This window comes from Urocitellus parryii, chromosome 13, assembly GCF_045843805.1.
Source record: "Urocitellus parryii isolate mUroPar1 chromosome 13, mUroPar1.hap1, whole genome shotgun sequence".
NCBI lineage: Eukaryota > Metazoa > Chordata > Mammalia > Rodentia > Sciuridae > Urocitellus > Urocitellus parryii.
The window spans coordinates 43,466,476-43,754,833 of NC_135543.1; the positions used below are offsets into that span (position 1 = coordinate 43,466,476).

At 38.7% G+C, this 288,358-nt stretch overlaps 1 protein-coding gene across 2 annotated transcripts; it reads left to right on the forward strand.

The window, feature by feature from the left end:
• Nucleotides 1-25,554: 25,554 nt before the first annotated feature.
• Nucleotides 25,555-239,590, forward strand: Chst9 (carbohydrate sulfotransferase 9). Of its 2 annotated transcripts, XM_026388071.2 has the most exons (5): nt 25,555-25,663; nt 110,181-110,219; nt 135,206-135,247; nt 214,791-214,828; nt 238,499-239,590. In XM_026388071.2, the coding sequence occupies exons 1-5, from the start codon at nt 25,564-25,566 to the stop codon at nt 239,588-239,590; spliced, it is 1,311 nt and encodes a 436-aa protein (XP_026243856.1). In that variant the 5' UTR covers nt 25,555-25,563. The 2 variants fall into 2 exon arrangements, with proteins under 2 accessions (XP_026243856.1, XP_026243857.1); XM_026388072.2 differs by lacking the exon at nt 135,206-135,247 and having other exon boundaries at nt 25,564-25,663.
• The last annotated feature ends 48,768 nt before the right edge of the window (nt 239,591-288,358 follow it).

Here is a 288,358-nt window from a genome sequence, read left to right on the forward strand (position 1 = left end):
GGGGAATTTCCATGTTTTACATATTAATGTGTGCTCGATTCAAGGAACTCAACATTTTACCTGCCATATCATAAATAATAAACAAAATATTTCTGAGATAAAAATTATTGACTTGTGCTGATAGTTTCTATTAATATAACAGTCTATCAATTCTTGAGTTAAGAAATGGAATATACAACATGATTCAATTATTCATCAGAGCAACCTTATTATACATGGCTGGACTTTGGGTGGAAGTTCTTACAAAATCTTTAATTATGATTGTGCACCAGATTCTACAGGTTGATACTCCCAACAACTTTAGTTCATTGGGATGTGTGATATTATATGAAATATTTGCAAAGATCCATCATTAAGTGTCCCCCACAAAAAGCCAGAGTTCACCCCACCACCTGCCTCCAGTAATTTTAATAACTCTTGAGTGGATACAACCCTTCCTGAAATATTCCCAAGGGAAGATGCCAGCTCTAATGAGAGCTATCAAGCTAAAAAAAAAACAAGATTTTTATGTAGGTGGAGATTATTTTTCTTGCCACTACTCATCTGTCCACATTTCCTTTAAGTGGGGTCAACCCCTTTGCCCACTGGTCTCCTGCCTCAGTGGAAAACCACAGACTAAAGTCTGCCCTCAAACTCAAGATCATGTTCTGAGCTTTTTTCTGTCATTGTCACCTTTGTAAAAACTCACTTCTTCTTGTCCTTATTTCCCTTAGGAATCTATCTTTTGTGGGTAAATATGAGTGGTGACAAACTAATGTACAAGCAAATTAATATCTCAGTTCTTCCAGGCGTTAATCTTGCTTCAATATGGAGCTCCAGAAATTGAAACTTTTACATATATAAAATAAGCCTTCAGGTGAGGGTAGTACTGAAGTTCTACAGTAAAAGGTGTCTCTATGGCTAGAATGTGCTATACACACACACACACACACACGCGCGTGCGCCATTACATACAAAGTTTATACGTAGAGAGAGAATGCATTCATAATTCACACATATATGCATGTTTATGTATATATGTATGTATTACATATATTCATTTTAGGCACTGAAAAATATAGGAAAGATGTTATTAAAAGTTTGTATTTTTAATGCCCTCAAACATGCTTATGCAAACAAGTTACACATAATATGTCATGCTGTGAAATGTGTTTATAGCAGAGGCTAAAATCTATTACCAACTCAAACTGTTGAATTAGCACTCTATTATATCATTTGAAATAAATGTGCCTGTGCTGGCATATTGGAGTCAGGGGTATAGTGAATTTTCTTGTCTGTCTTAGAGGTATTTAATATGTGTACTGTTTACATGCTAAAGGCATGCCAACACATATTCTTTGCAAAATATATAGTATTTGTAGAGAAATGAATGGGCGTATACATACTTTATATACAAAGATATGAAAAATTGTGCTCTATATGTGTAATAAGAATTGTAATCCATTCCGCTGTTGTGTATTTAAAATAATAAAATCAATAAAAAATTGTAAAAAAATAAAAATAAATAAATAAAAGAGACCAGAATGTGCAGAGAGAGAAAGAGAGAGAAATTAGAGAGCTCAGAAGATAACCTGTATATACCATATAGAGGAGTAAATAGGATCTCAGAAGCACGGAGAAGCCTGAAAGTTAAACCTGAATTTTCTTTCAGGCCATGGTGCAAGACCTGCTCTTGAGAATGAAGAGGTAAAGTGAAACATCATTTTAGTATTTGCTATAGCAAATAACTTGAACTTACCAAACTGTAGAATTTCTTAAAAAAATGAGATTATTTTCCTACTCAGACTCAGTTTTATGTGTCTTTTAGAACATTGTTCATCTTATTCTTTTTAAAGAAGAAGCTTTTTGTTGTTAACCTGAGATTGAAGTCGTAGTATGGCTGCAGTGTGTATGTGAATAAGCAATTGCTTTGACACTGACCCTGGATTCTGGACATAGAAAGGCCACATTTCACCCAAATCAGGAGAAGCAAAGCAGCTTTTCCTGCAAAGGAGATGCAGCAATTGTCTAGAGCACAATTTGCACTATGATTGTTTTGCCATCTGTGGTTCATCCTTCCTAGAAGCTTTTTGGTCAATTGAATGGCCCAACATTCAACCTCAGGCTGACCCCTAACTTTATTCCTTTTACTTTTGTTACAATTTCTAATATGAGTGTAGCTGTAGCGGTGCAAAGGGAATTGAGAGAAGATGAAATTGAGGTTGTTGGATTGTGGAGGTGATAAGGAGAATAAGGAGCTGCTTTCATTTGAGCACCACAGAGATCTATAGAGGCAATGAAATTTTACTAGACTATCTGCTGTTTCTTGTTCTGCTTTTTATTCATGTATGGAATAGAGGCAAAGATTATGAAAGCAAAAGCCCTCCTTCCTCTTTGTACTGTTAACTGTGATACATGAGAAAACCTTGTTTGTCAGAATAAACATGTATGGCACATTCTGGGCACAGAGACTCCCTTTACTGCAGAACTTTGGTACTACATTCACCTGAAATCAAAACTCTAAAGAACCAAGATAACAAAAAGAAAAAATACACCAACCAGTTCAGGTGGCAATAAAAATTTCTGAAGTTTCTATTGGTTCTGTATAAAGATGGGAACAACTCTGTCGATGCAAACAAAGAATATAATATTTTCCCATCAGTTTCAGGGAAAAAAAAGCCCCAAATTCCACTTAGGTGTGTAGTCATTTCTATTGTGCTCTCTCGCATTCTCTCTTTTTTAATCACATAGGGAATTAAAACTGTGACAGCCTACTTTAAGTAAATATTGTCTGTGAGGATTAAGGCAAACACTATGGTATTGATTATGTGCTTAAAAATAAATTTCAAAATTAAAATACAGGCAATATTTGTTAGAAACATCATTAAGTATTTTTTTTCCCACAGAATTCTGTGAACAGGAAGTTAAAAGGAAAATAATTTATTTCTCCTCAAAAAATCAATTTCTCAATTATTAAAAAATGCTTAAGTGCTAGTGACATTTTGGGACTAAAAAACAATATCTACCAATACCTGTTTATCTTCTAACATTGGCACTTTGTTATCAATCAGAACTTTTTTTTTCAGAGAGTAAGTTTCCTTTGCTCTGACAGGGCCAGCATTCAGTTGTATGCACTGCTACTATCTTTCTGCTTATTTGTAGTGGGAGCGTAAATTGTACTAATGGTTAAATAGTTTAAATTCTAATCCTGTACTACTACCACGAACACTTTTGTAACTTGAGCCTATGGATATATACACGCCCTAACAAAGTCTGTCTTTCTTTTTTCCGATTTTACATATCAGGGAATTATAACTGTGTAGAATAGAAATGAATCTGCAAATCAGTCAATTCCCAAGTACCAAGGTTTTCTAACTACACAGACATCAAGTGCTACCTGTTACCAAAAGCTCAGTCCTTTTCCCTGGTGCCAATTCATGCCAATTTAATAACGAGGAAACAGTTTTGAGAAAAAAGGAAACAGTTTTGAGAAAAAGAAAAAAGGAGAAGAACAGGGGACTCCCGTCCCAAAGGCTGTGGTTCTGCCCATAAGGAAGAGAGGTGTTTTAAAGAAGCTCTTCAAAGGCTCCATTTCAGGTGTCCCCTGATGGTGTGTTGAAATACACTTGTTAATTTGGGAGATAGTCACTTCCCAGATCCTCTGGTGACATCTCTTCCTGTGGTAAGTGTTTGTTCAAGGAGAGATAACTTGGCCTCTGATGGGAAAAGGTAGTGTTGTTCCCCACCCCCAGGTTATGGAGGGGGAGAGGGAGAAGAGGAAGGGAAAACAGCAGTCCCCTTTTAAACTAAGCAGCAAGGGCTATCTTCAAAAGGCAGAGTGAACCACTGTTACATACCCAGTAAGAACTGCTTGAAATTTAATGTAGAACATTCCAAAAAATTAATTACAGCTCAGAAAAGCCCTCTAAATTCCCATTTAGGTATTTGCTATCTCTTCTTGTCTGTCTCAATGAAACATCAAGGGAACTGTGTCTGAATCCAACTTGGAACCTCTGCCCTTGGTACTCTAAGCCTCCAGGTTTCCCAGAGCCCAATCTAAGTTTGATTCTTGACAGTCCTTTTCCTTCAACCCCAAAGGTCTTCCACAAGTCCTTCACTTGTGCCTCCAAAGTACAGGACACACATGCTTCTGCCCTTGCCCAAGTCTACACTTTCAGCTTCCTTTGGGTAGGTAACTGCAGGGGATCTTAACTCATTTGGCATTGCTTCCCCTCCACATCCACATCCACCCTCCAGAAGGGTGCCAGAGGAGCCTTGTCACAATGCACATATAATCCTTATGACCCCTCTGGCTGCACACACCACTTGCTCTGTTCAAGACAGTGTCTAAAACTAGGAACCTGGTTCTTGTGCAAAGCCCAGAGAGGTCAGCCTTCCCCAGTCTCATCTCCTTGCTGCTCCTCTTCTCCCTCTGCCTCAGAAGCCTGGCCGACTTCCGTTTGCTCTACCTACCAGGCTCTCTCCCATCCTCACAGTCCCAGACCACCATACCCAGACACTGCCTGATTCATTCTTTGTTAACACTTTAAAAATAACTAAAATGTCAGTTCCCCACATGAGCCATCTCTTCTCTACTAGACTGAATCAAATGTTCTTATAATCTATATACACATACAAATATATTTGCATGCATAAAAGTATGTACGTATTTATGTGTCCATATCCTTGACTACACTTAGAAAAGTTGTAGAATCACATTTATTTGTGTAGTTATTTAATTAACCACTTAGGGACCTGTCTACTTTTGATGGTCCTTGTATTCCCCGCAAATGCCCAAATGCCTGATTCAAGGACAGAGTGAAATAGCTCTTCAATAAATGTTGGATGAACTTGTTTTTCTTTATCTAACTACATGCATACATACATACTGCACAGATTCATATTCCAATGAAAAATAAATAATGAATGCCAGCTGTAAGGCCTCACTTTTTTCTTCGTGACCTCCCCAAATATCATGCCCCTCTTCTCTCTTTCCTCTCCACAGTTCAGAGGTGACTTAAATAATACTACATTTACTTAGAAAATGAGGCTGGTCTGTTTATTACTCTCCTCCAAAACAAATTCCTAGGCATGCATTTTTACTATTTCCTATTGCGCGTGAAATTTTTTATAATTTCAGGAGTTTTTAAAAGGTTTTACTTTGAGGGGGGTTTATGCTGTTCTGTGTGTACACATTTCAGCATGAAGCAGTAGTTTAAGCTGTGCCCATGTCAGAGAAAAGAGAAAAACAAATCCTCTGACTTACTATTCACATGGCTCCCATATGAAGATAAAGGAGATTAAGGAGAACAAAAATTAAAATAAGAATAAATATGTGAAGTTGAAAGAATAATGTAAAAGTATATTATAATTTAAAGGTTCACACGTTTAAGAATTACACAAAGCCTTCACACTAGGACAGAAATTGTTAAGGAAGAGATCTATAGATTGACAGATCCTTCCTATGTTTTATGAGCTATGCTAATATTTGTGGCTGCATTCAAATTGCTGCAATAACATTGAGCTGGGTTGGCTTCCTTCTAATTTAAGACTTTCCTGCTTGAACTATTTTAGGGGACCCTGATAATTCTAGAATATCTGGTGCCAGAAATCAAGGAATTGCTCAACAATGGATGGGGACATATCAGAGGGACATAAGATACAGGTTTAAGGGACTCTTGCTGGCCAAATTTGAGATCTTGTGAACATAAAAAGTAATGACATATGTAACGGATTAGAGCACATTAAATAAGAAAAAAATCCACCTTCCAGTGGTATGTATATGTGCAGATAGAGTAGATAGGAGGATAGCTCTGCTTCACTGAGGCTTACAAGCTGATAAGTGGAAGAAACGATGGAATGGTAACACTACGTTTGCAACCACCAATTGCAAGAAGAATCAAAAGATGTTCCAATATTGGGTGAATGGTTGCTGGGGAAAGGATAGTCACAAAAATCATTTTTATTAATTATAAGGGGGAAAATACCTTTATAAGAAGCCAAGACACCAAATAAACCAAATGATCAGACTTGACATCACAAATCTGAAATCATGTGCTTTTGGTATGGTACATGGAAAAGGATGCACTTGCTTCTTCAATATTCTGTCAAAAAAAGTTTAGAACCAAATTACAAAAAAAATAAATAATCAGACAAATTCAGCTTGGTGAATGTTCATCAGTACAACCAACCAGGACACGTCAGAAATGTTAATGTTATTTTAAAAATAAGAGTCAGGACTAAATTGTGCAGGACTAAAGAAGACTTGGAGACCCGGCAACTAATAGCAACACATTCTTCTTGATTGGATTCTGGATAAGAGGGAGTTATAAAGGATATTAGTAATGGGACAACAGGAGTAATGGTCTATAGAGCAAAGGCGTGATATGAATGTAATATTCATGTTAAATTTCCTTAACGTGTGGTAATCATACTGGAGTTATATAGGAGATTATGTATTTGGGAGAGGGTATACTTAAAAGTATTTAGGGATGAAATTTCATGAGCACTGCAACTTACTTTCCCATGCTTCAGGAAAAATCTTTTTAAAGTGTGAGTGATAAACAGATATGATGAATGTCAACAATTGTTTAATTCAGTTTGTAGACTATTCATTATATTATTGTGGATCTTCTCTGTATGCTAGACAATTTTTTTAAATAAAAAGTTGAAAATATTCTATGATTTTGAGCCAACTGTCCAAATGATGAGATAATTTTTATATATTGAAATGAGCTGGCATGTTCAAAAGGTTTTTTTAGCCAATTAGTATCCCCTAAACTAGCTAAATATCTTTCTTCAGCATGCCATAATAATTCTACAACTTATATTTAGACACTTAAGAAAAAGCTATCTGTAAAAGTATATGTTGCAGGCAATATAGGGGTTAAAGCTTAAGATGATAGTATTAAAATACTATTTTTTCTGTTTCTTATATATATGAAAACTTTTCAACATGGGAAACCTTAAGGGGAAATTAAGCATCTATGGGAATATATCATTTTCTTCTGCCATAATGTTCCTAAACATTGGTGCTTGCCCACAAAAATAAGTCTAAATTTACTGATGACTACTACTAAAATCTGTACAACCTAGCAGAATGCAATGTGCATTGTAGACTAGATCCCAGGAAGATTTAAGATGCAGCAGGATTCTCAACTGCACATTGTCAGGAAGTGCAGCAAGCACTGTGAGTGCTTCTGTATTAGAAAACCATACTTAAGGTCCAACAGCATACATTTACAAATATCAAAAAACAAACTTTCCCTTTAGTTAAAAAAATAGTTATTGAGGATCAGTACTATGTGAGGCACAAAGTAAATGAGGTTGAGTAAAAATTCTTACAAAATTTATAAATAAAAATTTATTTCTTCAGAAAGATTTCAACTTCAAAATATTTATTTAAAATATACCTTCTACTATTAAACATATGATATCACATTCCTACTCAGGTTCCTACAGAAATACTTTGCCTTGTGCTAAGATAATGTTTAGGGCTCTACAGGGTATGTATTTTCATGTAACCACAGGAAGTGGAGAGGTATTTTTTGATATATGATATTAACAAAAGAACCTATATCCAGGTGCAATGGTGCATGCCTGTAATCCCAGTACTTGGAAGGCTGAGACAGGAGGAGGATTGCAAGTTGGAGGCCAGCCTCAGCAACTTTGTGAGGCTCTAAGCAACTTAGCGAGACTCTGTCACAAAATTTTTAAAAATTACACATAATAACAAAAAGGTTTGAATTTCTGAAAAACCTGAAAAAAAATGGTGCCCCTTATTAGAAGGATTGGAATTTTTGAAAAATCTGGAAAAAAATGGTCTCTTGATACTGACAACCTATATTGTCCAAAATTTCATTATAGTAGGTTCTCCTTGAAAAAAAATGCACACACACACACACACACACACACACACACACACACACGTAATTCATTTGCAGCTTGTATTCACACAAATATCAGTAATTTATTTGAACTAGGTATTGTTTTAATAAGGGGAAAATACTAAAAATTGTTATGGGGAAGGAGCTATCTTTAGAAAGTTCTGATTATCTTCAAATAAAGGTAATAATAGCTTTGCTCAGACACCATCACCCTCTGCCATTCCCAGCCTCTCATGTTTGTAATAGTGGTGAAACAAAGGGTACCAGGATACCCACAGTGCTACTGAGAGAGTTTTAAGACCTGAGAGAACTGTATGGAAGTGAATTTAGTGATCTTATTAAACTTTTAATATATTTTTATTTCATATTTTTTCAAAAAGTTCCAACACCCTGAATAACAAGTGAAAAGTTTGAATTTATAGCAATAGGAAAGGCGGACTTCCATACAAAATTTGGCATTAAAATAGAGCAGCTATGCAAACAATTTGTGTAGGTAATTATTGGCTGGAAGCTATTTGTACTCTAAGTTTATTGCATATACACATATGATAATAAGACTTTGCACAAATGGAAACTTTTGATCATAAATCCATGTAAAAGATTGTGCCTTGGGAGTAATTCTGGATGTTATGAGTATATTTGAATTCCCTGCAAACAATGCAGATTTCCAGACCAAGTAAGTACCCATTTTTCACTCATGATATTTAATAGGTCATTGTACCTAAAGTCTTAGAAAGGACAAATGTAGTTGTTCTATCTGTACGTGTATTAAAACCTTGCAACTGCAGAAGAAATTGCAAAGTAGAACTGTGAATCTTGTCACCAGCAGTAACCTAGACTATAGTCAGACTCATAATTATCAGAAATAAATACCTAATCTTTACCTGAGAAGTCCTCTTATCATTACATATTGGAGTCATTGATTAACTGGGGTCTTTGTGGTGTCTACTTAGTCACTTAGAAAAAGCACTAGTAGAATAAAAAGCATTAATAAAATAAAATCTAGCACAGCTGTGTTCTCTGAATGAATCTAATACATTCATAACACTTGGTGGAATTGTACACTTCTCCCACCAAAGCCAGTTTCACTATATGTTAATAAAATCAAATGTAGTATCCTTCCATCCCCCTTTCTTGTTTTAGATTTTGGTTTTTAATTTTTATTATTATGTTGTATTTCATATGTAAATGAAAGCAGTGCTCAAAAATCAGTCTTTTCAGGACCGTTTTTCTTTCTGTGTTATTTTGGTTTATGTTGTAGAGAGCTGATTTCATTAATAAGAAGTTCATCCTAGAAGAACTCATTATGGACTATTCTTCCTGATTTTTTGTGCCTAATCCACATCTCCCCTACCTCCACCCTTTCCCCTTGTCTCTGGTCCATAAACCTTTTTCTGATAGTTTTCCATTCTTGAAGGAGACCAACAAGGTGAAGTGTCAAAAGGTGGTGTACTGGGCTGTCTACAGGTCTGGTATGGGTCTTATCCAGAATATTCTGTCTCACCAAAATCATTTCATTTGCCTTCAAGTTGGAACATTCAGAAGCTTGTAAGTCTGTGTTGTGATTTGGTGGTCACAACTTTCCGTTCTTTTTCTCCCACAGTAGCTTCAGCTTGCAAACCATTCCATAGCTAATAAAAGTGGTAAGTGACTGTGTTATTTTCTTCAGCCCCATGTCCCCAGCCATTCTGAGTTTCAACAGGGAAACATACACTTCCCACATAGCCTATTTATGCCCCAGATCTCACTGTTCCAACCTAAATTTTTCTGGACAGACTTTTGAGACTATATTGTTCTTATGAAAATCTATCCAGCTCCAGGTTTGAGAATGGTTTTATCAATTCTTACCTTTCTCTTGTTTCCCTCCAGATTTTACAGAATTCGGCAGGTATTCTTTGCAGTTATTAATTTTTAATCAAATGAAGTTCTTGGGCTGGGGCTGTAGCTCAGTGGAAGAGCACTTGCCTAGCATGTGTGAGGCACTGGGTTTAATTCTCAGCACCAAATATAAATAAGTAAAATAAAGGTCCATCATCAACTAAAAAAAAATGAAGTTCTTTTCCTATTTTGTATACTTAGTATTTTTTATTACATTATTTCAAAGAAAAAAAAAGTGAAATAAAAAAGGCTTTACTTCACCGTTAGCAGATATTTCAGAGTTCTAGTCACTAATTTATTTGCATTAAATATTGTATAAAATACAGAAATTACATAAATTGATAATTCTAAAAATAATAAAAAATAAACTCTTATGGTGTGCCTGCTCTGAATATAAAGAGAAAGAATGTTTCCCATGTCCTCAAAGTTTCCTGCTTTTGTCAAGAGGGAGTAACCACTGAGATTGACACAGCATCTCAACTGTTTCATACAGTGAAGATTTATTTCCACTCAAGTCACCATCTGATGCCGATCAGTGGAAACATTCTCTTCCAGGAAGATTTCAGGGATCCATGTAACTTTCACTTAACAGTTCTGCAGCCTTTCTGTGCCTTGAAGTCTTCCACTGTTTCCTGTGCAGATAAGAGAATAGAAAGATAATGTGAAGAACTTGTAAGATGTTGGTAGGGACCAAGCCTCACCGTGGTATGTATGACTTTTATTCATGTTTCACCTTATTGCAAAGGGACCAGAAATAGTGGCCTGCATCTCAGTTCAGGAGGACGAGGAAGGGAGGATTCAGGGAACAATATTGTCTGTACTACCCCCTCTGCAGGCTGCTCTCATTCTCACCTGCAAGAAATAGCCAACTTATATTTTATGTTAAGGATTCATTTGTTTTGCATAGGTGCACAAAACTCAAACAAAATCTTGTTTAATTTTTTCTGCCTTTGACATTTAATAAGAATAGACTCCTACTGTTCATATATGTGACTTCTTTTGTTTAGATTTTTATTGTTTGAAAATAACAGATGTTTTCTAGAAATTGGAAATAATATATAGAATGTGTCCATTACATAATATTTTAAAATTTATTTTTCAACTAATTTATTCTTGCTGATTTGGACTGAATGTTCTATCAATTACTGAAGGAGAGAGATTTAAAAATATGCCAACTTAGGAAAAGTATCCATTTAATGATAGATTTATCCATATTCTTTGATTTTTCTGTCATTTTTGCCTTATGTTTTTGAAGACATGCTATTATGTGCATACAAATGTAGGACTGTGATATAGTTCTAGTGAATTTTATATTTTATTGAAGTGTAGTCACTCTATCTGTGTATAGCATTGAATTTTAACTTCTGCTTTGTCTGACTGTGGTATAGCTACCATATTTCAACACATGATTTTTACAGATTTTATGCTAATATTTTTTGTAAGAAAGAGGGGTATGACGATTATATGAAGCTTTTTATAAAAAATGCACTGATATTACTTAAAAATTCATTTGTTACTAAGCTGTCTTCAATGCAAGAATAGGATGCATGGAATACTTGTTAATATATGTTAAAATTGCATAGTCCAAATCAATGCATAAAATTTCTTTGTGAAAGTTTAACAGACATTTTCTGATCTAAAAAGAAAAGTTAACACATTAGTTCTTATTGATTTATGCATAATAGTCAAAATATTACGTTTGAAAAAATTTACTACAGTGTTGGAAAGTATTGACTTATAACATTGAATCTTCTGTGATGGAAGATTCACCACTGCTATTGTTTTATTGTCTGATGCACCATCCCCAGCACCATTCACATAGGATGAGTTTACCCTTAGTACTGCAGCCTCTGGACAGACCTTGCAAGTTGGCTTTTGGAAATACACTGATGGTACATGTGTGCAGAGAATCCTAGGCTCATGGCTCACAGTGTGTTGAGAGGACAAATGAGCATCTAGATGCCACTGTTGAATACGTTGTTGCTCTGTTACTTTTGAAGTGACATGAGGAACCGAATTATACCAAGTGACAATTATTAAGGTTATAAATCGATCTGGAGGCTGAAAAGGGGTGTGATAATTATGCAGTGGCAATGATTATACAGTGAAGTAGGGTACACCAACTTGCCAGTGATTTGTAATTCCTTGGTTAATATTAATACATTCTCTGTTTACTTTGAAATCTGTCTTTGTGGTTTAAGATTATCTCTTATAGATTATATCTGGTTGGATTTATTTATTTATTAGCCAAAGAGTTTTTGCCTTTTCAGTTTTATTGCGATTACAAATCTATTTGAGCTCATTTCTGTTTTCATTTTTTATTTCTACTCTACTTTTCCAATAACTCTTTTTTTTCTTTCTTTCCTTTTACAGAACTTCTCATATGCATTCTTCCCAAATAATAAATACTGGAATGCTCTCATTTTGATCACTCCTATCCTGACTTTTACTATTGCTTTTTTCACATGAATTGGAGTCTATTGTTTTTATAAATAGTAAATATTTTAGATTTCTCTAAGTGCTTACCATTTTCTTTGCTCAGCATCCCTTCAGTCTGTCCTTTTATTCCAATTCTTGAAAGACAGATTTTGCCAGGTCTTGGAATCTGTAGGAATAGTTACTGCATTTTAGCATCTTGCACCTAAGTTCACCTATTTTTTTTTCCTTTCCTACAAAAGTAGAAATACTCTTCCTAAAGCTAGAAGTGTCTTGCTCTTCTGTTTGCTCAAGGTTCTAAGTCCTTATCACAGACTCAAGCAAACTCTTTTTTAAAAAAATTTATATAGAACAGCAGAATGCATTACAATTCTTATTACACATATTGAGCACAATTTTTCATATCCCTGGTTGTATACATGGTATATTCACACCAATTTGTGTCTTCATACCTGTACTTTGGATAATAATGATCATCACATTCCACCGTCGTTAATAACCCCATACTCCCTCCCTTCCCCTCCAACCCCTCTGCCCTATTTAGAGTTTGTCTAATCTTTGCATGCTCTCTCTCCCTATCCCACTATGAATCAGCCACCTTATATCAAAGAAATCATTCGGCATTTGGTTTTTGGGGATTGGCTCACTTCACTTAGCATTATCTTCTTATAATTTCAAATGCCATGATTTTATTCTCTTTCATTGCTGAGTAATATTCCATTGTATATACATGCCCCTCACTCTTCATCATTATCTAACTATGCTATCTAGATGTTCAAACAACACATCTACCAGTTTTACCTTCTAAAAAGTCTCTGCCAATCCTCTGTCCTGCTCCTGCTCCAGTTTGACATATTTGCCGCTCCCACTCCCCACAAGCCTGTTTGCAGTGGCCAGTCATCCTTTCATTACCAACCAAAAAAATATTTCTCTTCTTATTCCTGTTTTGAACCTACTGGTTTTTGGACCCCCATTTCTTCCTCTGGTCTTCCTCCCTTGCTTTATTAGGTCCTCCTATGGATTTAGGGAGGTAAATTTTTTTTCAAGAATTTATCTGAAAATGTTTGTTCTACATAAACCCTTGATTGAGACTTCAGAAGAATTTGGTAGCTAATAATAGAATTTTAAGTGAAAATCATTTTTCTGGAGAATCTTTTTTTTATTAGTTGCTCAAGACAATACAATGATTTTGACATATCATACATTTGATTCAAATAGGGTATGAAGTCTCATTTTTCCACGTGTACAATTTGCAGGATCACATTGGTTATACAGCCATGTGTATACATACAGCAATCATAGTGTCAGTTGTATTCTGCTGCCCTCCCTATCCTCCCTCCCCTCCCCTCCCCTCCCATCATTATTCTCTACCCATTCTACTGTGAATCTTGAAAACATTCTTGCTCCATTGCCTTGTTCTAAATTCCAGTGTTACTATTGACAAGTCTGAACAATTATGGTCCTTGATCCTCTGGATAGAATCTACTTGTTTCTCTCTGACAGAAAACACAATCTTTTCTTTATCCTTAGTGTTCTGAAATGTCAAGATGATGCATGTTTCTTTCTTATCCATTATGTTAAGTCCTTTGGTGATCTCTTTGAGTCTGAAAACTCATGCCCTTCAGTTCCCTCAAGTTTTCTTGACTTATATCACTCACGATCATCCTCATTTTGATTTCTCAGTTCTCACCGTCGAGAGTTCTCATTATTTAGATGCTGACTTTCTTAGATTAGTTTTATTTCCTGGATTTATTTATTTATTTTTCCTGTCCAGTTTTTCAATACTTTGTTCTTTAAGACTGTTTCCTGAAAAATCACTTTAATTTATCTCTTCTAAATATAATGAGTTTTTTCATTTGGTTTCATTTTTCATTTGTGAGAACTTTTATTGCTCTCTGGTTTCTTTCCTTTCTATTAACTATAGGGTCCTGGGGAATGTGTTGCACATTTCCTGGGTTTTATGGCACACAGTTATCTTGCTTCTTGTTATCTATGGAAACACTTTGACTTTAGCTTTTATCATCTTTTAAGTTAGTTATCACTCCTCTGTGTTCCACATTCTAAAACTTTATGATTCTCTCTTTATCTCATAATCATCTTCTCCCTCCTTCTCTACGTCTTTGCCATTATATTTCTCATCTCTTTTAGGGGGACTTGAGCAAAGATCAGTACTGAGTCCAGTCAACCCCCATTTAACTAGAAATCCTCTTCATCAATCAGCTAACAAATGAATTAAAATTGGCCAGTATATTAATAGCTTTAAAACATCAATAGTTACTTATAAATTTTATAGTATCCTTGAGACTTCTGAATACTTTTCTATATGTTTTGTTATATTTCTCACTTTCTGGAATATTAATTTTCAGAGTTATATATAATTCTGTTTTGATTTGTTGGCATGATTCTAGGCTTCTCTCTGTGTGTTTATATTATTTCTATAACTACCTTAGGGAGTTTCTTTGAAATTTTACCTGAGCCCTGTTTTTTGTGATGTATTCTTGGAATATGCCTCAAGAGTTTATTAGATGATTTTTGTCACATGTATTTGCAGCTTTATTTTTCTTCTTAAAATCAAGATTCCTAGATTACTACCTTTACTGCTTGAGTTCATGCTGTTTTGCTATCAAATGGTTGCAGGCTAGCCACATATGGGCTAAAATGTGAAACAAGGAGTATATAGTAAAACTCAATAAATATGCATATGTGATTGCTTGAAGCTAGTGATGATGCTTGGCTCACAAACTTCACTATCTATAAGAAACAAATCATATTCATTTTAGAATATGCATACACCTGTACTGTTTTATAGAGTTTTATGTTAGCCATAGAATTTTACTATTGTGGTGAAAGCTGTATTATTCTTTTTATAAAAGAAATTATACAATAACACATCAGGCATCTAGATAATATATAATGAAGAAAAAAATCAATCTCCCAAATAGGTGTATTGATTTTCTAGCTAATCATTAACAGAAATAACTACCTAACATATCTGGCATTAGGAAGTTGTGTTCTATATAAATACAATACCACTTCAAGGATTTTATTGTTCCTATAATGAGCAGATGGGGGAATTTGATGCTATATATAGGTGATAACATAAAACACATCTCACCTAGATAAATAAGAACAAGTAGCCATAGGAGTTATGTATGTTTTATTGACTCACTATAAAAATATTTATTTGAACATATATGTAGGCAAGTTGTTGACTATGGAGCTGTGCCAAGCTCTTTCCCTAAATTATCTATGTCAGGAATTTGTTGCATAGATGTAGTCTTAGCTATTTGACATTAAGTAAATGCAGAGATGGCTATTTTCACCATAAAAATTGACATTCCAAAGCCAGTTTGACCCACTCTGCTTTATATTGCAGCTAACATTCTAATTTGAATCACTGTTTGTATAAGAAGCAAGTGGGAGAGATCAAAATGACTTTCTGGCATTTCATTGCTAGTAGCACTTAAATGCTGCTGGGTTTTGTTTACTTGTTTTCTCAGATTTTTCAAAAGTTGAAATTGCTGTGAAACTTAAAATCCTGTGTCTGTCTCTCTTTCTGTCCTGTATTATCCTCCTTTTGAAAGAGCATGCTCTTGTCAGTCATAATGCCCCACCAAATTCACTAGATTTTATGAAGTATACTTTCCCCCTGAAAGGCACTTTGTGTAGTCGACATGAAAAATTTATGTCCTGTTTTAATTGAAACAAATATAAAATTTTAAGTTATTATTACATAGTACCCACAGTACCCCATTATTATTTAAAGTTCAGGGAGATACCTATATCTATATCTATATTTATATCTATGTATATGTATATATATATAGTCTTATGTATCTATATATATATAGTCTTAGCTATACACACACATACACACACACACACACACACACACACACACACACTGTCTTTCCTTACTGCACACTACAGTAAACACACACATTCAGACTAATGGTAGTGCTAGAAAATTCTTCATCTTTCAGTTCCATTCTTCCAAATCTCTTTGGTCTTTTAAACTTTTTTTTTCTCAATACATTCTACATTAACCAAGTCATCTTCTCTGATTTTGTATTTTTCTGCTTGTTTTTATTTTTGGCCATATTTTATAGTAAACCCTCATTCCTACTATTCCTTAAATCCATTCCTTTTTCTTGTGTTCATGTATTTTAAGTGTCTGTTCATTTAATGGTCAATGATAATCTTCTGTGTTGGTTTCTTAATCACAGATTCATCATGATCTGCTTCCTATTGCACAGTCCTTTCCTTTTGAATTTCTTTTAGATCCTGATGCTCTCTTACTTGGACTGAAGGAAACCCTGAGGCTGTAACCTGTACCCTGTTTTATGCTCCCATTTTCTCTGTGGATGCGCTCGAGTATAAGCATCATTTTTACGGTGCCAATTCTCATAACACCATTTGTCCATTCAATCATGCCTGGATTATTGTATCTACTTCTGAGCCCTGCATTTAAAGAAAAGCATTAACAAACTCAAATATGTCTGGAGAGGATGATTAAATTGATTGAATGCTTCTAAACCATGTCCCTTGAGGAATGGCTGAAGGAATTGTATATATTTATTGTTTATCCTGAAGTAAAAAAGATTGAGGGTAGACAGAATAATTGTTTTCAATAATTGGAAAGTCTGTCATGTAAAGGAGGGAACAGATTTGTTATGCGTTGTTCTAGAAAGCTCCACTAGAACCAACTTATGCAAATTGTGAAAGGATACATTACAATATTCTCTAATAAAGATCAGGGATTAAAGCCTAGTCCTTGGACTTTTCCTACCGTGACCAGCAAGGGCTTTAGTCATACTGGGGCTTTGTGAATACTGATCGATTGAACTGAGTGGACATGAAAGAATAAACCTCTCTAACAGTAAAAATAGAATGCTTTTGAAGTAAAAATATTCAGTCTTTCAACAAATCTTTATTGATTATCTATAGTACAGCTGTCTCCGTGCCTGGAATCAGAATATTAAAAGATTCATATCTTAATATTGTAGAGCCCTTTTTTGGGTAAGGCATTCTTCTAGATAGTTCCACATGTTATTCCACATCACCCTCACATGATAGGTACTTTAATTTTCCCTAGTTAGATGTAAGAAAGCTGAGGCACATGGAAGTCATATAATGAGCGGTTTCACAAGGCTGAGAAGTGACCAAGCTGTAACCTAAACCTGGACAGGCAGGCTCCAAGATTTGTATCCTTCACCACTGTGATAAACTTCCTCCAGTAAGGAAAGGCAAGAGGATTGGGGAATTGGAACGTGATCCAGTCAGGATTATGCTCTGCAGATTCCTTGCTGAATGGTTATCCTGACTGCCTCTGTGGTCTTCTTACCTGTTAATCCATCTGCACCCTGTGTCCACATGACCTTTCCCAAATGCAAACCTCATCATTCCATTCCTCTCGACCCTTCCATTGGTTTCTCCTGTCCACAGGACAAAGCTAATCTCCCCACCGGTTAGGTCCATCTTCACCTAGACCTCTTTCTTCATCTCTCCCTGAACCCTGAACCAAACCATGCAGTTAAATGAATCTGTTATGCAGATTTCTTATTTGGGGAGAAAACAGGGTAAATGTGAGAATTAATCAATATAAAATATTTAAAACTGCTTTCAATGTAATGACTACTCAAGAAACATTAGCATATGTATTTCCATCTACTTCCGATGATCCTGTAAGAATTGCTGTACACAAAGTACGGTTTATTCCTTAGTTCTCCTGCTATCTGGACAATTGCTTTGTAGTAGGATTGAGAAGTAAAGCACATTTGTTGGGTCACCTAATTAATTCAGAGGCAGAGTGGATGCAGGCACAGTCCAGGCACAGTGTTTCCTCTGCAGACTTCTGTCCTTTGCCTTCCTCTGTGCCGACTTCTCTTTCAGATTGGCTTTCATCAGGGCAACCAAAAGGCGTCCAGCCAGCCACAGCAAGAGCTACATATAGGCTTTCTTGCTCACAGTCACCACAGGAGAAAATATTACTTCCTACATAACCATTCAGTGGAAGCTCTAAGCTTCATTCTGAATAAATGACCTGCCAAACAGTCACTATGACCAGGGAAACCCAGAGTCAGCTGGGTGTATTGGGTTTTGAGTGGTAAACCCTAGGAAAAATGTTCATATCCTTATCCCAGAACCTATGACCTTATTTGGAAAAAGGGGTCTCTGCTATTGAAATTAGGTTAAAGAGCTTGAGATGAGATCACCGTGGATTATCTGGATGGTCAGTTACTCCAATCAATATCTTTGTAAGAGACAAAAGAGGACACACGAAGGAAAAAGTGATGTAATGTCAGAGGCAGAGACTGGATCTAGGCAACCACATGCCTAAAGTCACTAGAAGTCCACAAAGCTAGGAGGGATTCTCGCCTTTCTTTTTCTATTAAGGGGAGCATGACCCTGGGTATACCTTGACTTTAGACTTCTGGCCTCCAGAACTCTGAGAAAATAAATTGCTGTTTTCTTAAGCCACCAAATTTGTGATAATTGGTTATAGCAGGCACAGAAAAGTAATTAAATGGCCATTCCTGGGTCAACTATTTTGATCAAGAGCATAAGATTTGCCATCAGAATTATGCTATTTCAGGCCTATTCATGAGTCCGAAGGTGGGGACAAGCCATTCTAAACTAACTTCCACAGAAGGGCAGAAAGATATTGGAAAGGCAACACAATATTCACTTCAATATCCTCTAATTCCAATTTCTATTTTACCCATTTCTTTTGGGTATACCACAATGGATCCCAACCATGGACTGTAAGCCATAAGCATTTCTTATGTTGCACTATTATTTCCAACAATCATATCATTTAACTTGCTACTCCTTTAGCCAGTCCATAATGCCTCTTGCCTCATCTGTCTTATCCCTTACTGATAACTCCTTCTAGTTATCTTAGATATGACTACCCAAATTGACATGTTCTTGTGTCACCATGGTTAAAGCCTAGGATTTAAAAAAAAATGGCTTAAGGGCTCCCTCTATCTTCATTGATCTCTTTAATAAAATACAATGGATTCTGTTCATACTTTGTGTGTTGCTTAATGTTATTCCAGTGATTCTTAATATGTGTTTGTTAATGGTAGTCCTGATGCTTCTTGACTGGCATAAATGCATGTTAAAAATTCTTACGACTGCATATAAATAAATATAAAATACAGCACTCTTTATGTTTCATCCGTACTAAGCATTTTGAAATATTTCAAACTTTAAAATCTAACTTAGACTGGGGAACAAGTAAAGTCAAAAATGGGATGAACAGTCCATTTAGCAATAATCTCTGCATTTTCCCCCCTCTAGGACAACTATTTGTCACGGTCTTTGGTTTTAATTTTATGTAGTCTTTGAAATAGGCTATTGTTGCTTAAAAGAGAAACTTCTATATTGAATACTAGAATGTAAAATATAAGTTTAAAACTTTTTCTTCTAAAACAAAGAATATGAGGGCAAAGCCTTGTCTTGTTAAAAATTTTAATTATAATTGGATCTTAATTGCAATGACTAAAAGCAGAAGGTACCTGTTAAATAAATTACACAGGGAATCTAAGCAACAAGATATATAAGAAAGCACCTACAAATTAGTGTCTAGTAAAGAAATATATTTCTGCGTCTGTATGACAAAACACATTGAACAGTTAAGCAATTACTGGAGGGTCGACCATTAAACACTAAACCTAAGAAATCATTGGAAAAAAATCATCACTATTCCATCCATTCATAGCAACTTTAACCATCTTCCTTCAAAATGATATTTTGTAATGGTATTGCACTGTGTTAGTTTCTCTCTCTCTCTCTCTCTCTCTCTCTCTCTCTCTCTCTCTCTCTCCTCTCTCTCTTTCCTGCTTTAACAAATAATCACAGATTTGGTGGCTTAAAAACAGCACAGATTTACAGTTAAATAGTTCTGTAGGTCAGAAGTAAGATATGAGTTACAATCAAATTTTAGCAGGGCCAGATTCTTTCCTGAGGCTTTGAGTGGGATCCATTTCCTGTCTTTCCCAACTTCTAGGAACCCCAGTTTTCTTTGACTCAGGGTTTCCTTCTCCCATCTCCCAAACTCACTAAGGTGAACAAGTCCTTTCTGTAGACTCCTCTTCTGTTTCCCTCTTCCAGTCTTTGGGACCCTTGGGCTGAGATGGTGTCCACCAGATAATTCAGAATAATAATTCAATATGTTCAGTTCAGCTGTCTGGCAGCTTCATTCCATCTGCAACCTCAATTCTTCATCACCATGGACAGTGATGTATTTGTAGGCCTCAGTGATTGAAAGGTGGACATTTTGTGGTGGGGGGCATTATTTGGCCTTCCCTAGGTACCACTGTTAAATTCCAGATCTTGATCATTATGGTATGCATATATAACATGCAATCATTGGAGGAAGCTGGATACAGACATTCAGGAGTTTACTATTTTCATGTCTGCGTGAATCTTAAATTATTTCAAAATGAAAGTTTCTTTAAAAAAAAACTTTCTTGTGGGAGGAATGGGGGAAATATATAGACATGCTTGCAGAATTTCAGGAATCGTAGTGATCATGATGTACTGCTAATGGTCACAGTGGTAGAACAAACATTCTTAAAGAAAAAAGTAGAATGAATAAAATAATAGAAGTGAGAGCACAAATCAATAAGCAGAGTACCAAATATAATAGAGAAATTATGATATACTTTTTACATAAAACAGAAAAAGCTCTAGAAAAAGTGAAAAAAAATAAGAGAAAAGGTACAAATATCTACCCTCTTAGGACTATAAAGGGAACTATACCTACAGCTGCAGAAGAGATCTTTAGAATCAGAAGAAAATCCTATGAACAACTTTGTGCCTATAAATTAGACAACTAACGGGAAATGATAATTATTTAGACAAACGTAATTTTCCAAAGGTGATTTTTTAAAGAAAGTAAGATATTGGACCAGCAAAACCAAACAATGTTCAAGTACACACACACACACACACACACACACACACATACACACACAGAGACACACACGCAAAGAATGTAATCTGTAACAAAATCAGCATTGAAAATCAGAAGTAAAATATTAGATTATAAAATAGATTTGAGTGCATGTTATCTCTATCAAATGGATACCTTACAATGTACACAAAAGTAAATTCCAGGTAGATTCAAGTATTTGATATGAAAAGCAGAACTTTCAAACTTTTGAAAGGAAATGTAGAAACATAATTTTATGATTTGAAAACAAGGAAAGTTATCTTAAAAAATCATAAAGGACCCAGATGTAGCTTGATATTTCCCATTTTCTCTTCTGGGAGGGTCTCGGAATGAACTATATTAAAGGGCTCCCCGAACCTCTGGTTTTTACTTGTACTCAACAAATGGGAGTCGCTGACAGGTCTAAGAGGCAGGAGGAATTGGAGGATGGGCTAGTTATCCTTTCACTTGCTCTCTCCAGATTCCAGAAATAGCTTTCTGCTTTTCTTTCTTCCCTTCTAGAAGCAGGTGCTATTAATTGTTTGGGGGTACTTGCCCTATCTCTTGTTGGTCTCTCTAAACCCTGCCCAATCTTTGTAAATGTTCTGTTATTAAACTCTCCAGAGTTTAAAAGTTACTATATCATGTGCTTTCTTTCAATACTCCAGCTGATAAATCATAAAGAATGATAAAACAGATTGAAAACTTTTGCATGATAAAACACCACCAGTGAATGAAGGAAAAAGGGGAAGAGATGGAAGAAAAAGTTACAAAGAGGGAGATCTTTGTCACACCAATAAAGACAGTGAATTCATATCCAAAATACATAAAAACCACGTGTCAATAAGAAAAGTAGGGAATACATACAACAAGGAAATTCATAGAAGTGAAAACCAGAATGGCAAAAGGCAACACAAAATGAACCAACAAAGAGAATTGCTAATTTTCAAGCCATACACAACCTCTGGTCATTGTTACATCTTATTTCTGCCCCTGGGCAGCTGTGGTTCCGAAATGGATGAGAAATGAGGTGCCTGAGGCCATCAGGGTCAATACCTGTCTAGAAGCTTGTCGGGGAATGAGTGCAAGGACTTGTTTGGGGATTTCCAGAGGAAAGAGTCCCTGGGTAAAGACATTAGGGATTAGACCCCAGTGGAGGAGCTGGTGATGGAGCTCCCTTTCACAGAAACCTGGGAAGGATGGAGGGAGGGGAGAAGACTCTTGTTCTGCAAAGCCGTGTGTGGTTGAGGACAGGTAGTAAACTTGTCCAGGGAGGGCATTGCATTGATGGACTTCATCACTGAGAACCTTTATTTGCTTGGAATGGGTAGGAAAGAGATGGAGAATGGTGTAGCTGCTATGGGAGACAGAGAAGGCACGCACTGCAGAGGTGCCCCCAAGGGTGGGGACTGGGAAGAGGGCCACGGAGCTGGAGTTTCTTGTGTGCCTAACTGCCTGCCTCATTTGGTCTCATCCCCAGCCTTCCCTGAAATCCCACCACTCCCTCCCTAAAATCCAAAACTTCTGCCAAACTCAGCAACTTCTAATATCCTTTTCTGTAAATTGCCCCTAGCTAGTAATTTATCTCTATACTGAAGTCCCAAAATACCTCTGTTGATAGCCATGATTATTTAAAAGAATAAATTTTAAAGTGTTGGGAGAAAGATAATGGAGTGAAGCAATTATCTTTATATTTCTTTTCCTAATTGTGAGGGATAAATCAATAGGCTATGCAAATAAAACTAAATATGTATTTTTAACAGAGAACTGTAGATGCTATATTTCAGTATTTTAATAGTCTCTACTCCTCCATTTGGAGTTTAGGACTACAGCTTTACAAAGACAGCTATAACATTCACTCATCAATTACCTGCATTCTGTTATTGGAGCTCAAAATTCAATGCAATGCGTGGTTAAGTACCTCTTAGGTTGTGTCCATGAGTGGGAAGAAGAGGTTGCACAAAATACAGGAAGCCTTTAGCCATAGAAACACTGTAGAATGCTTGGACATAAAACAGCATTATTCCAAGTAATTTCAATCTCCAGTAGTCTGCACTTTTTCTGCAGGCTTGGAGGCAGATGCATGATCTTCAAATAGGTGTGTTTTCCCATCACAACTGACCCTCGGGTTTGCTTAGAGCCATACGGCTGCTTCCTCTGCCTCACCTTTGTTTAATGAGAGCCATTTCTTCACACCAATGTTGGGTTAATGGACTGAAATGGGAGAAAATCAAACGTATCTCTGCGTTTTACACCAGATTGCCTTTCTGCCTTGTGGCTTTAATCATTCAATCCTACTCACATCTGCCATAATCACAGTTATGGCTTTTCCCCTGTCTGTCTTCTCACCCAGGAGGGTATGTCAGGGTATGGCAACATCTCCGGAAGAAAAGCAGGGCAAATCCTTAATCTTTTTCCAGCATCGTAGGTAATAATTTTCCTCTGCAAAGCCCCAAGGAGTCTTTTTTTTTTTTTTGGCTCTTACACCCACCATTCTCATAGGTTTGTGGCTCTGTGCTGATTTATGAGTTTTCTTCTATCCTTTCTCTTCTGAGATAAGTTTTAATTATGTAGACAGATTGTAAAAGTCTCTTTCTTCTTGTAAACAACTATTTCTTTGTTTGTAGTGGATTTTGTCCAAATGGCTTCCTCCTATCTGAATCTTCTTACATACCCAGGAATTATGTCTGTTCATGGTTAAACTGTGGGATAAGGGGAGAGAGAGAACTGGCTTCTTTCCACAGTTTCCCTGGGGATTCAATCTTCAATCCCTAGCACTGCAAATCTCCCTTGGGACCTTTGTTGCATATGTCTTGAAAGACCATCATATTTTATTTTTGATTCAATACAGGAGCAAAGGATCACTTATCAAATAAGCAGTATGGTAATGCTCTCACTTCTCCTACTTATTTAAAAACCTCTTTTCTTACCAAAATCAAAATTCAAAATACTTGAAATCCTTAAAAGTACTAGCGAAGTCCTTAACAGTTACTCCTGCCCCAGGGACTCCAAGTGGATTTGAAAACATGCCTCAGATACGTTGATGACCGTACCTCTTTATTGTGGCCCACATAGTAGTTAAAATATAGAGAAATTATAGGAAAAATATTTTTAAATGAGTATTTGAGATGTGACATTTTTCTTGTTCTGCATAAATACTTTTAAATGTCGGGTGAGTGTTTTTCCTAATCAGATCATTCTAATTACCTGAATTTCAGTGAATGTGCATAAACGTACTGGCATTTTATGTGAGCTCATGTGTGTTCATATTTTTCTAAAGGGAGCTGTTTGAATTTTTTATTAGATCTCAAAAATGGATGTGACTTAAAAATAAATGGTTAAGATTACATTGAATGAAATTGTTCTGAAAGAAAAGCATCTCAGTATTTTTAAAAATCAAGTAAACTTTTATTACTAAGGGAGATTTCTGGATTCTGAGATAGATTTCAGTAATTCTGAGCTATTGTGGGAGGGGTCCTTGACCTCTGACTTTTAAAATTGAACCTTTTATGCCTTTGGTGGTTTTTAAATTCACCATGAAAATTTGAGAAATTATGCTACTTTTATATAAAAAAGGAAATGTTAGATTAAACTCCCCATTTTTGATTTATATGAAGTCAACCCTTCTTATTTGTGAATTACACCAAAGTGGGATGAAAAATATTTGGAAAGAAAAAAACTGTGTAATGAACATGTACAAACTTTTTATTTTCATCATTATTCCCTTAGCAATACAAGTACAACAACTATTCTTATACTATTAACATTGCATTAGGTATAATAAGTAATCCAGAAATGATTTAAAGTATACCAGAGAATGTACTTTAAGTTATTTGCAAATGCTATGCCATCTTCTATAAGGGACTTGTGCATCCTCAGATGTTGGTATCCGCTTGCATCTCAGAAGCAACCACCTTGAACAATTATATTTTGTCTGATAGGAAGTATTTTCCTACATTCCACAAACATGTTTTTCAAGACCAGTCTTCAGCAATCCATTCAATGCTATTCTTCCTGTCTCTTAAAATCATCTTAACATAACCCTAAATGTAATTTTACTTTTACAATACAAAGAGCTTAAGTTTGGCCAAAGTTTGCCTAATTTATGTTAGGATATTACTTATTAACTGTAGGATGATACATTCCTTAGATAAAAGAATGCAGTAGCAAACTGCCCTTCTAGAGAGATCTACTTCATTCTAACCTGTCTTAAGAGCATGACATTGCATATAAGTCTTCAGTGTTATTCATATGCTGCAAATTTCTATCATAGTTGGATATAAATGCCATCAGTCACCTAAAACATGGATTTTGTTTTAAATTCTAGGTTACTTCATGAAATGGGCCTTCAGAGGACCCCAAAAGATTAAAGTTTTATGGAAAAACAAATCATGCGGTCTTCAGATTCAGACATGAGGAGAAAGATAGCCATCTGAAGTGGTCATGAACCCCAAGCAAGTCTTCCTCTCTGTGCTGATATTCGGAGTAGCAGGGCTGCTCCTCTTCATGTATTTGCAAGTCTGGATCGAAGAGCAACATACAGGTAACACGTGAACTCTTTCTTTTTCTACTTTAATCATAATGTAGCAATGACCCTTTTCAATTAAGTAAGCTGTGATGATATAGTAAGTCAATTTTCTCCAACATTATCAACAACAACAAAAAATGACTTACAAAAATGCAATTCTTATCTCCTAAAAGAAAGTAAGATCATACCACTCCACAGGTCATTTGCTTGGAGGTTTAATACTTAGAATATTTGTTATGTCAGTGGGAACAGCTTGGCCCCTTGAACCCAGCATAGATATCTTTTAGAGAATTTACCTGCAAAAATATAGCATTTCTTCTATCTCTGGTCTATCTACCAAACATCAGGCACAAGCCTAAAGGGGGAGCTAATGTACAAAACAAAACAAAACAAAAAAAAACTCTCTCCTAACTTTTTCTTTATTCTTTCAATACTTTGTGTTGATAATTCACATTGGCACAGAAATTATTTAATTCCTATATATAAAGCAGGGGCTAACAAACTTTTCCTGTAAAAGACTATGGGAAATATTTTAGGCTTTGCAAGCCAGATCATTTCTTTCATGTCTACTCAGCTCTGCAAATGTATCACAAAAGCAGCCAGAGTTGATAAGTAAACAAATGGACCAGGCTGTGTTTCAATAATTTTAAAAAAATGATGGTGGACTAGATTTGGCCCACAGGCAATAGCTTACTGAACCCTGCTATGCTCATCTTGTATTTTTTTTCATTCAGTTATTAGCAATTGATGCATATTAGAAGCATTTGATTATATCTATAATAATAGTACTATTAATAAAGGAAATATCCTAGAGCATCACAGAAACATAAATACTCTGCTGTTGTAAAATTTACTTGTTTTCCATTGTTAGAAATAAACTGTGGTTTAATGACTATTAAGGAAAATAAAGTAAAAACAGAATGACTTCTTAATCATCTCTAATTGTGAAAAGAGATTGCTTATAATTATTTTCTAGAGAATCTATAACATTGTCAAAATGCGTTTGTGATTCCCACTGTAATTTATATGAACTATAAGATTGTACTAACTTTTCTATATTACTGAAAATTTGTATCCTAATAACTGATGATACTTAATGAAACCATGTATGATAAAATACATGGGACCAATTCCTCCTGAAAGATAACTCCGGGTAGAGATCCTGTCACACAGTAGCCTCCAGAGGGTGTATGCTGAATGAATGAGTAGATTGAAACTCACCACAGACTTAGGCTGGGATGCAATAAAGGAGAAAGGATCAAAGGTTGCCCTATCAGGAGGATAGCTAACATCACCGTCTCATACAAAGTTTACAAGAGGAGTATCACAAGACTCAAATACACAAAGGAAAATATGTTTACATATGTAGACTAATAGAGGGGAGAAATGTGGTCTATCTGTCAGAAAGAAACTAGATGATACCTGAGGAAACAGTTAAGTCATACAATAATGCCCATAAATAGAATACAGTTTACAAAACATATTCATAGGCATCAATACCTAATATTTATTGAGAGCTTAATACATGTGTTAATGTTGGCATATTTTGGCATATTTTTTTCTCATCTCATGATATTTTGCTAGATAGGTGATATTCTGTTGTACAGCTAAGAAAACTGAGGCCCCGGTGGGGTAAGGAACTGGAGGCCTCATACTGGTAGGCCTTGGTGCAGAGGGAAAGCCCACATTTGAACCTGGGTTGTGCCACTATGAGGTCTTGTTTGTACCCTGTCTCAACCTCTGTGAAGAAAGGGGAAATTTTCTGCCCGTCTATAGTACAGATGAAGCCATGGAGGGATTTAAATGATGTGCATACAAAGCTAAGAGTTTTCAGTATGACCCACACCCAGGTCTTCCTACATGTCATGAATGCTGAGTCTCCTTACTGAAACAGTGGATAAGACAGATGTAGAATAAGTGTAACAGTGTAAGTAGAGGTGTTTCAAAAATCAATGAAATTGGTGAATTAAGCAACATACAATACATAGGTGTGTAACCTCTGCTGCAAGTTGAAATCTTAATTTGAGTTCATTGTCTCTGCAAGCTTTGGAAAATTATTGTCCTTGGCTAAGATTGGCTGATAAAACATTTACCCTTTATCCTCTTAATTTTATTTGTGGTTTTCCAGAAGCACTTTCTTGGATTCTTAATATATTTAAATGGTCTATATATAATGATTCCCAAGCTACTTGTGACAATCAGCATAAACCTTAAACTCATGTTTTTACTGAAGAAAATCTGCATTATTCTTCATGAAGACTTCTGTCTGAGCTCTGCCCACAGAAAGCCAGGGACTTGTGGGTATTATACAGTTTCCTAGATAGAGCGGTAGCTCGATATTTTATATATGTTTTAAATAACACCAGGAGCATCAGGCATTTTTAAAGACAATCTGTTTTTAGACATAAAATATATGAATTTGTGCTTCCATGTTAAATTAAAAATTGAAAAATCTGTCTTTTGGATACTTAAGAACTGTCATGCAAAGAAACTTATCAGATGAGCTGGTTTCAGCTCCTGAAACTTCCTATAAGTAATGAAGGATTTAGGATCGGAATGGTTTTGACTCAATGTACATTTCAGTTACATGTAAGAACTTTTATGTTCTTGTCATATCTTTCATTTAAGGCTTTTAAAATCTAAGATATAGACTATTCTTCTCTAAGCATCCTTGGATTTCCTGAGCTTTTTCTAACAAAATAAAATGTTTTAAAATTCTAAAATAGATCTTTAAAATGATACGCTCTGATATGCAAATAGAGATTATAAAGAGATATTCTTTCAGAGATGAAGGGGAAAATGTATGGCAGAGAAATTAAAATCTTTGCAGTTGTACAACCTAGTTCCATATACTCATTTTTGATAAAAAAAAATTAAATGATCCATTTATTTGTGCTGTGTATCAATGCAAATTTTATTTTTAAAGTTCTTTGTAATATTTAAGAATACAAGTTTTCCATTCAGACAGATATGAAGAGCTCAGATGTCCTACGTGTTAGCCTTGTGACTGAGCAAATATCTTATCCTTTCTAAGCCTCAGTTTCCTCATCTATGTAATGAGGTTAATAATTTCTACATAGGGTTGCACTGAAGATTAAAAGACCAGTGCTTGCAGAGCACTCAGCATGGTGCCTAACAAGCAGTATGTACAATGAATGCAGCTGGTATTATCATCCTAGAAAGATGCAGAGCTTGTTCTGAGTTCTCACATTAAGACTCAGTCATAATTCAAGAATACTAAATTGTGCCCAAGCTTGGGCCTTGACTTATGAAGAAATAAGAAAAAAAGAAAAAGGCTCAGTTCCAACTCAGGTTAAAATGCAATATAACCAGCCCAATGCCAATCTGGTTCCTAGTACAGAAGCCAGAGGGAGAATTGCATGCAGAGAGGGGGGTCATTGTCCAACAGCATCTCATGTCTCTGCATGCTGCCTCCAAAATCAGGTGTCCATGCCCACAACAGTATGTCTTGAAGATTTAGCAATCAGAGATGCCAAACACTGTGGTGAATCTAAGGATATAATGAAGAGACAGGCATGATCCTTTTTCTCAAGGAAACTATAGTCTGGATATTAAAGGAGAAAATGGTCCTGGGTGCTGGCCAGTGTGTTGGTACAAGAGGATTGACTAGAGTGATGGAAAAGAGACAGAACCTTCATTATGGGAAAAATAATGAGTTGGGACAAAATTAAAGACCCCGGTCAGTTGTCAGTGGTAGAATTGCTAATCAGGTAGAAGTGTAGGAAGAACCTGGGTGGGGGTTGGGAGAAGGATGACCACATCAAGAGGACAAATTCAGGATAAATCACAAGTATAGCTCACCTTCCCCCAAGCTACTGTTCAAATTTGCTATTTGGTGTCCTTTCTGTAGGTAGAATCTTGCTGTCAAATACAGTCTTGCTGCCAAAGTGCATGGGGTGTAACTGTTTGATATTTGCAATACAATAGAGCTAAGACCCTCTCATGAGATCTGGAAAAGAATTCAGAGATTCTCTTGAGTACACCTGCTGAAGGTCTCCACCAAGACCCAGGATGAGATATGATCCCCATGTGAGCTATGAAGAGGGTAGAACTGAATCTATGGTATTTGGAGGTAATGTATGGTATTAATTACCTTTGGAAGGAGGCAATTAAGTTAAAAACAAGACCATAAGGATGGGACCCAATTTCAATGGGACAGTGCCTTTATGTGACACTCATGTGATGCCTTGTGCCTCTTGGGACTCCACAGAGAGTTCCTGCCAGCAAGAAGGACCTCAGCACATGCAGTTGCCTGATCTTGAACTTTTCATTTTTCAGAAAAAAATGAGTTGAATAAACCTTTATTCTTTATTAATACTCGCTTTATGACATCAAGTTATAGCAATAGAAAGTGAAATCAGTCATGACTTGTTCTTTTAAAAAGATAAATCCAGTTCCATCGCTCTCCTGTTTAGATTTTTTTTAGTGATACCACTTTATTTTTTAAACAAAAACATCTCCCCACAGGCACAGAGGAGAATGGGCTATTGCTTTATTGCCACATCTCTTCCTCTAGCAAACCAAGTCCTTTACTGACTTTGTGCCCTCAGTGCCAGGCCCGAGATGCTCATCTCCCACCTACCATCTCTCACCTCTTAAGGCTTAGCTCAAATATCATTTTCCTTGTTCACCCTTGTGTATCCGCCCCCCACCCGGCCACTCTCTCAAATTCTTTATTTCCTTTACAGTAAGTATTACAATAGGTACTTGCCCATTCTGTTACTTGTTGTCTCATTTATTGTTTATATCCCTCTCTGTCTTATTAACTCCACGAGGGCAGGGGCCTAATCTGGCTAACTGACCTCAACATCCTCTTTCCGTAACATGAAACCTAATATGTGGTCAATGAATGATGCTTTTGTTGCATGAATGGATAAATAATGTATTGTTAGTTATCCAACATGCCAGTCAAATATTTACATAGACAATTTGAATATTCCCAGGGACAAAGAAGTCAGCACTACCCAAGGCATCCACTGGACTACAGCAACCTCCTTAGAAAGATTCATATATTTATTAATAGAATCTGCATCCTTAATCTCTTCTCATCCACCCACTTGTATTCCTGGCATTCATGAGGCTCACTCTTCCTCTATAACATGGTATCATCATTTTCATGAAGGTTGAAACCTTGGATTTTTTTTTTTAACCATAAAAAAGATAACACAGGCCAATTGAACCATAACATTTACTCTACATTATTTTTACAACATGATGTGTATTATTCTTGTATATAATTTGTGTGGGAAATAAGCATATCTAATAAAATTTACTATCAAGTAATATACACGTTTTTAAAAGTGCAAAACAGTAAAACTTAATACAGAGCTCATCTAATAGTTTATATCCTTCTAAGATTTTCCAGAATTAAGTTTAATCTCAGTTATTTCAAATTAAAATAATTCCCTAGCAGCATTCTGTATTATAATGGTATTAAAAAATCTTTCTGAATAATATCTAAGCATTTTTATTCAGGACCAACATTTTTAGCTATTATTAATGCCATTTTTGGATATATACTTTGAACTCAGAAACTCTTTCCTATCTTTAAGTAGACATCTTTTGTGATTTCTGACAGTTTCTGATTTGTGCCAAATAAATACTAATATCCAAATTCAGTTTATCGTTAAGCATTAATACCTAAGGTCAATGATTTTACTATGAGTTATCATTGATGGTCTATTAAAGAATCATATAGTTATACCTCCACTTTGTTCTGAGTGTGTAGCTCAGTAATGAGCATGTGCTTAGTATGCATGAGACCCTGAGTTCAATCCCCAGCACCAGCAAACAAAACAGAACAAAACGATCTAGGGAATAAATGAAGAAATGATTGAGCCCAAACTATGATCCTATTTTCTTAAAAGTCATGTCATGTTGGGTGTGATGGTGCACACCTGCAATCCCAAGTGTAAACTCAGGAGGCCAAAGCAGGAGGATTGAAAATTCAAGGAAAGCCTCAGCAATTTAGTGAGGCTCTAAGCAACTTAGTGAGATCCTGTCTCAAAATAAAAAATAAAAATATCTGGGGATGTAACTCAGTGATATATCATCTCTCAGTTTAACCCAGTACCAAAAAAAATAATAATAATAAAGAAGAAGAAGGAGAAGGAGGATGAGGAGGAGGATGAGGAGAAGGAGGAGGAGGAGGAAGAGAAGGAGAAAAAGGAGGAAAGGAAGAAGAAGAAGAGGAAAAGGAGGAAGAGGAAGAAGAGGAAGAAGAAAAGTCCTGTCACCAATTCCACAAATCCAGATTCTATGAGACTCTGCTCCTAAAAATTATTTGCCTGAGAAGTAAGGTCAGGGTTGTATCCCATTTGATGGCTACTTTTTTCTTTTTCAAAAGTACACAAACATCAGAGTTTAAGTTGTATTTTAACCCTTTTTTTATTCAACTTTGTGTTGGTGTGACCAAAAAAAAAAAAACCCGACAACAACAATTTTCAGGAGGAAGAATTTATTTTGTCTCAAAATGGCAGAGTTTCAGTTCTTAGTCAGTCAACTCCGTTGCTCAAGGCCCTAGGTGAGACAGAACATCATGGTGGAAGGGTATGGCTGAAGAGTGCTGATCACCTGAGGATCACATACTTTCAGAGTATGCCTCCAGTGACCAACTCCTCCAGCCATCGTTACCCTATGGTGCCTATAGTTACCACCCAGGTAATCCAATGAAGTGGATCCATCCACTTGATTAGGATACAGCTCTCATAATCTAGTCATTTCACCTCCAAACATTTTTTTTTGCATTGTTTCACCCATGAGCTCTTGGGGAACACCACATATCTAAACCATAACAACCCTCCTGTGTTTGTAAATATGAGAGCAAAAATTAGTAGCTGCAAGCTCATGGTTTCAAGCAAAGGAGAGCAGCCTTATTGCTTTCTCTCAGCTAATTGACCAATTTTTCACAAGCAAACTGTCCTCTCTGCTTCTTTCCTAGGGAAATTCTATCTTGCTTTCCTTTTCAAACTAAGTTTGTTCTTTCTCTCTCTACATTGAAGCATATTTTTTGGCATGAAGAGTCGTTTCTGGACTACATGGGTACCTTCTTTGCTCCTGAGCCCCTCTGATGAAAGAATACATTCTTTTTCTCCAAAATTAGCCTGTTCATCCTGATTGTGATGTTGCTGTATTGAAATTATATTTTCTTTCTTTCTTTTTTTTTTATTGTTGGTCGTTCAAAACATTACATAGTTCTTAATACATCATATTTCACAGTTTGATTCAAGTGGGTTATGAACTCCCAATTTTACCCCGTATACAGATTGCTGTATCACATCAGTTACCCTTCCATTGATTGACAAATTGCCTTTCTAGTGTCTGATGCATTCTGCTGTCTGTCCTATTCTCTACTATCCCACCTCCCCTCCCCTCCCCTCCCCTTTTCTCTCTCTACCCCTTCTACTGTAAATCATTTCTTCCATTTGTATTAACTTGTCTTACCCCTCCTTTCCTCTTATATGACATTTTGTATAACCCTGAGGATCGCCTTCCATTTCCATGCGGTTTCCCTTCTCACTCCCTTTCCTTCCCACCTCTCATCCCTGTTTAATGTAAATCTTCTTCTCAAACTTTCGTCCCTACCCTGTCCTTGTTTACTCCCCTTATATCAAAGGGGTCATTTGGTATTTATTTTTTAAAGATTGACTAGCTTCACTTAGCATAATCTGCTCTAATGCCATCCATTTCCCTCCAAATTCTATGATTTTGTCATTTCTTAATGCAGAGTAATACTCCATTGTGTATAAATGCCACATTTTTTTATCCATTCATCTATTGAAGGGCATCTAGGCTGATTCCACAATCTTGCTATCGTGAATTGTGCTGCTATGAACATCGATGTAGCAGTGTCCCTGTAGCATGCTCTTATTAGGTCTTTGGGGAATAGACCGAGAAGGGGAATAGCTGGGTCAAATGGTGGTTCCATTCCCAGCTTTCCAAGAAATCTCCATACTGCTTTCCAAATTGGCTGCACCAATTTGCAGTCCCACCAGCAATGAACAAGAGTGCCCTTTTCCCCGCATCCTCTCCAGCACTTATTGTTGTTTGACTTTCTAATGGCTGCCAGTCTTACTGGAGTGAGATGGTATCTTAGGGTAGTTTTGATTTGCATTTCTCTGACTGCTAGCGATGGTGAGCATTTTTTCATGTACTTGTTGATTGATTGTATGTCCTCCTCTGAGAAGTGTCTGTTCAGGTCCTTGGCCCATTTATTGATTGGGTTATTTGTTATCTTATTGTCTAATTTTTTGAGTTCTTTGTATATTCTGGTTATTAGGGCTCTATCTGAAGTGTGTGGAGTAAAGATTTGTTCCCAGGATGTAGGCTCCCTGTTTATCTCTCTTATTGTTTCTTTTGCTGAGAAAAAACTTTTTAGTTTGAGTAAGTCCCATTTGTTGATTCTAGTTGTTAACTTTTGCGCTATGGGTGTCCTATTGAGGAATTTGGAGCCCGATCCCACAGTATGTAGATCATACCCTACTTTTTCTTCTATCAGATGCCGTGTCTCGGGTTTAATGTCAAGCTCCTTGATCCATTTTGAGTTAACTTTTGTGCATGGCGAGAGATAGGGATTCAGCTTCATTTTGATGCAAATGGATTTCCAGTTTTCCCAGCACCATTTGTTGAAGATGCTATCCTTCCTCCATTGCATGCTTTTAGACCCTTTATCAAATATAAGATAGTTGTAGTTTTGTGGGTTGGTTACTGTGTCCTCTATTCTGTACCATTGGTCCACCCGCCTGTTTTGGTACCAGTACCATGCTGTTTTAGTTACTATTGCTCTGTAGTATAGTTTGAAGTCTGGTATCGCTATACCGCCTGATTCACACTTCCTGCTTAGCATTGTTTTTGCTATTCTGGGTCTTTTATTATTCCATATGAATTTCATGATTCTTTTATCTATTTCTACAAGAAATGCTGCTGGGATTTTGATTGGCATTGCATTAAACTTATAGAGAACTTTTGGTAATATCGCCATCTTGATGATGTTGGTTCTGCCTATCCATGAGCAGGGTATATTTTTCCATCTTCTAAGGTCTTCTTCTATATCTTTCTTTAGGGTTCTGTAATTTTCCTTGTATAAATCTTTCACCTCTTTTGTTAGGTTGATTCCCAAGTATTTTATTTTTTGGGGGGATATTGTGAATGGAGTAGTTGTCCTCATTTCTGTTTCAGAGGATTTGTCGCTGATATACAGGAATGCCTTTGATTTATGCGTGTTGATCTTATATCCTGCCACTTTGCTGAATTCATTTATTAGTTCTAATAGCTTCTTTGTAGACCCTTTTGGGTCTGCTAGGTATAGAATCATATCATCTGCAAATAGTGATAATTTAAGTTCTTCTTTTCCTATTTTTATGCCTTTAATTTCTTTTGTCTGTCTAATTGTTCTGGCCAGTGTTTCGAGGACTATGTTGAACAGAAGTGGTGAGAGAGGACATCCCTGTCTTGTACCAGATCTTAGAGGGAATGCCTTCAATTTTTCTCCATTCAGAATGATGCTGGCCTGTGGCTTATCATAGATTGCTTTTACAATGTTGAGGTATGATCCTGTTATCCCTAATTTTTCTAGCAGTTTGAACATAAAGGGATGCTGTACTTTGTCGAATGCTTTTTCTGCATCTATTGAGATGATCATATGGTTCTTATTTTTAAGTCTATTGATGTGGTGAATAACATTTATTGATTTCTGTATATTAAACCAACCTTGCATCCCAGGGATGAATCCTACTTGATCATGATGTATAATTTTTTTGATATGTATTTGAATCCGATTCGCCAGAATTTTATTGAGGATTTTTGCGTCAAGGTTCATTAGAGATATTGGTCTGTAGTTTTCCTTCTTTGAAGTGTCTTTGTCTGGTTTCGGAATCAGGGTGATGTTGGCCTCGTAGAATGAATTTGGAAGTTCTCCCTCTTTTTCTATTTCCTGAAATAGCTTGAAAAGTATTGGTGTTAGTTCCTCTTTAAAGGTTTTGTAAAACTCTGCTGTATACCCATCCGGTCCTGGGCTTTTCTTAGTTGGTAGTCTTTTGATGGTTTCTTCTATTTCCTCTATTGTTATTGGTCTGTTTAGGTTGTCTATATCCTCCTGGCTCAATCTGGGCAGATCATAGGACTCAAGGAATTTATCTATGCCTTCACTCTCTTCTATTTTATTGGAGTATAAGGATTCAAAGTAATTTCTGATTATCTTCTGTATTTCTGAAGTGTCTGTTGTGATATTGCCTTTTTCATCCCGTATGCTAGTAATTTGGGTTCTCTCTCTTCTTCTCTTCGTTAGCATGGCTAAGGGTCTGTCAATTTTATTTATTTTTTCAAAGAACCAGCTTTTAGTTTTGTCAATTTTTTCAATTGTTCCTTTTGTTTCAATTTCATTAATTTCAGCTCTGATTTTGATTATTTCTTGCCTTCTACTTCTTTTGCTGTTGTTTTGCTCTTCTTTTTCTAGGATTTTGAGATGAAGTATGAGATCATTTATTTGTTGGTTTTTTCTTTTTTTGAGGAATGAACTCCAAGCAATGAATTTTCCTCTTAGAACTGCTTTCAATGTGTCCCATAGATTCCGATATGTTGTGTCTGTGTTTTCATTTAACTCTAGGAATTTTTTAATTTCCTCCTTGATGTCTTCTAAAACCCATTGATCACTCAGCAACCTATTGTTCATTCTCCAGGTGATGCTTGATTTTTCCTTACTTCTTTTATCATTGATTTTCAGTTTCATTCCATTATGATCAGATAAGATGCATGGTATTATCTCTACCCCTTTGTATTGTCTAAGAGTTGCCCTGTGACATAGTATATGGTCTATTTTTGAGAAGGTTCCATGTGCTGCTGAGAAAAAAGTGTAGCTACTTGATGTTGGGTGGTATAGTCTATATATGTCAATTAAGTCTAGGTTGTTAATTGTGTTATTGAGTTCTATAGTTTCCTTATTTAACTTTTGTTTGGAAGATCTGTCCAGTGGTGAGAGAGGTGTGTTGAAGTCTCCCATGATTATTGTATGGTGGTCTATTAGACTCTTGAACTTGAGAAGAGTTTGCTTGATGAACACAGCTGCACCATTATTTGGGGCATATATATTTATGATTGTTATGTCTTGTTGGTGTATGGTTCCCTTGAGCAGTATGAAGTGTCCTTCTATATCCCTTTTGATTAGCTTTGGCTTGAAATCTATTTTATTAGATATGAGTATGGACACTCCTGCTTGTTTCCGTGGTCCATATGAGTGATATGATTTTTCCCAACCTTTCACCTTCAGTCTATGTATATCTTTTCCTATCAAATGCGTCTCCTGTAGACAGCATATTGTTGGGTCTTGTTTTTTGATCCATTCTACTAGCCTGTGTCTCTTAATTGGTGAGTTTAAGCCATTAACATTTAGGGTTATTATTGAGATATGGTTTGTTCTTCTATCCATATTTGTTTATTGATGTTACTAAACCTGATTTGTTATCCTCTTTGACTACTTTCCCCCCTTTACTGTCCTACCTCCCATTGTTGGTTTTCAATGTTATTTTCCATTTCCTCTTCCTGTAATATTTTGCCAAGGATTTTTTGAAGAGATGGTTTTCTAGCTGCGAATTCTTTTAACTTTTGTTTATTGTGGAAGGTTTTAATTTCATCTTCTAACCTGAAGCTTAATTTCGCCGGATACAAGATTCTTGGTTGGAGCTCATTGTCTTTCGGTGTTTGAAATATGTTATTCCAGGATCTTCTAGCTTTCAGAGTCTGTGTTGAGAGATCAGCTGTTATCCTGATTGGTTTACCCCTAAATGTAATCTGCTTTCTTTCTCTTGCAGCTTTTAAAATTCTCTCCTTATTCTGTATGTTGGACATCTTCATTATAATGTGTCTAGGTGTGGATCTCTTATGATTTTGCACATTTGGCGTCCTGTAGGCTTCTAGGATTTGGGATTCTGTCTCATTCTTCAATTCTGGGAAGTTTTCTCGTATTATTTCACTGAATAGACTGTTTATTCCTTTGGAATGGAGCTCTGTGCCTTCCTGTATCCCAATGACTCTTAAATTTGGTCTTTTGATATTGTCCCATAATTCTTGGATGTTCTGCTCATGGTTTCTTAGCAGACTTGCTGAGCTGTCTATGTTCTTTTCCAGTTGAAATACTTTGTCTTCATTGTCTGATGTTCTCTCTTCTAAGTGATCTACTCTGCTGGTAGTATTCTCAATTGAGTTTTTAAGTTGGTTTATTGTTTCCTGCATTTCTAGAATTTCTATTTGTTTGTTTTTTATTACCTCTATCTCCCTGTGAAATTGATCTTTTACTTCCTGGATTTGTTTGTCAATGTGATCTTTCATTGTCTGATTTTGCTGTCTCATGTCTTCCTTGAGACTCCAGATCATCTGAAGCATATATATCCTGAACTCTTTATCTGATATTCCATCTGTTGCAGCTATTACCTCTTCTAAAGTTGAGTTGACCTGCATTGCTTGTGGTCCTTTCTTTCCTTGTCTTTTCATACTGCTCGCATTTCTTTCTGCTTGGTGCAACTGTTGTGTTTTTGAAATTTACCCCCTATTTATTTATGTTGCTCTTGTATAGTTGAAAAGTCTCCCTTGCAGGTGCGGGCGGCGGCTGTGCCCCTACTCCAATTGGGGTGACGTGTCTACCACGCTGGCGTCTCTCTGGGCCTGTTCCGGGAGTGGAAGGCGGCTCTGCTCTGTCCCTATTCCAATTGGGGTGTCGTGACAACCATGCTGGCAGGTCGCTGGGCCTGTTCCGGGCGTGGGCGGTGTGCTTGGCTGGCGGGATTCCACCTAATGGCAGTCCCTAACCTCCCTGCTTGCTAATTAATGGCTTCTCTGAGGCGCCACGCCTTCTGTAGCTGCGGGGCAGGCCGCGCGAATCAGTTGGCCTGGATCTCCGGGGTCCTGCTGCTGGCTGTTTTGATGTTGCAAGCTGTTGGAGAGTGGTGGTGTATCCTTCAGCTTTCCCGGATGGTGGCCGCTGACTGCCTGGATGGAGTGTCCGCTGTGGGGGATGGGATGGGACTGTACCGCTTCCTTCCCCTTCTGAGATCCCGTGCTCGGCCCAAGGGTCCGTGTGGGCTTGGCTGGCGGGATTCCACCTAATGGCAGTCCCTAACCTCCCTGCTTGCTAATTAATGGCTTCACTGAGGCGCCACGCCTTCTGTAGCCGCAGGGCAGGCCGCGCGAATCAGTTGGCCTGGATCTCCCGGGTCCTGCTGCAGTTGGGATCCCTGGCACTCTATCACTTTGATTTTTTCTGCTTGCCCCTCCCCAGCACTGGCTAGCCAGGTTTCCTTTTGGCTGCTACTGGGAGGAGGGGTTGGAGGTCAGGTGTCTCTAGTTTCCCCCTAGTCTTTATGGAGGCTCAGCTTGATACTCCCTCTCCCGGCAAGCCTAGGAGAGATTTTATGCGAATTCCCGCTGTCTGGGGGGTGAGCTGAATGACACCAACCTGTTTTGATGTTGAACTCTGAAGGAGAGAGGCGGTGTATCCTTCAGCTTTACCGGATGGTGGCCGCTGACTGCCTCGGTGGAGTGTCCGCTGTGGGGGATGGGACTGTACTGCTTCCTTCCCCTTCTGAGATCCCAGCTCGGCCCAAGGGTCCGTGTGGGCTTGGCTGGCGGGATTCCACCTAATGGCAGTCCCTAACCTCCCTGCTTGCTAATTAATGGCTTCACTGAGGCGCCACGCCTTCTGTAGCCGCAGGGCAGGCCGCGCGAATCAGTTGGCCTGGATCTCCCTGGTCCTGCTGCAGTTGGGATCCCTGGCACTCTATCACTTTGATTTTTTCTGCTTGCCCCTCCCCCAGCGCTGGCTAGCCAGGTTTCCTTTTGGCTGCTACTGGGAGGAGGGGTTGGAGGTCAGGTGTCTCTAGTTTCCCCCTAGTCTTTATGGAGGCTCAGCTTGATACTCCCTCTCCCGGCAAGCCTAGGAGAGATTTTATGCGAATTCCCGCTGTCTGGGGGGTGAGCTGAATGACACCAACCTGTTTTGATGTTGAACTCTGAAGGAGAGAGGCGGTGTATCCTTCAGCTTTACCGGATGGTGGCCGCTGACTGCCTCGGTGGAGTGTCCGCTGTGGGGGATGGGACTGTACCGCTTCCTTCCCCTTCTGAGATCCCGTGCTCGGCCCTTGAAATCATATTTTCTTTCAGCGTGTCTTTTTATACCCGAATCAGAACAAATCCACTTCTGCCATGGAAAGACATCGTCTCAGAGGAATAAAATGGCGTTTCTTGAAAAAGTCACTCCTTTGAATTACTTTCCCTGGTTTAGCCAAGATGGCAAACATTTTCTAATCAAATGAGCACATGCTTCTGCCTCCATGCTCTAGATGCTGCCATAGCCCATCTTCCTTGGATGCTACTGTCCCTCCCTCAGGCCTTTGCGTTAGTTCTTCTTCCTGGAGCACCTTTCCTGGGCATTTCCACTGCCACCATTTTCTAATCCTGTAGGCTATAGCTTCAATGTCACCATCCTACTAGGATAGATATCTCCTGATCTCTCACGGCACCTGTTTTGTTGTTTTGGTGTTTTTAATTTACTTCATGGTGCTTATTCCAATCACCAATCACGTTTTGTTTGCTTACATATGATCTGTGTCTCCCAGTGACATGGAAGATTCCTGAGGGTGGAGAACTCGTGTCTTGGTCCCCTGGGCTCCTGAAGCTTTTTTCTGCACCCAGGTGCTGATTGCAATCCTTACTTTGCTATGCATCTGACGTCCCCCCGTTTTCACTGTTGAGTCTTATTCACCCAGCTCCCTGTCCCCTGCGGACTCTCTCTTCACTCTCTACCCCAGGTGTCTGAGCGTCTGGCAAGGTCAAGTGCTATCAGCCCCATTTGCCTCATTCCCCAGAAGTGAAGGAGTAAGGGTTTCAAGTTGCTTAAAGTCTCCCGAAATTGAATAATGTTCAGTGGCCAAGCTGTGCAAGAGAGTCGATCCCTTTGTCAAACCACGCAACAGCTGAGGGTGGAGGGGATGGCAGGAGAGAGACTTTCAAATGATTAATTGAGTTTATTCAGGAAGAGCATGGCAGGGGGAATATAGGTGTCATAGCAAACTATGTGCATATTCAAGGAGGTTGAGGCAAAGAGAAGATTTTACTAGCAAAACGAGGAAAATTCACATAAGCTGCTTGGAGACATGGTTTATTGCTCTTCGCGCCTGTGGGTAGAAATTGGCATCAGCTTATTTGTGGGTGTTTGATTGCTGAGACAGTGTTCTGTCTACAGTGTCTTATCTGAGCTGCTGCAGTTAAAGAATGTTAAAGGTAAACTTTGTCACAGAAATATGTGCATTCTCAAGCTCTGCAAAGTTTGGGGTGTGTTGTAGAGCATGAGGGAATTTCTTGTGAGGTTCTACAAAGTCTTTTTGAGGCAGCCATCCTTCTTCATTATTTCCCAACTTTAATTTTGTCTGGGTCTGGCAAGAATGATTTCATCTCGGTATCAGCAACTTTCTTTCAAAACTTTTAGATAGATTTATTTTAGAGATCTATTGATGCATTTGAATTGAATGCATTTGATCTCTACATATGTGTGGAGCACATGTGCAGGGTCATGCTGGTGGTTCAGATCAGCCCTTACTCTTCTCTGGCTGCTCTTGCCATGCCTCCATTTCTTTTGCAGGCTGCTCCTTCTCTCCCACACTAAGTTGTACCCCAAAACTGCCATATTACAAAGTAACCCTTCATTGAGTCTATTGACAGGTGTCTGGCCAACTCTCAACCCATCATTCCCAGTACATTACTATACACCGTTGCGCACAATGATTTAGGAGTCCAGGAATTGTGTGGCTGAGCTAAGCTTGGCTAGTGAATGATTCGCTTTCTTGGGGCTTTGGTTTTTGAGACCTGGAGTATGGACCTGACTGGAATGTATGGTTGTGTAGCTATCATGAAGACTAGAGCAGCTGAAGATGCTAGGCTTGTAGAGAGATAAAAGAAAACCAGAAAGAAAAAGAGGAACAGTTATAGATGAAAGCCAGCAAATATTCAGATTTCTGGAACTACTTCTTCAAAGGTCCTATACAGTTCCTGCTCTTTCTTAATTTTTCCCCATTATCAGTAAGTGATCATCTTTCTCAGAAAGGAGTTATTGAATTTCAGAGGGGCCTCAATATGGAACCCATTAGCTCTACTCAGCCTTTAGGATAGAGACTGAAGAAGCAAATGGCAAAGAAGCATGCACCACTGTTTATATTTTATTTTACACTTCAACCTGTTCTCTACTATGCCCTAGACCTAATGCAGTGCCTGGCACTAGTCGATGCTTAGTAAATCTCAGCCAAATTAATGAACCACACTAAAAGCTAAGCTTAAACTGAGTTAAGACAGTGAAGCTGGTGTTTAACTCTGGATTTTTCAGAAATTAAAGTGCTTGATTTACTAAGGGGTGTAGATTTTCTCCAGGGGTATCCTGAAGTATCTCTCTTGAGATCACAAATGTGTTACCTAAAAGAAAATGTGGTTTACATGCAAAATGGAATGTTACTCAGCCATAAAATGAATGAAATCCTGCCATTTGTGGTAAAGTGGATGGACCTAGAATACATTATGTTAAGTGAAGTAAGCCAGACACGGAAAGACAGTTCCTTATGAACTCTCTCAAGCAGAGGTTAAAAATGTTGCTCTCAGTGTAGAAAAGTGTGACTTAGTGATTACCGAAGGTGGGGAGAGGAAAGAGATGGGTAATAGGTAAAAAAATATAGTTAGCTAGGAAAAATGAGTTCTACTGTTCAACTGCACAGCAGAGTGACTAGAGTTCCAGAAACAGATATATGTTTTATGAAGATCTAGAAGAGAGGCACTCGAAGGACCCAAATATAAAGAAATAAGGAAATGGAGGTGCTAATAACACTGGGTTGATCTGTATACATCACATACATGTATTGAAATATCATACTCTATCCTGTGAGTATGTACAATTATTATATGTTAATTTTAAAAATTACCAAAAGAGAAAAGAATAAAATGATCAAACATTTTGAGAACAATAACAATATAGAAAATATGTTACCCAGAGAGGTTAATTTTTTCCATTTTAATGGCCAGGTTATCAATTAGAAGACATTTTGGAAGGAAAATTCAAAACTTAAATGAGGGCTCACAAATAATAACCTTTTAAAGTCTCTTATCCTGTTATATTTCATGTGGCTAGCATTTTGTATCTAAAGGAGATATTAGTAAACTCTTAGAAGCTCTCCAGTTTGGAGGTAGTATTTTGTAGTGAAAAGTACTGAGCTAAAGCTATTGACTTCTAACCTATTTTGTATCCTTGAACAAGTGGATTAAGCACTCCAGATTCTGGTTTCTTTTCTTCTCCCATTTCCTAACTTTTTTTTTCCTTCCTGAGATAACTACCAAGTCTAAATTTATCATCACAACCCTTTATTTAGCATCACATTCTTGTCCATCTCTCTATATTTTTTTAACACATTCTTGTATTCCTTTTTCATTTCCATAGCCACACACACACACACACACACACACACACACACACACACTTTCTTGCACCTTGCTTTTTCATTCAACAGCAGTTTTTTGAAATTTGTTTATATTAATATAGGTAGGTAGTTCTAATTCATTCACCTAACTGCTAGATAATATTCCATTATGTGAATATGCTATGTTATATGTCCATCTCCAATTGATGCTCACTAAAATTGTTCCTAAGGTTTTGCTCTCACACATAATTCTGATCGAATATCATTCCATATCTTTGTTCACATGTTTGAGAGTTTCTGTGCAGGAAAGAAATTACATATGCAACAAAATTCCCTCATACTCAAAACTCTATATGCCATATATATGCCATACCTTTTTCTCTGCTCAGGTGAATCCAGATTAGGACTTCTGAAAACACCACCTGTGTTCAATGATCATTCAAGGAAAACATAGACAGAAATATATATTTGGGTACACAGATTTCCATGCAGAATTACAGCAGAAAGATATAACTATCAGACACAGAAACTCTTCTCAGTGTTTCTTTATTGGTATGCCAACAGAGTAGTTAACAGTTCATTGAAAATCGATTAAAATAATTACCAGGTCATTAGTGTGGACTTCCAGTATGAGTGTAAAGACCTCACTCACTAAATTATTCAGAGCAGTAGGCAAGTTAAGTCCTGTTAGCAAGTATTGATTCAGTATGTAATACCACCTAGTCCAAACTCTAATTTTCCTAATAAAAATAAACTCTTTTGAATACAAAGCATCAGCTGGCTCCAGCTTCCTCCTTTCCCAGAAAAGCCACTGAAAGACTTGAATTTGCATCGCCAGCCAGTAAGTCACAATACTGGCACTAAAATATGATTCCTTCTTCTCTGGACTTCTTTTCCTCTTCCTTTCTTTCCTCTCCTTGAGATCCAAGAGGACTCAAGACACTTTGAATTATTTGTACATTTCCTGAAATGATCTAAGCATAACTGTCCCAAAGCCTGGGTAAGCCTAGCAACCAGATGCATCAATCACCAGGAGCAAGAATTTGATCTTTCTTCTCCAGCTGAAAAAATGTATGCTCAAATGTGTGCTATGACAAGTGTGGTCAGACCCCAGCTTCAGAAGCAACTTCAGTGTTACCCAACCACTGTCTTTGAGAATAACTCACTCCTCACTCTGTAGCTCTCTTTCCAAGTTAACTTTCAAGAGAAAATCAAACAACTGAAAGTTTTGTTGGCAAGTTGCACAGCATCTAGTTCATCACAAATAAGTAGACATCTGAAAGTGTGAGGCATTTTTAAACAAAAGAACTTCAAGTTTCATTAAATGTTTTTCTGTTATTTTTCCCTAAGTTGCAGAACACTAGAAGTTTTGTTGTGTTTTGTTATGGGGTTGCAAATGTTTGTGTGTGTGTGTGTGTGTGTGTGCTAATCCAACACAGAGAATTAATCACTGGTGTCCTCTTTATATTTCTTAACCTTTTAGGTACATTCCTTGTTGTGAGAGTCTGCCTGGGCTGTGAACATTTGCTGTCAGGGTCAAGATACCAGCACATGGACACAGGGGACCCCAATAAGAGCTCAATGGAAAAAAAAACTGGAAGAGATATTTCAGAAAGTAAGAGTAGCCAGTGCTTTATGCAGATCTCTGGGGTCGTCACTACCTTCTGGCTCTGTTTGTGAGCTTTGCGACTCTAGATATTTCATTTTGCCAGTTCTCATGAGTTAAACTTTTGGGTCACTAATCATACCAGTTACATAGGCTTACTGCTGTATGCAGAAATCATTTAATTAGTGACTATCATGTTAATGGAGAGACATATTTCCAATAGTTAGAATACCTGCATTGCCAGCCAATCTTCCCTACTTTCCTACATTAAAGGTGTTGGGAAACATTTTTTACTTTCCTTGGGGTCACTTGATGAATTAGGAATAGAGTTGTGGCGACGTTTTGCTCCTGGTTATGAAGAAGCCATATAAGCTGTTGGTTATTTTGTTTCACAAAATACTATATTCCACAGTGTCATTCTCCAAGATCCGCTGGGCTGTCTCTTTTTGTATGTGGCAGCTGTAGATAGACCCAGATAAATTAATGGGACCTCATTGTTGCCTGGAAATCCTATATTCCCTCTTGAGCTTTTTCTTTCCTGTTTTATAGAGAAGTAATTTCTGATGTATTTTACTTCCCCCTCAGTGACCTTCTCTCCTCTTTCTCTCATCAAGTACATCTCTTCCTGGTGTCTCTGCCAAGATGGCTTCTCCTCCTCCTCCTCCACAGAAAAGAGATAGAGAGCATCAAAGTTACACCTCCCAGAGCTTCCTGCTACTACAATATAGACTAACCTACTTCTACCTCCATTCCTTCCTCTTCCTCCAGCTACTTCCTCTTTCCTCTAGCTACTTCCTCTTTCCCCAGCTACTTCCTCTTTCCCTCTTTCACTTCCTGCTACTCTTCCTCCTCCCTCCTCCTCCCATCTGGCTTCCAAGGCCTTCTACCCCTTTAGTGTTCCAAGTTATCTTCTGTGTATCCTCCTCTCCTGTATCTTTGTATATCTCTCTGCTTCCTTGTATCTATATTTAAATACAGTTCAGTCTCCCCTGTCTGAAAATAAAGCATAACTCAAATAGCCAGTTCTTTCAACCACTCTTTCCTTATGGCCCCCCATCTATTCTGTTTCTCCTCTTCAACTTCTTCAAAACATTTTTGGGTAATCACGATCTCCACTTTATTACTCTTCACTTTCCCTTACCTTATTCCTACAGTGGGCCCCCATCATCCACTGGTCCTGTTCTTCCCAAGAACCTTCCCACCACTGAATGCTGTGAGTCCTCCCCAGTCCTCATCTTCTGATCTCTGTGCAGCATCAGATACTGGCAACCACACCAATGCCAGCTTCCCCTGCCCTCCATGTGAACAGACTCTCTCAGTTTTCCTGCTCCTCTCTGACTGAACTCTCCCTTTCCTCCTCCAACTTTGCTCCCGTTCCCTATCTGTTTGACATTGTGTCTCCCAGAGTTTGACCCTCAACCTTCTTTGCATCTCACTCAATGTACATCCCCTGCTGGAGCCCATCCTCAGAAACCCAATCCTTCTCCAGTCTCTGTAGCCATCTGCTTCTGGGCATGTGTACTTAAATGCCCCAAAAGCCCCCACTCAGGAAGACCAAAGCTGTCAAACATGGAGGCTTCATTACTTTGCTTGAAGCTCCTTATAGTCCCCTAGTGGTTCTTATGACAAAACTCTTCTCCATAATTTGGCTGTCAAGGTCCTTCACTTTGGCCCTGTACCTCTCTTTTGGTTCATTTCTGGCCACATTGCTGGCTTTGCACTAAGCTCCCAACTGAGCTGAACTCTTGAACTGTCCATTGGATCCCCCAACCCTTTGTTTCTGCAGGCCCCTCTAGAGCATGTCTTGTTCCTTAGCTGTCTAAGTTGCCCCTCTCTTGTGCTGTCTACAGGTCTCTGCTAAACTCTCTTGATGGTATACATAGAGTGTATTATATTGCCCTCAATCAATGGACCATGATCTGTGCAGATAGCACTAAGAGGACATATCATCACATCTCCTGGGCCTGTCTTGTGCTTTCCTTGGCCATAATAGGAAATATTTCAGTAGCCCAATTTGAAAATACTGAATTAGAAATACCAGTATAAAAAAATCACCAGTGTGCCTTCTGTCTTAGATGTCAAACACCCTCTTCAAAGCCATGAAAATGTCTTTTCAGAGTGCTTGTTAAGAATTCACCATCTCATTTCATGGAAAGAAGAGTACTCATGTACAATCATTTGTCCTTGGTCATTGTGACATATTTTTGCAAAACTTCATCATGCAGTATTTTAATGATAATAAAGTTCAATTGTAGTGCAATGTAATATTCTAGCTTTTTTCTAAAGTAAAATAAATTTACTTTTCAGGTTAGTTATTAAACTTCCATTCTGTTGCTGCTCTTATATTGTTAATGTTACCCTTCTAAAATTTATTTGTTTTCCAGAACATTTAAACTCATTTGGTTACCCGTCTAAGTGACCCACAGTGCAAAATTGTTGTCCAAAGTGTTTGTCATTTTTAAAAGCCAGTAAAGAAGGATGGGGGATAGAGTTAACCTCAATGACATGGACAGCTATTTCTCAAGAAGCTTCCATTTGTTTGGCCTCATATCAGGAAAAGAACAAAATGTATCTTGTGCAAATGTCATTTTTTTTTCTATTCAAATGACATTTAATGATTATGTGGGTGGCTGCTGGTTACATATTTAGTAAAGACTCTTGATAGAAAAAAATTAAGAAAGCCAGAAATTGATGTCAAAGTGGTTCAGATTCATTCGAGAAAAGCAATACATTGGGGAGCTACCTACCTTTCCACACTGTGGCTGTGCCTCGAGCCCAGTACTTTGGTGGAAAAAACCAAAACATACTCTTAATAAAAACATCACAATGAAAAATGTAGAATTTTAGAATGCTTATCAAGTGCCCTCTGGGTAGAGTTCCAATTAATAGTTGTTTGCAAGTAAAAAAAAAAAAAATACATGAGGACTTATATATTTTGTGGTCCTATGAACAGTTCTCAAATTACTTTCATAATCAATTTGTTGTGAGTGGTTAATTTGTATGAATTGGGATCACATAAATTTGCACTTCTTGTAATATGAAATATGGTTAAAAACAAATAATTTTTAGTATAAAATATTCTCATTGGTTTCTACATGACCCATCGCATAATAGTTAACTAAGAAAGACATATATAATATCACTAAGAAAAATTGTCAATTTGAAAAAACTCATCAGATGTTTAAAGCCAAAAATATCTAGAAACAGGAGAAAACAAGAGTAGCATCCAGCTTTCATGCACTCAATAAACCAATGTAAGCTTGACTAAGGCTTCTTTTAAGTTTGCTCAGGAGAGAGACAAATCCATAAAACGGTCGGTCTGCTTATTATCACGCTGCCAGAAATATATTGTAAACACTGAAACTGCCTCAGAATTTTGGACTCAGAATTTTATGATTGACCTTTAAGGGTCAGTGCTTGCATTTTAGATCCATCCCTGAAGCAATTCAATAATCAACAGAAATCAGAAGTCCGTTCACTGAACCACTGAAGAAAATTAGGTAGAGATTCCTAGTTTGCTATGAATATAAGATTGTATGTCTGATAACCTTAAAAAAGCTAAGGAAAAAGACATAACTGCAACCCTAAATCTCATCTCCAAAAAGCATGGTGCTACAGTTTTGGAAAAAATTGCTTACAGTTATAAGTAATTCAGAATTGAATTGATGGAGAAATGGTGCTATACTTTAAATGAAATCTAGTCGTAATGGGAAATTTTAATAGATTTTAATTCTGTCCTCTGGAAGTGTTTTACATCCACTAGACTGAGCTTGAAATGGTGGGCATGCATTTGAACAAAAAAATCTGAATGAATTCCAATACCATCATTGAAATTTAAATAGCATAAGTCTTGCTTAGTTTGGAGCAACAGGTAGGCAGATTTGTCCCTCTGTATCTCTTATATTTAAATTTCCTCTTCTCTGTTTACAATTGGCAAGAGTCAGGTTATCCTTGATTTCTGCCAAGATGCCAAGTTCACTTGGCTGATGTTGGATTCCAGAAGGCAAAGAGGCATCTTCCCTGAAGCAATTTCTGATGAAGAAGAAAATGAGATCTCAGGTGTATTTTTAGCATCTGGAATTCTTAAATATTCATTTATTCAGTTTTGACTTTGGGGACCTTTTGCATGGTTACATTTCTTGTATGTGTACAATGAGTAACACTACCGTGTGAATCATTCTATTAACTTCCAACAATCGTGTTGCTTTTCCTGAAGTGAGAGCTCCCTTGTAAGACTCCTATGACTTTATAAGAGCATATATCTGCCCGCATTTGTGTTCTCTGAATATTTATGAGAAGCATTGATGGCCAAGGACTGCAGAGAGGTGCAGGAACTCCCAACAGAGGGGGTTTGTGAAAATGTGACAGGGTAGTATTTCCTCTGCCTGATCAGAAGTGTCAAAGAGCCTAGGTTTTAGGAGAAGGTGGCATTTGAAGAGCAGGCTCATCACTAGACTCTGGCTGTCTCCTCAGATCTTAGCAAACCACATTCTTGATGTCAACATATAAAAATGGTCTCTTCGATGGCTGCAATATTTATGCCTGCTTTGGAGCAAGCGGCTCGGCTCCCCAGCAGCTCTGAGAACTAATAAGGTGTCCTGGGTAAATGAATAAATCTTCCCTTCTTTTTGACATTCCTCCCCATTGCCTAGTAGCTTTCCCTAGACTTCTCCCTTCTTTTTGTTCTGTTCCTGTAGAATTTAACTCAACCCATGGAATGAAATCTATCTTTATGGTCTTAGGAGCTACTTTTTTTTCCCCTACAAATGCAAACTTTTTATTTATTCTTAAAATCTATACAATTCCAATAGCATCACTAGAATACTACTGAATATTTATTATGAGCTTTTGCCAGGGCCATGGATCCCTGGGGAGAAGGAAGTAAGCAGATTTAGAGACATTACTGGGTACTGGCTCTGAATTGACACTCGTTTCGGGAGACTTCATTTCTTCATCACTGACCAAGAAGGGACAAGAGGGTGGAAAAGAGGGTGATGGTTTTCTCACCCATCATAAAGGATCAAGAGCAACCTCCCTAAAATCAAAAAATAGGTTATCAAGAGAAAAACAAGACAGCTTGCATACAACCTACAAAATCAAAGAAGGAGTTGAATGTTTGAAATTTGACTGTCTTTTTCATAGGAGAAAGGGAAGTGGGGAAGGTAGTGACAGTTAGGGAAAGGACACCAATACAACTGTGTTGGTCAACTGCATTGGGAAAAAGGGTATCTTCACACCAAGTCTCCCGGTTGACCTCTCCGAGTCACCCTCCAGAAAACAGCCATTATTTGATGAGATCATCCTAGGGAAGGAGTTTAAGGCAATTTCATCTATTTTGGAAGACATTTTCTTAATCAGACAAGGGAACTTCTAAGGCAGAACCCTTCCTGCCCTTTAGGAAGAAATAAGGGAAGGTTAGCAGGACCTTGATTCTGAGACTCTGTCTTCAGCTCCAGGTGTCAAAGCACCGGCAGGACTTGTGAAGGTCAGTGATCCATGGGTTTCAGCTCAGGCCCAGTGGATCCAGTGTTCTGCAAGGCCATCTGTGGTCATTCCCCAATTACAGAATGCATAATGGGAACAGATACTTAGCCCCCGAAGAATCCTAGTGCTGGGAATTTTTTTTTTATTTTATTTTTAGTACTGGGGATTAACCTCAGGGGCACTTGGGGATGAGCCACATCCCCAGCCCTATTTTGTATTTTATTTAGAGACAGGGTCTCACCGAGTTGCTTAGCACCTCGCTTTTGCTGAGACTGGCTTTGAACTTGGGATCCTCCTGCCTCAGCCTCCTGAGCTGCTGGGATTACAGGCATGCGCCACTGTACCCGGCTGTGGTGTTGAGAATTCTGGGAACATGTCTAATGCAAGAACTCTGCCTGATCTGTATACTAGTCCCGATAGATGTCTATTTAAAAGAAGGAGATAAAGAGTTGATCAGCTCCAAGGGAACTCCCACTTAGTAACTCAGTTGCCTTGACCAAGACCCTTGACCCACTGGATCTGTCTCCTGACCTTTAACATAAGGAAATTATCGCAGGAGTTGTTCATGTTTCCTTCCAGCTCTAACATGCTGATCTTCCGACTCCCAACTCTTCTCTCAGATTTTTTTTTTTTTAATTTCAGGAGTCAAACTGGAGATGTATTGGGTTCATATCTATTTCTTTGTATTATAACAAAATAAAGATAGCCTAGACATGCCTGCACATTTTTAGTGATAGATTGTACAATAAAAGCTGATGTTTTCCCATATTCTTTTGCTTCCCTGTGTATCAAACTTACCTTTATTCCCTTCACTCTCTCTGCCAGTCCCACCTCTCCATTTTGGAGTTCTTACTAGTTTGACATGAAAAATGTGTTAGTAAGTCTAATGGATAATTATATGGGGGAGGGGGAGATCTAAATTTCAAATACAGAATAATTGCCCAAGTCTTAACCAAGGCTAGCATAGCATAATTACTTTATTTTTCCATTCCACAATTTTTTATTGTTGCTTTGCATCTACAAGGCTGATTTTTCATTAATTTTTAATGCTGTTTGTAACCCGATTGCAGTTTGTATTCAGTGTGACTTTGAATAGAGTTCTACTCACAATGGAACACAATATTGTAAAAAGCTTTAATATAAGACAAAAGCTCTTACTGAAGTTGTAGGACCCGCATTTGTATTAAGGTTGTTCATTTAATGGAAGGAACATGCCCACGTGTATCTAGGATCATATCTGAGCACTAGCAACAGTTATGAGCAGATCAAATAGGAAATCATTTTTTAAACCTTTTATGGTAAGTTTCTCTAATTCATTTATTTGAAAGGCATGGATGCATTTGTTCTTTTGTTATTACAATACAGAGGGCTCACACAGGGTCAGTGCTGCCCCCCTCTCTCATCTACACTTCTCTTCTTTTTCCTGGTAATTAGAGGGTGAGAGTCTCAGCTTCTCTCCTGGGGCTTCCAACCCAGCTTTGTGGCACCCTGGAATAAACTATATTGATCATATTCGTGAGAAAGATACCCAAATGTATTTATACACAGCACTGGATTTTAAGAGATAGAAATCTTATTTTCAAGTATGCTAAATCAATAGATAAGTAGATACATGGATGGAAGGAAAGAAGGAAGGTAGGAAGGAGAAAGGTACATTCAATAAGAGAATTTTCAGAATAGCCCCTGGGAAGTCCACAGTGGTTTCAGGAATCACTCAATTTGTTGTTCTAATCATTTTATCATCAGGACTCTCTCCTTTCTGGTTCCTCTTCTTGGCCTGAGTTTTTCTGTTCACTGTAATCCTCAGTAAACTACCATGTTTAACAGAGAAGATACCCATGAGAAATTCCAGGCTTTTTATCATCTTTATTGATAGTAATTGCAAAGAAGAGACCCTTTCTCCCCCAGTGCCCATATCAATCATTGAGAATGGACTCTGAATCATCCTGCTGGGGTCTTCTGTTAAAGCTACATAGGAGTTGCTGGACTCATGGAAATAAATATTTGGATTGGCCACTCTGAGCTACAGACCTTTCCCCATGCCAGGAAATATGGTTTGTGGATAAACAGCTGCATGCCAATCAAGGGGAGAAGATACAGTACTCTAAAATAAGGCATGGAGACAGGGTTTAAATTGATAGCCACAATACCACATTCAACTGTGCAGGGGTGGAGAGCTCACAAAGTGACCTCATAAGTCAGAACCAGAGAAGACTCACTGGAAGCCCTCCTATCCTTGGGACAACCCTGAGTTTCCAAAGTTCCTAGACTTACCATTTCCTTGAAGGGTTGTGTTTCCTGTCCAAATACCTGACAGAAATCAGGATTGTCTACCTCTTTTTATGCTGATTACAACCCCATAAGGTAAATACTAGTAAGATTCCTATTTTACATTTGAGGAAGCGGAGATGCAAGGAGGGTAAGCAACTTGCTGAAGGGCCCACAGTTAATAGTGGAGTAGGACTTCACAGGCTTTTTTTCAGACCATAATGACCTGAGACTTTTTTTTTTAATTTTTGAATGTGGGTCTCACTCTGGAGTATTCCAGTTCAATAATTCTGGAATTAGTATCCTACCGTTTATAAGATGACCAAAGTTATTCTGATGAAGAACTGGCTTCAGATCCACTGATCTCAAGAACAAGAGGAAGGTGGGATAACAGAAAACCAGAGGGTTTCAGTTATGGGATAAGCAATAAGCAATAGTAAAGACAAGAATACTTTTTTTTTTTTTTTGAGGCTAGTATTGCTGTTTTGCCCAGGCTGGGCTCAAACCCTTGGACTCAATCCCAAGTGGCTAGAACTATATAGGCTTATGCCACCATGACCAATAGAAACAACCTATTTGATGTAATTTTGTGGCAACCTGGTCAGGAAATTCTGGTACTGTTTTATCAGAAGGAGAACATTCTGGAAAGAGGTTAAGTGATAGCATATTCTGATGTCTCCTTCAATCACTGCTTTCTTTGCCGCTATCAAAAATTACTCTTAATAATAGGCAACTAAAAGATGTCCAGCTGCTTCCTCTAACAGGACTGGAAAAATATGTTTTATATCTGTTTAAAAATATTTTTACTAGTGTGAAATGTGAAACTTATAACAAAGCCTCTGTGTCATTTTAGGTTCTATTTCTTCTTCTTGCAATTGTTTTTCCCTTTATCTCACCTAACTCCTGCTTACACTTTAGCTCTCAGACTCCCTAACAGCATATCCTTGGAAGGCCCCCTAATCTATCTACCCGTTAGATCCATGGATAGACTCTCTAGGCCTTCTGCCTTTCCTTCATAGCAGTTATCATAATTTGCAATTATTAATTTACTTGTGTGACTAATCATCTAGACCATATTGATCTCCCACATTAAATCAAACAAAACTCGTGACTGTTATGGTTTGGAACTGAAATGTCCCTCAAAGGCCCATGTGTTAAACACTTGGTCACCTGCCCATGGTGCTATTGGGAAGTGAGGAAACCTTTTGGAGGTGGAGCCTAATGGGAGGAAGTTAGGTCATTGCTCATATGCCGTAGAGGGGGATATGGAGACCTGGTCTCTCTCTTTTTTTCTCTCTCTCTCTCTCTCTCTTCCTCTCTCCTTCTGTTCTCAACCAACATGAGATGAGCAGCCTTCTCTGCCACATGCTCCTACCATAATATACTGCCTCACCACAGGCCCAAAGGCAACAGGGCCAAGCAACCATGGACTGAACCCTCTAAAGCTGTGAGCCCAAATAAACTTTTCCTCCTTATAGTAGATTTTCTCAGATATTTTGTTGCAGCAACAGAAAGCTGATTAATGCAGTGACTGTATTTGATTATTCACTGTTATGTTCTTAGCATATTGTGCAGTGCTTGACACATAATGAGAAAGTGAGAAGGTAAATGCCATTGATTTGGTAAGTTAATCATTTAAAAACACTGGTTATCAGGGAACATGACACACACCAGCTATCTGATTCTTCTCTGATGACTGAATGAAAACAGAGTACTTTAAGAAAGCACTGATACCTAAAATAGAATCAGTACTTACGGTGACATCTCCCTAAATGGAATCTAAACCACGTAAAGAGAAAGAAGTGGAAGAAAAACTTGGAAAGGTCTTAAAAAACAAATAGGAAAAAAAAAATTTAAAACCACTGGCAAGAAGGCAATTATCACCTGCGAACATAAACAAACAGAATCTTAAACTGTGAAAATAGCTAGAGACCCCATTGGAAAAGGGCAAGTAATCAGGCCATTAGCCAGAGAAACAAGAGCTAATTACAGTGAAGCAGAAATAGTGTTCTTGGGTGTACTTTTTTTTTTTTTTCACAAAGTGCTACAAGTGAAAAAAGACTTTTACTATCTTCTAACCAGTAGACCTCAAACTCAGGTCTCCATATCCTATATGCTGAGGCATGTAAGCTGTTAAGCTGTGCATGAACTTCCAGAAGTCCAGCAGATCTTGCCCCTCTCTAAGCTGGCGGAATGAATGACTTCGCAGAAAACAGAAGTCCTTGGCATTTCCATCCAGTCACATTAACTCTATGAGGTTATGGATGCACATTACTAACTGAAGTGAAGAGGTGAAAGTAGTTCACTTGGTAAGCTAATCATTTAAAAAACACTGGTTGAAGGGGAGATATAAAAAGGTTGGATGACTTTTTCCAGTCGCAAATGTAGCCCACCCCATGCCCAGAGTGGATGATCTTTTCAAGGATCTGTGAAGATGTGAAAATATTTGAGAACAGACATAGTTTTTGATTCTGCAAAGGAAAAAAAAATAGACTAAATTAAAAGCAATGCCTATCAACTTAAATGCCTAAAATATATCGCTGTGGATGTCACTGACATCACTGTTAAATAGAAATCTTGAACAGTTTCATAACATTTGAAGACTATATATTTTTTTTAGTTCATCCCATTTATTGATTCTTGGTTTTAATTCTTGGGCTATAGGAATCTTATTAAGGAAGTTGGGGCCTAATCCCACATGATGGAGATTAGGGCCTACTTTTTCTTCTATTAGATGGAGAGTCTCTGGTTTAATTCCCAGGTCCTTGATCCACTTTGAGTTGAGTTTAGTACATGGTGAGAGATAGGGGTTCAATTTCATTTTGCTGCATATGGATTTCCAGTTTTCCCAGTACCATTTGTTGAAGAGGCTATCATTTCTCCAATGCACATTTTGGGGGCCTTTGTCTAATATAAAATAATTGTAATTTTGTGGGTTAGTATCTATGTCCTCTATTTTGTACCATTGGTCTGCTCATCTGACTATATTATTTTTTATCCAGGAGATTTTGGTTTGGGTGGAGTGGGTAGGAGAGAGAAGGGAAGGGCAAGTGGGAGGAATAGTGGCCATTCTGACAGGACTGAGGGGGACATGGGGAGAATCAGCCTGTTTAGAGGCTGAGGGAAGCCACCTGGTGTCTGGTGGTAGGGATAATGTTTCACAGAGGCAGTGAGTGACTGGGAACCAGAATATATGGGTGAACATGACCACAGAGGCCTCGAGGTGCTGTGGGATGCATTCTCCAGAGCCAACTGCAGAGGAAATGATCATTGATGTCATTTTCTTTTTATTAAAATCTCTTTTTGAAGTATTTTGTTGAGCTTAAATCTGACACTTTGGTTAAATAGCCTGGTTTCAGAGCCCTACTCAGTCTGTAGATTTCTAATTCCCTGAATTTGAGCTCTCTGAACCTCGGTTCTCTCATCTATAAGATGGATCATTCATACTTTTTTCAAGGCTATTATAAACTTATTAAAGAATGTCTGAAGAAGAAATAATGGATAAGCTAGACTCATTATAATTAAAAACTCCCTGAAAGACAATGTCAAAGAAATGAAAAGACAAGCCAGGAATGGGGAGAAAACATTTGAAAAAGCACATCTCATAAAACATCATTATCCAAAATATGCAAAGAATTCTTAAAAATCAACAATAATACAATGAACAGCCAAATTTTTTTCATCAAAGAAAATATACAATTCATCAAAGAAGATATACAGGTTCAAGTAAGCATATGAAAAGATGCACAACATCATCTGTCATTAAGGAATTATAAATGAAAACAATTGAAATAACAAAATTAAAACAGGCAAGGTAGCTCTACACACCTATTCAAATGGCCAGGGTATATGGGAACTCTCTGAACTTACCGCTCAATTTTGCTGTAAACCAAGAAATGCTCTTAAAAAAAAATGAATTTATTTCAGGGCAGGGTAGCTCAAGCCGGTAATCCCAGCAACTCAGGAGGCTGAGGCAGGAAGATCACAAGTTCAAAGCCAGCCTGTGCAATTTAGCCAGGCCCTAAGCAACTGAGAGAGATCCTGTCTCAAAATTTAAAAAATTTTTAAGAGGGCTGGGGTTGTGGCTCAGTGGTTAAATATCCCTGTGTTCAATCCCTGATGCCAAAAAAATAATAAATATTTATTAAATTTATTTAATAAACTTATTTGTTTATTAATTTTAAAAAATAATATAAGAACCACCTGGTGCAAGACCTGATGATACAGGGCATGTATAAATTTTCCTATTACAATATCTAAGTAATTTAAATACAACAAGGTTTTTTTGCATATTATTTAAGTATTATCCCCATTTTTCATTGTTTTATAGAGTCTTCTTACAGAGAGTAGACACATAGTTATCAGAGACTAGGGAGATGGATCAGGAAAGGGAAGTCATTGATCAAAGAGCACAAAGTTTTGGTGAGACTGGAAGAATAGAATAGAATAAGTTTTGATAATCTGTTGCTCTGAACAGAGGCCACAGTTGATAATAATGTATATTGCAAAATTGCTAAAAGAATAGATTTTTAACATTTTCAGCTCAAAAAAGAATAACAAACTGGTGGGGTCTCATTATGTTAATTAGTGCAATTGAATTTTCTGCAATGTACACATAGACCAAAACATCACATTGTGATCTATAAATGTATAAAACTATTATGTATCAATCAAAAATAAAGGAATAAATAAAAACAGTCTTCAAAACTATAGTATGAAATATGAATACTAAAGTAGAGAAAATCATCTCTATTTGCAGGCCATGTAGTCCTGTATATAGAAAATCTTAAAATAATTCACCAAAACAAATTAGAATTAATAAGTAACTTTGGAAAGGTGGTAGGATATAATCATTACAAAATATTTCTGTTTTCATACACTACTCATGAACACTATGAAGCAGAAAGTAATCTCATTTACAGTAGCATTAAAAAGAATAAAATAATAATTCAAAATATACTTATTGAAAAGAAGTACTAAACTTATTTTGAAACTCTAAAGCATTAAAGAAAACCTAAATAAATGCAGAGATAGCCAGGATCAAGGATTAGAATAGTTAATGTTAAATTGGCAATAACACTCCATCTAAAAAGCAAATTCAACACAACTCCCATTATTAAATAGGAACTACCTGTTTAAAAAACAAAAAAGTTTCCTTTTATTGGGTGCAAGTGACACATGCCTGTAATCCCAGTGACACTGAAGCATGTAAATTTCAAGTTTGAGGCCAGTACCAGCAACTTAGCAAGGCCCTGTTTCAAAATAAAAAATAAGGACTTGGGTAATAGCTCAGTGGTAAAGCACTCCTGGGTTCTATACCCAGTACCCCCCCACACACACACACACATATATATATATATATATATATATATATATATATATATATATATTTAATTTAAAAGCTTACCCTTTTTAGCCAATATTGACAAACCAAATTTAAAAATGTATATGAAAATACCAGGAGGGAATCAAAATAACTAAAATAGCATTGAGAAAGATGATCAATCTTGAAGGAATCACACTTACAATTTCAAAGCTTATTTTAAAACCACGGTAATCAAGATAGTGTGATGATATTCTTGAAGAGATAGATAAATCCACAGATTAAAATCAAGTGCCCCCAAAATAAATCCTCATGTTTATGGTCAATTGATTTTTAACAAGATTGTTGTGAGAATTCAATGGGTAAAGAATGATATTTTCAACAAATGATATGGAAACAAACAGATAAACCACATGCAAAAGAATGAATTTGGGGGCTGGGGCTGGGGGCTCAGTGGTGGAGTGCTTGCTTAGCATGTGTGAGGCTCTGGGTTCCATCCTCAGCACCACATAAAATAAATAAATAAATGAATGAAATAAAGGTATTATGTTCATCTACAATTAAAAAATATTTTTTAAAAAGAATGAATTTGGGCCCTTACCTCATGGCATAAGTAAGAACCTGGAAATGGATCAAAGACCTAAATGTAAAAACTACAACTATAAAACCCTTGAAAACATATATCTTTGTGACTCAAAGTAGGTAATTGTTCCATAACTCTGACACCAAAAAACACAAACAATAAAAGAAAAATTAGATAAAACAGACTTCATCAGATTTCACTTTTTGGTTCATAGGACTGTCTGAACAAAAGAAAAAGATAACTCAAAGTATGAGGAAAACTGTTTACAAATGATATACTCTATTACAGACTTGTATCCAGAATATATAAAGAACACTTGCAAGTCAATAATGGAAAATCCAAGCAACCCAGTTAAAAAACAAGCAAAGAATCTGAATAGACATTCCCCCAAAAAGCAACACAAATGATCAATAAGCACACAAAAAGACTAAAACTGCTCGTCGTCAGGAAAATGCCAATCAAATAGCAGTAAGTTATCACTTCATACCCATAATGACAACTAAACAAGAAAACAGACAAGTACTGGCAAAAATGTGGAGAAATTGGAACTCTGGTATAATAGTGATAGAATTGGAAAATAACTAAAGCCACTTTGTAAAACAGTCTGATGGTTTTTCAAAAGCTTAATAGATGAGTTGCATGGTATGTGAATTATATCTCGAGACAGCTGTTATATTTTTAAAAGTAAGGTCTGAAAGAACTTGATTAGATATAAGGAAAAATCTCTTAGCTGAATGTAATTAAACAGTGAAGTATTGAAATGTGTTGAGGAAGGCTGTTGAATTCTCAGACGCATTTAAAAATAGGACAGACCATCTCTTCAGGATAAAGAATAATCCTGTTTGGGGATAGAAGGCAAACACTTAGATGTGACTTGAAGTCTCTTTCACTTACAGGATTCAATCATGATAATTGGGTGATAATGCTCAAAACACAAAAGATCATCTAGTGCATTACATAGGCTATTATAACACAGAATTTCACTTATTTCAAACTTTAGTTCACAAAGTGAGCTTGCAAGATGTTGGTTTATATTTTACATGCTCTGCAGTATTTATATAAACCATATCTAGGGCAGAGAGCAGAAGTACCATTTAGGTTAACATGTCCATATTTTGTTCACCCCTACCATTTATTCATTTGTTTGCCTATTTCGTTACTGAGAATTGAACCCAGGGGTGCTTTACCACTGAACTTTATCCTCAGTCCTTTGTTTTCTTATTTTTAAATTTGAGACAGGGTCTTATTGAGTTTCCTAGGCTGGCCTCAAATTTGCAATCTTCCTACCTCATCATCCAGAGTTGCTGAGATTACAGGTGGGTACCATGGCACCCAGCTAAATTTAAGTACCTTAGATTGATTTATGAAACCATCAAGGATTATGTCTTAGTCTGTTTGGGCTGCTGTAACAAAAATGCCATAAGCTAGTTGGTTTAGAAACATTAGAAATTTATTTCTCATGGTTCTGGAGGCTGAGGAGTCCAAGATCAGCAGATTCTGTGTCTGGTAAGAACCTGCTTGCTGGTTCACAGATGTAGTCTTCCTGCTGTGTTTCCACATGATGGGAGGAACAGGGGAGATCTCTGGGACCTCTTATATTAAGGCACTAATTCATTCATGAGGGCCCATCCTGATGACCAAATTTCTTTCCAAAGATGTGTCCTCCTAATTTCATCACCATATGGGTTAGGATTTCAACAGATGACTTTGGGGGGGCATAAAAACATTCACACCATAACAATGTGCGATCATTTGGAAAATTAATCATAAGGTGTTTTTTAACTTCTTGACTGGATGACTGACAAATATGGGTAGTCTTGTTTCAAGACTCTGTGGGGGTTTTGTGCCAAAGAGCATATTATTAAGATACCCCAGCTAAACAGAACCAGTAGGAGATGCCGGTTTAAATTTGTGTGTGTGTACACACATACATGTCTACAGGATGCAATTATGGAGGCTGAGGGGTCTCCTGATTTGCCATCTGAAAGTTGGAGACCCGGGAAGCTGGTCATGAAATTTACAGATCTGAAAGCCAGAGAGCTGATGATGTAGATTCCAGTCTGAGTCCAAAGACCTGGGAACCAAGAGTCAAGGGCAGGAGAAGGTCAGTGCCTGAATGCAGACCTGTCCTCAGTTCAGACCCTCAGGGGATTGGATGGTGTACAGCCACCTTGGAGAAGGCCACCTGTCCTGCAATTCAAATACTAATCTCTTCCAGAATCACTCTCACAGACACACCCAGAAATAATATTTAACCAACTGTATGAACTCCCAAGGCCGCGTCACAGTTAGTTATGTAGTTTACTTAGGCAGTTGATCCTGAATTGTTTGACAACTGTGTCTAATTCATGAGCTATTTTAAATGTCAAGTGTCCTTGAGTCTCTCCTTCCTACACAAAAGACCTTCCTGGAAGGAAAGAAGTGCTTCTCCAGATCTGCCCCTGTCTAGCCATGTAGATCTGTCCTTCTGACTGCCCTGGGCTCCAGTTCTTCAAGATCCAACTCTCATGTATACTACAGAAGAATAAAATATCATCATTTTGTTTTCTTTTAATTTCCAAATATTTCAGGTTAATTTTCTGGAATTTTTTTTTTTTTTTTTTTTTTTTTTGGTACCAGAGATTGAACTCAGGGGTACTTGGCCATTGAACCATTGGATTTTGTATTTTATCTAGCAACAAGGTCTCACTGAGTTGCTTAGTGCCTCGCTTTTGCTGAGGCTGGCTTTGAACTTGGGATCCTTCCTGCCTCAGCCTCCACAGCCACTGGGATTATAGGCATGCACCACCGCACCTGGAACTCTGCAAACTCTTAGGTAGTCAGCAGGTACCCTCATCATCTGTAAGTCGGTTATTGATAATGGTTCTTATAATTCACAGTGATTTAGAAAGCAGGGTATAGTTGGTGTCTGGTGATGCTGTAGGATCCAACAGACAATGTGCTACTTCTCCTGGGCCCATTTGCACCTTAAAAGAAGACACTTACAAACAAGGCTTGCTCTCTTGTCCTCAGCCCCGTTGCATTAGAGGACTATGTTTTGGGGTTTTTTTATAGACCTCTCTACTTTATGACTTAAGCAATTCCTGCTTCTCCTGTGAGAGATTTTAGAGAAGTCATATTAGTAGATTCCCTAAATCCATCCTACTTAAGATGATTAGTGGAAATCAAGCTTGAATTTGAGTCAAAAATCACTGGAGGGTTTGTTAAAGCCCATATTGCTGGGGCCCCCATTCTTTCTGAACCTGTGGCCTTTTGTGAAAAAGCCTGAGATTTGCATTTATAACTAGTTCTCAGTGCTTCTGACCTTGCTAGCCCTTGACCACACTTTGAGGGTCACTGGTCTACAAGTAACCATTTCACTAGCTGTTTGTGGGTGAAAGATGGGGCATATGATCTAAATTTAGGCCCTCAAATATTGAAGAAATGTCTGCCGAGAGACATGCCCTGCCATATTTCCAAATAAACTTACTTCCTTTTCTTTTACCTTTGGACAGTCTGTTTCTCAATGTTTAGATTAGAAATACCTTGAGACTGTCCTGTGACCACAAGGAAACCAAGCTGATCATGACTCTGAGGCTGAGGTAGCCAGAAAAGCAAGAAATTTGAGTCCATGATGAAAAGTGACCCAGATAGTAACTTGCCTAAGGCCTGAACTTCCGGTGATATGAGAAAATAGATATCTTTTTAAAAAAATTTATTGGTGCTTTTTAGTTATATACAATAGTGGGATTCGTTGCGACATATTCATACACGCACATAATGTATCTTTGTTGTTTTAACCAATTTGAGTTGCAGGTTTCTGTTTTTTTTAGTCAGAGGTATCCTCATTAATATGTCAGAGACGTCAGGGAACCTGAAAATGATAAAGGCATCAGAAAACTTCAAGTAGGAAAAGGAATCTTTCCATGTAATCAAGAGGAAATATGAGACACACAGTGTCAAGCAAGAAGAAACAGAGAGACACCGTGTGTAAGTGATGAGAAAGCAGCTAGGCCAAGGCTAGTTGCAAATTAGCAAAACAGAACTTTCTTCAAGTGGGAGAAGCAATTCAAACAAAAGACTAGGCTAAATAAAAACTCTGTTGAGGAAATCTACATTGAACACGTCCACTTTTACAGTAGGATTTATTTTAATGTGTTTCAACCCTGAGGCAAAAGCTCTGTCTTTCTCCATCTGCCTTTCCAGACCACCCTGGTAATAAATGACTCAAGTCTGCTTATACCTAAAGAAAGGAAATTGGACTTTCCCCTTCCTCTGCTCAGCCAGGAGCTGCCCCTCCTGCTAATGGATGACACAGCGCCCTGACTTCTCTCCAAGGGGCCCACGGCTCAGAGGCCAGCTGCCCTGAACCATCTCTGATTACGGAGAGAAACATCAAATTGTCAAACTCACCTAGGTAACTGGGATGTAGCCTTGAGGTTAAAAAACAAATTGTCAGAATCAATTTTTAAATTCACTAGGAGCCACTGTCAGACAAATGAAGTGGCCGTGATGAGCTGACTCCCATAGAGTGTGATGGGAATCAAGCTACCCGTGTCAGCTCCAATTAGATCTGGCACCAGAGGAGCCCGAGCACACAGCCACGTGCCACCTCCTAGTAAACAAGCTGTCATGGCGACATGGGGACTGGACAATTACATACAACACAGATCTCCGTTGGATTATGGCAAGGCATTGTGTGGTTTTCAGCTGTGGCCACATGCCCATGTCTATCCAGGTTCAAGATGGCAGATGTATCACTCAGTATTTTGCAGTCTAAAGGCAGAGTACAATGAGCAACAGTAACACAAGATCCTTTAAATAATGGGAAAATCCCACTTCCCAGAGTGAACCAAGATTTTGTAGAAAAAAAGAAAAAAAAATAGTAGGGCCTTGGTTAAAGATGGACTTAATGCAATCTACTCCCAAGTGACTGGAGGCCATCCCCGGTGTGTGCATGAATCCTTAATATTACAATCTTATCTGCTTTCATGGGCCTTGGTTTATTTGTTTGTTGGTTTTTTTATGTAAGCCTTGTTATTTACTGAGATGCACTAGATACACTACTTGTGTCTGATTTTGGATGTAACCAAAAACCTCTGATCTCTGCAGAATACCTTTACTGCCTTGAGAATTGTCATCTGATGTTTTGACGAATCTGTCAACACAAGACAGTGCAGACCTATAGAGTAAGGAATAGAGAGAAGTGGGATAATCCATCATAACACCAAACTCAATCATAAGATACTTTAGTTCTGTCCATCCTTCCATCTCCCAAGATAAAGACCAAAATTTAAACAAAAAATGAGTTATATATCTCAATATGAAAGACGTTAATAATTATATCTTTAGAAATGAAATCAGTATGTCCAGTATGTCCCATGTTCATTGTAGCATTATTCATAATATACAAAAATGTAAATAACCCATGGGTGCATCAACAGATGAGTGAATAAAGAAAAGGTGGTATATATACACAATGGAATACTATTCGGCTATTAAAAAGAATGAATTCCTCTCCTTTGTAATGACATGGATGGAACTTGAGATCATTATATCAAGTGAAATAATCCAAACACAGAAAGACAAGAAGCTCATGATCTCACTCATAGGTAGAATATAAAAAAAAAAAAAAGTTGATCTTGTAGAAGTTGAGAGTAGACTGGTGGTTTCCAAAGGCTGGGTGAGTTGTAGAGAGGGAGGGTTGAGGTTGGGGAAAAGATGATCGGTGGGTACTAAGTTATAGTTGGATAGGGAAAAAATATTCTGTTGTGCTATTAGTGAGTAGAGTCACCACAGATGACAATAATGGGCTGTACATTTCAAAAAGAAATGACTATGAAAATATTTACCATAAAGAAATAATGTTTGAGGAAATAGTAATAATTGGACATAATGTTTTCTCCAGCGCCCATGACTACTTTCTTTCATTGCAATTGTTTCCTAAATATTCATTTTTGTTTTTGGTAAAAAGTGAAACAGTGTTATCTTGAAAAAGAAAAGTATTCTTCCACACAAAAAGATAAATATTTTCCTTTAGATGCATTCATTTCTTTTCATTATTCCTTCCTAATTTATGGAATCTCCTTTGCCCCTACTCTTCTCATTCTTTAGTCTCTTAAAAAGATCGTATTTATTTTATAAAATTCTGTCAGAATTTGTCCTATAAAGCTCTGTCAACGCAAAGCATTATGTAATATGTCTTCCCGTAAAATTTAAATACTTATCACATGATAAAAAAATTTCCTTATTTTATAAAATAATGTGCCTGTTGACATTGTTTTATATTCAAAAGTCCTAAGGAATTTTGACTGGACTAATCAGGAAAAAAAAATGTCAAACTAAGTTATTCTGAGACTGACCCAATGCAACACCCAAGCAGAGAGTTGTGGTTACAAGAATCTTCAGCCATAGCTATGAGACAAGATCTGAACAGGAATGTGTAGCATGATTATAAGAGTCCTGTAGGTCTAGTAAGGAAAAATTTGTGAGTTTCCCTGAAACACATGGGATAAGTCAACAAGGGACTTGGAGAACAGGCACTAGGAAGGTGTTTTAATGGACTGATGGATTTGATGGCCAGATGGATGCACTAGAAGTTTCAGAGACAACTGCTAAACGTAATGGTAGACTTCAGGTTCTGAGAAGCTGGAGAAATGGGCAAGAGAGCAACATAGAAACAAGCCCTGTGTTATAGAGTTGAGATTTGAGTGTAACCTAAGCAGAAATTTCAGTGGTGGGGAATCTGCAAGGTCCGCCTTGTACAACTTGCCCATGATTGCCTTCCACCCAGTCTCTGTTCCCCCAAACACAGTGCATTTGGAGGGAAAACCTGCCATTAAAACAGAGCTCTGGAGATATTTATAAAATTCGGTTCCTTAGTACTGAAATGACAGCAGAAAACCAGCTGTCTCTGGAATGTCCTCTATGGTGCCACCTTTCCTATCACCAATACTATGAGAAGTGTGATCAGGACCTTGTACACGCCAGAGCTGTCCTAGAATCTTGGTTGGGAACCACTATGCGTATGAAATGGCTCAGACTTTTCATCCTGACTTCAGTGTACTACAGAAGCCCCCATGCCAGCCATACTCTTCTGGCATCTGTGTAGTTCCAGAGAGCATTTAACTGACAGAATGGGATCATCAACAATGAAACCTTAGAAAATTCCCAATAGGAGCCTTCCCTGCTGTTTATATCTAAAAACTAGACAAGATGGTACCCAAGCAGCTCTCCAATATGATGAATGGAAAATGGGCAGCTAAAGCCAGGGAAACTCAGCATGTCCACTTTTGATACTGCTGAGAAAGAATAAGATCCCATCATATCACTGGCTAAAACTCCAGCACTCCATGGCCTATAGAATAGAATTTGAATTTCATAAGCAAGTATTTATGGAATTTGAAGTAACCTCCAGTTCTTCAGCATTGTCTCCAAATATACCAATGTGCACACATAACTACTAAAATATTTAAGTATGACCAAAGTTCTTGGATGATTTATTTCTTTTGAATTAGGAAGAAGATCTATTTAGATTTTAAAAAAGGTTGTTTCATGGAAATAAGATAGTAAATAGGCAGAATAACTTGTCAACTAATAATTATGGGTGATGGAATATGTCAAAATTTTAAAAATGAAATATTCATATAGTGTCTGGATTTTGACATCGACTTTGCACAGTAAAAGGATATGTTTTGTTGCATAAATAAGCGATGTTTTAATTAAACTTTACTCCTACATTTATTACTATTAGCCAGAAACCAAACTATAAATATTGAATAAAATCCCATTTTAGCATAGTTGAGAATAAATTATCATGAAAAATTCAGAAAGGGAAAAGATTTAGTATACAGGTTATAAACGTGTCTTCCTTCGGTCACACACTAAGTCTCAAGGAATAGGAAACTGTTGCTAAGACAACAATTACCACAAAATGGGAACAAATAGACTGGTCTAGCAGGTGAATTTATTCAACCCCAGTAGTAGTACTGTGAACAAAATTAGAGCCCTAGTTTTCAAATGAAGCTAATTATTAAGATGAAAAACTAAGAAAAATGATCCTTAGTTAAGAACTTTATTTAAAGTTCAGGCTCAGCTAATTCTACACATTGTGTGGTACCGTCTCCATTTCCTCAGAGGCAAAAAGAAAAAAATAAAAGCTGAAAAAAAAAAAACCACACAATTGGACAATCAATACTTGCCAACCAATTACTAATAACAATGTCTGACTGAGTTTCCTGACTGTTGATGTATTGATGAATTTTTCAGAAATGTACTTGGGTTTGCAGCTATAGAAGGTGAATTTCCCTCTAAGCATTAAAATGCTTTTGCTTGTTTCATAATTAAAATAACCTGCTTCTCTGAAATGAAAGCAGAAAGGGAGTCAGAATGCGAAAAATTAGAGGGATAGCTTTGAGAGCTTGTATCCATTAATGTTTTTCAAACTTCCTAGATTTCAAAAATATTTCATCCTTGTATCTTAAAATCCTATACTAATTTTAAGTTGTCCACTTTGATGGATGATCCCTAACTTGGAAAAGCAGATTATTTTACATGTTGGGGGTTGAGACCTAAAGCACATTTCTGGTCCAACAAATCAGACATTAAAGTTTTTATGACATTATGTGTCATTGCCCTTGCACCTGGTTTTGCATAACATACTATTCAGAGTAGCCAAAGAACTTAAAAACCAATTCAATATTGAACTGTATTTCCTAAAGAATGAGAAAGAGGTGTATGTAATTCATTATACATCATAACACTTCTCAAAACTGTCTTTACTTTCCATCCCTTCTCTTCTCTTCTACCTTGTGGCTGCTACAGATTTCCTCTTTCACAAACCTTCCAAAACGTTCTCCCAGTAAACAATGGGCTAAACTTTTCTGCCAGTCCCCCCATTCCTTCCTTTAGTACTTTACTATTAGGGCTACCACCTGTTCTACAGATGCTAAATCACAGACTCCTCAAATTGGTGTGCAGAAACAGAATTCTTAAGGAGAAATCAAGAGGAAGCAACTGGTTTCAAATAAAAAAGCATTTTGTGCTAGCTTTTCATCACTGTGACCAAAATATGAGACGGGGACAGCTTAGAGAAATAAAATCTTATTTGGGTTTATGGTCCATGGTTGGCTGACTCCACTTCTCTGGGCCTAAAGTGATTCTGAACATCATGGTGGACGGGTATGTGGAGGAAAAGCTGCTCAGTTCATGGCCACTGGGAAACAGAGAGAGAAAGAAGAGAGAACCAGGCACAATCTGTACTCCAAAGACATGCCTGTAGTGACCCATTTCCTCCAACTAGGCTCCACCTGCCTATAGTTAACACCCAGTAGTCCATTCAAATTATTAATCTATCAAATGGTTTAATCCACTGACGAGGTTACAGCTCTCAAAATCTTATCATTTCACTTCTGAACAGTCCTGTATGAATACATGAGCTTTTCAGGGGATACCTCATATCCAAACTATAGTAGCAAATTTATTCAAAGCTTATCATCAAATGCCGATTGGATAGTAAGATTGCCCAAACAAGATTCTATATTTCACCAACAAAAAATGCAACATATCTTATTAGAAAATAGCAAATATACTCTTATTCCATTTTTATAATTGAAGATAGTTCATTTCCAGCAATTTATGGCACTGGGCCAAATTAAACTGAATCTTGAAATGCAGAAAATCATAGCCATTTTTCTCAGTTTTAATCATCATAGCACCTTCATAAATTTTCCTATAGCTTGCATGATCTATTAAGTTACTAATACTTTTTCTTAAATTAATTTAAAGGCTGCTTGCTTAGATTCACCCTAAACAAAGATATCCATGAATTAGTGTAAGCTTTAACATGATAATAACATTGTTGATTAATTTTTAAAATTAATGCATATATCCAAAGTAAGAATTGGTCATCTTTAATATTTAACATCATCTTGGAAAACAGACTTCAGGAATCACTGACCCCTGTCTCTTGGCCCCACATAAGTACACAGACACAAACTGAAGCAATGCAAATGTTCTATTAATGAGGATGGTGTGTAAGCCCAGGTACAATTCACTATCTCTGCCTTTGAGCAATGTCTTATTTCCCTCATAAAATCACCTGTGATTTACCATTTACTTATTTATCAATCAATAATTATGAAGGACCAGCAGTACATTTTGATTTCCAAATACAATGACATCTAATCACTAAGAATTTGGGAATTTGGAACTATTTTGATTTGACATGAAGACTAAGATCATTTTGTACCTTCAGTCTAAGAATATCTACACCCACTGTAATTTTGCAATAACACTTAGAAGACATACTTTCTCAGAAAGGTAAAGTATTTGTAGCAGAGAACTCTCAGTGACTCTGACAGCAGAAATGTCATTTACGATAGTCATCATTCAGGTGATAGAAGCACAGATATTTAAGAAAAGGGTATTTAAGCCAGAAAAAAATATTTTATATTTTGCCTCTGTACAAATATTAGGTTCACTCTATGATATTCAAAACTAAGTATGCATATTAAATAAAATAATTTCTTGAATTTTCAATACAGGTTCCTCTTTTTTCTTAATAGCTTAATCATGTGTTAGCACTTTTTCCCAAATACTATGTTTGAAAAAAAAAATTTCTTTTTTTTTTTTTTTTAGTCCAAGTTTTGTAGGATAGGTTAATGGGTTACACCTAACATTGTGGTGTAACTTTGGATTTAGCAATAATTTGGAGATTACTGTTTTCTAATTACTTGAAAGCAAAGAAAATCAATTATATTTTGGCTTTTCAGGGCCTTACTGCATTAATAAATCATGAGAGACTAGAGCATGTAGATCAAGAGTTTATCTGCAGCTGGGGACCCAAGTTTTCCTATAGTTCTCCTGACAAGTCGACAAACTATTTAAAAGGGGAGAATTAAACAAAGCAGTGTGCTTCATAGATAGGAAACCACAATGAACTTGGCTGATAAAGGTTGGCTGTGATGATCTCTGTACCAAGTGGGAAATGCTAAAATCAATTAAGATGAATTCTGTGCCATATCAAAGGATTGTGCGTATTGGTTGCTGCAAAAGCCACCTGACTTAGGTCTGAATTTTATGCCACAGTGTGTCTTCCTGTTCATTTTACCTGGAGTTTATTTAAAATATAAATTATGGCTAAGATATTTGGGGCCACTATATTGATTTCCTTATCAGGTTATGATTTCACATCTTTCACCCATAGAATATGAAGACTGGAATTTCCCCTCAAGATGAATTCTGTTTAACTTAAGTCTTGGAGGATACTATTCTATCAATCTTTATCCTAGATTTGAGAATGATGATGAAATTTATGACATACATTGCTTTTCTTTCAGTGTTGCTCTTATTTTCTAACTGTAAATATATGATACACGGGTCACCAACCTCTTGTTTTGCTTAATATCCAGTGTTGATTCAACACTGAAACCAAGATTTGCACATTTAATTTATCTCTCAAAGTTGTGAGTCAATACACTTTTTGTGTTATGTAACTCACTTTAAAAACAATGTTTCCAAAAATTCACATTTTGCAATGTGAATTAGGCCCTATTGAGATAGTGGGTAGATTGCAGATTCTGGAAAAGGAAAATCTAAGTTTTAGTTGTGCTGTAAAATGTTTACAAATCACCTAACCTTATATGAGTGAAATATCTCATCTGTGAAAATAGGTCAGCATTGTGAATGAACACAGTCAGGTCCTAAAATCAGGAATTCAGTAGTGTGAATCCTGTCTTGGATACTTGCTAGCTGTATGGCCTTGGATTAATCACCTAACCCTCTGAATCTCATAATACTCATCCTTACATTTCTGGTTGTAGCTGGAGCCACATCAGATTTCCATGAAGATTAAATGAAAAAAACAAAAAGAACGTTCCAAGTATTATATCCAGGCCCAAAGTTTAATTTTAGAGCTGAAAAAAAAATCCCTTCTGCAAATACCTTTATCTCTAAGTTCCTGAAATTCATATCTGACATACTTAAAATGAAACATTTTCTGTAATTTTCCATGCTAACATTCTGTGTAAATACATATCAATAGCAACATAAAAATAGCTATACTTAAGAGGAGATTGGCAAGCCTATTTAACAGTTTCGTAACTAAAACTGAAATTTCAGTCATAAATATTTTCACTTTAATATTATCATAGAAGATAAGCCATCTAAGTTTTCTAATGTTAATTTTTATTTTGAATCTTGAACTAAATGAAGGATGTGTGTGTGTGTGTGTGTGTGTGTGTGTTATCTCCAACAAAGAACAAATGAGAGTAAAGATTTTCTTTGAATAAGATTTTTTCTTTCCTTTATTAAGGATTCAATAATTTTGTCCCCTGTTCCAGATCTTACAGGGAATATACATGTGTTCCAGATCTGTCAGAGGGTCTCAGTTTTTGATGATTATGAACCCCCTAATTCACTCTATCTTCTTTAGCAAATAAGAATTCCCACTGTATGTGTAGAGTTCTCTTGTAAAACACACAAGGGAAAGTCCTGGGGACTGAATTAGAACAAACTATATTCCATGCTTTTATAATTATGTCAAAATAAATCCTGATCTTATGTATAACTAATAAGAGTCAATAAAAAGTGTAAAAAAAAAGAAAATGGAGAAAATTAGTTTCCATAGCATATTAATTCCCCTAATGTGAAAATAACTGCTTTTCATATTTTTAACCTGAAATCTACACTCTCCTATATAAGCTTCTGTATTTTTGATTCTGATTTAGCATAAAGATATAAAGAAGGACATTAGTCTTTTTTAGGTTTGAAGAGCATCATTCAATCATCTCTCAACCTCTTTAGTCAAAAAGCCAAGAGAAAGAAAACTATAATTACATGGAATATTAATGTAAGTGTTGCAAATGCTGTGATATTGGAAATTATGGGATATTAATCAGCCTGATACTTTATAGTTTTAACATCAAATAATATAGTGACACTTTATTCCAAACTGTGACCAAGAGTAACTCTCTTCTAACAATGAGAAGAGATTTTCAAGGGCAGCCTGACACAGAAGCCACCATCTCATTGTCCTGGGCATTGTTCAGGAAGATTCTAAATCAGTGCCAGTCTGTGAGCCCCTGCCTGGCACCTCTCTGTAGAGTGTTCCTAAACCCGTGTGCCTCAGTAACGACATAAAATTTATGAGCAGCTCCCTTAGATAGCCCCTGACTATCCCAGCATCCAGGCACTTTTTAAAGTGATAATAGCTGCAAATGCAGTGCAGATGTTTGTAACTCAGTACATTTGCAACACAGGAAATGGAATGGTGAGAGGAAAAGGTGTAAATGTGGGGAAATGTACCTGGAATGTAAAGATGACTTTCCTGTATGACTTTGTCCTGTATCTTTGCCAAGCAGGACCGCATTTCCAATTCCCAATGGTTGGTATGTTTCTTCTCTGCCCATATGTAAACTCCTTCCTTTTTTTTTTTTTTTTACCTACAGTGGAGTCCCAAACTGTACACATCACATTCTTCAAGACCCTGGGTATCACTTATACCGAGATGATGGGAGAATTCTCCCTCTTGTAAAGTGGCAACCTGTCATGACATTATACTTAAAGGACATAAATAAGTTTCCATGACCTTCTCAAGTCTTTGAAAATGAGCTTTTATCCTTTTGAAGCATCACCAAGTGGCAGGAATTGGAAAGATGAAGAATCACTAACATGATTGTTCTGAATACCTGAAATTCTCAGAAGGTTGCTCATTAACATGTAGATCACTTTGGACTGTTTTGAGGTCCATGGGGATCCAGATAAATTGTCATTTGCCCTGCACACAACCCTTTCACAAATGTCATCTCCCGGGGGAATTTGTGAGCTTTAGCTTCCTCAGGAAACTAGACTGATAATAAGGTTATCTGGTTATCTAGTAAGACTTCAGGCTGGTAGGGTTATCTATTGTTAGTGGGTTTAATCCCAAAAGTCATTGTAAAGTTGAGATAATGTCCTTAGTAATTTGGTGAGGCCTCAGGGACAGGTACACACGAAGATACAATCACCATGAGTTATGGTTCGGCACATTTCAAATTATTATAAATTTACAAAGCAGAATCTGCTAAGAATAATGAAGTGGAATATACTTGGTACACTTTGCTTATGAACAGGAGGCACTTGGTAAATGTTAGAAGGACTTGCTTCAGCCAGCTGTTGGTAACCACAGACTCTCAGGGCAGATTCTCAGCAAAGGGCCAAGAAACTCAATTAAAAAGGTGATTTTGCTAGTGTTTCTGCTAATGTTGTGCCCAGATGAGCACTGAAAGTGACCTATACTATCAATGGGGATGTCAAGACAGAAACAAGCTTCTGCACACCTTTTCAAGTACTCCCCCCAGCCCCAAGCTGCCATTTCTGATGTCAACAAATATAAATTTTTAGAACAAGCTCGGGAGAACAGGATGGAGACTAATCCAAGGAAAACTAACTTTCAGGTACTCCAGTAGCTGTTTCCCAGTTCCACCGTTGTGTGCAGAGAGCAGAAGAAGCCCCCTTCCTCTTTCCAGATTGGCACTCAAGATGGTGTAGCACACGCTTGGATTCCTGCTTCCTGTCTCCATGCATAAAAGCCATTACCCTCTCTGAGTCAGGCTTGATGGGAATGTTTTCTGCTCCATTTAAACTTGTTTAGAAAGTTTAAGAAACCAGCTAATTTTAAGAGAATATCCACAAGAATATCACACCTCATATTTTGACACCTTCCCTTACTTCATGGAAAACATGGAAATTAGAATCTTATATGTTATTCATTTGAGTATCCATTAAGGCTTTTGGGCTCTCAAGTTGTAAAAAAAAAACATGTGCACTTTATCCCACTTGAGGCTTTTTTTAGAACTTACTATCAGGAAATAGGTTGGAAATATGTGTGTCTGTGTGTGTATGTGTGTGCGTGTGTGTTTAAGTAACTATCATCTTAACTTCAATCACCGTTGCAGGTTGTGGTTTAGTTTAGTATTAAACACACCAACATTAGAGTCCATTAGACTGTATTCGAATCATTGTTCTATTACTTAATAACCCAGTGACCTTGTACAGATTATTCATTTTAACTCTCAGTTTCCAGTTACTGTTAGAATCCAATGAGATACTTATAAGTGCCAAACATAAAAGAAGCACTCAGTAAAAAAATAAAAAAATAGCTATTGTTAGATTTTTCTGGGATAGTTTTAGGGAATGCCCAATCAATTTCCTGAAAATCAGTTTTCCCAAGTTAATTGGCCTGTTCATCCAATTTTCAGTCCCCAGAAATGGCAGTTCATCAATAGAAAAATTCACTTCTTGGTGTAATATAAATATTTCAAACCAGGTACAGGACAAGTTGCTGGAGCCAGAGTTAGAGACGATGGCAGGGGAGGTGTAGGAGCATGTGGCGGGGAGACAGGACACACAAGACCTGAATGAGTTGTCAGGATAGAAATGGTGAAACACGCCAGATGAATATTTACTCAAACCTAAATGCTGAGTCAGTGAGAAAAGAAACCTGAAAACCTGATGAAATGAACACCAGGAAAAATTTTACATAAAGTGGCAAATTAGTCATTAATAACTAATGACAAACGGAGTTTGGGTGAATTGGCTTAATGTATATTAGCTATTGACAAATTGGCCCTGTTCTCTATGAGGTCCATTTTTATAACAAGTAGGAAGAATGATCACATTTAATTTATCTTGTAAAAATACATGTTCAGAGGCAATCAGATCTTATGTTAGTGCGTATCAACCTGGTAATACAAAGGAAAAATGTGCACCTCAACTAACATCTTCAAGGGCTTAGATCTCCCTCAGGAAAAAAAAAAATGTGCTTTGAAAAATTCATCCCCAAATAAATTATAACGTATTAAATTTAAAAAAAAATGCATAACAAGTTCTTCACGATTTGAGGTATACGTGGTAAATAAAAAATAAAACAGCATCACCTCTTTTCCAATCCCTATTTAAGCAAGCTTGTGACTGAACCAAATGGGACCACAGGAGTCTATATAACTGTCATTCTTCAGATTAAATTACTACCTTTCCTTGTAGCTATCGCTTCATACTGGTTCTGTATTTCTTTGTGAATCCTTCATCATTTGGGTTGGGATGAGCAATACCATATGATTTCATCATCTTTCTAACATAAGATCCAACACACCTACTGAAGAAGCATGATGTTCTCTCACCCTGAAAAAAAAAAAAAAAACCCAGTCTCTGAAAGATATGTGAAATTTCCCGGTTCCTAAGGGGATTTAAACCTAACCAATTGCACACCGCACACAAAATAAGCATTTAGATGAAGTTTCCTAGCACTAAGCATGCCCTTTCAACCGGACATATCAAAGTCTAAGTATGTTCCTCTTATACTGTCATCTCGATCCCTCAGGCAGAAAGATGCCCGAGGTTGTCTTTGCTCTGAGTATTGATAAAACTTCAAGCAAATGACAGTGGGAACCAGCTGTGAAAAGCTTTTGAATTTTTTGCCCAGAAGTTTTACTTAGAAATTGACTTGCTTTGAAAAATTAATTCCAGTTCCCAAGTAGTGTAATTTAGCCCTTAATTATATATATATATATATATATATATATATATATATATATATATATATATATATATTTTTTGCAGTTTTATTGTTATTCCCAGTATTGAGGCAAAGTAAGTGCCATATTGAGGATGGAACAATCAGCTACAAAGATTAATGCCACCATTGAATGATCACTACCACCGAACCTGGGAAGAGGGACTTGCAGCTACAAAGCAGTATGTCCTCACCAGAGTGTGGCAGGAACAATGTGGACCTTGCATGTTTCTCTGCACAATATTGTTATGCAAATCAATGAGAATTACTGGAATGTAGGAAAATTCATTGAAGTTAAGATATAACCTTTTTTCTAGGCTTAAATATAAAATACGGACATTTCCATCAATTTCTCAAAAATCTGTTATTTGGAGTAAGCTAAAAAGCAAATTTCCATTATCCAATGAACTTTGTATGCGAGACTATCCTTTGTCCTTCATTTTTTTTTTTCAAATCCTGTTTTGTGAGATGCACCTGTTATATTTTTGGAAACAGATTTTTATGGTAACTTGGTAGATCTTTTGTTAGCATCACATTTCTAGCAACTTTAATACCAATTAATACTGGTGGGAACCTTTGGCCAGACTGACTGATAAACATGAGTGGGTGATTTTAGGATTGAGTCTCAGAGACAGAAAGCTCCCATTTATGTTTTTAATTAAGTGCAGGCTTCTGTCCTTTGCTTGAACCGGAGGAGTATCATGTAGCAGGATTTCGGTGGGGCGGCATTCCGGCCATTTCATGGAGCTCTCTTTTGCAAACAACACTGAGAGTTAGTACAGGCTGTGCTTGTGGGCTCTGACCTGTGCATGGTATTTTTAATCTCCTTTGTAACGTGGCTTTCATTCCAAGATCTTAGACAAAGTTTAGGAGAAACTGGATATACCATCATGTGGAGAGAAGAAACAACTCAGCATCTGAATCTCATTCATTTGTTACTCTATTGACTGATGTCCTTAGTGTACGGTGGTAAATTCAATATCCAGGAGACCTTAAAGATGAAAAGAGGAGGTCTCTGTCCTCATGAAGTACCTCACCTGGGGGCAGGAGGGAGACCAATAACCATGCTCAGATAACAGAAGGCTAAGTGGATACTGTGCATTGTGCCGTCCAGCGGCCCAGAGACGGAGCCCCTGCTTGCTTTTCTGTGATCTAAGAAACAGTCATCTGAGAAAAATTGCTTCACCCTTCATCTGATGTTGATTTGATTTTTTAAAAAAGTGCCTTTGCAGCCTGCTGCAGTGGCACACACCTGTAATTCCAGTAGCTTGGGAGGCTGAGACGGGAGGATCAGAGGATCCCAAGTTCAAAGCCAGCCTCAGCAATGGTGAGGTGCTAAGCAATTCATTGAGACCCTGTCACTAATGAAATACAAAATAGGGCTGGGAATGTGGCTCAGTGGTGGAGTGCCCCTCAGTTCAATCCCAGGTACAAGTGCCCCTTCAACTGAATCCCTTTCAAAATATGTACCCATGTTCTATCCCTGTCTTTCTTTTTTTTTTTTTCTTGACAAATTTCTCCCTTGAAGCCACCCATATGGCCTATACTATCTCTCCTAAGGAAACTTATATCAAATGCTACCCTGATTTTTCTCCGTGATTCCATCTCTTCATTTCCTGGTCTTTTCAGTCAGCTGTTGCTTTAAATTCTTTAGATTCATGAAGCTTAAAGAGCAGTCATGACTCCCCCTGCACCAAACCCACCCACCTCCTGCACCAAACCTACCACCCTGCTTGAATATTTATGTGTCATTCACGTTTGCTGCCATGACTGTTAGCCGGCCATCCAGGCTTGATAATTGGGTTTCATCCTGATGTAGTCTTTGGAACTTTTTTCAACTTCTCCCTAACTGTCCCCAACATCCAAGTGAGTTAAAAGTCCCCCTTGGCCCCTATTTCACAATATGGTTTACCTTCCCACACAATATCCTCCCTGCACAGAATTATGTAGTTGGGCTTTTATGCCCTCTCAGGGAATACCCTCCTCAGTTCATTGTTCAAACACTGAGGGCTTATCTGTTGTATGCAAATCACCTTGAGGTATCAAGGATACAAAAAAAAAAATGGAAACAAAATACTGAAATCGTTTCTTAGAGGACCGGAATTCATTCTAATGAAAGATGCAGATAAATAATTTGTGAAAAAAAATGTGACATAAATTTGAACATAAAAAATACTATAAACCTAATGGACTTTCCAGACATCTATAGAATATTTCATCCAACAACAGATGAATACACTTTCTTCTTAGCAGCTCATGGAACTTTCTCCAAAATAGACCATAATTTAAGGTCACAAAGCAACTCTTCACAGATTTAAAAAAATGGTATGATTTCTTGCATCTTATCAGATCATAATGGAATAAAATTAGAAATCAACATGGAAAACCCCTACAAAAGCATGTAAACACAGGTGATTGAACAATATTCTTTTGAATGATGAATGGATGATAGGAGAAATCAAGGGGAAAAATTTTTAAGTTCTTAGAATAGTGATACAAAACAGCAGAACCTCTGGGGCACTGTGAAGGAAGTTCTAAGAGGAAAATTTATAGCTATGAGAGCCTACATAAGAAAATCAGAAAGATTTCAAATAAACAACCTAATATTGCATCCCAGGGCTCTCAAAAAAGAACAGACCAATGTCAAAACCATTAGAAATAATTGATATCAGAGCCAAAGTTGATGAACTTGAGAGGAAAAAAGTATCATGAAACAAAGAGTTGCATCCTTGAAAAGACAAACAAGATTGATAAGCCCTTAGTGAAATTAATCAAAAGAAAAAGAGAGAAATTCCAAATTAATACAATTAGAGATATAAAGAAGAAATCACCACAAACACTTCAAAAATCTAGGGGCAGTTTTGAAAACTTATACTCCAATAAATTGGAAAACCTTGAACAAATGGATACATTTCTAGACAAATACAATCTGCCAAAACTGAATCAAGAGGACATAGAAAACCTAAACAGAGCAATAACTTTTAATGAGATACAAGCAGTAATAAAAAGCCTTCCAACAAAGAGAAGCCCAGGACCAGATGGATTCTCAGCTGAATTCTACAGACCTCTGAAAAAGAACTAATGCCAGTACTCCTCAAATTATTCCATGAAACAGAAAGAAATGGAACACTTCCAAATTCTGAAGTTAGTCTCACACACATACCAAAACCAGATAAGGACACATCAAGGAAAGAAAAATACAGATCATATATCCCTGGTTAACTTAGATGCAAAAGTACTTAATACAAAATTAGCAAATCATATTCAGTAATACATTAAGAAGATTGTACACCACAACAAAGTTGGTTTTATTCCAGAAAAGCAAGGTTGGTTTAACATATGAAAATCAATAAATGTAAATCATCGCATAAATAGAATTAAGGACAAAAAATACTTAGTCATCTCAATAGATGCAAAGAAGGTCTTCAACAAAATTTAGCAACCATTCATGATAAAAATACAGAAGAAACTAAGGAGAAAAGAATCTTACCTCAGCATCATAAAGGCTATATACAAACAACTCAAACCAACCTCATAGTAAATGGGAAAAAACAGAAAGCATTTCCTTTAAAATCTGGAATAAAATAAGGCTCTTTAATATAGTGCTAGAAATTCTAGCCAGAGCAATTAGGAAAGAAAGCAAATAAAAGTGATAAAAATATGAAAGGGAAAAAGTCAAATTATCATCACTGTTTGCAGATGATATGATCCTATATCTATAATAACCAAAACACTCCACTAAAAGTGCTAGAACTAATAAGCAGCTTTTGCAAAGTAGCAGGTTATAAATCAACATAGAAAAATGATTCAATTTCCTACATACCAAAAATGAATCTGCTGAGAAAGAAGTGAGGAAACGATTCCATTCACAATAGCCTAAATAGTAATACCTAGGACTAAATCTAATCAAGGAGGTGAAAGACCTCTACAATGAAAAGTATAGAACACTGAAGAAAGAAATTGTATATACAGATTTAATGCAATCCCTAATCAAAATACCAATGACATCATTCCCAGAACTAGGGAAAAAAAAGTCCTAAAGTTCATTTAGAAGAATAAAAGACCCAGAATAGCCAAAGCAATTCCAAGAAAAAAAGCTATGGCATCACAATAACTGACTTCAAATTATACTACAGAGCTATAGTAACAAAACCTGCATGGTACTGGCATAAAAACAGATACATAGAGCAATGGTATAGGTGACACAGAGACAAACTCACACATCTACAGTCACCTGATCCTTGACAAAGTTACCAAAAACATACACTAGAGAAAAGTCAGCCTTTTTAACAAATGGTACTGGGCAAACAAGAAGAATTAAGAAGAAGAAGAATGAAACTAGAGACTTACCTCTTACCCTACACAAAACTCAACTCAAAATGGACCTAAGATCTAGAAATTAGACCCAAAACTATGCAACTCCTAGAAGAAAACATAGGGTCAACACCCCAGCATCTAGGCACAGGCAATGACTTTCTCAGTAAGACCCCTAAAGCTCAGGAAATAATGCCAAGAGTTAATAAATGGAATGCCATCAGATTAAAAAGCTTCTGCACAACAAAGGAAACAATTAGAAATGTGAAGAGAGAACATACAGAATGGGAGAGAATCTTTGCTAGCTTCTCTTCTGACAAGATGATTAATATCTAGATTATGGACAACTCAAAAAAACTAAATAACCCTCTTAATAAGTGGGCAGATTAATTAAGCAGACACTCCTCAAAAAAGAAGTAAAACTGGCCAACAAATACATGAAAAAATGTTTAATATCATTAGCATTTTGGGAAATGCAAATCAAAACTATCCTGAGATTTCATCTTACACCAGTCAGAATGGCAGTCATCAAGAATACAAATAATAATAAATGCTGGAGAGAATGTGGAGAAACACGTACAGTTTTACACTGTTGGTGGGATTGTACATAAGTACAACCATTACAGAAATCAATATGGAGTTTCCTCAAAAGACTAGGCATGGAACCATCATATGAACAGCTATACCGCTCCTTGGTATTGATCCTGAAGAATTAAAGTCATCTTACTACAGTGACATATCCATACCCATGTTTGCAGAAGCACAATTAACAACAGCCAAATTATGAAACCAGCTTAGGTGTCCATCAATGGATGAATAAATAAAGAAAACATAACTATATATACACAATGACGTTTTCTTCAGCCATAAAGAAAAATGAAATTATGTTATTTACAGGAAAACGTATGGAACTAGAGACCATCATGTTAAGCTAAATGAGCCAAACTCAGAAGGTCAGGGGTCATATATTTTCTCTCAAATGAGGAAGCTACAGAGGAAAAAGGAAGAAAAAAGTTGTGGGTGGATCTTATGAAAATTAAGAGGAGATCACTAGAGGAAAAGGACCAAGGGCTGGCAGGTATGGAGGTAGTGGGGAAATGGTAGGAAGTGACATTTACCTAATCATATTGTTCTACCATGTGTATATAGACTGTGTAACAACAAATCCAATCATTGTGTCCTCCTATGATGTACCAGTGAAAAAACGTGGGGAAAAAAAATGTGACGAGAGTACCATCTCTACTTGGCCATCAGGGAACAAGTCTCTAAAGAAGTGACTCTTAAATTTTGAAGCATGAACAGGAATCAACCAAGCAGAAGGGGAGGAAATGACATTTCCAAGTGAGTGACAAGTAGGGATAAAGGCATATCTGACCTTGAGTAGACAGGCAGACCTTTTTTTTTATTCATTTAGTGACTCAGTCTTCCTTTTCTTAATTCCCATGAGATTTTTGTGGTTATTGTAGTATTTGCCAGGTCCTGCCAGGGTTACAGGTTTTAAGGGCATGGACCATGCATTAGTTGTCTTTAAATTCACTACAGAACTTGTAACCGGCTGAAAAATAGCTCAGAAAGATTTCCACACCCTAAACCTCGGAACATGTGACTGTGTTATCTTACATGGCAAAAGAGAGCATGCAGGTGGGATTCAGTTAAAGACCTAAGATGACAAGATCATTCTGAATCTTTCAGGTGGCCTTATCACAAGGGGGAAAGAAGAAGGGCCACATAGTAGAGGTAAGGACAGAAACTGAAGTCAGAGCAATGTGACAGCCAACTCTGAAGGTGGGAGAGGGTCGTGAGTCAAGGAATGCAGGGAGCCTCCGGAAGCTGAGAAAGGCCTGGGGTGGATGGATTCTCCCTGAGAACCTCCACAGGCAATGCAACCCTGCTACACATTTTAGATTTCTGACCTCAAAACTGCAAGATAATAAATTTGTGCTTATTACTAAGCTTGTAATGGTTTGTTACAGGTACATAGAAAACTAATATAGTATTTAATATTCATAAGTGTTGGGTAGATTCATGACATGGTTTTCAATATGTTCCTTCCCATATTACCATGGCAGGTATAGAATCGGTTTTTATTTTTGCATAGGGAATCCTAAATGTAACAATCACTAGATTGTGCTCATTTGGTAAAATAAAGCAAATGGAAAAATGTTCATAATAAAAGTTTTAGTTTTCAAAAGGGATTTACATAGATGGCTAATGAGAAATTCCAGATTTTGTGGTATAGCCACTTTCTTCCACTAATGATATCCTTTAGCTTGGAATGCAATTCCAAGAAAATCTCTTGGGGGGCAATTATTAGAATCTATGAATTTTCACTAATGTTCCCACAAAATACCATCTTACATTTGTCTTTTGCTCTATAATTTACAACACAAAGACATTATTTTGTATGCATTGCATGCTTCTTGGTGTTTTCAAAGAAAATCCATAACTCCTTTTAATAGATGTTGCGGACAATGAGAATGAAACTTGGAGTAGAATTTGAACATTCCAGGAGGACCTTAGAACACACCCAGTCACCACCAGCAGCAAGTGGTAGAAATAAACACCTGTGTGTCCTCAAACCTGTGCAGGACTTTGGTCTAACAACTGAACCATCCAGAATTCAGTCCTAATTTTAATTGGCCTTTGCTAATGCAGAATTTACAAATACAGTCAGTCTTCATTCATTAATTCTGTATTTGCAAATTCAATTATTTATTAAACTTTTCTTATAACCTCAAAATTAATACTCATGGCACTTTGACTATCATACACAGATTTGCACAGAGCAGCCAAAAATGTGTGTTGCTCAATGCTGAGCTGGACATGACCCTGCTCTGTCTTCTTGTTTCAGCTCTTGCACCAAAATGGACATGACCATGCTCTGTCTTCTTGTTTCAGCTCTTGCACCAAAATGAGCATCAGACAGAGATGGTCCAATCTGGTGCACAAAGCTCAGCTCTGGAGCTAGCTTGATGGAGTTTGAGTGCTATTTCTATTACCTGATAGAGCGACAAATCACTTAACACTGTTGAACCTTGTTTTAGTTTTTCATTGCTGTGACCTCAATACCTAACAAGAATAATTTAGAGGAGGAGAAGTGTTTGGACTCATGGCTTCAGAGGTTCAGTCCATGGTCAGATGACCCCATACCTCTGGGCCCAAGGTGAAGCAGAATGTCATGGTGAAGGGTATGGTGGAGGGAAGCAGCTCAGGTCATGGCAACAAAGAAGCAGAGACAGCTCCACCCACCAGGGACAAAATATAAATCCCAAAGTCACACTCCCAGAAGTTTCTTCCTCCAGTTACACCCTACTGCCTAAATTACCACTCAGTTGATCTCATCCACTGATGAGGTTACAACTCCAAGAATCTTTATTTTATCTTTGAACATTACTGCAGTCTCTCACACCAGAACTTTTTGGTGATACCTCATAATCCAGACTTTACTTAACAATCTCTTGTTGTTTTTTTTATATAAAATAAAGAAACTAGAATCATCAGGACAAGTTGGTTTTAGGATTAAAGATTACAATTTATGTGAAATGATGTGTATATATGTATCCACATAAATATATATATTTCTCCTAGGAACAATGTTTCAGGGTTCATTAATTCAGTGTTTACAGAGTCTTTATAGGACAAAAATAGCTTGAGAAACATGAGTGAGCTGTACATTTCGATGTGAGATATTTTACAGAGCAACTAGTCCTGGCCATGGTGATACTTAGAAAATGCTCATAATGAACCTCCACTGGCAATAAATGAACTCAACTCCTGTGTTAGTGATAGCTCAGGCTGGGCATCACACTCTGCTACTCTCTTGTAGAAACAAGAATGGATGAAATAATTTTATATATATGGAATAATGAAATATATATACACATATATATGGCATATTTTATATTTTTCTCTTTTTATATAAGCCATATACATTACTTATATGCTTATTTTTAGCAAGTTACAAATTTTCCCCACTGTATTACATTTCATAGATGTAGATTAAAAACCATACAGAATTCATAGAAATGTGATCATTTTATCACTTCCCTACTTATCCCAAAGGAGTTTACTTCTTAGTGGGGAAAAAAAAATTCCATGCCAAACCTCCCAAACTGCACACACATTTATTTATTATGAAGTAGGATTTTTGTCAAAATGTTTTCATTTAATAAGGTTTTATTAAGTACTATAGTAAGCATGGTGGAAGATTTATATATATATTTCATTATTCCTTCTCACAATGCACTTATACCATTTTTGGAAACTAAGTGAATATGTGGAAAAGGAAGAGAAAACTGTATCATCAAATACATACAAGTATATTGGAAACTATCCATTCAATCACTCACTTAAAGTATTCCAAGAGAATATGAGAAGTCTTCCAATCATAATTATAACTCTTTGGAACTTTTCATGATTTCTATTCATGACCTAATTAAAAACAATTCCTTCACTCTCTTCTACCAATGGATTGATCCTAAACATTGGTAAAAAAAAAAAAAAAGCAGAAAAAAAATTACTGGTGCCACCCATGACTATCACAAAAATTGTTCCAGTGTTTCCATACAGAGTCCATAAACTCTAGCGTGGTGGGTGCAACGAACCATATGAAGCTATAAATTCTGAATTTTATGCACCTTATAAGAACATGGTATAAAACATAGATGGACTGCCTTTTCTGGTAGAGTGAGAATTCCCTGGTCAATTTTTGCAGTTATGTTGTGTATCATAGCCATTCAAGTCCATCTGACAGATCACCTCTCTAAAGAGCGAAACCTGTGGTTAAATGATTTTTTATCATCCCATTCAACCTTTTTCCCTTCATTGAGCATGTAGCATTTGACTCCTTTTTCCATCATACAGAGAAAATGCAGAACAACCAACCCCTGCACAATTTTCTTGGCCTTAATGTAGGTGAAAGAGAGATGCATAAGATTCAAAACTTTCAGAGAGAATTCATAACCCGGGTAGAACCATGCAGAAGAATACAAGGAGTTCCTTGTGTTAACAGCAGGCAGGATGTCAGTTCTTGGCTTGTTCTGGCAAACAAAACCTAACTGGCTTTAAATAAGAAACTGCTAAAGGACTGAGAGCTTGCAGACTGTGTACGGCCATGCTGACCTCTGTTTTGGGCTTTTAATGGCCACATAGGCCCACACCTGTTCCAGGGTTCGCTTTTGACTCAGATACCAAGTGTTCCAGCATCCTAGAGAGTTCCCCTTCTGAAAATAATTTCAGATGGACATTTCAAGGCCGGAACAAAGCTGCACCTACTAATATCACACATACACAGCTGCACACATATTCATTAATAACAACTCAGTCCTTTAAATTAAATTAAACAGGATAGAGTTACTGCTACTGCTTCTGAAATTGCCCCATATCAGAAAGACCTTAAAATTTCTAATTATGTCTCATTTAACTAAACTCTTAGGAATTTAATCCTCTTCAAATAGCGTCTATTGTCCTAAAATTGCACATTTAGATAAGGAACCGAGTTCTTTTACCAAAGTACTTCCTGAACGTTGCGAAATGTCAGATTCAATAATTTATCACCTGGATACAGCATGCTTTGAAGTTGAGGACATGCTAACAATGGTAATGACACAGTAAATTATGTTACCATGGCACGATCACCTCCCATGTCTTCTTGGATTTCAGCTCCTTGAACTTCACATCTTTATCAAGGCCTGGGTCAAAGAGGCATGGCAATCACACATGCATTAAAATTGTTTGATCTTCTAGAATTTAAAAATTTGCTCCTTGGATCCTAGCATCCATGACACTTCTAGGTACAATTAAAAAAATCCTAAATCTGGCAGACATATTAATGTTGAGGTGTTTTGTAATCCACCGCCATTCTTCTCACATCTTCTTAAAGATACAGGAGGCTAAGAAATTTTGCACTTGGCAGGTGAAGGTGTGTGGAAGAGATACGTCCTTGCAGATAACTGATGCTGGGCAAATGAGATTTTCATGCTTTGTTATAAATTTTTAAAAAGCAGTTCTAGTATAGTCTAATTTTACAGGTTAACATGATCCAGGAACCTGTGCTGAATTTTACCTACAAATGGATACAAGAAGTAAATTTGGAAGGTGTGTCAGCCTCTTTGGAATTGGAATGTACTTTCTCAACATTGGGCCTAGAGGAGAGTGAATGATACTCTTAGATAAGGCCAGTTGGCAGCCAGAGATTGTTTTATCCTTCCTTCCTTGATAGCTTTCTGAAATAAGGCTTTCTTTTTTGCCTGTGTGGTGTATAGCAGTGGGTACTTTCCTTTTGTATCCAGTGGAAATTTAGTACATTTGCTATGTGGTTGGACAAGTTTATAAAGAAAGTGTAACCAACATCAATCCAACAGTGGAGCTCTTTGCAACTAATGAAATATATCAGCAGAAAACCCTCAAAATCCTCACATAAGAGCTGCAATATGTGCTTTTCAAAGGGTCTATGGCCACACGAATTTGGGGGCATTTTAGTTTTCTTTTATCTGTGATCTAGACTGTACTTCCTAGCTTTTAGAAATTATAAATTAAAAATAAATAGAAATACATGGTGGGGAACAATTTCTCCAAATCATTATTATTTTTTTTAAATTTTTTTAGTTACTTTATTTCATTTATTTACTTATATGGGGTGCTGAGAATCGAACCCAGTTCTTCACACATGCAAGGCAAGTGCTCTACCACTTAGCCACAACCCCAGCCCAAACCATTATTAGTTTTGCTCCTACTCATTGACTGTGTTAAAGATATTTAGTCTTCTAGATTGCTATTCTTAAAATATATATGTAATTTATGTATTATACATAATACATAATATGCATTCTACATAATCACATATAAATTATGGATTATATATTTATTTACATATGATATATTTATCTATTATACATCAATTATACACTTATCAATTAATATCATTTATCTTTTATTAATTTCTAACATAAAATCTGACATACTCATGTATTCTTCTCTAACCTGAGCAATGTGTAAAAATAAATAAATAAATAAAGTATAATCACTATAACAAAGTTAGAAACAGAAAATGTCACCTGCGCTTTGTACAGGTCCAGTGCCAAGCCAACATGAGGTCAGGAGCACTCCATCCCATTTCTCCAGGCAGGCTGACAGCACCTTGTCAATGTCAAGACTGGGGCAAAAAGGGTGGGGTAGCTCAGAAGGGTGGGAATGTTTTGTCATCATTATCTCCCAGTCACAATTTAGCAGATGGAGAAATGGTGGCAGTAAGTAGATTTCATTTTATGGCCACTCTACAAAGAACACAAAAGCATGTGAAGCCCCAGGCTAGTTTTTAAATGCCAGTTGTGTTGTAAGTTGTTCTCATTAACTTGAAAACATTTTTTAAGTTTTATTTTTGTTGAAAAGCTCATGCTGGGGCTGTAGCTCAGTGGTAGAGCGCCCACCTCGCATGTGTGAGGCCCTGGGTTTGATCCTCAGCACCACATAAAAATAAATAAAGACATTGTGTCCAACTACAACTTTAAACATATTAAAACAATCTCACACTGGTCACTTAAAACTCCACCTCTTACTAAATAGTAAGGACCTAAATAAGAAGATTATTTCCTGGAGGCAGGGAGCCACCACAGGACCCCGTGGGATAGTGGGGGTGACAGACAGTCTTGCTACTTTCCCCCTTTTTTTCCTCCAAATTTTCATTAATACTTGTAATTGGCCAAACCTGCCAAAGAATATAAGAAAACCTGGGAAATTTGGTTACTGGTGACACAGAACAAGGCAGGAAAAAGGTGTCCATAAATCTGAGAACAAGTAGATCCTATACCACCATGATTGGTAAGAGCAGGGGTGACAGAAAAGCAAGTTTGGGAAATGGTGAGGACCTCAGTTTGCCTCTAACACAGGGTTGGCTAAAACAAGTTCAGACCTCTTTTCTTCATAGTTTTAGGGAATCTCATAGAGTACCTTGCCCATAGTGAGTGCCAATAAAAATCTTCATTAAATAAATGCATGAATGTAAGCATGAATGCTGATGTAAGCTAAATATAGAATTGTGTAATGGAAATCTGGAAGGTCATGGAAGGTCTTGAATGCAGAATTCAGGGTTTGACATTTAAGTGGTAGGCAGTGAGCCATTAACTGCTGTTTTAGAGTTTATGCCTGAAACATGACCAAAATGATCCTTTCTTTTGGATAGACATGATGATAAGACTTTAGCTCAGTCAGTCCATTATATCGTGTATAATTTGTCAGGCTCAGTGCAAAGGTTGGGCCTCTAGTTCAACTACTAAAAATTTCAAGATAGCAACAGCAGTGTAAGTGCTGAGCCCTTGATGCTAACCTGAACTCACCACATTACATACGATGCTTCATAGAAATAAATTTACTAAAATCAAAATCAATTGTCAAACAGAGTAGGGTAGCTACAAGAGAGTTTTAAACATAATTTATGACAACTATCATTTTTGACTTATTCTTGAATGGACATTATCTTGACCTTTTCTGAAATTAACTCTCTATAGGCAGACAGGATGCTTAGATAAAAATAACTTCCTATTAAATACTTATTCAGGAATAATATAGCATGATAAAGGCAATATTACTTAAGTATTAATCTGTGTTCTCATTCCATTATTTAATTCATTTTCTTAAAATAATTTATTTTGGATATCTTTCTGGGCTTCAATGGGAACTAATATACAACTGTTTGGTTTACCAATATTCAAGTCAGAACAGTGTTTGTTTTGTTTCAATTTGTGTCTGGTGGTGCTCCCTTCAATTAAACTAGTACCCTAAATTGATTTTCATGGATCTATTTAATCTTCATTGTGTAGCAATGTAAGACAGATCTATTCCAAAAAATCACAATGAATTAATATGGCAGGAGTTCAGAAACTGGAGTCATGCTATGTATTATACCCTCTGATTTCTACAGATGTTCCAATGTGTGTTCAGTAGCTTACTGCAGATTTATTGCACTGTCTATATAATGGTTGGCATCTACAGTCTATTAAGACGTTATGCTTGTGAAAGAGTGTTGATTTATATTTAATATGAGTGTAGAAAGAATATTGGATTTTCGGAATAATTTTCTACCATTGTGATTGTTTAAAGTCATATTTTTTTTTCCTTTTTGCCAGATTTTGGCAAAAAAAAAAACACACAGAATGAAGTAGAAAGAAACTGGGAGGTTTTGAAAAGTCAGTTGAAAGAGAGAGACAAGGAACTCCAACTTCTGTAGGGTATATGTTAGCAAAAGAAAAACGATGTAAATATTGAAAACAATAATTACTATAAATTTTCCAGAATTGACTGTTCTGATTATATAAATAAGTCAAATCCTAAATATTAGATTTAATCTTTCACCTAAAAATAACAGAACTCTGTATAATGCCAACAACGAAGATTTAAACAAAGACAAATAAACTGGACAGTATTCATCTTCAACTGCAATAGATGTTAGAAGACAATGAATTAATACCTTTAAAGTACCATGAAAAAAATAACTGTTAATCTAGAATTCTATGTCTAGCTAAAATATCATTTTAAAATTAAAAAATACACATTTTCAAATATAAAAGAATACCTTAATATTCTTTGTCTTACAAGAGTAACCCCCACCTTTCTGGCTTAGGTAGCTGGGTAGACACTATGGTTTACTGAGATAGAGGACAAAATCAGAGTATGTTGAATTTTATATATTTTAGAACATATAAATAGAGATAATTAGTACTTAATTGGATCTTACTATTTTGATGGAGATGAAGAGTTGAGAGTCATCGACATTTAAAAGACTTTTAAAGATATGGGAGCAGATGTTGTTGTATAGAGAGAGAATTTAAAATAAAAATGTAAGGGGTCGTAGGTAAAGGCCCTAAAGAACCCAACGTTTAAGGAATGAACAAAAGAAGAAAATGAGGAAAGATTAAGAAGAATTTAAGAGGTAAAAGGGAAAAACAAAATGTGGTGTCATATGAACCAAGGAAATAGTGTGGAATCAGTGATGATTGTTAAAGAAGTCAGATATGTTATCAATGTCATACATAAAATTATATAAAGATTGAAAATCATTCTATTATATTTGCCCACAAGAAATTCATTGATGATCTAGTCGAGGAGAGAATTATTGCTGAAGTGGGACAGGAAGAGAGAGTGAGTTCAGAATTGAATGGAAAATAAACAGCAAGAGACACTCAATGTGGGCACCTTTCACAAATCCTGGCTGTAAATGAGATGGAGGAGGAAGAACAGCAGCTGGCAAGTACATTGGAGTGGAGGGAGGGCTTGTTTTGTTTTCTTATTATAAAGCAGAGATTTGGTTCTTTTCAAAGACCGATGGAAAGAATTAAATAGAGAATGGATGAAGAGAAAAGGAAAATAATTTGAAGAGCCTACAATATTTGGGATCCAGAACAGCCCTGGAAGAGGGAAAGGACATCTCCTCCACTGTCACAGAATGAAGGAAGAATTGTGTGGCTGCAGATATGTCCAGAGAACCTTGAAGGGGAAGGTCATTTTAATGGTATCTATTTTCATCTGTAAAGTCAAAGATAGGGTGATGTCCTGAGCAGGGAGGTGGTGGAACAAGAAGTCTGTGGAGAAAGGAGAAGCTATAGAAAGCCTGTAATGGTGGGTTGAGAGAGAGAGAGAGAGAGAGAGAGAGAACTAACAAAAGAACAGAAGAATTGCATTTCAAATACCTCAAAAGTCAATTTAGGGTTGGAAGCCATGACTTTTTGGTGAAAATATGTATCTTATTTGTAAAAGTGTGCAACTGAGTATTTTATTACATCTTCACTCATCAATTTCAAATGAAAAGGTAGATAGTTGGATTGATCCCATAATGTTACTTTATCAGAAAGTTGAATTTAAAGGTTAGGGAACAAGGATTTTTCAAGCTATGAGAGTAAAGTAATGAAGCATTGAAGAAATAGCACTGATTTATGCATATACTATTTATAAATCTAAAAGGAGTAGACTATCAGTACAAGTTTTAAACATTTTTCTCTTTTTTTGTTGGAGCGTTATGGTTATACATAGTAATTGGGTTCATCCCAACAAACTCATACATGCATAGAAATCAATTTCAGTTCATGATCCTCCTCTCCCCCTTTCCCCTCCATTCCTCCACCCTCCATTCCTGCTCCTTCCTCTAGTCTACTAGACTTTCTTTCACTTGTCTATTAATTTGTATTTGATTGTTCCTTATGTAATCTTATCCTTTAATTTTTTTCACTTTAAATAAAAGAAAATAATGTTTTATGTGGTGTCACTGGCAATGGTCCAAAGAATGTTTTAGAAGTAAATGATTTAGAAATTAATTTCATCAAAAAATCTCTTCTTTATTCCCCTTATTTTCTCCAGATTAATGTCTACTTGAATATTTATATTTTATATAAGGTCTTATCAATATTAGAAATGATGAGCTGGCAACAGGTAGCACATGCCTGTAATCCCAGCATCTTGGTAGCCTGAGGCAGGAGGATTGCAAGTTTAAAGCCAGCCTCAGCAATTTAGCAAGTCCTAAGCAATTTAACAAGACCCTCAGCAACTTAGTGAGACTATGTCTCAAAAATAAAAAATAAAAAGGGCTGGGGAAGTGGCTCAGTAATTAAGCACCCCTAGATCCAATCGTTGATACAAAAAGAAAAATAAGAAAGAAAGAAATGAGGAAAATAAAGCACATTATTTTCCCTTAGAGGAGCATGACTAGGATTGGGAGAGGGAGGAGCAGGTGGCAAAAGTTAGGAAAGAGAAGGAACATTTAGGTGTCTTCTGTACAAGGCAAGGGGAAAATGGATCATTCCAAAAGTGTCCTTGAAGGAATATAGCATACTATAACTGTAACTTCTTTCTTTCTTCATAGATTATTTTTAATGTGCTTTGAGTTTCAGTACCTTTCCCCAGACCATGTCACAATGTTGTTACAATAAAATGATTGATGGGGACAGGGACTTATTCAACTGAACTGGATTGATACTCCCAGCACCATCAGCAGCAGCCTGTCAATCTGAATACATTAGGTTTAACATCCTCAAACTCACAATAACTACTCCTTTCTAGGTCCTTCTTTACAAAAGTATGCACAGGACCTACAAGAAAATGAACAGAAGAGATGAATTATAAACGCTACTTCTTCCACTTCATTGTAAAAATAAATGAAAAGAAAATACCTGTGTGCTACCCTACCTATGAAAATTGACCAAATTTTGTCAGTGGATCTTTTGACCCTGCTAGAGGGGAGACTTTTCTTTTCCTTTACTTTTCTTTCTCTTTCTTTCTCTTCATTTTTTCCAAAGAGAAGGAAAGTGTCAGACAGCAGTGTGTTGTCACTGCCAGAAAATATTATCAAAGCATAACTACCACACCAGAAAGTATTGCCCCATAAGTGTAATGCAATGTCAGGTTTGATCTAGGTGTTTCCCTCTCTCTCCAGAGAGACGTTTAATCTTTTAAACAAAATTGAACTGAATGGATTAAAAAAAGAAAAAGGGCCTGTGGTAGTAAAGTGTCAGTCCTGTTTACCAGCCAAATAACCAATTAGAGACATCCCCATAGGTGAGTGTACAAATCTGAAACTTTGGTTTGACTATGAAAATATTGATTGTGGAGGTGCAAGGACAAATGGTACCATTTACTTGAGAGAAAACTATTCGAAAATTGGGTCATACTCCTGGAATTTAATGTTTTCAACATAGATAGCTCTCTTTATAAAAAAAAAAAAGTTCAGAGGGTTCAAAACCAGATGAGATCAAAACATGGTATAGAAACCACTACAGAAATGTAAGGGTTTATTAAAATCATCATTAGCAAAACTCAAAGATATTTACTGAACACAGCGAGTTCCTTAAAGTCATGATATTTACAAAAGTTTAATGAGACCTATTTACTTGGTCTTTTTGGAAATGACTTGAATGGTCTTTTTAATAACCAAATGAAAACATAAAAAGGAATTAAAATAATTTGGAATATCATAAAATATAGCTGATGAAAAAAGACAAACAGGTATACATAAAATTGTGGCTAAAATATCACCAGCTAGTTAAGGCACTTTGTTAAAGGACGAATGTAGGAGCCAAGTGAATGGTTGAAGCATTTGGGGGTTAGTATCATCCTGGTAGTTCAAAGAATCATATTATGTTTTATTTTACTGGTGCTTAAAAGTTGTAAAATTAGAGTCACCATCTGCTAAAAATGTAATAGCATTTCTTGTAATGTTGATAATAAGCCTAATAGTTCAAAATTGCCGCTTCTGTCTTGAACATTCAGAGACAGAAGTTCAGAGAGGAACTGGCCAGTCACATAACTGTTAAGCAGGAGGTGTGGATCTAAGGGCAGACCTTCTGCGACTTTCCTTTGTTAATTCTTAGCAATTAATACTCCATACGTCCACCTGAGCAATAGCTATGTGATAGCATGCTCTCTTCCTTTTGATTTTGTTGCCTAGATCTAAAAAGTCTTCTACTTTTTTCTGGTTCATCCATTATTTTTTAAATTTTTTATTTGTTCTTTATTAGTTATACATGATAGTACAATCTATTTTGATATATTTATACAAGCAGAACACTCCCCCACTTATATTGAGTCCCATATGGCTTATAACTTTTGGCCACCCTAACCTAACACTGTCATTTCCTAATTGATTCTTGTTGACTTTGAGGGTTAATCCATGAGGGTTCACCCTAACACAGATTTGGAAACAACTTCCTAAGGCAAGTAGCTCGTTTGGTTCCAAATATTTGTTGTCTGTTTCTTGAGAAGGAAATTTCTTATTTGTATGCCCTTCCTCAGGTTCCTTCCATTTCTATATATTCCCTGGGCTGTAAACCATTTTCGGAGTCACTAAACTTTCTCTTTCAAAACAAACAAACAAAAAATTGGACAACTCTAAAATAGCATTTCATGTTACAGAAAAATCCATCTTTCCCTTTTTCCCCCTCCCTCTCCTGACTGGATTACCCCAGGAGTCTCAGGTTCATAACCAAAATGGATTTCTACGACATCAGGGAATTTTCTCAAAGAACCATGTTCTGTGAGGTGGCATTCTGCTCCTTCCCTAGGGGACAACAAGTGGCTGTGGCTGGTTCTGTTTTGACAGCAAACTTACTTTCTTGTTATATTTGTGTTTTTAACACATATCTATTGAGTGATTATGGAAGATGCCAGAATGACAAAAATAAGGTGGAAAATTCCTAGTTTTTCAGTCCTGGGAGGGGAAAATTCTCTAAAGACCCTTATCATTCCTTTAAAAGCAGATTGAAAATAGGTAGCTGGCTGTGAGCCGTTCTTTCCCCAGCAAACTTCCTTATACCCAGCAAACTTCTTAACTACGTATGTATTTTAATTCCATTACGTGACATTATCCAGTCTTGAAGATGAAATATTAAGATGTTTATGGAAGAGTTTTCTGCCATTTAAACACAGGAAGGAAAGCTCCAGGCAGTAACTGTTCTTTCTGTCCCCTCCATTTACACATTAGAGCCCTTATTTGTATGCACCAAAACTAAACATCTTGCCAGGGGATACCTATCCCTTTGTGCCCTGCTAAAGAGGTGGCATATGAAGCTTGAAATTCTTAAGATGACAAATAGCCCTGCAGGTTTGGCCTCTTCCCCTGCTGCCCTGAGCTGCTGGCAATCTATTTCAAATTGTGTGTGCATTGTAGGGTGAAGTGTGTATCCAGGAGTGCCAGCCTCTCCCCGAGCAATGTCCTATTGAATATGGGATTAGGTGCAAGTCTCCAGGGACAAACCAGAGAAGGAAAGTTTATACAGTCACCTGCGGCACAGGCAGATGAACGGAAGCAACCTCTACATTCCACACGTCTTTCCAATATTTGTGATGTCGTGGGGAATTTTGTCATATACTTTTAAAAGGACCAAAAAAAAAAAAAAAAAAAAGCACCCTTCACATTTCACATTTCTTTGGATGAATAGTTCACCCATCCATGCAGGCCTAGAACAACAAAAAAAAATAGATCTGAATTTTAAACAATCTTGAGTTGAAGCTAGACTTGCTGTTTTCGTTTAAAGCCCAAATGGTACTTTTCAGTACAAAAAAAAATGTCATCCTTCTGAATCACAGGAGGGATTCGTGATGGTGGCGTTTGCATGGGTGGATATTTTTGGAAGCCAGACATCGCAACCTAAGCCCCATCGTGCTGGCTTCATGAAAACGTTGGCAGAGCTCATACCTGCCTGATTATTTTTTCCCTGTAAGGCTTAGGTATTTGTAAATGTGTGATCTGAATTTTGTTACATTTTTTTTCTTCACCTTTTGAAATTACTCTTTTCTCTATCTATTATCATGTCCCCAGGTTTCCGCCTACTTGGTTTGAGAACTGAGCTCAGTCTGCCTATGAACGTTCAGATCTAACTTCTTTCCCTAAAATATTTAGCAATGTCACAACAGAGTTCAAAATAACTGGTCAGAGTAGATCCAGAGATATTTCAAGTTCTGGGAAAAGTCTCTTATATATCCACTGGAATATAATTGGATGATGCATATTTGAGATTGGTTTCTCCACCCTCCATAATCACCCAGGTGGAGACCAAAACCTGCAGTATCAATGTCCATGGTCTTGCACCCTCACCCAGATTTAAATATAATTGATTCAACTGGATGATAAAACCTCAGTTAAAAAAACAAATAAACATAATATGTAAATAACTTTATAACTTTTTTAAAAATTTGTAAAAAATAGTGAACTGGGGAGTTTTAAAATCAAACTGACAGATTGGGGCTATGTAAACAGCCAATTCAAATAATTCCATGAAAAAAAAACTTTACATATTTTGCACAACAAAGGAAGAATAAAATTGACCCATTTCCACAAGACTTCAGAGAAGATTTTATACAAAAGACAGTGGATTGTCTACATCCTATAATATCATGCAAGAAAGAAGGGCTAACCCTGTCCTACTTTATATCAATATAAGATATTTAAGAAGGGTTTTTTTTCAATTTTTTAAAGATGTAGCAAATTCAACAATTATTTATTCATCAATTGGACTACATTTAATTTATTTGTATTTTATCTTCTTGGGGAAGCATTGCTAAATGTTTTTGAGATAGGAAACTATAGATCACAAATCAAAGGATAATTTAAATCAATCTGTGTCTTTCAGTTTTGCACAGAAATTAGGACAATTTCATAGAAATCTGAGGAAGTATATGTAGCAAAGAGTGATCTTTGAAAGTCCTGGACTCAAGTCCAGGATCTAACACTTACTTGGTAATCTTGGGCAAGTTTATATCTGATTTTCTGTTTCCTCATTTATAAACTATGGAAAAAAATGCTTTCTCCCTTTTACCCTGTAACAGATGCAAGAACTCAGTGTGTCAGTGTGTGTGTGTGTGTGTGTGTGTGTGTGTGTGTGTGTGCTAGTAATTTCTGTGCAGGAACTTACCCTTGGTGTGTGGGTCATGGCGCATCTGCTTCTACAATACCTGAATCTGAGGCAAGAACACCAGAGTAGATGCCCCTTTCTTTCATTGTAATCCTCCCAGCCTTGTGAAGGGCTGCATGCACATGAATTAAGACTCATCTACACACACATCGCAGCCCCTGGGGCCTGGTATCCTTTGGATACCCCCTTATCCCTGGGGCCCACACTCCAATGATACAGTCTGATCCTCTCCTCTGGAGTTCTGATCTGGACAGAATTTGGCATTCTCTGTGCATAATCTTGGTAAGGTATGGACTCCCAAGGTAAGCACCTTAACCTTCCTCACCCTCTGTGAAGATAACATGTCTGTAAGCGGGCAAGAAGGACCCTCTAAAGTACTGCTTCTGGCTGGGGAATCATCTCACCCCACAATTCCTGGGACTTTCTTAAAGACAATGTTGTTTCCTTTTAGTGGTACCCCTAGGTTATGTAGTAGAGAATAATATCATTTTGACCTGTGTAGAACATAGGATGCTTTTAGTTTAAAGGAACTAAAAATATTAAAAAGATTTAAAACCTCATAACAAGAAATTCTGAGGTATAGCTTCCCTTGGTTCAATAATTCAGGGGCTCAGTGACAGGAATCCATAGAATGAGTTGTTTTTGTCTTCATGTCCCAAGCATTATATTCAGATGTGACAACATCCACCAAGAAAAAAAGAAGATGGCTTCTGCCATGTCTCTTTATTAACAAGGAAATCCTCTTAATGAAGCAACTCGTTCAAATTCATCTCTCATGTCATTGGCCAACAAAAAAGAAAAAAAGAAAAAATCTCAAAATCAAGGGAATGGGCCCCCTATAATGATTAGTTTAAAAGTGTCATGCATATTTCGTGAGAAGAAAGGTAGGAGAAATGATCAGGGCAGTCACCAATATATCTGTCAGAGCAGATAAAGCTAGAAGGTTACTATCCACCCCGAGAATGCCAGATTTGTGCAACCCAGTTCCCAGTGGCTGACTATGGTGGAGACACTCTTTGTTAATGTTCCCACTCCAGTTTTTGGTGCTCACTTATACCCACCCTCTTGGACTGTGCTATCTCTGCCTTTCTGGCAGGCTGTGTCACTTGCTTGTCCTGAAATCAGTGCCTCATACTGGACATTGATAAAAGATCTTGCCAGAAAATAAAGCACATTGTCTTAGGCATTTGGGTGCTGTGTATTTCTCTTCCCTCCAGGAGTGTCTCACTCTGTGTAGAAAGGCCCACTCCCAGCCCCTGCTGGAGGTCACATGGGTTTAACAAGTATACAGACTTTTTTGCGGACCTTCCCTGCGCGCGCTCTCTCTCTCTCTCTCTCTCTCTCTCTCTCTCTCTCTCTCTCTCTCTCATAATAAGCACTGGATGGTGTTTGCTTTTTGCTTTCACCTAAATTCCAACTGTTGGCCAGCCTCTTATGCACCAAAAAAAAAAAAAATACACTAGGCAATTAATTTTTCTAGAAAACACAAGTCGTCCACTAAGTTTGCACAGGATAGTTTCATAAAATTACTCCTGAAAGCAATAAAGCAATAGCCACTGATCTAAGCCCCTTTCCTTATTTTCTTCCTTGGGTCTATGAAATATGAGCTTCCCTAACTGTCTAAAGCCTAAACCTTTGATGTGGGTCAATGTGAGAGAAAAGATGAGTGTGATAAAGATTTTTTTTTAAAGATAAATGAGGGAAAACTCCAGGCTAGTGAGAATAAAACTGTGCTGACATCTCAAAGAATAAAATGAAGCTCACCTCTGGCCTCCACCAGCTTCCTTCCAGGCTAATGAGGCAATGATTAAGAGAATAGGGGAAAGAGCAATGAAATGTCCTTGTTTCTTCCAGATGAAAAGCTGAGCAGGAGTGTGTGTCCATTAGCCAAGTAAATTGCTATTTAAAGTGAACAAACGCAGACTTCACAAGCAGAGATTCTGACTGGACTCATATCTTTACCTTTCCAAATGAAATGTTCCCCCTTTGCTGCCTTCATGCAGAAAATGAACCCCAAATCATATTAAAACTCCTAATTCAATATAGAGTCGATTAATTTAATCTTTAAAAGTAAATCTACCCAGGAAAAATAAGATGGTTTGGAATTAGTTAGCAAAAGTTACTATTGAATCTTTTGAGGGTTTCCTCGCAGAAGGTATCTATATAATATTAACAATAAATGGTAAAGTTTTTGAAGCCTAGATGGATAATCAAATGTTGTCGACTCCAAGAGAGACCTCAGTTGATGATTCACTAGTTTTAAAAGGCTAGATCATTGGCAAGTGTCCACTCTACTTTTGATGGCTAACCTAAGCATAGGGTAACATTTTAATACTCTGATTAAACCAAAAAATGCATTCATCTGCAGAGCTGGTGCTTTAACTGCACCCCAAATGATAATATTTTTTTTATTCTTTAAAATGAAAAAGAGTAAGCTTAGATGCCAAAGTGCTGGATAATAGAATCTATTTACAGATGTAGTTGAGAAAAGCACCTTAAGGAAGAAGGAATGCAGGTAAGCCCTTGTTTAATATGTATATCAATAAATATTATCCTTGTGAAAATAGAAAAGAAGTTGTTTTGACTATCTATTGATGCATAAAAAATGTCCCAGAATATAGTGGCATTAAAAAAAAACCACTTATTTTGCTTGAAGTTTTGTGGATTAAGAATTTGGAAGGAGTTCCACTGGGCAGTTTATCTGCTCTCCACGTGACGCCCCTGGAGATGGGTGGAACTGAAGAATAATTCCCAGTGTGGTGTGTTCATCAGCTTCCCATTATTGTTAACAAAATAACTGAGATAACCAGCTACCAAAGGACAAAGATTTATTTTGGCTGATGGTTTAGTATTTTCCATCCACAGTCATTTGGCCCATTGCATTTGGGCCTGCCATGGCAGGGAGGGCAAGGTGGAACAAATCACTCACCTCGTTGGCAGGGAGTGAAAGAGACAAAGAGACCAAAATCCCCCAACTCCCTTCAAGGATGTACCCCCCAGTTACCTACAACCTCCCACTTGACCCTACCTTTTAATGGTTTCCAGCACCTTCCACTAGCACTGAGCTGAGAGCCAGGTCTTTAACAGATGGTCTTTGGGGAAAATTCAAGATACAAACTACAGAATCAGGATAGTTTCTTGATTGACACATCTGGTTTCTAGGATGGGCTGGATAGGAAAAACAAGAGTCACTTATGTAATATTTAGGCAGCTCTCTTTCTCTGGGGCCACCACGTGTAGTTACCTTGAACTTCCTCAATGATGCATAGCAATCGCCAGGTGATCCAATTTCTCATGCTGCATCTGGCTTCTCCCAGAGCATGTTTTCAAAGACTCAGGAAGTAGAAACTACCTGATTCTCCAGGTCCAAGCTTAGAAATTTAAAAGCATTATTTCTGCCTAATTTTACTGATTAATCAGATTACTAGGTCTGGATGGCTTCAAGGGAATTAGATTCCTACTCCTGGGGCCTGGCCTGGGCATGGCAGGCACCTGGCTGGCTCTGGCAGATCCAGGGAGGCTCTGCTATGCACTCACCTGAGATGTGAGGTTTCCTGAGAAGCCAGCGAAGACTACCACATGGGTTTGTTAGGAATGCTGTGCAAGGGGTGGGGCAGGTGGCAAGGCTGGGGGCCACCAGAAGATACCTGGAGAGGAAGAGAGCAACCTGGGAAGAAGGCCACTGGGCTTAGGGCAGCAGAATGAATCCACTCAGAATAGGAGACTGAAAGAAAGCTGTCTGGGCACATGGTCGGAGCTCCTACACACACACATCTGTACCTGCAGTGGAAGTTTCATGAACCAACAGTCATTCCTCACTGTGTAAAGTGCACTGAGAGCTTCTGTTCCATTCTGTTCTTGAGGTGCTTTGTTTTATTTGCTTTTGCTTTGCTTTGCTTTGCTTTGCTTTGCTTTGCAGAGCTGGCTGTTGACCAGTGAAGTACAGCAAGTCTATAATGCTGGTGGCTCTGGAGGTTGAGGCAAGAGATTCAGAAGTCCCAGGCCAACCTGGGCAACTTGGTGAGACCTTGTGTCAAAATAAAAAGTTTTTAAAGGGCTTGGGATGCAGCTCAGAGATAAAGTGCTTGCCTAGCATGTGCCTGCCACAGTCTGGCTGCAGCAAAATAACCCGGGGGGTGACGAGCAACTTGTATAGATTGATACAGCAGGAGTGGGAGCCGTTTATTGTAGGACAGGAGGGGTATATATACATCCACACAGCTTATCTAATTAACATAAACTCGATACAGCAGTCAACCAATCAGGAATCTCCACACTTAATGGCTCGCTGGCATTACTTCACAAACCACTCCCTCTGGCAAAATGTCAGGCGCCATCCTGACTTGTTTACAGACTCTAACATTTGCCAGGTCCTGGTTTCAATCTCCAGTACAGGAAAAATAAAGAAGTTTTAGTTTTCTAGTGCTGATGACCCTCTGAGAACATGCCTTTCAAAAAAGCCCTCTTCCATCTCTCTCCAAAAGAGCAGGAAACAAAGTGCCTAATACAGAGCCTCTTCTCCTACCTCATGAAGGCAAAATGTTCAGGATGCTACAAAATCGCATTTTCATTCTAAAAGGAATGAATAAATAGATTACAACAACATTCTCTACAAAATAATTCATTCTGTTTTTTATTTTACATAATGAACACTTGGAGGACATTTAGAATATTATTTTCTTTCAAAATGATTATTCACTCTTAACTTGGTAGAAATGTGTATTACACAAAGGAAAGTACATTTCTGCTTTAGTCCGTAGCTGGAGCTAATGTTATTAAAACTAGCGTTCCCCTTTTGCTGAGCTATTTAAGACCTGGCAATAATGGGTATTTGCTTTTGCCAATCTGACTTCAACATCTAAAGGTCTTCCAAAAATCTTCTCTGCCAAGAAATGACTGCCTCCAAAATGAGATCCTGAATATCAAAAGGTTTAGTCTAAGATTTAAACCTCCCAGCCCAGTGTTGGGAATGTGAAAGGGACTATTGCTTGTCGCATTAATTATGTGCATGTCAGATGGATCGAAGTGGGAAGAAATTCTGTACTTGAGAATTTCCAAGACAACCTAAAACGATTGTTCTTCATACTGATTTTGCTTCTTCTTTGCAGAAGGGTCAGACCCGGGGGGGGTGGGGGGACCTTTGAGCATTCGCTTTTTTCTCCACACTATGACGGATGGCAGACCCTAGGGCTGGGGAGTGCAGATGGAGAGTCAGCTCTGCCAAGGCAGATGGTCAACCTCAGAGGCCCAGATTTATCTGTATCGATATGTTTCTGAAGGGCCAGTTTTTATATCTCAGTACACACTGTCTGAAGCCCCCAGTTCTCAGTGTGCTTACAATGGCTCATTTTGCCCAAGCATCCTAGCAACAGATCAACTAACAAAATAGAAACAGACACAGGAGCAAGTGGAATTTATCTAAACCTGCAAAAGGGCAGGGAGGATTCCCCCACCATCCAGAGGCTCATCACTAATGTCAGCTGAGGCCACTGACATTTCAATATGAGCATAAATCCAACCACAAATGATAGAATAAACCTGTTGGCCTGTTCCTAGTGTTTACCAAACAAAAACTATGCAAGTTGTAGTCCTATTCAGACCATTTTAGACCAACTAATCTTTAAACTGGCCCAGTTAAACTTCTCTATTCCTGACCTTACAATAAATCAAGTTCAATGTTAAAGGTCCCGCCATTTATTGGAAGGAATGGAGGAATGGGGGAAGGGTTCTTCTGATTTTTCTAAAGCAATGCTCCCTCTGTATTTAGACCACATAGGACTATTGACAGATCCATAGTTGCTGCTCATTCCAAAAGTGGATAGGATTGGAGCCATAAACCCATGTGGCCTTGGCTCATAATTGGGAATTTTGATGTATCAATTTGGGTTTCACTAGCCCAACTTGTATTTGGAAAAAAAAAAAAACACCAAGAAGAAAGGAAAGGAATTCAGTAAAATGAAAAGCCACTTCTCCCTTAGAAACCAAGGGAAGGCAAGTGAGAGAAATGTAATTAAGATGTCAAGAAACTCACAAAGACTGGGAGCAGTGGCACATTGCTGTAATCCCAACAACTCAGGAGGTTGAGGCAGGAGGATCACAAGATTGAGGCCAGCCTTAGCAATTTATTGAGACCTTAAGCAACTTCATGAGATCCTGCCTCAAAATACAAAGGGCTGTGAATGTAGCTCAATGGTAAAGCTCCCTGGGTTCAAATCTCAGTAGGAAAGAAACGAAATTCTCAAAGACTGAGACTACAATAAATGAAGTAATTGACTCTGAAGATAGTGAGAATTGTCATGCAATTCTATGTACCACCTGATACAGAGCATCCCTAAAGACAAATCCTAAGAATACACTATTTTCTCTGCCCCATGCACTGAGGCAAGAGCTTTATAAACATGAGCATATCATGCACTCAGAACAAGTAGGAATTAAGTATTCAACCTTCACAGTGACCCTGCAAAGTAGGTACTCATATTACCCCTGTTTCAGGATGAACACATTTCAACTTGGAGAGGTTAAGCGATGTGCCCAAAATCCATTGATATTTAACTGGCAGAGTGACAAACCCAGGCTCTTCAGCACTCTATGGAATGGCCCTTCATCATGATGGCCAATAACCTCAGACAGGATGAAAATCTCTGGGCTCATGTTTCAAGTCTGCCATTCCCTAACTCAAATCTTGTGCATATTACAGAAAGATTCTGAGCCTGCTTTCACTCCTGGGGGAAAAAAGGAAGTAATTATCATCAACCTCTGTGATCTTTAGGGAAGAGTGAATTAACTAATATTTAAGTGGCAACACAATGCCCATCTTATAGTAGGTACTAAATAACTACTAAATCACTTTTTAAGAAACTCATTCTGAAGATCTTCTGTGGCATTCTATTTCTGAACTACAATGATTAGATATTCACCAATTAAAATAAGTAGTTGATTTATTCAAATAATTCAATAAGCAATAAATGGCTAGTAAAAAACAGTCATCTCCAGAAATATTTTTTACAACATAATTTATTGAGACGCTCTCGATACCTAGGGACTCGTTATAGATGTCTTATAAAATATCCCATTGTTTACTTCTCCCTGCTCTCTCACCTCAACTATTTGGTTTTTTGGCTCCTCATTATTTATTTGCCATAAAGTATCATAATGCTGTGCAGATAAAATGAATTATTCCATATAATATGCTAAAAACAATGATAGGTATATTGTTTTAGAAACATTAGCTACTATTATTAGTGTGATTATAAAACACCCTACTAATATCACTTAGAAACAGGAATGAAGTAAAACAATTTGGTTCTAATTCATTTTCAGTTGAAATATCAGAGAGAAGATAATAGATGATAATTATATGGACGGTAGATATTGAATGTGTGTGTGTGTGTTTTTGTGTAAATACACACAAACACAAGCAAGAGAAGAGGAGAGAACAAGAAGTAATATGGAAGGTGAAGTCCCTCTCTGCTTTCTTCCAGGGTTACATAGCCCACAGGGACCCATGATTAAGATAAGTCAGTCTAACTCCAAAGTCCATGTTCCTTCTGCTAAATCATGCTGTTTCCTGTGGGAAGAGAAAAATATTGCATTTAAGAAGATTTTATGTATTCATTTTCCTCTCTCCTTACAGACAAAAGCAAGAATAGTTGGTGTATCTACATTCAATACAGGAATAATTTTGAAATTATTTTAAAATGCCAACAAAGGCATTTTTAACTCTGATCGCCCAAATATACATTCTGAAGACTGCTTTTCTCATGAATGTTGCATTATACTAGATAAACATAGCAACAGTGGAGAACAGAGCTTTAGGTCTGACTCTAGAAATCCACCTAGCTCTATAACCTAGTTGCCCTGTCTACGAGTTGAGGCATTTGAAGCAAGTAAGCCTTCAAGCCCCTTTCTCTCTAAATCCCTATAAAATAACCAGAATTAAAACCCTAACTCCTTCCACTCTCCTAATTAAACCAGAAGTGTAGAAGTACTACAGTTTCTAGAAATATATTGACAGTGTTTTTCCATTATAGTCTAGATGAAACAAAAACAGCATTAAAAAATACAAGGGAGTTAGCATTGTGTTATCTGGGGATTGTCATGCCCTTCCCCCATTTTTTTAAAATAAGGAACATGTGCACTGTAATTTTCTTTGTCATGATTCTATGCCTTCTTCATAGTGCATTTTGCCAAAGAAACATCGGACATAAATGAACATTCTCAGGTATCCTAGCAACAGGATGTGATTAATAATACCTCTCAGAGCAGGGCAGATAAAATGCCTGAGAGTGAACACAAACTCAGAATTGGCTACTGAAAAATTGGTAGTGCAGTAAGGTATGCTTGATAAGATTCCACGACAGACTTTATTATACAAAGATGGAAGCAGGAAAAAGTGAGAATATATTTTAGAAGGGAAACTGTATCTGAGCATGAAAATATAGTGTTTTGTGTGCACTGTATAATACATATGTACACAATGCATGTGTGTACTAAAAAGCACATACACGCAACACACACACATACAAGACACTGAGTTGTAATGCAAATGCCCCTTCTCAATACTGACAAGTCATCATTGAATTGCTGTTTATATGCCTGGGGTTTTAAAAGATCAGAAACAATCACTATGATTAAGAGACTGCTTCTCTTCTCAAATACTGAAATGTACTATAAATTGATAGCTATTTAATGTTTCTCCATGGAACCATATCAACACCTCAAGTCTAAATAGCTTTTAAAAATATCAAGACTCAGTTTATATAAATAGTCTTGGTACTTGGTATTTTAGCGTTCAATTAAACACATTTTCTCGTATAAGAAAAAAGTTTTACCTTGCAAATTCAATTTTTATGAGATTATGTTCCATTTTCATTTCTCACAGGTGGAGTGCTGCATTTAGGTTTAAATAGAAATACGATGTAAACCATACTTAATGTTTTGCTTTTAAACTAGAATCTGTGATAAGATAAAGCATAACTAAAGCAGAATCCATGTTCATTATTCCAAAAGCCTCTCTGTTATTTTATCACCCACTTTTCTAATGTAATAGTTTTCTAAGTTGTCAGTTGTAATATAAATATCTGCTAAAAGCTCTATTCAGGTTGTACTTCCACTAAATTTTAGCAGTACTAAAATTTGCTTCATGCTCTTTCACATTTCAGGGTGGGTTGGAGAGAGACACAGCTCTCCATATGCCAGGTTGATCTAAAGCATTTAGGTTCAGGGCTTGGTGCTGGACACAGGCAGTCAGAAAGACAAAGGACTCAATGCAGACTAATCATGAGCCAAGCACTGGAGGGAGTGCTATGATACCAGTACTATGACAATGGTATCAAGAACTAAAGACACTTGGGTATTTTTCCTAAAAAATTAAAATCATCAAACTATAGCAATTTATGCTCATAACAATGCAAAATAGCCAGACTATGGGAACCAGCCTTGGTGTTCATCAGTGGATGTGTGGATGAAAAAAAAAAACATATCTATACACGATGAAATTTTATTCAGCCATAAAGAAGAAGCAAATGATGTCATTTGCAGGAACATGAATGGAAATTGAGAGCATTATCTTAAGTGAAATAGCCAAATTCACCAAGTCAGGCAATGTATGTTTTCTCTCATATGTGAAAGGCAGAGAAAAATAAACAGAAAATCAAAGAGAATCCAGTAGAATGGAGGGAAAAGGACTGGAGAAGGGAGGAGGGAAGGAAAAGGGGAAATACCAAGGAATAATTTTGACCAAATTATATTATTACATCATGTGCATGTACCAATATGGAACAATAAATAACACCATTATATACAATTACAGTGCACCAATAAAAATATGGGGGAAAAATGGCTAAAGGGCCACAAAGAAGGGTTCTCAATTTGGCAGGCACAGAGGGCTGAGGGAAGTGGCCCAGAGGAGGAGTCTTCACTGAAGGTCTGTCAAGCTCCAAAGGATGGTTAGGGTTTGGGTAAGCGGGAATAGCATGGTGGGAGGTATAAGTGGGGAGCTGGTGGGTATGTCATTCCTGGAATAATAGGTGAGTGTTCTGCTGAGGATAGCAGCAAAAGGTAGGTTATGGCCAAATCATTCAGTCATAAATTTCATATTAAAGAACATGGATTTTAATCTTCAGCAGATTGGACAACAAAGGTGGAAAAACCAATGAAATCCAGTAGGAGCCTTTAGAATATATATCACCCCAGAACAAGATATCAAGTTCATGAACCAGGGGGATGGAGTAAGAAAGGAGAAGACAGAGATGAAAGGCCTTATTGAGTGAGAATGTAAGAGACTGAGGGAGAAAAGAGAAGCTGAGCAAAAGGGAGCAGGATATGGTTCTTTTTTTAAAAATAATTAGAACTTTATAGTTATACATAGTAGTTGGATTTACCCCAACAAACTCCTAGGTAGCTGGAATTCTATTTCAGTTCATGATCTTCCCATTTTCCCTCCCCTCCCCCACTCTCCTTCCTGTACTCTACTAGAAGTCCTTTCAATCATCTACTTGTTTATATTTGATTGATTCTTTTTTCTTATACACAAAGGTGAAAATCCTTATGGTATATTTAATATGCACATAACATAATTTTTTTAAAGAATTCATTATGCATTGCGGAGGTAATTGTTCTTTGGTTTCATGTTGGGATGCTTTTCATTAGAGTCACTATAATACCTGACAAGAACAAATTAGAAGAGGAACAGCTTATTTTGGGCTCCTGATTTCAGAGGTTCACCCATGGTAGGCTGACCCCTTGATCTGGGTCTGAGGTGGTGGCAGAACATCACAGCAGAAGGGCATAGTGGAGGAAAGCTGCTAGTTCATGGCAGCCAGGAAGCAAAGCAAGAGAGGGCCATGAGCCAGGGACAAAATATAGTCCCCAGGAGCACACTCCCAGTGACCTACTTCCTCCATTCATGCCTCACCTGCCTACAGTTATCATTCAGTCATCCATTCAAATTATTCTCCCCTAAAATGGATCAATCCACAGATTAGGTTATAGCTCTCATAACGTTATCATCTCACCTCCAAATATTCCTGAACTAACAAATACATGAGCTTTTCAGGGCAAAACCTCATCTCCAAACCCAAGGGATGCCTAAGCAGACACCACCAAGAATGAGCAGTTTTGTAGGGGAATGTAATGATCTAAGGAAATGTGTTGAAGTACAATCGAAGATGCATAAGTTTCCACTACACTTAAAACCGACATAGATTTTGGAGTTAGAGATGAGGATCTCAACTAATTTCTTACTATGAAATTAAATATGGAGAGAACGAATAATAATCCATACAAGAAAGATAAACTGGAAAAGAAACATAGCAAGTCATTTCCATTTAAGCACTACAATCTGTGTCATTTGATGATTATAACATTGTCTTAAGTACGTTTTTATTTTTCTAATTTGAAGTTTAATGTATATATAGTGAAGAATTGAAATCTAATTAGGTTCCTTTTAGAGCTAATCACTTTATAAATCTATTATTATAACATTTATATAGCACTCTTCAATTTACAAAGCCCTTTCCTCTAACACAGGAGCCAGGAATTGTTTGAGATTTCAGTAAAAAAGAAAAATGCTTTAGCCCTGTCTTGCCTCCCTTCTGAATCATTGGACCCCAATATTTTATATGAATTTCATCCATTTTTTGCTGACTTACTCTATGGATTTCATCCATGCAGCAGGTTCGATCCCCACTTTACACATGAAAAAGTCAGAATGACTGATTTGCTTGTAGTCAGCATCATTATAGGTAAGGTTATATTGAATAAGTGATACAGTCTTTCATATATATGCAGAACAATTCCTCCAGAATTAACAGTTTAAAACTATAATAAGTTTGTATTATCACAATTTCTGGGGAAGGATTTTGTAGTAACTGAATGGATGGTTCTGGGCCCAGGTCTTCCATGAAGTTGCAGCCAAGATGGCAGCTGGAGCCTGAATGGGACATTCACATGCCTGGCAGGTTGATGCTGGCTGCTAGCAGGAGGTCTGTGTTTCTTTTTGGCTATTAATAGGAGGTTTTAAGATACAGGGACCTTTCCATAGGGCTGACTTGTATGTCCTCAAAATATTGTCAGGCTTTCCCCAGAAGGAGGGATCCAAGAGAAAGCTACAATTTTTTAGGGCCTGAACTGCAGGTCACATGCTATTATTTCTGCAAAATCCTATCAGTTATACAAATTATCTAATTTAATGTGGAAAGGGACTCTACAGGGACATGAGTATCTGGTGAAGAGAAGATGGAGATCACTGGGAACACTGACTACCATTCTATCTTTATGTATCTCAAATACTTTCACTTTCAACTTTTTACAAAGCACATCTTATTTCATTCTGATGCAAATTATAGACTCTCAAAGAGACATTTTTCTGTAAACATAAGTCAAGTTTTGCATGCATTTTTTTTCATAATTTTTATTGGTGCATGATAGTTGTAAATAATAGTGGGATTTGTTGTTACGTATTTGTACATGCACACAACATAAAAATGTAATTCAGGTAATATCATTCCATGCATTTTTTAGAGTTTTCAAAAATGTTTGAGGCTTTTAGTCATCATAAGTGTACAATCAAATAGTCATCCGTGGTCTATCCAATAGTAAAATTAAATGAGGAGGTACATCACACTTGATAATAAATGAGAGGTTTAAGTGAACTAATCATACCATTTATCTGTTTGAGTCATTAAAATAAATTACAACAAAGAAGGCCTCTGGAAACCACCCAAATGAATAGAATGTGCCATCAATCAAGGTGCCAGTTAGCTGAATTCTACACTTTCAGTTGTACATTTTCTTTTCTTTTTTTTTTTTTCATTTTATTTATACATGATAGTAGAGTCTATTTTGACATATATGTGGAGTATAACTTCCCATTTTGGTGGTTGTGGGTTATACATTTTCTATCATGTATTTTAGAACTTTTTAAAGACATGAAGGCCTTGTAGAAAAACTTGAGTAAAGTTCACACGTAGTTTTTATGTGTTACATAATGTCTTAGAATCCAGCTTCAACAGTGAAGTATTGATAGACTAAAAGAAAGTGACTCTGGGAAGGTGACCCTTGCTTACCCATGAAAACTGAGTCTCTCATCTCCACAGTGGTGTCCACACACCCATCACCATGGTGTAGAGCTCCTTCTCTAAGCTCTTAAGCATGCATAAGCATCTCATGAATTGGCAGAAATCTTAGTTGGTTTCAGCTTAACCTATTGCCCCAGCTGGATGTTGCTAAATTCCTTGAATGAGAAGCCATATCCTCAGCTTCACCTTCCTCATCACCCACTTACCCTCAAGCCTTCACAGTCTTTCTTGTGTTCCTTGCCCCCTGTCTGTTAGAATCACTGCCTCACAATCTGTCAACCACTGTGCACTCAACAGTGTTGGATGCTGTAAGAGCTCTCACCCTAGACTTCCTGAAAACTCTTCTGTGCTGTGTGACACTTCTCTCTGTTGATCCCCCTTGATCTCTGGTGCTTCTGTCATCTCACAGTCTGACATCAACAAAACAAAAGTAGCATTTTTGTTTCTTGGTTATTGACCTCAGTCCACTCCTCTGTGCCATCTGCTTTTATGCCTCATCCAACCACTCTGTTCAACCAATAATGGGTATTCCCTCATCTCTGATAGCTCCCAGGCTCCAAGTCCCTATAACACTTCAAACTCAATAGGTCTAAACAGAATTCCTCATGCTGCACCCCACCACATCTTGTCATTTCCCCAAAATACATCACTGTGCCCAGAGTTATCTAGTCACCTGGGCTTTTCCTTCTCCTTTGCAACTCACATTTTGTAAATCGCTGAGCCCAATTACATCTGCCTCCCCATTGTCTTCTGCATTCCCCATTTATCTCCTCTCCACTCCCTGTATCATGGCCCAGTTCACCCTTTCATCACCTATTGCCTAAAGTCTAGGACAGTCCTCTTCCTTAGGCACTGGTATTAGTGTTCAAATCCTTAGAGCAAGCCCCACAGTATGTCCTCTTGATTAATTTTCCTTGTCCACCTTGCCCATACTATTTATTTCCTTTGCCAAGAACCACTCTTTTGCCTATTTCAGATTCCCTGAATCTTATGCATACCCCAAGATCCACATCCAATACTCCTTTCTCCATAACTTCACAGGCACTTCCTTCTTTCTTAAAAGAATTGCTTCATCCTCTTGTATCTTTAAACATTCTGCATCTTTTGGTGCACTTCTCATTTCATGTTAGATTGTCCTTTCTATCCTTCAAGGTTATAAGAAATCACAGCCTTATTTTATTTAGCTGTTGTCCTCACAGTGCTTTCCATGTGGATTTTCACTTCGTGGTTTATTGTTTAGTGAATGACTCTTGTTAATAAGCTTTTTAAAACCAAACAGCATAATTAGTACATATTTACCCAGTTTTTTTAAATTAATTTGAAGGCATTCTTTCATCCTTGGGAACTGTGCATGACCACCTCTGGAAGCATTCTGGACGTGGGCTGAAATAGTGGTTGTGTTTGGAAATTGCCAAACACACATCTTTCATCTGAGTTACATCATGCTGTCTTGACCCCACACTGCAACTTATCTGCCACTTCTCATTTCAGGAAGAGTGGAGAAGAAAAGAGAACAAAAAGCAACTTCAGGTAAGATTTTGTTTTAATTGGCTCCGGCTTTATTTCCTGTTTATTTCCATCCTTAAAAATCTCTAGCTGTAATTTAGTGTTCAAAAATTCACATACAGAGAGCAATGGCTTATCATCCTTGAATTGAACGATATTAAGTAATTTAATATAAATTAATACACTTAGCCCTTTTACCTTGACATTCATCAGTTATGTCCTTTTCATTCTATCTATTCAAAAGAAAACGAGATGGAATGTATAATTTTTTCATGATGATCTATCTAAAGGTAAGTCTTGCAACCAGAAATTTTAAAATATAGACATTGCAATAGTTGACAACTAGTTTCTTTCCCCCAGATGTCTACGAATCTCAATTGTTTCCAAAACCATTTGTGTAACTGATATATTTCAGAACAGTGTTAACTACCTGAGAAGAATCTTTACATTTGGGAGAAATTTTTTAAATGTTTCCACATCTAAATTCCGTAGCCACTCAGAGGTGAATGATGCTTTGGCAAAATGTCAGTGAACATAATAGGGGTTGATATTTACTAGCTAATGAAAAAAAAATACTTCCATGTGTTCATTACTTTGTTGTGAGGTAAAACAAATTTTCACTTAAGAAATAAGTCTTTATAATAGGGACTGTCTTTCAGCTCACCATGCCCAGATATTGCCAATAATCGTAGAGAATTCTCATTTGGCATATGTAACTATTCCCATCTCCCTTCCTAAGTCCCCATTAGCCCACTATTCCTATAAGAATTGGAAGGTGATAATGTAAAGAAACATCCCTCTCAACACTACCATCTTTCAACTTCCTTTTTGTGTGTGTGCTGGAGGGGTTGGGGGGAATCTGTTAACAAGGTTTTATTTATGTTTCCAAACAGCCAGTATATTTTACTGTAGGAAACAGTCTACTTTAATTTAAAAGTGTGTAAATAGCATAAGTCCCTACCTCTTTTCTCCTCCTTAACTTTAGCATTCATCTCAAGCAAGCGGACAATTATTCTCTGTCCAACTTCCCTGTTAAATCTTGTTGTTTCCATTCTCTCTGATGATCTTTTAAAACCCAATCCTGAATACAAAAAGAAAGAAAGAAAGAAATGTGAAGGCAAGAAAGTGTCTGGCCTCCTCACAACTGTGATTACTTCCATTATTGCTCCTTGAGGGGAAATTATTTGTGCTGTTTCTAAAATGCTATTGCTGTGAGGCTGTAGGTACTGGCTTCTTAATTAAGGAAAGCTTTCAGTTTGGAAGAAAGCTAAATTGACCAGAGTTTTCAACCAAATGCCTCTTTAAGTTCCTTCCATAGGGATCTTAAAGTTCTGTGTGATCAATGTGACAAAAACCGTTAGAGACAGAGGCAGGGAACAATAGTCTACAGGGTTTTGAGGAATCTCCCTTTACTAACGGAGCTAATTTGCTCCATGTGATTCAACTTGTCTGATTTCTATGAGAAAAGAAAGTCAAGGATAACTAATGGATAAAGCCCAACTTACTGGGGAAGTTTGGGGAACTCCTTATTAGTTCAAACAACACAGATCATACCCTCAAAAAAATCTGTATGTGGAAAGATAGTCAGGGTTTTCAAGATCCAGACACAAATTTTGCCAAAATAGTCGTAAATACCCACAATCAATCATTTTGTCACCCTGGCCCACATATGCCATCTTCAGACAAAGAATGTGCTTAAGAGGCCAAGAAGAAAATCATGGGCATCTCTATTTCTGCCTTCCTGCCTGCACTTTGTTGCATGTTCTCTTTAAATTCTATATTCTGCTCGCTGGGTTAGACACCTCTGTTGTTTACAGCTGGGTCCCGTCTCTCACCTGAGGAAAATCAATGGTAGGTCCTGGGCCCTTTCAATTTATCCCTATCCAATTGCACTAATCATGATGGAAACCAAAGGGTTCAGAAAAATATATTGTAGACAAATATATTTCCCACTCAACAGGAACCCACCAAGATCCTCATAGTTTTAATTGGTTAATTCTTTGCTTAAAGAATCATGCATTTAGATGAAAGTTACCCTGAGGTAAGTTTTTGCTTAGGATAAACAATAACTTCCTAAAAAGGCTGGAAAGAATAAAATTACGTTAGTAAAGATGTACAGAGTCTGGGCATCTGTTACTCAGCTTTTCAGCACTATGACCAAAATACCTGACAAGATTGACTTAGAGAAGAAAGGATTTATTACAGCTCTTAGTTTCAGAGGTTTCAGTCCCTGGTCGGCTGGCCAGATTGCTTTGGGTCTGAGTGAGACACAACATCATGGTATGTTGAATTATTTTTCCAAAATGGCAATGAATGTTGCCAGGTTATACATATTCTCTTGTGAGTTCTTTATGGCTTGTGTAAAATAGCATCATATTGGAAACCATAACTATGGCAGAGGAAAGCCGCTCAGCTCAGGCAACCAGGAAGTGGGGTAGGGCAGAGGAAGGGAAAGGGACATGGCACACCCATAGTGACCTACTTCCTTCAACCTTGACTCACCTGCCTACAGTTTCAACCACCTCCCAGGAGTCCACTCAGCTATCAATGGATTGGTCCATCGATAAGGTCAAAGCCCTCATGGTCCTCCCAAAAGTCCCACCTCTGAACACTGCTATATTGGGGACCAAGCCATCAACACATGAGCAAGTCCTTGGGGCACATTCCATATCCAAATCACAACAGCACCCCTGTAAGGAATGTTGGCAGGAGGGGTCTGGTTAGATTATTCCTAAGGTTCTTTCGAATTTTATGTCTATGGTTCTACTTACTGTTATTACTTAATTTAAGTGAGTCTTTTATGTGTTAAAAATCAACACACAAAAACCTTAAATGGCTCACATTTTACTATTTTAACTAAGTGAATCATGTTCGAAAACTCAGGCTAATTTAGTTTGGACTGAGTTTCTCATACAGAATATATCTCAGGGGGCTAAGACTGTGAAATAAAAATGTCCTATAGTCTAGCAACTTGCATTTGGAATCAATCTGCATTCTGATTATAATCCTGGTTACAGTTTCATATATAATGCTGTTTTCCATCATCCAAGAATAACTCATAAGAGAATATGTATAATGTGGCATGATACATTGTCATTTTTGAAAAATAATTCAAAGCATATTCCCATTGACTCAAAGTTTGGATACCCATACTCTGTTCATACAACATGGTCAGAAAAATCAAAGCCAAATTTGACTACTTGGCATGGTGAACAATTATACCACATACTTTAAAATATGGTGGTATAATGGCAACTGGACAAAATATGAAGAGTCAGGTTCTTGTTATCATCCATTTCCCTTGAACCAAGGGGCACTCAACCACTGAGCCACATCCCAGGCCTTTTTTATATTTTATTTAAGAGACAGGGTCTCTGAGTTACTCAGACCCTTGTTAAGTTGATGAGGATGACTTTGAACTCATGGTCCTCCTGCCTCAGCCTCTCAAGCTGCTGGGATTACAGGTGTGTGCTACCATGCCCAGCCCTTGATTATTTTAATGACCCAATTTCTTCACCAGAAACATAGAAAAAGCTGGGTGCAGTGGCACACACTTGTAACCCCAGTGATTCAATAGGTTGAGGCAGGAGGATAACAAGTTCAAGGCCAGCCTCAGCAACTTAGCAAGACCTTATCTTAAATTAAAAAACTAAATAATTCAGGGATAGAAAGTCTTGGCTTTGATAGCCAGTACTAAAAAAAAAATAGGAACAATGGTCATTTTATATTAAAATGCTACTAAGTTTGAAGTACCTGAATTAGAAGAAATACCTGCGTTGAATCCATAGAATTTTTTTTGAGGGGGGCAGGGGATGGCAGGATGTAGCCGGTATTGAACCCAGGGACAGGAGACTGCTGAGCCACATCCCTACCCCTATTTTGTATTTTCTGTAGAGACAGGGTCTTACTGAGTTCCTTAGTGCCCCCCATTTTGCTGAGGCTTGGTTTGAACTCTCAATCCTCCTGCCTCAGCCTCCCAAGCTGTTGGGAAGTCCATAGAATTCTTGATATTAAAAAGCAACTTAGTATAAAATGCAGTGAAAAATTCTTATAAAGAGGAGTGCTTCATAAGTTATTGTTTAGAAAATCTGTTAGAAGGCTTACTAAGGTAAGTAAGAGACACCATCTGTTAAGTATATATTGTTCCCAACTTTTCCAACAAGAATTCTTTCAACTTCAGTTAAATATGAAGTAAAGAGCAGTCTTAGTGGAACAGAGAATGGAGTGATCAGTAGAGATGATAATACATATTGTAAAATGAAGCTGTATACTTTCTATTTATGGCATTAGAGCATCCATAAAGTTAGCAATGGTGTGTTCATTTGCATAATCTACAGTTACCAATAGTGAAGAACAGTGCTATTGTTTTTCTCAACTCAAAAGGTGAAATTTATTACTGGAAATTTAGCACACGGTAGAACACCTGCTTTACAAACTCAGTCCTTTGGTATCTACTTTTAGACTGGGCTTTTTTGTTTCTTGGAAATGTTTTGAACAGCAATAACACCCCCAGTTTAAAACATTTTCACACACTTTCCATATGTAGCCCTTCAGAATAAAATACTGAAGAAAATATTCCACCTGTGAGTGAATAAAATGTTTACTTTCTTATATATTACTTATTTATTGGATGTAAATTTTCAAGTAGATACACACTTAGCATGGATTTCTTCTGTCATTACCATTTTTTTTGTATATTTTTGTCATAGTTCCCATATACTATCAAAAATACCCTCAAAATTAAGTCTGAGGAAGATCTAATTTGTCTTAGTTTTAATTATCAGTGACCAACGTCAAACTTATGAAGTCAGCAGTACAGATAACATTTGAGAACCATCGTTTTTGAAAAGTCCAATTTTTGCACACCAATATTTTGTCATATTTCTCTGTACTTTACTCTCCTTTGAGGATGATTATTCCAGATAGAACCAAATTATTTGAAAATGCTTACCATTCCAACATGTTTATGTCCTACAAAAGCTTCTTTTTTTTTTTTTTTATTCTTGAAGCCATGTCATTTGGCAGCACAAAAAGTGCAGGAAAAGTATCTGAGGCATTTGTAAGTTGATAACATTCAATTTTCTAAACATCTTCTTGATCCACATCTTCAGAGTTCCTGGTGAGGATGCAAAAGTGAGTTCAGTATAGGATAAATGTCCTCAGTTCAGTGACTCTCTGCTCAGGGAGAAAGGCAAGTACTGAGGATTACAGCACAGTATGAAGAGTGCCTTTTAGAAAATTATGTACAGTGTTTCATGAGGCATTCAAAGAAGGCTTCCCGAAAGAGGAGAAATTGGCATCAATCCTTGACAAAAGAATGGGAGTAGTTTACCAGGTACAAGACGGGAAAGGGCTGGCTGTCCAGAGAGACAGAGACAAGCAAAAGCGTGGCCTATGGAGGGACAGGTCAGTGGTGTAGTAAGTGGACAGGTCAGTGGTTTAGGGCACAGTCATAGACCAGAGGCAGAAGGTGTGACCAGAAAAGTAGGTGTGAGCCATAATCCACAGGGACATCTGTGCCATTCCATAAAATTTGCTCTTTATGCAGTAGATGCTAAAAACTCACCAAGTCCAAGCGATTACAGGATCCATTTTCCTTTTCCAAGGATCCATTCACTAGAAGTATGGAAAGGGAGAGGAACTGCCTGGGGATGGGGAAATCAAGTGGCTTCTCATTTTAATACCTAAGAATGAAAGAATGAAGGTCCCCGGTGTCTTTACCAGGACAAGGACATTAGAGAGGAAGCCAGAGAAATGGAATACAGATGCAGATGGAATTGACTGGACTGACTGGATATGGGAAGCATGGGAGGATGACTCGCAGTTTTCCAGCCTGAGATGAGGTGAAGGGCCACCTGTTATAGAAAGCACAGAAGGAGGGAGAAGTTTGGCAGGGTGGAGAAGCAATGCCGCCGTGTCTTTGTTGATGATACTTGGCATATGAGATACAAAGGCAAAACTGTTAAGAATGTTGAACAACTAATAGGCAATACAGCTGATACATCCTGGAGCTCCAGAGAGATGTCTGGGACACAGCTTCACCTTTTAAGTCAGTCATTGGTACCCAGATAAGAGGTGAAGTCCTGGTTAGGAGTGAGCTTACCTAAAGGGAGTTGGGGGTGTGAGAAGAGAAGAGGCAGGATGCATCGCTGGAGAATTCCAAACATTAATGAAGAACACATTAAGAGAAGTGGGATCCTAAGAAAGACCAAGGATGTCCTCTGAAAATGGGTAGCAGTCTCTGTCTCTGAATCCCAGGGAGGAAGAGAATGAGAAGAAGGAAGAAATGTTCAAGGCATGCCACAATGAGCAGTAGAGTAAGCACTGGAAAATGTCTTTTGGAGTTAGAAAAGGGGCTCAGATCCCACAGAGAAATTATTTTTTAAGGGGGGTCTATAAATGCAAATCAGATGATAGTGGTTTAATAAGGGAGTGTAGAACAAATGCAGACTTTTCAAAGAGTTTTTGAAGGGAAAGGAGAGAGGAAGAAGAGACAGACAGAAACTCAATCATGAGGTCAGAGAAGGGATGTGTATTGAAGGTCTGTCATTTCAGTTTCTGTGCTTAGTGCCTTCCATTTACCCCTAAAATGAACTCATGAGTATTCTTTAGGGAAGAGTTAATTGCTGAAGGTTGTATATACTTACAGAAATGCAGTCTATGCAGGGACTTGCTGGAATCAACTTGTAACATCTGGAAAGATACCTGTGAGAACTGACTGTCGCCATGTCTTCCCAACTCTGCATTTGAGCCATGAAGATACCTTCAAATTGGCCATGGTGGGAGTCTTCACACCATAGAAATTGGCAAACACTACAAACCAGAGTTGGTCCGGCTTTAAATGTTGACCAGTGCACTGTTGAATCTATCTCTGTGGAATAGCAAAGCCTGGGAATTTCCCACAGCTTTGCAAATGGGACTTGGTCAAAGTCACTTCTTCAGCTAACTCTGAGACCTCCATCCAGACCTGTGATTGGCAACCAGCCTAACATGGACCCAGACCTCTGATGAAAAAAAAAAAAAAAAAAGAAGAAGTAAATTATTCTTTCTTCATATCCTGTGCTCAAGTGGTCCAGGTTGGAAACTCTTCTATTTATCCATTCTCTAGGACTAAGCTACCAATTTTCTTCTTTGGCCTCCTGGGCAATCCATCCCCAGAGTGTTTGCTTTTTAAGGAAGCTCTCCTGAAGAACTGGTTCTCTGAACTGTTTTAATGAACTCTATTTTTAAAATAGCCAATTTTCTCTGGGTTTCTGATTTCAGAATAATATTTATTATTGACTGAAATAAAGCCTCTTAGATGCACTTTTCCATCCACAAAATAAAAGACTTGCATGGGGGTTGTTCATTAAAAGAAGTCTCGAAGAGTTTATTTTTAAACAAACTTCATTTTCCAGACAGTAGAATTTATGATAGAGAATAAATAACAACACAGCTGTGCCACATTATTTTGCAAATACCTTAAACTTCATTGTGTAATACTGCATTTAAAGAGTGTTTTTATGCAAACTAAACAAATCTGAAATGATAAGTAGCTAGTGTAGGAGAAACTGCTGTGTCACACCAAGTAGTCAGAGTAGAAATATAAAAACACCTCCCTGAAATTCCTTCCACATGTTTGATGTTTAACTTGGATTGCTATTATAGTGAGCATAACAGGACTGATTTGCATTCCATTGAGACTTGAAACTTGAATTCTTTAGATGTGGGGGAAATGGTATCTTCAGTCACTCACAATAGATTTCATGTTAAAACAACATGCCCCACTGTATAAATGAGAGAAACTTACCTCTGTGGCCATTCTTTAAATATGTATGTGGTCCTTGCACCTGAAAAAAAGAAATGAGGAAAAGTTTATCATTTGTGTTTCAGGTTTCCATCTTAAATTAAATATTCTGTTTTTAAAAGAAGTCACGAGGAATTCCCAATTAAAATGGAAATTAACTCTAATAAAAATGGACTTTCATGAGCTGAATGATCTTATTAAGCCAGCACAGAACCAAGCAGTTTGCAAAAAAAAAAATTAAGCTCATGCTAATTTGAATTTATTATGAAAGTGTACCTTATGTGTGTATGTTGTGTTATCAGTCAATATAATAGTGTATATAAAATAATGTAGAAATGTACGTAAAAGTGTGTATAGTAGACTTTTTTCTGACATGATTTGGGCATGGAACATTTCAGGAGAATGCAGATTTTGATAAGTTAAAAGTGCCACTTACACAAAGCAGGAAAAATACACACAGAAATAAAATACCAGTGATCCACATGCTTACTTACAAAAGGAGTCTTAAGTCACACCTGATTTTCCCATGGGGAAGAGACATGAGGTTGTATTTCTAACCAAAGAATGGATGCCCAACTTTTATTTTTTGAATAGACATGACCACAAACATTTTAATCAACAGTAAATGATATACTTGTATACTGTGTAACTTAAAGCCCTCTAAAGTAAATGCATGTCATTTGAGCTGAGCAATGCAGAAATCGATCCTATAGATTGTCTTATTCTTTCACTGAAAATCCCCAGAGGCTTTGCAGGACAGCAGAGCCACCAGAGGAACTAAGAAGCCAAGAAACACCTGAAGCCTGCTCCTGCCGCAAGTGGGAATCTAACGCCAAGCCTTAGTGGGAGAATTAGAGAGTCCAAGGGAAGTCACGTTGTAGGGAACATCAGAACCAGGGTCCTCTTTCAGAAGTGGTTGAGTGATCTATTGACTCATTCACACTGAGACTAATGAATGGCCATGGATTACCATGTTATTGATTATAGATGGCAAATTGGAGTTCTCATAGGGACACTCATCAGTGTCTGATAGGAGCACTTACAGGAGGGCATGACTCTGAGCATGGCCCATACCTCCAGATGAACATCACTCTTGTTCAGTCTTCACAGAAGGTCTCTTGAACCCTCTCTTGCCTACATCTGTTTGTTTATATGTCGCTTCTATGTCCTGGCTATCAGTAAGACTGTGCATCTCTGTGCAACACATTTCTGACTGTACAGAAACAACCTACATTTTTCACTCCAGTCTGCTCTTTTTGTCTTCATAAATGTCCCTGAGATGCATTCTTACTACATGTTCTCTAAAAGCACAGCTTTCGGTCCCACTGGCATACAAAGAGACAAACAACATACTATATTCAAAACCTGACTTTATTTAATGCCATTTTTCTTGTTTCCTTTAGACATTTCTTTCTAATATTTTCTAACTACCTAAACTTGCAAACTTCCTTGCCATTTTAAAAGTTTCATCCAGGATGAAAGCAAATGTGAACTACATTAAATATGAGTTTTTTCATTGACCTTCATGGTACCTAGAAATGCATGAAATCTTACTAGAACATATAGTTATTTTCTCTATATTTTTTTAATTTTTAAATTTATTTTTTAAAATTTATGATAAAGTGAACATAACAAAATCTACTGCAATGACCATTTTAAAGTGTTAAAATGATTTTAGTGACATTATACATTGTTGTGCTACCACTACCACCATCCAATCACTTAACTCTTTTCATCTATAAAACTGAAATTCTGATCCCATTGAACCCAATACTCCATTTCCCCCTCCCCAGCCCCTGACAGCCAGCATTGTCTTTTCTGTCCCTATCAATTTGACTACTCTGGATACTTCAATAAGTGGAACCATACAATATTTGTGTATTTGTGGCTAGCTTATTTCATAATGTCCTCCAGTTTAATTCCTGTTGGAGTATGTGTTAGAATTTTCTTCCTTTCTGCAGACTGGGTGATATCCAGTTGTTTCTTCACACCACATTTTATTTATCCATTCATCTCTTAATAAACACTTGGATAACATCCAGATTTTTACCATGGTGAATGAATAATCCTGCTACAATCATGGATGCACAAATGTCTCTTTTAAATATATATATATTCCCAGAGGTAGAATTGTTAAGTTATATGGTAATCTACAAGGTTTTAATTTAGCAATAATTACTAAATTTGTAAGACTCCCAATTTCATCGTTTATGTATTGGCTTATTTGTAGCTATTGTTGGTGGTGATTTTTACTCCCTTGTGCTTTCTCCTAGATTAGCAATATCCAACTAAAAAAAAAAAAATACTACAAGCCATATATATGTCAATCTGATTGACTGACTAGATGCATTTTTAAAGTAAAAAAAAGTGAAATTAGTAACATTATTTAAACTACTATGCTAAAAGTATTATCATTGTAGCAGGTAATCAATATAAGATGCTAAAAATGATGCATATTCTGAACATGTGTATTACAGTAAAAAAAATCAGTAGTTTATATGATATAGCAGTTACAGATAAGTGTAGTCTACCTAGACAATAAAGGTATATTTTATGGAAAACTATTTTTTACTGCTTCAGTGTTTTAATTAAAATTTAAATTAATTAGAATTGTGCTAGTCACATGTCAAGTGCCCAGTAGCCACCTGTGGCTTGGGGTTACCATGGAACTACCCAGAGCTGAACACCATTGCTGGCACTTCTATGGGACAGTGCTGCTGTAGGTTATGATCTTTCTGAGGGCAGGGAATTGGATCTTGGTCACTGTCACAGCCTCATCACCTGGTTCATAATAAGTGTTCAAAATGTACTAGCTGGATGATAAGCTAAATTTACTCACCAAACATTTAACTGGAGGCTCACCATTTGCCAGGTATTGTCATGACCCTGGCACTGTGTGGAGTGAGCTTATATAAGCAACATTCCTGTCCAGAATGTCTTTGCAAAGACTGAGGTTCTTGCAAGTTTTATTTGCTTGATTTATGAACTAGATTTTGAATGAAATGGGAAAATATACTGAAAACAAAGAAGTTGCTTGTACAGGTCTTTGTTTAATCTCAGTGAATACTGATTTTAAAAAATGAAGGAAAAAGTGGCTTTGTCAAACCAATAGACTGGAAAATGGCCCTGTGAGTTTCCTAAGGAAAGGAGTCCCTAAGAATGGTGGACATGGATTACAAAGATTGGACTAGAGAAAAGCAGAGACATAGGAACATTCGCAAGGAGGGTCTAAATACTTGAGACAGTGCAATGCATTTGAAGAAGTACAAAGGATTATCTTTAACCCAACCCCAGGGCCATAAATCTATAAATTAAAATGCAAACTTTATTCAGCATCCTAATTCATTTTGGAAAAGAAGTTATTCATTCATTCATTTATTGATTAATTATTAGTAGAATGCTTATTATTTACTACTACAAGTCAAGGGGAAAACACCAAAGTTATTTATGAAGTAAAGACACACACACACACACACACACACACACACACGCTTCTTTTGATTTGATGGTTTGGAGGAAATGAAGAGTAGAATAGTATTTTCTGAATTTTGCCTTCGGATTCATGATTGATCAATTTTGTTTGTCCTTGAATGGGTATTTGCCTAAAGAAATGATGAATATTACTTTCTCAGCATATTGTAACATGAAAAAGAGAATAAAAATCACTGCTTTTCATCACTCATTGTCTTTATTTCATTTGTTGGTTTGCAGTATTCTGCTACTACTAAAAAATGTACATAAATACAAGGAAAAAATATTACTTGCATGCAGAATTCCTCTCCTACCTACATGCTATTGAAAACAGGAGTCTAGGTCCAAAAGTCATTTGGGGTTGCACTGAAGAGAGATTGCAGGATGTCACTAGCATCTGCCTTTTTCACCTTACTTTGTTGCATTGCTTTAAATTGCAATCAAACACATTTATCAGTGACTGATTGGAAACTAATATAGAGGCCTCTAAATTAAAAAAAATAGGATATCTTTGTTAAGGAACTTTTTATTCTTATTTTTATTGCAAAATGAGCCTAGTCAGTGTTTGTATGCCTGCCCAGTGATTGCTGTCTGTGGCACATCCTCCACAAAAGAGAACAGTACTAGTCACTGTGTGCTAGAGGGACAGCTGTGCACAGACTTCCTGGGAACGATAAGGGCATTTGTTAATATCAAGTGATAGTATCCTTCAACGTGTTTGCAGAATCACTGCTATGAAGTTTTTAAAATTGTCCTCATATTCAAAACTAAATTTAATTCATATGTAACTATTGTGGTTGCATAAAATATTAAATTGCAACATTAAATGATTTAGCTACCATAATTGTTGATCTAAAATAATCCAACCCATAAAATGTCATGCTATATTATCTGTAATGATGTTTGGGGCTGTTGAGTATATTAGAAAGTTGCTATCTTCTTTATTTGACCCAATGTGAATACAGAGAATATTTTTAAATGTCAATTATAAATTCATTGTGAAAATTTATTGTCCTTGTTTTGAACTAGAATACCATAAAAATACATATTCTTTTTCATGAGGAAGAGAATGACAAAAGAAATTATCAATTTTTTTAAATTTGACCCATTACAGAAGTCTTTCAATTACAGCTTCCCTGCACACCTGGCTAAGATCTTGGTTTGACACTTAAGGACCAGTAATGTCCAGTTCTTGGTGTTCTATTCTAGTTGCAATGTTTGAATTCCACTGAACTGCTCAGGAAGCATTTAATATTTCTGTTTCGCAGTGACGTTTAATTATCTGAATGGTTTGAAAGTTGGCGGTAGTCAAAGTCTTTGAGAGAGCACAAAAATTAAACAAACAAAAACTAAATGGCCTGAAAGATGGATCTCATTATCTTCTGTTTTTAAATAATGTATAGTGATTGGTGGCAGAAATAGATACAGCGAGCAGATGCCTCAAATCAACTTGAATTTTTTTTTAATCTTTGAAGACACTGCCTGTGGATAGTATAAACACCAGAGGATCTACTGCAGTACAAGCTAGTCATCAAACTCTTTCTACTAGGGGATGGTCAACTTTAACGTTGTCACTCATGAGAAAAATGTCAAAGGAGTATCTCTGTACTGAGTGAAAAGTAAACTATTTGCATATAAGATGATACCTATGTGAGGACATTCAGTTCATGTTTGATGGTAGAAATGCAAACACCAAGGCAAAGATGTGACTGATTAAGTTTTTAACCATTTGATTTCATAATTTATATAAATAAAATAATACAGTATAGTTTACTATTCTGATGGAGATCTAGGTAAAAAAAAAAATAGACCACCAATGTGACCCTACAGCACATAAGTGCTCTGCAGGGCAGAGGAGTAGGGAAGATTAACAAAACTCAGTTCTAAGCATTTGAAATCAGAAAAAAAAATCACAATTTTTAGCAACTCCACATTTCTCCTACCCACCCACCCCTGCCTCCACCAGCTCCTGGTGTGTTTTAGAGATCTGCTGTACATCATACCTATAGCTAACTATTTTGGATTGTACACTTAAAAGTCCACTAAAAGGGTAGATTACATGTTCAGTGTTCTTGCCGTGATAAAATATATTTTAAATATGATAATATTAAATAGTCAAGTTCTATCTAGCAAAAGAGATTGACTGGTTGCAGTTATAAATATATTTAAGAAGTGAGTGAAGTATCAAAATTAGTCATGCAGTAGTCCAGTCCTCTGTCTCAGGTAATGAGAGATTTGAAACACACTGATCCAATCCGGTAGGTGAGCAGTTTTGACACCACTTACCTCCATCTGAAGTGGGGAGAAGTGTGATCTTCAGAAAGAAACTTTTCAATGTTTCTCTTTCTATATATTTGAAAATGTTCATAATAAAATATTGGAAAACTAAAAAGAAAAGAAAAAAAAAAGAACCTAGTGCCTTTGCTTTCTCCTTCCATACAAACTCTATATTTCAACTGTAGGTCACATCATTTAACTCTAAGTTACATTACATTTCCAGAAATGCTTGTTGGAGTGGGCAATCACACTGTGTCTTCCAGACAGCTCAGGTGAGCAAAGAGGCAAAAGGGATTTTCTTTTAACATCCATCTTTCTTTCTGCCCTAAAACTAAAGAAAAGGGAAAGATGAAAGCCTGATCATCCTTAGTTTGGGGACATATCTACAAGACAGGTCCCCTCCTCCTATGTGCCAGCAGACTAGCTCATGCAGCTTGTTCCCCTCTTCTCACCAATTTGGATCATCCAGTGTCTGTATTCATCTATATGCAAAATATCACATACACTATTAGACTGCCAAGAGGTGTATGCACTTTTGAATTCTATGAATGAATATAAAGATATAATATGTAGCACTTGTATTTTCTACTTTTTAAACAGCATTATATATTTAAGTTGTACAACTTGGTGTATATATATATATATATATATATATGTATATATGTACACATGTACACACATATATATACAAGCATAAATACAAACACTGTGTACCACTAACCACATTAAGCTAATGAATACATCTGTGAACTCATATAGGTACTCTGTGTGTGTGAGTGTGTGTGTGTGTGTGGGGGGGGGGGGGGTGTGGGTGGGTGGTGTAGAATACTTGAGATCTGTTTTCTTAGCAAATTTCCAGTATACTAAATAGTATTGTTGACTACTGTCACCATGCTGTACAGGGGAGCACCAGAGCCCCAGAATGTATCCATTTGCATAACTGAAACTTGGTAGATTCTGACTAATATCTCCCAATTCCTTCATTCCCCCAACCTCTGGCAACCGCCACTCTATTTTCTGCTTCTATAAGATCTAATTTTTTAGATTTCACATATAAGTAACGTTATGTGTTATTTATCTATAACTTATTTTATTTGGTATAATATTCTGCATTTTGTATTCATGCTCTCTTAAAGGGCAGGATTTTCTTTTTCTTAATACTGAATAATATTCCTCTCTCTCTCTCTCTCTCTCTCTCTCTCTCTCTCTCTCTGTGTGTGTGTGTGTGTGTGTGTGTTACAGCTTCATAGTCCATCCATTGTCAACAGACATATAGGTCATTCCCAAGCCTTAGCTATTGTGAATAATGCTGTCATTACCTTAGGATACCATGCAACTCAATAGCAAAAAAAAAAAAAAAAAAAGTAATCCAATTTTAAAATGGGCAAAAAGTATGAATAAGACATTTTTCGAAAGGATGTATACAAATGGCCAACAGGCATTGGAAAAATTGCTCAGTATCACTAATAATCAGAGAAATTCAAATCAAAACTACATTGAGATATCATCTCATAACTGCTTGAAAGGCTGTTATCAAAAAGACAAAAGATAACAAGTATGAGAGAGAGGATGTCGTTGGAAGGGAACCCTGGTCCACTATTGGTGGGAATGTGAATTGGTACAGCTGTAATAGAAGACACTATGGAGACTCCTCAAAAAATTAATAATAGAGCTACCTTATGGTCCAGCAATCCCACTACTGGATATGTATCCAGAAGAATTGAAATAGGTATCTCGAAGAAATATTTTCAACTTTTTAGCTGTTTTTTTTCTCATTTTTAATAACTTGCTTAGGTGAGCTCATATTTTTCTATTTTCAGTTGGTCAATATCTATTAGAAGAGAACTGCGTTTTGAGTGGTCACACTTGAGTTACTACGTTAGCTAGAGTAGTAGATGAAGACACCTCTGAACAGGTGGCATTTGAACTGCATCCTGATCAGTGTGAAAGAACCAGTCATGAGCAGAGTTCAAAGAAGAAGGAATGGCAAATTTAAAGGCCCTGAGGCAGGACAGGCTTTGTGGGTTGGGGGGACAAAGAATGAAGTCCATGTGGTAGAGAATGGTGAACAAGGATGAGTATATGTAGGCAGCATATCACTCATATGGGGCCTTCTAGATTACTGTACGGAGTTTGGATTTTATGATATTTCAATGGAAAAATCCCTAGAGAACTTTAAACAAGGATATGAGATGAATTGTTTTTCCTTTAAATACTCGGACTTGGAAGAGATTCTAGAAAAGAAGCAGAGATTATAAGACTATTTAGAAAGCCATTTAAGTTTACCAAAAGAAAAACAGAGAGGCCTGGTCCAGGGTGATTTCAGTAGATATAATGAGATACTAACACATTTAGAATGTATTTTTGAAGTAGGACATTCTGATGGAAGGATTGGATATAGGAAAAATAAGAATAGAATGATAAAGAATGACTCTTAAGTTTGGGGCTTGATCAAGTTGGTGAATAATACCATTAGCTGAGATGTAGCAGAACATGATAGGAACAGAGTGGGAGCTGAGGCTAAAAGGTGAATTCAATAAATGTTTCTTGAAAGAAAAAAACAAAGGTGAGTTCAATATAGTATATCTTAAATTTGAAATGACTAATACCTATCCAAATAAATATGCTTCCTGGATGTCAACTGTGATTATCTGGTGAGAGATAATAGGGGAGTTAACCAAGGAAGTATCAGTGCGAAGGGAGAAGGGGGCAGATTTGAAAAATATTTGAAAAGCCAAAACCAAACAGGATGTGGCTATTGATGGCAGGTGAGGGAATTTCCTCCTTGCAGTCTGGCTAAGAGGAGCTTACCTGATGAAATTACACACTTGAATTGGAAGCATGTTTACATTATTCCCTCCTTCCTCTGCATTTTTTGAAATGGCTTTGTGAAGGTACCTTGTCCTTCCAACTCTAAGGTCAAGGACTACTCACCCACACACAGCAGCCTCCAGAATAATGCAAGATCTGTGTCTGGGAAGAATATTCTGGAGACTATTTGGTGCTAATTTTTCATTTTATAAATGAAATGAATACAGTCCTGAGAGGTTCACTTGTTAAAGGCCACACACCGGCTTTCAGGAAAAGTCTGCAATGTTATTGGAAGCCTTCCCCTTTTGCCCCAATTCTACTTGTGGGGCAACCTTCAAAGGATGAAGCTTCATCCCTGGTATGTCAGAAAATTGGGTCTGTCCTGGAAGGAGTCAGTGTAAAGGTTACCAGGACAGGCTCCAGTATCCAACTGCCAGCACCAGAATCCTCACGGGGCCCCTCTAGATCATACGACCTGACTTGCTCACCTCATATGTGAAATGGAGACGGTAATACTTTAATTTTATGGAGTTCTTACAAGGACTAAGTGAATAAAATGCCTGCCAAGCCCTTGGCCTAAGTCTAGCTCATGGAAGGCTCACAATAAATTTTAGCCATCTTTTTTAATTGCTTTGGGTGATTACTTGATATCACTTGCCTCTGTCTTATAGCATGTAGGACGCCAACATTAACAACAAACACAGCAGTTGATTGCTCTGGTATGAAGGGTGCATGAAATATTTGTAGGTGAGTACTGAAGGGAGAAAAGAAGGAAGAGAAGGAAGAAAGGAGGAAGGGAAAGAAGAAGGGAGGCTCCAATATGGAAGGATCTTTCTTATAATCTGGCCCACATACTGAAATGTGAAAATGTAGCAGGTATTTCCTTTTAGTTTTTTTTTAATATCTAATTAGTTTTATATGACAGTAGAATGCACTTTGACACATCACACATAAAAGGAGTATAATTTCTCATTCTTCTGGTTGTACATTATGTAGAATCACACTGGTCATGTAGTCATGTATGTACATAGTGTCCGATTCATTCTACTATCCTTCCTATCCCCATCCATACCCCTCCCATCCCTTCACTCCCTCTGCCTAATCCAAAATATCTCTACTCTTCCCCACCCACCCCCATTGTGAATTAGCATCTGCATATCAGAGAAACTATTTGGCCTTTGGTTTGGGGGGATTAGCTTATTTTACTTAGCATGATATTCTCCAGCTCCATTCATTTACCGGCAAATATCTTAATTTCATTTTTCTTTAAGGCTGAATAATATTCTATCACATATATATATGTATATATAAACATATATATATATACATATATATATATATATTTGTATATATATATCACATTTTTTTATCCATTCATCTGTTGAAGAACACCTTGGTTGGTTCCATAGTTTAGCTCTTGTGAGTTGAGCTGCTATAAACATTGATGTAGCTGCTGCATCACTGTATTGTGGCAGGTATTTTTATTGTGAATGTTACCCCTTTTCTAACCTGCAAAATATTCAGCCTGTTACCGGAAAATGGGAGAGGTAGAGAAAGATGGTGTGTTTCTGCAGGGTAGTTACTGTCAGAGGTTTGCTGTTGTTTCTAATGCTAAACTCAGTTCCTGAACTTCTCAGGTTGTACCTTCCAGATGTTTCTGTGTGCCAGTTATAGGCTACAGAAAGAACAGAGACAAAGTGCTCTCCTTCCATGAGCTTGCCTGAGATAGAGACAATTGACAAAAGGATTTACTGAAGCACAGAAGCTTCAGTAGGCTGGGTGCTGTGAGGATTGGCAGCATGGACTCATGGTCAGAGCACCAGAGTTTGGATCCAGCACTGGGAAACTTTGTTACCTTGTCAAATTAGCAAGCTCTCTGAGCCATAGACTTTACCTATAAAGTAGGGACAGTGATGATACTGAAAAAAGAAATAAGGTTAAAGAACAAATAAGTTGATTCATGTAAGGGACTTGGCCTGGCATGCAGTCCACTCCTGCATCATTGCCTGACTCCCAGCAAGAAACAATGGTGGCTCAGAGGATGGCCACTCTGAACACTGAGATGTGAAATCCTCCAGTTTAGATCTTGAAGAAGGAATGGAACATTCTCAAATAGAAGGAAAAGAGAGAGTTAGTCCAGTCTTGTAAATATAAATGGATGTGGCCTACCCAAGGGATTTCCAGATCTGGTATAAGAGTATTGAGTTAAGCAGGTAAGTAAGGATCCTATTTTAGTGAGCACTGGATGCTGAGTTAGACTGGCTCCTGTCATAGTGAGAAGTAAATAGAGTTTTTTGAAGAGGATATTAGCATGGGCAAAGCAATTTTTAAACAATTGATTTGGTAAATCAAAATGAGGATGGAGACTGAAATCAGGAGTACCAAGTTGGGGACAGTTGCAAAAAAGTCTGGGCTTTGTTGTACTAAGAACCTTAGTTGGAATATTGTCAACATAGAAAAAAGAATGAGCATAAGATATTAAAAAAAAATCAAAAGGTGACCGTATGGAAGCAAGTATGAGGAAGAGATGCCTGGGAGATGTCAAAGTCACATGTCTGGATGGAAGGAAGGACTGTCTTTATAACAGATAGTAAGTTCGGATGGATGGATGGTTTGGGGAAAAGCATTATGTGTTTCATTCAAGTATCTCTGCCTTTGATCCAACAATAGACCCACGTGGGAGCTAGAATTTGTAGAAGCAAAATTCAAGTTCAAGAGAGGCCAAAGCTAAAGCTAAGGAGATAAGCCTAAGCTAAGGAGATATAAATCTATATATCCAGGAAAGCACTATGTGGGGTTGCGGGGGGATGAATACAACATAAAAAGGAAAAACATGGTAACGGCTTGGCCAGGAAGAACTTCTTTATTTATTGTCCTATTTCACAGAATTTCAAAGCCGCACTGGATATTAAGACATTTTGTAGAATAGGGAATGAAGGCTCAGAGAAGCTAAGTGAATAGGTTTTCTACCAGGTAGCAGAGAATCAGGCTTGGGTCTCAGGCCTCCTGGGTCTTTTCAGTATTATTCTCATTTTAGCAGCTGCCTCTTGGGCTGGTCCCACTCTTAGACACTCCTGCTTTGCACTCTATGTTGTGCAGAGCATGCTAGACAATGCTGCTTCCTCTGCAAAGAGAGCCTGGCAGGAGCACCAATGCACCCTGCTGCTGGGCAGAGCACAGGTATTCCTCCTTATAACACAGAGTGGCTTTATTCAGGATGCCCTGTAAAGGAGCACTTGTCACAAACACTGATACTGGATCTTCCCCTACTTGTCTCTAATTTGTCTTTTCTTTCAGTTGGTTAACTAATTTTGCAACCTTCATAAAACATAAACCATCTATCACATCCTCTTTGCTTTTTTCACTCATGTGAGTTCATTGATCCATTGTTTATAATCTCCTTCCAAAAAATACTCAGGCAGGATACAGTTTTAGATGAGGGATTCTTTAAATCTCAACCACATGTACTGCCATATGATGGCAATAATAACTAAATCAGTGAAAAATAAACAGCTATCTCTGGAAGTGCACAAAACTGATGCTCCAGGTACAAACATTTTGAACAATTGAACGTAATGTGATTGAAGGGATAGTCATTTGAGATCTTAACCTTTTTATGAATTCCTTATGAAGCCATAGAAATTTCGATACCTTTCCAATTTTCTTCTCGAAGGAAATAACTTGGAAAATGCCAAGAAAAGAAACAGAAAGCATTTAACATAAGCTGAGATCATTAATACTTAATGGGAAAACATAAAAATCTACTGTGAGGCATTTTAAAACAGCTACTATAAAACCATCCCTTCCAGGAGACTAGGAAGTTCTTCAAACCTGGGGCTTAAATAGTCTTACCCACAGAAGGACTTGACAGAAATAGAACAAGTAAAACCCAGGGATTAGGAGGAAGTGGATGGAGAGCAATTCAGATTACTTCATTTAATTGCTATTTGTCATCACAGGTTTCCTGAAGCTTGGTAGCCCCATGGGACCACTGAGTCATAGGCTCTTCTGTTATATATATTGTCTGCTGATGAGGCGAGATGACCTTTCAGGAGTTCTTCAATTTCAAAACTATAAAAAAAAAAAACAGTTCTGTTGGCAATATCCGTAGACAAAATTTGTTTTCTGAAACCCCTTTTGTTTTGAACCAGTGAGGTATGAAGTCAAGAAATACTTGGGTTAACTCAAGGAAAACACGATTACAGGGCTTCCCTCTTGCAGATTTCTATAACAATCTCATCTCTTTCTGGGTTCCTCTGGTTTTGGTCCTCTCTGTTCTCTTGCTGATTGATCTTCAGCTGTCCCAAGTCCCCTTTCTGGGCTCCAATATCACATATAACCCACTGCAGTCACCTCTATTCTGAGGCATAATGGAATGGAGAAAAAGAATACTCAACTGGAGTCAAATTCTAATTTCACCTCTAGTTTTGTAGCCTTGGGCAAAATACCTAAACTAATTCTCTTCTTCCTCTCTTCCACCTTAATTTTTTTTCATATTTTAATGTTACCTAAATAAGTATCCACAAAATAACAAATACAATAGAAGTTCTTTTGCTGGTCTTAAGTTATTTGCCTGATAAAGCCCTCCTCTCCTTTCTCCCAATGTAACCCATTGACTGAGACTTACATCTAGCTCAACATGGGGTGCCCCTGAGCCCACTGTGAGCTGGCCCCACCTGTGGAGAGATGTATGTGGACCAAGAACCCATTGCGTTTGTTCCCAGATCTGCTGTGCCAATTGTACTTGTTCATTTAGAAATTTAACCCAATTATAAATTATGTAAGCCAATGACATATGAGTATATAAAAGGGAATTTCTGTTTCTCTGAATTGGTTTTGAAAATTCTCTATAGAGTTGATTAGTAAAACCTATAGAATTAGATTGAGTAAAATATTGGGGGGGGGAACCCTTTAATCTAATGGAATTCTGCTTTGTGCCTTCAAGTTGTCAATCCACTTTAATGTTAATGAAATTGGGAAATACAGGATGACGATTGTGAGTTTGGTTTATGTAAGGAAATGCAGACTGGAAACATGTAGCTTTATTACATGCACAGAAATCCCGGTAGTATTCCTATGGGATTCTTACAATATTAGATTAGATAAGGGTCACATAAAGCACTCAGTAGCATGTCTGGTATTTCATAAGCATTCAGAACCTGTTAGCTGTTATTGTGGCTATTATTGATTTAATAATTGTGCATCCAGGCAATTTTAAAAGATGAGGGGGGAAAGTAAGGTTAGATCAAATCAATATTTCAAAAGAAAATATTGGGATGAACTTTTAAATTCAGCCACTAAATATTGGACAGCGAGAGGACTAGACTTCACAGTGATATTTTTGTTTTCTTTATTTTTACATCTAAATATCTGTGTGTAAAATCTAGAAGCTATTGATAATCAGATTGCTGCAAGATTTAGCTGGGAAAAAAAGTGATTCATTATTGAGGAACAGGCTTTGGCAATCCAAGTGTAATCCTGTTTCAATTTTAACAAATTGCAACATGGCCTTAGGAAGCTGTCTAACCTTTTCCTATTCTTTTTATTCTTTATTAGGGAAGGAGGATGATAAACCAGTTTTTTTTTTCCAGTGCTGGAGATCAAATCCAGAGCCTTATGCATGCTAGGCAAATATTCCTCTGAGCTACACTCCCAGCCCTGATAAACAACTTTATTAATTTATCATGTGGCCAGAAGAATTACTTCAATTTCTCCTAAGAAAAGTACATATGGTCCTATTTGTGTTCTCTTACTAGAGAGTGAGCTCTACCTGGCTTAGTGTACTATTCCAGATGCATGAAACTCTCCGACCCTCAGGATAAGGATCAGTGAAATGCTATTTTTTTAAAAATTGATTTTCCATCAAAGCTCTAGACTTATTCACTTATTAGATTGTTTACGCCAAATTTCAACATGTGAAATGTGCTTCACCACAGAAAATGAAAATGACTCAGATTAAAGGGATAGAATGAAGGGAAAAGATCCTGTTTCAATGGATTGTGTGTGCCCCTAAATAAGTAGTAATTCCATATTGAAACTTGTAAACACAATGTAAGAACGTGTGTACGAGATGCAATGTTTAAGCTCTTATTAATTTTAGCAGCTCTGGTCGAACCCAATTAATTTCTATTATGTAAAGCAAAGCCCCAATTCTGACACTGAAAGTCAGGTTCCCAGGTGTTCAGAGATGAACTTTCACAGGTATTTAATTTATGATCACGTACCTAGTAAGTCAGTCCATACAACCATCCTATAGGTAGTTATTACCTTAAAATATAAATAGGAATAACAATGACTCAGAAGATACAGTATGGACAAAGCCTTTGAAGGCTGTACACTCTATTAATATTTGGGGGAGTTGGGAGAGAATACCTCTCCTTAAAAGACAATTCATGAAAGCTCTCCTTCCCCTTTATCAGATCTTTAAAGTATTAGCTCTCTCAAATGTAATTTAATTCAACCCATATTTATGCATGACACTCACCTAGGTTTGGGAAAGTTATAAAGAGGAATAAAACTGGGTCATCCCTGTGTTCAATAAGTTTGCTATATAAAGTGGGAGACAGGCCTTTGACTAATGTACTTCAGTCTGTTATGTGTGGAGAGCCAAACTAGACCAGGAAAGAGTATCCAATACCTGTACATACTGTCATTATGATGTCCCCATGTCAGGTTTTCAGACACACTTAAGCAACTGGCAGTTGCATAGCCTTTATCTTTGAGATATAACCCAGAGGAAGAAAGCACCTGCCATGTCCACATTTTTAAGGAAATGATTTGATCATTATAAGCCAGTACCTTAAAAGGGATACCTGATGAGAACAATCCATCATACAATCAATAAGCAACTTACCAAATATCATTAGAGATAAAGAAGCAAATGCATTTGACTTTATGAGTAGCTGTTTTTTCAGCACCAATTTAATTTTCTTCCATGATTAAGTGATAGACCATATAAATAACAGATATAATCAGTTTCATGTGGAAGAAGATTTGAGGTTCTAGCCTAAACAATAGTCTTATCGCTAAGCCAGGAAAGTGTGACCTTAATCATGCTGCTGTTACATGGGTGAACAGGTAAATAGAAAGTTGCAATTACATTAGAGTGGGTTGGAGCAGCGGATTACATATCAAGTTCCAGCCCTGGGGATCAGTTGTACTGAAAGACCTATCATTTATTGATGAGCTATATAAATGACTTATAAATACCTTCATCTGAAATGCAGAAATTACTAAATCAAGTAGAACTGCTGAGACCTTATACGAGGCAATTCAGAAAATACAATTCAAAATGCACTTGGATGTATTTTCTTTTAATCATTCTAATAACAAAAAAAAGCATTTCATTGATACAAGTATAACCTGATATATTTTTGCACAAATGAAATTTGGTAAAAACTGATTAAAAAGACAAGAGCCAAGAAAACTTTGCTCTCCGTTAGGGTTAGAAAAGCAATGCCATAAATGAATTGCACTGACAGTAGGTTATTTAAATGGAACAGGAAGGAAGTACAGAAAATTAATATTCCTACCATTGCTTAGGTCACACTACTCTTGAGTGCTTATTCAAGTATTAACATATTTCAAAAAACGTTTTTAAAAAGCATGCAAAGAACAAAACATAATACATATGTATTAAAGATGTTATATTTATATTTACATAGTATAGAATATGATATATGTTATGATTAAATATGTAAAATAGAATGTGGTATATAATATCATAGATATTATCATAGATTATGAATTCTATATTTATAATGTTATCTAAGGAAGAATTGGAATTGTGTACCTGAAAATTGGAAGAATTGGAATTGTGTACCTGAAAAAGCCAAAAACACTGCTTGTGTAATTACCTGCTTTCAGTTCCTTAGAATTGTTCTCAGTATAAGCAGAGGCCCTCCTCTCCCCATAGATGACTGACCAAAGAGAAATATAGTATGTTCTTTGGGCCATTTCATCTGGCAGAAGATGGTCCTCCTTAGGACCATCATTAAATGAACAAAACTCTTGCACAGCTCTTAGTACAGAAGGAACTACCATTACTTCTGGACAATGTAATTATCCTTGGATTGCTTTCCCCAGAGCCCTGTTTTCTCCACCTGGATATTCTCTACTGTTTCAAGTCTTCCAAACTAAGGTATCCAGGATGGGCCACTGACACTCCCCCCCCCCCAGGGCTAGGAGAACATGGTATATCTACCCCAAGTATCAATGTTACCCAAAGACATGTATCCAAAGTATACAATTTCACACAAAGACTTCAAGTGGAAAATATAATTTGTATATTAACATACTAATACATTAATTGAGAAGAATGCTAAGAATAGAGGGAAATCATCTTCTGTGGGATGGCTATTTTCCAACTGCACCCATCCCAACTTCCCAAACTTTCCCAGGCGGAGAGCTCAGCCACAAAACTGTCATTTGCATGACAAAGTTTAAAGGTAGTGTCAGGTTTGCTAATAAGTGACTCCAAGACTGTCATTTCTTCCTTAGCCCAGAAACACAGAAAATGACATATTTAATTTCATGACCCTCTTCTTGCCCATGACTGTCCTTGTTACAATAAAATATTAGAGGTTTTTAGTCTTATTTGTTAGAAAGATTTGTAAATGTCTGGATGTGATGGTAACATATGAATTTTCTTTCTCTTCTTTTCCAGGATGGGACCCAATAAATTATTTGCAGCCTGCACCCAGAATCAGTGAGTAACCTCCTCATACTGTTTGAGAATTGGCTACTAACAGATTAGCAGAGCAGCAACTAGACTATCTTAAAACCTCAGCATTATGTCTAAGTGCCTGTTCTGGTGTTGATTACCATCACCAGAAGGCACAACCCAGGTGGCTCTGTTGAAGTGTATAAAGTGTCAGAGAATGGGAAGAGAAGCAAGCAGACTATGACCCATGCCCTCAAGGAATTTATAAAGGAAACCAAAGCCTTCAAAGATAGATTTCTCTGATATCTAGCTTGGTGAAGAAGTAATATTTATCTTATTTGGAAAAGTTTACATTTTTATTTTGAAAGCATTTACCACTTCTGCCTGGAACACTGGACTATATTCTTTAGTTTCCAAGGTCCCTTCCTTTATAAATATAGAAAGACCTTCTTAACTCAGATGTTGTTAATAAACAATTTTTGAATCATTATTCTAGACTAAGCGGAAATATATTGTTGAATGGTCTGCAAAGAATGGTTATGCTGAGCACAATAGAGTGAACTCTTGATAAACCATGCAAAAAGACTGCATTATTTTCATGGGTCTTCATATAGCGGTCTTTAGGCAAACACATTCAGCTATAAAATAAGGATCCATGTCATTAAGTAGATGTCACCTTAGATGGACTTTATTGGCAGATCATAGTATTGAAGGTAATAAAACTACATTGCTTTCAATAAATTCCAACTTCCTTAATTCAGTCTAGCTTTTCCTCCTTACCTTGCCAAACTCATTATTTCAATCAGATAAAGTTTACTATTGTGCAATTTGTGAATATACATATTTACCAATAGAAAATGATCAGTTCCTATTATTTCATTTGAAAATTAATAAATAGAAATTTTAGGTTTTAGGATGCCTTTCTGTAACATGAGTCACAGGATGATAGTAGTATATTTACTTTCTTTCACATGAAAAATGTTATACCATTCCATTTCCTTTTTTAGTTTCATACAGTAAGTTTTTTAGTTTTGGTTTTGTTGTTGTTGTTGTTTTCACTTAAAACTCAATATTTGCACAAAGCAAGCAAGACCACTTTCCAGTACCACAGCAGATTTGAAGTGAGGAAAAAAATCAGACTATGTCCTCCTTAGAGCATGTTGAAAAACTGGAATGGTAACTGAGTCACCTTTCATTTCTTTATTCCTTTATTCATTCAACAAACACTAAGCCATGGGCCATGCTTATTGCAGTCTAGGGAAGTAATGATAAATAAAATCCTTTTCTTTGTATTCACCATGTTGGCAGCTTTTAAACTAAGAAAGAGATGGAGACAAATAATTTTCCCATATGATAAGTGACATGTTATCCCAATAAGCAAAGTACTTTGGGAACACAGAAACCACATCACTAAATCTGACTAGAAAAACTGGAGAAATATTCATAGTAGGTATAACACTTAGCTGAATGAATAGAATTCCTACAAGTAGAGAAAGGAAGGAAAGCTTTGCAAGCAAAATAAGAGAGATGTAGAGGAGCATAGAAAGCTCTAGAAAAATAGAGCACAGTGGGAATTAGTAGTGCAGAGCTACAGGGTGGGAGTGGGGTATGGTATGTGAAAAGCATATGATCAGGAAAAGATGCTTTTGAAGAGTTTCAAAATGACCCCTGGAGTTCAGAGAGAAAGACTGGAGAGTCATCTGCACAGAGTTGAAATGTAAAGACATGGGAATAAATGAGACCACTCGAGAGAACTTTCAAACATGGTATAAAACAAGTTTCTTTCTGAGACAGAAGGAAAAGGGGGATTTTAAAAAAAAATAGATAAACTTGAAGTTGAATGCAAAGAAAACTCAGGAAGTTTATGTCTGAGAGCTTTTCTTTCCCACTGTCTGGTTAGAAAAGTGTGGGATATGGAACTGGAGGACACTAGTTTGAAAACTAATTTAGCCACCCACGATCCATGGGACGTGGGCAGGTCATACAATCTGTCCAGATGTCAATGTCACCATGCATAAAATGGATGCAATGATAACAACGAATTAATGAGTTGGAGAACTTTATAATCATGTGAAGGTACGTCATAAACTATAAAACACTATGCTGAGAGGCAGCCGGAGTGGCCAGAACACTGCTGGGTTACCTGGCTGAACTCTTGTGTATGTAACAGGGATAACAGTGCATAGATTACAGAGGTGGCTGAGAGCAGGAAAGAGGTATGTGTGTCCTGGGTGTGCACATAGGGGCTGCAGGACTGTTATCCTCTGTGAGTTATCTCCTGTGACTGTTATCTATGCTCCTCCACATCTCTCTGCTTTTGCTTGCGCTGCTGGAAAAGCTTTCCTTCCTTTCTCTACTTGTGGGAATTCTAATCATTCAGCTCAGCTTGCCCCAGGATACCTCCACATCCATCCCCACTGTTTCTGGAGAAAGAGGGGGAAAAAATCACAATGAGAAATGAAAAGAAGAAGGGGATATGTATAAATGTTTTTAAAGCAGAATGAAGATCCCATTTTTAAAACATGACTTTGCATATAGGGCCATACCTATATGCAGCCACATGGATAATTGTTTAATCTGGGATTGGAGGAAATCAAACAGGTACCCTAGTGGCTAAGGGATAGTGCTTTTGAAAGGGAAATTGGAAATGTTGGTCAATGCAGATCTCAGAAATTTAGAGGCCTTATACTCAAGGGTTGGTGACCTGTCCTCAACTCTGTTTTGGCTGAATGATGCCTTTTCTGTTCAACATCAGTAGCCTGTGATCCTAAGATTCTTGTCATTGTCCAAAAAAGTGAGTGGCTTGCTCTAAAGGTAGAGTTTCCAAATGTCCCCATGTTCACATGTTCTCAACTATCAGCTGAACTCCAGCCACAGGCCTACTTCTCAGAGTAGGTCAGTGGTTGGTAAGACCCCTGACTGGCCTTCCTCTCTTCCCACAGCCCACCCTTGTCTCACAGTCCTGATCTCAACCTCCCCTTGCACTTGAACTTGAGTTCTCTAGCACGATGGTTTTCCCATCTTCTCTGGAATAGAAAAGCACCATTTGAGACAAGTTCACCTGCCACCTGCTCCTCAGGCCTTCACACCAATTCTAAACCTCAGCATAGGATTTGCAGGTTGCAATATGCAGAACTACACAGCCTCCCACTCTTGGACAAGGGTTATCTCACCAGCCACTAGGAAAATGTCCTGTGTCCTCTTAAAATGCTTAGTGAGCCTTGGGGATCCCAAGCAAGAGCTGCCAAGATCTGTCTTGATAGTTACTAAACTTTCCTCAGAGGGAGATTTGAATTGCTAGGGCTCTCATCCTTAATTTGCCAAATGGCAGTAATAAAGAAAATATAGGCTAAATCTTGCACGTTATTGACTGCTATTTTAATTAATGTAAAACATATTCCTCATTGGGGAACATGGTTGACTCATTCCGTCAGTGATTATTCATGAAAGATGAATGCAAGGTGCTAGCAACCATTCAAGATCGTTGAAGAAAATGAATACGAGCATCTTCTATGAGTAATATTTGCAACATTAGGAATAACCTGTCAAATCCAGACGAAATGCTAGGTTTCTGTGAAACCATGACTCCAGAGATTAATTAGAGGTTGGGAGAGCCCAGAGCTTTGTCTTCTGTCTCCTTCTTCTTCCAATCAACTCTTCTCTTTTGTCTCAACCTGAGTCACATGAAATTCACCTCCAGGCTCCCTGTTTCCTGTACATTCCTTCAGTTGACTGGAGTGACCTGTTCATGCGTAGCTTGCCCCAAGACACCTCAACATCCACTCCCCACATGTGGGACTTCTCTACATGGCCTGAGCCACACACAGTGCAGATACATCTCTGCCTTCCCCAAGGAAGGACCCATTGATGCATTGCCTCCTGTGGTGCAGACAGGGTGTTTTCCCTCCATCCCATAAATGCCTATCAGTCTTCTTTTGAATGTGCTTTTGAATCACCCATCTCTTGCCAGCCAGACCCCAGTGGCCCCTGAGATTACCATCTCACCCCTGCCTGCTTTCTACTGAAGAAGCAGCTCATCTCCTCCTGAAAGCCCACACAGAGGTGGCCATCTCTTCGTTTTCTTTCTTTGTTCAACCACACTCTACTTCTCTTTCTGCTTTAATCAGCATGCCTTCCATTTCTGGGTTCTTCCTATATTTTCTTCTTTACTCACACCTTCTTTCTACCCTTCATTTATCTCACAGGTCTTACTGACCCTTGGGATTGTCTTCTGTCACTTTTCCATGTAGTTGGAAGAAATAAGACGTGTCCATTCAGTGGCAAACTGAAAATGAGGACTACCGTGGCATTTCTGTTACACTTTTCTCATTGTTCTTTAAAAAATCCTCTGCTAGGTAGGGAAACGGCTTTATTTGGCTTTATTGGGCAATCCCATGAGTCTCTGACAGCAAGAAAACAGCCCAGACTATAACATTTCAGATTTGAGGAATCTTGAGAAAATGTTGTAGGCAGAATCTAAAACTTGAATTTTCTACTCTAGGTTCTATGCTTCCCTAGGATAAAGAGTAGGAGGTGGGCGGGGGGAAATGGCTTCTATTTAATGAACAGAGAGTAATTCAGAATCATTTCTTAGGGCTAATGAACTTAGAAATGTTATTTAAGTTTTCAGGAAGAAAATCTTCTAGCAAGGTTTATGTACCAGCCAAAGGATACACATATTCAAATTCAAGGGGAATACCATTTTACATCTTGATAGCAGACTGTACTCTGCCAAAGGAGAAGCCTACTTTGTGCACAAGGGGTGGGAGACTTTAAGGAAAGACACACCCCTCTGGAGCTATTACAGATGCTCTCATTCAGAGTGAGTTGCGCTTGTGCCTTAGATAAGCTTAGCATTAACTAGGAGACTCCTCCTGGGCCCAGTTCCTGGAAGGGACAGTATCTACTGGTACTCAGTGTTCTTGGTGCTGATTAAACTCAAACAGAAGGAAGGAAGCTCAGCTGGCAGTGATGAGTGCCACAGGTTGTAGAGGTGCATGGCCTAGACCTGAGTCCATATTCCATCTCGCAAAAAGAAGCTGAGGTGCTAGAATCTGGGTTGGGTTGTTTTAAAGCTCGCAGGTAAAGAGGGCAGTTACCCATCCTGTTGTATTGATCGCTGGTCCCCGGGCAGCCCCACTGTTCCATCCACACACGCCATAGGGCATGCTTCCCATTGTCAGCCCGAACATCCTTCTCTGTAAATCCAGGATTATCAAAACTGGTAGGAAGGGATAGTTAGACTTTTCTACAGCCTTCCTGAGCTTATGTGAGAATTAAGCCTTACAAATCTTGTAAGATTGGATGAACATGATATTTTTTTAAATGAAGCCTCCACCTTAAGATTCGTGGCCTAAAGATTTCAGCTGACAAGTCCCAGAGCTGCAGAGGAACAGGAGTCCGTCCTCCTTGATGGCCTCCGCCCCACCCCCAGGACCACTGCAGCTCTTCACACAGCTGTAAATTCTGCACAAATGGATGCTGTCATTCGCCTATCCAGAACAATAAACCACGGAGTTGTTCGGGTCTTTCTTCTTTTGTAGGGGAAGGGGTTGTACATTTTTATTCTTGTATGGAAATAATTAACAAAGAAAATGTGGCACCCCACAGTTAATTTGGCTGTTCTTTTAAATGTTTTTCCTGGTACCTGAATTATACAGACATATTATTTTAATAAGCTGATCTGCAAGTGTTTTTCCCCCTTCTCATTGAGGTTCGAAGTAATCTAGAGGGTCAAGGTTTCCAATCTTTTTCTCTTTCATTAAAATGATCTGTCATTTCCATTGTGGCTACACCCAAAAGTCAATTTTTTTTTTTGTCCGTTTTGTTAAAGTGCCTTATAGAGTAATTCAGTGGTGATAAAGATGGAATTCTTCTCAAAGTGTAACTACTCCCCTTGCTGGAATGAAGTGGCAATGACATTCATCTTTGGAAATTGAATCTTATGCAGGGCAATGCTTTTTTTTTACTTTTTGGTTTTTTGTTTTGTTTTGGTTTGGTTTGGTTTGGTTTTTTTCTTTTTTTTTTTTTTGTAACTCTTTGTTCTTGAACATAACACTAAATTGAGACAGTTTAATGAGACTGGATACATTCATCTTATCATCATTGTACTTTGTATATCAGGTAGACTAAATTTATGGTACTGCATGAGATATTTTTTAAGGTTTCTCATGCCTAGAAAGTAAGAAAATATGGTCTGGGGCTGTAGCTCAGTGGCAGAGTGCTTGTCTAGCATGCGTGAGGCACTGGGTTTGATCCTCAGTACCACATAAAAATAAACAAATAAATAAAGGCATGTTGTCCATCTACAACTACAAAAAAAGATTTATAAGAAAATATTACCAATGGTGTTCAATGATGAAATTCTTTTATAAATAATAGAATTTCTTAATTTGTTAATTGAGGTACAATTTATACACAATAAAATGCACAAATCTTCATTCAGTGTTCAATCCAATGAGTTTTGATAATTGTATGTATCTATATAATAGCCATCCAAACTAAGGAGTTCACTCTTACACACTAAATAGTTCTCTTATCTCCCTTTCCAGTCAATTCCAATCCCAGACCCACTACCTTTCTTCCTCTATATCCCTCATCTTCTCACTGGTTAGACAAACACTTTCTTATTTCTGTCCCTGTAGTTTATTTTGGCTTATTCTGATTCTAGAACATCATATCAATGAAGCCAGATAGCACATGCTTTATAAGGGCTTCTTTCACACGTTATAATATTTTTAAAATTACTGCACATATCTTTAGTTCATTCCTTTTTATTGCAGCATAATATTCCATTGCATGGCTATGTTATTGCATTGTCTATAGTTATTTACTGATTATTTTTGTCTTTGGCATTTGAGTTATTCCTAGTGCAGGGCTATTATGAATAAGACCATATCCACATTTTTGTACACTTTTGTTTATAAATATGATTTCATTTCTGTTGGATAAATGCCAAGAACTGAAATTGCTAGATGAAGGTTAATGTTTAACTATGTAAGAAACTGCCCAACCACTCACCAGCAGCACTGAAAGTTCCATAAGTGCTTCATCCACACTGACAATGGATATAAAATCGTACCTTTATGATTTCAATTTGCATATCTCCAAGGCTGTTGGTTCACCTTTTTGTGTGCTTATTGCCCATTTGTATACCTTCCTCAGGGCAAAGTCTATTCAAGTTTCCTCTCATTTTTGTTGAAAACAAAACAAAAAAAAATAGATCAATTGTCTAGTGTTGATGTTAAGAGTTCTTACATTCTGGATATAAGCATTTTGTCAGATACATTCATTGTAAATATTTCAGTTTGTGGTTTGACTAGTCACTTTATCAAAGTCCCTCTCCATAAGCAGAAAGTTTAATTTGGATAGAAAACAATGAATTTTTTCTCTCTTTGGTGGTTCATGCCTTTTAGTGTCCAAAGAAATCTTTGTCTATCCCTGGGTTGTGAAGATATTCTGCTACTGAAAACGTGGTGATAGGAACTTTTTAAAATTGGCAATAAAAATGAGGACAGTTCGCAGTCAAAGAGGCATGTTTATAATAGCTAAAGCACAAGACTGCTTCTATTCTTTTCTAAATTTGTGATTACTTCTTAATTTACGGATGTCTTTTTAACTCATCCCCCTTTCATCAAAGAAATAGAAGGTAGTGATAGAAACTTACATATTTGGGGAACTGTCATGCTTAAAGCACTTGGGAAGCTCAGCGTGAGGTTTGAATGCCCTATGTATGATAATGACTTTAGATAATGATCTTTATGTCACAAGTGATTTTACAGCACTATTCATTGTCCTTCAGCAATGACCTCAATTCCAGGGAGACAGAGCAGGCTATTTGTATCCTTTATCCTCACCTTTGCAGCAAGAGAATGATAGCAAATTATCAAATAGCTTAATAATATCTCTTATTGCATAAATATGTGAAATCATTAATACCTTAAAATATAAACTCTCAAATGCATTTATATATATGCACACACACACATCTCCGTATCTATATAGATATAGATATAGACATAGATATATATATATATATATATATATATATATATATATATATAAAGAGAGAGAGAGAGAGAGAGAGGAAGAGATAAAAAGAGATGCAAACGTATATAAAAGACCCTCATCAGCTTCATTAAATTGATGCTCTAACATCACCAGAGCTTAGAAAAGCTCTAACAAGCCAGGCACAATGGCACATGCCAGTAGTACCAGAGGCTCAGGAGGCTGAGGCAGGAGGATAGTGAGTTCAAAGTCAACCTCAGCAAAAGTGAGGTGCTAAGCAACTCAGTGAGACCCTGTCTCTAAATAAAATACAAAATAGGGCTAGGGATGTGGCTCAGTGGTCAAGTGCCCCTGAGTCCAATCTGTAGTTACCCCACCCCAAAAAAAAGCTCTAACAGAATTTATCCTTTTACCTATTGTTTATTGACCCATACTGTGTGCTAGATACTGGATATAGGGTTGCAAACAAACGACCAGGTGCAGGTGCGTGACCTCTGGGGGCTTAATGGGGAGAGAGTTCGTCAAATAACAAAGGAAATGTTATAGATTCCATTAGATGCTCTGCAGGAATATTGCAGAGTGCTGAAAAGACAGTACAGGGAAGACCTGTTTCAGGGAGGTCTGCCTGAGCCGGTGGCAGAATCAGAGACTTGGACTGAGGGGCACCCAGCCAGGCAACAGGTGGAGAAGCACACTCAGTGCAGGAAGAGCAGCTGTGATGAGATCCTTAGATAGGCAAGAGTCAGCGTGTTCCAGGGCAAGATGACAGGGTGCGGTGAGTGGGTGAAAAAGACAGGTCAAGCAAGACAGGAGGAGGCAACATCAAGATCACCGTAGGCCCTGGTCAGCCACGCCCAGGAGTGATGTTGGCAAAGACCATCCTGCATTGGGGAGTTCATAAGAAAAGCCCACGTTCTTTACAAAGGAAGTATGAAGTGTTCATACAGCTAGAAGGGGTATTTTATACTCATTCAGAGGCCCCAAAAAACAGCTTGCAAGTATGAGTGGTGAGGGATAGCACTTCACCTAGACCGTCAGGGTCACTTGCTGGTGTTCGTTGAATAGACAAAAGGTCCACAGAAGTGTGAGGCAGAGAGAGGGATGCTGATCCCATTAGGGACATGAGGTGGATGTTGAAGAAGGCTGTAGAAGGCCAGCGACCAGACAATTAGGAAGACGCAGAGTCTTAAAATCATGTCCAGGACTTAGAATGAGACCATGGGAGGGATACCAAATCTCACAAACCTAGCCTTCTAAGGCAGGTAATGTGGACTGGAGAGAATCAGGGAACTGCACCAAATAATGGCTTTAAAAGGACTCCATAGGAATTGTGCAGTTAGAAAAGAAAGGAAGGCAAGAAAGCAATAATATTTGAGTGGCATCCTCTACCCCGTTAGTCAGGTCTAATAAACATTTGAGGCTTTCCTAGTCTATTGGAGTACAGGAGCCCCTACAAGACCCTCTCTGCAATTTGAATTTTTCCAGTCATTATAATCTGGCTATATGGAAGGGTAGACAGGATACATTAGCCAGTATCCCTTCCTTGGGTCTTCAAGAGAGACAGACACGTGACTGGGAGCTATACCAACAAGGCTGTGGTCAGACTATTGAATGCACCAGGGCCAATGTCCCCTCTTTGATCCAATACCTTACTGTGGCCATGTAGCAAGTGCTTGTCTTCCTCCTCTCTAGTCAGCATCTACTACCAAGAGCACATGGCACAACCCTCTCTAGTGATCAGCCGAACCTGGGAAAAGAAAAGGTATGGGCCCTTGACCCTGGAGAGGCGGAGCCTTTAGAGAACACTGCATCAGGGTAACAGAACATGGGCATGCAGTTCCAGGATGGTGAGCCAGCAGCAGGGCTGGCATGCACTGGCTACAACATGCCCTAGCGAGGACATCAAAAAAGACTTTTTGACATTTTTTAGCTCTTCTATTCAGTCAGATATCTGAAAATGCCAAAAACAACAACAGGAGGAAGAGGATCAGAAATGAATACTTAAGATTATTAATTTCATAAGTGGGAGTCAAAAAACTCAATGTAGAGATGGACAAGTAAGAGATGGACAGAGTCTCAGTGACACTATGGGCGTTGATGAAAAAAAAAAGAAAAATGAAAAGTAGACATGCACTAAAAGAATGGCAAACACTAGCTGGGCACAGTGGTGCATGCCTGTTAATACCAGCAGCTCCGGAGGCTGAGGCAGGAGGATCAGGAATTCAAAGCCAGTCTCAGCAATGGCAAGGTGCTAAGCAACTCAGTGAGACCCTGTCTCTAAATAAAATACAAAATAGGGCTGGGGATGTGGCTCAGTGGTTGAATGCCCCTGAGTTCAATCCCTGGTACACCCCCCTCCAAAAAAAATGCAAGGTGCTGGGGATGTGGCTCAAGCGGTAGTGCGCTCGCCTGGCATGCGTGCGGCCCAGGTTCGATCCTCAGCACCACATACAAACAAAGATGTTGTGTTTGCTGAAAACTAAAAAATAAATTTTAATTCTCTCTCTCTCTCTCTCTCTCTCTCTCTCTCTCTCTCTTTAAAAAAAAGGCATAGTCTTCTGCAACTCTTTAAAAAAAATGCAAGCACTAGAAAAGCAAATAATAAGAAAAATATAAATGTTAAGACAAATCTAGTAAAATATATTGTTAACAATGTTGATTACAAGAAATCTAATAGATATAAACCAGAAAAAGTTTTCCCTACTAGTCTTTATAATGTGTATGCAAAAAAAAAATTTAAATCAACCATTATTTGTTTAAAACTTTTGTTTTAAAAAAAATGGACTCTATTTCTCCCAAAAATCATCTAGCTCTTGATTTACTGCTTTTGAAATCCAGAGGTAACTCTAGAGATAAACTCAGACATTTGGTAACAGGGAAGACTGGGAGTCTGTTTTACAATGCTATATATATTTTTGTTGAGTTGGTTGCAAAAACATTAGTTTTAACAGATCTGTAATTCTTTAAAAAGGTTTTCCATTCATTGTATTAGATATTTTTTCCATACCTCCTGAGGCTAAATTTTGCTAGTTGATATCACCATGGAATTGGAACATAAGAGCATAGAACTAATTTCCTCATTTGACTTTTAAATTAGTTTGTGTGTGTGTGTGTGTGTGAACTAAAATTGAAATGTTTCGATTATGAATAATGCCAAGATGAACTGGTACACTCCATTGACTTTAATGAAGTGCACATGTTCTTGCAGGCTTATGAATGACAGCCTGGTTGCAGAGTTCTTGAATCTTAATATTTAATATTTGCTGTATGCACATATTTTATTTATGATAATACCATAATTATAGCTCTTTAATTTTATGAACACAATTGAACTTATAATTTTTTTCATCAATTTTTCTAAGGGATTGACATTACTAAGGGTGTGCCCAATCTATTTTTACATAAAAAAGTTGACAACCAATTTAATATATTCAAATTAGCTAAGATATTCTACATGACTTATTTGAAAGGCACAATGCCAAGAAATTAATTTTCAAGGAATAAACAGATCATCATTTAAAGTCATCTAGATTTTTAAAGTTTCAATTCTTGGTAACCATAATTTTAAGATGAAATTTGGGTCTTTGATGATCATAGTAAAAAGTATAGAATAAGTCAAATATTAAACAATAACTACTGTTGATATATGTGAAAAAAGAGAAGCAATTGGGAAAGTTTTAATAATGATATTAATTGCACAGTTCTTTGAGGAAGGATTCTTGCTAATTTTTATAACCAAGGAGTCAAACCACCCTTAATAGTTTTTAGAAGAGTAAAACGTGCTCAGATACTTTTAAGTATATTTAAACTTCATGTCATATATCAAGGTCTCAGGCTCAAGCTATGTTTTTCCTTGTTTGATTACTTTTTGTTAATTTTTTCATGCCAAACTACTAATCAAAGTATGAGAATATTTAAATTAACAACTCTTCACTCAGTATAAAGAGGGTAAATTACTTGATTCATGAATGTAGCAATGTTGTATGTTAAAGAGATTTGAAATGAACAATGTATTCAGTCCATGTAACATACTCTGAAAATTAGCTATTAAGGTTACATGCACACACTCAGCAAACGTTATGCGCTGCATAAATTCAGGGAATGAGAAATTAGGAACACCACCTTACTTGCTACTATTGGTCCACTGCGTGTGTCAAGAAAGATCTTACTAGTTGAATCGTACAATCCTTTATTTCATAAATGATGGAGTTTAGGTGGCCCTACCCAAGCTCATATCTACTTGAAAGAATTAGGTCTAGAAGCCAACACTCCAGTACCGTGGCTTGACCTGTATGTGACACAGGTAACATTCATATTCCAGGTGTGTCTCATGGGCACGTGACCTAATTTAATGTCCAGGTTCATAGTCAGCAATGCTTTGACATAGACCAGTATCTAGTGGAAGGGCTTGCTTAGGCTGAGGTACAACCAGATACATGTGGGCCTGGACACCAAGACAGGGGGAACTTGCCCCTCTTTATACTGTTGCCCTTATGGAGGACAAAGGCAAGGGCAGCCTTGTCAGTAGAAGGAAATCCACTCTAAAGATCAGAAGTACAGGAGGCTTTGGGAAAATACCAGCTGCTAGCGCTTGGTGGCCTTGTGGGAATTTGGATCCTTGAAATGCTGACGCTCCTGAAGAGAAACCATGAGTCTATCTCCCCACCCACCTGTCACCCCACAGGGACCCCAGTGAGTACATTCACTCTCGCCTTCCAGTCTGCTCATGGCTAAGTTTGGAAACTTTTAAATAAGAGAAATAAACACAATAGGCGTCCCAGGTTTACTTCTAGACTCTTCTCTTGAAGGATCTCCCGTTTTCCATTTCTACGCTCTCTCCTGGACCCGCTGTTTATTTCTTCTGGTGTGATTTCCTAATTGTAGCCACTACTAATCGGCTAATTACTCTGCTGATTCTTCTCCAGCCCTCCCACACAAATGATCCCCAGTTTTGTTCCTGTCCTGTTCTTTCCTAGGCTGAGAAAGGCCCTCAAAGCTTTCATCATGGGGACCCGGCTTTCCAGTTCTGGCTGGGCTCCATCCCCTCCCACCCACACCAGGTTTCTCTGGGCCCCGGTGCTCAGGCCATGGCCTGCCTGACTCAGCATTTTTGGAAACATGTCTGGGCTACCCCCAAAGAGCACCCTCGGCTCTGCTGAAACAATTCTGCATTCTCCAAGATAAAGTGAAGTCCCACCTGTTCGGTGGCAGGTTTCCCTGAAGCTGTTCTGGTTGATGCGGTCGAAGCTGGACTTGCATTTGTCTGTATTCTTACTACATTAGTTGTTAAGCGCTGAGTCACCTGGAATTTAATTGCCCTCTGATTGTTCAACTTCCCAGGTGAGACAAAGAACTGTACTGTGACTCTGTCGTAATGTTCCCTGCCCTTCCCACAGCCCAGGCTTAAGGACCACCTACTTCTGGATTAACTGCTCAATCCATATGCACATGCAGGTGAAAGATAGACTAATTCCTTCGCTGTCCCAGCAACCTTCCTTTTGTGAACTGGTGTGTCATCCTGACTCCCTTTCCCTCCCTTGAGCATTTTTAGCTCTGAATTCTGGAATCAGATAGAACTGGATTGAAGCTCTGGTTTATTGTATGACCTTGGGCAAGTTGTTCAGCCTCTCTAAAGTCCCTCTGCAAAATGCTGATGTATTAAGAGTTGTTTTACTGGAAGGATATAGGTACGTTAATGCAAGTAATTATGTCCTTCAGCCCAGACCTGCATGTCACTAACTACCCACAAAGGCCTAAAGACGAAGCTGCCTGTGGCAACAAGTCCCTCTGGTTGTCTACCTTACACCTCTCTTTCCTTGCCCCATCTGCATGCCCTTTCAACAGCTCACCACCACATGAGCAAGTGACCACAGCTTCTACAGCTGTCATCCTGAGATCCTTTGGGATAATCAGGAAATACCCAAATATTGAGATGAGTGTTCTCCACACTCATTGAGAAAGTTCTACCAAAACCAAAAAGCTAGAAGATAGATACATTATGAGTGTCTAATACTGGTGAGCACCTACCAGAGTCAGGAGCTCTATCTCCTGCAATCCTTCAGTCTGCCTTTATAACAGGTCTAATTATCTTGATGTTCTGAACAAGAAACCTGAGGTTCAGAGCAAGTATGTTTCTTGTCCACAGTCCCAAAGGGACTAGGCATGGAGTGTGGGTACAGCCTGAGGCTGTAGGACCTCAAACCTTACCCTCTTTCTATTCCACATACCCTGTCTCTGTCTTGATGGAACATCAGATCATTCCGAGTGACCCTAGGTGATGTCCATCTTGATTACACCAGTAAACTTCTAGTCATGTAGTACAAAAACAGAGAGAGATGGACATGCTTCTCCGAAGGTCATGAAAATTGTAATATATGAAAGCAGTCAGTTGACAGAAGAAAAGATGAGAAAGTATGAAAGGCATCTTCACTTAAATCGTTGGGGCTACAAGCCAAAGGCTTTGGCTTTCAGCTTTTGGATATTGAGTAACATTTTGTGATCTTAGGTAAATTGACTGCATATAAAAAGAAAATCCTAATATATCTACAGACATGTTATAAATGAAAATGATTACTTACTATGATAGAATTATATTTAATAAAGACCCTATTAGTCTTGGGACTATTTACAAGGCCTAAGGCACATAAATCTTTACAGAAAATAAGGTTCAAGGGCAAAACAAGTAAAAATGAGGATAGAAATATTACCTTGATCCTTGTTCTGAGTTAATTTAGAAACTATTCTTTCAAGTTGCATCTCCGCAGCAGCTTATGGTAGTGAGTATTTCTGATGCAAAATCGGTTACCATGGATTTGATTCTGCCAAAGGCAAAAGGAAAACATAAAGTGGAGGAGAAGAGGACTTTTTCACAGTTCAAGAGTGTTAAAAAAAACTTCCAGAGGTTTTGTTTCAGAAAATATGCTTTTAAACGTATTTGATGGTACCTTTATCAACAGAGCCACAGAATAACAAAAGCTTATTTAACTTGTCTTTCCTCTCCATTACTCCCCAAAGTCCAAGACCAAATGAAGGAATGCTCTCACCAACTGCATCCCACACATCAGAAATTTATTACCACACTCCCTGGCACTATTTCACCCATCTTTCTAGAATATTTTAATTCTAAACAGAAGGTAGGGAGATTATACTGGGATCTAGACTTTAGTCTGATGATAACCTGGCACTTTTCATTAATCCAAAGATCTCATTCATTTTTTTTTAATTAAGGATTTTTAGAATTTGTTCTTTTTAGATATACATGCCAGTAGAGTATGTTTTTACATATTATACCTACATGGAGTATAACTTGTTCTAAATTAGGATCCCATTCTTGTTTCTGTACATGATGTGGGGTTTCCTTGGTCATGTATTCACATACCAACATAGAAAAGTTCTGTCCAGTTCATTTGATTCTGAACAAAAACTTCATAAGCCATAACACATACAGGACACCCTGCCAACAGGACAGGCATGCAAACTCCTCACCTCCTCCTATATGTCCCTGGTGTGCCATGATCACACAACTCTCTAAGGTCTCCAATTCATGGAATGAGCTCTCCGGCCATGAGCTGAACCCCTGTAAGTTTTCTTGTCCATACAACAGAGTGTGGTCCAGGCTGACAGGGAGATGAAATGATCTCGAAGATCCTTTTCAACATGAAAGTCTTGAGATTCCATGACTGAATCCGAGTTACATGTACACAGAGGATGCAACAGAACATTCCGGCAAATCCAACAGGGGCTCCTTTCTTCCTTGAGTCCTTGATGTACAGGGCGAAATCCTACCTGAAATACAGAGGTATGTTTCTGTGTGTGGTTGCAGGAAGGAACACAGTAAGCAGGCGAGAGCACTTTGTCAGAGATTCCTTTGGTCTCCAATTTGGAGTTTCAGTGATTTTGACAAAGGAAAGGAACAAACAAAAAAACAAGAACCTGCTGCAAACCTCAAGAAGGAAGGGCCATCAAAGACTGCATTTTCTATACGGCGGCAGCAGAGACGCAGTTAGAAATGCCAATCTTAAGGAATACCTCCTGAGAGCCCTATATTGTGCCGGGTGCTAAAGGAACAAGAAAGCAACAGGGAAAGGTAGAAACAAGAAACAGACACAGGAGAGCAGGCTGGGAGCAGCTGGATAAAAGTTGGTCTCTTGGCCTAACAGGGAATTCATTTAATAAGGATTCTTTGCAATTAATTTCACCTTTTTCAATGCATTATTTTCTATTTAAAGAAATGTGTGTTCAAAATGCACTATTTCAAAACCAAAAGATGTAAGTTGCGGGGGATTATAAATTAGGCCAGGAACTCCACTTATATTGATTTGGTTAGTGTAGCATGTTTAAGAGCGACCCAGTGTAAGGAAGGGGATCAGACCTTTAGGATTTATATCTGATATACTATAATTCCTAACTAATTGATTGTGGTTGCAAATTCTTAAAAGAACCACTTAAGCATTATTTCTCCACCTAGGTCAATGGTCTGAAATACCTATTTCGTAAATCCTCCAGTTTGAAATTTAACCAAATTCTCTTCCTGTGCTCTGGGTACCATCTCTCCCTGTGCTCCACTTTACCTCCCTGGATGGGTCATGCACATTTCCTTCTTGATCTAGAACCTCTTCTCGACTTTTTTCTTCAGTCAGTATTTACAATATTACAGTTTTCTTCTTGAGGGAGAGAGAGAGAACAAGCCACCTGAATCCTGTGTCTCCTCCAGGTACAGCTCTTTCCCTTATTTGCTCATCCTGAAAGACTTTTCCCTACATCCTTTTCTCTCCCCACCACAAATCTATTCCTGTCCACTCTATTCTGACTTCTGTCTCAACAGCGCCACTGGCTCACATTGGCTAATGATCTCCATGTTGTTACATTCAAAAGACATTTCGCGGTCTATGTGATGTGACTTGTCTTCATCTGATTACCCTCTCTTTCTTGAAAAAGAAAGTTTGCTTCTCCCACTCTGTTCCTTCTCCATGCTTTGAGAAGCTGTCTTCTTCTAGGAGACTCTTCTTGGCTGGTCCTTAGTCCCCTGAGCTTTCGAATCTATTCTCTTTCCCTGCAGATTTCAGCCATTCCCACAGGCATGGCCATCTTCAGAACGACAGAGCCATGTCATCAACTGCCTAGTGAGGTGCCATTACTGCCACTCCCCTCAAACCTGTTCCTCTTCCAACATCTCTCAACCCACCTAGTTACTTCTGCTGGAAACATAGAACTTGACACTTTCCCTCTCCTTTAGCTCACACATTCAATTGTAAGTCCTATCCATTTTACCTCTGAAATGTGCATCCTGCTCTCTTTTTCTGTCCTTCTCTGCCCATGGCCACCTCTCCCTGGCTCTCTCTGTGCCACTGGTCAGATTGCAAAATGCATTTTGCCATATGCAGATCTGAGGGCCCCACTCCACAGCTTGAAACATGTCAGATTTCCCATCATCCTCAGAAGGAGATGCAAATTCCTTTACATGATCAGATAAATCAGCCCTTTTCCTACCAACCTTTCTCTCTCTACTTCCTATGACTCTCTAGAGATCTGCTCACCTTTGCACTCAGCTTGTCTCACCTGTTCTATCAAGAATGGTCCTTCCAAATACCAACACTGCAATAATTCCTTCTCCATCCTCCCTGACTCCCCTTCATTCCACCAATCACTCCCACCTCTGGGATTGGCCTTAGGGTTCAGATTAAAGATCACTTCCCCCAGGACAGTCTCACCTCCACTTAATTAGAAAAGATGTCCAGCTCTGGGGCTGTAGCTCAGTGACAGAGAGCTTGCCTAGCACATAGGAGGTACTGGGTTCAATCCTCAGTACCGTGTAAGAATAAACAAATAAAACAAAGGCATTATGTCCAACTACAACTAAAAAAATTTTAAAGAAAGAAAATATATCTCCCCACTCTTGGCTATCTTAATAATCCATTGACTCCATTCTTCTTTTTAATTTTTTATTTGTTTTAGTTAGTTATACATGACAGTAGAATACACTTATATACTTTGATATATCATGCATAGGTGGGATATATTTTCTCATTTTTCTGAGTATACATATAATGCAAAAAAAAAGAACACTATTGACTCCATTCTATCCACACTATATTAGCACATTGAAATTATATAATGATTGGGGCAATTTTTTTGGACAGATCTTCCTACATTATGTTCATCCCTGACTCTCCATCAACTTGCACATTTCCTGATATTTGGTCAATCTCAAAAACTTTTGCCAAAGAAATGAATGATGAAGTTTTTCTTTTTTCTTTCTCTCTTCTAAAATCTTTCCAGACACTCAAATTTACCTTCCATAAGTTTCCCATCTTATAAGGAAAAATCCGCTTAAAAGGTAAAAACAGTTTGGGTTCTGTTTTCTAAATTACAAAAAGGGACTAAGAGAATAATAAAAGGAGAAGTGAAACCCTTGATACATTGTATCATTCCCTCAGAGAAAGGGAAGGGCTTTGCTTCCCTCTGTTTAGATATGCCAGGACTCACATGACTCACCACCCACATTTCTTCAGGCCGCCTCTCTGTCATGGGTCACTTTCCTGAGCTTTGTTGGTCCATATTTTCCTTTTGACAGATATGGTGAAGATCAACAAGTGAAAGTTCGATTTTTATCAATGTGAACTTTGACCTCGCTCATCTTTTAATTTTTTTTCAGTTCTATTTTAAACATGTTTTATTCTAATATTAAAGTCAATTAAAAATACAGTAAGGATGCTCCAAATATAAAAAGTCTTATTGGGGAAATGGGAACAATAGGATTGCAACCCAGAATACATGCAGAAACCAAAATGGCCTCTAGGAAGTCCAAAGAACAAAAGAAAGCCAGAAGTTTTATCAAAAAAGAGAAAAATATATATGTAAGTTGTATTCAAAAGAAGCTTATTGACATTTACACCCTTTGCAGAAGTTGGCTGGCTCCAACTGGGGAGGAGCAGCAGCTGCTGTTACGTAAAGCTAGTCTCAAAATCACAGCAGGCAGTTTCATCGTCAGGTAGAGGAAAAGCTAGACTTATCAAGTCATTTCTTTGCATTTGACTAGCTGGTATTTGTGTTCTGAACATTTCCCCTGGGCTCTCTTGTCTCTATTTTAGTTGGTTATGACAAGAATGATTTCTTTGTATAATCAGTTTTTCTACCAGGCAGCTAAATGTACATCTCAACAACCTAGAAGCCTCTACCCACTGTTGAATGTTTATATATCTGCTTACAATTCTCCTGACTTTACGGGATTAGTAACTCCAAATATAAACAGAAGAGGTTTATCTTGACTTAGATTTTGCAATCATACTAATGGATTTTCTCCTATGTCCACACCCTTCTCTAGCCTCCTCCTGCAGCTAACAAACAGGATATCCATGCAGGGCGGCAGGTTACAAGAACAGCCAGTCAGAGAACAAAGCCAAGCAAAAGGGCTTATGTTAAAATACAACCTGAACTGTGGCCCCTCAATACTGTGCTGTGATCAGATGGGCTGAACACATATATAGAGGCAATTGGTAGGATGTAGGCAAAGAATCATTCATTCATTTGTTCATCCAGCCATAATTTATGGAATGCCAACTATATGGCAAGCACTATGTATTTAATTAATTGGAACTGTATGTAAATCTTTTTAATTAGCACTATTCTTTGGGTGGATCAAGCACAGTATCATCGGAACACACGTAGGTGCCGGCACACAGTGGGGACTGGAATATTAAAGCACACTGTGCCCTCTTTCTTCCTCCCAGGCTATTTTATATTGTCACAACAAGATCACCATCTCGGCCCATTCACCAGTGCCCTGTTCACCAGCACCCAAGCTGCTGAAACGACTCGGTTTTGCTGGCTCCAATTTGATTCAAATCAGTGAGATTGGACTATTCTACGCAATTTTTACATGACAGATTGAACAGAAATAACTTCTAAAAATTGCAACAATCCCAGGAAAGACTGAGAAGCAATCACATAAATCATTTGAACGTGCAATGGGAGAGGCAGATAGCAAATATGCAGGAAAAAAAGAACAATGCTGTAACTGGAGATGGAAAGTGGGTTTTAGGAACAATTTTTACAGTGATAAATGGTGACATACTAGGACACTGTAAGGATAAAGTACTAGAGATGTCTGGCTGTTTCAACCATACTTGAAATCTAGTGAATGAAAATTAAATGACTAAACGACATTACAATAAAATTTTATATGGCAGGGAAACCCACTTTAAATCCAGTTCATACCCCCCACACACACACACACACACATTGGTAGAAGTTTCCAGAACAATGAAGGTACATACTTGCCTCAAGTTTATTGAAATTAGTAGACCTCTATGAATATAATATATCGTCCCTGTGCCTAGAGCTTACCTAAATTTTAAAGATCTCTCAAAATAGATTCATCAGTCAGCATATGATCCTGGCCAAAAATATAAATAAGAAAAATTAATAAAGCCTAGTAGTGCAGCTAACCTCTTTCTCTTCAGGATGCTGGTTAAGATCTTTCTGTTATTCTGACTACATCATAGAGAAAATTCCAATTACATAATGACTCTTTTAACTTCATGCTAATCAGTTTCCCTTTCAACTAGGTCTGAAAATAGGTGTTGGAAATAGGATTAGGGTGGTATGGGGAGTGAAAGAAGGAAAATAAGAAATATTTGAAGCTAAAAATTCTAAGTGAAGAATTAGAAGCAGTGCCTCCTCTGCCCCATTGACCTGGGTTCTACTCAAGATCAGTAACTAGCCTAATGGTCCTTAACTGCATCTGCATTTCAGAAGTAGCTAAAGGATTCAATGGGCTTCCATTAATGATAATGGGGAAATAGTGGCTGGAGAGCAGCCAGGGCAGAATGGTTCCATTTGTGAGGATCTCATGCCCCTGGTAAAAGGAAAGGTGGCCCCTCTGAAAGATTTCACAAACTGTTGGAGGGCGGCTCTCCCCCCACTGGAGACCCATTGATGAAACCCCATGCCTTCGCTTCCTCATTCAGAAAATCAGTATCTGTTCAAAAATCTGTAGAAAGCTACACAAAGACAATTTATAATGCCTCTTATTTGGCCTCTTTATTCATAGACAGTTTGCCAACTAGGCTAGATCAGATCTGGTTGTGTTGAATGTGCTAGTTAAGCTCTTGAGCTCTTAGGTTCTAAAGAGAGTTTAAAAATAACATTGACTAGAAGTAAACATGGTCCACAGTCAGTTGAAAGGTCATTGTGATTCTGCTTCAAAGAATTAAAAGGATTTCTACCAAATAATTTTGAAGAAAAAAAAAAGAAAAGACAATAGAGTTAGCCTACATCAATTATTGGAGTATGCATCTTAGAAACTGCCATTTATTAAGCCTTTACGTACATGTTGACAAGCTGGTAAGAACTTTACATGTAGCATCTCATTTAATTCTCACAAAAATCTTCTGCTACAATTATTATTCCCATTTTACAGATAGAAAATTGAGGTTCAAAGGGCTTACATAGCATGGCCCATGTCATATGAAGTTACTAGGTCAGTTTTGAAACCTACATATTTCTCATTGCAATGTTTTTCCTCTTAGATACTATGCTAAATTTATAGGAGTCCTAGAAATAATCAGGAGAAATCATAACTGAATAAGAACTATAGAATGAAATGCTATTCTTCTTATCTATCCTGCTATTTTATTGTTTTACAAGATGAATAAAAAAAAACTATGTCAGGAATTGGAGTCATGATATCACTTAACAGAGGAGGAGGACATGACAACCACATTTCCAGAGAGTCTGCTGAGTAATACTGTAACTGGGGAAAACCTGTTCCTATAATAGAGGACTATAGATTTTTGCAATAAAATCTATAGTCCTTAATTTCTTCATAATTTAATTTATGAAGAAACAGTAATTCGTTGCTATGATGTCCTAGACCTACTCAAAAAAAAAAAAAAAAAACTTTCTTCTCTAATTAAATTAAATTGATTATAAATTGGATTCTTCATCTCGGAGATAGCCACATTTGGACTGGAAAAGGAAACAGCTAGAACAATATTACTGTGTAAGAGATTTTGAAATTGGACCTTGTCACTAGGAGGCACTTAGGGATATAAAATCAGCATTGCCAAAAAGTACTTTCTGGAATAAAACAATTAGCGGCCATATGTCTTTTCAAGGAAGGAAAAGAAAAAAAACACCTGTTTATAGACATCGTCATTCAGTGTGTCCCCTGATGGACTATTTTTAGGTATCAAATTGGTTGGAGGAAGAGCATTTAGAGTAGGCACAGTTTTGAAGTCGGAAGCCCCGTCTTCTCTCTCTCCCGGTGGCTTCTACCACTGGAAGCAACACATGAATGTGTTAAGGAGGGAAATAAAAGAAAGAAAAAGGAAGTACAAACATCTTTGCCTTGCTTGGTCCCTTTCATTGCCTCTTTCTCTCTGCCCTGGGCTACTTTACTCTTCCCCCAGGACATTTGTCCGCCCCTCTCCTGCTCAGTTATTGGGTCTTGGTTTTATAAGCCTATCTTTCATTTTGTTTTTTGGGTTTTTTTCCCCATAATGCCTAGTTTTGTTCTCCTGCTTTATTGTTCTCCTTTGCTTTCACTGATGTGAGACTGAATTGTGGTTTGGGTTTTTAGGCCTGTTTTGTGTGTTTGTTTGTTTGTTTTGTTTGTTTTTCTTTTTTGGACATTCAAACTCTTATTAAAGCATGCTTCTAGAGTCCATTTTAACTAATCATTATGGTAATGGACAGTGTGTTGACTGAGACCAGAGGAGAATAGTTTCTCACTCTGATCAAGTAAAATGGGAAGAAAAAAAAGGAGCAAATAACACATCCTCATAGAATAATCTCTTGAAGGAAACAGACAAGCAGAAAAAAACACATTTCATGGTGTAGATACAAGACTAAAACCACAGATTAAAAGGGAAAGGTGTAGCCGAAAAAGCTTGTTTTTGTCCTTGTGATATACCCCAGTAACCACTTTCATTGATTTTCTGTTCCGAATCCACCATTTCTTTAGGTTGTAGTGTGAAGAAGTGTTAAACTACATAAAACCATCAAGGGCTATCTTTACAGGATGTCGGATCTTTCAGCAACACCTTATAGTGAAGATAAGGGACCTTCAAATGCCCTATCCCTTTATTGGTGGTGGTGGTGGTGGTTGGTGGGGGGGGTCTTGCTATATTTTGTACCCTATCTACGAAATTACCCTGCAGTTATAATTAAGAAAATAATTGCAAATACAATTTACCAGGTCCAGGCCCATCATTTCACCCTGTAAATTGAAACAAAGAAAACTTCTCTGCACTTCACCCAATGACCTAGTTTGTGAGCTTTGGGCTAACCTCCCAGGAGGGGTAGAACTGGGTCTTCCAGAGTAATGAAATGATGGTGTGGGACTGGGAATCATGGATTTGATTTCTCTTTCCCCTGACTCTCCATGTGGTCATGGGAAAGACTATACATCATCAGGGTCTTTTAGGTAGGAAAATGATTAGGATAATTATTATGCAGATTACTCTAGGGCTTTGATTTCAATAAGCCACTCAGCACCCCATTCTGCCCTCAATCTTTAAATAAACTTATTATTCACACAAACAACAAGTGATATTTTGGATGCTAAGTTTCCACAAAGTTATTTCAAAAATATTTTTAGAATACTGTTAATTTTATATTACTTATTTACAGCTAAGTCAAATTATAAGATGTCAGGGCTGGGGATATAGCTCAGTAGGTAGAGTGGTAGAGTGCTTGCCTCACATGCACAAGGCTTTGGGTTCAACCCCCAGCTCCATTTAAAAAAAAAAAAAAAGATAAGCGGTCCATTCAGTTAGTCAATCCATATGTCTGAGTTATAATGAATAAGCAAGTTAATTTTAATTTCTTTTTGTGACTTACTGAAAGGCATTCTTCTTTCCACAGTTTGCCATTAACTTTTCCCACTTGGAACTACTCCACTGACCTAACACCACAATTCATATGTGCATTTACGTAGTCATTACTTTAATATTGTGTAATTACTTAATACTTCCAGAAAGATAGAATATTGTCACTTGTCTTATAAACTGTTGCATGTAGACAGTCTCTGACTTAAGATGATATGGAAATGATATGCATTCTGTAGAAATCATACTTCAAATTTTGACCTATCCTGGAGCCTGTGATGTGCCACATGATCCTCTCTCATGACATTGGCTGGGAGTAGCAAGCTCCCAGTCAACCACAAGATCACAAGGATGAACACCTGATAGTCTATAGTGTATGGGTGTCTCTAAGCCAGGATGTTCAGTAGGTTAGGTGGATTGAGTGTATTTTCAGCTTATAGTATTTTTGCTTTATGAGGGGTTTATTTGAATATAACCTCATAATATGTTGCATTCACTTCCTGATTTTGAGAAATACCAAAATGGTCCGTGATTGCAAATACCTTAGTTTTTGTTGCAAGAGCCTACAAACAGACCAAGCTAGAGCAGAGCACTAGAACTTGCTGCAAAATGTGCAAAGACAGCAGGAACCAAGGCTCCTCCACAGTGGTGCCACCAGGACTGGGTGCTGAGCTTTATTGGAAGTTTGTAAGAGAGTTTTTGTTGCCCCAGAAATAGGAGCCAACAAAGCCAGACACCCTTCAATACAAGGTCAGTTCTGTCCAAAAAAACAAATCCCAGTTGCATATGGCTTTCTAAAATCCTAGTATAGACATTCTTAGAGTTTAAACATGTGTGTGAGTATGTGTGTGTGTATGTGTGTATATATGTATGAATGTGTGTGTGTGTGTGTGTGTGTGTATATATATATATTTCTTTTTTTACTTTTTTGTTTTAATTAGTTATACATGACAGTAGAATGCATTTATGCACTTTGATATATCATACATAGATGGGATATAATTTCTCATTTTTCTGAGTGTACATGTTGTAGAACTGTGTTGGTCATGCAGTCGCATATATCCATAAAGCAATAATGTCTGTTTCGTTCTACTGTCCTTATCCCCGCATCCTCTCCCATCCCCTCCCCTCCCTTCACTTTCCTCTACCTAATCTAAGGTAACTCTATTCTTCTCTAGTGCCCTCCCCTTATTGTGAGTTAGCATCCACATATTAGAGAAAACATTCTGCCTTTGTTTTTTTGGAATTGGCTTTTTTCCCTTAGCATGATGGCCTCCAGCTCCATTCATACTGGTGAATGCCATAATTTCATTCTCCTTTAAAGCTGGGTAATATTCCATTGACAATATATACCACATTTTCTTTATTCATTTATTTATTGAAGGACACCTAAGTTGGTTCCTTAGTTTAACTATTTGTAAATTGAGCTGCTATAACATTGGCATGGCTGCAACACTGTAGTATGCTATTTTTAAGTCTTTGGGGTATACACCAAGGAGTGGGATAGCTGGGTCAAATGGTGGTTTCATTCCAAATTTTCTAAGGAATCTCCATACTGTTTTCCAGATTGGTTGCACCAATTTGCAGTCCCACCAGCAATGTATGAGTGTGCCTTTTTCCCCTACATCCTCTAATTAGATCATCCTAGACCCCGAGGACACTATTACTTGTTTGGGTGTATCCATCTGGAATTGCTGCTGAGACATTCGTAGCATTCTAGATGTAGTTCTGATCCTCTTACCACTACATGATGCTTTTTAGGTACCTGAGAACTTACATATTAAGGTTCATATTATTTTATTGTAAATTATTGTCCTTTTTCTCCTTGAATATAAACAGGATACTTTACTGACCTTTTTTAATGTATGTAAGTTTTTTATGCTTGTAAGTTTTATGCTTTTTAGTTTAAGACAGCTATATCTCTTAGCCATTGCTGCAAAAGAAACAACCACACAACTTTGTAGTTTAATACAACCACAATTTATGTAGCACACAATTCTGTGGATTGGTGATTTAAGCTTGGGCCTCCTCTTTTTTGGGGGGATGGGGTGGTAGCAGGGATTGAACTCAGGGGCCCTTGACCTCTGAGCCATCTCTCTAGCCTTATTTTATATTTTTTTAGAGACAAGGTCTCACTGAGTTGCTCAGCACCTTGCTTTGGCTGAGACTGGCTTTGAACTCATAATCTCCTGTCTCAGCCTCCCAAGCTGCTAGGATTATAGGCATGTGCCAACATGCCTGGCTTGGGCCTCTTCTTATTCCCATAAATAGCTGCAGAAGTCCAACCTGGTAGTGGATACATCTTACATCCTTAGGGCCTCAGGACAAGCAAGCTGATTCAACCCTGTCCGTGTTTCTCTCATCCTCAGCAGGCTTCCCGAGACTTGTTCACCTGGCTGAAGTACAGGGCTTCATCATGCAAGCCTAGACTCAGAAGGGTCCCACACCACTTCTATATTCTGTTAACCAAGACAAATAACTGAATCCCTCCAATTCAAAGGAGAGAAAAATAAACCCCATAAGCAAAGTCCCTTTATAGCGGCATGTGGGTACACAAGGAAAACAGTTGCTACTCTGTTTACAGGCAAATGATCATAAATATTTGCTGTAAAAGGAGAATTGGGTCTATCTCCTTGATAGGTTTAAGGACCATTGCTATATCCAAATAAGAAACAGAAAAACAAAAATATGATCTTAGATCATTCAGTAGGCATATAGAAGGTGGAAATAGCAATCAATATTCTATAGTAATAAATAAAAAGTGGAATAGCAAGAATAGAAGAAATAGAAGATGGAAATATGCAGAAATAGCAAGACTATTGCAATCTTCCAAATGGGGGATGGGTCCAAAAACATTAAGGATGTCCCAGACCTCTAGGCAGGATTCTGCAATTCATGCACTACAGGGTGAAGGAAGTTGAAACTTCACTTGTTTCCCAAACTCTGGGCTCTGGCCCAGGACTGAATTAGCCTAAAGGAAGAAGCACTTTTTTCTAATTCTTCCACCCAAAGTGCATGCCTTTTCTTTACTTTGTCAATCTTGAGGGGATACTTACCCAAAAATATGCCTTTTCATATGAATGGGATTTATTTTTTGAATTGCAAAGGTAATCTGAACATTCTTGGCCCTGAGTCAGGAGGCTGGGTTTTTGTCTCATGATTCTACACATTTGCTCAATGTTCCCTCTACCTCGAATGAGCATCTCCCTCATCTTCCTGGCAAATGTCTTCTTGCTTTTCAAGAATAACCCTAAGATTACCTGTGTCCACACAAGATTACACAAGTGTTTCTGATTCTGTGCCATTTCTCACCTTGATGGATGAGAATGCCAGCCCAGTCCTCCTCGTGTTGGTGCTTTGTGGGTGTTACTGGGTAACATCCCTCCATCATCAGACCTTGTCTGAAATGGGATCCAGAATAATCTCAGTTCTGTTCTATCAGAGCTGCTCTCAGCCTTCTGCCCTCCAGTCATGCACTTTAAGGTCTCCAAGGAAGAAAGTGCCCAGCAAAAAGACTCCAGCAAAGGAACACTCTCCAGTTTTGTAATGCTTTTATGCCAAGCACCATGAAGTCTCTCTGAGCCAAAGTCAAAGGCAGATCATTGGTCCCCAACCCATTTAGGCCATAGAACCTTCTTTCCCTTCCCAACTATTCTGCATCCAAATATCAGCTTGTCTTAATAGTTTGAAAAGGGAAAAAAAACTCTCAGGAAAGCAGAAAATATTGTGCACAAAACAAACATCTTTACACCCTTCCTGCTAATGATTTATCCATAACATTGTTGAAAATGGTGCGGTATCTCAGCTCTCCTCTGTAGTTGTAAATCAGAATCTAGAGCTGTTATTTATTAATTAATATGAATTAATATTATCATGTTATAATAATGTAATTATATTAATATTTATAATTTTTATATTATATATTATATTTAAGTTTTTATAAGTGTTCCAAACCTGGGACAACAGGACAAATTGGATTAAAGAACCAATTTATAGATCCACTTCCCCCAGTAAAGTCTTACTGGTTCCCCCAGTGAGTTGACTATTTCTCTGTTTTCTTTTGTTACCTGCTCAAATGCCATTGTATCCTTTTGGTGCAATTATATCCAGGTGGATTTCTTGTATCCCAAGGGATATGCAAGATCATCCATTAAGGAAGAATTATTCAAATTTATTCTTGTGTGTGTTTTTTATCTTTCTTTATCTTTCTAAATCTGTACTTTGAGATTAATGTAAATTTACACCTTGGTATAGGATAAAGGATATATTGCTAAATAGATAACAAATAACGATAGACAGAACTGAGTGTTGCATAATGAAAAGAAAGATATTAAGCCTGTTTGTGCAGGCTGTGAACTTCCTAAGCTGGGTTTTTTCCATTGCCATGTCACCAGGTCAAATTTCATTTGCCCAATAAATTCATTTTGACACTAAATTCTTTTAGATTCTCTGCATCTGAGTTCTCTTACTGCAAAAGATTACCTGAAAAGTACCTTTCTGGGTGAACATCTCTGCTACCCAAACAAATCCACAATTCTACATGTATAAACTAGGAGCAAAGCAGATGCAATCGGACCATTTAGAGGTCAAGAGTGACTCTAGAGGGCGACATCCACAGCTTTGGAAATGGAGCAGGATACCTGCAGGGATGGGGTAGGAGGAAGGTAGAAGGCATCATTCTGAACCTGCCCCCCAAAATGAACTCCAGCTGTCACTGGGTTAAATGAGTACACCATCAGTCGTGTTTTCTCTTTCATTTAATTATGCAGTCCTCTTGTACCTAAGGTTCTTTTTTTCCCTATTTTCACTGATATGTTTATAACTAGCCACTAAATAATTAGCTTTGTGTCATTACACACTGTCCTCAATCAATGTCCAAGTATCTAATTAAACTGATTTTACATGTACAGTTATGCCTGGCGACATACTAGTCAGCTACAGACCACATACACAATGGTGGTGTCACAAGACTATATCACCTGGTGACACTGTACCTGTCTTAGTTTGTGTAAGTAACTTCTGTGTTCACACGAGGTTCAAATCAACAAAGAAGGCATTTCCCAAACCTATCCCCAGCGTTGAGAGATGCCTGACTATAGTTTGCATTTCTATTTTAATTATATAAGTAGACTTCCCTGAATAGTTTGGCAACAATAGCTTTACTACTAACTCTAATGTTTTAGAAATTACGATACTTATAATGAAATCCCTGTAAGGTTGGTCATTTTTACCTCACTGGTTACAATCTCAGAAGTTAAAGAGAAAAAGGTAGCTTTCTAATGGTGCAATATAATGAAATGCTGTTCCTTTCTCCAACTTTGAACATTTTCTTTGTATCAACTTTGATTTTTTTGTTTATTCTATTTAAATTTAAAATTAAATATCGAGTTTGATCTTATGAAACATCTAATTACTTTTGGAAATGCATTTTATGAGACCCAGCGAGTATCAGTTTCAATGATACGGACTAAAAAATCTAATATCATGCTTGGAACACAAGTTTTCAGAACACACTGCATCGGTGGTGATATTTACTTTGGAAAATGAATTATTGTGTTATGGGCTAAATCCTGCCAGAATTGATTTTGAAAATCCAAGGTTGAATATTTTTGGATACAGTAGTTTAATATGAATTGAAAAGGCAAATAGTATTATATTAAAGTAAAATAAAAGTAATAAAAATGATTTCAATAAATTGTTATACTTGTATTTATTACCTACTCCATGGCTCTAAACCATAAATGGGTGGGTATATCTGAAGTGTAAGCAAATACTGCTCTGGATAAATGTGGTATAAGCACTTTCAAAGCTTGTTGCACAATCTCATTATCATGATCAGTTATTGCTTTTCCTTCCCAAGAGAAAAGTTGTCCATCCTAATTTAGTATTGAAAAACTGATTTTTATTCTATTCTCCCAAGTGAAAAGTACCTCCAATTCTTTCAAGTGGAAAGATAAGCAGAGTGGCTTATGGGGGAGTGGGAACCAAGGAATGACCAGAATCTCCAGATACCCAGAGAAAAATCCATCCAAGTCATGGACAGTGAGTGCACCTCATGGTCCCCTTACAGAAAAAGCCTGGCCTCAAAGTTCTGTCCCATCTGCTCCCATGTGACAATCACTTATTGCCAGCATTTATGGGAAATTGTTTCCCATTTGGTATGAATGAAGAAGATGATTAAGACACCATAGTCAGAATTTCTTTAAATTTTTATTTCTGTATTTTCATCTTTTATTTTCTTTATTCTCCTTGTCCATTCATAAGTTATCAATTTTTTAAAAAAAAGTGTACTGTGTGTCTAAGCCATCATAAGATTGCAGAGATCAAGTATTTGTTCTCTCCGAAGGGGGTACAGGTAGGTAAATCAGCGAGACCCACTGGTACAGGTGCCACAATCAAATATGGTCTGGGTGCCATGATGGCAAGTGGAAGTGGAGGAGAGCCTGGCTTTGCAGAGGGTAAAAAGGCTTCCTAAACATCAGCCCTATGCCACTCTCTGATATGTGAGGGGCTGGCTTCAGCTCTCAAACGTGCGGTGCACTTCAGAAGAATGGGCTATGACTGTCACTGCTCCTGGTAACTCAGTGGTTCCCAATGATGACAGAAGACAGTGACATTTTCAAAAATGCATTGGTAGGTAACATAGTACTAAGTGTTAATAGGTTAAGATAAAAAGAAAGTAATTAGCAGTTGGAGATTAGCTTTGAGTGTATTGAGTGGCTGGAAGGCCACAAAACCACAGACAACTCACCCATCTCCTCATCAAAAGTTTCCAACTCTGTTTTCAAGGACTCAGACCCGGGAGTCAGCTGTATGGATCAAGCAAGGCCATGAGAGGATCCCTTTGAAGCAGCTTAGCTCACTACTTCTCACTTCTGAGTAGTGAGATCACCCCCTTGTAGTGATTCCTCCTCCACTTCCATGCCATTGGAACCCTTATAATGAGATTATGTGATAATACATAATGTTCACAGATCGTTTAGAAAATATATACATTAGAGTTGTTGTGGCTTGTAGTCAATCATATAGATAATATTGGAACATTTTGGCTTTATAACCAAAGACTACACTACTAATAATAATGCTTTCTTACTTGGGAGTTTGCTGGTAATTATACACTGGAAAATTACTTACTTAAAGGAAATTTCTCCCACCTTCCGCATAATCACTAACTTCTGACTGAGCAATAGCATCCAAAGCACTGTACAACCCTAACAGTCAGATTTGCTGCTCTTCCCTTTTAGAGGGGAAAATGTGAAACAGAATTAAACATCTTACCCATTTAGCTAGCAAGAGGTAGAGCAAAACTGGGATTGGGGCATACAGAACCAAGGTCCCAGGCTATCATTATGCTGAGGTGCTTAAACTAAAGAAAATACTGTATATTTTTCTAAGATGAATATTATTTGCTAGAAAGGTGAAAATTTGTTGAAAGATACAAAATAGGACTCTTGTTGACAATAGAAAAATATGGTCCAAATCAAGTGATTTTCTATTATCATTTTTCTCTGATAAACAACAGAGAATCAATTTAAGGGATTAGGTACCTACATGTACCCATGGCTATAATATCCAATCTTAGGTTATGCAGACCTGTGCATGCAGGCACTGGTCACACACCACACACCCTTGCACACTGTGAAAGGACAAGAGACAACTAGCAAAGCCCAAAGCAGCACTTTAACTTGGGTTCACATTCTCCAGCCTGTCTTGGAAATTACTGCCCAGTCTCTGACATCCTTTGGCCACCAATTCTCCCTCCTACCTTTTAGCCTCTCTTGCCCACGGAATTTGGTTTTGCCCACATAGAATAATTGCTGCCAAATTGTTAACTAGTGAACGTGAAAACACTGACAAAGAACTGACCTTTCCAATCCTTTGCTTCCTGTGTCCAGAGACCTCCAATAAAAAGATGTATGGCTTAGAGTCATATTTACAGAGAATAAGTTATAACAGCATAAGCACAGGGTATGGGCATGTAATAACTGTGCAGAATGAACTACTTCTTGGAGTTATAAGCCAGTCTCTACAATCTTAAAAGGACCAAGCAGGTCCCTAAAGATACACTGTTGAGCAAATCATCATGGGAGTCACAGATTGGTTCAGACCTGGTCCTCCTCTATGAGATACACAAGCAATGAATAATCCAGCTCTGTCCCCAAATGGGCATTTCATAGTAACTATATAATTTCTTATTGTTAACACTATTGAAAACAAGATCTTTGATAATTCTGAGATTTTCACATCTCTCTTGAAAGGGAAACTGAAATTTGAACTGAAAAAAAAATTTTTTTTGAGAAGCACAACCTAAACTAGATAATTATAAAATGTAGAGCAATTACATTAAAATACATGACAAATCTGTTTCATTTAATGATAGCAAAGCAGCCTTTCTCTCAGGTTCCTTGTGTTAAACACTGTTGTGTGGATTCATTCTAGATTTTTAATCTCAATTTAAAACTGTTCATAGAAATTTTCTAAAACTCACTTTTAAATCACTTGCTTATTTCTCATGTATCCATGAGCTACAACAAAAAAGGGAATGTGAGTCTGACATTTGTGGGTGATGCTTGAATTAGCTACTTATTGCTGTGTGAACACTATCCCAAAACTCAGCAGCTGGGTAACAACAGACTTACCATTTCACAATTCTGGAATCCAGGGAATGGATTCACAGGAATCCAGGCACAGCTTAGGTAGGGAGTTTTACCTTGGGGATTTCCACCACCTGCCATCATCTTAAGGCTTGTTTCTTCCAAGTTCACTCATGTGCCTGTTGCCAGGTCTCACAAGATCTGCTTCCAGATTCAATCATATGAACAATTACACAGGATTGTCTCGTGGCCTGACAATGGCTTGCCCCAGAAGTGAGCACCAAGACAGAGCACCCCAGATGGAAGCCACAGACTTTCTACAACTTAAAATTAGAAGTGATGAATATTATTTGCTAGAAGGGAATCAGTAAAGCTACTCAAGTGGAGGGGATTATACAAGGACTTGAAGACCAGAAGGTAAAGACTGCTGGGAGCCATGACAGGGCACCTTACAGAAGAGTTATCAGAAACCCAAATATAAATTCAGGACTTCATGTAGAACAAAGTCAATGTTCTGTTTTGCTTTGCTCTAGTTTCCTCCAGATCTAGTTGCAACCCTTAGATTTTTAGTATTGTAAATCATTTTCTAAAGAGTTATGTTCAATTTAATCTTTATATTTTTTCTGTTTCTCTTGCTTTAGTTTTTTTCTTTTACTCATTTATAATTTCGTCATTTGTCTCTTCCCCTTCTTTTAATTTTTTTTAATATTTTTAGTTGTCAATGGACCTTTATTTTACTTATTTATATGCAGTGCTGAGAATCAAACACTGTGCTTCACACATGCCAGGCAAGTGCTCTACCACTGAGCCACAACCCCAGCCCCTGTCTCTTCCCCTTCTTTACTGAGAGCACTAAATAGGCTTTATACTGGCTTAATAGAAATATACAGGGCCTGGTAGGAATCTTGCCCTTATGATAGTAACATGAAAATTCATAGATAAAGAACATTTCTGCTTTGTTTGGGGTTTTGGTTATTCTCTTAGGAACAATTTTGGCACACGTTAACACCATTCTGTATCCACTTGCATTTCTGGGTCTAAAAGTTCTGATTCTTCGCAAGAAATGAAACTTAAAGTTTAAGTTCTTGTTATTTTTCCCTGATTTTACCATTTTTGAGAAAAAGCTTATGATATCTAAGTAATTTCTTATTCCAGAGTGGTAAGATTCTGGATTGAAAGTATCACCTGCAGGGCTGACCAAGACCAACCATGGAGAGTTGTGTGTAGACGGTCTGAGACGAAAATTCTCTAGGTTTATGTGAGACGGTTTGTCCCATAAAGTGACTCTCCCACTCCTTCTTGGCTGCCACTAACAGCCACATAAGGATGGTGGTTATTGTGCCTAATGGAAAATGTCCCTAATGAGTAGTCTGGAGTTTTGACATGTATTTGTTTGAGCCATATTTAGCATGTCTGCCTACAGATTACAAGAAAATCAAAACTTCATCTAAATTAAAGACCCTGCAAATGAATGCTTACAGAAACTTGGCTCACAGCGAATGTACAAGGCAAATAAGTAAAAATGCCCTCTTTAAATTCAACCATGATTACTTAAAACTATTTTGTAGTGGCTTAATGCCATTGTATTATTTGAGAAGAAATGTTTGGTTTTTTTTTTTTTTTTTTTTTTTTTTTTTCCTAGTCCTGTAGTTAGTTTCCTTTTCAAGCCATTTGTTAGTAAGGGTAGTGACATCAGGCGTGAAAATTCACCTTTCTTTCCTTTTTTTTTTTTTTTTTTTGACAAGGCTTTAAAAGTAATCTTACCTTTGATTCTGTCCCCTTATGGCTGATTAAGGACCACTAAACAAGTGACAGTGACTGAAGTAAATGTTTGAAGTGGATTTATTCACATTCTAATCTGTCAATTAACCAAATTATTTTGGATCTTGAATGTCCCCCAAAGTCTCATGTGTTGAAGACTTGGTGGCAGCCTGTGGCACTATTGAGAGGTGGTGGGATTTTAGGTAGGTGGAGCCTAATGAGAGGAAGTTAGATCATTAGAGGCTGTCCTTGAAGGGTATATTAGAACTATAGTCCCTCTTCCTCTCTCTCTCTCTCTCTCTCTCTCTCTCTCTCTCTCTCTCTCTCTCTCTCTCCCCCATCTATCTCTCTATCTCTATCTCTATCTCTATCTCTCTCTATCTCTATCTTAATCTATCTCTCACTATCTCTCTCCCTATCTATCTCTCTATCTCTATCTCTATCTCTATCTCTATCTCTGTCTATCTCTGTCTATCTTAATATCTCTCTCTCCCCCCCCCACTTTCCAGCTGCCAGAAGTTGAGTGGCTTCTCCTCCATGTGCTCCTACCATGATCAACTGTGCCACCATGGGCCCAGAACAACATTGCCAATAATATTTTTCTCCTTTTAAGTTATTTATCTTAGATATTTGCACAGAATGAAAAGCTGACTGACACACTCATCTATGTTCATTTATTTAATGAGCTTTTACTTTCTGTTAGCAATTGTGCAAGGCCTAGGAGTTTGAGTGGTGAGTAAGAGACAATGAGTCCTTACCTTCAATGATTATAAAATCCTTTAAAGAAAAAAAAATAATAACACTTTTCTCTTTCTCAAACCCTCTGTGTCTAGGCTCTTGTTACCATCCATTCCCAGAATAGACCACATGTGGCCTTCTCCACATCACTGGTTTCTTGTTCAGAGTTTAGGGCCAAGACATCTGATGGCAAAGCTCCATGTTTCTGAGTCCTATCTTCAGGGTCTGGGAAAGTGATGATCTGTGGTGTGGGCTCTGCCCCACAGTGGAGCCATCTCCAAACTGAAGAATGAGGTGTATCATGAACAGGAAAATACGTGACAAAGAGCCACATCCACCTTTCCCCTCTTACTGGATTGTTCCACCAGCATACAACCATGCTGTTCTTCCTCCTATCCTCAAGGTTCTCTCCTAGACCCCCTTTCCCTCACAACTACACAACTATTGTCCACTGCTTTTTGCAGCAAGAGCAACGTACCCTTCATAACAGGTCTATTTGTCCATGTTTTTCTGAAAACCTTTCTGCATTAGTCAGGGTTCTCCAGATAGATTGTATACAACACACACACACACACACACACAAATACTACACACACACACACACACACACACCAATGCATGTGCATTTAGATATAAACATATGAGGGGTTATTCTGTGAATTGGCTCACACAACCAGAGGCCACCTGCAAGCTGGAGAACGAGACAAGTCAGTGGCCTGGCTCAGTCCAAGAAGCTGGAAGCCTCAGACGCAGGAGGGCTGAGAGTGCAGCCCCCATTCTGAACCCAAAGGCCCAAAAGTCCCAGAAAACTGTTTCAAATGGCACAGGTCAAAGGCCAAAGAACCTGGCATCTGACACTCAAAGGCAGCAGGAGACTGTGCCCCATCATAAAAGGAAGAGCTAGAGAGTAACTTCCCCTTCCTCCATCCAATTGCCGGGCACCCACACTGAGGTCAGACCTTCCCCCTCAGGTCATTGATCTGCCTGCCAGTCCTCTCTGGCAGCACCCTCACAGACACTCCCAGAAACAACACTTCTCCAGCCATCTAGGTGTCCCTCGAGCCACTCTAGTTGACACCCCAAATTAACCATCACACTGTCCAAAGGGACTTTTATGTCCATCACTTCACAGGACTGCTCCAGGTTACCAATGCCCACCTCACTACCAGATCCATTAGCTGAGTCTCTGTCCTCATATTCAACAGCTCTATCAGAAACATTTGACCAGTTCCCTCCCTTGTCCTCAGAAGAGGCTCTGCATCGACATCCATGACATACCATCTCCTGTTCTCACTGGCAGGTGCTATTTGGTGTCCTTGCTTCCTGTTTCCTGTCTCTAGTTTTCTAGGCACAGAAATTCCTTATCTTTCCTTATCTTATGCCATGGTAACTTCATCTAGTCTCATGTTACTCACCTCCAGGTTATACCTATCTCTCTCTCTCTCTCTCTCTTTGGAGCCCAGATTTACAGATCCAGCTGCTTCTTTGATGTTTGATATTCAAAGATTAAGAAACATAATAAGCCCAAATAAGTTTCTCTAGAAACTACAATTCTAGATCATCCAGTTGGCGGAGAAAGGATACATATTCTTAGAGAAGCTGAAGAGAAGAAAGAAAGAAAGAAGGAAGGAAGGAAGGAGGGAGGCAAGGAAGGAAGGAGAAAAGGAAAAAAGTAAAAGAAGATTTCCAGTTTCGTCACCTGAAGTGTTACACACAGTGCTTTAGTTAATATGTGCATGCGTCCCCTGTAACTGTGTAACTGGAAGTGGAATTTCTAGATTGTGAAGCAGACACATACTGAGCTTTGGTGAATTCTCATTGCTAAAGAGTTTCCCCAAGTGGTTATACAAAAAAAGAATCCACCCTTAGAATAGGAGAGCTCCTCTCTTTCACAACCTCACCAACAGTTGACATTTTTGGCTTTGTAACTGTCTCTCTGTATCTACCACCATCTATCAGGGGCTTAAGACTAAGGACTTTGAATTCCTAGGGTGTGGCATATAGTAGGTGTTTGATGAGATTTTTGAATAAATTAATTTTATTTCATTCTCTTGAAATACTGTCACCTAAAGAAGAAAGTAGTTCCATGATTTTTGAGTAAATGAATAAATACTTGAAGACTCTCCTGTGGAAAAGGAATCACAGAACAAGGTATAACAAATAGGGACTTCTAGGAGTCAGGGATCACTGACATACATGTCAGAGAAGTGTTTGGAGAATATTCAAAGGCTCCCTAACTCCTTGGCTACTGCTCCTTCTAAACTATGAGCTCAGTGAGGCCAGTGACAGGATTCCATTCACTGTGTGTCCCCAGTCTCCAAGAGGGACTAGTGCAGTGCCTGGTACACAGTGAATTACTATAAGAGGAAGGAAAGCCGGGAGGGAGGGAGGGAGGAAGGGAGGGAGGAAAAGAGGGAGTTACATAATGGCATGCGTGGAGTTGTGTTGTTGCTACTGTTTTGGTGCTTGGTGGCTTCTGCTGGCGAAACTACAGTTCTAGATCATCCAGTTGGCAGAGAAAGGATACATATTCTTAGAGAAACTGAAAAGAAGAAAGAAGGAAGGAAGGATGAAAGGAAGGAAAGAGAAAAGGAAAAAAAGTAAGAAAAGATTAATTTAATAAATTCATCCATAATTTTGTGATCAGAAATGTTTCAAGAAACTATAAAATAAACTGCAGCACACATGTACATTCTATGTTTTAGGGCCTCTCTCTCTCTCTCTCTCTCTCTCTCTCTCTCTCTCTGCCTTTTTTATTTTCTTTTAATTACCTATGGGTGAAGGGACTGGGAAGTGGGTCACCATAAGCCTTTCAATGTTCAGAAACGGAATCTTGCCCCTGGGCAGAGACCAGGTTGTGAAGAGCCTGGTGGGTCTTGTTTACTCTGTGCAGGAGTTTGTGCTTGATCTTGCAGGCAGCTGTAAACCCGTGAATGATGTTAAGGAGGGAAAAACAGCATAATAGATTTGCTTTTCTAAAGGTCATTCTGACGGCGGTGGGGAGGATTGATTGGGAAATGGGAAGGGGAGGATGGGAGACTAATGTACAGAAGACCAGTTAAATGTTGAAACTGATCAAGAGAGGGTTGATGAGAACTCACTCGAATGAGGGCTGTGATACGATGGAGGAGAACAGAATTGGATTCAACCGCTTTTTAGTAAGTTGACTCAAGCCACTGAATTTGCAAAGGTAGTAGGGTTTGTCAGAAAGAATTAGAGTCCGCTTTAAATTTGATAGTAATAATTAAATTGTCAGGCCGCCACTTGCACTGGATGTTCGAGGTTATGCCAGGGAAGGACTTTGTTAACTAGAAAGCACTGCACACGTGCAAAGTGGGATAATTGGAAGTCCTATCTCCAAAGTCCCCGCGTCAGGGCAAGTATCAAGAGTTTGAAAATGAGTTCATGTTTATGGGTGACCAACAGCAGGATAGCACATCTATTCGCAGACGGAGCTTCCTGTTTGTTCTCAAGCACACGTTACAATGGAAATTAGTAGCACTCAAATGATTGATGGTGCTCTCTTCTAAACATGCCACTTAGCAAATACTGGCTGCAGCTAAGTAAGTCAGGAATTCACACACTGATGGATGCCAGACACGAAGGCTATTTTTTTGTGAATGGACTGAAGATACCTCACCGTGCAGAGAAAGCATCCTGACTACATGGGTCGTGAGCAAGACATTTTTTTTTTATAACTTGGTATTTAGGTGTGATGAATGTTGCTTGATTGTGCATATTTATGTTTGTGGCCCGGTCGAAAGAAGCATTTGGCTGCTTCTTATTGATATTTTATGAATTTTTTTATGCAAAAGCCTTTATTTAATGCCTACAACTCAATCTGTAAGCAATCCTAATTTCCCAGTCCACTTCTTAATTTGGAAAAAAAAATACAATATTCCAACCTTGTTAGTGGAGTATGTGTAAAAATAAGGGAGAAAAAGTGGGGAACCTTCTGTGACTTGAATCCATTTCATTATCACAGAATTCTCCTTATATATCTAAGCATCAGTTCTATATAGACAACTATTGATCAACATTTTGAAGAAAGGCTGCACATATGTTCTTTGAGATCACTTAATTTTTACCTATCCTGCCTGCAGTGCGATTTAAAATATTCAGGCTTCTGTTTTGGCCAGTGGGTTGCTGTGAAATAATCCCATAACCTCTCTCATACCACTTTGCTCATTTTCTGCCCTTGGTGAAATATTCATTATTAACTATTATAAATTATAAAGTCTTTTTTCCCAAGAAAAGTGTGGACTTTCTTTTTTAACAGATTTAGCCCTGATAGGACAGCTTGCCTTAGGCAGCACCACGAGTAATTGAATGTGCATGCTCAAGTGTAAACCATAGGAATTTTTAGAGAAAAGAAAATCTGACAGATAAAATGGAGCTAAGGCAGAAGGGGAAGAGAAGGGGAAATTCAGTGTTCTGGAACTTCTTGATTCCCATGTGTGAATCCCTGAATAATTGAACACTATAGCATATATAAGACATTAATTTTCTCTCTTTCTGTCCTCCAGTTTATGCTTGACACATAATAATCATTATCATCACTATCCTTATGTATAGGTCAATTTGGGGGAGGGGGAATTACTTTTTTATTTGTTCTAATTAGTTATACAGGACACTAGAATGCATTTTGATATGTTATATATAAATGGAGTATAATTTCTCATTCTTCTGGTTGTGCATGATGTAGGATCACACCCGTCATGTAGTCATATATGCACATAGGGTAATAATGTCCACTTCATTCTACTATCCTTCCTACCCTCACCCCCTCCCCTCCCTTCACTCCCCTCTGTCTAATCCAAAATACCTCTATTCTTCCCTAGCCACCACCCTTACTATGAATTAGCATCTGCATATCAGAAAAAGCATTCAGCTTTTGATTCTTTGGGATTGCCTTATTTCTCTTAGCATGATATTCTCTAGTTCCATCCATTTACTGGTAAATGCCATAATTTCATTCTTTCTTAAGGCTGAGTAACATTCCATTGTGTATATATACCACAGTTTCTTTATCCACTCATTTGTTGAAGGACATTTAGCTTGGCTCCACAGTTTAGCTATTTGTGAATTGAGCTGCTGTAAGCATTGATGTGGCTGTGTCACTGCAGTATAGACAGGTCCATTGTATTATGGACTTAAGCATTAGGTCTCCACAGTCAACAAGAATGTATTGAGAATCTATTCTACTTTTAGGAACTGTAAATAAATAACACATGCCTCTTGCTTTAGCTCTTCGTCTTCTCTGGAATAAAGACAATACATAACTTTGAAAGAGTATAATGAAACTATGTTGGAGAGTTTTACAGAAGTACAGAGGATGCTCACCTAAGCTTAACAGGTAGAGAAGGAAATGATACTGAAGACTCCCAGAGGAAGAAATATCTCTGGTATCAAGGGACCTTTATTTTATTTATTTATATGTGATGCTGAGAATCGAGCCCAGTGCCTCACACATGCTAGGCAAGCATTCTATCACTGAGCCACAATCCCAGCCCTTGTTTTGTTTTTTGGTTGTTATTTTGTTTTGTTTTGTTTTTTGGTACCAGGGGTAGAACCCAAGGGCTCTTAACCACTGAGCTACATCCCCAGCCCTTTTTACATTTCATTTTGAGACAGGGTCTTACTATGTTGCTTAGGACCCTGTTAAATTGCTGAGGCTGACTAAGAACTAGAGATCCTCCTGCTTCAGTTTCCCAAGTGGATGGGATTCCAGACATGCACCACCACCCCCAGCTCTTAATGGTGTCTTGATGAATTCTTGGATACAGTCTAGAAGTGGGGAAGATTAATATAACTTCTTTAAAAACAGTTGGGTAACATATTTCAAAAGTCATAAAAAGTATTAACACTTAGAATTTCTCTTCTTTGAATTTTTAGCTTAAAAAATAAAAGCACAAGAGCCAGGGTTGTAGCTCAATGGTAGAATGCTTGCCTAGCATGTTTAAGGCACTGGGTTTGATCCTCAGCACTACATGAAAATAAATAAATAAATAAATAAGTGTATTATATCCATCTATAACTAAAATTCTTTTAAATAAATAATAAAAATGCTTAATTATATTTAAGAATATGAATTGAATAGTTGTTTGTAGTAACAATGTAGAAACCACTAATAGAGAGATATTTAAGGAAATTATATTTCATCAATTCAATGGAGTATCGGACAGACAGACATCATTTTTGCTAAGAATATTTACTAAGCAATCTGTGCCAGGCAAAGATCTAGACTCTGTGTACACAGAGTCAAATAGACCTGGATTCTACTTGAAGGAATCATGAGCTCCTTCAAGTAGGAACCAATAGTAAAATGGGAAATATAGAGGATCAATGAACTCTTACAGAATGAGGAGAGACTCAGTTCAGTGGTGGCAGAAAGGAGTCAGAGTGCACATGAGGCCCTGATAAAGCAAATTAGTAAGACAAGTGGAGCCACCAGGAGGATGGGGTACAGGACTTGAGTTTTGAATGATTGAATGATAAGTGGGGAGAAAGCATGGAACTAAAAAGATGTTCTAAAACTTTATAAAGTTCCATTGGAAATAAAGGCAGCCTGTACCATTGGATATACAGTTTTATCCAGACTATGAAAAAACACAAACTGTAAAAATGATTGATAATCAATCAATCAATCAATCAATAAAAAGAAAGAGACCCAAACTATAGTGATAATGTTTGTCTCAGCAGTGACACTTTTCTCATTCCTCCTATTTGGCTTTTCCCAAATATTCTTTTAAGGGTTCTCAGCAGGAGGATAAGAGCATGAAGTGTTCCTATGTTAAAGGGAAACTATTCACAACCCCATCTCATAACATAATGGGCACATTTCCAAGAGGCAATAGCACAGGATAACATTTCCCAGGACGTTCCCCCAACACACCAGCTCAATCCTGAAATGACAACAACAAGCAAAACCCAGATTCAGGCCACATTCCATAAGCCATCTAGAAAAATTCTTATTGACTAAGTTCATGACCCTTAAATTCATCCCTCTGTAGAAGACCCACTCTGCTCATCCCTGAGCCAGGCCCTGAATCTCCCATTCACGGTTGCTTTAGTGTCTTAATTTGTCTAATAGTTTGAAATTTACGAGACACTTTCATAATGTTCTTCCTTTTATTTTCCCCACAACCCTGTGTAATAGAAAGGAACGTTATTTTTCTCATTTTACAGTCAAAGTATCTAAGACTTTAGATAACGTTTCTTGCCTGCGGATATAAAGCTGGTGAGTGTTAGAAGCAACACTGGAACCCAGATTTCTTTCTGAACATAGTGTTTGTTCCTCTGCATCACGGATACCAAATGGTAGGCCACTGTCTTCAGCTAGCAAAGGCAGGCCAACATCTATGAGAGACACTAGCTGGCTATTTTTCATCTCTGTAGGCTCCAGTGCCAGGAGAGTTCTAGCATATGATAGATGGCCTGTCTATTTTTGTTGGAGCAATGAACAAAAGGATTATTCACACTCCAGATTAACACTTAACAAACACACAGGTCCTAAATAAGTCATCTAAATAAATATTATCATTGTCCTTGAGGAACCTACTCAGGAGAGAAAAAGAATCACGTTCACACAAAGGTCAGGAATGGGAAAAGAAAGATGGGTTACTTAGAATGAAAAGAAAATCTTTGAGACAAAGTTTCCTAATTAAATAAAATAGAATGATTTATCATTAAATATCTCTTTTATTCCAAAGAATCAATTTTCCACATTAAATGTCATTTTACATTGGGGGAAAAAGAAAAAGCACAGAAGAGAGAAAGTCTTTGAGAATCATCAAAGCATGTCTTATTTCTTACGCAGGCACATACCTGCTCTCCTGCCTGCATCTAAAAAGGGGATTCATTTAGCATTCACTGATGAGCATAAGAGTATTTCTGTTCTCCTGCTGAGACCGTGAAGCTTTGGATTTTTTTTTTTTAACTTATTAAGGTGGTGCACACAACCATGCCCTCGTGGCTTCAGCTATATATGCCCTTTGAAAAATCTCTAATGACATGTTGGACACCCTGCATATAAATGTCACTACTTGGAATGAGAGTCAGACTCTTGCTCATAGGAAGATTCTCTGCTTGGCTTCAGTGCAGTATTAGCCCAGATCTAATGAAAGAAAACTCCCTCTGAAGCGTGATATCGAATATTCTTTCTCTGCCATTCATATGGTGTTGGTAAACAGTTTAGCAATACACACAGGAACAATTGTACTAGTGGGTAAGGAAAGAAATTGATATCTGTGGGTCCTAGATCTTTTAGATTGTTTTCAAAACTCAGCAATGCCACAGTCATTTTCCCCTCTGACTTTTTAACCAACATTGCAGATTTGGCTTTGGATTTCCACATGTGTGGAAGGTATCTTTAAATCCCTATTCCGTTGTTGTTGTTTTTTTAACATGTGACCTTTGGAAATGATTTCCAATAACTGTAGCCGACTTTAGGCTCAAGGCTCACTAGTGAAAGGTCACCCTACATTTAGACTAAATGTGGATGGATCTGTACTCCCTGCAGCAGCGGATTGCTTCAGGGCTCACGGTTGTATTTGACCTGATGTTCTTTTCAACCCAAGCATTTAGACAGCTTCCATCTGAGTTTTTGTTTTAACTTCTTTTTTTTTTTCACTTCAGTGAAAATTCAATGGGTTTATATGTTAGCAAGTAACTATTTTTCTTTAGAGATGCATATTTTTCTTAGAAATTTAAAATAGTAGAATAGGGGATGCTTTTTGAAGTTCTCATATGATGATTCTTTTACATTGAAGATGCTCCTAGTTCCTAAAAGGGTCCTCTCATCCTTCTCTCCAGATTCCTCATATAAAGGCAACAACATAAAATTAAATGAAAATAAAATAAAATAAACCTCTAGCTCCAGTTGCTATGTATAAATACTTGATATGGGGGTGAATTTTTCCTCTTATAAACTCTGAGGACCATGAGGTCACAGTTGCTACTATGAAAACCACCTTGGAAGCAATACACTCTCCTGCCCCCAGCTTCCTGCCCTCAGGCACCCTTGTGGCTTCCAATGTTCATGTGACTTTGACACACCATGCAAATGAGTCACAAGGTTGTTTTTCTTTCTGTCTGGTGAGATCCTGTCCACCACAAAGAACGACTTCAAAGTATTTGTGATAGTATACAGGAGTGGGCTTTAGGAATGCTGATTATCAGGGTCAGAGATACCTGTCTTCTTCTGGCCTCCTTCTTGCCCAGGTGAGAAGCAGAATTGCTTTCTGAAGCTCCGCACATGGAGCCTTGGAAAGACTCTGCACTGGCCATCTGGGGACCTGAGTTCACATTCGGGTTCTGCCTTTTACCGGTCATGGGGCTTGAAGCTAAAGCGCTCGTTCTCCAGGCTTCATCTTTTGTCCGAAAAGAAGGAGTTCATAGAATTAATTTCTGTAAATCCAATGAAACAGTGTCTAGTCTTGACCACAAGTCTCTTTTCTAAGTGAGCATCTTCCGATCAGATTCCCCAAGGAGAGAGTCGGATTACCGCAACTCTCTCTGATTTCAAAGAAGATGCCCCGGTGATTCCGCCTGCCCTAAGAATGCACCAGAGAATGAAATAATTTCTTATATTCATGTAACAGTTAAAAAGATGTTTTCACTTATTCCAATTATAGTAGTTTATTTAGTCCTCCTGATGAGCATAGGTTTGGGGTACCCTATTGGAATCCCTCTGTTTGCACTACCACCATCCAGAGGAATTCTGTGGGGGTCTTGGTCCTTCCTGCTAGTCCAAGGTGGTGGAGGCCACCTCCAATGACTGGACAATGTTGGAAGCCTACGGGATACACAAGGCCAGGGCCTCCAGCTGGACCATTCTGGGATGTGACTGGTGCTCTGCAGGGGTCCTCCCTCAGGAATCGGGTTATATCTGGGCTCTTTCCCCTCCTCTATTCTGCTGTACCTGCCCCTACTGACTTGTCCTAAAAGCACTCCTTACATCACTTGCACCTGAAATCTTGCCCAGGGGAAACCTCATCTAATAAAATAGTAGATTTAAACAACAAAGAAAAATTGACTGGACAAAGAGGTGTCCTGTCAAAAGACCCATGTCTGAAGCTCTGCTACTTAGCGCTTGGCAAAGGGCCCAGAGATCAGAACCTCTCTCTCCTCATTGATCAGATACAAATGATAAAGCCAATTCTGCCTACTGTATAGTTGTTGGAAGGATCCGATGAGATCATGGATTCTGCAAGCGTTTTGAAAGTTGCCAAGCATCATGCAAATAGACAGAAACTAGTTGTCAACCTAAAACAAAAATTTTGAGCTGGAACTAAAATCACTCATAGGTTTTCAGAAGAACCAACTTAACAGCAATTTTCAGATTCAGAAAACATACTTTACATCTTGGTTTCCTCCTACCACTGGCTTCCCCACATTCTACAAATCTCTCTCCCCTGAATGTTTGCTATTCTTTTAAGCAGTGCATCTGGGTTCCAGATACTGACTGGAGAAAGTGCCTCATTTGCCCCTTCATCTCTGATACTGAAGGTCTCCCACCCTCTGCCTGCCACCACCCGCCAGTGTCCGCCACCCTCTCCTAAATGCTGCTTTTAACTTTATTAGTCCCTTTTTGCTTTCATGTCAAACATATTGGGTCTTAAAACTTCAGAAAGGAAACAGACACCACCTTGAGTTGGCAATAGATCATAGTTTCAGTCCTGTACTTCGGATTTGGAAATGTTGTCGTGAATTGATGGAACACAATAAAACAGAGTTAATAGAATCTATGGCCCAGATGGTGGCTTGATTAGAAACATCACAATGTGTCCAAAAGAACATGGCATGCCAGCAAAGTTTTTTCCCAGGAAGGCTCCGCAAGATTCATGATAACATTTTACATTTAATAAGGATCTAATTAGAGGGCTCAGCATGAGAGTTTGAAGACATGAAGTCAAAACAGTTTGGTACAATAAGTATTTTGTCAAGTACTTGGGTGCCAGGATGAAAGGGAGATGGCACATAGTCCCTGGTGGAGGAAACAGATAACAAAAACAGATCCTTGCACTAGAGTATGGTAAGAGCCCAGAATGCTCCAAGCAACCACGTCCAGCCTCCATTCAAAAGATATATTCCCATCTAAAGCATCACCCTCTAGCTTTTATAAGATACTTAAAAATTTATATATATATTAGGGTACCAGGGATTGAACTCAGAGACACTTGACCACTGAGCCACATCCCCAGCCCTATTTTGTATTTTATTTAGAGACAGGATCTCACTGAGTTGCTTAGTGCCTCACTTTTGCTGCAGCTGGCTTTGAACTCATGATCCTCCTGCCTCAGCCTCCTAAGCCTCTGGGATAACAGGCATACACCATGGCACACTGCAAGATACTTGAAAATCTTAACCTCCTTTAGGGGCTTCTGTTCACTGTCCTGCCATCATTGTCTCAGTGATGCTTACTTATCCTTTGGGTCATCTGATTCATCATGAGAGTCCCCCTTATCTGTGGAAAAGACATTCCAAGTCCCCCATGGGGTGCTTGAGATCAAGGGTAATACGGAACCCCATGCATGCTAATGGGTAGGTGGCATACACAGAGTGGATACACTAGCAAAGGGATGAGTCACTTCCCGGGCAGATGGAGCACTACTCAGAATGGCATGCCATTTAATTTACTTCCACAATTTTCCACTTAATATTTTTATATTGGAAGGGGAAACCACAGATATGGGGAGAACAATGCAGTCCATTTGTGCACATGTTGCCATGTCCCTGATTCTTCTAGACCTTATTCTAGATTCCACATAGAACAAGACAGACCGGATCCCAGCTGTCTGGTTGTGGAGCTTACACTAAATGGTCAGATACAGACCACTGACAGTAGGATTGCAGACTGCAATAATGACCATGGAGGAAATACACAGAATAATGGAACCAAGAATAAGCAGGAGAGGCCTCCTTGATGTAACAGGTCAGGGAAGGCCTCTCGAAAACAAGGCATTTGAGCTGAGACCTGAAAAAAGGATTAAGGGTACTCTGGGTAAAGGGAATGTCCATGCAACTGGGAAGAATTTCATGTCATCAAGTGACCAAAGGGAGTCCAGTGTAGCCAGAGGGAGTGAACAAGGAGCGGAGTGTCACAGAGTGACGCTGGAGGAAGGCAGAGGCCATCGTGGGGGTCATGGGAAGAAACATGATTTCAATCTCAGGGCCATGCAGCGTTTGAAACTAAAACCACGTTGTAAACCACACACACTTGAAAGGAAACCTGAAATCAGAGTCCACAGCGAGGAAATGTGCCATCACCTTGTGTGAGCTGCCACCAGCTCTTGCCTGGATACTGAGGTCCCTTGTCAGCAGCTCCCTGCCTTCATCTGCACCCTATCAAAGTCCAATCTCAATGCAGATCCTTTAAAAGTTCAGAGAAATCATGCTACTTTTCTGCTTCAAACCCTGCTATGGCTCCCCATGTCATTAAGAGTGAAAGTCAGAATCTTGGCAAGGTCTAGCCTCTGTCAGCAACTCAGCCTCTGCCCATCCCTGTGACCACAGCACCCTCCAACTTCCTTGATGCTCCTCAAACACATGAAGGTGTTCCTGCTTGAACACTTTTCACCGCTGCAGCCTCTGCCTAGAACTCTCTTTCCCAGGACAGCCTCATGACCAATCCATTTGCACTCCTCAAGACCTCGTTCGGGGTCTCCGGCTTCACAAACACCCCATTTCTTCTGCTCTCTTGTTTCCGTCTCTACCTGATGCTCCCAACTCCCTTACTCTATTTTTTTTTTCCTTTTCAGTAACACATATCCTCTTGGAGCACATTCCATCATTTCCTTACCTGTCATATCTATTACTTATTGTGGGTGTCCCCTCTAGAGTCTAGAATAAGCTCTGGAAGGCAGACATCTTTGACCGTGGGGACTGTGGTAACGAGTCAGCTGTTCAGTTTCCTCTCCTTCTGGATCTAGGGGAGGAGTATGTTCCCCTGACTAGAATTTGGATAAGGCCATGTCCTTTTATTTGGCCAATAGCCAGTAAGCAGAAGGGACAGGTTCCACCACGGGCAGAGCCTTTCACAGCCAGCACCCACCCTGTCATGTCCCCTCCTCCCTCTAATACAGCATCCTTTCATTTTCTAGGTGGGGGCTGCTCCACTTGGCTCACTCCCTGGGTGATTAATTTGAACATAATCCCCCTGGCAGCCATCAAAGGATATCTGGCGTGATCAAGAAAGAAACCTTTCATTTTGAGCCATGGGGGCTTGGTGATTGTTGGTTATCACTACCTAACCTGGCCCACTTTGACTAAGTCTCACTTGTGCAATAATACCTCGTGGGTACTTACCACGGTGCCAGGTGCGAAGCACACGCACAATGAGTGGTTGTTCAGTGAATTTGCGCCTTTGTTTTTAAAGTTTCATATGACGCGTTTTAAATTTAAATATAGTCAGTTTACCACCCATATCTGGATACAGGCTTTATTTCATTAAGTGTCCTATGATGACACTGGTCAACTAGCAATATTAACGACCTACTATGTGAGTTAAGTACCAGAGGAATAAGCCACTTCCTTAAAGCAGTTTTTAATCTAGTTGCAGAAACAGAACACATATACAAAATCCTAAGCACCACTCTGTGTGTGGGTGACACATCCTGAAACGCTGCTGAGAGTTCAGAGATGAAGAAACTGCTCAGGGCAAGGATGGTTAGAGAAGGGGACAGGAAGCCACGTTGGTTCTCAATGACTTGGACCAGCAGAAATAGAAATCATGAGAGAGGGCTCCTGCCAGGAGGGGCAGCCATCACTCCCACACAAGCAGGAATGGACTTTGAAATAGGAGAAGGTCAGACTGTAGAACTTCCTGGGTTGAAATGCTGGATGTCCACATGCTGGCTCCACTCCACGACTTTGGACAATCCCCAGTCTCTGTGGCCCCATTTTCTCATCTGTAAAATGGAGATCTTCCTCCGAGGGCTGTCGTGAGGATTCAACGAATCAACACCTAGAGTGTCCAGAGCAGAACCTGATGGGAAGTAAGTGTTCTTTGGACAGAGGTGTGGAGGACAGGGCCACCGAGCTCAGAGTCTGCATGATCTTGAAGCCGAGATGAAACAGTCTGCGGGTTCACTCGATAGACAAAAAGCATTTTTCCACGAGCAACTCAAAGGTTGTGATCAGGAAGCTCTGTTGGAGGAGGTTGGTGAGGAGTAAAGGTCAAAGGGAGGACACGCTGGAGGCAGACTTGATCCTCGCTGTGAGCAGTTGTAAGCACACACCACCACAAAGACCGAGGAAAAGACAAAATGGAGATGTCATGGAGGAGATGCTCCAGACCTACCTACTGGCCAGGTGGGAAAGAAACAAAGTGACCAGAAAGTTCCAGGGTCTTGGCCACTCAGCAACATCATGGGAATAACCCACCAAAATGGCAAAGATCAGAGGGCCACGGATTTTAAGGGAAAGATGACAAATTCTATTTGAGACACTGAAGTATCAAGGTCAAGTTATTTAGAAGGAAACTAGATATGATAAACTGAAGCCTAACTAACTCAAGGCTACGCCCAAAGGTCACTCAGAAAACCTTCCCCAAATAGCTTATCTAAGAGACCTCCCTCCCCCTCTCTCTAGATCATCACCATAATTTATCTTTTTTCATTCCATTTCATGACACAACACCACATTATTTATTTGTTAATTCGCTGTCCACTCAGGGACCTGATCTTTCTTACTCCTTGCTGAAACCTCAGAGGGCAAGACAGCGCTGGCCCCATAGGGTTTCAGGAGTTATTTGGTGGGATAAACACTTTGTATTTTAACCTGGGAACACAGCTGCTAAATGTATATAAGCAACCAAAGGTCACTTTCAGCCTCGTTAGTAAGGAATTACAAGAAAAATGAGGATCAAAGCAGGAGGGCTAGATGGTAAAACATGTTCAAATAGAAAATTGTATAAGTTGATGTAAAGCTAGAGCAGTGAATGGAGCAGAGTTGAGACTAGACTTGACCTTGTGGAGATTGTGTGCAAGTCAAGGATGCAAGCTGTGGGGGGGAGCCGTGTTCTCCAGTCAGTACTTGGTGCAGAACAGACTAGCCACCTGGACGAAAAACAGATCAGGGTCCTTTCTTCAAGAACTGCACCAGAATAAGTGTCAAGTGTATCAAATATTTAAACATAAGATATCACCAAAAAAAATTATAAAAGTACTGGAAGAAAATTGCCTATTTTTTTGAAACAGCCATAAATGGGTAAACATCTTTCTAAGAATAGCATGAAAAGGAGACATCATCATAGAGCATTTGATAATTTAAAAAAAAAAATTTTAGTTGTAGATAGACACACAATATCTTTATTTATTTGTATGTGGTGCTGAGGATCAAACCCAGTGCCTTACACATGTGAGGCAAGCGCTTTTACCACTGAGCTACAGCCCCAGCCCCGTATTTGATAAATCTACCTCACAAATATTAAAGAATCCACAAAAAAAAAAGCCTTCCAGAATCCTACTCAAAAGACAGTGGAATTAAAGCATACTTAGAATTGCACACAAATATCTGACTTCTCTACTGTGCAACAAAACCATTAGACATAAAATATAGATGCATGGAAAATGGTAAATTCACATAAAGGAAATGAAAAGATTAGTAAACATAAAAGAATATTCCTCACCTACAATTTGTCAAATGCCAATTAAAACTATAACAATGCAACAGTTTCAAAGCTTGGTAATGCTAAAGGCTAGACAATATGAATAAAACAACAAACGCTTATGTATTGTGGGTGGAGTTGAAATTGGTATAGCCCTTTTTGTGGTCATTTGGCAATAATAAGTAAAATTTTTAAATATGTGTACCATGTTAGCTAAGTAATTCCAATTCTAGGAATGGAGCTTCCAGAGTATGCTTATGTGAGTCAAAAAGATACAAGAAGAACCATTGGCCATCTGTAATAAGAAATTTCTAAACACATGCAATTGTTACCCACCTAAAATGTTATGCATTTTCTATTCAGTAGAATATAATGCAATAATTGAAAACCGTGAGGTCAACCTATATGATTGAGAAATGCTTATGATATACTGCTAAATGAAAGAAAAAAAAACAGAAGTAGCTGAGCGTCCTATACAGAGTGGTCCTGTGTGTATAAAATGTACAAAGACAAATGTAAAAATCCTTCAATGTGCCACAGAGACTTTCAGAATGTTCTACTGTGTTAACTGCTATTAATTGTAGTTACCCATGGGGAACTAGACTGATAGCAAAGAAATCTTTTTTCATTTTCACTTTATACATTCTCAATACTGGAATTTTTTTTTCAATGAATATAATTACTTTTAGAATTCCTTAAAGGAAGAATAAAGTCCTCCATATTTCAGTCACACTCTCCTTTTGACCCACCCCCCCAAAAATAGTTTATCTGCATTATTGACTTGATTATTCATGAGACTAAAATGTCAAGTACGCAGGCTCACCCAAGTCATCTGCCACCTAGAACATAAGAAAATTGTGTCCGTTTTGAGAATTTGGGGGCCTCTCTACGAGAACCTCTGTGAAGTTGTATTAGAGAAGAATAATTAAAATCTTATTTTCATATCACCCATAATCATAAAGGATATTCTGAAATGCTGAAATAATTCATGTACCTCGAAATAGTCAACTTTTCTTCACTTGGTGAAGCAATTCAGCGTCCTTTGCCAAAGGAACTAGGAAGCAGACAGGACAAGAGAGAAGACATGTCTGGACAGAAGGTTAATTCATTGGAAGACCAAATGATTATGAACAGCTGCATCACTAGTACTCATACCTGTGGGCGTGCTGAGGGAGGGGACTCCTGAACCAGTGTCAGCATGTCATCGAGGACTTTGTTTTAATTTTAATCAAGAATCCTTATATGCATGATTTATATTTTTGCCTTGTTTCAAAAGCATTTAAGGAAGGGAGATGAAATTTTCAAAAACCCCCAAGAACTAGGTTGCTAATCTTGCAACTTAAAATGAATGTACATTGCTGATTTCAAGTCTAAGACAATAACACACATTTTTAAGGCTTTAACGTGCTTTTACTGTGCCTGATCTTGTCAAAAGGATTTATAATTCTTTAGAAAAATAAAAGTATCCTGTCAATTAGTTTTTCCTTGTTTTTTTTAATTCAATAGCCATTGTCTAAGTCATAGTTCTCCTAAAGTAACCCACCTTCTAAAACTTACCAGAAAAAAAAAATGATTATTAAAACTTAACAACATCAATTTTTTCTAACTAGCCCTTCCCACCCTAAATCATCAATTGGGTCTGTCAGTTGAAAAATGCTTGAGACTTCAGAAAGAAACAAAAACTATTAGCCCTGAGAAAACAGCATTATGAATAAACTACATATTTTTTTCACTAAACCACACAATTTTAAGCACAGGAACTGAGATGGATCATGTTCATATCTGTTCTATTTTAGTTGCAAATCTTACTTCACTGGGTGGTGGTTGTTGCTTATTTTCCTCAACATCCACTTCAACATCATTTCTTGTCCTATTATGGTGCATTGTCTTTCAGGGTCCCTTATTAGGCCTATTGACTGCAAGACTCTCTAAAATATATATATATATATATATATATATATATATATATATATATCCATATATATATGGATATATTAATATATAACATATGTAGCTATATAAATATGTGTGCACATATATCCATATATGCACATATGCATATGCATATACATATACATATATACATATATGCATACACACACATAATCATATATATGATCTTGTTAGCATTAGCTGTACAGGTGCTTTTTATTGTTGTTTCAGGAGTAAAAAGGAGAGTGAGCATGCATTAATTTCTCTCCTTGGCACACACTGTTCATTTAGTCGTCAAGCAATACCATGAAATAAGCTGTATGATCATCCACCTATCTCTGATTTGCATCTGTGGCTTAAGGTTGTTAAATAACTCACCCAAGACTGCACAGCTAATGAGCAGCAGACACAGACCTTGAACTTAGGTCTATGATGCCAAAGCCCATGCTTTACCACAGCCAGGGTCAAGCTCAGGGGCGGGCCAGATGGCCTGCTGCCTGGGATGCCAGTCTATAAAAAGCCCAGGACATTGCTAGAGTAAACCAAGAGTGTGTTGTTAGGTCACTCAGGTTTCCACACACAAATTCTCACATAGTTATAAAATGACTGTGCTGCTACCCAACCAGGCTCCTCCTGCAAGTGAGAAGTTTCCAGAAAGGCACTGTAAGTTGTCCATTGCAGCGTCAGGTCATGGTCCCCAATAAAGTGACACTCACTTGAGGTTCACAGTTCAGTCACAGTCAGCTAAAATTCTAAACCCAAATAATGCCTGGCCCAGTGCTGGTCACTGGGAGAAAATGATGTCTCGTATTAGATTGCAAGTTGTTTTAATAGCTTCCCGAGAAGTCGTTTGCTTTGGATAACCGAAAATAATGAGCGCGAGTATGAGATCACTGTTTTGAATGTTAGAAAAGATGGGAGCCTTTTATTTTGTCGTCTGAGGTTCCAGCCAGCTCGGCCTTGCCTTACTTCTCATCATGAGGCAAAGAGATGTCCCAGCTGCCCTCCTGATTTCCCCATCTTGATTGCTTCCTGCTGCCCTCTTACACTCCTCTGTGAAATACAAAATGGGCAGTGCCCATTTCCTTTAGCTTTGTTCTGAAAAGAGCAGCTCAAAGCTTCTGCTTCCCCAAGACAGTGTTTTCCATCTTTATCCACAACATAGCACATATAAAATGGGGTGGTGTTTGTGTGGCCTACACAGTTAATGGATGAGGCTGTAAGAGTAGGAGGATGCTCAGCTTGGGAACATGAGCAGGCCCAGGTGCTGGGAGTCAAGATCTTGGTGTACCTGCCTGCTGCCCGAGAAGCTTTGCTGTGAAGAACACTAGAGTTTCCATTATTATAATCTGGGCCCAGCTTCAGTTTTCTCTAGTACAAATAAATGGAGAAAAATAAAACAACCCATTATAAGTATTGCACACTAAGCAGGAAAAAGAAATTTGAAGTCCAAAATGATCATATGTGCTCCTGGATGGGGAAAATAAAAGTCCATCCAACGCCCCTCTCCCTGCCTATACTTGCATAAGTCCAGCCATCCAATGCCCCTCTCCCTGCCTATACTTGCATAAGTCCATAATTGTCCTTTGCTGAGGGGCCAATCACACAACGCTGTCAGCCCATTGTCTGGAACAGGTGCAACAGAGCAAAGCAGAGGCAACTTGTCCTTATCTGGGCGCCAGTCCAGCCACCAGATGGGTGGTGGAGAAAGAATGTACATTTTATGTAACCAATACCTTGTTAAGGTTGTTAACTGAATCTTACAAGAAAAGAGGAGCCTCTGAATACATCCATAAATTACTGCATCAATTTCTCAGTGGCAAAGTTAAATTTGAGCAACAGAATCAAGTAAATGGCATGAATTTAGATGAAGTCTCTGATTTTGATAGAGCTTTATAACTTTAGTAAATGTCTAAACTATGTTAACTGCATCAGGGTCTCAGTTCTGCTTCTATTTCTTCGGTTCAATGAAGTTTATGGTTTCTCTCTAAATTTATATAAAACATTCTTTTATTAAAAAATCTTAGAGTCTTTTGCTCTGACTACAAAGATTTAGATTGCACAATTGTTTTCTCTTCTTGAGAGGGGTGTGGTAAGTAGAAGAGAGAATGCTTATAATGAGAGTATCTTGTTTTATTGAGCACTTACTACTTGCCAGGCATTGTTAAATATGATACATACATATCTCAATGTGTCCTCATGAAAACCTCAGGAATTCTGATCATCAGTATTTTGGAGGAAGAAATCAAGGTTTAGAGATGCTACAAAATTACCTGAAGTCAAATAACTAGCAAAGAGAATTAGTCCTGGAACTCAAGTGTGTGTTCTTAATTATGCTGTTACAGGGTATCGTTTAATTTGAAATAGATGTTTGCATTTGGAAAAATCACATAAAGAGTTTGTTTCTCTTTTTTTAATGCTTTTTAAAAATATAACTTTGAATTTATGCTGCCCAGCACCTAAGAGTTTGTGAAGTTTTTCCGTTTGAACAGATGGGGGAGCTTGTAGGCAGCTAATCTTTTCATTCTCTATATTCTTAAAAAAAAAGACCCAAAGGCTCAGTAATAACCGTAATGTTAGCTTTTTGTGTCCAGGTGATGACTTACCATGACAGAGTTCTAGATGCTTGGAGATGTTGGGGTTTAGCTGCAAGTGTGCATCTGGAAGAGAAGATATGGAGAGATGGAGGTAACCTGGATCTGTAGTGTCCAAGGAATTGGCAGAAGAGTGGGGCCTTCTAGCAATGTTTTGGCCAAATAAAATTTTATCCAATACTTAAAGGGAACCAGGTGCAGTGGCACACACCTGTAATCCCAGTGACTTGAGAGGCTGAGACAGGAGGATCTCAATCAAGTTCAAGGCTAGCCTCAGCAACCTAGCAAGACCCTGTCTCCAAATTTTAAAAGGGGGCCAGGATGTATCTCAGTGGTAGAGTGCCCCTGGGTTTAATCACCAGTGCCAAAAAAGAAAAAAAAAAAGAAAGAAATTGATAAAGGCAGCTTTCGACTGTGTCAAGAGTATGTTTAGAGGCAGAGTACCTTGGTTTGAATCTGACCCTAAAAGTAAGAGGGTTTTGTTTGTTTCATTCACTCTTTGTCCCCAGGACAGTGTCTGTTACATAACAACGTCCTCAGTATTGGCTGAATGAATGAATGGACAAATTAATAACTTTAATAACCTCAATTTTCTCAAAAACATCAGTTTTTGAGAACAAAAACAAATAGTCTTATAACTATAGACCAAACTGTTTTCCTCTGGCTCCATCCCATCTCACAAATGGTTTACGAAAGTCCTCAGAGTTTCTGCTACCTGACTCATGAACCTGATGTACCACCTCCTAGTCTTCTCCACTTTAACTCTGGTACCTGTGGAGATATGTCCTGCAGTGGCCTTGAACCTCAACACCCAGGTTCAGTGCCAGCCATCCAACGACATCTTGCTTCCCTGAGCTGCAGCTGCCGCAGGTCAAAGCCATTATCTATCAGTCAAAGACCCAGAGGAAATAGAGACCACACTCAGGGGGAGGTAAATGAAGAGGGATTATTTACTAAGGGATTATTTCTAAAATGTGGGGTAGGAGTGGAAGAAGCCAACCACAGGGGTAACCTCAGATTAGTAACAGGACACTTGTCCTGGCCCCAGGCTGGAGGAGCAGAGGAGTTAGGTCCACAGCTGGAGGTGGGCATTCTGTAGGCGTGTGAAGTTTCTCCTGACACCTGCAGGCCAACCCTGCTCTGCCCCCTAGCCACATTCTTCCTGTTCTCTGCCTCATTCCTTTGGCAATGATCACCCTGGAGTTGTCCATTTGTCTCTCTGCTGGCCTGTGGGGGGGGGGGGGGGGGTGCGGGGACAGATTCAGTCCTTGAATCTCTGCATTCTGGGCATCCAACACAAAACCAGCCCAAAGTACACTCCCAAACAACGTATCTTGAGTGGTTGAACAATTGGAGAAGTGCATGCATGCCTGTCCAAATGTGCAGAGAAGAAGAGTTGTATTCAAGGCCTCAGCCACGCCTTCTTAACCAGCCAGAAAGTGTGTTCTCTTTAAATAGATGCAATACATTTTCCTAATAAAAAGTTTAGGTTAAAAAAAAAAAAACTAGATGTGTTAAAAAAAATTAAAAGTGAACATCGCTCCTTTCCTCTCAGAGCCTACATGGAGCAAACTGTTAAAGTGTATCTCCTCTGACTTTTTATGGATATTTAATCATATGTACTTTTTTGAATGTAAGAGTTATATACACTGTTCTGAAAATGCAACGTAATTATTGTTCTATAGCATTACATGGAGATTCAACTTAGTGTTTTGTTTTGTAGCATCAGGGATTGGCACAAAGGGCACTTACCACTGAGCCACATCCCCAACACCATTATATATATAATTTATATTTATATTATATTATTATTTACATATATTGATTTTGAGACAGGGCCTTGCTAATTTGCTGAGGCTGGCTTCTGAATTTGTAATCCTCCTGCCTCAGCCTCCTGAGCTGCTGGGACTACAGGCATGTGCCACCACACCTGGCCTCAACTTAGTTATTTTAAAAAACTTGCTGGGATTATGCCTTACTGAGCATGACATGCAAGGCTGAAACCAGAACAGATACGATAGAGACTCAGAAGTAAACAGCTGTGTGGTCTTGGGCATGTGAACTGCTGTAACCCTTGGTCCTCATCCTTCTCTCCCAAGAATGTTGGAGGACTAAGTGAGAGACCCATTTCATGTGCCTGACACAGGACTGATATACTTACTGTAAGTGCTCACTAAGTGCTAGCCACTGCTACCATTCTCCTTTAATTATGTGGCCATGACAAATAAGTAAAGGTGAATGAGAAATGAGGAAAAATCGTCATAAAATATATAATAGGCAAAAATTAATATGACTAAGAGAAAGACAAACATGCCAAAAGACAGCCGAGAAAATTACTAGAAGAAGAAATACCAAAGCCCTGTAAGAATGTAATATTGTTCAACCTGTATAATAAAAAATTTTAAAAAGTCAAAGTAATAGGATTGCATAAATGGCATGTTTCCTTTTAAAATGGCACTTTTTAAAATTTCAGGCTTGAAAGAAATGTTGGGAAATAGGTGTTTAGTAATACCTCTATATTAGTCTTAGGCATTTTATACAACTCTTGAATTCATCAATTCTACTTCTAGAAATTTGTGCTAAGGGAGGGTCATGGAGATGGAGACGGTAGCATTCACCTGTAATCCCAGTGGCTCCAGGCAGGAGGATCACGAGTTCGAAGCCAGCCTCAGCAAAAGTGAGACGATAAACAACTCAGTGAGACCCTTTCTCTAAAAAAATACAAAATAGAGTTGGGGATGTGGCTCAGTGGTCAAGTGCCCCTGAGTTCAGTTCCAGGTATCCCAAAAGAAAAGAAAAAAAAAAGGATATTCATATGAACAGTCTGTACAGTGTTCTGTATGATAGGGTCCCCTCCCCTCCAAAATAAACTAAATAACTTAAGTGTCTGTAGAAGGAGAATAAAGAAGCTCTAGTATATTTTTAAACCACCAAATAGCCATTCAAAATAACATAGAGTGAGAATAGTTAATGCAAGGATTATTTAAGTGAGCAAAAATATTTTAACTGTGTGATAGATGATACCACTTTTTAAATTTTTTTATTTATATGTGACAGTGGGATGCATTACAATTCTTATTACACATATAGAGCACAATTTTTCATATCTCTGGTTGTATACAAAGTATATTCACACCAACTCATGTCTTCATACATGTACTTTGGATAGTAATGTCCACAACATTCCACTATCATTTCTAACTCCATGTCCCCTCCCTCCCCCTCCCACCCCTCTGCCCTATCTAGAGTTCATCTATTCCTCCCATGTTCCCCCTCCCTACCCCACTATGAATCAGCCTCCTTAGATCCCAGAAAACATTCAGCATTTGTTTTTTAGGGATTGGCTAACTTCACTTAGCATTATCTTCTCTAATTCCATCCATTTACCTGCAAATGCCATGATTTTATTCTCTTTTATTGCTGAGTAATATTCCATTGTGTATATATGCCACGGGGTTTTTTACCCATTTCTCTACTGAAGAGCATCTAGGTTGGTTCCACAGTTTAGCTATTGTGAATTGTGCTGCTATAAACATCGATGTGGCTGTGTCCCTGTAGTATGTTGTTTTTAAGTTTCTTCTCAGCAAAAGAAACAATCTGTGAAGTGAACACAGAGCCTACTTTTGGGGAGCAAATCTTTACCCCTCACACATCAAAGACAGCACTAATCTCTAGGGTGTATAAAGAGCTCATAAAGCTAAACACCAAAAAAACAAATAATTCAATCAATAAATAGGCCAAGGACCTCTTCGTAGAAGAGGATATTCAATCAATCAACATATATATGTAAAAATGTTCATCATGGCTACAATTAGAGAAATGCAAATCAAAACTACTCTAAGATATCATCTCACTCCAGTCAGAATGGCAGCTATTATGAAGACAAACAACAATAAGTGTTGGTGAGGATGTGGAGAAAAAGGTATACTCATACACTGCTGTTGGGACTACAAATTCGTGCAGTCAATATGGAAAGCAGTATGGAGGTTTCTTGGAAAATTGGGAACGGAACCACCATTTGACCCAGCTGTCCCTCTGCTCGGTCTGTACCCGAAAGACTTAAAACAAGCATGATACCACTTTTGAAAAGTAAAAACAAAATATCTCAAAGGATGTGTCAAATGTTAACAGGCTGTCTTAGTCCATTTTGCATTGCTATAGCAAAATGCATGAGTCCAAATACTTTTTAAAGATGTTTCTTTGGTTTACAATCTGATGGCTGGAGGTTCCAAAGAGCATAGCACCCGCATCCAGGGACTATGGCAGACCAACAAAAAGGGAATCGATCGTATGAAGAAGGAATCAAGCACATGCAGCAGCCTCCATTATTACAACCTGCTGTCACCAGAAGGGACTCAGTCCATGAGACAAGCATTAATTTCCTCCAGGGATGGCACCCTCTGACCTATATACCATCCTTTAGGCCCACCTTTTGAAGGTCCCACCACAACCTCATCCTGCCACCCCATGGACTACACTTCTGGCACAAAACACTTTGTGGGGGACACACACCATATCCAAACCATAGCTCAGGCCTTGCATATTAATGTTAGGATCCCAACTAGTTATTGACTTCTTTCATCTGTATTTTCTAAATTCTTTACAACAAACAAACACTGATTTAGTAATAACAACTAAGACAATAAAGGATTTGTTTGTTGAAAGTCTTGCTAAGGGTATATTTATGTGGTAATTTCCATTTATTTGAAATTCAATCTTCTTCATTACATGTGTAACACAACTCATTATAGAAAATTAGAATGTGCAGAGAAACCAAAAGAAAAAAAATCACCCATAAATCCACCCCTCAGATATTCACAATGTTGTCCATGAGAGAGATGCTTTTCAATAAAAAACAGGCTCATGGCAAACATACTGTTTTGTCCCTTATTTTTTTGCATTGAATGTATCCATCCTGACATTTTTTTCCACTGGCTAAAGGAGAATCTCCCTGGATGATTCTGACTTCAATAGCCAGTCCTCTACTGGGGACCTCTCAGGTTTGCTCTCAGCCAGCCTGGAGCCCATGTGCAGAGTCCCGAGACTTCCTTAAAATAAATTCTGGAAGGGGGATTCTTGCTTTACTTTTGACTCTTTCCAAGACCTCTAAGTAGGGAAAGGGAAAAAAAGAAAGAAAGAAAATGAGTAGGGCAATTAAAATTTGAGTAGGCAATTAGAAACAAATGGCGGTAAACCCAAACTGGACCCCTCACTGACAGAATGCCTTCAGACTCCTCCTGATGAAAACTGGAGTCAAGCCATGCTCCTGTAACCGTGTCGGGTCTGGAGACACGTCGGTTAGAGCATAAGCTCTCTGCCCCACTTAGGCCACCAGCTCCATGGCACAACTTGGTCCTCACCTGGAACTGCTCCATTTCAAACATCTGAGATGCCAGTGGCTGGCTGTCTCTTGCTGTTCTCTGGACACTTCTCACCCACCCAACTGATCTTTGACCTCTTAGGCATCCCCCTCATTCCTGCATTTTCTCCATCTTCGGCCACCTTCCTTCTCACTCTGGCCTAGGCCTTGACCAACCACCATCAGATTCCCCTTTGGGACCACCAAGCCCCTTGCATTCTGCCTTTTCCACCTGCCAGAAAAATGGAGAAATCACATGCTGATGGGCGTCACTCCACCCAGTATCCAAGCAGTCCTATGCCCATAAAGGATGGCTCCGCCCTTCGCTGCCCTCTGGAAAGCCCCAGTCTTTTCCTTTTCAGTCCCGCCTTGCTCTGCATTTTTGGTGGGAATTCCAGCCTGAGGCATGCCCTCTCTCAGCTCACTCTCAGTGCACACCCTCTACCCCCTTGACCTCAGGCATCAAAGGAGATGTTTCTCTTATTTTCACTCAGAGCCAAACTAAGCCTTGGATAGATTGACCACCTATCCCCCAGGACCTGTTTCTGGAAGTGTCCAAAACTGCCTTTCCAGTATGTTCTCACTGGTCTTTTCGGCAGATTCTTTGCCTTCAGCTCAGAACTATTTCTAAGTTCTCTTGTTCCATCAGCATTTCTGCATTAACACAATCTCTTGTGTCCTTATCTTTCAGATCTCTCATACTCAAGACCTCCCTTACCCATCTCCATTTGTCTTACCTCCAACATCCCCCATACTTGGCTTCAGATCCTACTATTGTTCTAAAACTTGTAACTAAACTCCTCACTAATCAAATAAAAGGACTCCCCCCCCAAAAAAAAAAAATCTTACCTCTCCCACCCTTTGCACTTTGATTGCTCCCCGCCCCCGCAACTGTGTGTTGTGAAAATTTTCAAGCCTACAGAAAAACTAAAAGAATAGCACAATGAGCACCTACAGGACCATCCCCAGGACTCACAAGTTGTTAACCTGTTGCCTCCTGTATTGCCTGACACCACCTAGTACACGTTCATGGGCACATTTTAAATTAAGTTATAGACACGCTAACACCTCACTTCACAGTATGTCTATGCTGACACATATCTCTGGAGAATGGGGGTATTCTCCTAAGTAGCAAAATTCCATCTTCGCATCTAAGAAGGTGCCATGATTCTGCAATGACCTCTGATATCAAGTTCATATTCAAATGTCTCCAGTCATCCAAGAATGTCTTTCACAACTGTCTCTTCCCTGAAGCAGAAACTCACCAGTGTTTAAAGATTGAGTTTGGAGTAGGTTCTTAATTTTCTTGTAAGAATAATCTCTGGGTTTCCTTTGCCCTTCCCCATGACATTGACTTGTCTAGGGGTCCAGGTCAGTTGTCTTTGAGGAAGTCCTGCACTCCTCCTTATCACGTAGCTTCAATGAACTGACATCCAGATCTGGAAATTAGGTTGAGCTGATGAGTGTCACTCTACCTTGGGCACTGAAATCTCCCAGGTAGGATTCTACTTCTTAGTGTGTGTTGTCACTTGTTTGGTGCTAATGATGCCAAGTTTGATCTATTTGTTGAGTGTGTTCACAACAGACCTCTGTAATTTTAAAAAATGTACTTTCCTTTGCAAAGATGAAGAAATTTGTGAAGTAATACTTTGCACGTTGGTAATATCCTACTTTAGAATCCACTGATGGTCTCTACCTGAAACATGTTATGACATGGGGGATTTTAAAAATTTTTATTTCTGTCATTTTTTCTACATTTCTTACCTAACATTCCCTAGTGAGAACTTGACCTTTTCCCCCTTTCTCATCATTTGTTGGGGCATGGGAGACCCCTATAAACTCATTCATTTTTAATTACACAATGTTTTAGAACCATCAGTCGTAATCATTTTTTTCAGCTTGCCCATTTTCCCAGTGAAGAACCTTTAAAGTCAGTGCCTGCATCATTTTTGCCAGGACCTTTTTATTTTTGAATTGGTAGCAGAAAGAGATATCCTTTCAGACCCTGGCCCAGGAATAGGTTTCTGTAAGGAACCTTGGTTTCTCCTTCCATAATAGCATGCAGCTACCAAGACCAGGGTGTGCTCATGGATGCTAGGGTGTTTTTCTAAATGATGTATTTCTATTTCTATTTAATTGAAATTTAGAACTCCTCTGTTTTGTCACAATTCTTTTACACTAAAATTTTCAGCTCCTAAAAATATTAATATTATTTACTTTATTAAACTTATTTCCTTTGGGGGCGTTGAATTCACTGTGGTATATTTATACATGTTCAAAGCATAATTTTGTCGAATACATTTCCCATACCCCATTTTTCCTGTTCCTCCTCCCTCCCTCTCAATCTCCTTTCTATACTTCACTGATCTTTCTGCTATTTTCATGTGATCCAGTCCTCCTTTCTCCCCCTCACTTTCTCTAGCTTTTGCATATGAGAGAAAATATTCAACCTTTTTATTTTATTTTTTTTTTTTTGAGTCTGGCCTATTTCACTTAGCATGATATTCTCCAGTTCCATCCATTTCCTGGCAAGTGACATAATTTCATTCTTCCTTATGGCTGAGTAAAACTCCTTGTGTATATAAACCACATTTTCTTAATCCATTCATCTATTGACTGGCACCTGGGTTAGTTCTTATAGCTATTGTGAATTGTGCTGCTATAAACATTGATGTGCAGGTATCATTATAGTAGGCAGATTTTAGATCTTTTGGATAAATACCAAGGAGTGGACAGCTGGGTCACATAGGTTCCGTTCCTAGTTTTTTAAGGGATCTCCAATCTTTCCAAAGTGGTTGTACTAATTTGCAGTGTCAACAACAACTTATGAATGTATCTTCCCCCCACATCCTTGCAAGCATTTACAATTATTTGAATTCTTGATGACTGCCATTCCAACTGGAATAAGATGAAATTTCAATGTAGTTTTGATTTCCATTTTTATGACTGCCAGGAATGTTGAACAACTTTTTTCGGCCATTTAAACATATTTTCTTTACCCTAATTGTACTTAAAATTGTTTTAAAATGTTAGTGCCAATATTACTACCAACAATAAATTTACTGAGTGATACTTCCAACTCTTTTCAATACATTTTCCTCTTAGAACAGAAACTTTGAAGATGAAGTATTGTATTCACAGTGACTTGAATTTTTTCTCACTTTTTTATTATTTTGATAAAGAGGTTTATTTATTTCAATTCACATTCAGTTTTAGGATTTACCCTTTTATCTTTTTACTTTGCATACCTAAAGTATTTGCACATTTCAAAACCCACAACTGTATAAAAAGGTATCTTCGGAGAAGCCTCACTCCCAAACACATCCTGCTCATCTGCCCACACATGCCCATTTTTACCAGTCTCTGGTTTATTTTCAGTGGGCTTCTTTCTGCTAATATGACCATATAGATATATACACAGTGTTATCTCAAAGAGATTTATTTTACTCTTTCTATTTTAATAAATAAGTTATCCTCCACAGCGTGGATATATGTGGGTTGTTCTTCGTCTAAGTATATAAGTATATATATATTAAAGTATATATACTTAAAATGCTATATTGGGTAATGTGCATTTGAATATTGTAGTGATGTATCTTCAGGACGAACTAGGAATCAAAGGGCAAATCTAAAGGTGATTTTACTAGATATTGATAAATCCTTCTCCTAAGAGGTTGCGCTTCCACTACCACCATTGTCAAAGTGGCTACTTCTTGATTTCCTTGATAATAGTGCACCACGTCCTTCTTGAATTTCTTATACTTTCTGGCTGATCTTTCTCCTTATCTTTCTGAGCTCCTTTTCCTCTGCTTACACCCGAGTTTTATTTCTTCTCACTTTATTCTCCTTGAGTAATATCACTCATGGTCCATATCAATTAACCCCAGAACTGTGATAACTGCTACACCTACACATGAAGCCCAGACAACCCCCTGGAGCTTCAGAATCATGTACCCATCTGCCTGCCCAATATTCCCATTCTTAAATGTCCTGTATACTTAAGCTATGCAAAAAATAGAACTCATTATCCTACCCTCCAAAACTTCTCCTTGAGTGACACCACCATCCTAGCAGACATCAAACGTCCAGCCTGCTCGTTGCCATCATTTCTTCCTTTCACTTACCTACCAACGGACCAGTTTTACCTGTTGTGCTTTCCTGGAATGGGTACCCCCATTCTAATCCTAATGCCACTTATCCTGTCTCAGAATCTCCTCACCTCTCCTGAAGAGCTCTTTAGTACTGGGCATGGTGGTGCACACCTATAATCCCAGCAGCTCAGGAGGCTGAGGCAGGAGGATCACAAGTTTAAAGCCAGCCTCAGCAACTTAGTGAGACCTTGTCCCAAAATTTAAAAAAATAGAAAGCACTGGGGATGTGGCTCAGGGGTTAAGCACCCCTAAGTTTGATTCCTGGTATGGGGGGTGGGGGAGAGCAGTGGTCTTCTAGTTATTCTCTGCCTCCACCTTAGTCCTGCAAATCATCTCCACACAACGACTACAATGAGATTTTTATTGATTTCTAAGTTCCACCTTGCTTAGAGTGAAGAATGTTGAATTTGCTTTTTATAATCACTTCTGAATATCTAATCAATAAAACTGATCTAGAGTTTAAACAGGCTCTGATGTGTGTGAAAGAAACCTTAGATAGCAATTTAAAATAAAAAGTAATATTGACACACTGCTTTCTCAAGCAGACCCTGTCTAGGTCTGTGCTATTACAGAGGAAGCATAATGTATTTTGTTATTTGAACCAAAAACCAGCATCGTGCTATCGTGACTAGCATTTTTTTTCTTTTTTCTTTTTTTTTTGTATAGCAAATATCTTTTAACTAGAAAAAAAGAAAACTCTCTATAAGTAGTGAATTTAATCAAAGCCAAGGAGAAAGGACTTTCCAGTTGGAGAAGATTGTGATTGGTGGTGCAAACTACCAAAACATTATTGACCCTAACTTGGTTAAGAGAGAAAGATGGATAGAGCAAGGCAGTGAGAGAAAATAAGTTGCCATCTTAAATTCTTATTTATACCAATTGGGTGTGTTTAAATGTAAGAATTACAGTGAGATAAACACTCACTGTAGCACTCTTGCAGAATTAGTGCTGTTGGCTTGAACTATAAAACACTAAGGGTTTATGTTCTCTGTTCTTTTGAGGGAAAAATAGAAGAATAGGAGATTTTTAAGATGATAAATCATGTAGCAATTCATGCATAAAATGGTTTAGGGCTTCATAAGTTTAAGTTACTTGTTCAAGTTATACCTTCATAGAAATAACCAAATATGACCAGAGGTACACATTTTCCAAATAGAAGTAAAGAAAAGGAAAGGAAGAAAAATTATTCTATCATTATTGTGAAAAGAAATCCACTCATATACTGCTAAGAAAAAAAGTGAACTTCAAGAAATAAAAACTGTGCTTTACAAAAAGCTAATGATAATCAGTTTTTAATCCATTATTTCCCCTTTAATTTTAATGATGCAAATGAATAAAAATCTTATTAAAGAATTTTCTATGATCCATTCATTGACTGCAGTCATAGATCACTTTATCATTTCTGCCTTTGGGCACTTAAAAAATAGGTAAAAAGTTCATAGATCGCCACTAAATAATTGGTTTTATGGCAACCGCTCACCCCTCAAAAGCCTTCTGCTCTCACCCTCAAAGGGAATTAGAATTAGAAGGATACTTAAGACTTTTGAAACATAGAAGAAGGAAACAAATGGAAAAATCCCCAAAGGCCAAAAAATTATGAAATCGACAAAATCTTGGAACCATCCTCTGCTGTTAGAATTACATAGGACAATATCCAATCGGTTAATACTAAAAATATGGTGCCACATTGGGGCCATCTAAGAGCTACCATTTACGTTTGGTCTCTGTCACTTGAACCATTACTTGAACCACAGGCTCATGATGTGCTGCAGGTTTACCCACTGCTCAACAGAGCGACCCCTGACAGAGGTACAGTCTCGATTTTTCTTTCTTTGGAATCTTGGTCTACACTATCCAACAACCTTTCTGGAGGTACATTTAAGCCATGTCTTTCGGGTGGGAAAAGCTGAGAGACCAATCAACAATCTCAGCATGAACAATCCTTCTAGCAAGTTCTACCCTTAAGCACTGATTGTTGATGTATGGACAGACAAGAGATAATTTTAAAATAGCCATATTTATTGTCTGCCGTCCCTAGTACTCTGAAGCTCACTTAAGAGACAAACCAGCTTTCTTTATCTGGGTGTGTTTTGTCTTAATATTTTTTTCTGGGGGAAAAATTGTGATTTGAATTTACAGAGAAAAAAAATGGGGCATCTCATTTCAAAATTCAGTTCAAGTTTTTTAAAAAGCTAGAATTTCTCACCAGTTCTAAAGCTAAAGAGGAATAAAAAAATTTACTTTTACTAAGAATGTGGATCCTGCTATAAGAGATCATGAGAGTCTTCCAGTGTCTTCCATTGATTGGTTGTGTGATGTACAGTTTCTCTGACTATACTAAGACTTTGAGTGCTCACTGGAGATAATTAGAAGCCAAGAACACCTGGGATGGGAAAACTTGAGGAATTAATAAAGCTCAGTCTCTATTAAGAGTTTCATGAATATAAAGGAAAGAAAATGGATTTAACCCTCCAGTGGTAGGTGCCGTATCATCATTTACCCTAAGAAGCATATAAAGTGAAACGGAGATAGACACCTGTACCCACCTTTCTTCTCAAGGCATGTTTTGCCTGAGAATCAGAGTTGGTTCCCCAGAGAACCGTTACAGGCCTGGGTGTGGCATGAAGACCCAGCTGTCCTTCTCTCAGCTGGTTTCCCCCACAGGAGTGAGAGCAGCAGCCTTCTTTCGCCCAAGCCATTTGGCAAACTGGGGAATGGAGACCAGGGACCAAATTTGAATTAATGTCTGTGCATATATACATTAAGGTAAAAGCAGGATTCTGTGCACTTTGTTTTTATTTGGTGATGCTAAAATTCTTGACTATTTGTTAGTCATTTAAATCTCACTCTTTTTTCATTTTTAATTTTTTTTTTACTTTTTTTTACTTTTTGCATTAAAATTCATATTCTATTTAGTTCTTTTCCATACTCCTTGGTCATATAAGAATACCTTTTTTGCAATCTTGAAATTTGTGCTCATTCTTCTTCTTTTTTTTTTTTTTTTAGAACCAGGGGTGCTTAACTACTGAGCCACATCCCCAACCCTTTTTATATTTTATTTGAGTCAAGGTTTCACTAAGTTGCCTAGGGCCACACTAAATTGTTGAGGCTGGCTTTGAACCAAATTGTTAAGGCTGGTCCTCCTGCCTCAGCCTCCCAAGCCGCAGGGATTACATACATTCTTCTTAACCACATTAGAAAATAGCTTCCATCTGGCTTCTAGATAATCTGGTTTTATTAGCCTGAGCTTGGGTAGCCTGTGATATGAGGGAGAGTATTAGACTGGCTCATTATTGATGCCAGGTGCTATGCTAAGTCCTTTACATATGTGAATTTTTTTAATCATCAAAAACAATTCTGTGCCAGATGCTGTGGCACACAAGCCTGTAATCCCAGCAGTTTGGGAGGCTGAGGCAGGAGGGTCTCCAGTTTAAAGCCAGCCTCAGCAAAAGTGAGGTACTAAGTAACTCATTAAGACCCTGTCTCTAAATAAAATATAAAATAGGGCTGAGGATGTAGCTCAGTGGTCAGGTGCCCCTGAATTCAATCTCTAGTACTCACACCCCCTCCAAAAATAATTCTGTAAGTATATTTATGAACCTTATTTTACAAATGAGGAAGTTCAGAGAAGTTACTTGCCCAGGACCACTTATACATGGGGTAGGAAAACCAGGATTCTTTTTTTTTTTTTTAATGTTTTGATTCCTCCCCCACCTTTCTTTGGTTTTTTTTTTTCTTTTTTTTTTATTGGTTGTTCAAAACATTACAAAGATTGCAGAATCAAACATTCTGATTGCTTGGCCCCCACTCTTGGTCATTAATGAAATCTTTTGTTCTACTCTCAGCACTGACTTGGTTAACGTCTTTAGATTAAACTCCATCTACTTCAGTTTATAAATAAGGAAATTTGCCTAATTTTCTTCTGCCAAAACTGGCAGTTAGTTGCCTTATAACTCCACAACTGGTGAGAACTTAGACTCTCAAATTAAACTTCAAATATGCTAATTCCTGGTGGTAAATCCTTAGAGTACCTCAAGAAGGATTCTCTTCCCATTCACTGTGGAGAATGTAAAATTTGCAATCCATTATCTAAATAGTGATCAAATGATTCAAATATCAATAAAATGCAGCTGTTTTCCAATTTTCTGTTTGGTTAGGTTTTTTTTTTTTTTTTTGTCTCTGTGACAAAATGAAAAAAAAAAAAAAAAACATTTAAGGGAGGAAAGATTTATTTTCTGTCCCAGGTCCTAAGGCTTCAGTCCATTGTCCGCTGACTCCATTATTTCTGGGCCCGTGGTGAGACAGTACTTCATAGTGGAAGGGTTTGGTGAAGCCAAGCTGCACCCGTCATGTGACTGGAAAGCAGAGAGACAGACAGAGGACAGGTCCAGGGACAGGATATAGTCTCTAAAGGCAACCCTAAAGACTCACTCTCTTCAACTCACTCTCTCCTACAGTTTCCATCCCCCCCAATAATCCATTCAGCTATGAATCCATCAATGGATTAACCCACTGATGACAGCAGAGTCCCATGATCAAATCCCTTACCAGAAGGCCCATATCTGGACATTGCTGCATTGGAGACCAGGCCCTCAACATGAGTCTCAGGAGGACATTCAGATCCAAACCATAAGAATATTTATTCCTTTCTTTATATTCAACTAGAGAGCCTTCCTTAGTCTCCACCATCTCTCTGCCGAAAATTACGGGATATTTATGTTCTCCTTCTGCCTAGTCTGTTCTTCTCACACTGTATCTCACATTCATCTACGCTCCTGTATCTTGTCCACATAATCCTCGTCCTCAAACCATGGATTAATCTTGGATTAATCTTTGTAAGACATCATTTGGATCATCCCCTGGCTCAAAAGTCTTCGAGAACCCCCTCACCAGATAGATCTAAAATCATTCCCTGAGTAGAAAGATCCTCCATGACGATGGTCCCTCTGACACTTTACAGTGTCATTTATTATTCTCTACCCAGAACTCTTCACCTTCCTTACACAGGCATTTGCAGGCTTTGTGCCTTTGCTCGTGCTTATCCTGAGGAATGAAATGCTGTTCCCCTCATCAAACTGCTATTGATCCCTGCCCAGATCAAATGCTGTCTCCTCCAAGAAGCCCCTCGAGGTCATTCCCCTAAACATGGCCTTTGCTTCTTTTATGTTGTTGTTATTTGCCAAGTCTTTGGAAATCATCAGTCCTTCTCATCCTTTTTAGAGTCAAAGACTTTAAGCAGTTATGAGCAGTATTTATTATTTATAACCCCATCATTGTGCACTAAAACAGAAATGTGAAGAAATCTGCCAAATAACATATATGGAGTGATCGTGGCCAAGTCAAGACGAGGAAAGTCTGAAAGTCTGACCCCATCACTAATGCTACTGTATCAGGATTCAAATACCTTGTATCCCTGATTAAATGTGCAATTTACTGTAAATATCTGACAGCCCCATGATTTGATGTCATCTGTGCGAAAGAGCTCATTTGTTTTCTCTACTTTATTTCTGTACCTCAGAGCACCTAGAATATTACCTTGTCCAGAAGAGATGCTCACTAAAATATCATTGTAGGACCTCATGGATGAGTCTCGCTGGAGATAAAGCATCTCCAGTTTTGAGAGGCAATCTAGAAAGTCTTTGGCTTGAAGACTAAGACAGGCGAGAGTTTATACCTTTCTTTATTTAATCAATATTTTTAAATTGGTTCAAGTAACATATTTAACATCACGAAAGTTTGAAAATTGAACTGAATGCCCCAAATATGTTGACAGACAAAAAGAACGTTAGCCAGCTCATGCACCTGTTTCCTGGCCTGAGTTATTCCAGTGACTCTAGATTTTAAACTCAGACTCTATTTTTAACTGTTATTGAACCATTACTGTAGCCACCTTACACGCAGCAGAGTAGGAAATAAATAATTAGCAACTTAATTTTCCAGCTTATAACTACAAATCATACCCGCTGCCTGTCTTTCATACAGGTGTGTATATCTACCCTCATACATGCATGCATGCACGACACAACACACACACACACACACACACACACACACACGCCATCCAATCACACAACTATGTTGGAAAAACAGCAAGAGGGAATTCTCTGCCCATGATGAGCCTTGCATCATTCATTACCATAACAATGATAATTGGTTTTCCTTTTATCATTATTATGGAAAGTCCAGATTCACTGTAAACAGCAAATACAGATTTAAAAGTACTAGAGAGCCAGGTAGCAGCATGATGTGACACCTAAGAATCTCTAAGGATCTACATAGCCTCAATAGGAGATAAAAAGCAATTGATGGCTCTCTCTGGGACAAAAGTGGCAAGATGACATGTCTACACTATATCTATTAGTTTGCGGTCTTCTTCCCCATCCGTCAGGGGAACAGACTGACTTCAACCAACAGTTTACATCAAACTCATTTTCTAGACAAAGAAACTGAGGCTTGACAGAGAATGAAGTATCAGCTGAGCCAGGCAACATCCTGAGCGCCCGTAATTCACTTCGCCCCTGGGTTCCTGCACCCCTCATCCTTTTTCTTCTCAGCGTTTCAGGGCATTGTTCCTTGGGTTTGCACGGAGTTGGTTGGAGGTAGGCACCATAGGTTTGATTGATACAGCAATTTGCATCTCAAGGCATCGCTCGATAAATACAGTGCATTGAAAGGCTACTCTCTCACAAGCCAATTTCCCCCTCTGGGCTGACTTTAGAAGCTCATTGATGTCACTTCCTTCCTCAGTCAGCAAGTGAATTTTCTTTAATTCTCAAGACCAGCTGTCCATGCTGTCAACAGAAAGTTATTAAAATTCCTTTAAAGTGAATAAAAATAGCCTAAAAACAAATGTACTTGGAAACAGGAAAGAATCAGTATGCAAAGTCCACAAACCTCTGAGCAAAATAATGTTGATCCAACCAGAGATTTCAAACACTGTATATTCAAGATGCAAAAAAGAAAAAAAAATAATTAAAAGATGCTAAGCCACATACCCCTTAATCTTTTACTAGCAGAGGCTTTGCACTGTTAAAATTTATCCCCTTTAATTCCATTTCTCTTTTTCAAATATGATTTGAATAAATTGGGGGATGAGTTAGGTTTTACTGAAGTCAGAATTCCCTTCTTTTTCCTTGCATGGACCAAAGAACATTTACATCTCCACCAGATGTAAAAGAGATGATCCATAAGCAAGAAAAATACATGATCGTTAGCGCCATTCAAAAACCACTAGGGCTACAAAATAATATGATATATTTTAATTTACTATAACTTTAATAGCTCAAAGAAAAAAGATCATTTTCTCTTATTCAGGGAAATGAACTGTCTGGCTCCCAAGTCCCTCAGATTCTCAACCAATTGCGTGACCACAGTCACTAAAAGACTGCCCTATCAACTTCTTTATTTTTTTAACTTGTTTTTTTTTTCTTTTTTTTTCTTTTTAATCAGTAGAATGTATTTTGACATATCATACCTACATGGAGTATAACTCCCCATTCTTGTGGCTGTACATGATATGGAGCTACACTGGTCATGTATTCATATATGATCATAGGAAAGTTATGTCCGATTCATTCTCCTGTCTTTCCTATTTGCATCCCCACTCCCTTCCCTTCATTCCCAACTTCTGAATCAACTCAGGGCTCGTCCCTCCGTCTCCCAGCAACAGTTCTCCCACTTTGTTGCCTGAATTATACACAATCTGATAACCAAGTCCCTCCAAAGCATGGACATGTTCCCTGCCACACATATCACCTGCAGTCACCCACCACCTCCTCATAGAAGCAGACATCTACCCTGAATGCTGGACTCCCTCTGGCCTTTTGCCAAGTAAACTTGGACCCAGAGTGTCCCCAGATAGGCCAGGTTTGTATTTCGGGTTACCTACCCATTGCTTGAGCTATCAAGTTCAGCTTGCCACCACCCAGGGCTTTCTACTTATAGGTAGTACACAGTGCAATTCAAAAGAAACTTCTATATCCGCTGTAGCTGTGCCAGAAAACTTTATTTGAGTAAACTGCAGATTAGTAAAAGAAAAAAAAGTGGAAGCTTGCCTAAATTAAGCTAAAAAGACAATTTATAACATTGTCGATCCTCAATAAAAGTAAAAATCATAATCTTCTAAGTTATCTAGACTTAACTCTCAATTTTTAACTTCCTTTGCCAGGATTTGGAATGTTTATTGTGTTCTTAATAGAGAATTAATAATACTAAAGATGTTTATAAAATAGGGGAACTTTTAGATCCCCATTGCTAGGACACGTAAAAATTCTTGGAAAGTAAATTAGGAACTAATTCAAAAGAGTGCTGCCATCACAAAACAAAGTATTCAGTATGGTCCAAGATTCAACAGAGGTCAACTTGGGGCCCCATCATGGGCCCCCTAATATTTTTTAACCCATGAACCTTTCCTTTTATGAGGAAGTAGAAGTCAAGAGTAGCTGCCTTCGACATGTTGGAGGCTTGTACAAGCTGCACCCACTGAACATGCCGCCGATTATTCTGCAAATATGCACTGACTACCTGAGAGAAGCTAGCACTGGGCTGAATCCTGGAGACACACAATAAATAAAATGAACACAGACCCTGACATTACAGGAGGCAAGCAAAAAAGCAAACAAACATACAAATAAAATAATGGCAAATTATGGTAAGTGGTATGGGAGAAGCAATGGGCTGAGAACAAGAATCACAAGAGATGGTGTGACAGGGAAGAACCCTCAGCTCTGAATATTAAACGGAGACCAAAAAAATACAAAGAGCCAGCCCTGTCGGTTGGAGAGAAAACACTTTGTGCAAAGGACCAGAGGCCTTAGAGGACTAGAAACAGACATAAAACCAAAGTGACTGGAGGCCAGCAGAGGAAAAGGAACAGCCTGCAGGGTGAGATGGGAGAGGTAGGCAAGGAGCAGAGGTTGAGATGTAGGAAGGGGTTTGAAGAAAGCCAGAGTGCAAGCCGGGAGAGCCCAGCAGGCGAAAGTCGAAGTTCAGGGAGAGACATTGATGGGCTCAATAAGGTAGCAGCTGAGGACAGAGTGGCCTGAATTGTAGATACAGGTGGACCGTTCCTATCTGGTCCCTGTGCCTTTCTATAAGTGATGGCTGCAGCTCTGTGCCCCTTTGCAATGTAAAGACAAAGTTCTACTTCCCTGAGTTATTAAATCTGCCCTGTTTCAGATTGCCATATCTGTCCTCTACCCCCAAAGGCTCAGATTCATTTTTAAAATATTCTTTGATGGGCGGGGGGGGGGGGTGTGAGACGCCAGCATTCCACAGATATAGAATATCAAATTCCTCTACATACATAAATAATAGGTTTATTTGCTTCCCAGGGGGAAAAAGGGGGGAGCAGATTCATGATCTCAACTCCTTTTCCTTCCGCTATTTCAACACTTGATATGTAGCATTTTCAAAATGGTTTAAGCATCCCTACAGAAAGGGTCATGCTAACTGTGGGTCACAGTACAGAAGTAGACAATGTCCCAGAAGAGGAGGAAATAGCTCTTTGGGAGTAGGAGCAAGCCACTTGGCAGCAACTGTCTTGTTCACAGTTGAGTCCCCAGAGTTTAGTATCCACATAAGACACATAGTAACTGCTTGTGTTGGTCAGCTTTTTTTCATCACTATGACCAAAATACCCGACATGAGCAACTTGGAGAAGGTAAGATTTATTTTAGCTCATGGTTTCAAGATTCGGTCTGTGGTAGGCTGCCTCCAAGGCAGAAACATCATGGTGGAAGGGCATAGCAAGAGAAAAGTTGCTCACTTCATGGCAGGCAGACAGCAGAGAGAAAGATGAGAGAGAGTCTGGGAAAAATAGAGTCCTCAAAGCCACAACCCCAGTGGGCTACTTCCTCCAGTCATGCCCCAGTGCCCTAGAGTTCTCAACATCTCTCAGTAATCCATTCAAAGTATTAATCCATCAAATGGATTAATCCAGTGATGATGTCAGAGCCCTCATGATCTGGTCTTTTCACCTGTGAACATTCCTACCTAGCCTAGCACATGAGCCTAGTTCAGATCTAAGCCATAACACTACTCAAATGATATCTGTTCCTAAATGAATATAATAACACATGATATCACTCTTTCTGATCCTTATTTCCTATATCCACATTTTATCAACTACTTTCAAACTTTGCTTCAAAAAATCAAACTTTCGATTTTTCCCTTGATCTTTCTTCCTATTTCTAACTCCCTGCTCTAAGCCCCAAGCCACCATCTAGTTTATCCATCCCACCAAGGCCTCCTACTTATTCTGTCATTTCTCTCCCTACCTTGTTCCATCTATCCACCACCAATTGACTCTTCCTTCATGTCCCACCTCTGCTGAGGAGCCGTGCTCCTGCCCAGTTGTCTGTTGCTTCAAACATAAAGAAACTGGCTGGTTCTCAGGTCAGCCACACTGTTTCCCTCTGACCCTCCCAGTTAGTCCCACCAGTCGTTTTCATGGATCTCTCCAACTCTATCCATTTTCTGAAGGTCTCATTATTTTGATTCCTTTACCTACATGGCAAGTTTTATCTCTGAACTTACATTTGATTTCTTGTCTTCACCATATTTTAAGCATTTGCTCAAACATACCTATCCAAAAAGATGCAGATATAAAAGCTATTCTAAACTCTGTTAAGAAAACGGCTAGCCACAAATCAATTGAAATTGTGGTCCTGCGTTGGCAATGACATATTTCTCCATAAGTTGAAAGGGAATATAACGATGGTTAATGGCAGCATATTGCTAGAAATCTGTGTCCCCAAGACCAATCACATTGGTTGGGCCAAGTGCAGAGCAGTTACTCAGTACCCCTGAAGAAATGGTCAACACAGAGCATGAGATCCTGTTTGAATTAGTTTTTATGCTATAAGAAATTATAGTCATACATCGGTATCCACTGGAATTGTCCCAGAAACCCCCTCGGATATCCAAATCTAAAGATGCTGAAGTCCCTGGTGTAAAATGGTGTAGTATTTGTATATAACCTATAAACATCCTCCTGTAGACTTCAAATCATTTCTTGGATATCTATACTACTTAATACAATGAAGCTATGTAAATAGTTGCTATATTTGGGGCATAATGACAAGGAAAAAATAAGTCACTACATGTTCAGGACAGATGCAATTTTTTTCAAAAAAAAAATTTTTAACAATGATTAGCTTAATCTATGAATTTGGAACTCAGACACAGAGATCCAATTGCACCACCAACCTGATTCTCTTAAAACAACACAAATCTGTTAATCTTCCAGTCTGGAGGTCAGAAGTTCAGATGGGTCTCACTAGGCGAAGGTGTTGGCCCGGCTGCCTTCCCTCTGGAGGCTCTGGGGGAGACTCACCTTCCTCCCCTTTTTCAGGTTCCAGAGGCTGCCCACAGTCCTGGGCTCATGGTACACTTCCAGCACTAAGCCACTCCAACCCCTGCTAACATCACCATCACCATCTCATGGTCTTCCCTTAGCCTTTGACCTCCTTCCCCTCTGTGATAGAGAAGGACCCTTGTGTCTACATTGTACACGCCTGGATCATCCAAGATCATCTCCCCATCTCCAGATCCTTAATCATATCTACAAAGTCCCTGTGCCATGTAAGGTACCCTACTCACAGGTTCCAATGGTTAGGATGGGGACATTTGGAGGGGTCCATTATTGAGCCTACCATCATTGTCCCATCAGCTTCCATAACCTACAGGTATCTTCATTTTAATTTAGGGCACTAATCTCAATAATTTCTCCTTAAATTCTGTTCCTTCTCATATTGTATCTCAAGTCACATCCTTAAACTAAAAGAACCTCTAGCTAAAAACTTGAGTGTTGTCCCTGCTCCCTATTGCTGTACTTCTCACCTTCAATCATCTCCAGAACCTCCCTCAGGAACACCACCTGCTCCCGGATCCGTCTTCCTCTCTCCCACTGCCTGGGCCCAAGCCCTCATCTCTCCTGCCTGGACAGTGGACATGCCCATTGTTCTCCTCTGCCCCCACTCCTCCACCCATCTTCTGCACTACTGCCCAGTCCGACTTTTTCCACGACAGCTTTGGTCACCCCATCCCCTTCTGAAAGATCTTTGCTGACTCTCTGCCTACAAGGTCCCCAATTTCACTTCACGTTACACCACGTTCCAGGGTTGGCTCTTTCCCCTCTTCCCACACCCCGTATGTCCCACCTGCTACAGCATATGCTTATGCGATCGTCACCCCCTTATTCACCATGCCTGTGTTCCAAGATGTTCTGCCAGGACTTAAAACTGTAGATAGTACCAAACACTATATAGAGAGTATGTCGTTTCCTATATTGGCGGACCTTTGATAACGTTCAATTTATAAATTAGGCACAGTAAGAGATTAATAGCAACTAGTAATGAAATAGAACAATCGTAACAACATACTGTAATAAAAGTTAACGTTTATGAATTATTTATTCCTGAAATTTTCTATTTAATATAGACCCCGGTTGACCATGAATAATTGAAGCTGTGAAGAGCGACTAGGCAGACGAGGGGGGGAACGACTGTATACCCAGCTCAGAACGCCCCACAATTCACCAGACACACCCTACTCTTGCCTTCCTCTGAGCTGTTACTCATTCTGACCCCTGCCATCTGGAATGCCCCACTCCCATCTTTTACTTTCAAAACTCATACAGGTTTTATTTTAATCCTCTCAAATCTGGGAGGGTGTGGTATATGGGAGCTCTGGTTCTAGATGGGCAAATAAGCCAGAGCATGATGTAATCAAACACTTAGTAATTGGTACAGCTGTTCTTACATGCCAGGCTCCAACTCCTTTTCGAGTGGGCAGTGGGCAGCTCCATCTCTCAGGTCTGATTATTTCATTGTTTGGGCTCTCCTTCTTCTCCAGAATTCCTCCAGATTTCCCTCCATCCCTGTGAAATAAAACTAAGACTTTGTAATGGTGCTCTCGCCCCCAGCACCCAGTCCAGTTTCTTCTCCACTTGGCAACGAGAGCTGAGTGGTAATTTTAAAACCACAAGTCATGACGTCCCTACTTATATTCTGGCTTTAAATCCCCTTAATGGCTGATTTTCTACTTCTCTTGGGATGATCATGAATCTCCCAAAAAATGTTCTCCCTGGACTTCCCTGCAGCCTGGGTCCCGCCTGCCTGTCCAGCCTCCCCTCACATACCACCCTTCCTTCTCCCCTCTGGGGCCATCTTGCCTTCCTTCCCATTTCTTGGACTCACCCACTTCCTCCTGCCACGTGGTCTTTGCTCATGGTCTTCCTTCTGCTGGAATGTTCTTCCCCCTTTTCTCAGGGAAGTTAAATGTCTTATCATCTTTCTAATTTCATTTCAAATGTCACTTCTTTAAAATTGCTGATCTGCCTAATTCAGAAGATTTTTCTCTCAAACTACTTTGCCTCTTCTTTAAACACTCTGCCTATAATCTAACCCAAACCAGTCCCAAATATTAAAACATATCAAGAGTATTTTATTGAACAGTGCCCTTTAAAATGAAGAAAATTGCTGTTTGTTTTTTCTAGAAACTCGGAGTTTGGCCCCTGGCATTTCCCAATAATGATCCCTTGGCGCACTCTTAATACCGTCATTCCATTTCCTGCCCTCCTCATGCTTCTTCTCTTTCCCATGTGATTCCTCACCTCATTCTGAATACTTGGAAAATTTTAGCATATGCTTATTATTGGTTGTTTAATTGAATGGTAGATTTCATTTATTTTTTTCATCTTTTTAAAAAAAAATAGTTTGTCAGTTTCTTAAACAACTAAATATGCAACTACCATACAACCCAGCAACTATACTTCTGGGCATTTACTATAGAGACATGAAGACTTATGTTCACACCAAAACCTATATACATGTTTAAAGCAGATTTACTCATAATAATCAAAACTACCCAGATGTCCTTGAACAGGTGAATGGCTAAACAAAGGTGATGCACCCCTACTACGGAATAGTACTCAGCAAGGAAAAGACACCAACTACTGACACAGGTGGCCACCTAAATGAATACCCAGAGAACGACACCAAGTGACAAAACACCAGTTCCCAAATGTGGTATAGTCTATATTACCCCATGTATACTCCATTTCTATAACAGTCTTGGTTTTCAAGATGTTACCAAGGGGGGAAACTGGGTAAAGGATATGAGGACTCTGTCTGAATTATTTCATACAACTGCATGCGATTGAAGTCAATTATTAAAGTTTATTTTTTTAAAAAAGGACTTGTTTACTAAAGTAGACGGAACACACTGAGTTGGTCACCGACACAAGATCACTGTGGAGCCACCAGATTTAGATTTGTTCTTGCTTTTCTTTTCTGGTGATTCATTGGTTATTTACTGTTCCTAAGGATTTCACTTCCTTCTCCTTAAGATGTACATGACCTTAAATCCCTCGGAGGTTATTTTTACAATTATTGAGGTTGGTGGTTTTAGAGTACTTGTTCTTTATGTCCCTTTGTGCCTTTCATCCACCACTCTGAATTTTGTCCTTTCTGACCAAGAGACCATTGACAGGTTTTTCCTGTCCCCAGAAGAAAATCACAAAGGATGATCATGTCTCCCTCACTGCACATGTAGAAGAGGCGTGTTGAAAGGTCGCACTTCTGCCACCTGCCACCTCAAGTCTCCTGGTCTATTCCCAGGGTACCCTGCGCTCAGTGTCGGCATTATACTTCAACAGGTTGTCCTTGTTTGGAAACCTTGGACTGGCTGTTGTTTAAATTTGTCTTCGGTCCTTTTCATCTCTTCATTTCTTTTCCAACATTTAATACATTCTGCTGATGATCACCCTTATTGGATTTCATTTTCTGTTATCTTTGCCTAACATGCTTTATTTTGGTTTTCACTGTCTCCCCACACACACAAGCCAATAACTGAGTGACTTGAAGGGTCCAGATGGTGATGCAAACCCTTGGTCAGACAGCCAGTGAGTGCTAAGGCAGTTTTGACTGACAGCAGAGAAGAATCAGCATTGCATTTTTTTTTAAATTGATTTTCATGCTAAAAAAAAATTCTTTTTGCTTTCTTTTTCAGTGATTACAGAAAAAAACCAGGAACATAGTACCAACCAGGTATTTCCACACTTCTCATAAACTGTAAGATAGAATTTTGTTTTAAATGTTGATGATCAAGCATGTGTAAATGTTGAAAGTGTTATGCTGGTGGTTAGATATGAGCAATGCATGTTATTGATTTTGAGAACAAATAAACTCGTCCACTGTGGATGATCCTGCAACTTTCTTTGTCTGTCCCCAACCCTATTCCTTCTCTCTACCTCTTCCTACCCCAAAATGGGAAAGAGTAGACAAATAGACTCTGCCAGGTAGCATATAAGTGTCCCTCTGACCATACTGTGACCTCCGCATACCATGATGGCAGTAAATAAATATCTTTACCTACTTTTACCTAAACAAAAGTGATTCTCCTTTGGGATTTTTCTCAAGTGCTAATTCACCCAGCTAAAAGTCATTCCCTCCCCAGCAGCTAAGGACTGAGCCCCTGGCAGTGGAAACCCAACCCCAGGTGCCCTCCCTCTCTGATCTTTAATGTTCGCTCACTGTCCTCCGGTATCTTCCTGTCTGCTTCTCTTTTCTTACCCAATCTTCTTACTAATCTATTCTTTCTATTTTCGAATGTATGGAACCTTTCTATATAACCCTTAAAGGGGCTTGAGATCTTCAACCACACAAACCAAAAGAGGTCTGCACCGAAACCCCCTAGTGACCCACTCTGCCTTGTCCCTCTGTGAGCCAGTTTAGCTGCAGTGTCTCCACAGGCCTGTGAACTAGACTCAGAGCTTGCAGACATTGGCCTGTAGCAAAATGTGCTCAGATTTCACTCACAGATACAAATCTCCTTGTCTTATTTATTTTTCCTTCTCTGGCATGAATTACAACTCACCCTTGCCAAGGAGAAAAGTGGTCAATCTACATTGATGCCAGTCAAGGGTGCACTTTTCAAAGTCACCTAATGTACTGCAAAGTAAGCTCCAATTCTAGTTCCCATTGTCAATCTACCCAGAGTTCTAGCTTTAACCTAATCTCATCCAACTTTGAACATAGAGACCTCATTTCACCAATATACTGTTACTGCAGATTCAGTAGGCAAAATTGAACACATTAGATTTTTTTTTTTTTTTTTTGCTTTTGAACAGAAGTATCAACGTTGCTGGGAGCCATAGCATAGCACATGCCTCTAATCCCAGGGGCTCTGGAGGCTGAGGCAAGAGGATCCCAAGTTCAAAGCCAACCTCAGCAACCTAGCCAGGCCCTAAGCAACTTAGAGATACTCTTTCTCTAATTAAAATATTAACAAGGGCTGGGGATGTGGCTCAGGGGTTAAGCACCCCTGAGTTCAATCCCTGGTACAAAAAAAAAAGAAAAAAGCATAAATGTTGGTTTTGCAGCCAACTTAATACCTGAGAACGTTGTCATTGTATAATAAAGTTGGTTGGCCTTTTCAAATCGTTTATTTGCCTTTGAACTTAATCTCTTTATCATTGTATTTGCAGTTATTTGTATGTACCCAAACGGTTTCATAAGCCTGAGCAACAATTAACCTGTAAAATTTATAGCCGCCCTTTTCATTTAAGTCACATAGAGAATAATTTTCTTATAAAGAGATGTTTTCTCATTAATTTATTAAGTTAAAAGCAGTTGGTCAAAACATATATTAAATTCACTTCTTACAGGCAAATTGTCATTTCCTACATTTTCCTACTTTGTCCATTTGGCTAAACTGATAGAATATGCAGACACCAAAACAGAGTATTTGGTCATATAATCTTAAACATGGATTTGATGCCAGATACAATCAAGATGGCTGCTAAAGAGACTGACATTCTTTGAACTGTAACTAAGAGAAGGCAATCTTACTATTTTTTACAGTCATTCTCAGAACAGATAGTAGTATCGTGCCTTCATTGTCTACCAGCTTATATTTCTAATCCTACCATGGAATTTCTATTCATTTTTCTTCCAATTAGGGATGTGTTCTCCACTCTCAAGAACACACTGGCAGTACAATTCAAAGCCCGACTTACACCTCTAATTGATCTCAATCCTGGCAAAGAGTCAAAAACCAGTGTCACCCCCTTTTTCAAACCACTCTGCCACCAAAGGAATTTGGCTCTTGGAAAACATTTTGAAAACTCACTTTGGATAATCAATACAGTATTCTTTATCAGACAAATGCAAAACGGAGTACTGTTGAGCATTAATCTTGCCCCTAAATCCTTCCCACTAGGCACTATAGATTGAGTAATTAAATTGAAATTGAAAATCGAGTCTTTTTTTTTTTTTTCTTCTTTTTTCTTTGTTTCCACCAGGCAGGCTATGAGTTGTGTACCAATGTGAGAAATCAGGGCTGGGGAGGAGGGAAGCTCCAGCCTGCTGGCCAATAGCCAATGTGCATTTTTAGCTCCCAGCTTATTTGCCACACCTGAACTCAGAGAACAAACAACCATTTGAGTCCTCTGGAGGGAGCCTTGGATTCTTTTCTGTGTAATTCACTGGGGAAATTAGTATGCATTTTTAAAGTAACTTGTTAATGTAGCTTGTTTACGAGAAGAGGACAAAAATGAGCAGGGAACTGCTTGGCAGCTTAGGTCCCAGAAAGGGATGAATGCATGACCCATTTTTTTTTTTTAAGCTGTCTCTTTGGCAATTCAACGCTGCAATCATTTCCTGTCTGGAAAATGTTACTCGTGGAGATGAAAATCTCCTATAGGTTTTTGCTGCATAATTTTCACCACGGTAGATTAAAGAGAATACCTTAAAAATGCTACCCCCAAATAATTTCAAAAACCAAATTAAAATATGGTCATCGTCATGAGAATAGGAAAACTAAAATGTAAAAACCTTTCATTTAACTTTTGGAAAAAAAAAATGCCTTACTCTATGGTAGACAATGGAAATGTCTAGTAAATGAATACCTTCTGTTTATGTTTCTTTATATAGTAGATAATGGAGCCCATACTGCATTAATACCTCGTGTTTGTGAAGCCAGGTGACGGAGAGGGACACTGGATAGGGATAGGAGGCTCCTTTTCCTGTGGGGAGATGTGCAGGATGTGGAGAATATTCCAAGTTGAAGATAGCTGGCTCTAATCACCCCGTTCAGAGAGGCCAGATGGTCAGTGTGTCTTGAAATCTACCTTTGAGTTTCCTAGCATCACCATGGCACAGGACCACAAGCTGAGTGGTCCAAAACACAGATATGTGTGGCCTTAATAGTTCTCAACGCTGCAAGCCTGAAATCAAGGTGCAAGCAGGGGCCTTCTCCCTCTGAAAGGAACTGTTCCTTCCCTCCCACTTCCTAGATCCTCAGGATTGCCAGCAATCCTTGGAGCTCCTCTGCCTGTGGCTGCAGTGCGCCAGTCTCTACCTCTGTCCTCCCTGTGTGACTCCCCTTTTATAAGGATGCAGCCAGAACGAACTCATCAGAACTTGATGATGACCGTAGAGATACCACTTCCAAATATGACCAATCTCCCAGGAACGAAGTGTCAGGGCTGCAACATATCTTTTTGGGGGAGAAACAGTTGAACCCATAATGAGCTGGAAATCTTAGTCACCTCAATTCCACCTCCCCCTCAGACTGTTGAGCACAGAAAATCCTCCCCTATTGTTAGCACGGATTATTCACCCTGGCTGTGCATCATAATCACAGTGTAAGCTTGTTAGCACTGATCCAGAACCAAAGTCCCCAAGAAATTTTGAGAAGTTGGATCTAGAGTTAAGTTCAAATGTAGCACAACGATAGTAGAGCAGACCAGCGTGCGGGTCCTATATGCTTTACAAAGCCCCAAGCATCACAAACACAGAAAAAGCTAAAGTAAGTTCTATTTCTTTCTCAGCCTCATGTTTTAAGTTTGAAAACCTGTGGAGCACACATGGAATAAGAAAGAAGAGCATTGAAACTGAGTTGGGCTCTCTGGTCAAGTGGGCTGTGGTCAGTCTGGGGAATAGAAATCACAGCCTGCCTTGGGAAAACCAAGAGAGAGGCTGCTTTAGTTTTTCAGTATCTGCCCCACATCCCCCGAGGCTGGAGGACAAGAGGCACACTATGCTCCCCCATACTCTCCTCTGCATTTAGGGTGTGAGAATAGTTTGGCATGGTGCTTGGAACCTCCTGGTGCTCTGGAGTCCAGTAAGGCCTGGTGACCTATGACCTTGACGGAGATAATATTCCCTATCCTTAATGGAGTGTGGGCGATCATGGCACAGATGTCTCCAACCTGAGCCAAGCTTCCACCCTACCCTCTGCCCAAGTTCCATGGGCCCACTCAGGCCTCCAGTAGCAGAGTAAACTTCAGGGAGATTGGGGCTCCTTGAGTCTCCCCAGTCCCAGACTAGGTCTTGGTGGAGTTTCCTTTAAAACTGAAATATTTAGACATACAGAATATAGGCCTCAATTTCCTCTTTTGCTCTAGATCTCACAAATGTTGGGGACAATCCTACTCAGATATCTGCAATTTCAAAAATTCATTATGTGATTCTAATGAAAAGCCAATCCTGAAGAACTTCTCACCTGTTGACTATAGGATAGATTGCTAACCTTTGAGAAGTCCAAGGTCATTGGATCTTGCACTCCTTTAGAACAGCACTAACCCCCCCCCCAACTTCCTAGAATATTTCCCATCCTATTCTTTCAGGAAAACTATTGTGCCATTGATTAAGTCATCCCACCAACACACCAGACCCCTTTTCTGCATGCACAAAATTTGTTCATAAGAGATCTCATTCGAGTATCACCTCTTTCATGGAATATTCCCTCCTCACATAGCTAAGAATAATCTCTCCATCTCCTGAGGTGCCTTTTTATTTTGACTCCCCTTTGCTGTAGACTTTTTTATTTTCTACTCTGTGTTCCAATTATTTATACCCCAATCGGGTTTTGGTAATTAGAGAGTTATCACTCTAACAGGAGGAAATCTCATTTGGTTCATCTCCGTATCCACTGCTAGGCCTGGCATGTCATAGGGGCCCAACCAATTGCTGATCAAATGTAAAATCTTCTGCTTACCAAATTAATACCCTAGTAACCAGAGGGACCACTAAATTTGGGCAGTCTGCTCCCTGTACATTGCCGTGTTTAAACCTGCTGTGTTCTTAAAGGCAGGAACCAGGTATTGTTCTTTTCATTTCCCAAGTGAGTAATCTAAGCCAAAAACAAGAATCGAAGGCTTGGGAGACCCACATCTTCATTTGGCTTTTCTGTCTACAATCCATATTGCCTGCAGGATGTTAAGTAGTTTGCTTAGACTTGGGTACCCGATTTCCTTCTTGAATGTGAGCATGCCAGGGGCATTCACTGCTGCCTTTTCAGTGTAGCATGAACTTTAGAACTTCTAAATTTAAAGCAGGATTGCATTACCCTGCACTATTCTTACCAAAATGGCCATGCACTCTAGGAGAGGATTTCTACTTAAAAGATAGTTTCTCTTTGCAAATTCAGCACGAATGGAACAAGTGAAGATCCCATTCCCCTGATTTCCTGTTCAGATTACCATCTAGAATTAGAAGCTGTGCTTTTTAAAATCTATCCAATTTGTGAGCCTTTAAAAATAAAGTGTTTGAAAGTGAAATTGAATGGATCAAAATGTAGTGGCATGAATGGTGGTTAGCAAAGAAGAATTTATAAAAACTGGTCTTTATTAAATGTTGGATGGCTCCAAACATAGAAAATGCATAGGTGTAAATGCCAAAGACTTCCCCCTTTAATCGGAAGCCAAGAAAATTAACATATCGTCTAAGGGCATCTGTGCAATGGTATATAGATTGACAAGACAAAGGGAAGGTGAGTAGCTGCCCCTCAGGTGTTTTAAAGCATGAACAACAAGTAGGAAAGAATGGTTGGAATGAACACTGCAAGAACTATTGGCAATCAAATATGCCAATGTTTTTCATTCAAGGGCTCAGAATGAATTTGAATAATTGCAACCAATGGTTGTGCTGGTCATTCAATTATCTATATCCCATTTAGTTGTCACAACAACCCTATGAGGATTAGTAGTTTAATTTCCATTTCCTACAAATAGAAACTCAGGCTTGAAGTCAGGTTTAGTAATTCTCCAGGTCCTACCATGCTTAGCACTAAATTAATAGTAATAGAGAGCATTGTTATTAAATTTTTTATGAACTTTCTGTGCGTAGACACTAAATTTTATGCTAAATTTTACATAAAATTCTCTCATTTAAAGCTCAGAGCAGTAGTCCTGTGAGGCAGGTACCAATCAAGGGATTTGAGATTAGTGAGATTTCACAGACTACCCAAGATCATGCACATGGTAAATGGTGACACCAAAGTAGAATTGGGCAACTCAGCCACAAGCCATGCTGCTTTACATACCTTTACTTATGGGTGCATAGATGGTGAGTGCAGAGCTCAAATATGTACCCAGATGTATCTCATTCTGAAACCCTTTCTCTTCACCATTCTGCTATACAAATACTTTCTCTACAAATTGTTCTATTAACTAAACCAGCCCACTTACACCACCCTCATCAGCACCCCAATTTTGACACCCGTACTGAAGGGGTTGGTTATGACTCCTTGGAATATAGAAACTTAAGCTGTAGTATGTCTTTTTTTCAAAGTGGATTTTTTTTTTTTTTTTTTTTTAGCAATCAAGATGAGTATACTCCCTCCGGGGTCCCTGTTGAGCATTAAATTACTTTTTAATTAAATAAGTAAAAAAAAAAATCAAGTGAATCTGGTCTAAGAGAAAACTATTTGTCACCTGAAAAGAGATTAAAAACTAGGGGGAAAATACACATTGGGATAATCTGTTGCCCACTGGCAATTTTTCTCAGTGAAGCCCAAACAAAATATCATGGATGTAAAGTAAGAATTGAAGCAGAAACCTTTATCCTCATCTACGATAAAAGATTCTCTTTTATATATATATATATATATATATATATATATATATTCCAGAAAAAATGGTTAATTTTCCATCTAATAAAAATGACTCACAACACTTACGACACTATTATACAGAAGACCAGAGGAATCTAGCCCATGAACAATTTTCTGGTCAATGGTTCTTTTCTTTTTCCTCCTGTTGTTTGCATTATTCTAATCCTTGTTAACTTGCTAGTATCAGTCCCTGAAGATAAGCTGGGTAGCAAAAATTTTTGCACTTAGTAAATTTATTAGCAAAATAATCAGTGCCATCATTAGGGATTATTCTATTAATACACAGCAACAAACCTCAGTGGCTGAGTCTTCCTGCCAGGAACACCATGAACAGAGAGCTCCTTCAGCATTTCCTAACTCAACCACCATCTCCACGTCAAAGCCACTCACTTCTTGAGTCAGAGCTATGTTCGAATGAGCCACAGAGCCAGTGTGTTTTCATGTTTGGGTTTATATTCTAAAACATTGTATTGTTTCTTCCTTTGAACTATTTTAGCCATGTTTTTCTTTCTTCTTGTGATAAGGAACTGAATGAGGGCCTTCTCACTTCCATCAAGTGAAAACCTGATCTCTTTTGGAATTGTGTGGAAGAGATACTTGAGTTGTCATGATTTTGGAAAAAAGTTGCTTGCTTTTCTTTCATTCTTCCTTTCTTTCTTTCTCCCTTTCTTTCTTTCTTTCTTTCTTTCTTATTTTTAATTTGTTCTAATCAGTTAGACACAACAGCAGAATGTTCTTCGATTCATTGTACACAAATAGAGCACAATTTTTCACTTCTCTGGTTGTACAAGAAGGAGGGTCACACCATTCGTGTAATCATACATGGACCTAGGGTAATGATGTCCGTCTCATTCTACCATCTTTCCTACGTAAGGTTGTTTGTTGATATAAAAAAAAAAAGTTGTTTTAAGAAGTAGTGATCATTAATACCAGTCCAGTTCTGGAAATTTTCCATTATTCATGTGGTCTGGAGCCCTCGGGGCGATCCCTTCCACAAACTGCCCTGATGTTTGTAGGTATTGTCTCTGTATTTTACTGAGGAAATGTTCCTTGGCACGCATGAGAATGTCAAGAGTAAAAAGAAATGCCCAAGAGTTCTCTACCTCTAGCCAGGAAGAGAAAGTGACCACAATTGTCCCTTTTATTATGTGTAAAGTGAGACCAATTCTATTTGACCTTTATTTTGCAAAGTAGTACTTATCAGAAAGCAGATTTCTGGGAAGGACAAGAAACACAGACAAAAAGTGAAAATTCAGAGTATCAGGAATTACCCAATGAAAGCTACCATGTCTTAATGTGGAAAAAGTCATTATCCACAGAAGTGCTCTGTTACATTCTGTGGTCAATCATCAAACAAAGATGCAATAAACAAGATTCTTCGCTGTTTCGTCACTATTATGTCTTGCTCAAAATGTATGAAAAGGGAATATTCTCATCAGATGATTACTGAATAATTCAATTAGGACCATGTTCTGTGGATGTGAAATAATGTAATTTACTATGTTGAATGATTGGCCAATCAGATTTCTCCCATTTTCTAAGGCAATGGATTAACTAAAATGTGACCATAAACAAAACAGTTTTTATTAGGCATAATCTACTTTGTAAACAAATGAAATTAATTATTTGCCTGACCTAAAGCTTTGAAAATGAAAGAACCAAACTGAACACATGCTTCCAATTTCGATCCTGTTACTTAGATGACACTTAATATAAAAGTTACAATTTAACTTCCCCTCAAGTATTCCATACTTGAGTCTAAATGACTCTTAGAAATATGTTCATCAACAGATGGGAGCCACTTATGGCCTCATAAACTCCAAAGCAAGTGAAATTACCCCAGCAAAATAGAAAGAGATGACAGTAAAGGCTCATCTGCTTATCTCAGTCATGATTAATACATTGCATATTGGTTCAATGATACAATGAATATTGACAGATAATAACCCTTCTTCATAGAAGAGAAATACCAAAGAGACAAATGCTAGTGATGTATGCTGTCCATCAATCAATAACTAATTTCAGCACAAGCCCTGTGTATCGAGTCATGGATGTGCTACGGAAGGCATGGGAGAAAGTACCAGCATAGCTCTAAAGGAGCTTTCTGTCTTGACAGACAAGTCCAACACACCACCTGACACACTGCACAGAAGAGCAGAGAGTGTTATTACCTGCTAGCTTAGTGATTATGCCACAGAGATAATGAGAGATTTTGGAGGAATCAATGAAGAGTACAGTGGTCAGGGAAGAGTCACGAGGGCTTTGAAAATCACATCTTCAGAGTCAGAAAGAAATATAACATGGTAGCCTGGAAAAAGATCTCAGGTAAATGAGTGTGGAGTTTTTCTCAGCACAATAGCCTGTATTTTCCCTTTCTCTCCATCCCCGTTGGTACCCATCACCAATCCCTCTTCCAGCAACTCTGACTTCCTCCTTCTTCCACTCTTTCCATTGCAAGTCCATTTTCCACTTGACCAGCCAAGTGAGCTTCATAAAATGTAAATTGAATCACGTGATCCCCATGGAAAACGTCCATCGGCTTATATCATACCTCGGGGAAAATCCAAAGTCCTTACCATGATCTGCTACATTGGTCCTGCCCTCCTCTTTGATTCCGTCTCATCTCACTGGGTGGATCTCACTTGTGTGACGACCACACTGAGCTGCCCTCTGCCCTTCCACCTAGCCAGGCCCATTCCCATGCGAGAGCCCACAGGCATGCACTGCCCATGCCTGACATACTTCATTCATTCGTTCTTGTCATCCATCTCTCAGCTCCCGTGGCTCCTCCACAGACATCTTCCCTGGACATCTATTAAGGGCGGCTTTCCCCACTCTCCCCCTGACACACTCGATCATCACTCTGCTTTACTACTTCATACCATCTACCTTTTCCTTGTTCACTCATTTACCTCTTTATGATCCATCTTCACCCACATAAACATCAGCACAGCAAGAACAGGATCCATGTCAACGTCCTTCACCCTCCAGCCTCGACACCAGAAAAACAGTGCCCATGCTAGGTGCTCAATAAAAACTCCTTCAATGACTATGTTGCTTCATTAATTCTTCCAGCTGCAGCAATAGTCTGGGCATGGGAAAGAAATATGTCTAAGTAAAATATCCATAGTGGTAACGAACATTCGAGGTGGAAGGAATAGAGTTTGGTGTCTGAATAGAGAACAGGACTGAGTAGGCTCAGCCAAGGATCAGCTCAAGGCCCCCAGGGTTACTGTAGAAAGGGGATACACTTTCAAGGAATAAATAATTTGTGGTGAAAAGCTGTGTTTAATGAGTAGACACTATATATCAAGCATTAGATGTGTATTTCTTTTTTTTTTTCCTACAACCTTACTAGGTAGGTATCACTATCTCTATCTTTAAATGAAAGGTTGGTTCAACAACTCCAAGTTATTCAACCAGGTATCTGAGCCCAGTTGAGATTGATTTGAGAGAAAAAGTCCTGACTCAGAATCAATGGATGGCTGCAAGTAAAAATCAACTGAGTCTGATCTTCAGAGCTCTCTCTGTCCCATTTCACAAGCTGTTGGGTTCATAGGGGGTGAATGCATGTCTCACTGTTGTTATGGGGGTGAATGCATGTCTCACCGCCAGCCTTGGCTTGCAGGGCTTCTTTTACAAATTGGTCTGTGCACCTGGGGATTCCAAAAGTTGTCCTCCTCATTTTGGAATAATGCAGGGTAGGAGCTGAAAATACCTTGAAGAAGATACTAAAGAGATAAGTCCCCCGCTGAAGGTAGGAGGACTTGATTAGTGGAGGAGAATGAAACCAGGGTCCTTGGCAACAACCACCCAAAGAGTAATAAAGCCCCAGAGAAACTAACCAAAGTGCAGTGTATGGAGATATTTTGCTTCCATCTATCCGGACATCCACCTAAGTTACTGCCTAGAATATAGAACCTAGAGTTTGTTAGCTATGAGTTTGTTAACTATGAGTTTGTTAACTAGGTTTCCAAAGAAGACAGGCCTGCTGATATGAACGGGGAATGAGAAGATGCTGCCACTGAGTACTCCAGTGTCTTCTTCCTTGTGGTGGGAAATAGATGTTTTTCCTCAATGTATAAATTGCCATGGAGATGGCATCGTCGTGTTAGTGTCTTGGAGATAAAAAGGTCCTCTGGTCCCCAGAAGTTTACTGGGGGTTGAAAGGTGCCATCAACTATTCTCTGTTCATCTCCAAGTCCAAGCATACAGCTTTCAAGTGCCCACATATATGTTCTCCCAGATTAGCAGCCACTGAAATGTCCAGATGCAGAGTGAATTTTCTTGAAAAGGCCAACATGAATGGAGTGAAGACACCTCACTCCGTAACCACCGTATCTGGGTATGCATGTTTCTAGAGCTAATTTGGAGGCAGAAAAGGAGATAAAGATGCCATGAAGATAAGAAGCTTTGTTCCAAGGCTGGCACCTCCATGTGGTTTATGCTATACAAGGACAGACCCTACAAATAGGCAGAGCTAGCTGACACCAGAGTTTTCAGGAGCAAGAACCCAGCAGAGCACAGGAGAGCTTCCATTCTTGGTACCCAAAATCATATAATTCAACTTGGAGAAGAGAAGCAACTAAAAGTTGGGCAATAGCTACTCTTCACACTAACTAGACTTGACTCTGGCACAGTTGGCCATCTCAGAGTAGCTCAGTGTGAAGGATGGCATGCACCTGGATCTAACAGCAAGGAAAGACTCATACACTTATAGATGGGGTGATGCTGAGAGGCCAGTGTGTGTCATATAGTGAGAAACTGATGGTCTTAGAGCCAGACAAGCCTGGATTTTAATCTCAGCTGTAGCTGTTTCCAGTGAGCAAGTTGTGACTCTAACCACTGGTGGAGCTGGAGTGAGGACTCCAATCACTTATGTTAGTGCAGCGTCTGGCACACTTGAAACACACATGGATCATCGGCCAGAGCTCACTGTCGCCACACAACCCCTCCCTATAGCATTGGCTTAGGAGTCCTGGCAGGGTTGGAGACTGACACAAGGACCTTCCCTGCCAATTGGTCTAGATTCCTCCCTCTCACACAGGAAGGTGCATGCTCCAGACCTGGGCATCTCAATGTAGGGGTTATGATACAGGTAAGGCCAAAGGGTCTTCCCACCCGCTTGGCCAACTGATCCCAGTGTGCAAGTCTTTTCTTTGGCTTTTACAGATGATATTCAAAATCATATATTTTCATCTTATTACAGTACTGACTATAGGCCAGTTACAGAGGCCTACAGTTATTGGAGGCCTAAGCCTAAGAAAAATTCCTATATGGAGCCTGAGAATCCTTTCCCCCTGCTATGGATGATCCACTTTCCTTGCATGGGAAGTAGATGAAGTTGATAAGTTGCAATGGTCTTTTCTAAGCAGTTAATGTCAAAATGTGTTTGCTCCTTCCAAGGAGCAGATTACAGAATCGAAGAAAGAGGATGATCATACAGTGCCTGCAAACCTTTGGAAATTTTTTGCTTGTTTTATGATACATGATTCTCTAGAAATAAATCAGGCACACTCCTTAGCTATCAGTATCTCAGTATAAAAGAGAATAGTAATTGGAATTCAGCAGCATCCCCTGCCAGGATGCTGCTGCTCCGAGAGTTGGCAAAGCCGTTGGCATTGCTCAAGTAGCTTTGGACTAGTGGGCAGTGGGTGGGGGAAGAAGCCATCCCCCAGGTGTCTGCTGCCTTCTGGGACTGGACTCTGTCTAAAGGAAGTAGTGGAAAAGGGTAGAGTGCCTCCAGCTCCCTCCCCTCTGCTAGCTGCAGGGCTGCACTTACTCAGGCTGAGCTGCAGGTGGCAGACACTTCCCTGGGATCCCCCAGGTCCCCAAGGAGCTCATTCTGGATCAGCCCTAGGAAGTGAAATTGTGTGCTCTCTGAAGGCTCCCCGCTCTAGGCCAAGAGATCAGGATCAGTGCCACTCATACCCACTTCTGCAAAGAAAGAAGAAGAGACCATGATCAATGAAGTGGCTGTTTCTGGTGGCCATTTCATTGATACCTTGAATCAAGTACTATTATCTCCACGAGAGAGAATCAATTTGGGAAAATGCTCAAAAGCATCAAAACTTTAGAATTAATGAAATAATTGTCTTAAAATAAAACTGACAAGTTTTATTCAAATGCATACACAGAGAAGCCCTTCCAAACATCCCTTCGGTGAATTAGATAAAACTGTTCAAACAGAGCTCTAGTCATCAGCAGGACAAACTGTTCCCCTCCTCTCTGCCTGTTTTGCAGTTTGTTTACGTCTTCGATTCCTCCCTTGAATTCTTCCTGAGACTGAAATCCTGAAAAGAAACTTCACATGACCTTCGGGTCCCCATGTCAGGATCCGCTGTCACAAGCAACCTCTCCTCCTGGCTCAGGACCCAGGGGACCAATGATGACACCAAAGTGTGAGCCTCCTGCTCTCTCCTGAAGGTTGGAGAGGCTGATATGAGTAAAGCTGAGTTGTCAGATATGCAAGTGACATAAGCCAGAGGGGCGTGTGTCACTCAAAGGTGCTGACACAAGAGAATCTGATCTGAGGCTAGGAGAGGCTTAACCCAAATAAGACCAATGGAATGTATTCCTGCAATGTCCTGCCACTCTCACACTTGGCATTGCTGCCCCCAAGGCTCAAGTAGCTTTAGACTGGAAGGCAATGTGTGGGGACCCTGGATATGTGCTGCTTCCTAGGATTGCTTTCTCGCTTATGCTAACACCCAGCTCCTCCAATATCTTCAGCATCTTAACTAGAATACTCTCTTGGACCTCTCCCATTTTAATTCTCTGATGGCTCCTAGAAATAAATCAGGCCTCTCTGTCTCTCTGTCTCCCAATAAAGCTTCTCCATATTTTCTAGATGAGATCCCAAAGGGGGTCTAATATGCTAATTCATTTGGCCAGTTACTCTCCACCCACCCAGTCACTGTCCTGCTGCAGATTTCCCCCTTGGCTGCCAACTGGCCTATGGATAAGCCACCCGTAGGTCCAGTACCCACCCCAACCCTGCTCACATGCACAGAGTCTGTTGCCACGGACATTTCAATCTGAAGTTGAAAAGCAGCATGCTGGATGGTAAACCCAGTGCTGAGGGGAAATTGGAGAAGAAAGTCACAGAGAGAGACTGCATTGACAATGGGAGAAACCCATTGTAGTCAGACATAATATGTCAGTCACTGTACTATGGATTTTATAACTGCATATAGCTAATTAACTCCCAGAAAGATAACGTCTTATCTTTTCTCGCCACCAGAGCATCAGAAAGGTGAGATTTTCAGCATCACCCTTGGTAAATGACGTCCAGAGAGGCCTCCTGTCCAAAGTCGGTGGTCCTTCTTAGGACTGCCTTCTGTCAGCAAGGGATTCTTACAAATCTCTGTAGTCTAGGTCAGCTCAGTAGGACTAGGGTTCCTCCTAGTTGTAAGGTGTTCGTTCTCTCAGCCTTATTTTGTGTCTATAGATTCAAGTGCACACCAAAAATTGCAATGAAGTTCATGCTAACACCCATAGCTCCACCAATATCTTCCAAGGGAGAGCCAGTATGGGAGGACAGAATCGAGGTCTCTTACTATAGTGAGAGTGTTTGGGATCCTGGACCCCAGCCCATGCCATCACTTCCATGACAGTGTATTAGAATTCCCCCTTTAAAAATTAGAAGGCAGAGAATGATGGATATTAATTGGCTCTCTGTAACCTCACTGGCTCTGCCTACCCAGACTCCTTCATCTCTTAATGTTTCCTTGTGTCTGGCCAGATGTCCAGCTGACTACCCACTCCTACAGCCCTGCCTGAGTGACTGCCCTCTGTCTTCCCGTGGAGGAGCAGGCTGGAGCTGCCAACCTCTCCTCCCAGAAATCTGTGAAGAAGGCTAGTGGGATTCGGTGGAGCAACTCCTGAGCAAGTGTTCTATGTTGGTTCTGAGAGTTCCCCTGTAGAACTGAGGTCCCAATCCCACTGGGCTTCCTTGCTGGACAATTCACCCTGTATCTTCTGCCTTTCCTTCCCTACCTCACCCTACATTCTCACCAATGTTTTCTAGAATCAACTCCAAGTTAACCGCTTGCACTCAGCTCCTAAAGCTCAGCTTCTAAGGAAACGCAAAGGCTCTGTCCTAAAATCCCCCAACTAGTGGGTGGCGGACCTGGTTGATCCAACCCAAAGTCTCTGTTCTTTGTCCTTTGCTGATCACCCTGCCTGTGCCCCAGACCTCACAACAGCTTCCTTCTCTCTTGCATTTTTCAATCCCAACTCCCTCCACAGCCGACTCTATCTCTGAAGTTCCCCGGGCCTGGTGTACCCAAGGTAACCCTCGATTCCAGGGTCACCTCATGGACTCATCTCTGTGGCTTGTGGAAATCTTTGGATTCCTAATCTGTGCCCATAACACCCCTTTCACCAAAAAAAAAGAGAACTTCACACTCAGGCATTTTGCAACTCAGAGCAACTGGTTCCTTCCTCCTCATCATGCCCCTCAAAACAAGAACAAGAATCTCACCTGGCAACTGCACTCTCCAGAGCAGGGTGTTGGAACCAGGGTGCCCTCTTTGCAATTCCCCTGAAGAATCCTGCAAGATACACATGCTGTGGTCAGCTTTCATCTTAAATGCAAAGGAAGGAGAGGTTGACTGACCACTGCCGATTTTAGAAAACTAAACACCTAGAGATATTAAAGAGCCATATCCCAAATCTGTTAGATATCTACAATTGTCAGTGAAATATTAAAATCTTCACAGTCAAATATCTACTTATTCTCTTATCATGCCTAGTATCATTGACTAGATTTGGCTATTCCCATCCACATTTGACATGTACAGACAAAAATGAGGTGCTAAATAGTGAGGACCAAAATTTTTGAGTATTTTTCATGTTTCTTAGCTTCGACCTTGTGTTCTACTAAATAAAGTTTACTGGGTAGGAACTAAAGAGTTCAATTATATTCTACCCTTCTTTGTTGGCTGTGCAGAGTAAACCTGACAAGTTATACAAGCCTAACTTCACTTATCTGTAAATTTAAAAACAAAAGAAGAGCCTCATTTTTTCCCACAAAACTTGGAAGATAGAATGATAAATCTATAAGAGCACATTGAACCCCATGGAAAGAAGCCTTATGTGCTTGCAGACACTAAGATGATGTCTTATTTCACTTTGTATAGTCTTGCCAAGCCAAAGAGCAGCACTATCCTCAATGGACACTCCCCCTTGCTGATCCCATCGGGCTGCATCCCCTGTGCACACATTTTAAACTCCTTTGGCTTCATGGGGCAGGGGGCGGAGATAGGGAGGATTTAAATCCAAAATTAACAGAACTGGCAACTAAAATCATAATTCCAGTCCTTGCATCCAAGGGGAGTTGAAGGACCTCACCAGAGAAACAATTGTAGCATGCTTAAGTAGTTTCAAGGTTTTGAAGATTGTAGCTTGGAGAGGATTAAGATTCACCAGAGTCTCCCTTGACCGTTGAGCTCCAAGTGTTTATTATACCCGTTCTCTCCCTCTTTTCTTTTCTTCTCTTTTCTTTCTTTGCCTTTGTCTTCATTTCAATCTTTTTTTGTTCCCCAGGTTCTCTGTTGTCTTCATTCTTCTCTCCTGCCTCTCCACATTGTCACTGAACATTTATCCTATAGTCTTAACTTTGCTAAATGTTGCAAGCGAGAGAGAAGGAAGAGGAAGGAGAGATGGGGAAAAAAAACAGAGAGGGAAAAACTAATATTTACCTTGAAAATGCTTGTCACATAGAAGTGGCTCAATAAGTAAATATTCATTGACTGAACCGATAAAAAAAAAAAACTAGCATTTATAAAGAACATGTTTTGTGTTAAGCAATCTCTGCATGCATTTCCTGTAATCCAACTACTGGATTACAGTTGTTTATTATCTCCGTTGTATGGACAAGGAAATTGCAGTTTCAGAAAAACAAAATAGGTGAAGCAAGTTTACCCAGATGGAAAATGACAGAACAGGTGCACAAACCAGTTCCTCCCCGACTCGAAAATCTAGAATAGCCATATGTCTGATGTTTTCCTTACGTCGGTTCATTTAATGGACATTAAACAAGGCATACACTGTTTGACATTTGATGAGTTGAACACAAGCCAGACATGACTATGGCAGAGGTTTGAGGTTCTGCTCCAGCAATAGCTGTGTTATCTTGAGCAGGTGGCTTAAACTCTCTGAACTCCAGGTCCCTCATCTGTAAAATCTGAATCTCATCTTTGGGTGGATGTAGTCATTAACTCAGCTCGTGACATGACCCACAATTTTAACTGGGCAAATAAAGTGAAGGACATTCTAGAGGGGGTGGAAATAAAAGGAGGAAATGATAATGATTTTGTATGGTGCTTTCTCCCAGAAATCCTCCCTCACCTCTGAGCACCTTTTTTTAAGGCTCTCCTGGTATCACGTTCTGCCTTGGTCATATCCCCTGCCATGAGTATGGTAATCTGGGGTCTTCTTATCTGTATCTCCTTCCCCTCCTGACCATGAGGTCACCCAGTGAAATCAGGCACCTAGTATTTCTGGCTAGTTAGATCTCCCACCCACAGCCCAGGGCCTGGCACACCTTTAGGTTCAGGAAACATTTTCTTAATAAATAACTGAAGGTAGGAGTGGGTTGGGTGAGGATGCACAGCAAGGTGCGTCAGAGGGCCCTGGCTATGGGGACGCCATACTCACCCCAATGTCTGTTGGAAATGAGGCCGCAGACTTCCCCCTCTTTCAGTTATACAATCAACTTCTGGAAGCCTCAGAATCAAGATGTGACAGGAGTAGCTGTGCCCAGCGGGACCAAGCATGCCTTGTATCCGCAGAAAGGACTGACTTTCCCGCATCCCACCCATGGCTGTCATTCATTAACAGCTAGAGACCATGATGGCTCGGAGAAATGTAACCACACTCATATCTAAATTCAAGAAGAATCACGGAAGATAACATTTTTAAAAGCAATATAATAAAATTAAAGAAGCTAAATGTTAAATGATATGAAAGGGGACATCACCCTCGAATCACTGATATTATCATCATCAAATTTGTTCCTTGTTCGTCAAGATCCCCTCCATCCCCAAAGACATTTTGTACAATGTCTAGGACACTCTCAGAAATGGCATCAGCGGCACAAATGTCTAGTCAGCATGAAAGGCATGTTGGTGACAACATCTATATTTACCACAAGTGCCATGCTTCCATCTATAAAAGCAAGCATCGGAAAGCAGATTTAATCATTTCTGAAAGATGGCTGTAATGCCATCACTTATGTGCCAAACATTTTTATAAGGCTTTTGTTTCTATTAATGCAAGTCATCCTCACCACCTGCGATGTAGTTACTACATTTAGCCTCACTTTTCAGATAAAGTAACTGAGTCCCAGGAAGCCCAAGAGTTCTGCCTGCAACCATGTGCCAGGTGCCATGGCCTTCCGTTCATAGACAGAGGACCTTCTCGTGGTAACTAGAAATCCAAATGTGTTCCTGCAACTCAGGGTTGGGTCTAGACCAAGTCATGTGCTTCCAATCTTACAAAAGGACATCTAAGGTCTCAGTATGACCCATGCTTCCTCCTACCCCATGTTCCATAGAGCAGGAGTCATGGAGATGCCTGACTTTCTTGTACAGGGAAAAATAAAGACCTGGCTCCCTTAAAGAACTCAACTTCCTTAAAGAAGGAACACATTTATTTATAGAGCAATAGCTCTTATAGTCCCATTCCCTTTCTCCTACACCCTTCTCCTGGTAGAGGGGCCCTCCATGTCCTGCCCTAAGTCTCTGCATGGTAAAATAAGAACAGGAAAAGTCTTTCAGCCAAGAAAAAATTGGGCTCGTGAATTGTCACATTTTCTTTAGATGAATGCCTTAAACAAATTATGTAGTGTTTTTTGAGACTCCATTTATCATCTGTAAAACAGGAGTGAAGGATGATCATGGCAGTACACGCAGTGTGTGGTTGTGGGTCAGGCACATAGCGGGCACTCAGTAAATGGCCGATAGTGTAATTACTACAGTACTCCCTAGGCAGTGCCTTCAAAGCCCACAAATTCAGTTAGCACTCCCACCAGCCATTTCTGCTGTTCTGGCTCCTGATAGCAGAGTGCTAGAACCTATGGTCACATATTAATTAAGTAACTATTTGCTGAGTATACATTTCCCTGTGAGAACATTAGCTCCATGTGGACAAGAACCACACGAGTCTTGCCCACCAAGCAAGCCCTGACATCCAGCAGAAACTTGACATTTACCAGGCTCCCAAAGTTTGGCAGGAGAAAATGTGAACCATTCATTTCAATGTTGTAGATCAGAGAAGAATTCACAGAGGAGATAGACTTGATGCAGAGACCTTGAAAAAAAAAAAAATAACATGAATGAAGTTTTCAAATACATTCCAGAGTTAATGACGATTCCACAAGTTTTTACCCTTTGACATATGTGAATGTTTTCTGAGGTTATATATCTTGCCACTAACTTTGCAACATCCACTCTTTTAGAAGTATTTTTGGAAAACTAAAGCCATAGCTTACAAGTAAAGAAATCAAAAAGCAACTGTCAGCTGGAATGAAATTAATTTTTTGCATACATGGTACAGACTAATTGCAAAAGTCTTTTAGAAGAGAGTAGAGTCCCTCAGTGGAGGTCTGGGTGGTTTCATGAAGAAGGTGGGATGGACCTAGAAGATTTTGAAAATCCCAAGAAAGAAGTAGGTGATGGATGAGGGGAGGCCAAGGTTGGAATGAAGTGGGGCCCAGAGTCTGTGTCGAAAGACATGCAAGAACACAAAGAAAGGGGCCCAGTAGCACCAGGCTGAAAATGTCAGCTAAGCAATCAGGACTTCCGTTTATATCTAGTGGATCCAGTCCAAAATGTTAAAGGATGAAAAACGAAGTGTTTGGGGAAGACTGATTTCATGATAATTTGCAGGAAGACTAATTAGAGCTAAAGAATATCCAATTAAGAGGTGATGAATTTTAAAAGATAGAGGCATTCTGAAATATAGACTAGCCAATTTACTTTCTGATTGTGAAAGCAGCTCTCAGGATTTTGTGAGTGGGTGTCCAGAAAGTGATGGGACCATTTCAGAAATAGAAAAGGGCTCAGGAAGAGCCTCTGGTAGCTAGATGCATGTTTTCTTCAGGGGTAGTAATCAGAATGAAGTACCCTCAGGAAAATGGAGGTGTCAGATTTTACTCTTTTTCTTACTGTTGTTATTCTCATTAGGGTTGTGATATAAGCCTCAAGGCTAACATGCCGTTAGTTTTGATCTTAGTGATCCTCATCCCTTACTGGGATTGGAAGGAAATGGAAGGGGTGATAAGGGGAGGGACCAACAGATCCTGGTAATAGGTTTTATCAGCTGAGTGATGGTAAGATGAGGGATTCTGCAAGAAGGTCTGGTGGTCACCTGTGAGGGTTTGTTGGGTGCTGGAGCTACCACTTTAGACAATTAACTCTTTTCCTATATCTCAATACAGTCAGAGTAGAGAAAATTGAACAAAGCTGAATAAACTAAAATGAGAATAAAGTCTGACTTGCAATGAGTGATGGACTCATCTCTCAGATGAGCTCCCTGGTTCAACTAGTCCTGAGAAAGCTTCCTGATGAGCATGGAATTCTAGCAAAGGGAAGGGGATAAGCAGAGAAGGTGTTTCATCTGGTCTAGGTGAGAGTGGATATGAAATTTCTACCTTATATTCAATTTCTCTCTCTTCTTACTAGTATATTCAAGTCTACCATTTTGTTTTTCTCCCCTGGATAGGAGAGGAACTCTCCAGATCATATCTTTTATTTTTTTTTAATTCCCTTTGTTATTTTCTAATTGTGTGTTCCCCAGAAGCCTATGGAACACCTGGATAGCTTTTTAAAATTAAATCCAGGAGCCTCACCCTTAGAGATTCTGATTTAGTGTGACCCCAGTAAGGCCTGGGAATCCAGAACACTATCAAACCCTCCAGAGACTCCAAGGCAGCATTGAGTGACTTTGAACCAATCTGATTTGGCAGGCAGGTAAGGCTACATGCCTCCACACCTACTTTAACACAGGCAGCTACGCCTGTGTGTGTTTTATTTGTTTTCTTTTCTGCCAAAGATTGTTTGAACACAGATTTTTCAGTTCCTTAACAAGAAGTGGTCAACTATTTATCTAAGTTAACCTTGACTTTTGATAAATGCTGTGTTTTTTTTCCAACAAGGTCATAAAACAATCATTTGGAATCCCACCATTAAATAATAACCACATTTGTACTTTCCACAATTATTTATTGATCATCTTCTACGCGCCAAGCACTGTGTGTGCTAAGCACCCTGAGAATGAGAAAGATACGATCTCTGAAGTTATGTTCTAGTGTGATGGAGGTGGAGTGGGGTGAACAGAGACACCATATAAGTACCAAAAGTGAAGTCATTTCTCATTGCAATTAGAGCTATAAGGAAAATCAGCAGGGTGCTGCAGGAAAGAATGTTGGGGAACATATTTAGCCAGGATGGGTAGAGACAGCTTCTCCATGGAGGTGACTTTCTAACTAGCCAAAGAAAGAAGAACCAGCTGTGCTGGCTGCTAAGAGCTCAGGTAACAGTTGAAGGGGTCAAAGAACCGAAGAACGGGAAATAACAGTGAGCTGATGTTGATGGCGGACTGGGAGATGGTGAGGGTGAGACAGGCCCAGTTGATGGCCATAGTTATGTGAAGTGAGAACTCTTCTGTTAAAGGCAAGATGGTCAAGGAACTAAGTTTACTGGCCTGAGAGAGAAGTGGTTTCAGGAAATGAAGTTTCATCCACCTGAGAAAGTGTATGGGAAGCAGAGTGGGAGGGTGGGGGGCGCGGAGGGGAGGGCAGTTTTCATTTAAAGAAAGTTATGGAAAGCCAACATTCCAAAATCCTCTGGAGATCAAAGGGGAGCTTGGTGACCATAGAGCATAAGGTCACCCCGTGGAGGACTGATTTTGTTTTTGTTTTTGTTTGTGAAGCAGAAGAGCGAATTGATGAGTGCGTATGTAATGACGTACAAATTGCAGTGTGGATCATAATGGAAAACTAAGCAACCTTGAAATTCATTATGTCACTGGGATAAAGTGGTATTACTACTACAACTACTACAACAACAACAATAATTAGTATTGTTTATGGGTTTAATAGAAGTAGTAATAGAAATATTCATGGCAATTTTATTTTGGCGCTAAATACTACGCTAAGAATTCCCATGAATGTTCCAGTAACCCTGTGATCTTTCAAATGTACAGTCAAGTTGTATAGTATTGGTGACAACTTTATGGACTACAAAGCATTGATCAGAACAAAGAAAGATGTAGGGCTTGGAAGGCATCCTGGTAGTCTTTGGAGAAGACAGCAGACAAAAAATTTCAGAGTTGAGAACCCAAATAGATGAGTCAACAGTATGCAAATATAGAAGATTTGGGGCAGCTCCTTCATGGTACTATACAAGTAGGTTAATAGTGATCAGGAAATATTCTCAATCCTCTTGCACTAGAAAAGCAGCAACCCCCTTAAAGCTTGGTGGGTAGAAGGATCAAGAGGCCTGATTCCATCCAGTGCTTCTTTCCTCTGGTCTTTCACTTATTCGCTAAAAAATCCTTGGTCATCCTTGAAGACCTAATTCCATTCATTCATTCCTTCAACAAAAATTGAGAGCAACTACAATCAGCTAGAAACCATACTAGATACTAGGGAACAAATGGTAAAAGAAACTCTCCCCACCACTTCCTCTACCTCTAGGCTGGTGGCACATGCTTTAGCCTAACTGTGTGTCATTTGTTTGTGAAAGTTCCAATACCATGCCAAGGACCCTGCACATTTATCTCTAGGATGGCCTTTTCCATAATCCTTTCCAACTCTAAGAGAGGTCAGGCTATTTCTGTGCTTAGAGCCTTCCAAAGGCTCCTTAGTTTACCCAGAGTAAAAGAAAAAGGCCTTACAATTTTTGTCTCTATCAGAGATGAGGATCTACCATGATGCCATGCAGGTCTTCCTTTACTCAGTTAATGCAAGAGTTATAGGAAGCATATAGTCAGATGAAGAGCACATGGTAAACGGGCAGACTCATCCTTCAGGCAAGAGAACTAATATCTCATTCTACTTTTTCTACTGTTTTACATAGCAGAATGTCAACTAGACTTTTCTGGATTCCTTCATTATTCTTCACTTTGGAAAGAGGGAAGTTCTCATACATGAATGAAATTGTATGATCTTATAACTCTAGGTCCCAAATTATTGTGATGAATAATTTCATAAAAATAAAACATTTTCCAAGAGAAAGAAATACAACATTTTCAAGTGCTTAGAAAACTGAAATGATCATCAAGATTTGATAAGTCGCCTGTTATAATTTTTAAGTTGTAACATATGACTTTGAACTATATTGGGCATTAGAGTCTCCAAAAACCAAACCAAAAAAAATCAATCAAATGTAACTATGTTTTATACCCACATTCTGATGCACTAAGTTAGTACTTGAAGATAATATGCACACTAAAATCTCAAGAATCACTGATGTACAGAAACATTAAGCTACATTTGATTGCACCATAGGCAAAATCAGGATTAAAATCCAGGGCCCCCTTCTCTCCATCCTGTAGATACTATTTTTCATTTCATTCTGTTAATCCTGTCTGTGTCCACTCCGGGTGCCATTTTTCATTTCTCATTGTTGTGTTTCAGTGAAGAAGCTTCCAACAAGATATATGTTTAGCATGCCTTGCTAAATTGTTTCTGGCAGCTTACATGAAGTTATGTGCTCTACTCAGTCATATTTTAAAACAAACGTGATGTTTCTTATCTAGTATGCCCACACTTGTGAATGTGCTTCCAACATTTCTCCTTTCTATTTTAGCAGAACCCCAAATTTCACATGCCTGAGGATCTGAAGGAAAAAAAGGAAAATCTACTCAAGTCCCAGATACCCACTGCGATATTAACCAAGACCAGCCACACACAAGGAGAGGATCAAGCCCTGGGTAAGATTTCAAGGTCATCATCAACCAATAAGCTGATTGAAAAACATCAAGGAACTAGGACTATTTTCAAGAAGTTCAACGAGATGAACTGGCCTTTGGACATTCGGCCTTTAAACAAAAGTTTAGTTAAAGACAACAAATGGAAGAAAACTGAGGTGACCCAAGAGAAACGCAGGTCTTTCCTTGGGGAGTTTTGCAAGAAATATGGCGGAGTGGGTCATCCCCAATCCCATCTCTTCCATATGGTATCCAGGATCTATGTAGAAGATAAACACAAGATCTTATATTGTGAAGTGCCAAAGGCTGGATGTTCCAATTGGAAAAGAATTCTGATGGTACTGAATGGATTGGCTTCCTCTGCATACAACATCTCCCATGATGCTGTTCACTATGGGAAGCATTTGAAAACGCTAGATAGCTTCGACTTAAAAGGGATATATACTCGTTTAAATACTTACACCAAAGCTATATTTGTTCGTGATCCCATGGAGAGATTAGTGTCAGCATTTAGGGACAAATTCGAACATCCCAATAGTTACTATCATCCAGTATTCGGAAAGGCAATTATAAAGAAATATCGACCAAATGCCTGTGAGGAAGCATTAAATAACGGGTCTGGAGTCAAATTCAAAGAATTCGTCCACTATTTGCTGGATTCTCACCGTCCAGTAGGGATGGATATTCACTGGGAAAAGGTCAGCAAACTCTGCTACCCGTGTTTGATCAACTATGATTTTGTAGGGAAGTTTGAAACTTTGGAAGAAGATGCCAATTACTTTTTACAGCTGATTGGTGCTCCAAAAGAGCTGAAATTCCCAAACTTCAAGGATAGGCACTCTTCGGATGAAAGAACCAATACTCAGGTGGTGAGACAGTATTTAAAGGATCTGAGTAGAACTGAGAGACACTTAATCTATGACTTTTATTACTTGGATTATTTGATGTTTAATTACACAACTCCAGTTTTGTAGTTTGCATTTATTTTCTAAAGCTCTGTATTTACTTAATGACACCCTCAGATCAGCTACTGTAATTTTTCTATGATTCTCTGTGTGAGGGAAATTTAACTGGGTGCAGTTGTCTTGATTTAATGATGATTTTTACCAAATGGCATGATAGCAATTGGCACAAAGGTATAAGAAAATCACCTACCGAAGATATGTAAGCAACTTGCTTTAACATTTTTGGAAAATAGCTGCTTTAGCATTATGGATCACATTGTTGAAGCAATAATCTAGCCAGCTGCTACATTAACTGAAAAACAGCCTCTTGAGATGGTAAAATAAGGATTCTAAAATAGCATGGATGTGTATCTATATTGTGGAATTCACTGTCTGAAGTGCATGAATCTATTTTTAACAATCTGTGGCATAATCAAACCATTGGAGAGTTTTCTTACACCCTGGAAATCTTTCTATCAACTGTAATGATAAATCCATTTTGAAATGATATTTTGGGCTTGGGCATTTTCCTTTAGATATTATGTATTTATAGTATGAGAATATAGCAGAAAAACCAGATGAAACTATGGCTTTTTTATATTTAGCAGCCAATAAAAAATGCGAGACATGCTAAGATCAAAGAAATGAAAACAACCTTTCTCTTCCAGAAAAACTTAAGAGGATTGATTCTGTTTCCTTTTGAGCCCTCCTTGAAGAGACAAAACGAACACAACTGCTAAAAATCTTCATTTCTGAAGCAGACGGCTGAGAGGTTTAAGCCTCATCAGATCTAAATGTGCTCCTAATTTCAGTTTAATTGGGCAGAGGGGAAATCGTTTCAGGATGGAATAATCATCAAAAACAAAAGTTGCCCTTCTGAATATAGACCTCTAACAATAACAAAGTTTTATAAGAATATTATTTGAATCAAAGCATCATGTGCATAACTTTATATGTGGAATACACTCTAAGAATAGCTTTTGTTTGCAGTCTAATTATTCAGCTTGGGAATGACTTTTTAAAAACTAATATACCACTTCAAAGATAGGTTATGTTCTAGAGAATAAACATAACAAGAGCCCCTAGAAATGTTTTTTAATAGGCTTATGCATAAGCAAATTAAGGTATTTTCTTTTTAAGTTTAAATATTCTATACTAACAAAGTAAAATACCATTGCATTCAAATGTTAAATCAAAGTCTTTGGAAAATAGGACCATGTGTCAATGTATTTTGGAAATTTTTTCCAAGGGATCCCAAATTAAAAGACACATTTAGATGATGGGAAATGTATTTTAATTGGTCAACTATTACCCTGAATTAAGCCAAGCACATGTCAGCCAAACCTCGTTTAAATGCCTTTCTGGAACATTTTCTTCTCCCTAAGCTATGACTGATTATCAGTAAATATTAAGTAGTGTCTCTCAAGGAAAAATAGCATTAGGGATTAAATATTGATAGACCAAGACTGTTACCGTCGTACTTATTTCATTTTCCCCTTCCGTTTCATGGCTGTCTATTTGTCAGTGGCTCCACTCTTTACATACACCTGCCTGGGCCCAACTGTGCCTCTTAAGCAGTGAGTAAACTATAACAGGCTGAGTCATCAGAAGGATTAAACCTTCTCAACTGATGTTTTACTACTTTTCCATCCCATGCCCTTTTGCCTCTAGACCATACATGAGCTGTGTTTTACTCTAAGGTAATCTAAATTATATAAATGAAAATTTTGCTATGCTCTAGAGAATGGAGTCTTAGTATCTTAGAGACAGTGTAATTATCATTTTATAGAGAAAGAGAATATAAAATATCCTAAGAAATCTGAAATTTTATCCTAAACTACACAAAGATAGTTTTAGATGGAATCTGTAATAAAGGCAATTTTCTCAAAGATATTCCTAAAACCACATAGCAAAAAAAAAAAAAATCTTTTCATAGCTTTGGAAAGAAAAAAAGATAGGAGCAAGGGTCCTGTCCTTTTATTGGCATTTCTAATGGATTGAGGAGGGTGGGACACACACACACACACACACACACACACACACACACATGATTATTCAGCTTTGATGATACAGAAGGTGTGTGTCAGGGAAAAAATGATGTACAATGCTCTCTATCAATAGCTATTCTGTACCTTTTGCTGTATAGGCTCCTCCCCTATCTGTGGTTTCACTCTCCACAGCTTCCGTTACCTGTGACCAACCATGGTCTGAAAATATTAAATGGGAAATTCCAGAAATAAGTCATTCATAAGTTTTAAAGTATGCACCACCCTTTGTAACATGATGCAACCTCTCGCCCTCCCATTCTATCTCACCTGAAACAGGACTCACCCCTTTGTTCAGCGTGTCCATGCTGTATAAGCTACCTGTTCGTTGGTTACTTAGTAGTCATCTATTAGCAGATTGACTATCACGGTATTGCCTTGCTTGTGTTTAAATAACCTTTATGTAGTAGCCTAGTACTACATCACCATGTCTGTATCATTCACCTCACTTCATTTCATCACACAGACATTGTATGGTCACACATCACCACAAGAAGGGTAGTATATTGCAGTGAGATATCTTGAAAGAGAGAGAGAGAGAGAGAGAGAGAGAGAGAGAGAGAGAGAGAGAGACCATATTTATGCAAATTTTATTGCAATATATTGTAATAATTGCCAATTTCCTATTAGTTATTATTATTACTCTCTTACTGTGCGTAATTTATGAATTAAACTTTACCACAAGTATATGTATAGGAAAAATATATAGCCTATATAGAATTTGGTACTACTGCCCATGGTTTAAAGTATCCACTGGGGGACTTGGAACACACTTCCCATAATGAAAGGGAAGAACTCTATCCCTTTTCTGACCCTTCACTGAGGCTCAATGGAGTCTATATAACTACAGATGGTCCTTTGTTCGCTCATTCCTTAAATAAACTCTCTGAAGCTGTATGTTCATACGGTTGTGCCTCCCAAAGACCAGGTGTGTTTTTGCCCCAGAAGTACAATCTGTTCAGGCACCTACTACTCTTCATTTTAGATGCTTTCTTTTCATGTTAGAACCAGAGACACCAGTCATTCTCCTGGAGTCCTTATGATTTTAAATACCTACGTCATTTATGACCCCTGCACTCTTCTGCTTTGCAAGCCAGGTCACGTCCACCCTCATCATGTCTGCCTGTGTATAAATTCAGGTGGGGACATCGCCATTCCTTTGGACAGTTACAGTTTCGTGAATTTAGCTTCTAAAGGCAATGACCACATCCAGACTCATCTTCCAGATGTCCAATGTTCCCATTTTAACACTAACATCCTTTAAGTGTAATTATGTGTCCTCTAATTAAACCCTAAGGATCCTATTTGTTTTTATAGGCAGCAGTAACACGATGGGCAGGTCCTTCACTCTGTTTTCCCCTGTCTGGAATTGCTATTAAAGGTAACAAGTTGGCAATTAAATGCAAAGCCACAGTTATTTGACCTGGGAAGCTACCTATGGATATGCATTATGGATGTGATCGCATCCAGAAACCACCACAAACTTCAAAGGATGTGTGGTGAAGAACACCCAATTTTGTATTTCCTCATATGTGTTTGGAAATATCCACTAAGCCAATGGAAACATGAGACCGTGTGCTATATTCTCTAATTTTACAGTCTATAAAACATTCTCTAGCCATTCAAGAGCTACCTGACTAAATTTTATAATTAGAAGGGAGAAATATACTTTAACATTTTATTCAGGAATAATTGCTGTTCAAAAAGGTGTTATCCCCTAAAACACATAGTGATTGCAGAGGGGAATATATGAGCAGATACAGAAGATTTTATTAGCGTTCCCTTTGAGATCTCCTGCTGAGTTGGTAGAATTTGGGAATAGCAGACAGCCAACACAGTAAACATCTTCATGATGTGAGATCTTACTTGGCCTCTTGGGGCATTTTCAGCCTCTAGGTCTTTTTGGTACATGGAGAAGCAGAAGTTTTTTTGCCCAGAATTAACATCCCAAGGTGTTCCGATATTTGAAGAAAGTTTGACCAAAGTCGTTCAATACTAGCTCACTCACCCAAAACCTTTGGAACAAAGCTAACTTCATTTAATCCTCCCAGGATCCTACCTTCTCAGTCTCAATCATAATCATGATAATAATATTCATGATCACAGCTAACATGTATTCCATATTTCTGTGCATTGGGCACTGCTTAAGTATTTTCCATACATTAATCTACCTATTCTCCATATAAGTAAGAACTTAGATGCTATTATAAGCAGCCCCCTCCCTTCACACATATAAAAAATGTACTAAAAATGTTGTTAAGTAACTAACCAAAAGAGACAGTTAGGAAGGAGGTAGGGAGCCAGGATAAGTGCAAGCAGCAAATATCACTGCCAAACTCTTTTCTTAAAATATTATAAACTTAAGTATTTACTTTTGCTTTCTCTTATCTAAATTGAAAACAGCTAAAGGTAAATATATATATATATATATATATATATATATATGTATGTATGTATTGCAATCTTGAATTTTTTTAATACAAATATAAATATGTGTGCATTTAGTTAGTACATTTCAAACCAGTTTATCCCTTTATTCCTGCTGACTCAAAGATTTTTGAAGAAATTAGTCTTCCCCTTGTTCTACATTTTTTTAAACCACCATTGATCACGAGATGCTGTATTTTTTAAAAATGAACAAAAAGACCCTGAAAAAAATTTAGTCTAATAAAAAGAAAATATCATTTTCACAAGAATTTCCAGATGGGAGCAGTCAAGGTCAAGAGAATACAGTTAAGAGGGAGAAAGGCCAGCCACTTTCTTCACATAAGCACTTACCTACTTCAGTAGCTACTCAAGATGGTCGAGGCTCAGCAGATGAGTCACGGTGACACCTCCACAGATCCTGTGAGAAACTAAGCAATTGTCCATTTGCCTGAGTTCTCATCCCCCAGAACCAGTTATAGTCGTCAGACAACTGAACTGACTTAGGAAGATTGTAGAAAAGAACAGAGGAACACGTTGACTTAAACCAAATGAAAGCACCTTGAGAAAAGGTCAAGAGGGATAAGGGCTGAGCTAGAAAGCGAGGGGCTTCTCCTAAGCCAGCCGGACACACTGCCTGAAGAAGGCCAAGTCTGAGGAGTCGGGAGTCCTGCAGAACATCCCTCACACCATTCACTTCTCAAAGGGCCTCGTCACTGGCATCTCAGTTCTTCCCAAGATCACAGCCTTCCATGCAAATCTGTTCAAATCCATTGAAGCCCTCATCTTTCTCCACCTCTGAGGCTCTGCTCAGCTCTCACCCGTATTTGGAATGTTGTCTTGTCTATCTACTTGGACATTTGTCTCCTGTTAACTCACCAAAGAATCTCAGATTATTCAATTTTGACATCTCATCTCTTCATGAGCCATCTGATTGATCCGTGGGAAAAGTCAAAATTATTTTCTCATGTGACACACATCAGACACTTATGAAGAAGTGGAGACATTGCTTCCATGAGTGTTTTTCTTTTTCTTTTTTGCTTCATTCATTTGTTTGTTCATTTGCGATCTGTCCCTTCTTCTGTGAACATAAAATCTCTGTTGTCTCTGGAACATGTCTTAGGTCTTCCAAGAGGAAAGGAACTGATTCCATCTGATTGACCTTGAATTCTGTCCAACAGAGGGAGACACAGAAAGTTATTGTAGCAAATATTTTTGTTGCTGACGGTTAAAGATCCTATTCCTTGTTTGTATTTCTGCATTATAACTTTCAGACATCCACAGGACCAGAGAATTTAGAGAGAAGACACCAAGCCGGGGTAACCAAAGGGGATCTTTGCCACCTACCTTTGCTATACTGACAGACACACATAGCCTAAAGGGTTGTAGACAAAGCAATATTTTATATTTCTAAATGTATGTACTGTTTGATTATTTTTGCAAAGAATCATGAAAAATCTCATGATTCCTGTCCATAGAAGAGCCATTTATTATCATGACTAAGGTAGCAGACACCAGAAAAAAATACTTTACACTAATTCGATGACATGAAGAATAGTCCTAAACCTTGTCCACAAAATCTAAAAATAAAGTATTATCCCACCCACCATTTTATGAATGAAAAACCTGAATATCAGAGAGGTTTAATAACTAGTCCCAGAGCCAGAATCAAGCCAAAGTCGTTCTGACTCCAAAATAGAGACCACACACTAGCATCACCTGGGGCCAGATCCAGACATGGATGTACTTGCTTTGGCCTACAGTGCATTTTATTTAATATTTGTTAGCTGCCAACATTTTAAAACTGGAACTTTTTCCTTAACAAGATGGGATTTGTTACCCCATATCCTACATTCCCACTGGAAAACAGTTGGGCCCAGGTGAGGGGGGCTGGAGACCCCTCCATGTTCTCACTCCACCCTGCCACCTCCCCTGCCTGGCCCCAGGCCCCTGGCTTTCCACCCCTGCTCTGAAGTGCGTGTTCTTTCACCCACCAAGCTCACAAGGGAAAAGCAGGTGCCCAACATTTCCTTGACCATGTCTGCATTGTGCCAGCAGTGATGTTATCATCTTCTGTGTGTCCTTATCCTTGCTCAGGGTGCACTTGTCCTTGGGTGCTGTATCTAGTGTATCTCCAGGCAACAGTTCATTGTTTGAAGAAGTCTCTTTGGACCAAATACAAAGATGTTGGGAGGAATCCAGTACCTTTCTTTGGCATCTTTCTGTCTTAGCCACTGGGTCCCCTTGGCAACCACATTCCTTCCCACTTCTTAGCAAAGATGAGACATTCTCCCAAGCCCTGGGAACCTCAGGATCTAGGGACAGATACTGGCTCCGATTACTGCATCCAGGTTGTTATTTTATTGTCTTCCTTCAAAACTCTCCCCGATTCAGAGGGTGTACCCACCCTTGCTTTATTCTGAAAATGACTTGCTTTCCTGCTTTCTCATGCGCACCTTCCATCTGAATTTCTGCTATTGCTGGGTGGCATCAGCATCCCTAGGGACATTCCACTGTCTTTGCTCTTCCTCCTCCCACTTCAACACTTAACCGGAGAAAACAGAAACAGCCCATGTGAAGGGATAACCATGACTCTTGTGCCCCAGTAGCAGAAAACCTATGGCAAATAACATAGTACCTCATTTCATCCATTCTCTATTCCAGGTCAAAATATTGCCGAATCTTAGAAAATGGTTTTATGGAGATATTATGAATGGAATTGTATTCAAAATGCTAGAGTGTCTTTCAACATAAACTGACAATATTATTGACTGTAATTATCCCTGGGGAAGGAATCGGATTTAATTTATTAATGCTTCAAAAATAGTGCATGGACCACCTGTATTACAGTTAGTCTAATTTTTGTTTAAAATAGAGTCTTAGATTCCACCCAAGATATGCTAAATCAGGACAACAGTGAAACCCACTTGGAAATTTCCTCCTAAACCCCTTCCTGGAATGATTCTTCTAGACAGCAAAATTTGAACATCACTTATGTGCATGTTTTCTGTTTGTTTTTCTTTTAAATCCTGGTCAATTATAGGTGATAAAGTCAACTCTTTAAATCTTGTGACTTTGTTGAAAAATCAAAGACTCTTGGCTCAGAGGCAGGTTCACAAGTCTTGGTACCAAAGTCTTCTGTGGGATTTTGACCAGAACTGAAGCAGAAAGTTGGCGTCTGACGTCTGCCAACTGCAAGAACTAGAGCTGAAATGATGAAGTGAGTTATGGGGACAGCGCTGGGCACTGCCCAAACTTTCTGAAAGCTTTCAGACCGAAACAGGGAAATGGAAACTTTCCCCTGTTTAAACACAAAAGACAAATGGGTACTGAAGGCAATTCTGGCAATTCGACTTCACACTGAACAAAGTGAAGACAATATGAGTTTCTCCAATAAAAAGAAAAAAACAAAAGCAGTTTTCAAATTGACCTAAGATGAATGAAAATGGAAAATATTTGCTATTTGGTTATTAGTTTGAGAGCAAGTGCCCCAGGAAATATTTTGCAATTTAACTTAAATGGTAATGTAACTTAAATTGTACATTTTCTTGGACTTCATTAAGGAATTTGTCTCCCCTTGCCTTTCTATTAGGTTGAACCATATGACCATCAACATTTGACCAGCTTTGATGTACAAACAACAGTCCTTCCATATGGTTCCACTAACAGTTTCAATGCTGCTCACCCAATTCCAGACACATTAGATCTTACCTGGACTGGTGAAAATAAGTTCTAGATGTTTTTTAACTTTCAAAAAGTAATTCTTTTTTTCCCCCTTTTTGCTTTCTTCTTTTTTTTTTTATTTTTAACTATAATAAAATTTACGAGTTCACTGTTGGGTAATTACCACGTCTGTGTTAGTCAGTGTTTCATTCCTATAATAAATACCTGAGATGATGATAGGCCTACAGAGTAAAAAAGGTTTATTTGGGCTCACAGTTTTGGAGGTTTCTATCCATGATTGGTTGGCTCCATTGCTTTGGGGCCTGTGGCAAGGCCTCCCATAGTGGCTGCAGTACATGGAACAATTGTTCATCTCATGTCTAGAATTCAAAAGAGGGAGGAGGAAAAGGGGTTCAGTGTCCCCTTCCAGGGCATGCCCCCAATGAGCAGAAGACCTCATACCAGGTTCCACCTCACAGTTCCCACCACCTCCCCAAAAGCATCAAGCTGGGAACTAACTCTTTTAAATACATGAGCCTTTGGGAGACATTTAAGATCCAAACTATAACAACATCCACAGAGAGTTTTCATCTTGAAAAACTGACATTACCCATTAAACCACAACTCCACTTTTTCTCCCTCCCCCAACTCCCAGACACCACTATTCTGCTCCCTTTCTCTATGAATTGGACTACTTGAAGTACAACAAATAAGTGGAACCCTACAGCATCTGTCCTTCTGTCTAACTTATTCCACTCAGCATGATGTTCTCAAGGTTCACTCATGTTGTGGCATGTGTCAGAATGTGTCAGAAGGTCCTTCCTTTCCAAGGCTGGTTAATATTTCACCATATACAAAATCCCCCCCCTTTAATCCACACGACATCCTTTGAAAAATAAGTATTTTTCAGCATCATTCAGCTCCCCCACACACACAGCCCCTTCACAAAACTTCTTATTGCTTGTCCTCACGGCTCCCAAAGCCATAACCCTTTCCCAGCTTAATCTTCTAGGACCTGCATCAAATCCATGGCTCTCCAGCTCAATTGAACTAGTGGATTCTCTGAACATACCTCTTGCTTTTTCCTCTATTTTCTTCATGCTCTTTGCACGGCCTGAAGTATCTATTTCTCCTCCCACTTTAAGGACCTTCTCATTCATCCTGCAAAGTGATGCCACCTACCACACCCCAGTGATCTCACTCCTCTAGCTTCGCCGGCTCTGCCTGACACATCTCTTCCATTCTCCTTACCTTCACTCCACTTTGTGTTAGCCAAACCCATTGACCTCTACTAATGGAAGTGATTAGACGGAGGGCTTCCAGATCTCTCTTTCCAGCCACATGTCTGTTGAGAACGTTGACCCAGATTTCTAATTTCCTGCTTCACCTCAATGTCCCCTGGGCCCTTCTAACTCCATATGACCAAAACCGACCTTGTAATCTAACCCCAAAACCTGCTGTGTCCATGCTTATTTTATCATATCAAAAATGAGGATAGCAATACCCACCTCATAAAGAGGCTATAGGAAATGCATGCAAACTGAGAGCCATTTTTATTATCCAAGTGTAGCCTCTGCATATTTCTATCTTTGCTCTTATAGAATTCTAAATGTTTTACATGTGTCTTGCGCCTTCAGTGGACTTAATTTCTTGAAGTCAAATCTGTGATCGTGCATTATGGTAATGCCAGAGAAGATGCTTGTTAAGTTTTTGGTGAAGAATTGGATTCCAAACAAATCCCTGTGCTTGTCTCTGTGACATAGTACAGTGTCCTTCCTAGGCTCTTTATAACTTGTATTACAAGAATACAAAAGTGCCTCTCATCTTTTTGGTTAGATTCTAAAGTTACTTGCAGTCAGGAACCTTGCCTTAATAAACAAACATCTAACTGAATTTGAGACTTTCAAGTGTTGATCCTTTTAATAAGATAATAATTTAAAATAACATAGCCAAACATAAAAACAAGCAAATAAACTAAAAATCCATTACTTCATTTATCTGTGGTCCCTCTCTTTGCATTGGTTCATATCTTGACCCTGCTATATTTTTTATCTTCTCCAATAAGATATGCTTTTCCTACCTTGGGGCCTTCCTATGAGCTCTCCCCAGAACCTAAAACTCTATCAGCCAATCTAATATCTCATAGATGTTTGAAAAACAAAACCTTTCTTGATCCCAAACCAGGCTAAGTCATTCACAGATACTTTTCCAAAATTATACATTGCCGCTGGAAAATTGGAAAGATTTCTGTGTCAGAGAGAATCACATTTCTTGCTTTTCCTCTGCACCAAGTGTTCAGTCAATACTCAGCGAGTTATGTTGACTGATTGAGTGAACAGAACTCCAAGTTTCTTCCTCTTTCATAAGACATTGGCAAATGCCACACTAAAAAGGATTACATGGGCATTATTCCACCAGAATTTATTTAAGACTAGATTCTTAAAGGCTGCACTACAGGTAACATTTGTTCTATGGCAGAAAAGACTAGAGAAAAAATTTTAAATTACCTCTGTGTTCACCAAAAGCACTAACTGGTCTAATTTAACTTAGGAATGGTGTAGTGCTGGATCTTTTCCAAAAATGGAAACAGTCAAGGGAAGGGCCTAAGAACAGCTCTCTTAATTCACACTGTTCGTCAGTGTTCCACCTAGATCCAAAGCTACATCTTGCTGAACTCCTGGTAGCCATATCCATTTCTGGTATTAAGTTCACAGAACAAGCCTCAGTCATGCTTTCTGTAGCCTTCTAGGTATTTCTTGCCTGTAGTGATTTTACCATGTCTCTTTGTCTGTGTAAGGGGCTGAGCCTCAATACACTCTTCCCCACCAAACTTAATAAGTCTCAACGTGACCAGGACTTGGTACCCATTGCATTAGCCAAACCCATAGACTAATGGAAGTGATTTTTATGAAATCTATAGCTTCCATTTATTTATTCCATCAACCACTTGGCAAACATAATAACATACTTAATCTGCATATTTCTGTGTTTCCCCCTCCCCATCCACTCTCATAGGTGGACCTTCCCTAGGTGCCCTACACATGGTAGCTTTGGGAGAAAAGACAGAACATTGGTTCACATGCTCCCTTGGTCATGAACACCTGTTTGGTTGTCGGTGACCTCTGTGCACAGTGAACCAGGAAGGCATCACCCACAGCATGAGACTGTCTTGACAGCAGCCAAGACAGATTCTCAGAAGTCACTCCTGCACCCTTCCCAGTATTGGCATACCTGATGTGTCTGTCCTGGCTGGCTGGCTCTCAGATTCATTTCTCATCCTTCCTTGCCTGCATCAAAGTACAATTGTAGGCTGGATTTCCCAGGCCAGAGTGGCCTATTTCCAACTCAAGGTACACTGTCAACACCAGAAAGCCTTCCTGCAGTTTTCAAGTAACTCTCGATTCTGAAACAGCAGGGAAATTATGTATGAAAATCAGACCCAGGTTCAAACTATAAGTCTGACTGAGTAGAATGCATAGCCCTGATAGCTCCTCCGTGCCAGGTCAAGTCCAAAATCAAAAGAAAATAGGACAATGATACCCGAGAAAGGGGTTCTTAGGATGACAGTCTGACAATCTTGAATATGCAGCCTAGCAGAAGCAGCCCTATTCCACTTGCCAGAGAAGAGCAAAGTCACCTTCCATAGAGACCACAAAAAAAACATACCTGAGTCAGGTAATTTATAAGGCAATGTTTTGCTTTTCTCAAAATTTTGGTACAGGTTGATAACCAATATCAGCACAGCCCAAAGAAGCAAATTCTGAGATAAAATAGCTTGCAAGTCAAATGCATAATAGGACATCATCAATATGTCTCAGCAGGAAATGGTATACATGGAAAAGAAAAGGTGTTGGAAGAAGATGAATGTGAAGTAGAATAAGACATGATTTGTTGATATGGTGCTACTTACACATGCTTGGGACTCACATCTGGCAAGGATGACGAGAGCTAATCCTGGTAGTTAGTTGGGTTATTTCTTTAAATCTTGGATATGTTGGTGACCTATAGAAAATGAAGTAGAGATGCCAAAACATTTTTTGGCTTAGTACTGAGGAAGGAGTCAGTAGTATCAGGATATGCAGATATGAAGAGTTACAATATAAAACCCTGGAACCTATCACACTCTGATAACCACAATGGGCCACAGAACACTGTTCTCTAAGGCAATATGGAATGCACTCTGGAGTGGACACCATCATTTTCTAGCTCAGTGGGTTTTTTGTGTTTTTTTTTTCCTAGAAGGAAGAATTCACAATTAGAAAAGCTAGAGCAGGGTTCTACAATATTACTAGAGATGATGGGATTCTAAAATACTAAGGCCAGGTGTGCACTTGGCTTTCTGTGGCAAGGTGGATGCACCATCAGAGGAAATGGCTGGAGTTGACCTAGTGAGAGGATTTGACCTGCAGGTATCCGTAGCAATGGCTAACAGATCATTTGTATCTCAGAGTGAGATAACTGGCCAACTGACCAAGGTGTTGCTTTATTTGTGAAAGAGAGTAGATGGTGACATCATTTGCCTCGCTGGGAGATCATAGATGTCCATGCAACAGTGCCCCTGACTTAAGTGGGTTCACAAGACAAAGCCCCTTTGTTGAAGAGAAGATGGTATCTCCTTGAGCAAGGACCCTATATAACTACTCCAGGAATATATTGTATGTATTTCCCCAATCTTCTCATAAAGAAGCTTGGTAGTGTTAGACTCTGTAAACAAGTCAAGATGGCGCCTGGCATTTTGCCAGAGGGAGTGGTTTGTGAAGTAATGCCAGTGAGCCATTAAGTGTGGAGATTCCTTATTGGTTGACTGCTGTATCTAGTTTATGTTAATTAAGATAAGCTGTGTGGAATGTATACATACCCCTCCTGTCCTACAATAAACGGCTCCCACTCCTGCTGTATCAATGTACACAAGTTGTTCGTCACCCCCCGTTTATTTTGCTGCAGCCGGACTGCGGCAAGTAGCATTTGTTAGAGTAGCTGTACAATGCCGAAATACCCAGTTCTATCTGTATGATATAGAGTCTGAACTGACACTCATACCTGAGAACCCAAAATGCCCTCTTGATCCTCCAGTTGGGGTGAAGACTGGTGGAAACCTGGAGATACTTTAAATTCCACACCTGTTCCTCAGAGAGTTCAGACGGTCCACAGGCTTACCCTGTGATGCTGTCCTCTATCTTTGAGTTTATAATTGGGATAGAAATTCTGAGAAGGGCCAGAGTTATCACATTTGTCCTGTTAATTGTGGTGTCAAGGTCATTAGGATAGAACAAAATGAGTAGAATCCCCTGAAACTGCTTCTACCTCCAACAAAATGCTAAATCAGAAGCAATACCACCCAGCACAGAGAAGCTTTGGATTAATCCTCAATGACCAACTCAATGACTTCAATGGCGTAAGGGCTCCTCATCCTACCCCTATTCAAGGACCACTGGGATCTGCACCAAGTGACAGACATGGTGTCCTTGAACAGCAATTCAGCACAGCCTCTGACATCTGGTTTGTGGGTTTTGATCCGGTGAAAATATTCCTCTCCTTCTATAGGAAAGATCAAACACAGATCACCTTCACACAGCAGAAAGAGAATATGTCTTGCTCCAGGGCTATGTAAATTCTGCTGCTCTTTGTTGCAGCATGGTCCATGGGGACCCTGATTATTTTGACAGTCTGAAAGTCATCACATTGGCTCACTACATTGATAACATCATGTTAATCTGCCCTGGAGACCAGGAAATGGCAAGTTCTGCAGACAGCCGAGGAAGACACAGTGTGCAGCAGAATTAGAGGGAAACCCATGAAAATTTAGGAAATCAGTCACATCAGTGAAGGGTTGGGGGTGGACTAATTTATAGTTTGGATATAAGATGTTCTCCAAAACTCCTGTTAATTCAAGAATGTTTAAGGATGAAATGAGTAGGTTTTGGAAGCAGTTACCTAGTCAGTCAGTCCTAGTTTGAATGAACTTGGTGGTAACTGTAGGCAGATGGGGCATGGCTGGAGGAAGTGGATCACTGGGGGCATACCCCAGAAGGATGTGACCCATCTCTCTTCTCTTCCGTCCCTCTCTGCTTCCTTGATGCCATAAGAGGAGCAGCTTCCCTCTGTGATGCCCTCTCACCATGATGTTCTGCCTCATCTTGAGTCTAGGGCAATGCAGTCAACTATGAACTGAGACCTTTGAAACCATGAGCCCCAAATAAATTTTCCCTCCTCTAAGTTGTTCTTATCAGGTATTTTGGTCAGAGTAAAGCAAAAATTAAGTGATATGGAAGATTTGCGACATTACCTTAAATTCTGAGTTGCTGTTCCTCACATCTGTTACAACTAAGAATAAGAAAGAGACTTAGTTCTTGGAGAACCTCTTTGAATTTTGTAGACAACAAGTACTGCACTCAGGAGTACTAGTCTAACCTATGTTAATTCAAAAGGCTTCTAGTTCATTTGGAACTCAAAGAGTGTTCCGCTTCAAGTCCAAGTTAAAGCTATTAGTCAGCTTTTCCATCTTATACCTAAGATAATCAATTTTTAAAAAAGAAAAGTTCATGTATAACTAAAAAGAACAATAAATTTTTTTAAAAGGGAGTTTTCTCCACATTTTTGGAGTTTTCTGTCCACAACTGGTTGGCCCATCGCTTTGGGACATGCATAGAGGCCATACAAGGTAAGAGTGCATAATAGAATAAGCTGCTTACCACCTCATTGCCACTGGGAAGCAAAAAAAAAATAAGAAAGAGGGGAAGGGACCAGTGTCTCAGTACCTCCTTCAAGGGCATATCCCCAATGACCTGACTTACTCCCGCTAGGCTATACCTCTAAAAAGGTTCCACCACTTCCCAAATCTCCACATGACTGGGCCTTTAACATAGAGCCTTTGGGGCAGGAGACATTTATGCAGCCACATTGCCCAGCATGTGTGGTGTATGTGAGGATGCTGTGTAGAATTCCTGACAAATCCCAATGGGAGAGCACACATTTCTTGAGTTCTAGAACCAAGCCATGCCTTCTGAAGTATAGGGCCACTCTCTACTTGAAAAATATTTATTGGTACTTAATAAAAAATTGTGCCTGATCAGAGGATATTTAGTGCCTCTATAACTGTAGCTTTCCATTAAAAAGTGAGTATTACCACCAAATCCTAAGATCAGATGTGCACAGCAGTGATCCGTTTTATACAACTGAAATATTATGTTTGGAACCAGATGTGGCTTTGCCAAAAAGTGTAAGTCACATGAACCGGTGATTAATAAGTGGCCCATACTCCCATGTCACCTACCTGTATTACATAAGTGCCTCTCCATCAACTAGCACACCCGGCTTGAAGGGGGGTTCCCTATGGACAATTGAAGGAATAAATAACATAGGCATGTCTCATAGAGGAATTAATGTGACATGTTGGTTTTAAGCAAAGACATGAAGCCCCATTTTAATCCTCTCAGAAGTGGCTCCAAAGAAAAGTGATACAGGGAACTTCTAGCAGACCCCAAAGTTTTTCAAGTAAATGCATTTGATCTTCCACTGCAAAGAAGGAAAAGTGGATATGGGAGGGTCCTTGGGCAGTAACCAATAGCTTGACTTTGTTTAAGAAAAGGCCTATAGGAAAATGAGATTGAAAAATTAAAGACTTCTGGAGGAAGTACGTGAATGAACCTATAAAAATGCAGATCTTTGTGTCTTGAGAGCACCCATCCCAAGGGAAGCTCTCAACAACCAATGAACATTGTGAGTCCAGTTTGCTCCTCAGCTCTGCCTCCCGGGTACTGGTACAATGGACCCATGAACAGAGTGACCATAACAGCAGGGGTGAAGGCAATGCACAGGTCAAACAGGGTGACTTTCCCCTTACCGACCATTATGTTTGGGGGTGGTGCTATTGGGAGATTGGGGAATCTAAGAGTCCTGGAGAAAGGTTCTTAGTTCATTGAGGTGTGGCCTGGAAGCGCCCCTTAGTCTTTCTTCTGCTTCCTGGTTCATGAAGTAAGCAGTTTGCTTTATCATGCTCTCCTGCTGTGATATGTTGTCCTCACCAGAGGCCCAAAGGAATGGGGCCACTCAATATTGGACTGGAACCTCCAGAACCATGAGCCCACATGAACCTTTTCTTTTTATAAATTAATTACTTCAGGTGTTTCATTATAGTGACAAAAACTGACTAATACACAGATCTAGCTACTTCCACTACTGAATGCTCTGCTTGCTTGCAGTAGAGACCAGACATTTATTTGGTATCACTTGACTGCTTTGGATCTCTATCACCCTAGAGGGAGCAGCAATTTTTCCCACTGGAAATTTATATTAATTCCAAACACAAGTTCTCTCTGATGCTATCATCAGCACCACCATTTAAAACACTCGAAAAGGCTGACCTCCCAACATACATCCCACACCCAACATGGCCTCCATAAATGGACTCATTTCATGTCAAATGCGGTATGACAACGTGAGCACAATCATGGAATTCACTGGGTTGACCTTGAAGGCAATCAAAAGTTCACAGAGAATGCAATGCCCTGTTAGAGACTCAGCTCATATATCAACCTAAAAACAACGTCTTCGTGGGTTGGGGCACTATCCTTCAGAATATAGGATATAAACTGAATGGTTGTGCTGCATCTCCATTGTCTACAACACGGGGCTCTGGGTAGAAGAAAGATTCTTCCCTCTCTTCATTAATCACATTGAGTGACATAGAAATTGTGCCCCCCTTTTCCTGGTAACTGAGGTTTTGGGGGGGATATGTTTTATGATTCCTGGAGGAGAAATTTTTTATCCAAAAGATTCTTGAATGTCCCAGTAATTTAGTGGATACTTTGAACTTCTCATACCAGTAGAGAAAAAAAAAAGGCAAAGAAAGGAATTACTCTATTGGTGTGTTGGTTAATTTTACATGTGAACTTGACTGGACCATGGGGGGCTCAGATAGCTACCTAACCATTATTTCTGGGTGTGTCTAGGTGGGTCTTTCAGAAGACATTAGACTTTAAATCAGCAGCCTGAGGGCAGCAAATTTCACTCCCCTGTGTTGGGGGGCATCCTCCTAGACACTGAGGAGCTGAGTAGGAAAAAGAAGTGGAGGAAGAGAGAGAATGATTTATCTGGATCACTGCTACAGCTGGACTTCAGTCTTCTGTCCTCAGACTGAGCTCATACCTTTAGCTCTCTGGTTCTCAGGCCTTCAGACTTGGACGAAAACTATTGGTTCTCCTGGTTCTCAGACCTTTGGTCTCAGTCTAGAACTACACCACCAGATTTCCATGATATCCAAGTTGCAGACAGCACGTTAGAGGACTTCTCCACTACCGTGACTGAATGAACTAACTCCTCTGAAGAACCCTAATACAACTGACAAGGAGATCTGACCATGATAACCATGAGAAACTAAAGATACTACCACCAGATAGGACCAAGGAAGAAGTCTACAACCTAATGGATCCTTGGATATCTCTTGGTGCTTTTACACCTAGTAAAAACAGTACAAAATCAATGGCTGCAACACCAGTCTCAAAAGCATAAACTAAATGACCTTTCTCAAGTCCCTGAAAGATGACAATCCAGGCCATAACATCAGACAAGTAATCCAGATCAGCAAAAGTGTTGGCTGAAGTTGAAATCTGTAACAGATGATGGAGGAGGGAGACGATGAACATCCATTATAATCTTACCAACTTCTTGTCTTATACTTTTAGACATTTTAATTTTTTTTTTATTGTTGGTCGTTCAAAACATTACATAGTTCTTAATACATCCTATTTCACAGTTTGATTCAAGTGGGTTATGAACTCCCAATTTTACCCCGTTGGTTGTTCAAAACATTACATAGTTCTTGATATATCATATTTCACATTTTGATTCAAGCGGGTTATGAACTCCCATGGAAAGGGAAAGAGAAGGGAAATTGCATGGAAATGGAAGGAGACCCTCAGGGTTATACAAAATTACACACAAGAGGAAGTGAGGGGAAAGGGAAAAACAGTACAAGGGGGAGGAATGAATTACAGTAGAGGGCGTAGAGAGAGAAGAGGGGAGGGGAGGGGAGGGGGGATAGTAGAGGATAGGAAAGGCAGCAGAATACAACAGACATGAGTTTATCAATACGGGGACATTTTAATTTTTAATGGAGATGCTGTGATTGATTGGACTTACAACTTCCCTCTTGGGGAGGAAGTGAGACTTTTTCCATAGAAATGGAGACTCATATTGTAGTCTAGGAGGATGTGAGAGATCAGACATGACAGCTCCAACATGACACCATTCTGATAACCCCGCAGGTACAAAGGGTAGATAGTATCAGACACCTCACAAGTACCACCTTAGATCTCAGCCCCACTTGCCTCCTATTTTAGTTGCTAATGCCCCCAGCGCTTTGTGGGCTCCAGCTACATTCCAGCTCAAGTGACAACACCTTGCCTTATGCCTGTATCCGTTATCTCTTGTGTCTTTCTTCAAGACTTTTCTATTAACACCTTTTGGGGTCATTAACAACCCCCACTGGGTGAACTTTTAGTCAAAGAAAACACAAGCTGGCAGATAAATTTTCTGAGATGCTGAGATATTTTTAGCTGCTCCCAGTCACACATTCTTAATGGCAGTCAGCTAGATAATGAATCCTTAAATCTGTTCTCTCTCCTGATGAACTCTTCTTTTCCTTTCCCTCTTGCTCCCTAGGATGTATCCCACACCCTGAACTGTATTGATCAGTTAGAATTTGATAAAAAAGAAAGAAACAATAAGAATGAAATAGGATGAGGAATTTCTAAAAAGAGATTCAACTTTATGCAATTCTATGAAACTCTTAGAGAGATGATGAAGGACCGTTGCTTATCAGTCTGATGTCAAAGGGAACAGGCAGCTGGGGAGGAGAGCTATGCATAAAGTGAGGGAAAGAAATGACAAACCAGGACCTACTTGGTTGAGCCATAGCCCCAGGACAACCGGGGCCCCTGTGTCAATCTTTTGCCCCCTACCCCCATAAGCCTCCAAATTGAGTCAGAAATCACATAAGGTAAAGGAGATGGTCTTTCAAGGGAGATGCTGCTGGCCTGGTGGCCGTCTCAAAGGGCTGATGAACAAAGTAGCCATAGTGGCAGAAATGGAGGTTGTATGTAGCCTCAGAAACCAAGACAGATTTAGGTAGGGTCTTGGCTGCATGCCAAGCCTGCCAACAGTTGAAGGCACTGTCTCAACCCACCCCCAACCTGACCCTGGCTCCAACGTGACACCATTCTGATAACCCGGCGGCTTCTGCTGGCCACTTGATGGCAGACTGATTCCATAGAATCACTCCTCTGTGGTCGGGTGGTGACCTCACTATTACTCCTGGTTCTCCTCTGGTGAACAGAGTCAGCCTGATCTAACTTTATGTTCCTTCCACCCTGATCTCGTACCCTGGCATCCAGTTCCACACATGTGCCTGAGGTCTAAAGACATAAATAGGAAAAAAATCTCCTCCAATTGGGATAAGGAGCTGCATCTACAAGCAGGAGTCTCCACAGAGTTTAAGAATTTAAGATCTCAAGCTTCATGTGAATATGCCCATATTTCTCCATTCCTATTTCTTGGTCCCTATCCAATGCCCTATTTCACATAAGAGATCCCATGAATTGGGGGGGATTTATTTTATTTTATAACTTACCTACAGGATTATACTTTGGGTTTGATTTTTTTTTTCAATTTTGGCCCTATAGCTACCATTTATGAACATTTGTTTGGTGGTTTGCCTTGGTTGGATTTGGTCTGGTCTGATTTGGTTGGAGTGGGTGGAAGGGTGGGTGACACTCTTGGAGACTATGTCTTAATCCCTTATGTAAATCTTGAATATGGAATTTAAAATTATTTAGATACTTATTTTCTTTCTTCACGCTCTTCAGCAAACTTAAAAGGAACCAACCTAAACTATTATACTCCTTATTTCCACTAAAATCACAGCAAACACTTAATTATGTAAATTTTCACACCTCCTATGGGCATTTCAATACAGAAGAAAATAACGCTACTTAATGCGATGAACTATCAGTGTCCCCCTTATCAATGGAGACAGTGTCATTAATGCTTTTAAAATTAATCAGCTAAAAAAAAAAAAATCCAGAGGCAACCTGAATCAATTCAGAGAACCCATCCTTAAGGTTTTGTTTCTGTTCCTCCAGTACCAAGTCTGGTGATCAGTCCAAGTGGGATCATGGACTAGAGCATTAAGACTGATATCAGGATGGGATTTGTGGTATGACCTCATACAACTGTGAGAGCTGGCTCAACTGTCTGTGATGGCGAGTGCTTTTCTGTCAAGTATGATCCTGAGGTAAGAAGGGTAGGCAGTGAACAGGGAAGGACAGATGTAATGGTTTGGCTCTTAACGCCCCCAACGCCTCTGTGTTAAAGGCTTGGTCACCAGCCTGTGGTGACACTGGGAGGTGGTGGGACTTTGGGGAGGAGGACCCTAGTGGGAGAAAGTTAGGCCAGCTCTCAAAGGAGATATTGGCACCCTGGTCTCCTTCTTTCTTCTTTCTTCCTGGACCCCATGCGGTTAACAGCTTTGCTTCACCACATGCTTCCCACCATGACGTTCTGCCTCACCACACACCCAAAACCAACAGGGCTATGCAAAACTGGACTGCAACCATGAACCAGCAATAAACTTTCTTCTCCTTTTCAGTTGATTGTCTCGAACATTTTATCCTAGCAATGGAAAGCTAACAAAATACCCATGAAATGGAGACAAGCAAGGACAAAATTGAAACTGTACCCATCTCTCAGTGCCTCCAAATTTGCTTGTATAAATGACCTCAGGAGACACTGGTACCCTTGGTCCTAAAGCTGAATGTATACTTGGCCCAGGAGTCAGAGAAGCTGACAGAGGTGATCCAAGACATCCAGTCGATCCATATACCCATAAGTCAGACAACACCAATATCACCCTCTAAGAGGTAAGGCTCTTTTAAACTTCCTGAGAATATTGGAAAGTTTTTACATATTCCCTAAAATTGTCAGCTAAAACTGATTTTAAGATGATCTTTCCAAAAGTGAATGACTTAGAGTTTGGGTTGTTTTTTTTTTTTCCTGAATAATTTTGTGGCACAAACTCAGAAAATAAAGATACTAAACCCTCAAGTGTCATATACATTATTCTAGCTTTGTTTGTGTGGACTTTTAAGATTTTTCATTACTTAATTTAATTTTAAAAGATTTATTTGGCTCCTCCTTGTTACATGCAAACTGTGTACGAGATAAGCATATAAGAAAAAGATCCCGGACCAAAGATCAGACAATTTAGAAAGTCAAATACAAATCAACAACCCAGACTGTGATAAATTACATACAAAAACATGAAAGTTTTAAATTAATTTTAAATCAATTTAAGTGAATGAGAACTACATTCATGCATGGAGAAATTGAAGAATAACATATCAAAGAAATGGTATTCAAGCTACATTTTAAAGCTAGAATCTAGTTAGCTACTAAGATAGAAGAAGAACAAGAAGAACAGAGAAAAAGCAATACAGGCAATGGTGTATATTAAAAAGAGTGTACACAGGCTTTTATAGCAAGCGTTTCAGACTGGTTGGAATGTGAGTAGGATTTAGGGGAGAGAAAGGGTAGGTGAAGGAGTGGATGAGAGAATTACTGCTGGGTTTAGGAGATGATGTTTTATTTAGTGGTCTATTGGCTTACACTGGGAACTTTACAATAGGAAAGAGACGTGTTCAAAGCAGTGCCCCGGGATGATTTCTTTGGCAGTTGTTGGTAGAAAATTGAAGAGAAGGAAACTAGGAAGGACTGCAATGAATTAGAGAAAGCTCTAGATTGGGAGTTGGGAGACCTGGTCACATTTAATGTGTTCAATTTGGGCAAGTCCCTTCTCCCACTAGACTTCAATTTCTGCTTCAAAAATATCATGATAAGGAAGTTAGTTATCCCTTAATTCCCTTTCAGATCTAAAAATACAGTTTTTTTTGAAAACCATAATGGTAACAATTATATGAATAAATGAGTGACTTACATGAATAAATGAATGAAAGGAATATATTTTCACTTAAATCATAATTGCTTAGTCCAGAAACTAAATTGTAATTTAGGAATCAAATCAGTTAACATTTAAGAATGAATGACTAGGGGCTGGGGATGTGGCTCAAGTAGTAGTGCACTCACCAGGCAAGCGTGAGGCACTGGGTTCGATCCTCAGCACCACATAATAATAAAATAAAGATATAAAAATAAATAAACAAAATCATTTTTAAAAAAAAGAATGAATGACTGCTGTAGTCTGGATATGGCTTGACTTGTGTTCCTCAGGTTTCCGTCAGTTGAAATTGAATCCCCACTGTGAGGTATTAAGAAGGTGGAAACATAATCTAACTATGGTGTTTGGAGGTGGGGTCTTCGGGAAATGATGAGGATTAGACAAGGTTATTAGGGTGCAGCCCCGTGATTGAATCCTGGTGGCTTTCTAATAAGGGAGGAGAGATTAGAAGAGACACACCTATGTGCACAATCTCTGCCTCTTGCTATGCAATACCCTCCAACACCTGAAGATTCTGCCAAAGAGAACATTATCTCCAAATGTGTCCCCATGACATTGGACCCCCAAAACCACAGCCTAAGTTAACCCCTTCATATTAAACCGTACCCAGTCTGTGGTGTTGTGTTATTAGTAGGAGAAGATGGACTAATCCAGAATGAATGAAGTAGTGAGACAAGTTCAGAAGTTGACTACTTGAAAAACTGATTTTTTATAGTAAACTGAAGACTGCAAGCCATGATCCTTATGTCAACTACATATATAATATTGATACCCATTCAAGTTAAAACAACACGTTCTTAAATATCTGAATTAAGGTCATATTTTCTGACAAATAAAGATTTCAAATTGAAGTCAGTTTTAGATTTCTGAAATGTTATCATTAAGAACAATTTTGAAAAAAAAAATTTATAAAAAGTTGAGATGCCTGTCCTCGGCTATTCCTGAAGTTGCTAATGACCACAGCAGGCATCGATTTTATGAAACTTTATTGAAAAGATTAAGGTTGACCAAGAACAGTGGTACACGCCTATAATTGCAGCTATTTGGGAGCCTAAAGCCGGAGGATCACAGATTCGAGGCCTCAACAATTTAGGGAATTGTTTGTGTTGATTTTTAATATTTTTTCATTACTTAGTTTAATTTTAAAAGATTTATTTAGCTCCTCCTTGTTACATGCAAACTCTATTCAAGATAAGTATGTGAAAAAAAAAAAAGATCCTGGACCAAAGATTATACAACTTAGAAAGTCAAATACAAATAAACAACCCAAACTGTGATAAATTACATACAAAAACATGAAAGAAAGTTTTAAATTAATTTTAAGTCAATTTAAGTGAATGAGAACTACATTCTCAGAATAAAAACTAAAAAAGGCTAAAGATATAGCTCAGTGGTAAAGCGTCCCTGGGTTTAACCCTGAATACCAAAACTATTTTAAATTTAATTTAATTAAAAAAAAATAAAAACTTTAGATTATAAATTTTTGTCACAAGATTCCTGAAATAACTTTAAACATCTTTACATTAAAAATGACAAGAGAAAAATCCAGTCTTTCATGATATATTTTTAATTTTTTTGGATGAAAACGATAAGATTTAAAAATTCAGGATCAAACCAATTTGACAATTTGGTTACCCACTCCAATTATTAATATTATTGCTATATTATTATTATTATTATTATTATTATGATGCTTCTGATTATAATTGTTTTCAAATCCTTCGTGGAAAGAATCCATGTATAAATGCAAATGTAGGTCTTCACCTATAAGCTTTACATATACTTTAAACAGTTACTAACAGTTACACTATTTTAAAATTTAAAAATGCCCTGCTTCCCACTGAACACTGCTACCCAGATTTTCCAAAAAACCTTCAATCTCTAGACTAGCATAACTTGTGATAGGTCCGAAACCTCTCGTCCCTCCCATTCAGCTGCCCATCTTGACCTACTTCTGTCTCCCACACCTACACAATCCCAAAGTCAACCACTGTATCTCAGGCCAGTGCTGCATTTCACTGGGTCTCCTCAATAGATTTCCAGCATCTGCCTTTGGATCTGTCTGCGTTATCATTAGAGTTACTTTCTTGAAACACAAATATCATTCCCTGGCCAAAACCTTGCTGATGGAAGGAGGCTATAAATGAATTGGCCTGTATCTTACAGTAATCTGCTGTGCAAACTCTACAAATCACACTTTCAGGGAATATTTCATGACATAAGGAAGCGCCCAGGGTGAGGAGGACAAATCAGATCATAAATGAGAACGTACAGTAAGATTTCAATCCCTAAATATTGTAAATACGTTTTAAATGATGCATGTGTGCTGCGGTAGTTTTGGGGGATTCTTGGATTTCTGTACACTTGACCTGTCTGTAGGCAGCCTGAGGCACCAATTTACCTGATTGGGGAGGGGAGCAGACACCTGGGATTAGGCCTGTCCTAAAGGAAAGAAGAAATACAGACAGAAAGAGAAATATAAAGATAATATTCAGTCTTTGGGTACAGACATGGAATTTTTGAACTGGTTTTGAAAGACCTTCTTTACCAAGACAGGAATGCAGTTTTAAAATAAATAAATAAATAGATCTCTTAGCTCCCATCTAGGACCTTGGCATATAAGAAATCAGTTTGGTAACCAAATAGCAGAGTTGCTTCAACAGGTAACAAAAACTCAGAACATAAGAAAAGAATATAAGCAAGCAGCAGTTCTATTACTTTGTGGTCTCTGAACTCCTTTCCAGCTCTTACAAATTACTGAGTACTCCATCATTTCTAGTAGTTTAAATATCACTAGATATTTCTTAATTTGTGTAGAGCATATCTATTGACACCGCTATAATTTAAACATGGTTTGTCCTCTCTGAAACTCATGTTGAAATTTGACTCCCCATGTAATGGTGTTAAGAGGTGGTAGGGCACTTAAGAGGTGATTAGGTCTTCACAGGATTAGTGAAGTTCTCTTGGTACTGAATGGGTTCCTGCAAGCACAGATTCTCTCTCTTTTTTTAATTATTTATTTATTTGTTTTTTTATTGCTTGTTCAAAACATTACATAGCTCATGACATATCATCTTTCATACATTTGATTCAAGTGAGTTATGAACTTCCATTTTTACCCCAAATACAGATTGCAGAATCACATCGGTTACACATCCACATTTTTACATAATGCCATATTAGTGACTGTTGTATTCTGCTGCCTTTCCTATCCCCTACTATCCCCCCTCCCCTCCTCTCCCATCTTCCCTCTCTACCTCATCTGTTGTTGTTCAGTTCTCTCCCTTGTTTTTCCTCCCTTTCCTCTCCCAACCTTTTATATGTGATTTCGTATAATGTTGAGGGTTTCCTTCCGTTTCCATGCAATTTCCCTTCTCTCTCCCTTTCCCTCCCACCACTCGTCTTTGTTGAATGTTAAATTTTTCCTCATGCTCTTCCTCCCTGCTCAGTTCTTAGTTGCTCTCCTTAAATCAAAGAAGACATTTGGTATTTGTTTTTTAAGGATTGGCTAGCTTCACTTAGCATAATCTGCTCTAATGCCATCCATTTCCCTGCAAATTCCATGATTTTGTCATTTTTTAGTGCTGCGTAATACTCCATTGTGTATAAATGCCACATTTTTTTTATCCATTCATCTATTGAAGGGCATCTAGGTTGGTTCCACAGTCTAGCTATTGTGTGTTGTGCTGCTATGATCACTGATGTGGCAGTATCCCCATAGTACGGTCTTTTAAGGTCCTCAGGGAATAGTCCGAGAAGGGCGATAACTGGGTCAAATGGTGGTTCCATTCCCAGCTTTCCCAGGAATCTCCATACTTCTTTCCATATTGGCCGAGACAATTTGCAGTCCCACCAGCAATATACAAGTGTACCTTTTCCCCACATCCTCGCCAGCACTTATTGTTGTTTGACTTCATAATGGCTGCCAATCTTACTGGAGTGAGATGGTATCTTAGGGTGGTTTTGATTTGCATTTCTCTGACTGCTAGAGATGGTGAGCATTTTTTCATGTACTTATTGATTGATTGTATGTCCTCCTCTGAGAAGTGTCTGTTCAGGTCCTTGGCCCATTTGTTGATTGGGTTATTTGTTATCTTATTGTTTAATTTTTTGAGTTCTTTGTATATTTGGGAAATTTGGGCTCTATCTGAAGTGTGAGGAGTAAAGATTTGTTCCCAGGATGTTGGCTCCCTATTTACTTCTCTTATTGTTTCTCTTGCTGAGAAAAAAAAAAACTTTTTAGTTTAAGTAAGTCCCATTTGTTGATTCTTGTTATTAACTCTTGGACTATGGGCATCCTATTAAGGAATTTGGAGCCCTACCCCACAATATGTAGATCGGAGCCAACTTTTTCTTCTATCAGACGCAGAGTCTCTGATTTGATATCAAGCTCTTTGATCCATTTTGAGTTAACTTTTGTGCATGGCGAGAGGAAGGGGTTCAGCTTCATTTTGTTGCATCCTCATGAGCTATAAGATTATCTATAGAAAAGAGTCATTATTTGAATAAATTTATAAGACTAAAAAGAAATGTTACCCGTGGTTATCTATGAGTGGTAGAATTATGGGTTTTTTTTCTATTATCTTTTGAAGCTTATCTAATAAGAATGTTAGTAATTTGTAAAACAAGAATCATTATTTTAATAATCAGGCAATATGCGATAAAGTCATATCACTTGAAAAGTAATGCTTGCATTTCTGAGACTGGTTAAAAATCTCCTCCTTCTGATCCTGCTTTATCTCCTTATCTTCCTCTCTCACCCCTTAAACCCTACCACTGAGTGACCCACTGTGCCCCACGGGCCAAGCTGGCTCAGGGTTTTGAAGAATCCTAGCAAGATGCAGACACTTACTTTTACATAGGAAAAAGACAGAGCAAAAGGACAGGTCAAAGCTCATACAAAAATTTATATTTCCCTTAAAATACCTTTGCATTAGAAAGGGGGTCATTAGTCACTTTTGAAAGTTCACTTGTTCACCTAATATTTGAAATCATAGAATTATAGCATAACAAATGCTTAGAGCGACATCATTCAACACATTACCACTTAGCTAATGTGTCTATTAAGTACCTGAAATGGGACTAGTGAAATAGTTATCTTAGTTAATTTTTTAAAATATTTATTTAGTGGTAGATGAGCACACAGTATCTTTATTTATTTTTATGTGGTACTGAAGATGGAACCCAGTGCCTCACACATGCAAGGCAAGTGCTTTACCACTGAGCTACAGCCCCAGCCTCTATTTTAGTTAATTTTAATTAGTGTAATATTTAAAACTGCTACTCAATTCAGTTATTGGAAATTTTTAAAGTATGTTTGTGAATCTACTTTTCCAACTGTGAATTTCATGATCCCTAAATACAAATCAAGTATTTCCAATGAAAATTTAGCATCCAAATGGAGAGAAATCATTAGTATAAGACACTTTACAAATTTCAAACAATTAGAAAAAAAAGTAGTGTTTCACTACTAATTTTTAATGTTGATTAAATATTGAAATGATAATACTGCAGCTACATTGGACTAAATAAAACACGGCATTAAAATTGATTTTACCTGCTTTTCCTTTTTTAATGTAGCAAGTAGAAAATTCTAATTACCTAAGCAGATCGTATTGTTTCTTTTAAACAGCGCTGCCTTCAAACTCATGGTGGTAGAATTAAATCTAAAATTTAGTTCCAACCAGGCACTGAGGTGCACACCTGTAATCCCGGAGACCTGAGAGGCTGTGGCAGGAGGATCACAAGTTGGAGGCCAACCTCAGCCAACTCGGCAAGACTCTCAACAATTTAGCAAGTCCTTCTTTCAAAATAAAAATAAATAAATAAATAAATAAATAAAAAGGATCAGGAATATAGCTCAACAGTGAAGTGCCCTGAGTTCAATCCCCTGTACCAAAATTAATTAATTAATTAATTAAACCTGAAACTTTGCTTACTATACTGAGGATTTTCTACTTTTGAGTATTAGCGTATAGATCTACTTCAAATGCTCCCAGATGTCAACTGAAAATAGCATTACCCTTTTTCTCTGAGATTGTCCCTCATGAATACTGTAATCTCCATGCTACTTAACAAGGTATTTGCAGTTCGTGAAAAGATTGAATACTCATATTGAGTTCATCCGTATGAGGGGAATCATTATGCTACTGCAATACTGTTGCAACTCCATCTGTCTAAACCTAGAAAGTCTTCCTTTCAAGTGGAAGTGGTTCCAGACATTGGGCACCTTTGTATTAAAAGTATTAAAGCTGGCAGTACTTTTATTTTCTATTTGCCATTATGACCTGGTCCCCCTTTGTCCTGGCTTTGTGACCAAGGATTGGACACTTAACAATTCCCCAAAGGTCCCTTTCCTTAACTCTTAACAAAGTGTTAGCAAGTGCTCTGTCTCTTATTCACAGCAGAGTCTTTGGGCTTTCAATGAGAAAGTAAAACCCAGAATAGCTTCCAGGGCATTGGGAACATTTCCCATTGAAATGCAAACACTCCTCTGGCGCCTCTGAAAATTCTGAGAAATTGTTGGGTTTTGGTGATGTTTCCAGGAAACCTGGCTCCCTTCTGTTCATGGCTAGTTCAAGTTCTTTCCTTGTCCAAGGACATTCAAGTCAAGTCAGCAGCTCACTGTCTCTTGCAGGGCAAACTCCCAACTTGAACACTAAACAAAGAGCAACTTTCTCACTCCAGATTTGGAATTATGACCAGAAAACCTCAGGACCTGAACTTTGTTACGACTTCTCTCCAAATGTGGTTTATCTTCCTGACACACACCAGTCCTGTAGACAGTTCACATCTGAAGGTAGACTATTTGGTTTTCATGGCAGACGTTTTGGATTCTCCATCCTGACTGATCCAAAATTTGCCTGTGTGCATTTTCCATTGTTTTAACAGCCTATATTCTTTATTCCAAAGCATCAGTGTAAAAATGTGTAAGATGAAGTCACCTGTCTTTTCTACCCTTTATTTCCTCAATAAGATAAGTCACTGAAATGGGCGCATGACAAAAGATTATTTCCAAATGCTCGATTAGCATATCACCAGATTCCAATCTTAGCTAGAAGGAACTTCACAACCTTACTGCCTGCACTATGTGAACTTGTTCCTGTGATGCCATCATATGATAGAGGCAATCCTTGCAGTTTTACATGCATGTACCCACCTCGTGGGCAGGATGGTGTCTGGTTTTTCTTTTGTTGCTCATAGACTGAGCTCCATGAACACACTAAATGATCGTGGCTGAAGGGGAAATGTATCTAACAACTGCTAGCCTGATGAAGGAAGAACAGGGCAGATGCATGCTAAAGCAGAGGAGGAGATCTCATCTAGGTTGGAGCTAGAAGTCACTAATGCCTGTGGAAGAAGAGCTCGTGAAGACTAAGAAAGAATTAATTGGAATGATGACCAGGTCCTGTGCAGCACTTGAACCCAATAAACGATCTGCAGTCTCCATGCTCATCAAATAGGAAACCTTAAATATAATGAAATCCAAAGGAAAACTTTGGTGAAAAATTCTGACATACAATGCAAGTTAAGAACACTATTCAGTCATAGCAAAAGAATTAAATCCTGCCATTTGCAACTACATGGATGGAACTTAAGATCATTATGGGATGGGAAATAAGCCAGGGGAGGAAAAGCAAGAACCTCATGATTGCATTCACATGTGAAATCCAAAATATTTGATCTCATAGAAGTCAAGGGTAGGGGGTTACCAAAGGCTGAGAGTGGGGTGGGGCAAGGTACAGGGAATGGTTGACCAAGGAGTACTAATTACAGTTAGATAGGATATGAAGTTCCTGTGTGCTATTGCACAGTAGGGTGGCTAGAGATAACAATAATGTGCTGTACATTTTTCAAAACCTAGGACAAAGGATTTTGAAAGTTTTCACCACAAAGAAGTAATGTTTGAGGCAATCAGTATGTTTAACCTGATTTAAACATCATGTTATATATACACATATCAAAGCATCACATCAATACGTATAAGCTTTTGTTTTTATCTATTAATTAAAAAATGCATTTTAAAGAAAAGGCATAACTCAGTACCTAATAATGTACTTCTCTGGGGAGCCGTTTCATCTGAAAAGTAAGGGAATCTGACTAAATGGTATCTAAATTTCAGTGAGTCTATAAAGCTGAGTTATGGGTCTTTACAACCTGTGCCTTCCAAATAAAGCTTTGCAAGTCTGTGGCTCAAAATAAGATCACAATATCAGTAATCCTTCATAAAATCCTACATAGAGAGATTTTCTTAAAAAGGCTAACATTAAAAAAAAAAGCGGTAGAAAAGATTAAAGTGCAAATCAACTGATAGCCATTAGTTTATAAGTGCGCTTCACACCTAGACACTTTGAGGGTGCAGGCACCATGCTGGCCATGCAATATATGTACAAGACATTTTTCTCAAGAATTTTGTAAATATATGCCAGGTGCGGTGGCGTACACCTGTAATCCCAGATGCTTGGGAGGCTGAGGCAGGAGGATCACGAGTTCAAAGCCAGCCTCAGCAAAAGCGAGGCATTAAGCAACTCAGAGAGACTCTATCTCTAAATAAAAAAATATAAAAAAGGGCTGAAATGTGGCTCAGTGGTTGAGTGCCCAAGAGTTCAATCCCCGGTACCCCAACCCCCCCCCCCCCAAAAAAAAAGAATAGCTTCTAGAGCATTCAGAACATTTTGTAAATATATTTTGGAGTACTTCCTGAGAACCAAGGTAGCAGTTCTGGGAAAGTGTGAGAACAAAGAGAAAAGTGGCATGACCTCCATGAGCCACACTGACCTTGTCCTTGTGGGCCAGGGAAGGCCATCTCCTGGACCCTTCTGCAGCCATGCATTCCCACAGACTCTCTCCTCCATGTCTGATCAAGATGGACTTATCTGGGTTCAAATTTAAGGCTGTAGCTAAAGTTTTAGTATTAACAACCAGGTTTCTAAATACGGATTTTAACTGTTAATCAATTTATGAATCAAAATATACTTTAGAACTAACATTGGCAATGCAAAGCTTGCTTAGAAACTAGCCATGTAGCACAAAGAATTTCCCTTTCATTATACACATGCACACACGTACACACGAACTTTCCATATTAAGCTGATAATACAAATGGTGTGGAAATTATCCATGTTTGTTTCTGAGAAATGCAGTAAATTTAGCATTTATCACTAGAAGGAAAAGATGCATTTTTCTTACAGTTGAGAGATTATGGAGAGAAGCATAACATTAGTAAGAAAATATTTGAAACTGAAAAATAAGATTTTGAACAGGTAATTTACATATGTAAGACATTTTTTAAAGGATTTTTCTCGATTCTTAGAATCTTCCAAGCAACCAAATTGACAAAGAGATTGGTACGAACACTTCCATACGAACACTGGGAAAAGAATATCCTCAGATTTAACTTCTAGAGCATTCAGAACATTAAAAGCCAAGCTTTTTTAAAACTTATTTAAAAGAAAAGTACTCCTTTTTCTTACCACGGCCACACATCTCCTATTTAGGATGTCATCTGGGGATTCTAACATAAGGTACAAACCCATGCAAAGGTGCTGGACCCAAGGTAGAAGAGGCAGGGTCGGGGAGGGGAGCCACTTGCCTGAGCAGGGCACTGCTTCAAATCAGGTCTTCTGTTACACAGTGAACATGGAAACGTGTCAGTTTGCAAAGAAAGAAAATGAAAAATTGCTTTCAAAGGCCTCAAATGGTCCCTGCTTTGAGGCATTGGGAAAAATTGATTTCAGTAATTGAAAGAGAGCTTCGCTGTGCATGAATAAGCAGCTTCGCTGGAGATGCTGCCTGCATGGCCCGCTGACTTCCGAGATATCTGAATTAAGATTGTTCTGTGTCCACGAACAAGACAGGTGGGTTAAAATCTGTTTCTTTTTCCAGGTGCTTTTAAACGTAAGTCTGAAAGTTAGTTATTATAAATGCCGATTGTGTTGAACGCTCATTAAAGGAGGTGGGGATTGGGTCGATGGTAAGTACAGAGCCCTGGGTTCCATCCCCAGAACCAAAAAACAAATAAATTAAACAAAACAATATATGTCAATTAAGGTTTTCTGGAAATAATATCAAATTGCTTCTCTGCTATGATGGCCATGTGACCAACTCTTGGTTGAAGGAAAGATTAAGCCTTATCTGAATGGAATTCTTTTTTCGTTTGTTTGTTTGGTTGGTTTTGTTTTGTACTGATAAAAGAAACATTGTCACAGATGTGATTGTCAACCACAACCACAGCACAGGTAAGCCAAAGTTTTTTTGTTTGAAAAATCTAGTTTTTTAATTCTAAATAATGCAATTAATTTCCCTCTCTCTTTGCTCATGTGCTCATTCATTGACTGCTCCTCCCTGCCCCCATCTCTTTCTCTCTCTCCCCACCTAACTCAAAAAAAAAAAAAAAAGGCAAAATACTAAGCTTTAGTTCACATTCCTAAAGATAGGAAGTAATTTGGGGGTGCTTTTCTTATTTAAAGCCTTGCTTCTAAACAAGACCACCTCCAAAATATTCCAAAAACAGCCAAAATAATCCATTTGTCAATGACCTCGAGAGAAGATCAGCATACTCTTATTGTGTTGCAGTTTTCCATTATTGTGACAAAACACCTGAGATAATAAGCTTATAAGGATGGAAGTATGTCCTGGCTCACAGTTTCAGAGGGTTTAGTATCTAGTTGGCCTATTACTCTTTGGCCTGTGGCAAGGCAGTATATCATGGGGAACTATGGGAGGAAGTTGCACCTCATGGTGGCTGTGCAGTAAAAGAGAAGAAGGGCCAGAGTCCCGGGACCCCTGAAGGACCTGACTTCTCCCCACTAGGCCCTACTTCTGTTTCCTTCACCTTCCAATAATGCCAGGGGCTGCAGACCAAGCTTTGAACACACAGACCTTTGGTGGTTATTCAAAATCCAAACCATAATATCCATCGGAGTTGTTCATTCTAGAATTATAGGATCTTTTTGTTTAACTTATTTTAATCTTTTTGTTTATGATTGACAAGTAAAAGCATGGATTTCTGTATGTACGACTTGTATGTATTTCTGGTGCACAACTTGATGTTCTGAGATATGATACATATTCATTGTGGAATTGCTACTTCAAGGTAAATTTAACACATGCGTTACCTCTGATCTTTTGAGTGTGTGTGGTATAGAAGATTTAACCCAGGAAACTTTATCACTGAGGTAAATCTTCAGTTCTTTCTTTCAGACAGGGCTTTGCTAAGTTGCTGAGGCCGCTCTCAAACTTTCGATCTTCCTGCCCCCACCTCCCAAGTCACTGGGATTGCAGGTGTGTACCACCAGTCCTAATATATCTTGTGTGTGTGTGTGTGTGTGTGTGTGTGTGTGCATGCACATGTGTGCACATGCATATGTGGTTAAAAAAACACTTCAAAATCTCCTATCAGCAATTTTCATATGTACACTATATTCCTGTATTATTAACTGGTACCAAAATGATGTACAATGAAGCTCTTGACCTTATTCCCCCACCTAACTGAAATTTTACATCCTTTGCCCAACATCTCCACAATTCCACCACCCCTAGCTTCTGATAATCATCACCTTACTCTCCATTTCTATGAAGTCAACTTTTTTAGATTCCACCTATAAATGAGATTGTGTAATATTTGTCTTTCTGTACCTAACTCATTTCACTTAGCATAATATTATCCATGTTGTCACAACCGACAGAATTTTTTTCTTTTTTAAAGACTGAATTGCATTCCACTGTGTATTTACCACTCTTTATCAATTTTTTTTCTGCAGGGGGGTGGGGTGAGGTATGAGGTGCTGAGGATTAAACCCAGAGCCTTGTGCATGTAAGGCAAGCACTCTACCAACTGAGCTACATTATCTCCAGCCTACTTTATCAGTTTATCTGCTGACAGACATGTAAACTGATTCCTTATCTTGGCTGTGGTGAATGATGCTGAAACATGGGAGCGAGGCTATCTCTTGAGCATCCTGATTTCTTGGCCTTTGGCTTTATACCCAGTCGTAGGATTGCTGGATCAAATGGTTGTTCTATTTTTAACTTTTCAGAAACCTCCCTACTGTTTTCCACAAAGCTTCTGCTAATTTACATTCCCACCAACTGTGCACAAGAGTTTCTCTTTCTCCACATCTTTGCAAGCACTTATCTTGTGTCTATTCTATAATAACCATTCTCACAGGTGAAAGTTAATTTCTCATTGGGGTTTTAATTTTACATTTCCCTGATGGTTAATAAGGTTGAGAATTTTTCACATACTTGTTAGCCATTTATTTGTCTTCTTTTGAGAAATTTCTACATGGATCCTCGGTTCCCTAATTGGGCTATTTGTTTTCTTGCTATTGAGTTAAGTTCCCTTAAATTTTGGATATTAACCTTTTTTTTTTTTTGAGATGTATGGTTTGAAAATGTTTTCTCCCATTATGTAGATCATCTCTTCACTTTGTTGATTATTTTCTTAACTGTGCAGAAAACTTTTAAATTTTATATAATCCCACTTGTCTATTTTTGCTTTTATTTCCTGTGCTGTGGGAAGTCTTATCCACAATCATTGTCCAAATCAATGTCATTGGGCTTTTCCTATTTTCTTTGGGTGGTTTCAGAGTTTTGACTCTCACATTTAGATCTCTTATCTATTTTTTGTGATTTTTTTAGATGATATGAGATTTCCATTTCACTCTTTTTCATGTGAATAATCAGTTTTTACAACACCATTTATAGAGACTGTCCCTTCCCTATTGGAATTTCTGGCATCTTTTTTAAGAATTAATTGACTGTAAGTGTGTGGATTTATTTCTGGGCCCTCTATGCTGTTCCATTGGCCTATATATCTATGGTTATGCCAAGGCATGCTGTTTTGATTATGATAGCTTCATCATATAATTTGAAGTCAGATACTGTGATATTTCCAGCTTTATTCTTGGTGCTCAAGATCATCTTAGCTAATTTTTTTCCTATAGAGAAGTGATAAACATGTACAGATAATGGAACTGGTATATTCCCCTTAATCAATCTCTCTCTCTCTCTCTCTCTCTCTCTCTCTCTCTCTCTCTCTCTCTCTCTTCCTAAGAATTGATTCTATTTTGCTTAGTTCTCTGATTCTGGGGTAATTAAATCTACTCTTAATATTTGCATGATTGGGTCCCTCCTTCCTCTTCCCACTCAAGATTTCACTCTGCACCATGAGAAGTCTCACAGGCAAGTGCGTGGACACGTCAGTCCAAGGTCCAGATGCACGCACGTGCACGCGCACACACACACACACACACACACACACACACAATTGCTAGGAGCTGGCCACTGGCCATCACTAGTACCTAAGTCTGCAGATGTCAGCAATTTTGTTCCCATGGGGAAAGGTTTGTAAAAGTAAAGGCTGCCCAAGCCCTGAGAGCAAAAAGTGCCGGAGTCCCAGTTATGAGCAGTGTGGTCTACAGGACCTGTTCAGGGGGGAGGGTGGTGCACCCAGAAGAGGGACAGAGCCATCTTGAACAGGAGCCCCAAAAAAGGTCCCCATTGCCAGGCCTGATGGACACACGGCTGCTGCTCCCAACCTCCACTAATCTGCACAATAGGCACCAGTTGGCAGCAGAGCCCAGCTCCCCTTAAAAAAGCAAAACCTTAATCCAAAGTCATTAACTGTGTGGCGATTTCCATCATGTCCTATCAAACATCCCATGGTCTGCACGGCCTCAGGATCCATTTTAACCACCTTCAGGTGAGATCCTCACAAATCTTCATCTTCATCCTCATATAATACATTTCCTCCGGAATCCTCTCGTCCTTTTTTCTCAAGAAGAGTGTCATTCTTCAATGTGGGGGCAGCACACAGAACACTGATGACATGCAAAATGGCTTTAGTTGGTATATTGAATGGACTTTTCTGAAAGTTAAATAGAGAATTTTAAATACTTTACAAAAATGTAAGTAGCATAGCAAGTCTATGATGTTGTTACATAGAGTGATGCTCAATGAAAATCTGAGTTGTGTATGAGTGTGTGTGTGTGTGTGTGTGTGTGAGGTCACATGTTAATGACAGATACATTTTGAGAGCCACATCATTCAGTGACCTCATCTTTCAGCAGACACCATGGGGTATACTTACCCAAGCCTAGATAGTATAGAACAATCTCTAGACATGGGCATTTTTTTTTTTTTTGTACTAGGGATTGAATCCAAGGATGCCAGGCCTGATGGACACATCTGAGTCATATCCCCAGCCCCTTTTTAAATATTTTATTTAGATACAGGATCTCTCTGAGTTACTTAGGGCCTCGCTAAATTGCTGAGGCTGGCTTTGAACTCACAATCCTTCTGCCTCAGCCTCCCAAGCCACTGGGATTATAGGTATGTGTCACTGTGCCTGGCTAGACATGGACCCTTGATGGAGACAAGAGACAGAGTGAACACAAGAAGTATGAAGCTTCTACAGACAGAAGTTGGCAAATGGTTTGACAATTAACCTTTTTTAATAAATAGTACACTTTAATATAATGAGAAAATAAGTACAAGATAGTAAATACATAAACCAGTAACATAGTCATTTAAAATCATTACCAATTATTTTGCACCATACGTAACCATATATACCATATGGCTGGCAGCACAGGAGGTTCATTTACACTGCAGCACTACCAACATGTGAATGATGTATTGCAGTAGAGTGTTATGACAACTGTGAGGTTATGGGGAAATGAGAATTTCTCAGCTCCTTTATAATCTTATGAGACAATTGTTATACCCGTGGCCTACTGTTGAGCAAAACATCACTGCAGCAGCTCAGGATGCTGAGGCAGGAAGATCACCAGTACATAGCCAGCCTCAGCCAAAGAAAGGCTCTAAGCAACTCAGTGAGACCCTGCCTCTAAATAAAATACAAAATAGGGCTGGGGATGTGGCTCAGTGGTCAAGTGCCCCTGAGTTCAATCTCAGTACCAACCCCCAAAATGAAACATCATTGCATAGAGCATAATTATGCTCTATGACCTATGATAAATGAACATGATATATACATACATATATACATACACAAACACATATATATACATATATATATACGTATATATATACATATATATATATGATGTGTATGACGGTAAGGAGTTGACAACTTAGAAAAGGCAAAAAATGATGAAGACGGCAGAGAAATGATGTTTGGGGAATGCTATTGATCAAATTGAGGGGAAACTACCCACTCTTTGTCCTGGCTCTTCTACTTCTCATCTGTACAAGCCTGGCCCCTAGGAAATCAATCTTCTTCAGCTCCCTATCCCACAGAGGCAGTAGGAAGACAGAATGGAAAATGTATGTGACCACTACAGTGTGGTTCTCTGCAAACGGATCTCCCTTCTGTAATCCCAGGCCTGGCATTTTCTAAAATCTGGCTCCCTCAACCAGGCCTTTCTGTTCAGTAACTTCAGTAACTTATTTCCCTATTCAGTGCTATTGGCTCATTTTCTGCCTCTTACTTGGTTGCAATCCAGAGCCCTAGAAATGAGTCTTCCATTTTTATTTTAGTCAGCTCAGGCTGCCATAACAAGCTATCACAGACTAGATAATGTAAACCAGGGACATGCATTTCTCACAGCTCTGGAGACTGGAAATCCAAGGTCAAGGTATCGGCAGGGTTGGTCTCTGGTGAGGCCTCTCCCTCTGGCTTGCAGACAGCACCTTCTCAGTGTCCTCACATGAACTTTCCTCTGTGCTAGTGCAGGGGAGCATGAGGGACTCCAGTGTCTCTTCTTCTTATGAGAAGACCAGCCCTTTTGGATTAGGGACTCTCCCTTATAATGTCATTTAACCCTAATTATCCTTCTAAAGGCCCTGATTCCAAATGCAGTCACCTTGGTGATAAGGCTTTCTACATATAAACTTTGCGGGTACACTTTTGCATCGATAATGCTTAGTGTGCTCTTATCTTCTCATTACTGTACCAGCCAAACTAATGAAGGAATGATATCTGCTAATGATTTTCAAACAGAGGTGGAATCACTTGTAACACTGTTGTAAATTACAGAATCCAGGACCCATTCCAGATCTACTGAACTACAAAACTTGGGGGATGGTGCCCCAAAAGCTATGGGACACCTGTGCAGCTGCTTCTGATGCCCCAGCCTGGCTTCCTGCCTTCATCTCCCTCCCCCACTCCTGACTACCCACCTTCTCCCCACTCTCTGATTTTCCTCCTTACTAATCAACTGCAGCAGTTCTTTCAAAAACCACCCTATGATTTCATGATTGCAAAATTGAATGGTATTTCTTCAATCTCTGTTCCCTTTAATGTGCCTGCAACAGTTGTACCCCAGCGTACCCAGGTTTCATGAAATTCTCTTTTTGTTCTCCATGGCATTGTGCCCACATGAATGACATCTCTAACTCAAGGGTGACCCATTCCCAAAAGGCACTGTCCTAAGCCATTTTTTTTCCTTCCTTCTCCCAAAGCATCTAATTGATTCCAATAACCTCAAACACTGCTTTTTATGAAAATAATCCTGAAATCTTTAGATCACTCTATGAGCACCTTTTTTCATTGATCTTCTCCTCCAGATACATGTCTTCTCAGGAGTGTCTCATTTATTCCTCAAACTCAACATATTCATTTTTTTCATCAAATATTAAGGAACAACCATGTGCCAGGACCTGTTTCTGGGAATGGGGGCAAGAGCCAGACATAGTGTCACCCATCCAGAGTCTGCAGTTTCATCAAGAAATGTCATCCAGCAACTGTAATGCGTCATATAAAAACTTTAAAAAATAATGTCTCCAGTGCCACGAGGGGGAAGTTCAGGGTACTAAGAGGCAGAGCCAGGAGAGACCTGGCAAGCAGGTGAGGCTTCTGGAGAGACTAGTATCTATGTTCAGTCCTAAAACATGAGTAGGAGTTAATGATGAAAAGAGGAAAGACAAGAATATATCATAGTAATCATGTATCAGTCCTGGGTGAATCAACACCAGCTTTCCTTTCTATCGTCACCCCAACTGGCCTTACAAAGCTCCTTGGGTACAGGCTGAGGGGACACTTCCAGATGCCTGGGGCACAAGCCTCCCATTCTCCAGAATAGCAGAACCAGGAGAATGTTTGGGCACATGATTTAGGTACGAACAGTGAAATGATCTCTCCCAAGAGTTTGGAATTTTGAGTTTTGAGCAGAGCAAGAATAAAGGACAAGTATTTTCTTTTCACAGCCCACCCCCCCCCAAAAAAATGTAGGCACCCAAAGAGGTAGATTCTAAAGAGAACCACAGTGGAAAATAGAAGCAAGTGTGTCAAGGTAGGACATGTTATAGTTAAGATCTTTGGGTCTGAGGTGATACAAACTTGACTTTGAGACTCTGCACTTCTCTTGAACTTCATGACCTTGGGCAATTTCCTTGGTTTCCCAAATTATGAGATAGAATAACAATCACAGTTTCATCATTGGGTCCCTCAAGGGTTACACGAGCTGTCTCATGTAGAAGGCTCAGCATAGTACCTGGCATAGATAGATGATGCTGGACCAAGCAGTTGGCAGGATGGGGTACTGCAAAAGGTCAAGGAAGGCAAGGAGGGAGTGTGTCACCCAGAGTCACACAATAGAGAAGGCCCTGGAACCTGAAGAGAGCAGTTTACAGGAAGAAAGAAAGATGGAAACAAAATGCAATGGGGTGGGAAAGGATGGCACAAGGAAAAACAGAGATGAGTGAAGCTGAGTATTTAAGCCTGTTATAGAGAAGTAGATTTAATGATTGATCACTGTGTGTAATACAGAGGTGCCTATGAAATTCCCATCTCCAAGATGGGAGATACATAGCATGCTTAAAAGCTAATGGAAAGAGGGCTGGGGATAGAGCTCAGTTGGTAGAGTGCTTGACTTGCATGCACAAGGCCCTGGGTTCAATCCTCAGCACCACCACCAAAAAAAAAAAAAACTAATGGAAAGATACAACATTAAGTGAAAAACTAAGACACAGAAAATGGAGCACTGTAGTAATATCAGCGACTCAGAATCCTGAGGCAGGAAGATCGTAAGTTCAAAGCCAGCCTTGGCAAAAGTGCCAGGACCTGTTTCTGGGAATGGAGGTGCTAAGCAACTCAGTGAGACCCTATCTCTAAATAAAAAGTAGGGCTAGGGATGAGGCTCAGTGGTGGAGTGCCGCTGAGTTTGATTCCCAGTACCCACCATTCCCCCAAAAAAGGAAAATAAAATGGGATAATCAATTGTATCCATGGATCTGAAAGTGTAATTTCTAGAGGTCTCTGAGATCAAAACTATTCTCACAGTCATAAAAAGATATTATTTGTCTTTTTTTTCTGTATGACATTTTGTTGTCATTGCAGAAAAACGGCTGGTGCTTTGGCACGAATCAAGGCAGAGGCAGGAAATCTACCCCTGTCAACACTTGCCACAGTATCAATGCCAGTTCCACTTAAGAATGGCCTTCATGAAGCACAAAAAGTATGAATTTTATTAAATCTCAACCCATGAACCCACATCTTTAATACCCTATGTGGAAAAATCACATAAAATACTTCTTTTTCATACCCAAAGTTATGGTTTTGTTCACACCACATTGTGAGCTTAGCCAATCCCCTCTTTTGTGGAATTCAATTTTTACTTTAAAAAAAATAGATGACGAACTATGGCTATTCAAACTGAATATTTAAAAAGCATTTTCTAGGAAATGAACAAACCAAGCCTGTCATTACAAAAAAAAAAGAAAACTGACAGAATTTATTTCCAATAATAATATTCAAGCTGGGAACCATGACGCATACCTGTAATCCCACAATTTAGGAGGCAACAGCAGGAGGATTACAAGTTGGAAAGAACTTAGTAAGACTTAGTGAGACCCTGTTTCAAAATAAAAAATACAATTGGTTGGGGAATGTAGCTGAGTGGTAAAGAGGCCCTAGGTTCAATCCCTAGTACCAATAATAATAATACTAATGATAGCAATAAAAATAGTAATAATAAAACTTTCAAGCAAAAAGTATAATTTTGGAAATTTTGTATCAGCTCTCTCAATGTTTTTAAAGACCTTTTTGATGTGATTAGTGGTGATATTAATGAATGTGATATTTTTAATACTATAAAATAAAATGTACCAAAATTCAGAAGATATGTGCAACTCAGTGACTCAATGTTTTCAAATTACCATGCATAATGTCAAAAATCACATCTTATTAAAGCATCAAAATGCAAAACAAATGAATGGTTTTAAAGTAACAACGTATGAAACAGTCATCAATGCATCTTCAGATCCAACATTATAGCTAGCATTTAAGAAACTATTGTTGAGTTTTGGTGTGATATCAAAGAAAATATCCACGATTATCTGAATAGATTATTAAAATAGTCCTCCCTAAAAATGTCAGTGAGGCAGGATTCTCTTTCCATACTTCAACCAAATAACCATTTCCCAGTAGATTCTATGCTGATGTAGATATGAAAAATCCAGCTGTTATCTTTTAAACCATACTTGAAGAGATTCACAAAATTATGAAACAATGCTTTCTTCTCACTTGTGGTTTTTAATAGGAAAATGTATTTATTTTCATTTTAATTTAATTACTACATGTTGGATTTATTATTGCCATTTTAATATTGCTATTGAATTTCTCTAATTCTATGTTCCAGCTGTTAAGATGTTAAGTGTCAACACATACAGTTTACATTAACAAAAAGCTCATTGGGGTGCCTGGTCGTTTTCAGCTCTGTAGGATTCCTCCATCAGAAAATTTGAGGATAACTGGATTAGAGAATGGCATTTGAGGCGCAGGCAAGGGTAGACCCGGAACAGAATGGAAGGGATCCCCCTACAGGAAATAGAAGGAAAAGGGGATTTGGCAAATGCCAAGATATTTTTAGGTTGATGGCAAAAATTTGAAGAATTTCCATTGGAAAGCTTGTTTTACTGCAATGTAGAAGTGAGCAAAGTGGAAATGAAGAGGATGTCTGGAGTTTGAGTAGCCCATGGAGCAACTCTGGAGGCCAAGAGAACCACCTGGCCAGAGCCTGCAGAGAACACCCACAGGCTAACACATGTAATGTTTTGCTGTAGGTAAAACAGGGATGAAACATTGAATGATTAAGCTAGTTTATTTCTAGATGCTATAAAACGTCCTAAAATATTGCATTCGTTGCTTGGTTCACTCTATATTCTAATTTTATGAGTACACAATTTTTAAATTCAGCTTCTCATACTAATTTTGAAATCTCACTCTAGAAGTGTGGGCAACTGTCAACCTTGCCATCTTATTTCAGCTTCACAAGGCAAAACAACAACTTTCCCAAGGGAAATAGTTAAATGGGTTTCTCACATTTTCTTTTTGAAAGGTAAGCTGTGGCTTGTTTACCCAATGGATTACACAGTAAGGAGCTTATGCAAGCAAACAATTAAAGTTCAGCTTCCTTGTCTGAAGTGAACAAATTCAGTTATTAAGGCTAAATCTTCAGAACCCCAATTCTAGGATTGGCTCTTGTCTGCTACTATATCATTCTGACAGAAAACTAAAGGTTAGAACTCTGGCTTAGCGACCACGAGAGCACTTGTTCCCCCTCACCAAAATGAAAGTCTCGGAGGGTGGCACAACACTGAAGTGTCTAAGGAGCTGTGTCGCCATGCTGGACTGCTTTGGAATTAATGGTCTCAGCTGAGGCCGAGATCTGTCTGCCCCTCTGGCATCTCATGGGCCACCAGCCACTGGGAGTAGCAGTTTTTCAACTCAAAATGTTGGACAAGATGAGAAGGGCAATATGAAGTGTGCAAGCTTATTCCGGGAAATCATCAATGTAATATGCTATGTGTGATGTTGGTGCTATGAAAACACAGTAGAGATTTCGTTTATCTTGCACAGCAATCCCTCATTAAAAGTAGAATTATTAGTAATAAAAATAAATAAGAATCACACTGCTCTTAAGTGATTTTTTTATCATCCTCTTTGGGTGATGATAAAGATTTGTGCACAGAAAACAATGTCAACAAAAATATAAAGTATAATGAGTAAATCTATAAACATTTTAGATATTGTTACAATGTTCTAATATACTAACCACTCTCAGATATCACCATGATCCTGATGTTGTCAATTGCTGGTGATAAAATCCTTTGATTCTTTACTGAGGAGGAATAAAAAGTGAACTTAATATTTACATGCTCAGAAATTGGGGAGGTAAGAAGCTATTTAGAAGAGTGTTATGGAAGGAAAGAGAAATGGCACCTAAATAAAATATTTAAAAAAAAGATTTTATGGAGAAATGAAACACTGAATTTTAAAGGACAGGGAAGAGAGTTCGGGAACCCCAGAACTCCTGTTGGAAAAAATCTCCGTATTATGTCCCCATCCAACCCCACCCCCAAATTCATATGTTAAGAAGAGAACATTAGGATATATACCAAGAGATATGGGAAATGAGGGCACAGAGAGAAAAGGTTGTGCGAGAAGATACCACCTACAAGCCAAGGAGAGAGTTCTCAGGAAAACCAAACTCCCATCTGCATCTTGAACGTAAAACCTCCAGAGCTATGAAAAAAATTAGTTTTTGTTGTTTAAGTCACTCGGTCTGTGGCATTTTGTTATGGAAGCCAGAGAAGACTAATACAGTTCCATGTGAATAAGAGAAAAGTTGGGGTCAGGGATGGTGGGGGAGAGGAGCTTGGAGAGACGCCTGCAGCCAATCATGAGGGCTCTGTTAGTGTCCACAGTTTGAGCTCCACCCGGAAAACAAGGAGAGCCCTGGAAGGATGTAAAGAGGGACAGTCAGAGAATGGGTTTCAGGTTTGTAAGGGGGAAGCTCGCTGGAGGGGGCACAGCTGTGAGTGGGAGACTCTCCAGGAAGCTAATAATGCAGATGTCAATCACTGAGGTTCTGAACTGAGGTGGGGCGGATGCCAGAGAGGATTATGAGGTTACAGTGATAGAACTGAATGATTGGGAGTGTGCGTTGTCAGAAGTCAGGGAGGAGCCCAGTTTCTAACTTGGGGAGCTGGGTGAGTGGAAATGGCATTTGGTATGGGAAGGGAAAATATGAAATTCTATGGTGGATATATGCATTTTACAGGCTCTAGGTGGAAGGGGAGCAGTAGTGAGCTAATGAGCATGCTCCAAGGAAGGCCTCATTTTTTTTCAGAATGGAGGAAGAAGCATGGGCGGGGGTGTGGCTCTGCAGTGTAGTGCTTGCTTGGCATGTGCAAGGCCCTGGGTTCCATCCCCAGCACAGGAAAAGAAGAAAATAAGGGAGGTGCATGTGCAAACCCCCAGCTGGGGTCTGAGGCCGGAGGTGGAAGGATGGGATATTGGAAGATACAAAGGGACATTTGCTGTTTTTCAGTTGCCTGCATCAAGCCTTCTTCGGAGTTGCTCCCAGGGTCCTTTTGGAGAGGCAGCTTGCAAAAGGGATGGAAAGCAGGGACTCCAGAGGCTGACCCTCATTGTTTTGAATCCAGCTTTTTACCAGACTTAAGAGTGTGACCTCCAAAAGAGTAAGTCAGCTATCTATGCTTCTGCCTCACTGTGTATAAAAAGAGACAATAGCATCTCCTTTAGAGTCTGTGGGAAGGACTAATTGTCTTAAGTGTTAGCTGTCACTCTTGGCCCTGCCACTCCCCTTGGAGTGTGGCCTCAGGAGTAACTCCTTGTGGCTCTCCCCTTCTATGGAAGCCACCTCTCTCCCTGAAGGCTCACTCCTGGGATTGTCCACCTTGAAGCAGAGAAGCCAGAAGAGGAGCCATCCGCCTCAGCACTGAGGTGCAGGTCCTGCCCCCGGCTCCTGGAGGTGTTTGGTGGCACCATCTGCAAGCTTGTTGCCCAGCCTGCCCTCAATTCTTTGAGTCTCAATATTCTTTTGATAAATTCTCCTTTGCTTTTGGAAGCCAGAATCATTTTCTGTTCCAGCTAGGAGTCTCTCTGATGGAGAAAGAGGGACACAGATGATTCTGAACCTATCTAGGATTACTAAGTGGCAATGAAGAGCAAGTCTACTTTAGAAATGTCACCTCTGTAAAGTTACCAGTCCACCATGGTGTTATTTTTTCCCAAAAGTACTCAGTGGCTTCAGTGGAAATGTAAGAGTCATGCAAATGTCATTTATTATCATCTCCAAAGCAATCCGGAACCAGTAAAGAGATGACATAGTGATCAGGGTCTGGTTTTGTTTTGCTTTATTTTGTTGGGTTTTTTTTTGTAAAAAATTGCAATACATTTTTCACTAATCCATTAAAAAAAGGCTTTTGGTTTTATTTCTTTAATATTGCTTCTGCCTTAAAAGTCTAAAATGCCATCTTGGAATTATCTGTAACCACTTGAAGTTTATAAAATGCTATCATTAATGTTAATAGTTCGTATTTACCTAACTCTTTTGTTCAAAGCACTATATCATTAAATGTTTACTTAAGCTAGGGAAGATTTATCTTGTCATTATATAAGGGAGGATAATGAGAATTTTCCCAAAATTTGGCATGGATATATTTCATTTATAATCAAATGCCTTTTTTTATCATGAGCGTCAGCATCATCATTACTTAGATTTATTAATTATGGTTGTAAAGTACTCCTGCTAATACTACCTTATTTGTATTTGAGCCACAATCACTTTTTTTTCCAACTGCACATACTTTCTAGTCTTTGCAATGTGTCTTGGATCTGTGGTAGGTGCTAGGGATATAGATACTAATTACTAAGACTAATTAACTACTACAATTACTAAGGAGGCATCCCCTATTTTCAAAACCCTTACAAGCTAGCAATGGAGTTAGACAAGTAAACTAGTGAGTGCAGCATCCTGGGAATAATTCTATGCTGGAATTTGGGAACCAGAGAAGCCTACAGGTAGGTGGTCCAAAACCAGAATGGGGTAAGGAGGGAATCACAAATTTCCCATAGATTTGAAAAAGCACAATGTAGAGATAATTACCTGTTCCGTTTCATAGAATGAAAACAGGGCTCAGAGTGTTCCAGGGCCCCCCAGTCAATAATAGCTAAGGAATGGATCAAGATGTCCATGTCCTACCCTTCTCCTTCCACTGTACGATGATGTGTCACAAAGATCATGACTGTCATTTTACCAATGTTGACATCACCACTGTATGAAATTTAATAGGGAATAACCATTATGTACAACTGTAATACATCAATCGAAATTATGGAAAAGAGATTTAATAGAATAGGGACACCCCATGACTTCACTTCAGACTTGACTGCTCCCAGATCCTATGAACGCAGATGGGCTTTTGTGATGGTGTGAATGTGGGGAAATGAAAAAAAGAACAACAACAGAATTTAAAGAGAAGGATGGGTAATCATTTAGGAAAGAAGCAAGAGAAAGTTCTGTCTGTATTATTAGAAGAGTCATCAGAGGATCTTCCTACATAACTCGCCTGTTGCAGATCAGTTATATTTTGGGGGGCTCATAGGTAATGACCACTTCTACTCTTCATAAAATGTTCCGTTTCTAACATTGGTCCAAAAGCATTTTTTTTTAAACCATCTAGTTTTTTAGTCTAACTTCTTATGCTTTTTCCTTGAAACTGGGAATATCTTTGTTAGTTTGTTAAAATATGCGGGTTCTCAACCTTTCTGTAATGATCACCTTGGGTGGTAATGAACACCAAGATGATGGTGTAGCTCTTTAGATGTTCAAATATAACCTAAATTTGGAACGATTACTACTACATTTCAATGATTGCTCATTTCAAACATTTTGATCTAGCCCCACAAGTTTCCAAATTTCTTTGCTTCCTAGAGAACTGATTTTTTTCCACTGTGGATGTCTAAGCAGCCTTTAAAACACCTCACCAAACTCCAAATGGTCATATTAGCTGGGTAAGAGATAAGGCTTAAGAAAAGTATCCAGGCATCCAACCACATTACTGCCATTTTGTACAAGCTTCAGATGAAATACAGTCCCTCAATAAAGTCCTTCTGTTTCTCTTTCCCTCCCTCTCTTTTCCTCTCCCTATTTGCTGGAGAGGGGAACCCTAAACCCTGTGGAGCCTCGCCAACAACACCAAAAGAATCTCTTGACTATTTTCCCAGGGAATTCCTGCCTTAAATGTCAGCCGAGTACAACTCCCCAGCCAAAGCAGAGTCTGCCTGAATCTGAATCAAGGCAAATGTGCCTGTTATGCCCAATGAGAAGTCCTGGCTCCATCCATGGGCCATGGGGGTGCAGAGAGAAACTGATTTCTTTGAAAGTTTCAACATCCATTGGAGAGGCAGGTTTTCTCAGAGTCACCTCATTGAGGAAGAAGAAGCTACATCAAGCAATTGAATGGTGTTCAATTGCTTTTTTTAAATTTCATTCCTTTGGTGGTGAATATATCTGGAAACCACCCTGAATTATAAACATAAGGTAATGCATCTTTGAAAAGGAAACAAAGCTTCATTAAGCCCTTTGTTGTGGAGGCTTGGGCTGCTACTGCTGTTGTTGTTCTGTTTATTTGTTTGTTTTTAATGAACATACTGATCTATCAGTGCTCTGGGGAAAATTCATGATGCTGAGATTCATGAAAAGCAAAATAAGATTTATGAGTTGGGATTGGATGTGCCCACCAGCCTGGAGACACTTCCCGTCTGGTACCGAGGCATTGTTGGCATTTTTAGTGCCTTTGTTTCAGTCTTCAATCTCTGAACACATGAAGAAATATTAAAAGTTCTCAGGGCAAGGGTAGGGAAAAGCAGTCCACAAATCTCAAAGATATACATCAGCTCCAAAGCAAAACAGTATGGCATAGAAGATTAAAAATTCAGAAACAGAGCACATTGAACAGCTAATTCTGGCTAGGTACCCTTGGCATTTTTCAGTTACTTCATGAGGCTCTGGGACTAAAAATCCATACGGTCATTGGGTGTGGAAGACCAACTGCAGATCAATGTACCCCATAACTATCATTCACCCCACCCCAGAGAATCATAGCATTATACAGTAAGAAAGTCAGGTTTTAATTATAAATCATTATTTCATTTTTAAATGAATTAAGCCTTTTTAAAGTTGTCAAAGGGGTAAAAAAAAAATTGATTCTGACTCTCATATGGGTGGAGGCCCAGTTGCAGGCAGTTCAACTTGGAAGCTATTACTTACATTCACCAGGACGCAACCTCACACTGCCCCACCAGCCACCTGAGCACCTTATAACTGCTTTCTTCCATCCTCCATCCGTCATCACAGACGGTTCTGTTGGAAATTACTGTCCCTCGTCAGAAGGAAAGCCAGGCAAGTAGCTGGTTATTGCACAGAGCTGAGAGGAAGAGTGGGGACTCCATCTCAAATACAAAAAGGTGAATCAGCAATGCGGTACTGACACAAAGCACATCCAGGAGGTGAAGAGTTAACCTCTGAAAGACTGTATGCCCCACTCTGCTGGGAGTACCAATAAGTGTATGAGTGGGTGCCAATTAGGGTGGCCCTTTCCTTGATGGGAACAGTCATCCCTTAGGAACTGGACTGTCAACATATTGGCCAGCCAGGAAAAAAATAAAATGAAAAAGAGTCTGAGAAACTGTGGTAACCAAGTTTTGCTGGCACTTTTTAAAGGGGTGACTGGAGCTGCCATGGCCCTGTGGAGAATACCAATGAGCCTAGGGCATCCTGCAAAGAGAGGGCCGGAAGAATGTCCCTCCACTCACCAGCTAAGGAAGAGCGCTCCTCATGGATTCCTGTAGGCCTGACCCCAGGATTCATTCAAAAGAAG

What these genes read in the sequence shown, in the direction of transcription:
- Chst9 (XM_026388071.2), top strand. Translation starts at nt 25,564, where the DNA reads ATGAACCCCAAGCAAGTCTTCCTCTCTGTGCTGATATTCGGAGTAGCA. An exon ending in GATCGAAGAGCAACATACAG is followed by an intron (nt 25,664 to 110,180) that starts GTAACACGTGAA and finishes TTCTCATTTCAG; the next exon opens with GAAGAGTGGAGAAGAAAAGA. An exon ending in AGGAACATAGTACCAACCAG is followed by an intron (nt 214,829 to 238,498) that starts GTATTTCCACAC and finishes CTATTTTAGCAG; the next exon opens with AACCCCAAATTTCACATGCC.